This window comes from Talpa europaea (assembly GCF_964194135.1).
Source record: "Talpa europaea genome assembly, chromosome: 11".
Taxonomy (NCBI): domain Eukaryota; kingdom Metazoa; phylum Chordata; class Mammalia; order Eulipotyphla; family Talpidae; genus Talpa; species Talpa europaea.
The window spans coordinates 20,724,097-21,012,454 of NC_140078.1; the positions used below are offsets into that span (position 1 = coordinate 20,724,097).

General features: G+C 45.0%; 10 protein-coding genes across 18 annotated transcripts; 4 read left to right on the forward strand and 6 right to left on the reverse strand.

Moving 5' to 3' along the window:
• Positions 1-1,215: 1,215 nt before the first annotated feature.
• Positions 1,216-42,255, forward strand: MMP24 (matrix metallopeptidase 24; the record flags this gene model as incomplete). Its single annotated transcript, XM_084246471.1, has 9 exons — positions 1,216-1,440; positions 20,784-20,932; positions 25,515-25,631; positions 27,179-27,483; positions 34,397-34,558; positions 36,246-36,460; positions 37,880-38,018; positions 39,711-39,977; positions 41,918-42,255. The coding sequence occupies 9 exons, from the start codon at positions 1,216-1,218 to the stop codon at positions 42,253-42,255; spliced, it is 1,917 nt and encodes a 638-aa protein (XP_084102597.1).
• A 2,742-nt stretch (positions 42,256-44,997) lies between these two features.
• MMP24OS (MMP24 opposite strand) lies at positions 44,998-45,621 on the reverse strand. The gene is made up of 2 exons (XM_084246696.1): positions 45,565-45,621; positions 44,998-45,495 (listed from the first exon to the last, which is right to left on the reverse strand). The coding sequence occupies exon 2, from the start codon at positions 45,490-45,492 to the stop codon at positions 45,325-45,327; it is 168 nt and encodes a 55-aa protein (XP_084102822.1). The 5' UTR covers positions 45,493-45,495; positions 45,565-45,621; the 3' UTR covers positions 44,998-45,324.
• Positions 45,622-46,535: 914 nt separating this feature from the next.
• On the reverse strand, positions 46,536-52,166 carry EIF6 (eukaryotic translation initiation factor 6; the record flags this gene model as incomplete). The annotated part of the gene is made up of 6 exons (XM_084247324.1): positions 46,536-46,721; positions 48,358-48,539; positions 48,745-48,921; positions 49,408-49,583; positions 51,843-51,928; positions 52,060-52,166. The coding sequence occupies 6 exons, from the start codon at positions 52,164-52,166 to the stop codon at positions 46,712-46,714; spliced, it is 738 nt and encodes a 245-aa protein (XP_084103450.1). The 3' UTR covers positions 46,536-46,711.
• Positions 52,167-54,781: 2,615 nt separating this feature from the next.
• Positions 54,782-60,231, reverse strand: FAM83C (family with sequence similarity 83 member C; the record flags this gene model as incomplete). Its single annotated transcript, XM_084247560.1, has 4 exons — positions 59,704-60,231; positions 57,347-57,514; positions 56,713-56,837; positions 54,782-56,222 (listed from the first exon to the last, which is right to left on the reverse strand). Exons 1-4 carry the CDS (start codon positions 60,214-60,216, stop codon positions 54,782-54,784), a joined length of 2,247 nt encoding a protein of 748 aa, XP_084103686.1. The 5' UTR covers positions 60,217-60,231.
• Positions 60,232-71,655: 11,424 nt separating this feature from the next.
• UQCC1 (ubiquinol-cytochrome c reductase complex assembly factor 1) lies at positions 71,656-174,288 on the reverse strand (the record flags this gene model as incomplete). 4 transcript variants are annotated; one of them, XM_084246475.1, is made up of 10 exons in its annotated part: positions 71,656-71,790; positions 75,382-75,495; positions 81,727-81,804; positions 118,566-118,674; positions 137,094-137,151; positions 143,671-143,743; positions 152,189-152,296; positions 154,010-154,081; positions 167,808-167,912; positions 174,265-174,288. In XM_084246475.1, 10 exons carry the CDS (start codon positions 174,286-174,288, stop codon positions 71,656-71,658), a joined length of 876 nt encoding a protein of 291 aa, XP_084102601.1. The 4 variants fall into 4 exon arrangements, with proteins under 4 accessions (XP_084102601.1, XP_084102600.1, XP_084102602.1 ...); XM_084246474.1 differs by having other exon boundaries at positions 154,010-154,090; XM_084246476.1 differs by lacking the exon at positions 81,727-81,804 and having other exon boundaries at positions 154,010-154,090.
• Positions 174,289-183,330: 9,042 nt separating this feature from the next.
• Positions 183,331-186,954, reverse strand: GDF5 (growth differentiation factor 5; the record flags this gene model as incomplete). Its single annotated transcript, XM_084247875.1, has 2 exons — positions 183,331-184,205; positions 186,330-186,954. 2 exons carry the CDS (start codon positions 186,952-186,954, stop codon positions 183,331-183,333), a joined length of 1,500 nt encoding a protein of 499 aa, XP_084104001.1.
• A 15,588-nt stretch (positions 186,955-202,542) lies between these two features.
• On the forward strand, positions 202,543-237,744 carry CEP250 (centrosomal protein 250; the record flags this gene model as incomplete). 3 transcript variants are annotated; one of them, XM_084248238.1, is made up of 32 exons in its annotated part: positions 202,543-202,728; positions 203,144-203,200; positions 204,607-204,689; positions 204,916-205,081; positions 205,848-205,954; positions 206,206-206,457; positions 207,997-208,093; positions 209,668-209,775; positions 210,276-210,431; positions 210,935-211,113; positions 211,434-211,616; positions 214,317-214,461; positions 215,221-215,367; positions 216,024-216,254; positions 218,290-218,483; positions 218,617-218,744; positions 218,938-219,107; positions 219,533-219,700; positions 220,091-220,225; positions 222,543-222,686; positions 223,319-223,452; positions 224,191-224,329; positions 225,183-225,525; positions 226,071-226,192; positions 227,167-227,287; positions 228,313-228,434; positions 228,832-231,444; positions 233,620-233,716; positions 233,884-234,065; positions 234,556-234,657; positions 235,590-235,652; positions 237,481-237,744. In XM_084248238.1, the coding sequence occupies 32 exons, from the start codon at positions 202,543-202,545 to the stop codon at positions 237,742-237,744; spliced, it is 7,338 nt and encodes a 2,445-aa protein (XP_084104364.1). The 3 variants fall into 3 exon arrangements, with proteins under 3 accessions (XP_084104364.1, XP_084104366.1, XP_084104365.1); XM_084248240.1 differs by having other exon boundaries at positions 233,620-233,712; positions 233,910-234,065; XM_084248239.1 differs by having other exon boundaries at positions 209,668-209,769.
• A 13,432-nt stretch (positions 237,745-251,176) lies between these two features.
• Positions 251,177-260,303, forward strand: ERGIC3 (ERGIC and golgi 3; the record flags this gene model as incomplete). 3 transcript variants are annotated; one of them, XM_084247561.1, is made up of 14 exons in its annotated part: positions 251,177-251,264; positions 251,403-251,473; positions 251,590-251,677; positions 251,893-252,012; positions 255,105-255,198; positions 256,004-256,169; positions 256,310-256,367; positions 257,352-257,366; positions 258,034-258,065; positions 258,849-258,963; positions 259,041-259,105; positions 259,703-259,839; positions 259,920-259,975; positions 260,157-260,303. In XM_084247561.1, the coding sequence occupies 14 exons, from the start codon at positions 251,177-251,179 to the stop codon at positions 260,234-260,236; spliced, it is 1,185 nt and encodes a 394-aa protein (XP_084103687.1). In that variant the 3' UTR covers positions 260,237-260,303. The 3 variants fall into 3 exon arrangements, with proteins under 3 accessions (XP_084103687.1, XP_084103689.1, XP_084103688.1); XM_084247563.1 differs by having other exon boundaries at positions 258,867-258,963; XM_084247562.1 differs by lacking the exon at positions 257,352-257,366 and having other exon boundaries at positions 258,867-258,963.
• Positions 260,304-266,350: 6,047 nt separating this feature from the next.
• On the forward strand, positions 266,351-271,279 carry SPAG4 (sperm associated antigen 4; the record flags this gene model as incomplete). The annotated part of the gene is made up of 12 exons (XM_084246478.1): positions 266,351-266,837; positions 267,335-267,439; positions 267,785-267,851; positions 268,028-268,089; positions 268,308-268,351; positions 268,681-268,706; positions 268,828-268,936; positions 269,229-269,304; positions 269,473-269,588; positions 270,258-270,425; positions 270,922-271,011; positions 271,130-271,279. 12 exons carry the CDS (start codon positions 266,351-266,353, stop codon positions 271,277-271,279), a joined length of 1,500 nt encoding a protein of 499 aa, XP_084102604.1.
• Positions 271,280-273,952: 2,673 nt separating this feature from the next.
• Positions 273,953-280,519, reverse strand: CPNE1 (copine 1; the record flags this gene model as incomplete). 2 transcript variants are annotated; one of them, XM_084246700.1, is made up of 15 exons in its annotated part: positions 273,953-274,093; positions 274,256-274,489; positions 274,634-274,767; positions 278,114-278,165; positions 278,346-278,400; positions 278,484-278,617; positions 278,697-278,756; positions 278,850-278,936; positions 279,070-279,156; positions 279,252-279,341; positions 279,502-279,582; positions 279,720-279,791; positions 279,877-279,951; positions 280,113-280,292; positions 280,391-280,519. In XM_084246700.1, 15 exons carry the CDS (start codon positions 280,517-280,519, stop codon positions 273,953-273,955), a joined length of 1,611 nt encoding a protein of 536 aa, XP_084102826.1. The 2 variants fall into 2 exon arrangements, with proteins under 2 accessions (XP_084102826.1, XP_084102825.1); XM_084246699.1 differs by having other exon boundaries at positions 274,256-274,492.
• Between the last annotated feature and the right edge of the window lie 7,839 nt (positions 280,520-288,358).

Here is a 288,358-nt window from a genome sequence, read left to right on the forward strand (position 1 = left end):
CCCTTCAGAATATAGCCAAAGGCATTATCCTAAGATTTTTGATCTTGTAGTATGTCCCTCACTTCTCAGTGTTTCTCTGTAGAAACCCTGTGCTCCATAGAAACTGATCTACTCTCCAGCCACATCTTGTACAACCTCGACTTCCCACCTGACATACCTTCTCCATTCCTTTACCCTTGTTTAAATCCAGTCTTTCCTGCAAGGACTAGGTAGGGTCCCCCCACCCCAACACCTTTCCTGACTTCCCCAGTCCCCCACCAAGTCTCCCCTAACCCCTGGAGCACCTGCCTGTATCCTTTTGACACTTGGTGTTTCTTTGTGCTTATTTTTCTCACTAAGCTGTAAACCTCTACACTTCAGGAATCAGCCTCTCTCTTTTTTTTTTTCAATCCTACGTAGCCCAGCACTCCCTCTATATATATATAGAAAACGTGCTTAATAAATATGGGTTGTTTTGGATGAAAGATGATGGTCCCATCCGGATGACCTCTCCCCCTCCGGGGATGTGTGTGCATGAACTTCACCTTTAACAGCAACTAACGTCTCCCAGGGCTCCTCTGACCTTTCAACACTCCTTGGGTCTCTTTTCGAGTTTCTCAGCCTCTTTGCCCAGGGCCACCCCCGCAGACCCTCTCCTCCAGGGAGCCTGTCTTTAGTTCATTCCCCTCCACTCCTGCCATCATCCAGTCCCCTCCCCCAGGGCTGACTCTCAGACGCCCCCTCTTCCCGAGCCACCCGCTCAGACCCTCTCCCCCAGGGCTAGATCTTTGGCCTTGGAACCCCGAACATCCTCCCCCAGAGCCATCCAGCGGCTCTGCCTCCAGGACCATTTGTTCAGCTTCTACCTCCACCCTCAGGCATCCCGAGCCCCCTCCCGCGGTCCCACCCCTTCAGACCCTGCCCCCAGGGGTGTCCTCTGGCTCCTCCGACCCCTCCCCAGCTCCGGCCCTCGGCCCCCCCCTGGGTCCGGCCTGGAGCCGCCGCCCTCGCGGGTCCGACCCGAGCGCTGCCCCCGCGCCCCCGGCCGCCCCCCGCCGGGGCGGGGCGCGCGGAGGCGGGGGCGCGCCGGCGGCCGAGGCGGCGGCGGGGAAGACGGGCGGGCCGGGCGCGCGTCCGCGGCGCGGTGACTCGGCGGCTCCGCAGCGGCTGCAGCGGGAGGACCCGGCCGGAGCCGCCGCCGCCATCGCAGCCGGGCGGCCGGGCCCCGCCGCGGGGATGCCGAGGAGCCGGGGCCGCCGCGCCGCGCCGGGGCCGCCGGGGCCGCCGCCCGGCCGGGCCCCGCGCTGGAGCCGCCGGCGGGCCCCGGGGCGGCTGCTGCTCCTGCTGCCCGCGCTCTGCTGCCTGGCGGGCGGCGGGCGGGCGGCGGCGGCGGCGGGGGCCGAGGACCGGGCGGCGGCGGCGGCGCGGGCCGCCGAGACGGGAGCGCCCTTCGCCGGGCAGGTGGGGCTGGGCGCCGGGCCGGGGCGCGGGCGCGGGGCCGCGGGGCAGGGCAGGGGGCGGCGCCGGGGCTGGGCCTGCCGCTGTGGCTGGGGGCGCGGAGGGGGCCCGCGGGGTCCGAGCCCGAGGCCCGGGCGGGGCGGGGGCGCGCGGCGCGCGGGGACCGCGGCCCGGACCCGCTTCAGCACCGCGGACAGGGGCGCGGGCGGGGACCGCGCGGAGGCCGGGAGGTGGCGGAGAGCGGCGGGGCGCGTGGCCTGCAGGACTGTGCATGAGGGAGAACGTACAACGCCTTGGAGTAAATAGTAAACGCAGCCAGTCTGTTGTGGGCTGGGAGAAGAACCCCAGGATGCTCAAGCTGGAGGCGAGGAGACGGAGTGGGGGGCGGGGGTAGGAGACGGACTCGACCACAGTCTTGGAATCTAAAGGGCTGTCACGTGGAGGAAGGACAGCCCTGCTCTGAGTGGCCTCGCAGGGCAGAACCAGGACCAACACGGGTGGGGGGTGGGGGTTGCAAGAAGACAAGAAGTTTGTAACAATCGGAGCTGCTCACCCAGCTTAGGAAGCAGTGAGCTGCTCACCCCCGGCGTGTGCAAGCAAAAACTCGCGGGGCGGGGGGCGAGGGGGGGCGGATAGGGGGTTAGATGGATACACAGATAATGCCTGCATGGAAACATGCTTAATAATAACAATAATACCAGCTAGCACTTACTGAGCACTTACTATGTGCCAGGCCTGGTGTTATGTTTTATATGAATTATCTTATTTGAGTCTCATAACTACTCTAGGACACAGTTGTCATTACTATCCCCGTTTTACAGACTCAGAGAGCTTAAGTAACTTGTCCAAGGTCACACAGTGGTGGAGTTGGAATTCAATCCCGGGCAGGCTGACTCTAGTCGCCACGTATTTAACCATGACATTATTCTACATCACACAAGTGTTGGGGGGAGGAGGTTGCGAAAGGCAGTTGGACTGGGTAACTTCTCTCATTTTTCAGAGGCCTGCAGTTCTAACAGTGCTGTTGGCTCAGTAGTTTTTTGGTTGAGAAAAATCAGTGATTTTGCTTCAGTTATCCTAAGAGCCAGAGTGTGTTTGTTGAAGCAGGCAATCTGTTTGTTCAGAAAAATCTGCCAGAAAAGGGCATCAGATTCAGGGGGTCATAAATTCTCTGAGATTTTGTGCAAGTTTGTGTTTTTATGTGCAAATATGTGTTTTTATAGGAAAGAATCCTTAGATTTCTTCAGACTCTCAAAGGGGTAGATGATCCAAAAAATTAGGGTGTTTAGAAAATGTTAGCCCTAGTTGGTAGCTATCTTCCAAAGATCTTTTAACTGCTGGCTGACTTTTAGTGGAAACTTCCGCAGTCTGTTTGTATTTTCAGCTTTACTTCATCTCAAATAATGTGCTTTGTGAGTTTCTACCCTATACAAAATAGGACCTCTTTAGTCTTCACGAATGCATAAGGTGAGATTGAAAGCCCCTGGCCTGGTGGTTGGGGGGGTTGGGTTCGAACCTGATCTTGGCCCCTTACAGCATCTTGACCTTGGGCCATTTTCTTGCCTTCTCTAGATGAAGCTAGGGCTAGATGATCTCAACTCTGAATCTCTTTAATTTCTATATTTCAAGCATTAAGAGGAAATTTATTTGCCTGGCTGTGTCAGGATTTGAAAGAAGGTAGTGTGTACCCACTTCTTATCCTTACCAGCTATCCTTGTCAGTTCTATAGGCTTTGATCACACTACTTCACTTAGCGTTTATCTTTTCGTACTTAAGTGTCCCCCCTTATGACAGGCCACCCCTAGAACAGCCACATTCATCATCTGGATTATTTTTAGTTGTTCTTTTCTAGATATCCTTAGGCCCTAATTTTCTTTTTTTTTTTTAAGAGTTATTTATTTATTTGTTTGTTTGTTTATTTATTTATACAAGCACTGGGTACAGTCAGAAGCGCAGGAGGGTGAGAGAATTCACCAGAGCCAGAGCGGAGAGTAGAGCAGGCAGAAGGACTGAAGTACACTGCTGAGGGGAGCAGCGGGCGCTGCAAGAGAGGTCTGCGCGCCATGCGGGACCCTCCTCCGGTGGCTGGGGAGCAGCCGTGGATCGAACCGGCGCTGCAGAGGCTGCGGGCAGCTTTGCAACCCAGCGCTCAACCGCTGCGCCACAGGGGAGGCCCGGCCCTAATTTTCAATAGATATAAAGCTGACCATTATCCTCAGGTGTGGGACCCTGTCGTCTTGCACAAAATGATTATTTCTTCTTTGAATTTTAAGTGTCTTCCTGCTTCTCTCTTTCCTTTTGTCAGCCTTTCACCCCAACACATTAGGCCACTGCCTTTAGGAAATAATCTCCAGTAACTCCCTGATCCTTTTCCTGGGACAAAATTGATAGCTTGGAACACAACAACCTATATGTGGATTATTTTTATCAGAGTGCATTACCTTACATTTCCCCACATTGACATTCATCTGCCATTTTGCATCCCACTCAGTACCTTCCTTTAGCTTGCTCTCTCTCTCCCTTTTGGCAGAGCATTTCCCTACCTGAAAGGACATAATATGATCCACCGTCCTGAAATTTTCACTTTGCTCTACTTCTTCTGGATCACTTATAAAAAATTTAAATCAGACAAGTAACAGCATGGTCTCTTGGGGCCCCCTGCACTCTTAATTTCTTTTCATTCAAAGAAATGACAGATTATTTCCCTCTATCATTTCTCATCTCTAAGTAAATTCTCAGGCCATGATAAAAAAAACACTGCCCTTAATTCCACAATGACTCCACATTCAAAGTCTAACATACTGTGGGCCTCCCCGGTGGCGCAGCGGTTGAGTGCTGGGTTGCAAAGCTGCCCGCAGCCTCTGCAGCACCGGTTTGATCCCCAGCCGCCCAGTGAGGGTCCCACATAGCGCGCAGACCTCTCCTGCCGCCCGCTGCTCCCCTCAGCAGTGTCCTTCAGTCCTTCTGCCTGTTCTGTTCCCCGCTCTGGCTCTGGTGAATTCTCTCACCCTCCCGTGCTTCTGACTGTACCCAGTGCGTGTATAAATAAATAAATAAATCTTTAAAAAAAAAATACAAAAAAGTCTAACATACTGTCCAAAACTTTCTGAAAGATACAGAAATTATATTCACTGCTTCTCTTAACAATTTTCTCCTAATTATCCCTTCATTGAACATTAGTGGATAACATGATTGAAACCTTACAGAAAATACTGTTACTTTTCAGAAAGCAGATAATATTGTTTATTCCACTTTCTGTCCTTTAAGGCCTCTGGAGTCTAATACCCCCTCCCACATCTTCACTAGAAAGCTGCCAGTCCCAGTGTTCACTGATCAACATTCTTTTCCAGACAAGCTTGTCTCTCCCTTATTCTAAGACAAACTACCCGTGTTTCCTTGGATGTCTACATATGCAGCTTACATCTGCACCTCCACCCACCCATCTGCAACCTTTCTTTAAAGTTTCAGCCCAAACCCTGTTTCTCTAGGAAACTTTCCCTGACTTCCCTTCTTCTCAGGGGATAACTTTAAGGCAGCTTCAGCCAGTTTGCCAATGTCTTTAAATGTTTATACATTATTTGAGAAAAAAAATGTGATTCTTAGACAGCTAAATCAACCAAAATGTCTTTAGACCCAACAATTCCCAACTTTCAATACTCATCATTAAGAGCTCAATAAGTGTTCAATGATTCTGCTCTTTATGCCAAAAAGGACATGGATCTGAAATAGGTGTTCAGGGCGCTGTAGTTCTTAAGGTCCCCTCTAAAACTATTTGTAGGGGCGGGACCGGTCCTTCCTTCCATGGAAACAGAGGTTATTCCTTTGAACAATGAGCCTACAATTTTAGCCTTGAGTTCTGAGAATTCTAAACCTGATAGTAGATGATTCAGAACTAGAACTTTTCCCTGATCTCCACAGTTCTTTGTTGAAAGCACATTTTCACTATAGTTGACTTGTAATTTCATATCTCTGATCTTTCATTACCAAAAGACAAAGCCAGAAATATTCATTCAGTCTGTTTTCTCCTTTGCTTTCTTGCATCTTTCCTTTGTATTTTGCACATCGGGGGTCCAACTGATCCTCTTACTTGGCTTCCCATGTTTGGTTTATTTAAGGCACTTCTTTCTCTTATTAGCTGAGTAGAATGCCCCACAAATAGTTTTTTAGCCCTCCTGGTTTTCAGTTGATTCTGAGGATGGTCAGTACAGGTAGAAAGACACAATCCAATCAGCACAGGCCACCCAAGTGGTCAAGTGCCACTCCTAGGCCCCAGCAGTATGGATTCCTGCCTTATACACCAGTTCTGAGGGACCTGCTATGAGCAAATAGTGTTGTGCAGTTTGCCTCTGTGTCAGGGAAAGTCAGAGCTCTGGGTGAGTCTAGGGATGGGATAAGCCTACTAAGAAACACTAACAGATTTCCTGCCAAAAATTTCTTTCAATGTGATTATGGCCTCAAGTATATGTTCATTCTTATCTGGAAAAAAAAAAATGCTCACTGTTACGAAATTTTTCTTCTTACCTAAACGAAATCTAGTCTGGTGTATTTTTCACTCATTTTCTCTTATTAATACTGTGGTTTTTCTTGCTACTTTAGTGCCCTCTTTTATTGGTAAGGTGCTCTGCACTTTTCTGATGCTTTCATGTGTGTGGCCCCACTTGATCCTGGCAATAACACCAAAAGGTAGATAGGGGAGATAATGTTCTCATTCTACACATAATCAGATGGAGAGACAGAGAGATTATGTGACGTGTCTACAGTCCACATCTTGTACAGAGAACCACATGTAGTTAATAAACAGTAAAGCCAGGATCAGAAGCTGGATCTTCTGTCCTTGGTCTCACAACTCTGTACTAAACTTTCCTATTCTGTATTATTTTAATAAGCCTTTAGCCAATCTTTTCCACTTTCTCGTATGTCTCACTCCAGTCCTTGAAAGAGATAGCTTTGGAGCAAATAAAATTAAATTATAATTGTACCAAAGAGCTTAATCTTAGGAAATGCCTAACTGATAATTATAACATGGTATAGTTTGGGGGTGGGTGGGGAGGTGTAGGGAGTACAAAATAATCATAATAATATGGTATAGTCTGAACTCAAAGGAGAGTCAATTCTTAATAGTCTGCAGCAAGATTTCCTCAGTTCTAAGTACATTCTAGACACTTGACAAACATTTTAAAATTAATTTTGTCTGTGACCCCCACCAACTTTGTTCAATAGTGCTTAACACACAGAAGTCAGTACTTTTTTGAAGAATAATGAATGCGTGCTAGAGGTATAAACAAGGTCTGGGGCAATAGCAAAGTGGGGAGGAGATGAGGTTCCCAGCTGAGACCTGGGAAGTCAGAGAACGTTTTAGGAAGAATGTTGGTATTGAGGAAATGAACCTTTGAGGGAGGAGAGGAAAGGAGAATGGGGAACAGAGCAGTCCAAACAAGGAAAACCATGAACCAAGGTGCCACAAATACGTGGCATATTTAGGGAACAGTAGACAATTGGATGAGCCTGGAGCATCGAGTTACTTGCTATTTCCAGTAATGTGTATGAGAAGAGGCTGCAAAGAGAGGCTGAGAGCAGATTGTGAAATTGGCTTTTGTCCAAAGGCTGAGGGGAGCCATTAAAGGTGAGGGGAGCCATTAAAGGTTTCTGAGCAGAGACGTGACCTGCTCAGAGCTGTGCTGAAAGGTGGGATTGGGGCCTGTTGTGAGTTGTTCTGGGTGCTGACTTCTGCCCTGGATGTTTTTAGTGTTCTTAGCACACTTACGTCTGCGTGCCTGTTTTAGGGACTAGTATGTGGCTAAGAGTGGTAAACTCAAGCTCTGGCCCTCCCCAACCGAAAGGTTTTAGAACAAATCATTTGGTTTCTCTGGATCTCGGGATTGATTCTATTGAAGTCCTTCAGTGGCTTTGCTTCATCATTACTCCATGCATTCATCTTTAAAAACAACTTTGAACCAGGCTTCAATGATATATAGGTTAACAGCAAATCCATATATATATAAAAGAACATTTTTTTCAATGATGAGACATGATATGACAAAACAGGTAGAGAAAAGCAAGACATGGTTATTAACAAATTTTGCTAGCAGTGATAATTTAAAACTCAATTCTATACCACAAACACTCATGGGAACACTCTGTGCCCCACAAATGCTGGTCCAGAAAGACAGGAGTTGTCCTTCACCCTTGCTCTCCTCTCCTGCCTCACAGATCGACGGGCAAGTCCCAGCAACTCCACCTCTTGCACAGAACTTCCCTGGGTTGTCTTCTCTCTACCTCTCCTGCCTCTATCTCAGTCTAAACTTCTGTCATGTCCCATCAGGAGTTCAGAAACTTCCCACCTGATCAGCCTCTCTTGTCTGCCTCTGATCCTTCTTCAAACGGCAGTCTGACTGACCTTTTAAAAAATAAATCTACACAGGGGTCAGTTACATCTGAAGCAAACATGGCAAAAGCTAAGATTTGACAAAGCTGGTTGGTGATTATCCAAGGTTTGTTATGTTATTTTGGTGCCTTTCTGAATGCTCAAAACATTTAACCAAAAAAAAAAAATTTGAAGCACAAACCAAACACTTGATCATGTTACTTCCACCCTCACCTTGTTTAAAATGGCTTTCAGGATACAGGCAAAACTACTATTATTGTGCTATGATGACCTCTTCCTCTCAACCCTCATGGAAAAAATTTCAAACACACATGAAAGTCAAAACAGTATGATGAACTCTTGTACCCAGCACCCACCAGGCTGCTTAACATGGCTTTTGAGACCCTGCATGACTGAGTCTTTCCCATCCTTCTGGCTTCCTTTTTAAAACACCCTCTCACTCAAATCCAGCCACCCTAGCCTTCTCTTCTTTTTCTAATATGCAGGGTCCCTCCTATCTTGGGAAGTCAACAAGGCATTGTTCTTTTTCCCTGAGATGCTCATTCTTCGACTTTCTCCTAGCCCTCTTGTGCTCATACACAGGTCTCAACTGAGAAGTCACATCCCAGAAGGACCATCTTCTCCATACACCTTCACAGCACCTTCTCTCTCTCGTGTCTCTCTCTCAGATCACAAGTCTAATGAAGCATTTTACCTTTCCATGTCTATCTTCCCCACCATGCAGGCAGTAAGCTGCACATGCAAGAGTTCAGCAGGGGTGACAGGCACGTAAACCATGGTTTATAATGTAACATGCAAGGAACTGTCAGTGAGGGGTGCATATTATGCCATGGGGTGCCTAGAGGAAGTCCGTTCAACCTGCTTAGCAGCCCCCACTGAAGTGGCATTCAAGTTGCATTCTGAAGGGTAGCTAATGGTTCATCAGGGAGAGGTCAAGAAGAATACATTCAGGAAATGCATTCTAGAGAAAGGGAGTGAAAAGAGCACAGAGGGATGCACTTCAGGCACTGTTTAAGCAACACAAGGAGGTCAGTCACTAGAGTGGGTGGATGTGGGGTAGGCAATGAAAGGTTAGGACAGAAGGTAAGTCTAAAAAGGTGCACTGGATCAGGTAGTGTGCCATGCTGGAGCTTGGCCTTTAAGACTGACAGATCAACTCCACATTCAACCCAATTAAGCTAAAATAATAGACCTTATATAATTACTTGTGGGTTATCCAGTTCCGCCATCTGCCTATTACATTTGAGAAACTGAGGTCTGACCACAGTCTTTGTCTTCCCTCTTTCCTTTTCTTTATTCATCAATAAGTCAAGCGCCAGGGGTCAGACAACTAGCAGTTTGCAGGAAGGTACTAGAAAGACCCCACTGTTCTCAGAGAGTGAATGAGAGCATGGCCACACTCCGGGCCTCGGGAGAAGGCCTCCCCAGAATTGGAAAACTTGGACATCCCAGTGCTGACCCAAAACCCCAAATGTGCCATCTCTCTGGGTATGGTGATTGCCGAGCTTGTGGTGGCCTCCTGGGAGTGGGCCAAGGACACTGTGCAGAGCGCCAGGGAATTCCCGTTAGTGCACTTACCACCCACTCAAGAGCTGGTGGCAGCCAAGAGGCAATGCAGCACCATTAAGGTGTTTGTCAAGAAGCTAAGCTGGGCCTGTGGGCGATCGTGAGGGCCCTTTTTAGATTGGCTGTAAGTGAGGGGGGAAGGGCAGGGAAGACAGCATTGGAGGCAAACCAGAGCTAGTGTGGAGGGTGCAGCATGGCAAAGAGAAGCCTCCCAAGGAGTTAGGGACGCTAGACTCCATTTCCAGCTCCTCTACCAGCTTGCTCTTGCTGCACCTCCCCCTGCAGTGACCCTCAGGGCTAATGGCTGTTGCCATGGTCCCTGAGGTCCGGCGTGGGCAAGGAACCATGCGCGCAGGGGGAGAACAGCAAACTCCCTAAGATGCAGAGAAGCCGAATGCCTGTCAAGAAATAATGACCACCAGAAGCTGCCACAAAGATGATTAAAAGAAATGCTGACCACTTGGAACCTTATCTCGCTTTCTCAAGGCCCATAAACTTTATTCTGCTACAGCTGTCTCTCTAAAAACTTTCCTTTTTCTGGTCATTGATTGCTAATTAAAAAACATACCTAATTTAATAATTAGGCTAATACAAATGAAACATTACTAAACACTGTGTTATAATAGAATTGTTAGTTTAATAATCTTTCTATTATGTGCTTAACTTTAGTACCTTTTGATATTAACTGCATTATAAAATAAATTCACCCATGACAATTAATTATGATAGTTAGAAAATAATTATATAGAATAGTAAAAAGAATTTATAGCCTATCCAATTAGGAATGAGGATAGATGTAACTTCGGACATAAATCACTGCCCTGTCAATTAAGCTAAATTTATGAGCAAACTGATCTCTTTGATGCTTTTAGAAAAAACATATATATACTGACCACTAACTTAATAAAGACGCACTCAGATTTTCACTCTCTTGAAGTGTGTCTGTGTGTCATTTATTCATCGAATCCCTGACCACCCTGCGCAATCTCTCAACCCTGAGACGGTCTCATCGTCCATCGCTGTGCTGGTCCGCGGCATGCTCTGATTTTGAATGTCATTTCTCCTCTCTGAGTTTTATTTTTCTCTTCTGTAAAAACAAGCATGTTACATTAGATGGTCTCTAAGTATTGTTGAACAGTGCCTCTTCTAGATAACTGAATGGTTAAGCTGTCAAGTTTGAATTTTAAAAAATTAGTTATGATTCAGGTGAGCTCAGCAGCAACGCTTGGAGCTCAGCTGCATGGGTAGAGGAGGAAGCAGGGTTTTGGTGGGACAGGAGTAGGAGGGAACTGACACAGTGATGGGCTCTGAGGAGTCACCAAAGAAGACACCACCAAAGGTGGTGTTCAATCTATTGCCGGAGAATGTGGGGACAAGAAAACATTGTGAGAATTCTTACTCTGCTAAATGCTTTACATGCATCTACTAGCTTCTTAGTGCTACTGAAACAAATGACAATAAACTTAGTGGCTTACAATACCACCAATGTATCTCACAGTGCTGGAGGTCAGAAGTCTAAAATGGGACTTATGGGACTAAAATCAAGGTGTATTTGATACTGTTGCAGGGTTATATTTCTTTTGGAGGCCCTAGGGAGAATCCGTACCTTTCCTTAGACATCTTCTAGAGGTCTCCCACATCCCTTGGCTTGTGGCCCCCTTCCAGCAAAGGCATCACTTTGTGACATCATGGCTGCTGCATCTTCTCAAAGTCCAACCCTCCTGCCTCCCTCTTAAAGGACTTGATTGCATTGAGTCCACCTGGATAATCTCCCCACTTGAAGATCCTTAACTTAATCACATCTGTAAGTCTCTTTTGCCATGTAAGGTAACATAGTCACAGGTTTCAGGGAGTAGAGTGCAGATATTATTTTACCTTCCACAGTGCATCACTGTTTAACAGATGAAGGAAAAGATGCTTAAAGAAATTAGGTCACTTGGCCAAGGACATTCAGCTGCAAAGAAAAAGCCAGGTAATAGTTGGCATAGTGTGGCATCTTGGTCCCAAGTAACCTATCTTTTTAGATAAGATCCCACTCAGTTTCCAGGTGTACAGGGACTAGAGTCTTACTCTCTGGAGCAGACTGAGAACCAGGCAGGGAATCCAAGACCCTGAGAAAGAGATTAGGGTCACAACCACCTGAGTTGAGAATCTAAGTGCCAGACAGGGAAACTGCGGCAAAATCCATTTGGAAGGACTGAGTTAACAGCACTGGATGGGGAAGGATGATCTTAGGCCACTATTAATATCAATATGCAATGACACAATGGAATCTCAATGTTGGGGTGCTGATGGACTAGAGATAAGAGCAGAGGCACAGAGGGCAAGGTCTGGTTATTGAGGGAATTTTCATAGAAGGCTTCTCTACATGTGTGACATACTTTTTGCCTTGGTAAATTAGAAGTGATATTGAGTGTCTCATGCCCTTTTTTTCACAGAACAGGGTCTTCATTCCCTGCAGTCTGTACTGTAGCTGTATTCAAGCTTTAGTTTGGCAACAAATCACCACATGTGCTCATCTTTGTGTGTTTGTTTTAATTCAGCTTCCCAGTTCCCAACCTCAGAAAAATCTGATTTAGTAGGTATAGGTTCAGGTTTGGTAATATGCTTTATTATTTTTATTACTTTTAACAAACTCCCCAGATGATGCCAAGGACCTCTGAGAAACACAGAGGTCACAGAAACACAAGGCCACTGAGAAACACAGCCCTAGTGCTGGGGCTATAATACAGGGGTGTTAGAGTTACTTGCCACTCATCAGGAAAGTAATGGTCATTATTACTGCCATCTTTTACTGTGTGCTGAATCCCACAAGTTATGTACTTTAATTTTCACAACCACTGCATGAGGCACATGCTAATGACATGATGCAGATGAAGGAGAAATAGAGAGGTGGCATAAGTTGCCTCAGGTCAGATAACAATTGGAAGGATTAAGATTTTAACTCAGGGGAGGTTTTGTCTCCAGGGCATATACTCTAACCATACTTTCCTCACCACTCACCACCCCCTACATCAAGCCCACTCATGCCTACCTGCCCAGAGAAGGAAACCAGCTCAGTCTCACACTTGGAGGCTACTGACTGAACCCTAAGATAGAATTCAAGGTTCAAAGGGCCCTTAGGAGATAATCCAGGCAGCCCTATATGGGAATTCTTTTGTAGTTGTGGTTCTCGATGGGGGCAGTTTTACTCATTCTCAGAGGGACTTGCAGCAACATCTCGAGACATTTTGTCACCACTTAGGGGGTGGTGCTACTGGCACTAGTTGAAGAAGCCAGGGATGCTGCTAAATATCCCACAATGTACAGGACAGCTCCCTTATAACAAAGAATTATTTGGTCCCAAATATCAACAAAATCAAGGTTGAGAAATCCTGTTCTATAGCAAGTCCTGACCAAGCCAGTGGTCACGCACTCTCCTCTGAACACTTCAACTCATTTTCATTCAACAGACATGTGTCTATGACAAGCACTATGCTAGTGGTGAAGAAGACAGACCAAGGGCCCTGCCCTCTAGTACACGTAGCCAAGAGGAGGAGACCATTCAACATGTGAATACAACACAGTGTGGTAAGAAGTGTGATTGGGGGCCTCCCTGGTGGCGTGGGGGGTTAAGTCTCTACGCTATCACCACCATGGCCTGAGTTCAATCCCTGGCCAGGGAGCTAACACGCTTGGCATAGCAGACCTCTTCTGTCTCACCTGCTGTTCCCCTCAGCAGTGTATTTCAGTAGATCTGCCTGTTCTGCTCCCCACTCTGTCTCTGATGAATCCTCCCACCCCTCCAGACCTCTGGCCTTTTACACCCAGCTCTTCTACAGGAAAAAAAAATGTGTGATTAGGACAGGTGCTGACGAGGGAAATGGGATGAACTCCTGTGTTAAGGATGCAAGGAAGGCTTCCCCAGAGAAAGAGGAACATGATGTAGCTAGAAGGGACAACGTTCATCAGGCTCTGGAAGTACTAGAACACACTGGACCACAGAGCATTTGGTGGGGAATGGTAAAAGAAGCTGCAGACGTAACCAGAAGCTATAGCATGAAGGTTAGATATATTTCTTAAACCACTTTAAGAAGTATAATTGACATACAAAAGGCTGTCCATGTTTACTATTACAACTTAATGAATTTGGAGATAAGTATACACACTTGAAACCATCACTACACTCTATGCCATAAACACATCCATTCCCTCCTGCCTTATTATTAATATTGTTGTTGTTGTTTTTATTCTGTGCTAACCAAGATCTGCCCTCTTAGCAAATTTTTAAGTATATAATATAGTTTTGTTAACTTCAGGAACTAGGTTATACAGTAGATCTCTAGGACTTATTACTAATAATAATGTGTATTATTAATATGTGAATAATGTTAGTTATTAATAATGTGTAACTGAAACTTAGTACCCTTTGACTGATACCTCCTATTTCCCTCTCCTTCAAAAGCTCTTGAAGTCACCTCTGGGTATTTTGCACTTTCTCATCCCTCTTCCTGGGACTTCCTCATACTCTTGAGCAAATGTCACCTCCACAGAGACCTTCCCTAACCATCCTCTATAAAAGTTGTGCCATCTCTATCTCCTTAGCCTGCTTTACATTTCATAGCACTTATCACCACATGGTTTCTTCCACTAAACAGAAAATAATGAGAATGACTTTGTTTGCTATTACATCCCAGAGCCTAATACCCAGTGCCTGGTACGTAGTAGGTTCTCAATACATACTTCTAAATGAGTGAATAAACAGAAGGAAACAGATCTTTTGTTTCAGAGGCAGAACCAGCAGTTCTTTAGTAGAAGACCAAATGTGGGCTGTGCAGGAGCGGGAGACATCATAGATCATGTGTGGTTCTGGCTGGGTAACTTGGTAGGTTGTGGTGGCAGACCCTGGCATAGGAGTCACAGAAGAAGGGTACTGAGCACACTATGATCTAGGACTCTGCCCTAGGACACCCAGGCACAGGAGGTCCTGGGAGGGTAAAGGGAAGCCTGTCCAGTAGCCTAACAATCTCACTCTGGTTTCAGAGTTAGCTGGGTTTGGATCACTTACTAGCTTTGTAGCTCTGAGTGATTGCTTAACCTCTCTGAACCTCAGTTTCCTCATTTGCAAATTGAGAATGGCAATTCCTACCATGTGGGGTGGATAAATGCTAAATCACAATTTAGCACAATTCCAGGTATATAGCAGATGTACTGATAACAGCAGCTATTGTCACTGTTATTATAACTAGAATATGTGAATTAAAAAAAAAACTGTTTCTTAATAAGGTGCGTTCTCTGTCCTGTAATCTGTACTAGTCTTAGTTTTGCCCTCTGTGCCAACCAGAATATAAATCTAGTTCATCCATAGCCATTTGGCTTTTCCATGACTGTCATGTCTCCTCAACCCTCCCTTCTCCAGCCTAAACATCACCCATCTTTCCTCATGGGACAGGGTTCCTGGTGCCCTCACTCTCCTTTAGTCATGCTCCAGTTTGTCACTGTCCCTCTGTAAATATTACCTCTACAGTTGGACTTGGAGCTCCCGGGTGTGCCGGTGCCAATGCTTTGCTCCCATTACTCACATCATCACCCAAGACCTCAGCTGCCCAAACTCTCTGATCAAGGTCTTTCATTCTTTCTTATTCTAACCCATGCTTCCAAATTTGACACCCTCCTGCCTGGTCCTTCTTTGTAGAGTTCACCTGTGGCCTTTCTGCTGGTACCTTCTGCCCCCTGCCTTCCTGGCCAGATATTTGCTTCTGATCATTCCCCTACTCCCTCTCCAGCCTGTAGAGTCTGGTTTGCTGACACCCAGCCAGGCTCCCTAGTGAGCCCAGGAGACCACACAGTTCTAACAGATCCATCTCTCTCTCCTCCCCCATGGCCATCTCTGTTTGCGAGAGCACTGCCAGTTGATCTGCTTCTTGCCGCCTCCATTCCACTTCTAATCTCACCACCGCCTCTGCTGTCTGCCGCTCTCTTCCCTCTTCGGGCCACATTTTTTCTCCTTGTTATTCTCTGCTCTCTCCTTTGCCTGCCACTACTCCTGAATGTCTCAGCTTTGGCTTCTCAGGAAGCAGAATCCCGCCCTCTGGCCAGCAAACCAATCACACTGTATAGTCTATGATCCCTACATCTTTGGCTCAGCCCAGCTATTTTGGTCCCTGCTCTCACTCTGAGATTTTTCTCACTTTCCTCTGGGTTTACACCTCTTTCAGCACTTAGAGGGTGACAGACATCTTAGAGTTGGTTAACTGAGCTGTAAAGGTTAGACTTCTGATGTGGCTGGTGATTGATCAATGGATCCAGGTGTAAAAAGATGAAAGGTAGGTCGTTGATTCTAAATAGAACTTTTTCCTTTAGTGGGCTTTATTTTTTTTTTTCAGATGGGACAATGAAGCATATTACCACAACAAAATAGTTAAACCCTAATAGACTGAATTTCAGCAAAATTTTTCAGTCTCTGATACAAGAAGTATGCTTGATGCTTGCTTTCATGTATATTACTAATTAAACCTCCCCAAGACAAATACCCTTCCAGGTACTCAGTTCTTCTTAGACCAACTGTTCATTCATTCATTCATCATCTATTTCCCAGGTTTTGTGCTAACTACTACAACAGACACAAAAATAACCGACACAGTCTCTGGTGCTCAGGAATTCTATCTAGTGGGGAAAACAGACTTATTAACCAACAGGTAGGATTCACTGTAGAGTAGTAAACACTGCAGGAATAAAGAAAGTACCTGCTAGCTCTGCAGGGAGAGTTAAAGAGGGCTCACCAGATGTGACATTTCAGCTAGACCCTGAAGGGTAAGTTTGCTAACATGCAGAAAGAGAATGGTTTTGCAGGCAGCAGGAACAGCCTGGAAGAATGAATGGGGAGGGAATGTTTTGGATTTGGGATAGCTGGAAAGAAGTCAGAAGACTACCTGGGTTATAAACAAGTGAGTGGCAGAGACAGAGTTAAGCAGTAAAAGCTGGAGTTGTCTAAACCATAGTCCTTAGCTTCCTATCCTCTAACACACCCTAACACACATACACACACGCACACATGCACACCTGTCCAGTCTCAATGCCATTTCCTGGCTTAGAGCTGTCATTTGACCAGACCCCACCCCCAGTTTCCCCTGATAGGGATCTGCCCCTAAGCTCAGAGAACTGTTTCCAGTGAAACCAGGAGGGGAAGCCTTGAGAAAGATGATCCATTCCATTGTTTGTTCTTGAGCCATATTTTTTTTATATATATTTATATTCTTTTTTTTTTTTAGTCTTCAGAACAACTTTTTTTATTTTTTTATATCCCCCATACAATTGCAACCCCCTGATTTTGACCCCAATCCCTCCTTTCCCAACTCCTCCCCCCCAAAGTGTGTCTCTGGTTCATAGTTGTTTATTGATTTTGATTTTTTTCTTTCTTATAGTTATTCTTTTTCCTGGTCCCTTATTTAGGTTTTCTAGATTTCTGTTATGAGTGAGACCATCTGGTAGGACCCAGTGCTTAGATCCTAACTCCTATTGCTGACATAGACTCTGGGAACCTCCTAATGGATCTTGACTGGTTCTGAGACACTCCTTACTCGAGCCCAGAAAAGGAGCTAAGTAAACCAGGCTGTCAGCCCTTAACTGAGGGGGAGCTACTTTCAATTCCCCAATGCTTATGAAGGGGTGGTTTAATGGCAAAAGTTCACTGTTGGCTCTCTTCTACCACATGCAGTAAAGAGGACAGGCAGGAAGAAGATTTTTAGATTCCATGCTAGCACAGAGGTACGTGCTCAAAGAGACTCAGCGGATGAATGGTCTGTCAGCCCTGTCTGTCCAGAAACCCCCAGCCATCTCCCAAATGCCTAATTCATCCAAGTATTGTTCTTAGAGAACTCAGAGCCCACTCCTCTTTCTGGAACGGCTTTAGGCAGTTTATAGATTGAAATGATGTTTTTAAATAAAGATTTTTAAGGTTGAACGTGACTTGGTGGTTAGAAAGATAACAACAACTACAACAAAAAGTAATAGTTACTTCCCAGCAACACAGTGTCAACACCTAATACATGGGACTGAAAGATTCCTGGCAGAGAAGCCCAAAGGGAAAACCATCGGGTTATTCTGTGCTCATTTTCTGATACCAGAAAGTATATGGAATCTCCTGTAGGGAAAACATTTTCCTCAAGCTAAAACTTTATAGGAAGTGATTGTGCTTGATTCTAAGAACACTGAGTGACAGGGTGAAAAGTATGCAATGCAAGTCAGCTAGTGTTTCTCTGCATGCAGTGCTTCTGGTTCTGTGTGTGAGATGGTCATGTCCATGGTCACCTAGCAGCAAGCAGACAGGACCACAACAGAAGTACTACCCTCCATAGAACCCACAGGCCTGCCTCTTGGCCCAGGGAAAATGAGGGAGGACAAGATGACTAGATTCCCAAAGGCAGAGGAGGAGTCGAAGACCGTGTTTCCCACCCTGATTTTATGAAACAGAACAAACACCATCCAAAGGCATAAATAAGCACCTTGCGAGTAATTATGTGTCACAGCATTTGTTCATTTCATCTTAACAACAATCCTGTAGAGAAGGAATTCTTACTCACATTTTATAAAGAAAGGAAACTGCAGCTCCATTTACCCAACACAGAGGCCACACAGCCTGTAAGGGGTGACGTGGACCTTCAACCTCAGGACTGTGTGAGCACCTCTTTCCCACAAAAGCACCCTGGCCATTCAACTTGACAATTCTTCACTGAAGTTTCCATTAGAAAAGAGAAGCTGACCTTCTGGCTGTGAGGGGATGAGAGAATGAGGTGCAGGGATTTCAGGCTTTAATGACAAAACTTAACCTGGGAAAAGAAGTATGAGCATGTAGATGAACCATGGGTAACTTGTCAGTTGCCCTGTCATGTGCATTTCTGATGTTTTTCTTGAGATTTTTGGCTGATCATAGGCCACGGTCAAATCACAAGTGAGTCTCTATAATTTCACCACTTGTGAACAGATCATGATATATAATCCTTACTTCTCTCCTTGTTAACCCTTCCCATTCATTGCCAACCCCTGAAAAGTTCCAGCCCTCTTAAATGCTGCTCAGAACATGCCATGCTCCCCCACACCTCACAGCCACTGGACATACTGTATCCTTTAAGACTTAGATCTCAGCTCCATCTGGAAACCTCCCCAGCTTCCTCACTCACCTCACCCCACACCATGTGGATGTCACCCCTCTTTGGTTCTCCCATAGGACTCTGTACACACCTGATTTCCAGTGCTATATAGTCACTGTGGCTTTACTCTGGTCTGTGTGCTCCTTATTTATCCTTGTACTCCTAGCATCTTACACAGTGCCTAGCATGTGGAAAAGTGTCCAATAATGTTTGCAGAACAGGGAATTCCTGGGCACTGAATATACAGGGATGAGTAAAACCTGGGCCTTTCCCTTGAGAAGTTAGAGCCTGAAGAAGTCTGAAAAGTAATGATTAGCACCCAATATGGTAAGATCTATAATATCTATGACAGGGGATTTGAGGAGACCAGGAGAAGGAGAAAATAACTTAGGCTAGGGAGTAAGGGAAATCTTCCAGAGGTAATAATATCAGCTGAACCTTAAAATAATGGAAGTTCTTGCCAAACATGCCAGGCAGAGGGGAAAATGTACAGAAGCATGAAAGAGAATCAATGTTTGGAGAATTACAAGAAGTATTGATATTCTGTGCTGTTCTTTTGGAATGAAGAGTGTGTTTTAGATCCCAAACATAAGAGCTAAGGTGGTTGCTCTGTTGTAGGTGGTTTAAGATTTTATTATTCTGATGATTTTGTTTTCAATCAGTCAGATGGATTTTATCACAAGGCAGTAAAGATGTTATAGTCACCTCTGGTTAAATAAAGAGTAAGTTATTTATAGTTTCTGATCCGCCTTCTTACAAAAGTGGTTTGATTTGATTTGTAGTAACAGACACACCCACAATAAGACTATTCATATAGAAAGCAGCAAAGGCTACTGATCACTTTCTAAAGTCCTTTTCCATCTTTAGCTCATTTGGTGCTCAGGATAATCCTCGGAGGAGGGGCAGTGGGTTGATCTTGCTCAGAGAACAGCATGAAGGGGTGTTCTGGTCTGTTAAAAAAAAAAAAGCCAACAAGGATTTTCCCTCATTTTCCAATGATGCCACATATATTTCCCAGTGTTCTGGATTCTTCAGGTTTCTATTGCCTCCTGGATGTGAATCATCATCTTCACTTCGCTGTTCCTCAGATGCGTTGTTTGTTTGAGCTTCTTCACTCAGCTTTGTTCAGATTCTCTTGCCCTTTTAAACTACTTTTTTTTAATGTCTTCATGCATAAAATTTAGAAGACAGAAAACCAAACAAAAAAAGAAGTCCTTCATGATACTATAACAAAGGATATTCACAGCTAATTCTTTTTTCATTAAAAAAATTTTGGTATCACTCCAGACTTTTAGAAAAGTTTTCAACAATAGGACAAAGAATTCCTGAATCCTCTTCACTGGGCTTCTCAGCTGTTAACATTTTACATTTACTACATTTATTAACTTATTTTTGTTAACTGTTGTTAGCTACTGTTAACATCACATTTGTTTTCTTCCTTCTCTCTCTCCCTCTTTCTCTCTCCATATATGTGGGCATATATATATATATATGTTATATACACATTCCACATTCATATATTATATATATTCAAATATATATACACATATTCATTTCCTGTAGCCTTTTAGGAAAAAAACTGCAGACATCATGAACCCTTCTGGAAACCTAAATACTTCAGTACGTATTTCCTAAAAAAGAGATTTCTCTTACATAATCATACTATTGTCTTTATATGTCCCCTTCTAGGCTTTTTTCTATGCATATGTTTGTGTCTAAATAATACATTGTTTTATTTTTCTTTCTTTTATTTATTTATAATGGCCTGCTTTTTCTGAGGGATTGACAATAGCATTGTATATAATATCATGCCAACAAATAGTCTACAACACGATTCTTCATCAGACTCTGACTTTAGACCCCCAGGCTTTCTGGGTGGCACAGCACTTTAATAGGTCACTGTAGTCCTGTGAAGACACTGTCCTTGTGCTCTTACATGTCTAGTCATACATATGTCAGAGGAAACCACTGAGTAGACAAGTAAAGAACAGGGTAGTGGGAAGCCTTGAATGCAAATTTAATCTTTATTCTGAAGACAGCAGAGATCCACTGAAAGGTTTATATGGGGGAGGAAGCCAACAAGAACTGTGTTTTCTGGAGATTAATTTGACAATGTCTGCAGGAGGGAGAGAAGGAGGAAGAAATAAGAGCAGAAGTTCGTAAGTCCTCTGGGTAAAATAAACCCTAGTTTCAAGAGCAGATCTCTGCCCAGGTAGAACAGAGCATTCTCCAGCATAATGCATCCTTTTCTTTCACGTGTCTTTCAGAACTGGTTAAAGTCATATGGCTATCTGCTTCCCTATGATTCGCGGGCATCTGCGTTGCACTCAGGGAAGGCCTTACAGTCAGCAGTCTCCACTATGCAGCAGTTTTACGGGATCCCAGTCACCGGTGTGTTGGATCAGACAACGATCGAGTAAGATTTCATAGGACACTGTGCCTTTGACCTTTCCAGACTTACATTGGGGTTCACATTTGTCATATCCTCATGTATACACCATGTCCATCCTATCTTCTTATCTTTTACTCCTGCAGTGTCATCCTGGGAGGGAATACCCCAAGGTGCCCTTTCCTATGTGAGCTGGGGATGTGCTCTGCCATAAACTTGCTGTGTGACCATGGACAAGTCTCTTAACTCTTCTGGGCCTCAGTTTCCTTCTCAGCACAATGAGAGGTTTGGTTATAGACAGTCTTAAATCTCCTCTGACTCCAATAACTTGTGGTTCTATGAGTTGCCCCTCTGTATTCTCTGTCCACTCTCACTTGATACAGATCACTCTTGAATGATAATGAGTTGGTCACTCTTATTCCACCTTTTCCATTTAGCAAACATTTGCTGAATGCCCACGTGTGCCAGGTGTGGTGCTTGACTCTATGATCCCTACCCTCCAGAGGCTCACCAAATTTAGTGAAAGACACAATCACCCGTCTATACCAGTATAGAATTCAGAAGGAAGCACTGAGTTTCAGAGAGATACTTATGAGGTAATAATAAAATGCCAAACCATGAGGATGGGCTGATCACTGAAAGAGAGCATAAAGAGGAGCAAGAGAAGCTGGGGCTAGAGTCCATCAAAGCAAGTTGAGAAAGAGCAGCCAGAGAGGTAAAGGAAGCATGGGGTTGCCATGTCTTGGCGGGGATGGTTTGGGGGGAGTAAGGGTAGGTCAGCGGGGTCAGTTGCCACAGAACAGTCAAACAGGAGACTGAAAAACAAAATTTGAGTTTAAGCACAAAGAGGCCATTGCAATCTCAGCAGAATGGTGGAGACAAAGTCAGATTGCAGTGGGGAGAAGGGGACGTGAGGACCAGAGATGACAAGTTTAGGGAAGACTTTCAAGAAGCTTGACAGTGAAGGGAAGGAGAAATAAATGGTAGTCAGAGGGATGAGCATGCTCAGAGAGCTGAGCATGTTTAAATTTAAGATATAGCCCTGAATATTACTAAAACTGTTAAGAACAGCCATTACTGCCAGGAAGGCATAGGAAGAAGCTGGAGTGACTTCCCTAAGGAGGGGTGGAATTCTGAACTCCAGTGGTAGGAGCAGCAGACCTGGGGAAAGATGGGCAGAAGTTGGTGGGTGGAGGGAAAGGAAATCTACCCCACTGTGGATGAAGGATCAATCTACCCCTTGGGTGAATCACTCCTTGAGACATTTATCTGAACCTCAGCTTGTTCACTTGCCAAGTATTGGGTTACAGCTCTCAAATTTAAGATTCCATTATTCTAAGCTTTTAAAATTTAGTGAGTTTAGGGCCTCCCTGGTGGTGCAAGAAGTTAAGATGCAACCTATGAAGCTGTCCGCAGCCACTACAGCACAAGTTTGAAACCCCGGCCAGCCAGGGAGCAACCCACATGGCGCAACAGACCTCTCCTGGCTTGCCCGCTGCTCTCCTCAGTGTACTTTGGTCAATCTGCCTGTTCTTCTCCCCACTCTCTGGTGAATCCTCTCACCCCCCACACTTCTGGCCTGTACCCCAGCTCTTGTATGCATAAATAAATAAATCTTTAAAAAAAAAAAAAAAGCTGGTGTTTAAAAAAAAAAAAAAATTTGGTGAGTTTGGGATTTTATGATCCTAACATTCTGCCCCAACAGTTCCTATTCTGGCTGTGGGTGGTGAAATTCTGAGATAATACATTTTACTGCTCTTTGTAAGGACAGTGGAGTCCCAGGCCCTGTGGCCTCACAAAAGAGCTGGCTACAGAGCGCCCAATGGCCTTGCAAATAGGAGGGTTTTTTTGAGGGCTCTGAGCAGTCCTTGGGCGGCAGCTCTGGTGGCTCTGCTGAGGCACCACCTGGCCTTGGATTTTACTCCATTCCAGAAAGCCCCAGGGCTCTTGGACAGGGTTCAGAGAGTGGCAGGTGGATGGCAAGAGGAGGCAGAAGGAACGATCTGAGGGAGGAGGATGGCATTTCCCACTCGCAGTTCTGCCCCCATCTCTTAGTAGGAAGGTGGAGGAATGCAGTTTTGAAAGCAAAACAAAATTTCTGAGATAACACATTTGACTGCTCTAATGATGTGATGGAGGGGCTCATACAATACCAGACCTGAGTGGGGAGGCTGTTTGGGTAGAACTTAGAGACCTTTGTTTTGGCTCCAGTTCTATAACCTTGGCAGTTGCTGCCCTTCTCTGCCTAGACCTCCAGGGCTAGGTCAGCCTTGCTGTAGCTTCTGGTTCTCTTTCCAGGGACTCGTAGTGATAGGAAGCTAGACTGGCAATTTAACATACTAGTTTTGAGTATCTACACTGGAAATTAGTTATTCATTCATTTATTCATTTGACAACCGTAGTTCCTCTAGTCCAACCTTGTGCTAAGCACATAAGGAAAAAATGAAAGTTCTATCCTTTGTTAAATTGCATCAGTTAATAGTCCCTTTAGGGCCTCCCTGGTGGGAGTTAACAGGGATTAAAGTCTCCCCCCTTTAACAGGGGTTAAAGTCTCAGCACTATCAAGCTATCACCAGCCACTGCAGCAGGAGGAGTACAATCCCCAGCCAGGGAGCTAACCCACATGGCACAGCAGACCTTTCCTGTCTCGCCCGCTGCTCCTCTCAGCAGTGTATTTCAATAGATCTGCCTGTTCTGCTCTCCACTCTGTCTCTGGTGAATCCTCTTACCCCCACACCTCTGGCCTACAACCCAGTTCTTGTATGTATGAATAAATTTTTAAAAAGTCTTTTTAAAAAAATAGTCCCTTTATTCACTCAACTAATTTCCAATCCTGCCTCACGGTTTGTAGTATTTTGCAAACTACTTGATTGACCTGTATATCTTTTCCTTCACCTGTAAAATGGGGATAAATAATGATAATTTCTAGTTATCTCACAGAGTTGTTTGGAAAATCAAAAATCTTGAAAAAAAGAAACTGAACACTGAAAATTTGCAATGTTGATATGAACAGCTGGTGGTGTTATTATTATGTCTTTTATTCTTCATTTCTAGTTTGAGACAGTCTAGGCAATGTGGAAAAAGATAAGTAAAACCTGGTGAAGTCCCTCAAGGAATTTTTAATATTTGGTTCAAATGGATCCGTTTTCTTTTCTCCCTACTGCCAATAGCAACTGCTTTCAACAGCTGCACGAGTCAGGAGGCTTTCCCGTCTAGCAACTCCAGCAATTGTTGATCTAGTTGGTCACAAGGCCAGCACAAGCACAGAAAATGCCAGCATGGCCTGGGCCGCAGTTGGCCATGCTCTTTAAATCTCTTACCCTAATACCTTCTTTAAAAATCATGGATGATGTCCCATGCTTGTTGTTCCCTAAGGTAACTTCACTTGACAACAAAGAGCTATCCAGGTTTACTCAATTATAGCACTGGGATAGCTCCTGGAAACACAATGGTGAATATAACATAGTTCCTGTCCTCAGAGAATTTATCATCTGTTAGAGTTAACACACTAAAGAGATTTAAAATCACACTACAGTGTAATAAGTGTTGTGGAGAATTACGTTCCAAGTCCTACAGTTAGTCGTTTCACCTATAGTGAAAGGGGATTTGCTGCCTTCCAAGCTATGCCATTCTAGTATTGAATAGTCCTCATTCACTCATTCAACAAGTCATTATTGAGCACCTTTTGTGTCAACCATCGTGCCAGCACCGGAGATACAGGCAAAGTTCCTGTACTCAAGAAACTTAAAATCGGTGGAAGAGATAAAGAACAAGAGAGCTAATATGTAAATTCAGGAAAGGATAAATGCTATGCAGAAAAATTAATCAGGACAAACAGCAGTGGGATGAGGAAGGGGAGGCTTTAGATAGAGTGGGCAGGAAGTCCTCTTTGAAGGGGGGAAATTTGAGCAGAGATCTTAATAAAATAGGGAACAAGCCACGTGAGGTCTTCCTTGTAAGCAGAGTGCACAGTAATGCAAAAATCCCAAAGTAGAATAATTTTAGCTGGTTCAAGGATCAGCAAGAAGGTCACTGTGGCTGAAACAGGGATATGAGGGGAGGAAGGTGGAGATATCAAACAGCGAGGCAGGGACTACACCATTCAGGACTCTGTGGGCCAAGGTGTGGAGTTTGCGTTTTATTCTAGGTGCTTGGAGGAGTCATTGGGGGATTTAAACCAAGTAGTGATGTGATCTAATTACATTTACAGAGCATTTCCACATAGACTCCTTCCTTTGAGGCTCACTACCAGCTAAGAACAGCAGAAGTAAAATTCTCATGTTGCAGATGAGGAAACTGGGGCTCAAATTGACTCAGTCATTTGCTTAGTCTCCTATGAGTAGCGGTGGAGCTAGAACTTCATGTCTTCTGACTCCCATTCTCTTAGCAACAATGTTTCTTCATATTCAATTGTGATTGAGTGAATGAGTGAATGGATGAGTGAATGAATAAGTCTATTGTGTTCCTAGTGAGCAACTCATCAGAGCCAGAGTCCTAGAGTCTAGGTAGAAGATACACATTGCCATTTAGTCTGGGACTGGGGACGCTTCTATTCCTTCTGAGAAAATTCAGTGATCATAGTATGTGTGTGTGTCTCCTCTCTGCCCAGGTGGATGAAGAAACCCCGGTGTGGTGTCCCTGATCATCCCCACTTAAGCCGCAGGAGGCGAAACAAGCGCTATGCCCTGACTGGACAGAAGTGGAGGCAAAAACACATCACCTACAGGTGCTTTGAGTCTCTCTCCTCCTCCCACCCCAGCTTTGGATCCACCCTCACTTTCTTCCTGGGTTTCAGAGGCTCACACTATAGGTATAACTGTGATTAGGGTGAGGACCAGGTATGTGTACATCACCGCCAGGTAGTGAGAGCCTATGACTCTGTCCTCCTTGTGGCTTCCAGAAGATGCTGGCTGTCTCCAACTTCAGGTTTATTTGGTCCTTTGGGGGCTCTTCAATTGTGTTTTGTTTAAATCCCTATAGTTTTCAGTTCCAGAAAGTAGGATGTGGAGTGTTGAGTAACTTTCTATTATGATAAAGAACCAGGCTGAACTCATCCTATCACTGCTAGCCAAACCAAACTTCCTCAGATCTGGGTCCCTTCCCCACTTAGCCAGCTGGACTCCACCCAAGCTTCCAAATATGGAGGCCCAGTTGTTTTTTGAGAAGTATTAAGACTAGAGAACTGAACAACCAAACTGTCTAGGGAAACCAAAGATAGAGCAGAATCAGCCTCCAAGTCAGACCAGCAACCAAGAGCAGGGTTGATGGAACCCATCACAGCAGACCCAGACATCCAAATTTACAGCAGGAGTGGGGCAAAGGCTGGGCAGGGGGCAGGCTCCAGTGAGCTCTGGTTGACACCTTTCAAGGAAAAGTGGATCTATCGCAGGTAGATGCCCTATGTGGAGGGTAGGCTCTAAGATGGAGATACTTGGTGATGAACTAAGGACTCTCCTGCTGAAGAACTGTAGAAACTAGAAGATGATTTGCTAAAAATTCTGACAAGAGGGAAGCTTAAGAAGAATCCAGTTAAAAACAGGATAGACTCTCTTAGCGTCTTCTGAAGAGGCAGCATGGATCAAGAGAAAGAAGAACTGGCTTCTCACTCAACCCTAAGCCTTAATTTCTGCCACCAGTCTCTCTGGCCTTCGGTTTACTTACTTATAAAATGAGTCCATAATCCTGCTCTAGGTGTTCATGGGCACCCAGAAGTAGTGATGCTCCCTGTGGAGAATCATGCAACATGAATACAGCACCCTTACATAGTTCAATTTATAACCGATTCAGTCAGATCCCTCCTTTTACCACAAATACCAGCTTCTAGGTAGACAAACAGTTGTTGTTGCCAAAGATTTTTGTAAGGAATGCTTCACTTAAACTCTCCCTGTTTAAACATTTTTATAATTCTTAATATATATTTTGTATGTATTAGGAGAAAAACTTAAAATTTAGAAAATGATGTTCACCAACTTAACTTTTTTCTACAACTTGCAGTGGAATCCTATAATCAACACAAATTTTGTCAGAGATAAAACATAAAACAGTGATTAAAGCAAAGCCACTCTGACTGAGGTGGGATTGGGACCCTGAGCCTTGCCTCCTAAGATTCTTCTTTAACCCCTGGTGTTTAACCCTGGGGTAATTCAGAAGAATTCAGCAGAATTCTAGACTTCCCAATTTGAAGGTCATTGGACCATATGGTCCCTGATGTCCCTTTTAGCTCTGCTAGGCCTGACTATCTGTTCCTCCTTAACGATCCTCCTCTCTCTCCAGCATTCACAACTACACCCCAAAGGTGGGTGAGCTGGACACACGAAAAGCTATTCGCCAGGCTTTTGATGTGTGGCAGAAGGTGACCCCGCTGACCTTTGAAGAAGTGCCATACCATGAGATCAAAAGTGACCGGAAGGAGGCTGACATCATGATCTTCTTTGCTTCTGGTTTCCATGGTGACAGCTCCCCATTTGATGGGGAAGGAGGATTCCTGGCCCATGCCTACTTCCCTGGTCCAGGGATTGGAGGAGACACTCACTTTGATTCAGATGAGCCGTGGACACTAGGAAATGCTAACCATGATGGTAAGACCATGAGGGGGGAGGGGGTCAGTCCTGGGTCACTCAGTGGTCACGGGAAGAAGCCCTGAGGATGAGCTTGGAGGATACCATAGATGGATTTCCTGGTCTCTAGAGTTTCTTGTCCAGGAACTAGGAATCTAAGAGAGTGATAATATTCAACACTTGACCTACTAGGACCAGAGCCATAGAGATGAGTCTGAGTACTCAGTGAAGGCACTGACTCAGGAGGAAAGGGTTAGGCCATGAATAAGATAAAGTAATAAATCAGAAGCTGAAGAAAAGGGCCTAAAAGACTGAAGGTGGGGTCTGAAAATATAGGCTCACCTCACCAAAGCTTCAAAGGCCTTCGTATGACTAACTCTCTCCCTATGTCAATGTTACAGGCAAGTAATAGGCCCCATAATTACTCTAGCTTCCTTGGATAACTTGCTCTTTACTACTATAATTCAATGAGTAGTATATGGGACCAGAGGCAACCCTGTGCAGTAGTAGTAATAATACCCTCCAGTTGTAGGAGTTTCTCATTAGTATTTACTCACAAGGCCCTTGCTTAGTAAGAAGGCAAGTGTGCATCATTAACATTTTCAGGATGAAGAACTTGGAGCTCAAATGGCATGACTGGTAGGTGGCAGTATTGGACTCAAACTGTAGTTTAATCACCTGGCGAGGTGACTAGGTCCAGTCATACACCCTCAGTCTCTTAATCTGTAAAAGGAGGGATTGGATGAGGTGATACCTAAGGTTATTTCCAACTCTAATGCAACATGATGCACAGTCCAAACATTTTTTTAATTACATGGTCTCTGGCCCTCTGAAAGTCCAAAGTTGAATGGGAGAGAAAGCTATGTACATAAGCAGCCCTGTCACAAGGTAGACTTTACTGAAGGATATAGCAGAAGAACCAAGAAGATGCTGTGGGAGTGTAGAGGAGAGAGAAACAGAGGGTTCTATTTTGATCTGTTTTAGATTATAATCGGTAATAATTAGTATGTTAATATTCTAAGACTCATGTCAAGTGTTATCCACAAACTATGTAACATGTATATATTATTATCACCCCCATTTTACAAGTAGGTAAACTGAAGTATAGAAAAACATAAAGTAACTTACCTAAGGTCCCATAGTTGGTAAATGGTGAAATAAGGCTTTGAATGTAGGCCTTATCACCAGAGCCTATACTCTCAGTCACCATGCTAAGCCTCCATGGCTCACAAACTTCAGGGCACACAGAATCACCTAGAAACTTCTCTAAGAATGCCGGTTCCAGGCTCTAGGCCCCTAATCTCTTTCTATTCTGGTTCTGGGGTTAGACCTGGGAATCTGTACGTCATCTAATAAATTCCCCAGGTGCTTCTGAAGCAGGTGTTCTATCACCTTGAGAAACACTGTCTTAATCCCCAGTTTCCCTAACTTGCCTGGTCATAAAAATCAACTGAGCTTCTTCTTATCAATATGGGTTCCCAGGTCCCTCCCCTGACTCTAATTCTTAAGTTGAGGCAGGTTTGGGACACACTAGCAATTCTTTTCCCTTGTCTATGCTTCCAGCTGAGGAAAGACTTACCAGCCCATTTCCTGGAAGGCGTGTCTGGGTCTGTCGATGGGGACCACCTCCTTGAAAACATTTCATTTCACTGCATGGATCAAAAACCCCCCAGCTCTTAGCTTATATGCCAAAGGGTGGATCAGGAAGTGCTTTGGCCAAGGTTCAGCAAAAGCAAAGTTATGAAACTTAAATTTCTCTTTGTCCCTGCCTTTTTCAAAGTTTCGTCCTATTTCCTATCAAACTCCATTTCCTCTGCTCTGATGCCCTGGATGTGTTTTCTGGCTTTCTGAAGCCCTTTCTTTATCTCGTTCTTATTCTTGGATCAGTATCAGTGAATGGCTGGCTGTACTCACTGATAAAGTGCAAGAAGAGAACTAACATTTCTGAGCCCCTTCCATGTGCCAGGCACTGTCAGCTGATAAGATTTTAGTTATGACCCTGATAGAGATAAATGAATTTTTTAAGGTATTGCCCAGAGAAGGCACTGGGAGGACACATCTACTCTTCTGCCCTCCCCTTCCTGGTTCTGAGAGTTTGCAAGTCCCACAACCACTCCTACTGTTACAGACCTTGGCCCCACTCTCAAAATCTCAAGAACTTCTGGTGGAATGTGTGGGAAGGAGCTGGGCTCCACCCCAGCACCCTCCAGCGTGTCCTGTCCCTACCTGATGAATGAATGTCAATTCTGATAGAAATTCTAATGTCTAATGTCTCCTTTGGACAAGAATCAATACTTTTCTGTGCTCTGGAAAACCAAGCATGAACTTCACTGCTACAGTTCATAACCACAGCAACAGACCTCTGGCTGTCAAACTGGAATGCAGTGAACTGCCCTAGCACAGCTTTTGGAAAGAGAGTGGGAGTGTAGAAAAGGAACCAAAATTTATTGAGCACCTGTGTATTATCTCACCTAATTTCCACATAAATTCAGGGAAGGAATAAGCAGAATCTCCGGGGAATTTTTTGTGTATTGACTTTCTTCTCTATTCTAAATTTCTGTTACGGAAAATTTCACTCTCACAAAAGCAGGGAGAATGATACTATTAACCCCCAGGCACCCATCACCCTGCTTCAGCAGCTATCAACTTTATGCCATGCCTACTTCCTCTACCCTCCTCTGCTTTTATTTTTTGACTGATGTCTTTAAAAAAAAAATCCCAGGCATATTATTATTTCACCATAAACATTTCAGTATATATCTCCAACACATTATTTTTAACACAACCACAAAATCATTACCAAGCCCAACTAAATTAACAATAATTTCTTAAAGTCTAATATCCAGCTTTGTGTTCATCTTTGCAAATTACCTCAAAAATGTCTTTTACAGTTATGTTTTTTCCATTTTATACTGATTTTTCATTTACTAATTCCTTAAGAGTTTCATTTGCATTGATTGCCAAACAACATCCACATATCCTACACAGCTGACGTGTCTATTATGGGCCTTTTCACTGATAATCACCTCGCTTTCCTTCACCCCCCCACCCCCTTATTTGTTAAGAAACTGGGTCATTTGTTCTGAGCATAATCACTTGGCTTGACTAGATTCAGGTTCATTTTTAACATGTGTCTCCTCCCCAGAGTTCCTGAATCCTGGTGATGAGATCTAACATCCGACTGGATTCAGGTTCACCTTTTTGGCAAGAATCCTCCCAGGGTGGTGCTAGCCCTCCCTCTTGCCTCATACTGCAAGCACATATGCTGCAGTTTGTCCCACTTTTAGTGATGTTAGGTTGAGTGTGTGGTTCAGGTGTGTCAGCCTCAACCAATCACAAAATTCATCTGCACTTCAAAAAAAAAAAAAGGCTGGCCTACCTGGCCCAAAACTCCTGATCCTCATGTCTACCTGTGTTTCAAAGGCTGCCCTGGACTGAAAGGGACCCCAGTTTTCTACCTCATGTGTGGAGTCTGTGTGAAGGGCAGTCTGGCTGCCCCACCTTTAAGCCAGTTTCCGTGGCTGCTTCCAGGCACCTTCTGCCCTCCTCTCCTTCAAATGAGTCAAGCAGTGAGGTCAGCAGAATTCACTAAGCTCTGCTGGGGTGGGAGCCCGCCCGGGGAAGGTGACAAGACAGGAAGAGTCATCGAGACCGGCCCATCCCAGGGTACAGCCCTTCCACAATTACTTCAGTGGCCCTCCCCACCCCAAGCTTCCCAGCTGGACCAGGCAGATTTCCTAATCTCCATTTTATAGATGAGGAAAGTAAAGTTCTGAGTGGCTCAGAAATTCACACAGTCGGTAAGTGGCAAAGCCAGGTGTTCAGCCAGGACTCTGAATTCTTAACTTGTACCAGGTGTTTCTGCTGCAGGTAGGCCAAGGACCATGCCTGGAAAAATACTGAATGAGCTGGCAGCCGTCGCCTATCCCTGTCAAGCACAAAGTATGCCCTCAAGGAGCTCACAGTCCTAGGGCAGATGAGTGTGGGCTAGTGACTATAATAGACAGTGGAATGCAGTTGATACCATGAAGATGTCCCAGACAAATTCTGGGAGAGTGCAGAGGAGGAAGCGCTCACTGCCAGCAGGGGGATCCTCCTGCAAGTTGTGCATTGAGCTGAACTTTGGAGGAGTGAGGCTATTCCAAGTGCAGGGGACAGCATTGGCAAAAGAATAGATGGAAAAGGAGAGACTCTCTTTTGGGGCATTGAGAGAGTAAATGAGATGGAACTCATGAAATCTGGAAGTGCTAAGAGAGGAAATGAAGCAGAAGCTTGAGTAGCTGAGTAGATTGTTGGGTGTGTGGTAGGACGCCCAAGACTTGGTCTGAGTCCATGGGGATACTCCTGTTGGGGATGCTTGTTCTCATACACAGTTGGATGTGCTATGTCCTGATCAGTATCCTGAGGATACTGATGGTTGTGTGTCAGGAGGCAGTATGGGCACTTTACACACCTTGCCATGTTAATCTTCGCCCCATTCTTATGAAGGTACATTATTCCTTTCATTTTACATAGGCAGAGAGTTAAAATGTCACAGTGCTGGGACATGATGGCAAAGCTAAATCATGGCAGTCTGGCTCCCAGGACTGTACCTCTGATCATTCTGCTTCCCTGCCTCTCACTGTCTGAGAGAGTGAAGACCCTAACAGTCTCCCACCCGTTAAGTCCTGGGATCTTCTCTGTCCCTTTCTTTTCCCCTCACAAGCTTCATGGAGTTCTCCAGCTCCTCTCCCCTCTCCTTTCTCCCCCACCCCAGAGCAGTCCCCATGGAACAGGCCTCTTGGGGTTCTCTGCAGCTCCCCATCATCTCTGCCTGTTGGCCCCTCTTGTTCAAGGGCTTACTCCCACTCTGCAGATACCGGGTACAGAAACTAGCTCAGACATAGGCTGAGCACAAAGGTTTAGAGTCTTACCAGGTGTTCAGAGCCTTGCTCCCTGGGTCCCAGCTGAGATCCCCAAGGCTTCCCTGGAGGGAGAGATTGGTTTAGGAGACAGGCCTGAACAGCTTGTCCTGGGTCTAAAAGCCAGGCCGGAGCTGAGCCAGGGCTGGACCCCAGGAAGCAGAGCTGCCTTCTGCTGGCTCTAGCAGTGGCTTTTCTTTGGGATGGAGCTCAGAGATGAGCTCACCCTTCGCCGCTGCCAAAGGGACCAGGACCTGAGGAAGGAACTGGGGGTGGTCTGGCCTCCGTATGCCAGCTTGCCCTGCCCCAGCAGAAGGCCAGCCCCAGGCTTTTGGCCAATCTGCACTGATCTTGCCCATCCCACCTTCACTGAAGACACTGGTGGTGTCAGCACCTGCCCTGTGGGTCTCTTCCCAAGACCTTAGCCCGGAAGGCAGAGATCACTCCCAGCCCCATCTGACCGCTCACAGGGCCCTTGGCTCAATGAGGGCAGGGAACTTTGTTGGTTTTTTTGGGGTGGGGACACTGGAGCCAGAATGGGATTCTAGGACTCCAGACCATCTCTTGGGCTCCTGAAGTCTCCCCTGCACTTCAAAGTAGCAGGAATGGGCTTTCAATGTACCTTAGAGCTGGGTCATCCAAGCAGTTCTCAAGGGCATTCAAATGCCAGAGATCAGGGCACCAGAAGTCTAACTGGACAGACAAGAGTCAGGACTGTTGATACTCTCTGCCCATTGACATTTGTTCTCAAAGCTGGGATGACTTAATCCCCCCAAGTCAGGCCTTGCCCTGTCCCAAAAATGCTCCAGTAGCTCAGGAGAACTGGCTCTCAGAGGACCTGGCTGGGGGAACACACTGACCTGTGCTTCCTTTCTGGACAGTGGGCTTGTTCTGGGCACCGAGCTGGCATTTGATGCATGGTACCAACCATGCCCTTTACACTTATCTTATCCAGTTCTCCACAACCCTGTGAGGTAGGTGTGATTCCCCCATTTTACAAACAGGGAAACAGGCTTGTGCCAAGTTCACAAAGCTGGCAGGGGCGAACTGGAAGTGAAGGAGATAGGTCCTCTGTGCCATGCTCCTGCCTCAGCTTTACACCAGGTCCCACGACCCACTTTTAGCACTGCCACCTTGTTGTTTTCACTTGCAGTTGAATCACTGCCTTGATCTTGGCCCTAGTTCAGTTCCCTTGGGAGCAGGTCCTGTAGGACTGGGAGCTAGCTGCCCCACCACCCGGGCCCAGCCTGGCCCTCGGTCTCCTTGAGCTGACCTCCTGCTTGCCTCCCCCCTGCTCCCCAGGGCTCTTCTCTGCTTGCCCACACTTGCTCCGCCTTGGCAGCTCAGGCCCTTTTCATTTCTCCTCTGCACCCCAGCACCTGCGTCTGAACTGACCCCACTGATCCCCCTGCCTCTCGTCTCATTATCCTCTAATCCTCCCTCCACTTGCAGCCAGTGATTTCCTCCTGTCACCACCCCCCACTGGTCAAGAAGCCAATCCAAATGCCTCTGCCTGGCATCACAGGGCCCTGCTTGCCAGCCTGGCTGACCTCACTTCGCTCAGGCCCTCCCTTTACACTGTTCCACAGCCAAGTGGAATGAAACTGTTTGTCCCTGGATCTTGTTTACAGCATTCCCTCTGCCAGGAAGGCCACCCCCACCCCTTTTCCTCTCCTACCCACTGGCTTCTCTTCACTAACTTCTTATCTTGCAAGACTCACCTTAAGCTTCACCCTTATGGAGCTTGCCCTGAACATCTTCCTTCAAGTTTAAATGACTCGTTCCTCCTCAGAATCCTTACTCTACCCTTACAGACAGCTATTAAAGCACTAGTTTCACTTATTTTCTCTCTCCATATCCCCCATGATAAGGAGCATTCTCGAAGGTATGGATTGCTCCTGGTTGTCCATACATCCTGTACAGGGGGGCCTGGGCCTGACACAAAGTACATACATTTGGTGTTGCTGAAGGAATGGATTTGCTGACTGACACCTAAGTGGGTGCCTGTGCACCTCCCATCTCCTCCTCCACAGGGAATGACCTCTTCCTGGTAGCTGTGCATGAGTTGGGCCACGCGCTGGGGCTGGAGCACTCCAATGACCCCAGCGCCATCATGGCACCCTTCTACCAGTACATGGAGACGCACAACTTCAAGCTGCCTCAGGATGATCTCCAGGGCATCCAGAAGATCTACGGTGTGTGGCAAGGGGTACAGGGCCACTGCTCCTTCCTCAAGGGTTGGGCTGTGTTTGCCTGCTTGGGGGGGGGTGTGGAAGGCAGGGATGCAGGGGGAGCACTGTCATCTGTCAACCAGCTGCCTGTCTCTGTCCACTGTCTGACCTTAAAAGGTTTTGCTGTCTTTACTTGATCAAAAGGGTCAAGTCTCCGTCCCACACACCACACCTAGGAGAGGGTCTGAGCTGTGGCTGAGAAGGACAGAAGTGAGCAGAGGCCCACCCACTCCCTCTTTTCTACCTCCACACCCTTTCGTTCACCTCCCTCTCATGGTTCACTCTCACGGGGCCCCCCTTCTAGCCAAGTGACTCACACATCTGCCCAGGTAATGTTGGTATAATGTGATGAGTATCATTTCTTCTTTTCTTAAACAACAAAATGAGAAGTCAGACCAATATCTTGAGAAGAGATGAGAGGCCTGTGACCATGCCTCCTCCCAGTTCTCTGTTCACACTAGCGTCTGACTTTCTTGTTCTTGTCAAAAGGTCAGTTTACTTGAGTAAACGCACATCCACACATAGCATAGACCCCTAGTCACAGGCTAGAGAGGCCTGAGGGGTGACTCCAACCAGCACCCTGGCGTATGAGTAGGATCTCCCCACATGAAGCAGTAGAAGGCCAGACACAGGTGGTGGGGACTAGAGGGTAATTCAAAAGTAGATGGACAGGATTTGCTGATAGACTAGACTCAGTATGGGGTCAAGGAGAACACCAAGGTTTATGGCTTTCATAATTGTGGAGTAATAGGATTACCAGCTCAGAGATATGGGGTGGGATATTGATTTGGGATCTTTGGTGTCCAATATAGCCATTAGCCATGTATGACTATTGAAATTGAAATTTAGATAAATTAGAATGAAATAAAATTAAAATTTTAGTTCCTTTGTCACAATAGCAAGTATCTCTCATTTCAGTAGTCACATGTGGCTAGAGGCTGCTGCACTGGGAAGGCAGACACAGGACATCTCCATCATCACAGATCTGATGAGACAGCCCCAGCCCAGAGGGCCTTGGATGACCATCTTTAATGAGATCACTCAGGGGAATGATTCTCAATGTGGTAGTCCACTGGAATCACTTTGGGGTTTCCCTAAGAAAGATCAGACCCAGCCTTCATCAATTTAGTTTTAATTGGTCTGGGGTACCGTTGAGCACCCAGATTTTAAAAGCTTCCCATATGATCCTAATACACAGCCCAAGTGAGAAGAACTAACCTAGAGATGAAAAATAGAAGAGAAGGGGACTTGGGGACTCCATGAGGTAGAAGAAAAGCCTCTGGTTTGGCAACTGAGGCCTTTGGTGACACTGACAGAGATGTCTCCGTGGACAGAGACTGTATTTGAATGTAATGAAGAATAGAAGAGGGAGTGGGGCCAGGGGGCATAGCTCAAAGAGGGTATGGGACACTGAGCCCAAGAAGGGACATATTCTCCCTTATAACAGAAGAGACAAAGAAGATACCAATTTGGGGTGAAGAGTTCCCATCTGATGGCTATTTTCTCAAAGATTGGGGAAGTATAAAATGCAGAGAGGGGAGAAGAGGCTGGAGGGAGTCAGCCTTGTCTCAGAGTTGCCAGGTGTGCGAAAAGACGGCAGTGAAAGGTAGGTACCAGCCGACCCTCTCTAAGATGCAGCCCCTTTCTCCAGGACCCCCTGCCGAGCCCCTGGAGCCCACAAGGCCTCTCCCCACGCTCCCCGTCCGCAGGATCCACTCGCCCTCCGAGAGGAAGCATGAGCGCCAGCCCAGGCCCCCTCGGCCACCCCTCGGGGACCGGCCATCCACACCAGGTGCCAAACCCAACATCTGCGATGGCAACTTCAACACAGTGGCTCTCTTCCGGGGCGAGATGTTTGTGTTTAAGGTAGGGCCCCTCAATTGGCACCACCCAAATGGTCCCCTCCCAATCCTTCTACCATGGAGTCAGAGAAAGCTCTGGGATTAGGCCTCCTGTAGGCCCTGGAAGGAAGGTGGCTCAGTGGCCAGGACACGGGTCTCTTCCAAGTGTTGTGAAGCAAATGGACTTGTTTCCAAGCAGGAGGGGAGAAGCTAGGTGACTACACACCTCCCCAGGGGCAAGAAGGGGATCTGGGCACATGTCTCCATCACACTGGTAGGGTTAAAGAAGGCTGCCTAGTTCCCTCCTAGAGTTCTTCCCAGCAAACTTTGAACAATGAACAAGAATTAGGAAACAAGTGTCAGCCCAGTCTTGCCTCTCACTGAATGGCTCTAGAAAGTCGCTTGGCCTTCCATAAGACTGTACATCTCAGATGTACTTAACAAGAGTTGTAAGAGTCAGAATAAGGTTAAAAACACTAGATGTGAATGTGCTTTTTAAAACACCTTTTAGAAACTTTTTCTAGCTTTTGTACCATCTTTCACAAATCACATTCATTCTTCTACACCCTAGGATCCCCCAGCTGGACTTTCCTTGGCCAGTCTGGGTTCTTTCATCAGCATTTACAAATAAGGAAAGGAAAGGAGGTCCTGGGTGCTTATGGGCCTTGCCCAGGTTGCTTATCAGCCACAGGCTGCCATGGGACAAGGCACCAGTTTGAAGAGGAGGTTTTCGTTAGATGTGGCCTACTGAGCTATATCAAGCATTGACCATATGTCCCAAACCATGTGTTCCTGACACTTCGCCTATAATCTCCCATTTGAACCCCCACTATTACCACCATTTGCAAGTCAAGTGCTTTAGTTATTTGCCCAAGTTCATGCAGCTGTAAGTGAAGGAGCCTCAAGTTCATGCCCAGGAATTCCCACAGCTTGCTCCCCACAGTTCTGGCCCTGCTGAATGGAACCAGCCATGAGGACACTGCCTAGGCCCACTTTATGCTGCCCACCAGCCCTGGGAGTGGCCTGATTGATGTCAGTGACTCTCTGCTGCCCTCATGTGGCCACTTCAGGCCATATGCAGTCATTCCCTTCAGCTCCACACTTTCTTCCCTCCCCCCAGGCCTGTGGAGTATGGCTCTCTCTCTGTCTCTCTCTCTGTCTCTCTCTGTCTCTCTGTCTCTCTGTCTCTCTCTCTCTCTCTCTCGTGGCCCCTCTGCAACTAGAGCCATCAGAGGCTTACAGAAATGGAGTTAAGAGTTACTCCTATCTTCTTCATAGGGCTTTGAAAGAAGCAGTAGACTGACCTTGTAGGAGGATTGCAAGGCTGGGTTAAGGGAAAGGTTGGGTTGTTGGGGCCAGAGTCCCAGGGCTGAGATCACTGGGTACAGAGGCAGGGCCTACCATACTCCCAGCGCTCTCCTTTCACCTCTCTGCCCCAATCCAGGATCGCTGGTTCTGGCGCCTGCGCAACAACCGGGTGCAGGAGGGCTACCCCATGCAGATAGAGCAGTTCTGGAAGGGCCTGCCCGCCCGCATAGATGCAGCCTACGAAAGGGCCGATGGAAGATTTGTCTTCTTCAAAGGTAATGTGGCCTGAGCAGAGAGGGGCTCCCTGCCCTTGTCTAGGCACCTTTCTCCCATCTATATATTAGAAGAAGTGGGGTGGGAGGCAAATGCCCTCCAAGGGCCTATCTGGCCCTAATAGAGACACTGACCTCACACAAGACAGATCTCTGCAGGCAGGTGGTGTACAGCCAAGCCAAGGAGTGGTTACTGAGGGTCTCCATGTGCCCAGGTTGGTGGAGAGACACCTCACCCACAAGTAGAGGGTGGCACCATCCAGCACTCTGTGGGAGGCCATCCTGTCGTTTCGGTAAGAGCCCGAAGGGAGAAGGTCACAGAGGCCAGAGAGGTCAGGGAAGGGGAGGCAGCTAACTCACAAGGCATGCTCACCCTGTGCTAGGTTGTTTCACTCTGATGATTTTGACTTGGGCCAGGTCCTGGAAGGGAAAGACACAGAGAGTGAGAAGCATGGAATCGTTCCAAGGAGCACAGCACGGGTAAAAGAGTGCAGGGTGGGCACGTACATTCAAAAGGCTTAGAGGACCCACCTAAAACCCACTGGGCCCCTCACTGGAGAGCTGTGCAAAGCAGCCTGGAAAGGTAGTTTGGGAAGAGTCCTGAGGAGCCTTGGTTGTCAGGCCAGAATATAGTCTTTTTTTTTTTTTTTTAAAGATTTATTTATTTATTTACACAAGAACTGGGGTACAGGCCAGAGGTGCAGGAGGGTGAGAGGATTCACCAGAGAGAGAGTGGGGAGCAGAACAGGCAGACTGACTGAAATACACTGCTGAGGGGAGCAGTGGGCCAGACAGGAGAGGTTGCTCGCCATGTGGGTTGCTCCACAGCCGGCAGGGATCAAACCGGCACTACAGAGGCTGCAGACAGCTTCACAGCACTGCGCTCAACCACCTGCGCCACCAGGGGAGGCCCCAGAATATAGTCTTGATCCATTAAGGAAACACTGTAAACTCACTGAATGTTTCTGAGGCATGGTAAGCCAGAGAGAGGTGGCAATCCAGTAGGGCAGAGGCAGGGAGGCCATTTCTCATACAACTGGTAGGGTAGTGGAGGGTGATGTCTCCAAGGTCCATCGATGAGAAGCAGTCTTGAGAAAGCTGAAAGATAAAAGCTTGTAAGAGGCTGAATATTGAGCAGAGAGGGAAACAGGGTCAGAGGTGATGCAGGACTTCGTATTGGCATCCCTGGGAGACAGACAGGTGATGAGGAAGGGGGCCCCTGTGCTAGAGAAGAGGAAGCCCAGGGAGCCGATAGGAGACGCCGAGGCTGGTGGGCAATCTGGGTTCTTGGGTCTGGTGCTCAGATCCAGTGGGAGAGTGGTTGTGGGCTACCGCCTCAGAATTGAGTGTCACTGTGGAAGGTGGTAGTGGGTGTGAAGCCAGCAGTGGCCAAGCTCACAGAAGGGAGAGAGGTGCAAGTCACAGGTAAGGAAAAGGGGTGGGGAGTAGAGACTGAGCAGCATGGGAGAGTTGCCCAAGCTCTGTGACTGGTTTCTGGCTTTGTCCCCTTAGTTTTGTCTGGGCCCAGGGGCATCAGTTTCCCACTGAGGGGAGTAAACAGGCCAAGGGCTGTTTCCCTCTTACACCGATGCTATCAATGACTTCAGTCTTGGGAAAGATGAGCATGTGGCATTGGCCACAACCCGAGCATTGAGTGACTGGGGAAGGCTGATCCTGGGATCCTTTTGGCCACAGGTGACAAGTACTGGGTGTTTAAGGAGGTGACAGTGGAGCCTGGGTACCCCCACAGCCTGGGGGAGCTAGGAAGCTGTCTGCCTCGAGAAGGTATTGACACAGCTCTGCGCTGGGAACCTGTGGGTAAGACCTACTTCTTCAAAGGCGAGCGGTACTGGCGCTACAGTGAGGAACGGCGGGCCACGGACCCTGGCTACCCCAAGCCCATCACTGTGTGGAAGGGCATCCCGCAGGCTCCCCAGGGGGCCTTCATCAGCAAGGAAGGATGTACGTAAGGGCATGGTTGGTAAGGGGTGGGGGGCTGATTTTATGTGGTTCTCACAGGCATACTCTCAGGGTACCGAGATCTGAGAAGCACCAGAAGGCTACCTTTTAGCTTCCACTGGCCAAAGTCCTTGAAGTCACCTGTCTCTGAGTCTCCTTAAAGAACAAGACCACATGTATAAAGCACCAGATACACAGGAGAGCCACCAGACAGCAGCTCTGCCCCTGTGACACCTCAAGGTAGCAAAGACAAGAGCCTCCTGTCTACCCATGCTCATAAAGTCATTATCTTACTCGCTACCAAGTCACAGTTTCTCCTCTCAGTTCACAATGGAGAGATGTTTTCATAAATTGATTTCACAGCATTTCTCAAACAGCAACCTCAGGTATACTTAGGGATAACTCAAGTTATCAAATCTGAAAAGCAATGATGGGTTGGGGGGGGGGGGACTCAAAGGTGCTTTCCACAGAGTTTAAGGGCAGGAAGATGGAAGGAGGTCTTTTTTTTTACTTGTGGGATGTTTCCTAAGCTCCATCATGGCTGCCATCCAGAGTTGGAGCTTCTCAAGAGGGGCTGTGTCTTGCCAGGTGCAGAGTGGGTACCCATGAATGTTTGCTGAATACAGCTCCTCTGATCTGACAAAAGCACAGACCCTGGAGGCAGGCTGCTGGCTTCAGGTTCCACTTGCATTGCTGGCTGAGTTTGGGCAAATCACTTGAGTGTCTCAGTTTCCTCATCAGTAAAATGAGCATAATAATGGCACCTACCTTGTAGGGCTTGCTAAGACTTAAATCTCAGCAAGATTTAAGATAAATTATGGAGAGCACTGAAACCAATGCCTAGCGCACAGCCCAAGCCATACACGTTGTAACTACCACCACCACCACCATCATCGTCATCTTGTGAGTGTTTTAGTTCATTTGGAACAGCAGCAGTCATTCATTCACCCCCACCATAATTACTAAGAGCCAGGTTGTGTGGGAGGGCTGGGAACAGAAGGAGGAATAAAACTTGCATCGCCTCCCTAGCTCCTAGAGGCAGAAAACAAGGTGGCAACAACTGCTATAAGGAAAGAAAGGCCGGGAGAGAGCAACTAGGCACAGGAGCCATCTTGGCAGGTCTATGGGAAGGGCTCTCCAAGGAGACACCTCCGGTTAGGAAAACTAATGGCCACAGGGGCAGAGCTGCTATTTGGTGGCTCTCCTGTGTGTCTGCTGTTTTATACATGTGTTCTTGCTCTTTAAGGAGCCTCAGAGACAGGTGACTTCAAGGACTTTGGCCAATGAAAGTTCCAGCCAGGGTGAGGAGCCAGCCAATAGAATCTGAGGGAGCTGAGTTGCATCTATGGACTGGCTATACTGCTAAGACTGTTGCTGGAAACCCTGGGGTGGCTGCCTAGCCCCTCCCCCTGCAGGGTCCCAGTCACCCTGCCTGCATCTGTGCCAAGCAAAAAAAAAAATCCATGATAACTGCAAAAAGGTCTGCTGTAAACAGGAGAAATCTTGCTCCCTGCTTCCATTTGCTCAGGCAGGAGCTGGACGAAGGCCCTAGAGTGAGAGACAGTGCTATCCAAGCCCAAGTTGGGGGTTGATCTGACCCACACAGGGTGGAGGGAGCTGAGGCCCTGTCTGGGAGTTATGCAAACTGAACTTATCAATTCTACTTAAAGCCCCTCCCAGTGCTTCCCAGCACCTTTAAGATGACTGAGTGGGCCGCTCCAAGTTCCAGATGCCCCTCTTCACACCTGTGCAGGTCATATTCCATGACTCAGCCACCCTACTGACAAGTGTGCCACACCCCCACCCACAAGTGTTTCAACACTATTCCAGGGTGGGAGAGGTGCCCCTCGCCCATGCTGCCACAGCACCCTGGGCCCTCTCACTGGCCTAGAGCAGTACCAGGAAGGGCCTGGGGGTGGTGATGCTGGGCCATTTTTCTACAGATTACACCTACTTCTACAAGGGCCGCGACTACTGGAAATTTGACAACCAGAAACTGAGTGTGGAGCCAGGCTACCCACGCAACATCCTACGTGACTGGATGGGCTGCAACCAGAAGGAAGTGGAACGGCGCAAGGAGCGGCGGCTGCCCCAGGATGATGTGGACATCATGGTGACCATCAATGACGTGCCAGGCTCCGTGAATGCTGTGGCTGTGGTCATCCCCTGCATCCTGTCCCTCTGCATCCTGGTGCTGGTCTACACCATCTTCCAGTTCAAGAACAAGGCAGGCCCTCAGCCTGTCACCTACTATAAGCGGCCAGTCCAGGAATGGGTGTGAGCATCTCAGAGCCCTCTCTGTCCACTCAGTCTAGCCAGTCAGACCCTTCCTCACCAGGGTCTAAGGGCAGCTCTGGCCACTGCCTACCAGGCCAGCAGGGCCCTAGGCCAGGGGTCGTGCAGCAGAAGTGGTGGGTGCATTGGCCAAGGCTGAGGGTGGGGCAGGGAGTGATGGCGCTGTGCCCTACGGTGGGTCTCTGGCACTCAGCTGCCAGCCTTCCGTTCTGGGTTAACTGTTCCCACCTTATGGGAATAGACCAGGCCCCATCAGGAGGCAAGGACCATGCCAGGAGGAAGTCCTGTGGTCACTGCAGCCTGTGGTGCCCATGAAGCATCACAGCTCCCATCCTGGCCAGACCCAGCACCTTTTGTGGGAAGCCAGCACTAGTGCTTAGTCCCATCTGGGAGATGTCACCAGTCCTGGTCCCCCCTTTGCCAACACCTGCTGGTCAGATGTCCCCCCACCCCCACCCCACTATCCTCCAAAGCTACAGGACCCCTGCTGGGCAACAAGCTTGGGTTTCCCCTGCTGGCACACAGCAGATTCCTCAGGAAACCTGCGCCACACATCAAGGTCTCCTCTGAGACCCAGGATTTAGGGTCACATGCTGCAGGCAGGGCTGTGGCCCAGCTGGGTCTGACAAGGACCCAGCTGTCACGTATGAATATTTAAATGTCCTGTCACTACTGTTTAAAGTCCCATTCTGCAAAGGCTGCTTGAGGCTTTAGGTGAATTAGAAGTGACTGTCTTGGTGATGAGGCCAGCTTGGTCGGTCCTCTCCCAGGTGATAAGGACCAAGGTGCTGCTAAGGCTACCCTAGCACCCAGACAACCCAGGAGCTGAGCCCTGTTCATGAGGCAAAAGGTCTGGAACAGGAGCTGACCCCATTTCTGGAAGCCAATCTGAGTTTGTGACTGTCCTCCACTAAGCCCCATTATCCTTGCCCTCTTCCAAATGCCCCAGGCCCCAGCCCTGCTCCAGCCTGTGGGCCCACACCCTACAAGCTCAGCCTGACTAGTATGATGAAGCAGAAGTGGCTCCAGGCCAGCAATCGTATGGCCTTGGGGTAAGGAACCCAGGGCAGCCTTCAGAAGTGCTCAGAGCCTGAAGTTGACTCAATGTCTCAGGCCAGAAGCAGCACTTATACCATGAGCTTGGCCCTTGCCAACACAGCTCACAGAGCCCATCTTCCTATACTGCTCTTTGGAAAAGAGCATCTCCAAATGGTAGTGGCCCCAAGCCTAGGGGCCTTTCTGACCCTTCTTGGGCCCACCTTTCATTCTGTAGAAAGAATCTCTAGGGCTCGGCTTGCCTCACTCCAGCCCAGTAAAAGCAGCCCTACTTGTCACTGAGGAGCGCTAGGTGAGACCAAAGGGTTCAGCAATCCCCGCTGGCTTTCTGCAGAAGCCAAGAGGTATGGGTCGTCAGGGTGCTGGCAGGGTCTCAGATGCCACCACTGTCCTCTGAGCCTAGCTGGGTTATGCCCCTACCCCATAGCCTCTAGGCTTGGGGTTGACTTAACCTGTAGTAGACAGGGACATCTGCAGCCCTGGGAGCTATCTCAAGCAAAATCTCTTGTCCCAGAGGTACCTATATGGGCCCACTGTGTTCCCTGTCATTATCCTTCTGTTTTTTCTCATTTTGGCCAAGGGCGGGCTCCCTGGGGCGGGTGGGGAACAACTGCAAAGATATTAGTGATTCATAGGTTTGTACAGTGTTTTATACTTTGCAAAGCACTTTATTAGCTCACATCTGTCCACTCACATCAAACTCGTATAGGCCCCGGGAGGCTAAGGGTAACCCTCATTGTGCCTTCAAATGAAGCACAGAGAGGTTGTTACTTACCCTGGCCATTCAGTGGGCTGGCTGGGCCTGGACCCCTTTAGGGTCCAGGATGAGATCAGAAGTGTCTCTTTTATCCATCTTTTCCTGGCCTCCCTTACTCCTTTCCCGTCCACTCCTCAGGTTGGTGCTCTCACTTCTTGAAAGCTCTAGGCACCCCCAGCCTCCCTGTTGGTTCCTGGTACTACTGAGGCCAGCTAAGAAAGAGCAGGAGATGGAGGCAGGCAGCCCAGACTGCAGATGTGAGGGATGCAGGACCAGGCCCAGAGAGGGCTCGGCCTGGAGGCTTTCAATCTTGGGTTCTCCTGCCTTGTGGTCATCTGTTTGTCCATCACCCCAGGACACAGCAGACAGACGGAGGGGCAAAGCACTGGGGCCCCAGAGCCTAGCTTCCCCTCAGTCTGGGGAACATCACAGCATTTCAGTGTCAGTCACATTTTAAACTGATCAGCCTTTGTATAATGTTTTTTAAATCATTTCTAAATAAAACAAAAATACAGAGTGTGTCATTTTCCTGGGATGTGGGAACAAAGATTCTTAGCGTGGCCTTAAGCTCCTAGGAGAAGGGGAAGAGGGTGCTTTAGGGTGTCTGGGTCCTGCCCCAATGCATCTCATCTCCAGGTCCAGGATGCAAATGCTTCCCTCCCCTCCAAAAGGCCTGCCCTGGAAAACCATGAATATAGCCTGATAATACCTCACTGGGGTGCAGGGATGGGGTGGGGGCAATGTCCCCAGGAGGAGCTGGGGGGGAGGCGGGGAGGCGGTCAATGCAGCAAGGTCTCCTCTGAAGTCAAGGAATAGGGCGCCATGACCAAGGACATGACAAGCACGAGACAGCAATAAGAGACAAACGAGAGGTCAGGTCAGCAGCCTTGATCGAGTCTTACCAGGGGCCCTGGCCTGGTTCAGGATGTCATTATCAGGCAGCTGGGAAAGCTGTGGGGTGGGGGTGAGCGCGCAGGCCTGAGGTGGTTTGGGCGCAGACTGGGACGCAACCAAGTTCGGAATGCTGGGAGGGACCAGAGGCAAGTCGGCCCCCGAGGTGAAGCGATGGCCCTGCAGGGCCCCTGCAGTGCCCCCACGACCTCTACAACGCCCAGGCAGGTCCTCCAGTGGCCCGGGGGGCGGGGCGGGGCGGGCAGGGGGTGTGAGACTCCGGGTCACGGGGAGACAGGAGCCGAGCGGGCCAGGCGGACCTAGACAGGAGGCGGCGGCGGGCGCGGCGAGTCAGTACCAGGAGGTGCAGGCGATGAGGAAACGCACGTCGTCCAGCGGCCCCCAGGGGCCTGGCTCGGGCCCGGGTCTTTCGCGGCCCTCAGGCGCCGCCGGCTCGGGCTGGGGCTGCGGCAGCGCCGGCTCCGGGGCGCCCCGGCCGCCGCTCAGCAGTGCGCCCATGGTCTGCAGGAGAGACCCGTCAGGTTGGGGCCCGCCCGCGCGCGCCCGCCAGCCGCCCCCGCCGACCCTCACCTGCAGGCCCTCGCCAGCCGTCTCCGCGGTCCCGGCCGGGAGTCCGTCCGCGCGCAGCACGCGAACCCTGGGCGGGGCCGGCGCCGTGACGTCATGGCAAGCCGCCCGGAGCTCCGCGCTCCAGGGGCGGGGCCCGACCACCCGGCCCCACCCACCAACCGGGAAAGTTTCCCCCAAACCCCGCAGAGTAAGCGAGCCCCTCCAGCACCCCTGGCCCCCCCCAAGCTACTAAGGAGAAGGGCCGCCCAATTTGGTCAGAGGCTGCTCAGGTCACCTGACAAGTGAGCCAGAAAACTCCATCGGGGCCTCCCTGGTGGCGCAAGGGTCTAAGACGCAACCTACGAGGCAATCAGCAGCCTCTGCAGCACAAGATCCATCCCAGCTGGCGCAGCAGCCCTCTCCAGTCTCTCGCCCACTGCTCCCCTCAGCAGTGTATTTCAGTCATTCTGCCTGTTCTGTCCCCCACTTTGTCTCTGGTGGATCCTCCCACACCTCTGGCCTGTACCCTGGTTCTTGTATGCGTATATAAATATTTAAAAAAAAAACCAAAACATTCCATCCACCTTGGGTCAGAGAGGACAAGGCTGCCCTGTAGTCGGGTGCCCCAGTAGCCTTACAAGGCCCTCACATGTGCCCTGGGGATCGCTGAGGCAGATTCCCATCCTCTGAAGCCCAGAAGTCTTGAGGCTGAAGTCAGGTGGAAAGAAAAATTAAACTACAGAGTGCTTCCTCATCTTGCCCAGGGATGAAGCCTCCTGATGAGGGGAGAGTGGGATTGTGGAATTGAGGTGTAAGTGTGGGTCCTATCCATCCTTCCCCTCGAACAATCGTGGAAGATGGGGGGGGAGGGGGAGCGGCTGAAGCCCCAAATAACACATTCAGAATGGCCAGAGGCAGATGCCCTTTAATGGGGTGGCACAAGACAGCAGAGTTCTCAGCCAGGAGCCATAGGACCTGACAAGGCAGCATATGTGTCAGATTTTTGCAGCAACTAGATCCAGGAGATGGGTGCAGGTAAAGGGTTGGGAATCTAGTCACTGAGTCCAAGTGAGCTCTCTGCCATCTCCCAGCCAGCATCCAGTACAAACCGCGTAGAGCAAGAGCCAAAGTCCAGAGGCAGAAGCCTATGAACAGCGACGAAGATGACTCAGGTGAGGCTGAAGAGAGAAAAGAGCATTGTCAGTAGGTGGGTCACACAGCACACCTCAGCCTCCATTCTCAAGGAGCTTGCCTCCACCCTGCCTCTGGACCTTTGTTCCAGGTTCAGCCATAAAAAGCCACACCCAGCCCCTTCTCTGAGCTGGGTGAGCCACAATCTAATCTAAAACTCTCAGTGCCTAAAAACTAACTCCTTCTCCACCCAGGTGGGAAAGTAATGAACCCATAATTCATTCAAATTGTCATTGATCATAAACCAGAGCCTCCTTGGTCAAGTCCAAAAGACGAGAGAAAGGAACAAGGGGGCTCAGCGAGGGGAAAAATACGTGTCCAAACCACAAATCCCCCAGTGGCACTTTCCCTTTCAGAATCTTTCAAATGCTCTTTAGTGCAGGTAGTAGAGTTTTTCCACTGTGGCCCCCAAACTGCCCCATCAGAATCACCCAAGAGAAACTTATTTAAAAACCACACGTGGCTGGATCCTATTCCAAATGTAGGGAATCAGTACCTGAGGGGTGACACTGGGTTTATGTTAACAGCCTCCCAATATAAGCCAAAGGTCAAAAGCACAGGCCAAAGTCCAAACTTGAAATAGACTGAGTCTACAACAAACTGGAACACACCCTCTTTGTATCCTTCACCCATCCTCATCTCTGTGTGTCACAAGAGTGTGCCCACTCCATCTTTGCATATTCAAATGCCTACTAATTCCCAGAAGCCCAGACTAAGTGATCGGTCCTCTAGGAAACCTTCCTTGATCCCACAGGAAGTCCCACAGGAGTTCCCCAAGCTACATATAGTCCCTTTGCTCTCTCTTTTGAAGGTAGCTAAGAGTTCTGTGTGGTCACATTTTCTCCACCCTGCTACAACTGTGAGTCCTGCAGAGGCAGGACAAAGGAAGGAATAAGTTGCCTGACAATCCCACAAAAGCCTTGTCCATAAGGATCAATAATGAACATAAAGCAAATGAATGAAGGGATATTGTGCTGAAGTAGGAGGTCTGTTACTTGGATGTGTCTACTTTGGGATTTTTTAATCTTCAAACAAAAGATAAAGACTCCTGTGCTAATTGGGTAAGGCATGCCTTAAGAAGGGTCCTCAGTGGAGGAGGGGTGAATGTCCAGCACCCAAAGGAAGAGATCCTCAAATCTAACATTGAGGATCTCCAGAGTTAGGGTCTAATAACCCACTTTTTCTTTAATCCACAAAAAACTCAGATGACTGTGACTTTAATGCAACCCCCACTCCATCCCCCACCGAGTCCCATGATCATGTAAGGCTGTTCCTGAGAACAGCCTCCCCACATTCCCTCAGTAAACAGTTCTTTTCTGGCTCTGGGCTGCTGGCTGGAAAGAGTGATACATAGCAGGTACAAACTGCAAAACAATGTGGTCTGTGATGAAATAAGACAGACCAGAGGGAAGGTCTGCTCAGAGAGGATACGGGGCTCTATCTTCAAAGATGAGGATGAGCAGACAGATGCTCAGGTAAAAATGCTTGCTGTGACTCCTTAGTAGTATGTGAATATGCCCTCACAGGCAGGGAGAGCCTACTAGTTTGAATATAGTGTGGTCCCATTCCAAGAGTGGCATCTCCCTCCCCTCCCATTCAAATGGCAGAAAAGAGAAGCGATACCTGTCAATGAGGGAATCCCGCATGCTGGTAGCAATGGTACTAGGCTGGGCTTCATTCAGCTTGAAGACACTCTCTACTACTGACAGCTCTGTGCTGGTTGTGTCCAGGCCACAGAAGGCACACCAGTCGTTCACCACCATCCCAGCAGCAATCACTTCGCTGCCTCGGTTCACAGTGCCTGCCTGCCAAAGAATGGATGGGCTCAGTATGGGTTGTAGTACTAAACCAAAGTCTCTCTCCATTCGGAGGAGGACCCTCCCCCAAATTCTGCTTCCAGACCTCTAATCCCAAGCCCAAAACCTAGCAAGTATTAACACAGATTCCTGAACACTGGCCAAAGGGGTCTTCTTCAGCAGGAGACAGAAATCCAAGGACAGAAATGCTTACCACAAGGGGAACCTGGAGAAGAGAGGACAGCTCATCCTGGTCTTCAATTGAAGTCTTGGGATGTACCAGCCCTCCCTGATTGCTGAAGACACAGTAGCTTCCTACTAGCACCTGATCAGCCACTGTCTGTCTGAAGACTTCCACCTTGAGCACATCAGCCAGGATTTCTTCTGTCTCCTGTCAGGTAGAGGTATCATGCTTAAGGCCTACAACTTGTAGGTCAAAGAACCAGGGGCCCTCCATACCTGGAACCACAGAGGGCTTGGCTTCCCGACTCCCTTATCCCTCAGCTATGTAGTTGAATAGGAAAGCCTTACTCAGAAAAAAGAGAGCAAAACCAGCTATGGAGGCCCTAAAATCCATGCACGCTCTGAATAAATAGGGACTAGTTTCCATCTCAGCCTCTTCCCACTAACACACATTTAAGAATTCAATTATCAGTCATCTCTCCTGGACCTGGCTGCAAGACTAGATGAGTGAATCTCCCCAATTCCAAGGGATTAACCCTCCCCACCCCAGCTTCTTTCTAACAATGACCACTCCATGGGAGGCCCCAATTATCAATACTCAAATGAGTACCTGAAAAGGGAAACCATAAGACATAAACCCGTAAGTGCCGCCTGATAGGCAAAGTGGCTAACCACTGACTAGGCTGGTCCTCACCCTGTCTAAGTCTGGGTGGATCAAGGCCACATAGTCATTGCAGGTAGTGACATTTCCCAGGGCCGAAAGTCGCTCTTCTACCCGCCGGATCTGAACTGAATCTGGGAGGCAGTTGCGAATGTGTTGCAGCTCCTGGTCAGTGGTATTGTTGGGCACAAGGAGACCATGTCTGTTCCCTGGAGAGAGACAAATTGTCAGAGGGATGGGGGGCAACGATGGACCATGAATACAAAGATGTTTGCTGAGTCCTAGAGATAAGGATACAGTCCAGTCCAATTAGCTTCCCTGAGAAAGCTGACTTCACATCCTAGGGGATCCATACACTCAGGAGGGAATCCCACTGGGCAAGTCCAGAGGTGGCACAGGAGTCTGTCCCAACATACCTTGCCCACTTTGCCATCATCAACTAAGGGGGAGCAAAACTAGCAGAAATGGTTCTTGTCATTAGTTGTGTATTTTCCTACTTAAAAACTGAGCTAACACAACACATCTACAAGAATAGCTAAAATTTTTAAAAGAACATCAATTTCAAATGTTGATAGGGGCCTCCCTGGTGGCACAGGGGTTAAACACAGTGTTATCAAGCTATCGCCAGCCACTGCAGCGCGAGTTCAATCACCGGCTAGCCAGGGAGCTAACCTACACAGCGTGGCAGACCTCTCCTGCCTTGCCTGCTGCTCCCCTCAGCAGTGTATGTCAGTAGATCTGCCTGTTCTGCTCCCCACTCTCTCAGATGAATCCTCTCACCCACCCCCTCGTACCTCTGGCTTACACCCCAGTTCTTGTATTCATAAATAAATAAATCTTTAAAAAAAAAATCAAAGGTTGATAAAGCTACGTAGCAACTGAAATTCTCATATACTCTGACAGGAATGTAAGTTGGTCAAACACTTCAAATAATAATCTGGGATCATCTATCACATTGGATATTCACATAGACCATAACCAATCCATTACTCCCCTAGCTATTATATATTTAAGGGAAATATGTACATGTGTTCACTAAAAAACACAGCACCAAACAGACCAAACCAAAACCACCCATTGTCCACTGTCAATAGAACAGATGACTAATACACCGTAGTTTACTTACATGAAATATATAATAGAAAGAATAAACAAACTGGGCCTCCCTGGTGCCGCAGCGGTCGAGCGCTGGGTTGCGAAGCTGCCGGCAGCCTCTGCAGCCCCGGTTCGATCCCCGGCTGTTCCCCGGCCACCAGAGGAGGGTCCCACATGGTGCACAGACCTCTCCTGCCGCCCGCTGCTCCCCTCAGCAGTGTACTTTGGTCCTTCTGCCTGCTCTGCTCCCCGCTCTGGCTCTGGTGAATTCTCTCACCCTCCTGCGCTTCTGACTGTACCCAGTGCTTGTATAAATAAATAAATAAATCTTTTTTTTAAAAAAAGAATAAACAAACTATAATTATGTTCTCATAATAATGGCTAACTCTGAATTACTCCCATCATTTAAAAGGGGAAAAAGAAAAAAAAAAAAAGCTACCCAGAACTAGGCTACATTCTCCCTTAAGATGTCAGAATTTGCTTCCATTCCTAAGGTCATGGTTAGGAATTAAGAATGATTCACCTGAAAAGAAAATACTCCACAGACCAATGTTATACCAGTGAATGGAAGTGATTCCCCATTCTGTAATTAATGTTTTGAAGTGTTCAAGAACATACAATCAAGATGCTTCTAAAAATGCTAAAAAAAAAATCAAAAATACTCAAAAAGGCCAAGATCACCAGGTTTAAGATTTAAAAAAAAAAAAACAAAAAAACCCACTCCTACATGACCCAAATGAATTGAACAAAAAAGGGATGGCAGTAAAGGGAGAGAGTCCCAGCTCAAAGAAAAGGCCAATGGCTACAGCCAACAGTACTGAAAATTAAGGATTAGGAGAGAGATGCCACTCAGAGATGTGGTATAAGGAATTTAAGAAGATTTAAATGAATTAATTTATCGGGATGAACAGAACCTTGCATTTTTAAAAGGCAGGAATGGATGCTCAGAAACAGGAAAAAACTTGCCCAGAGTCTGTGGCAGAGGAGAGAAAACAGGTTAATCCTCCCTCACACTGGGTGTGGAATCTGGGTAATCATTTAGGCACTCCCAGTTTCTGCTTTCCCACCGAATTAGGCCAGTAATTCCGACCTCCTTGGGTCTTCGTGAAGAAGGAATGAGAACAAGCCTAAAAGTGAAAGCACTTAATATCATTTGTTATTACTACGATCCAAAACACCTCGCCAGAGACCGTCCTTGATCTGCTGACACTTAAGAAGACAAGGTCCAGGCCAGCCCTCGGAGATCCTGCAGTCACCGCAGATAATGGGGGAAAGCCTAGAAACGCCGGGTTCTTCCGGCCAGGTCCAGGGGTATGAGTGAGACGGGACAGTCCAACTCCAGTCCCTCCCTCCGCGTCCCCCGTCAGCCTTACCCACACACATGCGCCCGATGATGCGGCAGCCGGCGATGGATGCGTGCACCACGGGGATGGTGTCGGCGAGCTCACCCTCGAACACACTGCAGGGACATGAGCTCTGTGGTCACCGGGCGGAGGGGCCGGCGCCCTCGCTCTGCCCGAGTCCCCGACCCCAGCACCTTCCCGCCCCCCGCCCCCCAAACTGTCCGCGGCGCCGGGGCTCCCGCCGCACCTGTAAAAGTTCTCCGACCCTCCGATGGCCACCAGGCAGTAGGTGTTGGTGAGTTTGGCAAAGCAGCCGATCTCACAGTTGTTCTCGAACGACGCTCGGACCGCCATGAGGCCTGGGGGATGCGGGACCCGGAGCTCAGGGCCGGCGAGCCTCTCAGCCCCTCAGGCCCCGCCGCCACCCCGCCCCTCCTGGCCCCTCAGACCTGCGTCCCGCCCACTGGGCAGCTCCGGACTCCCCCGCCCCGAACCCTCCGGCCCCCACCCGTCACGGCCCGGGCGCCCGGAGCCGACCCCCGGCCTCCCCGCTCCCCATAGGCTCACCAGTAACCGCAGCCTCCACGCGCGACAACAGCTGGACTGACCCCCCCACCCCTCACACACACACACACACACACAAGATCACAGAGCAACCGCAACCTCCACACGCGGCGGCAACTGCACCTTCCCCGCCCCGCACACTTCCGCTTCCGCCTCCGCCCCGGGAGACTTCCGGGAGGGCCCGGCGACCCGGCCCGCCGGCGGCCACGCCCCCTCCGCCTGGGGAGGGCTCCGGCGTCGCGGGGGGCCGTCTCCTCCCGGCGGGCCCGCCCGGCCCCGCCCCAGCGCGCTCGGGCGTGCTCTGTCCGTCGGTCCGTCCGTCCGTCCGTCCATCCATCCAGGAGTTGTTCAGTTGAAATCAACTGACGCCTAGATGTGAGCTATGAGAAAGGCGCCACTGAGAGGAGGTACTGACTGAAGTGAAGCCTGAGGCGGAAGCGCAGATGTGGGGAAGGTGACCTGCCGCTGAGAGGTGCAAGCAGGACCCCGGGGGAGAGTGAAGGACGGAGGAATGAGAGTTGGGGCTGAAACGGGGTGGGTGTGGGCTGGTGGGAGGTGAGGGCACCTGTGGAGAATGGGCCCCGAAACACAAGGGTGTTCACACAGGGGCTGAAGGAGGCACCAGAGAAGCCGAGGACACCTGACCGCAGAAGGGATTGGAGAGAGGGGAGGATGGATGAAGCAGGGTCTGAGGTGGAGGTTGGAATGTGAGGGTCCAGAGATGGCACGGGTCTGGGGGCTCACAGGCGCCCACTTGTGCCTCTTACATGTGCCTGGCCATTCACACAGCAGCAGTAACCTCCTGTCCCAGGTGAGGTGGTGATGGTCAAGGGACCAGCCCTTGTGGACGGGATGGCCCACATTTTGTAGAATCCACAGAAGCCCCAGGGTCTTTCAGAATGTGACAGTAAGGACAGAGGGGACTTAAAAGTCTGTTGTCTCCTTCCCCCTCTCGCCCCCCCGCCCCCCAGTCTTCCACTCTTCTCCTGGGAGCCCTCCATAATTAATGTGAAGGGCACCGTCCTCTACCCCCAACCTTGCCTTCTTAAGAATACACCAGGCTGCTGCTGGGTCATAGCATGTCTGCTTTATTGATTTGTATCAGGTATACTGTCCCAGGAAGGTGGTGAACTCAGGAAAAGGTCCCACAGCCTGTCAGTCTGGTGATTTTAGGGACACTCAGCAAAGTGGTGTGTGTGTGTGTGTGTGTGTGTGTGTGTTTGTGTTTTCACGCTCCTGGCTATCCACACCCTCCGGACCAGGTATCCTCCCTCAGACTTTTCCTGGTTCCTTCTACCGGGAATTCCTCTAACTCCATCTGTCCAAATCCTTCCCATCCTTCAAGATCTGACTCAAATGCTGCCTCCTCTAAGAAACTTTCCTCACCACCCCACTGCCCCAAGACTCCCTGCCTTTGTTCTCTTACCACCCTCCATCCCAGGTTACCCTTTGATCACACACAACTCTATCCTGCTCCCCAGTGGTTTATGCATTGAATCTTTGTCTCCCTGGCACTGAATATGAGTCATTACTCAGCCCTTTAGCATGCCCAGCACCAGGCTGGGTTCACATCTTAGGTTCAAGATACTGGTTGGCGTGTCTGTGCCTGTGTGTATGTGGTTGTGTGCCTACTCATGGTCTGGATCCTGCGGGGTCTGCAGTGTACACTGAATGCACAGATCTTATGTAGCCGTTCATTTTTCAAATGACATTTACTGAGTACCTATAATTAGAATCAAGTGTTTTGGTTAATCACATGGACCTATGTGTACCCATGGTGTGTGTGTATGGGTGTGAAGTTGGCAGGTGTGAATCCTGTGTGTTGTGGATACATATGTTCAGGCATTTGGGGCATCTCTGTGCCGTGTGTATTTTGTGCACTTGGAGACACATAGATTCTGGCTGGATACTGTGTGTTATATCTGCAAAAATACAGTCTTAAGAGTCAGAGAGATATAGGTTTGAGCCTCTACTCTGCCATTTATTTGGATCTGATTCCAAGCAAGTCCTCCAAACTCTTACATGTGCTTGACCACTCACTTAACTTCCACATCTATAGGAGAGGGAAGATAATACCTAGGATATACTCACTGAGGTCTTTCCTGTAGGATGCTGTGAGGCTGAGAGATGAGAAGTAGCCAGTGTGAAGTCCCCAGCAGAGTGCCAAATGGCAAGTGCCCAGTAACTATGGGTTTCATTTCCCTGTGTGGGTATGCGTGCATGTATGTGTGTGCATGTGTGTGGGTATGAACAAGAATCCTGAGCCTAGGAGTGTCTTATCTGGCTTCTAAACACTCTCTCATTCTTATGTAGCCCTCTGCCAGAGCTTCCACCCCCACAGTCTAGGACTTGAGCAAGTCTAGAGTCTCTGGATGCAGGAGGAACTTATCCCTGTGAGAACAGGACTAGGACTCAAAGCGGCTTCGGAGTAGCTTGAACTTCGACTTGTTGTATTTAGTGATGAGGTCCAGTTTGCTGTGGCCCAGGGTCAGCCGTTTCTCATCTCCAAGCAGGCCATTGCTACTGCCATTGCGATGGCCGCCTGTGGGCCCTGTAGGGAGCCCAGGCTCAGATCCCTGCCTGGTGCCCTGCAACTGATGATATTTGGTGATGAGGTCCAGCTTGCTGTGGCCCAGGGTCAGCCACTTCTCATCCCCAGAGCTCACTGTAGCCTTTTGAGCAGGACTCAGTCTGGGGAAACCATTGGGCCCTGGCCCCTCACCACGGAATGGGCCAAACTTTGTGATGAGGTCCAGCTGGCTGTGGCCCAGGGTTTGTCGTCGCTCATCTGAGCCCTGCTTGCCAGGTCTGGCTGACGAGTTGGCTTCGGGGGACACTCTGGAGCCCCCAGCCTTGGGGTACTGTACCAGGAGGTCCAATTGGCCATGGCTGTGGTTTGGGGACAGCCTTTTGTCCTCTGGAGTCTGATCACCAGGTCTGGAGGAACCAGACTCAGGGACATCCCCGGTATTCTGGGCCTGGGGCAGGAGATCCAGCTGGCTGTATCTCTGACTTGGGAACAACCTCCTGTCCTCTAGGGCCTGCTCGCCAGGCCGAAGGGAGCCCAAGTTGAGGTTAACTCCAGAACCAGGGCCTCCTGTTTCCCGGGCTCTGGGAAAGGGGACGAGGAGATCCAGCTGGCCATGGCTCTGACTCAGAGACACTTTCTTCTCCTCCACCATCTCCAGGGCTGTGCCGGGTATCCAGCGGCCTCGTGAGGGGCTAGGCTCCTGGCTTCCCGAGAGCCCATTCTCTGGAAGCCGGGACAAGGCTGGGACACCCCGGGGGAAGGGAAGAAGGGGACGAGAACGAGAGAACAGAGGTGACCCCACTGCCAAGGTCAAGGGGCTGGCATTATTCTGGTTGAGGGCAGGGGAGGACTGGGACCATGGGGAGGCCCCCAGCTTGCCCAGGTTGGCCCTATAGGGCCCTGGTGGAGAGCCATGGTTAGGGTCTGACAGCTGGCGTTGCAGAGAAGGCTGGCCATTGGCTTCACGGCGGACAGGCCCCTGGGATGAGGACCCTATACCCGTGTCACTACAGCCACCGCCTCCTGGCAGAGCGAGGTAGGAGGAACGGCCAGTGAGAGGTGAGCACTTGATGCTGCTGAGGCTGGTGCTAGAGGGCGATGAGGATGTGGGGCTTGGGATTCTGGGCCCAAAGGCTAAGGCCACTGGGGGAGGGCATGGTGCCCGGGGAGACAGGGAGTCTTCACCGCCACAGAAGCCCTCCACAGGCCGTGACTCAGCATAGAGACAGCGGAACTCCCGGTCAAAGTCTTCCACGATGCGGCCCCTCAGCTGCAGCACCATGCTAGTGTGGGCCTGGCTACAAAGCCAGGTGAAGCTAGAGGCGAAGGGATGGAGTCATCAGGCAAAGGCAGGAACCTGGGGCTAGGCAGGAATCACAACTGGGAGACAGACCAAAAAACCAGATCCACTCCCCCACCACCAGGATTCAAAAGAGTGGGCAGAGCTCTGATGCTAGAGCCTGCAAGTCCCAGATCTGCTTAGTAGACTTGGGCATGTTGTTTCCCATCTCAAGGCCTCAACTTCCCCATCTGTAAAATGGACCAAGGAAAAGATTCCCTAAAGTCCCTCCAATTCTGAGGTTCACTAGTTATTTTCTATGTCATGGGCGTTAAGGTAATCCTTTTACAGTGTGAGCTCCTCCAGGGCCTGGCCTGGGGTACTCTCCCTCCCCACAGAGTCCTTGGGGTCCAGTGCAATGCCTCATACGTGGCAGCTGCCCAGTGTGTGATGGAAGGGATGGGTGAATAAAGAAAAGTTCAAGGCTACCAAGTCCCACGCCCTCTCCCTCCACTTCACTGGCTTACCTGTAGCTTCCCGCCACCACCTGCTCACAGTCGATGATGACGAACTTCTCCAGGGCCTGCCCTGTGAAGCGGCGGCCTGCCTTGCTGCAGTACGTGTCCCCACACGTACTCCGCACTCGCATGTTCTGGACCAAGGAGGGAGGGAGGTTGAGGGATGACCCTGAGAGAATGGAGCTCAAGCCGTGTCTAAATCCCATGGTGGGGCCTCCTTGGTGGTGCAGGGGTTAAAAACAGTGCTATCAAGCTATTGCCAGCCACTGCAACATGAGTTCGATAACCCCTGGCTGGCCAGGGAGCTACCCACATGGCGCAGCAGCCCTCTCCTGTCTCGCCCACTGCTCCCTTCAGCAGTGTGTTTCAGTAGATCTGCCTGTTCTGTTCCCCACTCTCTCTGGTGAATCCTATTACCTCCCGCAACTCTGGTCTGCACCCCAGTCTTGTATGCATTAATAAATCTTTTAAAAAATAAATTAAAAAAATAGAAATAAATTCCATGGTGTCTCTAAACCCAAAACAGCTAAGAGAACCTGATGCCCCACTCCCACTGACCCCAGTGCCTAATGACCACCCAACTGACTCTTCTGTCCTCTCTGACTCCACTCTCCCCAGTTACTGTCCCTTGCCCCTGGCTGACCGGCAAGTGTCCCCCATTGAGGTCCATCTTGTAGCACATCTCAAGGAAGTGCCTCAGGTTCTCCTGGGCCAGGAGCACGTAGACGGGGACACCACGCCGGCTCGAAGCCTCCATGAGGTCACACAGAAGATCCATGTCAGTGAACACATCCATCACCACAGCCACCACCTGCAGGGAGAAGCAGGAAGCTCAGCCCTGGGGAAGGGAGGGTGAGGGAGCAAGGCTTGAAAATGAAAATGAGGAGACTAGAGCCTGTGAGAACATCCAGCCTAGACATCTTAACTTAGCTCCCTGTGTGGAAACAGGGAGGTTCTGTTGCCTTAGACCCACAGAAGTTGTACAAAAGTTTGTGTGTGCGTTTTTCTGAGGGCAGTGTTTATCTGCGAACAAATTCTCAAAGATGTCTGTGGATCAGCTGCACTAGCTTAAAGTTCCACTCAACATACAGGGAAACTGAGGCCCACAGGGGAAAGAAGTCAGAGACAGAACATAGACACCAACTCCCAGTCTAGGTCTCACACTCTCCCCTCTAGCTCTATCCTATTTCTTGCCTACAGACTGTGAGTCTCAGTCTCCATTCTTAAGGGTCAGAACTACCCATCAGTAGCTGCAGTATTTAGTGCCCTTTGTCAGACCTGCCTGTGAAGGTGCAGAAGCAGGTGCAACTCTGCCATCTTCCTCACTTGCACCTATGTCAAGTACAACCAAGTTTTCTGCTAAATTGAGGGGCTGAGGCTTGTGCTCCACCCCTCATATAATAGGCTGCCCCAGAGAACCCCTGAACCCACCCTTCTGACACCACCAAGTTCCCAAAAGTCCCTTCCCATTGCATGTATCTGCTGTGAGAACCTCCTCCGTTCAGAAGAGAGAAGCAGAGCAAATCCCTCTAGCTCTGGAGCCAGATCGAACTGGACTGAACCTGCACAGCTTCTTCCTAGTGATATGCCTTGACCAAGTTGCTTCAGCTCTGAGAATCTCAATTTCCTCATCTGTTAAATGGAGATAATGATAGCTACATCTCAGAGTTGTGGGGAATTAAATGTGAAAATATTCAACACACAACAGAAGCTTCAATAAATGTTCTTTTCCTGCTGCCTCCTTAACAAAGGAGGACATTGGGTTGCAGAAAAAGGAAGCACCTCCCAAGGTAACTCTGAGAGTGGGTGACAACCTGTAATGATGGAAGCCTGGCTCCTGGCCCAGAAATGAGAGGTCTAGATAGGGGGTGAGGTGGCAAGGCAGGCACCTAGACCACCACTAGGGATGGTGGGGGGAATGACAACATGTAGGAAAGATGAAAGAGGCAGGGGTGATGATGTCAGCCACAGGAGCCACCTCACTAATAACCCCATTCCCAGTGCCAATCAGTCCTGGCCCTCCCCTGCCTGGGGCACAGGCAGGCTTGGCAGGAAAGCTCTGGAGGTACCAGTGGGATCCCAGCATCCTTGCTCCTGATCTCTGCAGCAGGAGCCCTTCGGGTTGCTCCCCCAGACAGGGCACTGAGTCCAACCCTACCTCAAATCCCGCCTGGGGTCATCTGATTCACTCTCCTGCCTCCTGACTCAGAGGTCAGGGATCCAGGAGTGAAGCTGTGCTAGTCTGTGGCTAGAATCTTCCCCTGCACTGACCACCCTTGCCTGCTCTGCTTCTTTCTCCTGAACCCTCGCTCCCCAGCCCCGCTCCTAGAGCCTCCGCTCTTCTTTTAGAGGAGATCTTCAAGGCCAGCCCTCAAAACTATGTTGAAGCCCATGCCCTCTCCCCTGCTTCAGGCCTAGCCGGAGATGCAGGAGGTAATGCGTGGGGTGCAGCTGGGGACATGGGCCAAGAGGCAGGGCCTTGCCTGGGGCTCAGGGCCTGAGTCAAAGACCCCTTTTTCTCCCCCTGAGCCCTGAGCTTTAGTCACTGACTGGACCTCCCTGAACATGTCCCAGCCCCTCCCTGGCCTCAGTTTCCTCCTCTGTGAATTAAGGGATGATTCAGATGTTCCCCAAGTTTGGGGTTTTAGTTTGGGGTCATGAACCTTTTTGAGAATCTGATGAATGCTATGGACTGGCTTCCATGAAACAGCCAGAGGGGTTCCCTCTCTGCAGTATGCATGACTTTGCATGCACTTCCAGGGCATTTGTGGATCCCTGAGGCCCATCTGGTTTTGACTGATTGGCGATGTCTCTGAGAGCCAAAGGGTTACCAAAGTAAATAAAACACGCCCACCGTCTGGGAGCTTGTGATCTGAGAGACACCAGAGGTTCTAGTCCCAATACTGACCCTAAACTACTGACCTTGGTCTGGTCCCTTTCCCATCTCAGACCTCCTTTTCCGTGTCTGTGAAATGAATGTCTGAAGAGATGAGCCCTTACCGTGCGTGCCTGGCTGAAGAGGAAACGCAGAAGGTCTTTGATGTTCTTGGCTTTGTCCCGCTGAAAGTGGACCACAGCCTGGGTGGGGCTGAAGCCTGTGGCCTGGGGAACCTCCGGCCAGCCCAAGTCCAGGTCCGGGGGGTCCACGTCCGAGGCCATGGGGAAGTAAGTCCCTGAGGTGACTTCAGAGAGCAGGCTGAGATGATCTGGTCCTGAAGTTTCTGGCCCCTGGCCCTCACCCAACTCAGGGCCTCCACGTACATGGCTGGTCATATAGTCCATGTCCAAGGCACTCAGGAAGGGCAGCTCCCGCTCCTCAGAGATGACCCGCAGGTAAGCAGCCTCACCCCGCTCCAGGAGTGCATCGGCTGCCAGTCTAGCCGCCTCGCTGTGCTGCAGCACCAGCGGTGAACTCTCCCGCCACCACGGCCGCTTCAGCTCCTCCACCCGGCCCCGCAGGGGCCCTGCCATTCCCTGGGCTCCCAGGCCCCCAGGACCTAGGCCTGCAAACATGCCTTCTCACCTGGCTGCCCTCACCCACCAGCGGGCTCCATGGCCTGCATCCCAGGTTGGCTGCTGCAGGAAAAAGATTTAGCAGAACTGCCTCCTGCTAACCTCCCTAGTGTGTGGCAGGGCCCCAATCCGTTGCCACCCTAATTCAGAGTGACGCTCCGCCTCATTGCCCCTGGCCTTAGGAACCTGTCGGGTCAGCCTCACCTGTCTGCCTGCTGTTGGGACTCGCCCGCTCAGGAAGCAGCAGAGTTAGGTCCTCAGAACACACTCCTACCTCCCTCCTCTCACTGGGCTTCCCCACCAGGCGCCTAAGCAAGTTCCCTCCTGACTTTTCAGAGTCCCCATGGAGGTTGAATAATGGGCCTGCCCAGGAACACACAATCGTGCATGTGCACGCACACATGCATGCATGCCTGCACACACCAGGGTGGATGAATGACTCAACATAGAAACGTCAACACCAAGTAGACGGGCTGATTTAGTTGACAGACAAGCACAGATTACAGGCTGATACTCACAGACCACACATTTTAATCAAACTCACATAAACTGACATAAACAGAGACTGACCACAAGCCCAAACATACCATGATGGATACTGCAAGCCTTGCACACTGGCCCTAAATAAGAGGTGAACGGAGCATGAGACAAGATTGCCAAGGATGGCAATATCTCTCTGACCCCCATCCAGACCTCTCTCTGCTCGCAAAATGACGCTGCCACTCTCCACCTCCAGAAATGTGGCACTCACACTGCCCACCACACCCCACCCCAGCTCATAGCCCATCCTTCGAGGGTCTGGACCAATGGCTCTCACCTTAGCCCCCCAGAATAACTGGGAAGTGTTAAAATGCACATGCCCAGGCTCTGCCCACCAGAGATTCTGATCTAGGAGGCCTGGCTAGGTTTCTGGAGCCCACCTTCTTAACAAGTGCCCAGGTACTCCTGGGCCCAGAGGCTGAGGCCCACCCCTTGGAAAAGCTATTCCAGATGGCTGCGCTTCCAACATCCTCTCAATCCAGGGATACTGTTGGCTTGATGTGGGTCTGACCCAAGCTTCCTCCCCTCCTCAGGGGCTGCATATTAGATGGTTTCAGAGGGTGGGTGGGGGACACTCTGCAAAGTCAGGAGAAAAATAGGGCAGACAGGTTTCTGTGCTCTGCCCCCGATAAGGGTGAAAGTAGTAGAGTCCTCAAGACCATGAGTGAGAGACTTTGCTCTGCAAAAGGGTGGTGGTGGAGGGGGGGGCGGTCATGAGATGGTAGCTGGGGAGGCAGCTAGTAGTCACAAGAGTGAACAAGGGTGATGCCAGCTTGAGGCATCACCTTTCTATGGAGGGACAAGGTCCATTGAGGATGGGAGCAGGAGACCTATCACTAGGACTCACTGCCCTGCTTAGCAATGATTGCACGTAGTTTATCTGGTCTGTGATCATGTCCAGACCACACACATGTTCTTCTATGTCCAGAGCTTTACATGGGACCTAGCATATGCGTGGAGGTGGGGGATGAACTTAGGGGATTCCAGCATTGAGCTGGGCCCTGGAGCCAAAGATGCAGGGGGCTGCAACTTGGAGGAGTCTAGATATAAGGTGGTGGGGATAGTAGGAGAGGCCATGTGACAAGAGCGGAAGGGCTGGGTCAGTCTCACCCCAGAGGCAGGAACAGAAACAGAGGCTGCAGGAGGCTCTCTTTGGGGGTGGGGGGGCTGCACGAGGTGCAGGGGTTGAGTAAGCAGTCAGACGTGGGAAGGTAATGAGCTGTGTGGGCAGCTGAGGTGGCAAGGCCTTCATCAGGGCCTTATCTCCACATTTGTTTAAGCAGAGAATCAGGACCTTGGGGACGGTGAAGTGTTCCGGGAGGGAAGGCAGGCCTATTTCTGCGTGGAGCTCCCGTGTTTATTCTGTCGTTTGAGTACATCTATTAGGTGGGACACATTCTTGGCTCTTTCTTTAGAAAAATTACTTCTAATTGTGGTAAAATACACTAAAATTTATCCTCTTAACCATTTTAAAGTGTACAGCTTAGTGTTACTAAGCACACACAGTGTTGTGCAACCATCATATCCTTCTCCAGAGTTCTTTTCATGTTGAGAACTGCAACTCTATATCCATTAAACAATTCTCTTTTGCCCTCTCTGTCCCTGGCAACCTCCATTCTACTCTGTCTCTACAAACAACCACTCCAGGTATCTCATTTAAGTAGTCTTACAGGGTCTTTTGTGACTGGTTTATTTCACTTAGCATAACGTTCTCAAGGTCCATCCATTTTGTAGTCTGTGACATGATTTCTTTTCTTTTCTTTTTTTTTTTTTTTTAAATATTTATTTATTTATACAAGAACCAGGGTACAGGCCAGATGCGCGGGAGGGTGAAAGGATTCACCAGAGACAGAGCAGGGAACAAAACAGGCAGACTGACGAAATACACTGCTGAGAGGAGCAGCGGGTAAGACGGGAGAGGTATGCTGAGCAATGTGGGACCCTCGCCAGCCGGCCAGGATTGAACCTGCGCTGCAGAGGCTGCAGACAGCTTCACAGAGCTGCGCTCAATCACCTGCGCCACCAGGGGAGGCCCTGATTTCTTTTCTTTTTAATAAAGGATAGTAAACAATTTCCCACTGTTGGGCACTTGGGTTGTTCCTAATTTTTGACTATTGTAAATGCTGCTGGAATATGGGTGTACAAATTACTTTCTGTTTTTGTATATTTTCCTCCATGTCCACATTTGTATTGGATTCCATTTTTGTAAGTAAAAATCCTATAAATTGTGGCAATTTCATGTCTCAATATAGATATGCATATACCTATGCATAACTGTACCTGTGTACACATGTACATACCATACGTGCTATTTGTGTGTCTGCTTTCTTTGTAATAATTTTTTTAATTGGAAGGTTTTTTTTTTAACATTTGCATAGAATTAAGGTGTAGGCCACAGGTATGTGGGGGGGGCGGGGAGTAAGGGGATTCACCAGAGACAAAGTAGGGAGCAGAACAGGCAGATTTACTGAAATACACTGCTGAGGGGAGCAGTGGGCGAGACAGGAGAGGTCTGCTGTGCCAAGTGGGTTAGCTCCCTGGCCTGGGGATCGAACTCAGACCATAGTGGTGATAATAGTGCTGAGACTTAACCTAGGCCACCAGCGAGGCCCCTTGATTGTCTGCTTGACTCTAAGTATCTAGTCACACATCACTGTACATGTACCTTTGCATTCAAGCCTGTGTGCCTGAAGTGTCTGTGTACCTGTGTATGTGTCCTCATGTGTGCACATCTGGGTATAGAGCACTTTGTACATGGGTGTCTGAGCAGTGGGGATGGTCTTTTTTTTAAATATTTATTTATTTATGCATACAAGAGCTGGGGTACAGGCCAGAGATGCAGGGAGGTGAGAGATTCACCAGAGACAGAGTGGGGAACAGAACAGGCAGAGTGACTGAAATACACTACTGAGGGCAGCAGCAGGCAAGACAGGAGAGGTCTGCTGCACCATGTGGGTTGCTCCCTGGCTGGCCAGGGGGGAACGAACTCATGCTGCAGAGGCTGCACATTGCTTCATAACCCCTTGAGCCACCAGGGAGGGCCCAATGGGATGGTCTTGACAACTCAAGCTGGGTCTGTGTACAATAGAGAGCAGTTGAAAGGGGCAGGCATTGGAAGGCTAAGTTGAAGGCAAAGGGCTGAACCTCTGATATTTTGGTACTAAAAGCATGTAAATGAAATAAACCCCCTCCCCTTTGGTTGCAGGACTGGCTGCCCCTCCCCTCCCTGTGCACTGAGTGGGTAAAGGGCATACGAAGGTGAATGGGTGGATCCTGGCCTTGGGGCTAAGCCTCAAGGTGGGGGCCCAGAGTGATAGGAGCAGCAGATAGTTCAGCCCAGACCCTGACTGCAGAGTGTTAGGCACAGGCCCCTTAATCACTGTTATTAAGAGGAAGAAAAATATTTTCCTGTCCAGGAGGTGTGTCAGGCGCCTGCCTGGCCTCATTCTGCCATCCCGGGGGCTATTTAGCCTTGTCTTTTGTCTCCAACAAACCAAGTGGCACTTTAGCTGGTGACTGTTGTGTGGGGGTGGTGGGAACAGAGGCTGGGCTGCAGCCCTCCAGTTGCAGGTCGCTCTGATGCTGATATTGCCATACACCTTTAATGTGGCATCCATGGATAGGGAAGACAGGACTCCTAGGGAGGAGCAGCTAGGCCAGGAGGGGAGCCAGAGTGTACCCAAATCTCTTAAATTAGGGTCAAGCAATCTAAATACTAGAGATTCAAGGACAAGTGGTAGGGATTCCCAGTTTGGCTCAAGCTGGGTATTGAATGATGAGAAAGATCTCAAGATGTACAGAAAGGCAAGTAGGGTGTTCTGTACAGGACTAGAGGACATGCCTGCTGAAGGAAGGTAGGGGCTGTGGTGCAGCCAAAGGGCTGCGGAAGACCACCCTCTGAAGAGGGCCTGGCTGCCAAGAGATCAGGAAGATTCATAAAGAGGCATTTTGGGATAATTTTGGGAGCAGAACCCCAGGGGATTAGTGCCAAAGGACCATAATCCCAGAAGCCACTCAGGAGGGTGTGGTTCACTGTTTTGAGCACCAGAGACCTTCATGGGGTCCACTGGCCCTGGCACTATGGAGTCAATGGGAGAGTTGAACAAACACAACTCTGAACCACAACATATTAATCTGTAAAATGGGACCAACACCACTTCCTTCACCAGGTTGTTGAGGAATAAATGGGCTACTCTATGTCAAGTACTGGACTGAGGATATTAGTAGCAGCTTGGTCCTATTGACTTCTAGAGCTTTTTTGGCCATGAAAGGGCAGGGGCTCAGCAAAGACCTGAAGACAAATGAGGCAGTGACCAGACAGCTCCTCTTCGTCAGTCTCTGGCCTCTTCTAGATCAGAGAATGGAAGTGAACATGGGCTGTGTCAGCAGTGTGGCTCTGATATTTGGCCTTAGCTCACCTCACAGGAGGCAAGACCTGCTGTCCACTCAGCATACACAGATGCCTTTGCACCTCCAGCATATGGAAACATAATGAGTTTTTGCATACTTGTTTTGGAAAAGTAAGGCTGTGCCTGGGTTAGACTGTAGACACTGTGATCGTGGGGTCTCACCTCTTCTCTCATATCCCAAATGATAGTGGGGGACAAGTTGTCCTTTGGGTTTACATAAGGGAGGGAATTCCCACCCCACTCTCAGGGAGGAAAGGAGACGACTCCTTTTTCTGCCTCCGCACTCCATCCCCAGAGGAGGACTAGTTTGTTTGATTGGTGGCTTAGGAAGGAGCTGGATTCAAGCCTTTATGGGTCTCCCTCTCCCATATACACAAAGCTGACTTATTTCTCCATTGATCTATATGGTAACTTCCAGAGAAGGTTCTGCCCCCAATAGGGAGAGGTCTAATTTTAGGGATGGGGCATGTTTATTTTGGGGAGGATATTAACAACTCCATTTGAACAGAAAGCGGATGCTACCTCCTCCAATCAGCTTTAGTAAAAATATGGGTAAAGCCACTGTTTTGATTTCTGTCCTTGTGTCTTATTTCTTAATTTGCTCAGAACTTGGGAGGAGAAGGATATTATCCATTGACCCTTAAGCTCCCAACATTATTAATCCAGTCACCTCTCCTTCCCTCTCCCATCCCATCCCCTCTCTGGCCATCCAATCCACCCAACATTTATTTACTTTAGGCCAGCACTGTGGGCCCAAAGACGAGTAAGACTTGCCTCTGCCTGGAGGAACTCATAGTTTAGTGGGACAGCTGACTCATAAATAATTATAAGCCACAGATTAAGCCAAGGTATAAACCAAGTGCTTGGGGTTTAGAGCTCATGACCCTTTCCGGACACTTAGAGGAAATATCCCCACCCCTCACCCTTCAAGCAGGGTACAGCCCTACTGCAGTATTTCAGAGTGACTGGGAAGTAAAGAGGCTGTTTCTCTATGGTGGGGAGAGAAAAAAAGTGGGAAGGAGCAAGCCAGCAAGATCAGTGGGTTCTAGTTCCTGGTATATAACCTTGAGTGAGTCTCTGGGGCCCCATCTGTAAGCTGAGAGGGCTGGGGTCAGTTGTATCCTATCAATCTGACATCACAGGTCAGACTCAGAAATTCCCCAGTCAGGATCTCCAGGATGCTTGCACCCTTTTCTGCCCTCAGGAGAGAGATGGGGGATCCTCCACCAGGGCAGAGTCTGGATCTCAGGCTCACCAGCATGGCTCAAGAAGTGCCCTGGAAGCCATAGAAAATCTGTGATGGGTGGTTACCCAGGTAAGTGGGTAGAGGATCATGGCCAGGCCCCTGAAATCTGGCAGTGGGGGCAGAGTAGAAGTGGGCAAAAACAGTCACAAGTACAGGAAAGCCACTCCCAGAGGAAGAGTTCAATCACTGTGGGGCTGTCCTTTCTGCCCGCAAACCTGCCAGGTCCCCTTTCCCACTTTACCCTAATGGCTGACACACTCTAGATTCCCTGGCATTGAGGTCAGCACGAGCTCTTTCTCCCCTCCCAGCTATCATCTCAGAAATCCCTTGTCCCTCCATCTGTCCCCCAATCTCTGGCTTCAGGAAAAGGTCACCTTCTTCCCTCCGAAGCCAGGCTCTTGTCCTCAAGACCAGGCTTCCATTTCCACAGGGATCTAATGATTCCTAAGATTTATAAAAGGTTTCCATTAAGTGCTTTTAACATTTAATCAGACTTCTCCCCACCCCTATACATATCCCCAGCTTTCCCCCATGCTGAAAATGCTTTAGTTTTCATTCTGCTCTCCTAATCCTAATTTTTCTTCATTTCTTCTAGCTTGGCATTTCCCAAGATACCACAACCCCACCTTCTTAACCCTTTACAATTTTTATTTTCACAAAAATCTTGTTCCTGGAATTATCTAGTCGTTAAGGCTCACTTACTTCCTGGTCTCTATTCTCTGCACTATGCAGCATTAAAACCCTCCTCCTTCCAGAAGGCTCATCTCTCTTGGCTCCCACTCAAGAGTCTACCTACTATGCTGGTCCCAGCTCTTTCTACACTATCACACATGCTCCTCCCGGCTTTCTGGGTGCTCACCCCTCCTCCTCCTACCCATATCCCTGGTCTACACTCTATACTTCACCTTTGCGAACTCAGCCGGTCTCCTAATTTCAAATGTCCCTTCAATAGCCAGGACAAAACTTAGTCCTCAGTCCTGATCATCCCCTAAGGTCCAGTCCTGGCCTAGGCTCTTGCCCTGCTTGGGCATCTTTATTGTCCAAAGCCCGTCTTCCACCAGATCTAACCAAGGTACACCAAAAGCAATGGGATGGAAGACATAAGACTATTCACCTTGCTACAGGATCCCCTGCACCAAAATGGTTTCCTCTCATTGGACTGGTTTCCTTATTGCATAATGGGGCAATAACCCCTCCCTATCTCCTGTATGAGCCCTTTGTGGGAAGGAACAACACAGAGGATTCCTTTCAAGCTCCCCTCTTCTGCCAGATATCGCCATCTCCCCGCTCCCAAGAGAACTCAATGACCTTCAGGTTCCTCATGTAGTAAGGCATCAAGTCCTGATGACTTTTTTTCCTAAGGAAATGTCTCGGGGGGTTGAACGTCCCCTTGAATTCCCACAATCAAGCCTGAATGGCTAGAATCCCTTCCTGATGGAGCCAATCCACTGAGCACTGCTGTGCATCTTCACTCGGTCCTTACCAAGAACAAGGGGGGCAACCTGCTGCCTGTCAGGTACATTACCCACGGCCCCGCCTGGGTCTCTGCAACCATTTTCGCTAAGCAACTTAGTTGGTTCACTTCAGTCTGAAGAACTTCCTGTTCCTGCCTCCTCAGGACAGGTCTGCACTCCCTGTTTTCTTACCTCCCTAGTCTTTGCCCATTTTTTATGTCCTGACTCCCTTCCAAGCTCCTCCAGTTTTTAATGCTCATGTTTTGATTTTTCCGGTAGAATGTATATGTGCCTGCACAAGCCCCTGGGCTGGAGTACTGCTTCAGATTTCCTTTAATTTTAAACTATGGTACAGCTTTCCTTTCCCCCAACTAGTACTCCTTTTCCAGAACTAAAAACTGGACTTGGGCATCAGAACCACCAGAGTCTACATGCAAGGTTAAGTACTAGCTTCCCAGAGTGTCAGCTTCCTCATCTGTATCAGGAGTTTAGTAACACTTACCTTACAGAATTGTCACTGAGGATTAAGGGAGATAACAAGTGAAAGTACCAAGCTGCGTCGGGCACAGAGAAGAAGGGCGAAAAATATTTGCCGAATTGAGGCCTGAGCTTTAATCTCTGCTTGACATAAAATATAGCAATTCTTTATTACTTCTAATTTTTTAGTCAAACCTGAAATCTGAGAGGTGCTGTTCACTGTTCAGTATTTCATATTTAAATTTCATATTTAAAGGATATTTCATATCCTTCTAATATACTCTTCCCAAGTAAGGAAAACATTGGTTTCTTCTTACGAATGAAGTGCACTTTTCATGTGACAATGGAAATAACTTTCAGCCTTTCCTATTTCTATCTTTGGCTGTCAGGAAACTCAGAGCAAGTTTTTATACTCACTTGCAGGTTCCTGGTTGACCTGTAGGCAGCATTGTGGGATAGGGAAAGAGCAGAGAAACCAGGGTAGGAAAATGTGGGCTGGGATACTCTTGGCCCCTTCTCACCCTAGATGACCCTCCAGGCCTCTCTGAGCCTTAATTCCCTCACTTGTGTAAATGGGGTAATAATGACAAGGACACTTAATTTACAAGACTATTTTGAGATAATACATTTAAAATACTTTATATGCGAGTTGGCTATTAGCAGACTAGTTTTTCTAACATGATTCTTTTCTCCTCTTCCTTCCCAATACTTGCATCTTTTACACATTTTCTTTGGTCATTTTGCAGTTTTATTATAATTGGGTCTCTTATTTTGCTGTGATCCTTTCTGGAAATATACAGAGTACAAATAAATGATAAAGTTATTCCTAGAGAGCAGTCTTCCCCAGGGCAAGAAACCATGTCCTTCACTTGTCTGGTCTAGTAACAATTTCACTAGAAAAGCATTCAGCTGTAAAAAAAAAACACGTGACTTTCATTCTTATGAGACGGCCAAAGGAGGCAATTCATACTTAATTGTTAAAATCAGATGAACTGCAGGTCAGATGGAGAGAATGGCCCAGAAAGAGGCTTTTTTGTTGGGCTCGTAGTGATAATTACTAATAGCCTTGCTTCCTTCTTTCATTTATCAAAGTTTACATTGGTGCCTACTCCCTACTCTGAGCACTGGAAAAACAAAGATGACTGACCTGGACAGGGCCCACAGTGCAGGAGCTCACGGCAAAGGACGGAGGGCTGGGATGTGAGAAACAGTTTCACTGAAGTAAGTGCCAGCAGTGCTAGAATAGGATACCACCAAAGGAGGGGGTAACATCTGGGATAGACAGGAGAGAGGGCATTTGAGGACACATGGGGGTTCTTCTCAGAAGAGGGGGAACAAAGATTCCAGGAGCAGAAACAGTATGGTCTTTTCAGGTAACCCAAGTGCTTCAGTTTGCTCAGAGAAAAAATGGGTTAGAAACTCATAAAAACAAGCTGGAAATGGAGCAGAGGTCAAACTAAGAAGGGTCTTGCAGCCTCTGAGGAGTCAGATTTTATCTTGAAGGGGAGTGGAGGGCTGTCAGTAATGATGCTGATGGTCAGGAAGTGAGGGCTTTGGAACATCACAGACATGATAAATCCAATTTGGCTCTTTGAAATGAAGTACTATATTATGAGTTGCAGTATTTGCAGACAGGACTTGGCTCTCCAGGCGGAAGTATTCATACAGGGCCTATACAAACATAGGCCAACTGGATATTGAGAAGGAGAGTCAAGATCTGGACAAGGGCTGGACCAAACAACTTCTCAAGTTCCTTCCAAACTAGAGATTCCATGATTCTAAAGCAAGCCCAGTAGCTAAACTGGTGCTGTGGGCTGGGATCTGTGGTCGGGGAGCTGCCTTGGGCAGTAAATGGGTTAAGGCTCAAATAATTTTTATATATGAATTAATGCGTAGAGTTGGGAGCCAAAATCTGTTCCATTAATTTTTCCATCCATTCCAGGAGCAGTTAGGTACACACAGTAAAGTTTATTTTGGTGCATGGTATACTTCACTCCATTAAAAATAAATTAATCAGCAAATTCCTGCCTGGCTCAGCTCTGGTTTATGTAAATAGTGCCCAGCTGTAATGAGTTACAAGGTGTTATTATCTCACACACACAGAGGAGGCTTCACTCTAGAGCTCCACTTGCAACAAAAGCATCTTAAATAAACTCAGAGAAGGCGGTTTGATTTGTAATGTTTTCACAGAAGTGGGATATACCTCACCCATATAGAGTTTCTTTATATGACTCATTTTATAGCAAGTTAAATGAACAAAGTTTGATGGGGGAAAGGAAGGGCAACATGGTTCCCCGCCCCCTTTCTTAAATTTAAAGAAAATCCCCTAAGAGATGACCCAATCTCAGAGGGAGGAGGGGACCGATCCTCGAGTGCTCAGACCAGGGGGCTCTGCAGCACAAGTTGGGAAGGGCATAGAAAGCTGGGCATAGGCCTGGGTAGTAGCTTAGGTATAACTAAGCCAGGAAGAATGTTATTTTTTTCACACAAAATCTCATATAAGGGGGAGCCAAAACAGGGAAGACAGCATGTCCCTCACCTGCAGTTCAGTGGGGGGTGGCAAAGGGCCCTTTGTTCTTGAGTCCTCTTTCCAAATGACTTAGGATATAACAAGTCCCTTGGTCATGAGAGGCTTCCTGGGTCCCAGAGGACAGGACCTGGCAGGCTGTGCCTTGGCCAGATGAGTGCTATCTACACGAGGTGGAGGCAAAAATAGCAGCAGAGACCTCCTGACCCTCTCTTCCTCCCTGCCTCTAACTGAGCTGGGCAGTGTGCTCCTCAATTTATGGCAACTGCCAACTCAGATAAGTTTCTAAAAGACCCTGGAATAAAAAAAGAGCCATGCAAAGACATGGTTCTGTTTCTTTTAATGGCCAATTCAACCCCACAGTTCAAAGCTGGAGGGCGAGCTGGGTTACCTTTCTTGACTCAGCAGCATTACAAAGGCTCCTAGGCCACAATGGGCCTTTGGGGAGGGGGTGCCCCTTTCTAACTTAGCCCCATCCCTTTGGCCTTTGGAAAAAGCTATCAATAATATGTTTGCTATAGGAGATTTAGGGAATATGTGCTGGGGGGCTCTTGCTCAAGGCTTCTCTTGAGGGAGAAGCGCTAAGCATTTTCCCAGCACTGAACCCCACCAGATCATACTCTTGGGCATCCTAAGAGGAAAATCAACACAACCAGGGCCAGGTATTTGACAGATGCTGTTAGAGGTCAGTTCAGGTCACTTTCTGTAGGTTCCTGAGCCAACAGTCACCTCTCCCCCGGTGGTTCCTCAAAGCTAGCTGGCCAGCAGTTTGGAGGAACAAGACCGTCAAAGACCCTCGTCGTTATAAGTTGGGGAATTAGGCTTCAGGACGCTCTGAGGATTCTTCTCCACTAGAGGGCGCCAGCTCACCTCCCCTGTCAGAAGCAGATCCTCTCCGTTCATAGAGTCCAGGTACTGCATCTGCAACAGGGAGGGAGAGCAGGAGACAGGAAAGGGACAAGGGTAGGTCAGATGTGAGGTGGCATCAGAAATCAGCCTACCAAAGAGTAAGGGGAGAGGACATTAAGGGGCTTCTGACCATCCCAGCTACTGGGTAAGGAGAGAGTCTATAATTTTCCAGATGATAGCATTTTAAGTAGGTTCAAGGAAACAATGTCACTGAAGATCATTTGGAAGCAGTAGGGAATTTGCCATCATGCCTATAAATGGATAGACATACACACTTTAAGGACATGTTTCCTCCTCATATAGGGTTACATAGAAAGTGCTTGCAGTCCAGGAAGTCAGGGCTTGTAACACAGACATGATCCTATTTATCCCCAACTAGTCCTATAGGACTCATGAATACATTAGATAATACACATGTATCCCAAGTCACCTTAACTCTAGTGTCCTCTAGTGCCTTAACTCTGGTCAGTGGGTCTCAGCCTCCTCCCTCTAGGATGGCTAGACGTGTTTATCCCCCTCTGCTGTTAAAATGCTCATTATCTTAGACAACCCAGTGCTACTCTCTAAGACTGTCAGCACTGGTCCATGTTTTCCCTCTGTTAACTGGAGAGACAATATGCTGTATTCTCTTGCTCCCCAAATGACATCTGGAGACAACAATCATGTCTCTACTGGGCTTCCTTCCATTTGTGCCTCCAATCTGAGGGCTCAAGGCTCTGATTCTTGGGACTAAACCATCCCATCCAAGGGCCAGAATGGACACCTCCACTCTGAGCAACTCTAGGCCCCTGGATACTCTCAGACTGGCCTAGTAATCTAGATGGAGGACCACACTATGGAAGGGACTTCTGTGACAGAAGAGGAGCAAATTCATGGGAGGTGTCATTGGGCAGAATGGCAAGAGGCAGAATCTCAGGAGGTAAACAGGTCTCTGAAAGGAGTCTCCAGGCTGCTGGCTAGTAAGGAAAGCAGCAGAATGAGAAATGCTTTCAAGTGGACAGAGTTAGACCTGGATCAGATCAGGAATCAGCACTGGATTCAGAAGATGAGGCTCTATTTTTTTAAATTTATTTTATTTTATTTATTTATGCATACAAGAATAAGGGTGTAGGCCAGAGGTGTGGGAGGTGAGAGGATTCACCAGAAACAGAGTGGGGAGCAGAACAGGCAGATCTACTGAAATACACTGCTGAGGGGAGCAGCAGGTGAGACAGGAGAGGTCTGCTGCACCATGTGGGTTAGCACCCTGGCCAGAGATCAAAATCATGTTGCAGTGGCTCACGACAGCTTGAGAGTGGTGAGCTTTAACTCCAGTGCCCCCAGGGAGGCCCGATGAGGCTTTATTTCAGGTGAGAAAGTATATGTGGGGAAGGGGAGAAGACAGGAGTCCACAGTCTATTCTTAGACCTGAGCTCATCTACATCTTCCAAGAATTCCTTCACTTCTATTGCTTCAACTTCAGGCTGCTGACCTTTAACAACCCCAATCTCTCACATATGCCTCAGGAATAGCTTTCAACATGTCTTCTTGTCTTTCAGTGCAAGGACATCAACTATCATAAAACCCACTGTTCTTTCCAACTACTTCACTACTGTCCCTGATGCCACCACTCCACCCATCTCCAGGGTTGAAAATCTCAATATAACCCCTGTTGGATCTTGGGCCATCTACCATACAAAAACATCATGGTACAGGACTAGATTTTGCTCAAGGTCCAGCTTCCAGGTCTCCCTTGATCTGCTAAGTCAGACTTAAGTCTCTCTCTCTCTCTCTCCCTCTCTCTTTTTAAAAAAGATTTTTTTTAATTTATTTATGTATACAAGAACTGGGGTGGAAGCCAGAGGTGCAGGGGGTGAGAGGATTCACCAGAGACACAGTGGGGAGCAGAACAGGCGTATCTACTGAAATACACTGCTGAGAGGAGCAGCAGGCGAGACAGGAGAGGTCTGCTGCACCATGTGTGTCAGCTCCCTGGGCGGGCTCTGAAGTGGCTGGCCACAGGTTGGTAGCGCTAAGACTTTAACCCCTGCAACACCAGGGAGACCCAAGTCTCTCTTTTCTTTTGCCTTCCACAACACTTTGTTCCTACCTATATCACATCATAAACTGACTTATTCCAGAGTTAGCCTTTGTGCCCAAATGGCTTTCTTGGCAAATCATGAGCAAAAGCAGGGTGGGTTTTATTAATCTCTGCTTTCTTAACATAGTGCATAGCATAGTAGGTACTCAAAAGCTTTGCTGATAGAACTGGGTCCCTATCAGAGATCCCAGTTTCCCTAACAGTTCCATCACTGTTTTCCTATTGCTTACCTCTCATGGGGGCAATATGAGACGTCTTACAGGGGCAGTGGTATAGCAGCCCTTTCCTTTACCCCCAGCAAAGTCCCAGCTATACCCTTAAGGTGGCCCCCGGCACAAGGAAACATTGGGCTGGTCTCTCAGAAAACACAGTACTTGCTTTGCCAGTTATACTTTTGTCTGAGGGTGAAACCAACAGTGTGTATTTCAGAATTTTCATGTGCATGGGATCCCCTGGCCACAGTGCCGTCTTCCCAGCTTCAGCAGATTTGAAGCATAACACAGAAATCCTGGCTTCTGCGGTTCTCTACTCTGAGTTTCAAGAGCCTCAGTATGTGGCTCTTCCACCACTAAACAAGATGGCCCCATTGAGCCTGTCTTCTTGAAAGCCTTGGCCTGGCCTTCCCTTTCCTGGCTATGAGAGGCTTCAAGACCATGGGCACAGGTGAATAAGAATAACTGTGGGGTGAGGTCTCTTCAGCTTGAGAGGCCAGAGCCAGGAAGCACAGGTGTGACTCATGGGACAGCCTGAGCTGATGAGCTTTCGAGCAGCTGAGGTCTCTAGTGAGTAATGAATCATCCAGCTTGGGGTTTTAGGCAGGGTGTGCATGACGACTCACTGGGAACCCCTCTTCCCTGCCACTCATCTGAAATGTATGGTTACCTATGAATAAGGGATTGGGAGTCAGAGAGATGGAGGAATGAATCTCTATAGGCTTGAGGAAAACTTTGTAGTTAAGCAGTCTCCTCACTCTAGTCTTCTCTCCTTAAAAAGTTTTGGTGTTAGGAACCATTAGGAACCAGAAGGGTGAGAATTAAAGTAGACAGAACCCTACTTGACTCTGGATAGCATCCAGTGGGAAGAGGCTTAAAGGCAATCAGTGGAATCCTGCCTTAAGCCCAGACCTGCTAGAAATCAGGGGTAAGAAAAATGAATCCTGGAGCTCTAAATGGGGGCTACAGGGGGAGGCTGCACTGAACGCCATACCCCTATCTCACAGGACTATGTATACCAAGGATCTAGCATAGAACTTGGCATACAGTAGGCAATCAAATGTGTAGTGAAAGACTGAAAGTTTTGAAAGCAGGAGACCACTTGGTGCTTTTTCTTCTAGTTCAATTTCCCGACCTTGGGAAGATACACAATGTGCTCTTCATCAGTGTCTGCTGCTGACATGATTTGGTTGGAATCTCCTCAAACTGGCTTCTGGGAACTCAGTCTCTCATGATCCTCTGAAAGTCCACAGAACTCAGGAAGAACCTGCTTTCCATAAGACTCTGGAGGGAAGGGCAAGTGGTGCTCACCTGTTTTCTTACATACTCCACCAACAGTTCAAGCTGTCGAGGGTCTTCACATTTCTGGTTGAAAAACGTTCTCCAGAGGGCAGCAGCCAACCCATGATCATCTGAAAGGATCCCCTGGAAGAGAACAGTAATTGGCCTTCTGGGAAGCACTGCAGAATCATGATACAAAACAGAACTGGTGCAGAGAGTTAGATGAGAGAGAAATGGGAAAGCTACATGGTGGAGCTGGAGGCATCTTCAGAGCACACCAGGTCCAATCCCTTACTTTCATATAAAGAAAGATCAGGGGACCCAGAGGGGCCGAGTGACTGGCTAAGGTTGACACGGACATGGGACTTATATCTGGGCGACACTTCCAGCGTACAGCTCACTCCACTCTATTACACTGCACCTGGCAGTGGTTCTGCTGCTCTCCGTGAGCTATTGACCTGGAGTACTGTGAATGTACATTTTTCCCCAAGAAAGAGAGGTGGGTGCGGAATGTGCCTTCTCTCCTGTGCCAAGGGCACACATCTGTAGGGCAGCTGGTTCCTTGTAGAAGGGAAAGCATTTTGGTCTCACTGTCACCCTACATAGAGAAACAGGCTGTTCAGCAGAACTGTCATGGCACAGAGGGAATGCTCAGAGCCTGTGTGTGTACACTGCCTCTCCCAGTGCAGTGGAGAGCTTAGCCAGAAAGCCCAAATATCACAGAGGCTAATCAGTGCTTAGGCCATGCACTGGGGCCATTTTCTAGCTTGGAGCCTTATGGATGGGGTGAGAGGGGGGTCTTGCTTCCTGGGTGAGGGTGACCAAAGGGAAAGGTCCAGAGAAGGTCCCCTATCCAGGTGCCAAGGTAGTGTGGAACCAAAGTGCTAAGTAGAAGTTAGAAAGCAAGATTCAAGCCGTGACTCTGCCACCAGCAAGCTCAGTGATGGTGGGCAAGTCACTAAACCTGACTCTCAACCTTCTCATGTATTAGAGATAAAAATGTTTGTCCTCTTCATAGTAGGCTTGAATTATAAAAGATAATGTAAAGATGTTTTTGTTAAGTATAATATGTTAGATACAAAGATTAGGAGCTGGCTTTGGCAGGCACCTGTGGATATAGCTGAAATAACTGTGGGATCTGGGGATCAGACCACCTGAGCTCAAATGGCAGCTCTGTTACTTCATGGCTATGTGGCCCTTTGGAAAGTCATTAGCTCTCTTGAGCCTCAGTTTCTCATGAGAGAAACAAGCATAATAATATCTACCCTACAGAATTGTTGTGAGAATTAACAGATAAGGGACATGAAAGGCTCTGTAAGTGGTAAATGATTACACAAAGATCTAGGATGATGTATTGGATGTTATGTTGGGGCTGGCCTCTGGGGCATCGCAATACATGAGGTCTGGCTTTAGGCCTCTTGCCAGGAAGGGTCATATCCATGCTGACAGTTTGGTGGAAAAACATTCCACCTGTTCCAAATGCCCCCTGCTAAATACCCCTGTAATTCCACAGCTTAAAAGACTGTCCTGGCACAATGGCTGACTCAGGAAAACCAGCTTTTTCCAGAAGATGGGGACAGGAGCCAAGGACAAGCTCAGGCACATCACCGTTCTCGAAGTTATTTGCTAACACAACAGCCTCCCTGTGTCTGAAGTGCCCTGGGTACATGCCAGAGTGTTGCTGGCAGCAGCCCAATATAGTGCACAGTAAGGAGTGGGAGCAGGAAAAGGAGCGGGAGCAGGGTGGGTGTTTTAAGGGCCTGGAGAATGAGCACAGAGCAACAGGACAGCAAAAGCTCGGGAGCTGTGGCCTGCTGCAAACAGGCAGCTTCAGTGATGAGTGAGACGGGAAAGGGCAAATCCACAATCAGTCAGAAGGAAAGGAATGACTCAGACTCAGATTAACAGTAATAATAACCTAGCTGTTCCAGACGCTCAGAGTTCTTTCACACACCTGGCTCCTAATGACTATACAGGCCAAGAAGAGCAGATATTATTATCACCATTTGAAAGATAAGCACACTGACGTTTAGAGGTTATCTCACTAATTGGTGGTAGGACTAGGACCAGAATGCCGAGGTGAGGTAGGGGATGGTGCCTGGCTAGCTCTAGTAAGGAAGCAGTCAGTAACTGGCACAGAGAATGTGCAATAAAGATGATTCAATGAAATCAATGAACCCAACTTTAGTCTTCTTTCCACCTTACTTCTAGTAAATCAATGAAAACAAATGGGAAACTGTTCTAAGAATGTAAACTTCAAAGTAAGAAGGCAGGAAAGGAAAAAAGGTGTCCAGAAGCCAAATACGAGGAGATATGACAACTTTCCCACAATCTACTAGTGCATCAGCTCATTTTCCCTCATGATTATGACCAAAAAAATCCTTCAGGAAATTAAGACATTTGGGAAATAAACCAAATAGACTGTCCTGGCCCTAGAGGGACCCCATTATGGTTAAGGATTGAATGGCAAAATCTCACTCAGTAAAGACTCACTTGACACCTCTAACATGCTTAGCCCCATACAACAAGATCTTAGCTTGTGGGGAGCTTGCAACCTAATTGAGGGACAAAGGTAGCCCACATCAAACAGCAGTACAGAATGAAGTCCCAGAGAAGGAACAAATGCTAATCTGCACAGGGAGACTCCCAAGGTATACTCTGTACATGGCTGGCTCCACATTCTTCAGTCTAAGCTTCTATGACAAATCCTCAGAGACCTTCCTGGTCTACACTGAGCACATCCTCCTATTATTCTCTATCACTGCATTCTTTCTAATTAGATATTTGCTTAATTACTTGTTTTCTGCCTGTTTCTCTGTTATAAAGTTAGTGTCAATGGGAAAGAACCAGACCACATTCATTTCATTCCTCAATCTATTTCCAATACATCACACAAGGTAGGTACTTAATGCATATTGTTTGTATGTATGTACGTTTGTTTTATGCTGAAATTCAGATTTAAAAACTCCAGAAACTTAGAGGTCAGAGAAAGCGCTGTAGAAAAGGGGGCCTGTAAGCATGGAGACTATTTGGAGAGCTACAGAAAATTCTAAGCAAGAAAAGGATAGTATTAGTTCACATATAGAGAAGGTATAAGCTGACATACTCAGCTACTGCCTCTAAACCTGGTTGTCCAGGAAAGCCTCAACCAGGCACAACTTGTCTGTCAGACACCGAGGCAAATGACTCACCTGGAGAGCAGGCTATCCACTGGAAGAAAAAGGGAGATACAGGCGGATAGGTATGTCACAATAGGAACAGTTAACAGAAGGCCTAGAAGTGGCAAGGGTAGGAGGACAGCATGGTCCATGGAACTCACAGACATAGAAATGTTCTATAACTATATTGATCAACACAGTAGCAAACAGCCACATATAGATATTGAGAACCAAAAATGTAACTTGCACAACTAAGGAACTGAATTTTCAATTTTGTTTAACAAATTTAAGACAAAATAGCCAGTGTAGGGCCTCCCTGGTGGCACAAGGGGTTAAGATGCAACCTATGAAGATGTCCACAGCCACTGCAGCATGGGTTGATCCCCAGCCAGGGAGGGAGCTACCCATATGGTGCAGCAGGCCTCTGCTGACTCGCCCTTGCCCGCTGCTCCCCTCAGCAGTGTGTTTCAGTTGATCCTCCTGTTTCATTCCACACTCTGTCTCTGGTTAATCCTCTCAGCCCCCACATCTCTGGCCTGTGCCAGTTCTTGTATGCATAAAAAACAAAACAAAAAAAAAAAAACAAAACAGTGTGGCTAGTACTGGATAGCACAGCTCTACAGTCTGGTGACTCCTAGTGTGATCTGCAGTTTGTTAGCAATGCAGAACCTTGCTTCACCCCAGACTTGATGAGCAGTATCTGAATTTTACCTAGGTCTTCAGGTGATTCACATATACATTAAAATTTAAAAACTATTCTAGAATAGTACATTAAAAGTAACTGAGGAACTTTTATAAACACATACGCCCACCTTTATAACAGAATTTTCTTTTTTTTTCTTTAATATTTATTTACTTATGCATATAAGAACCAGGGTACAGGCCAGAGATAGAGGGGTGAGAGAATTCACCAGAGACAGAGTGGGGAACAGAACAGGCAGAGTGACTGATATACACTGCTGAGGGGAGCAGTGGTGAGACAGGAGAGGTCTGCTGCGCCATTTGGATTGTTCCCTGTCCGGCCGGGGATTGAACTTGTGCTGCAGAGGCTGCGGATTGCTTCATAGTGTGTTGCTGAACCCCTTGCGCCACCAGGGAGGCCCTATACCAGAATTTTCAATCAGAACTTTTAGGGCACAGGGCCCAAGCATCAGTATTTCTAACACATATCCCAGGTAATTAGTATATTTCCCAAACTTTCCCTTTCTTAAGAGTCACTAGGGGTACTTGCTGAAATACCAAGCCCAGCTTTACTGAACTGGAATTTTCAGAGCAGTGCTTAAGAAGTAGATTTAAAAAGCACCCCAAGTGACCTACGCTCAGGCATGTTTGTAAGATGGCACTGCCAAGATGGACTGGGTTGTGGACAGAGAAGAGACAAGATCAGAACATTTTTACTGATACCTGTTAAAGGAATCAATTAAGTCAACTGAATCACTTGCAATAAAGACTCAACAAATGCTAAAAGAGAATTTGATTTCTTCAATTCTAAGTCTCACTCTTTAACACATGGTAAGGTTTCTGAAATCAGAATTATTTAATTTCACAACTGATGTGTAGATGTAAGCAGTGTTTCTCAACTTCCATCTCATTCCCAAAAAGCTCATTTTAAATGAAAGAGGTATGCAATCTAAATTGCTCTGGTATAATTGAGGATATCTAGTGGATTGGGAGCCAGGAAACCTCAATTTTAACTAGTCCCATGACCCTAAGCAAGTCATTTAACTTAATTTTTGTAAGCTTATTTCACAGCCTCAATTATTATCTTCCAGCTGATACCATTTCCTCCAGCCTGAACACTAGTTTCTTACTTTCATCCCTTTATACATTTCTTCCTTTCCTCACCCTCCATCTACCATGTGCCAAGCAACAGGCCAGGCAACAGAAATACAATAGAAATACAGTGGACACTGCCACTATCCAGTAGAAATCCCCACCCAGCCAGGATGATAGTAGCAAGTGCTGTGAGAGTCCAGGAGAGGCAGAAAGAGCTGAGCTTGTGGAAGTTCCCCAGAGGGGTAATATCTGCATTAAATCTAGATATTAAATCTAGTATTTGCATTAAATCTAATATTTGCATTAAATTAACTACAAAACGAGTATATAAAAGCACACAGTCTGTTAAACATATGAGTTATGATGAATCCTGGTGGTGTGTATCCAGATGTTCATTATATCATTCTTTTAACTTTTCTACTGAGTTTGAAATTTCCAAAATAACAGATGGGAGGAAAAAACTGAGGCAGAGACAAATGCTAGAACACTGATGAACCTGGAAGACAATATGCAAGTAAAGCTAGTCACAAAAGAATAAAAACTGTAGCATTCATATTCTATTTACATAAAGCACTTAGACAAGTCAAAATTATTGAACAGAATGCAGAGTGATGACTGCCAGGAGCTCAGTGGAAGGGAGAACGGCAGAATAGTATTTAGTGGGTAGAGTTTAGTGGGTAGAATAGTATTTAGTGGGTAGATGGAAAAGGTTCTGAAGATGGGTGGTATGATAGTTGCTTAACAACATGAATATCCTTAATGCCACTAATATGTACATTAAAAATGGTTAAGATGGTTAGGTTTTATGTTATGTATAGTTTACAATTTAAAAAAGAGATCTAAATGTTCTGATATAGAAGGATGCCCAAGATTTCACTTTTTTTCAGTGAAAATAGCAAGTTGCAGAATAGTGGGTGTACTACAGCTCCATTTGCATAAAGGAAGTTAATGTAGAGGTGCCTATGTGCACAGGTAACACCTGGAAGGACAGCACTAGACTGTTAACAAAGTTTTTCTCTAGGGCAGAACACTAGGCAGGAGAGAGAAGAGTCTTGTACATTCTATTTCAACCACTTATGTGTAGTTTTATGAGTTTTAAGCCAAAATATTACCTAATTTGTCTGGCAGACTAGAGTGGGAGCAGTCTCTCTTTGGGGGCACCTGAGACAGTGACTGATTTGCTTTTATCCCTCCAACCAGCACACCACAGGCACTCAATGAATGCTAACTGGGTGATATGACCATATTATATAGTACTGTCTTTTCCCAAGCACTAGGCAGACTGCTGGGCACATCCATTCTAGTTGTCAAGGTAATGAACAAAGATGGGGAAAAACCTTAATGGCAGGCAGTGATGATGGCCCCTGAAGCAGAGGCTCTCATCAAAAATCTTTGTTGGGGAAGGCCACACTTCTGTTTGAGGTCTGGCTAATGATCTTACCTCATCATAGCCCAAAATAGCTGCATAGAAATTATTTGTCATAAGGATCATGTTCTTCTTCAGGATATAGGAATTCACCTATAGAAACAAAATGGCAGAAACAAAAGTATGAATAAAAGGGGAAAAGCCAGAAAGTATGATTTTTGACTCCTACCTGTTACAGATTACAAAAAGTAGAATGAGAGGAGCCCCAATGGATCAAACTGTCAGTCCATCCCCATTTCCCTGATCTTGTCAGGATTCTCCCAATTTGACAACTTCTTTTAGGTTTTAATACCAATGTACAGAAAGCAGTAACTCAGTTTAATGAATTGAGCCCAACTCTATGTCAGGCTTTATGCCAGACCCAATGAGCACAAAGTATAAGAAAGAGTTTCTTGACAGGAGAAGCACATAATCTAGTATGGGAAAAAAAAAAAAAAAGACATGTGAAAAATAATTACAATGCAATGTGTTGCCTCAAATGCTATTCAAAAGTGGTGAATGAATAATGAATTTTAGCACAAATAATCTCTGCTTGGGAGAGGTGGGGAAACACTGTCTAGGAGGCAATGATTAAGCAGACCTAAGAAGAAGAGAAATCTGACAGGAGATAGTGAAGGGTAGGAGAGAAGGCATTCTAGACAGAGGAAACAAGGTGTGCAAAGGTGCAGAGGCAGGAAAGAAAATGTCTGGGAGTGTAAAAGAGAGTAGATAGGCAGGAACACTGGAAAGGTATATTGGAAACAGGTTAGGAAATACCTTTAGAATCACTCAAAGATTGCTGTGGTGAAAGACAGAAGGAGGAAGCTGTCAGAGGTGAGGAGGCAGGCCTGTGAATGAGATGCTGAGGGGAGAAGGAAAGGCTTCTGAAGCCTTCCTTTGTGGAGAGGAGGAAAGAGGAAGTTGGACTGAAATAGTAAGCCTGTTAATGTTAAGAAACAGTTTTAGAAATGCAATTCCAGTAACCCCTTTTGAGACCCTGGAACTCCACTCTGGGAATGGCCAGGAGGACCTCCAGGGCCTACACTGAAGTCCACTGAATGTCTTCAGTAGGGCAAAACTTTGACCTCCAGATCTCCAGGAGATATTCAAATTGACAGGTTTCAGAAACAAGCAAAAATCATTTGAAACTTCATATGGTGAATAAGATTTGTGTCTAACAACCATGACTATGCCCAAGCCCACTGTCATCCCCTCTATATATTGAGCACCTGCTATGGGCCATCCCCTCTATATATTGAGCACCTGCTTTATGGACACCATCTCCTCTAATCATCACCAGAACTCAGAGGGGTAGATGTGTGCCATAGTCACATTTTTATAGATGCAGAAAACAGACTCAGACAGGTGAAGTGAACTGCCCTAGGTCCCAGAGCAATTTAGTGGTAAGTCTTAGACTGGCATCCAGGTCAGAGTGAATCAATGGTCTATGTGCTTTAGGTTCCATCATGTTCCTGCCTCGAGGAGGGCAATTTTACTTTGTCTCATAAATCAAAGACTGACTGATTTAATCCCATGCTTCATAATTTGTCTGAAGGGAAGAAAGGAGTAGTGAAAGAATCTGGATTGAGTCATAAAACCTGGGATCAAGTCATAATTCTGCTGTAAAAACATGATATGATGTTGGGTAAGTGAAATAACCTGATTCTATTTTCTTATCTTTTATTTTTTTTAAGATTTATTTATTTATGCATACAAGAGCTGGGGTACAGGCCAGAGATGCGGCAAGGTGGTGATGGGGGTGTGTGAGAGGATTCACTAGAGACAGAGTAGGGAACAGAACAGGCAGATTGACCAAAACACACTGCTGAGGGGAGCAGCGGGTAAGTCAGGAGAGGTCTGCTGCGCCATGTGGGTTGCTTTCTGGCCGGCCGGGGATCAAACTCGTGCTGCAGAGGCTGCGGATTGCTTCACAGTACTGTGCTTAACCCCTTGCGCCACTAGGGAGGCCCTACTTTCTTATCTTTTAAACATTCTATACATAGGACTGTTTTGAAGAGCAAATGAATTAGCATGTATTCATTCCCTAATTCAACAGTGTATTGCTAAAGCCTTGGTAAGCTGCAAAATGCTCTGCAAATGCAAGGAATTATGAGTAATACCTTCTGGTTTGTGTATATAAAACTAAAACCAGTTCTAATACTTTATAGTGAAGGATAAATTTCAAAAAGGAAGAGAGAACTATGGACCTCAAGACTGGAAAACATGAGACTGGATGCAGCTGGAAGTGCAGTCCACAGCCTTTTTCACATGACCTCAACCCAGGCCAAATTAGCCTATCCTTTGTGTCTTCAGGGCTCTGTCCATGCTTCTTTCCCTAGGTGTATAACATGACTTAGAGTTGCTCAAGTACCATATGTCTGTCACTCTACTCTATGAGCTAGTCAACGGTCATAAGGACCTCACCTCTGATTAATCTTGACAGCCCCAACACCTAGTCCTGGCCCAGAATAGAGTTTAAGGCTGCATACTGATGGATGACACTCTAGGCCTGAATGTCATGCATAGCATGTTCTAGACAACAATATCCATTTGTTTTCCATGTTTTGTTATTGAATACCTTCCACATTTCTGAAACTTCGGAAACACATTATCAAACTTCTGTACTATTTTCTAGAATGGATTGAGGTGAAAGAAAGAGTCAAGAGATAAGACAGAGTTCCTTCTATCATGTGAGAATGGGACTACAAACCAGGACTGTCAATGCCCTTAAAGGTCTCCTTACTACCATACTAGTTCTCAGAATTTTCAAGGAGAAACAGCCATAAACGAACAATGTCAGAGGTGTCAAACAAAAGCAGGAGCATCTCTCAGATGTTTCTTCACTGACCCTGCTCAGCAAAGCTAGTCTATGTGTTGCACCAAACTAGTAAGCTTTCCGGCTGGAAGGCCCTTCAGCATCATCTAGTTCAATCCCGCTGAAGAAATGAACAGAAACTCAAAAAACATGGAGAGGTCACACTCAAGTTATTGTCAGAGCCAAGATTAGAACCTGATTTCTGAGCAAGTGCTTTTCCTGCTTCACCACTGCAGGGCATTTCCAGAGAGCACCATCCCATTAATCTGCAAATCTCAGTTCTTGCTTTCCACCAAGGTCCATATACATAAAAACACACTTTCCCTTCTTGGGATGTACCTGTATTCTGGAAGACTACTGTCTAGTTAGAATGGAGAGTAGGTATAGAATTCCTTATTAGCAAGGCTCCTTCTTCCTCCTGGGTCAGTATTCTAACTCCTGTAACCTGTAAACTGCCATTCCACCCCCTTCACCTCTAGCTGAGAGATGGCAAACTGCCATAGTTAGGAATGGTTTTCAGATATCATCACCCAGGCTGGATTAGATCATGAAAAGGGCCCTTCCTGGAAGAGGGTGATAGCTCAATCAGTACAGACACATGATCTGCAGGCAACAGGTGAGGGTAAGTAAGAGCAGTTTCCTGAACTACTGGACTCACCCTGCTGGGCTCAAAGAGCCCAGCAGCCAAGAAGAGCTGAATATTTCCTCTGGGGAACCTCTGTTGGGATTTCAGTCCCTCACTTAAGCTTTTGTTCGCTGGTATACAGGTTTTGTGTTCCCATTGCCAGATCATCCATGGAGCACATTGCCCATGAATACACAGATGGACAAACCACATGAGAAACTCCTCCCAAAGAGCAATGGGCTGTTCTTTTATTAAACTCTTCTCCTTTCCATAATGCTTTGCTTTTTATAAAAATCCATACATACAGTACCACCACGGAAAAGGTTCCTTTTTATATCAGTTACTCATATTTTCCCATTTATTTAAGCTATTAAAATCCATGCAGCTATTTTATAAGCCATCAGGATTTGGTGACTGGTATTACTGAATGTTTAATAATAAACTAAACAGAAGAAATCAGAGGGTTAAATGATGACTGCAATTCCTATAATGACTTAATTAAATTTTTATTGAGCACATAAACTATGATGTCATTTCTAGCCAACCATGTGTCTGCTTTACCAGCATGTCACAGGGAGGGAGCACTCAATAGGAGGCTAGGCTAAATGAGCAGCAAGTCTCAGCTGAAATGGGGAGGGGAGCCGGGCTCATGTAACACACTCAATAAATTATCCGTTCATTTTTAAACAAAGTCCATGAGTTATAATATATTTGCCATGCACTTTTTATGACATAATAAAAATGTTACCTTAAGGATTACTTAACACATACTACAAATGTTATAGCAGAGGCAGGCACAGGGGCAAAGAAAACAAACATGAGCAGGCCAGGGACGGGTCCTGGAGTTTATGTCCCAGGGGTAACAGCAGAGTATATTAAAAAGGGAACATACGAAAAAAAAGGAGGGGGGGATACAAGAGTTCAGGGGTACTAATCAGCAGACTAATGATTGAGACAAACAACAAGGAACACAAGTAAAGCAATAATGAACCTTGCAAGGCACAGGTTTAATTAATGTAGTATTCTAGAGGGGGAATATTAGCTTTAAAGAGATGCCAGTTCACTTGAGGCCAATTCACTGCCCTCTTTCCCCTTTCTGCTGTTGCTGCTCTTAAGGATATTTATGTGACTGCATAACAGAGGAACCAGATTATATGGATGGAGGGACTAATGGAGGATCAAGCTTAAACTCCTTCATGAGCACTACAGAGTTCACTGTTATCAGTTATTTCTTATGTCCTCTCACCCCCTCACTTTTATCTCACTCTTTAGTTAGAGTAAACTATGTACAATTTCCACAAATGTACTGCTCTCTTACAGCTCTTAAGCATACTGCTGCTGGAATTGTCCCTTCTTTACCCACTAAGATGCTAACTCCTCCTTATCCTCTAAGACTTAGCTTACAGATTTTACCTTCTACAAAGCCTCTCTTCCTAGTCTACAGGTACCACAAAAGTGATTTGAGTCCAGAAACAGGTTTCATAATTCACGATTTACCATTTGCCAAGAACTAAGAGCTTTAACATATGAGCTCACTTAATCCTTCCCAAAGACTAAGAGATGGGTATTACTTCTATCCCCACTTTAGAGAAAAGCAAACTAATGTCTGGCAAGATTAAGAATTACACAGCCAGGAAAAGAGTGGGTCATGATTAGAATCTAGAGTAGTCTGACTCCATGTTCATCTGTTTTGGAACACCATAAATAATGTAGCTGTCCCTTCATCTATTCTACACCTCAAGCTATCTTAGACAGAACAAAGATGTGCTAATGAAATCGTGGGCAAATGCAATTCAGAGATTCCCAACACCAAGACTAGCAAGAGATGCGTCATCAGTGGCTGGTTACTAATATATTAGACAACCTAGGATAGCTAGTCCCACTCTAAAAGAAAAATGGGGGGATGGGTGGGGAGGGATAAGGGAAAATGAAAGGTTGGTATGGATAACACAAGAACTGATAAAGCATTAAGGTAAGAATAAGTACTAACTTGAGGCAAAATTGCTAACAGTAGCAGGCTGGTAAGAATTTGTTGGAATGAATAATGATAAAGGTTGGCTAGAGTTGCTTGTTGAAGCATATTGAATATGCCAGATTTATCATAAGGCTACAATACAGTGCAAAAGATTACAGGTCAGTTTTAGTTGTCTTTCTAATACTCAGTAAAGCCATAAGCAATGCTTTGCAGTTACTGTGTAGCAACAGACTAATGTACACTGAATTATCAATCTTTTTAAATTTGTTAGAAAAATGAGCTCATTGTGCATTATCATGTGGGTTACATAGGAACATGTTGAGGATAGACAGAAAGAGAGAAAGGGGGTGCTAAGAGACCGAATACTTGAATTATGAGTAAATACCTTCTGGGGGTCTTTTAGCAATGATCACAAAATACAAGATATAAAAATTTCTCTAAGTGTGTATGTGTGTGTCTATTAGGCAGGTCCAGAGAAAATGGTGTTAATTCCAAGAAGAAAGAAAAAAGAAAACCTGAAAAGATGGACAACTTCCCTTTTTAGAAAATGATGTGAACATTTGAGTAAACCATGTTCCAGTTATGATCAAACGCCAACCTAAACCTAAGGCATGAGATAATCCTTACATCTCATTTTTAATAAATCATTTCAAATTTTTAATGTGTCGGGGATGCTTGCTACAATAAAATGCCTTTCTAAAAAAATTTCCTCATTTATTTCAAAAATCCCAGTTTTGCTGCTTGGGATCTTCATTTTCAAAATCTGCATTTGGTCCTGAAAAACAAGATATATGAGTGGCAGATAGAACAGAACTGTGGAACCATTGGCCTTAACTTCTGAAGGGTTTTGCTCAGGCTTGGAAAGTAGCAAGGCAAGAGACAGTTATCCTTAGAAATTATAGTCATTCACCTGCTTGACAAGGTATTTGAATACATCAATAAATTCAGAAATTGCCTTGAAAAGAAGACAATGAAGTACATTAAGATTCTGTGAAGATCAAACTACTATGTCAATTTAATTATCTTCTATAAATAGGGATATAATAGTTGAAATATAAGAGGAATATAACAGCTGAAATACACTCTTATTTCTGAAATTTCAGATTGTATCCCACAAGATAAGTCTCATGCTTACTTCTGTTATAGTCACTAACATGAAAAAGACATTTTAGCAACAGCAGCAATGACACAAAGTCATAAAGGAAGTAATTGTAGGGCTCTCCATTTAAAATCTGTACTAAAATAATTATGATAGTGATGACAATAATGATGAGCATTCATTGTAGTTGATTTGTTAATATTCTCATGAATAACCTCTTATTTGTACCTCACAACCATATCCTTGCCCCCCAGAAACTCATACTCTGGTACTCTTGTCCTGATTATATAAAAGAGGAAAGAGAAGTTCAAAAATACTAAGTATTTGCCCTGAAGTCATACTGTACTTTTAAGTGACAGTGCTGGGACTTTTATCTCAGACACTCAGCCTCTCCATCTAGCATATCTTCACACTGTCACATCCTTCTGCATATGGTAAATTATGTCAGAGGTGGATTATCACACAGGCACAAAGCTAAAATTGCTTATTTCTGTACTTTGGAAAATAAGAGTAAAATGGGGATGATTCTGAACGGTTGAAACACGATGATACTCAACAAGGTCAAACGCATAGTAGCACATCTTGACTAAAATAAACAACAGAATGAAGGCAGGTTTGAGGAGGTAGACATAACAAAGTGCTAGAGCAAATCCCTGATCATGACCTAATACATGACAAGTATAAATTGGACACATTAAAAGAAATGTCATATACAAAGGCCAAAAAGTTTTTGTTCCTCTCTTACTCTAACCATCAACAATCTTTGCTTTAGCTCCCATACTTAAGAACAAACAAAGAGAAACTACATATATTTTGATGAAGAATGTCATTTAGGTATGTTCATATTGATTGGCACTGGTAACAAGTCAGAGCAGTCAATAGAAACACTCAGAGGCTATTCTGTGGGTTAGCCTGGGTTGCCTCCACCATTGGCCTCAGTAGGTCTTAGAAACACTCTGATACTGTCTGAGGTGATTACCACTCATGCCCCTTAGAGCTGGGACTCCCCAATTTCACATGAGACTAAAACTCTGTGTCCCCTTATCATAGACATTGGCAAAGAGTTGAAGCTAAAAAATCATACTTTTATTTCTGAATAGAGATATAAAAAAATAAAAGGGAGGGCCTCTCTGGTGGTGCAAAGGGTTAAGATGCAACCAATACAGCTATCCGCAGCCACTGCAGCATGAGTTCAATTCCCGGCCAGGAGCAACCCACATGGCGCAGTACACCTCTCCTGACTTGCCTGCTGCTCCCCTCAGCGGTGTATTTCAGTCAATCTGCCTGTTCTGTTCCCCACTGTCTCTGGTGAATCTCTCACCCCTCAAACCTCTGGCCTGTACCCCAGCTCTTGTATACACAAATAAATAAGTCTAAAAAAAAAAAAAAAGGAGCTAAAGTTGAGACTAAGTTCCCGTTACTAAGCACTCAGTTTCTATTACTAATACTTGGAGGTTTTTGTTAAGCTCTCATTTCCATTCTGTGAGCCTTAGTTACCCTCCAACAAATTCTGTTCTTTGCTTAAATTAGCTGGTTTGTCTCCATTTGCTTGCAATCAATGGATATACTGTTATTCATCAATTCAATAAAACCTCTCTATAATAATATAATAACAACATTAGCTCACATTTGTTGGATGTTTACAATGTGCCAGAAACTATATTAAAACCATTATATGTGTAATCTCTTTAATCTTCATAATAATCCTTAAAAGGGGGTATATGGCCAGATATTTAAGAAAAAGCATTGCCTCATTTTCTGTGAAGTTTTTTAAGTTCTCCAAAGCTTGCTGCTTTTTACCTTCACATAGCTTTTAGTATTTCCAGGAGGAACAATGATTGTACTACTTTAATGATCTTTTTTTTTAAAGATTTATTTATTTATGCATACAAGAGCCGGGGTACAGGCCAGAAGTGTAGGGTGTGAGAGGATTCACCAGAGACAGAGCGGGGGACAGAACAGGCAGATTGACCGAAGCACACTGCTGAGGGGAGCAGCGGGTGAGTTAGGAGAGGTCTGCTGTGCCATGTAGGTTGCTCCCTGGCCAGCCGGGGGATTGAACTCATGCTGCAGAGGCTGCGGACAGCTTCATAAGTTGAGTCTCAACCCCTTGCGCCACCAGGGAGGCCCTAACAATCTTTTTAAAGGCTGTCCCTTTCCTTCCCCATTGCACCAGACTGTGAGCTTCTTGATGGTAAAGATAGCATACAGCTCAGCACGCATCCACGGAATGAATCGATATATTTCCTGTCAAAATTACTTCACGAAGTATTGCTACCCATGCTCTTTTCAAATTTCAAGAAAGCACCCCCAATTCCGTACAACAATGGGGGAGGGGCGCTGGGCAGGTTTGCTAGTTGCTACTTTTTCAGTCTGTCCTCACATCCTCTCAAAGCAATCTCTTCCACTAAAATGTTTCAAAACCACCTCTAGTTTCATTACTACTCTCTTCTAGAGTTCTACATTTGGAGTAATTTGAAGTAAAAAAGAGTTTCTGAATGAACAAAGAAAGAACTCAACTGCCCAGTTAAACACAGAAAGTGGTGGAGGGTATCAGAGCCTTTACTACCCAGAGCTGGCTGGGCCCTAGCAGCCAGGCCATAGGTTTTGGGGGGAGAGTTTTCATTTGTGATTACCACTTCAGCCCTTGTGGTGTGGCTTCAAGTTGGGTTACCTCACTGTGTTCAATCACCTTCTCCTAAAAGTGCATCCTGACTTAGCCCCATATTTGCACAGTGTCTTGATTAACTTGTTTAAGGAAAGTCACAAAAATGACAGCATAATGATTATGAAATGTTTTTGGTCATCACAATGATCTTACATTGGGAGATGAAAAAAATGCTCAAAGAAAGACTATATGAGAAGAGAATCAAGAGTAAAGAGTATGGCAATGTGATGCAAAAGAGACTTTTTAAATCGTCCAGAGGAATCTGAAAAATCCTATTTTCACTGTATGTCTTAGTTGATAGACAAAAAAAAAAAATTATTTCATCTGGTCTTCCAAATCCACTCAATGGAAAGTGACCCATAAGAAATCACACCATGGAGAAATAGGAAAAGGCTAGATTCTGAATATTTGTTGGGCAGAGCCTTTAGTACTCTTTCTCTCCTCTACCATCATACCTGACTTTTATCTAACATGTTTTTTCCCCTTGCATACAATCAATATTCAAGTAACTTATCTTTCTGGAAAAAAAAATGACTTTAAAAAGAAGAAAATACAAAGTGCACAACTGGTACTCTCTTTCACTGGTCACTCTAACAAAACAATAGTCAACTTACTCTCTAAAGTGAACAAGTTAAACATTAACAAACCTTTGATCCCTGACTGCTCTATAAGAAGTGCTACAGAATAGTTAGGAAACAGCCTAAAAAGTGCCTTTCTGCTTATAATTCCAAGTTTTTTTTTAATTAATTTTTTTAATAGAGGCATGTTTTATTTATTTATTTATTTTGTTTGTTTGTTTGTTTTGTTTATACATGCACTGGGTACAGTCAGAAGCGCGGGAGGGTGAGAGAATTCACCAGAGCCAGAGCGGGGAGCAGAGCAGGCAGAAGGACCGAAGTACACTGCTGAGGGGAGCAGCGGGCGGCAGGAGAGGTCTGCGCGCCATGTGGGACCTTCCTCTGGTGGCCGGGGAGCAGCCAGGGATTGAACTGGCGCCACAGAGGCCGCAGGCAGCTTCGCAACCCAGCGCTCAACTGCTGTGCCACCGGGGAGGCCCTAAGGGAGGATTTATACCCTGCTAACAAATGCCTGTATACAAAGGTTTGTCAGGCTTTAGTTTCCTTATTGTAAAACATAAGATTTGGAAAGTAAAATCTTTCATTTATTAGCGGTCGCTAATGGCCAATAATCAAGGTAGAATCAATTAGCAATAAAATTACATGAAGTTTAAGCAAAGGATAATTCCATTCACATCTAATAGGATGACTATCATTTTAAAAGGAAAATAGCAAGTATTGACGAGGATACAGAAATATTAGAATGCTTATGCATTGCTGGTGAGAATGTAAAATGGTGCGACCACTGTGGAATATATCTTGGTGACTTCTCAAAAGGTTAACTATAGAACTACATTAAGACACAGTAAATAGGGCCTCCCCGGTGGCGCAGCGGTTGAGCGCTGGGTTGCGAAGCTGCCCGCGGCCTCTGCTGCGCCGGTTCGATCCCCGGCTGCTCCCCGGCCACCGGAGGAGGGTCCCACATGGCACGCAGACCTCTCCTGCCGCCCGCTGCTCCCCTCAGCAGTGTACTTCGGTCCTTCTGCCTGCTCTGCTCCCCGCTCTGGCTCTGGTGAATTCTCTCACCCTCCCGCGCTTCTGACTGTACCCAGTGCATGTATAAACAAAAAACAAACAAACAGACCAGCAAACAAATAAATAAAGCATGCCTCTATACAAAAAAAAAAAAAAAAAAAAGTAAAAAAAAAAAAAAAAAAGACACAGTAAATATATTCCTAAGTGTACATCCAAAAGAATTGAGAGCTGGTACTGGAAAAGATATTTGCATACCGATGTTCTTAACAATATTATTTACAAAACCAAACTATATAAATAACACGTATACATATATATGCCTACATATGTATATATATATATACAATAAAATATTATCAATATAAAAAGGAATGAAATTCTGATATATGTTACATATAAGGATGGACAGTGAAAACAATTATGAATAATGAACAATTATGATTAATGAAATTAAATCATACACAGGAAGACAAAATGTATAGTCCATATATATGAACTACTTTAGGATAGGCAATATTCATAGAGACAATAGAACAGAGGCTTCCAGGGGTTTGGAGAGAGGGTAAATGGGGGCGTTATTATTTAATAGGTACAGTGGGAATGAGGAAAAAGTTTTGTTGGGAATAAGGAAAAAGTTTTGGATGTAGACATTCAATTACAATTAAATACACTGTAAATATACTTAATGCCACTGAAACTGTACACTTATGAGTGGTCAAAATATCAAATACTATGTATATTACTTACTATAAAAGAAAAGATCATCCAATTGAAAATGGTTCTCAGGCAGGTATTTCAATCTGTGACTTAACCATATGTATATATTAATCTCTTCATGATATTTACCCCATTCTGAGTGTTACTATCACGAAGTAATTTACGTTCTTTGCTGGATTATAAGCTCTGTAGTTAAAGAAATTTACACTGTTTTGTACATTGTGGTACATGTTGGAAGAGAAAGATGAATAGAGCAGTTTGTAATTTCATGTCAAAGACACACCACATACAAGTGATTATAACACTTAGCACACTACACATAGAAATGGCAATGGGGGGAGGCTGAAAGGTTTCATTGATGAGGCAACATTTATTAGCTAGGTATTAAAGGATTAACAGGGTTTAGTACTATGTAGCTAGAAAGAATGGCATATGAAGAAAGTCACAGGAAGTTCAACAATTGCAGTATTTTCAGAGAAAATTTTGTAATCAAGAGTTCATGGTGAGAAGATGGCAAAGTCGGAAAGACAGTTTATGTAAAGGATCTGGAATGACACATGAAGGAAAGACAAAGAAAGGTGCTAAGTGTAGTGAAGTTGCATGGACACATTTATTTTTAAAAAGCAACTTTAGAAAATCAAACTGTAAAGTCGGGGCAAGGATGAGATGCAGGAATACCAGAGGAGGGTGCGGCAATGGCCTAGGTGAGCGTTGGTAAGGAACAGAATTAATATAAGTGGCAACAGGAATAAAGAGGAAGGAATGCTTTCAAGAAAAAATGTCTACAGCAGAATCAACAGGTTTTGATTATCAAATAGATATGGAGGAGAAAAGGTAAGGCCATGACTTGCACATAAGCAGATCTCACTGAATGCTGGCTAAAGAAAGAATACAACAGTTAACATGTAATCACAGATGACTTTCTGACGCTGGCAGCACTAAGCATAGACAACCAGTCTTGTAGGGTTTGAGCGATCACTGTGCCCTCAATATCTCCTATGTTGTGGTAATGGAAAATCTTACTTAGACAAGATGTAATGTGAGCAAGATGTGTATTTAGTTTGAGCCTGGCAGGCGTCTCCAGTGGCTCAGGAGTACAGCACACCAGGGCCTGAGCCCCTTTCCCAGTAATTTGTTAACTATACATGTCAGTGGACACCACTCATCTGCATTCTACCTCCAGTCATGAGCTCTGCTTACTGTTAGAAAGAAGATCCTGACACACCTTAGATTCCCAAAGATACTTGCAGGCTTCTGGGCCTCAAGACTTTTATAAATGCACATGCGCTGCAGGCACAACTTTGTTTTGCCTTTTAAACACTTTTTCATTAAATTTAGACAAACTGGTCACAGTAGAAAACTATAGGATGCTTATTCCCCATTAATACTGATCATCTCAAATGCATATATATATTAGCCAAACAGCCCAAAAAGGGTAATTCCCTTGCCATTGGGGTTGCATCCCCCCAAAACATCTCGTGCACATGTTGATGTGACATGTACCCTAAAATGATTCCATAAGTAAATAGCTGACAACTTAGCAAAGTCTGGGGGGAAATACATTTATTAGAACTTGGTTTTTTTTTTTTTTTTGGAGGGGAGGAACAAATGGATAATTAACAAGTTAGTATAAGTTCTCTGCTAATGGAGCCTGGGCACACTCACTCATCCTAGGTGCTATGAATCCAAACAACCTAGCAGGCCTAGAGGTAACTGTGAGCTCAATGATGACCCCAGATGGACATCATGTTGCCTGGACAGCAACATTTTCTCAGAGGATCCACAATCTAGCCCCTTCCTGATCTTAATCTTCCAACAGTTCAGCCTTCTCCCTCTCTGAAATAATGGGAAGCAAAAGAGATGTGTCGGGCCTCCCCGGTGGCGCAGCGGTTGAGCTCTGGGTTGCGAAGCTGCCCGCAGCCTCTGCAGCGCCGGTTCGATCCCTGGCTGCTCCCCGGCCACCGGAGGAGGGTCCCACATGGTGCGCAGACCTCTCCTGCCGCCCGCTGCTCCCCTCAGCAGTGTACTTCTGTCCTTCTGCCTGCTCTGCTCCCCGCTCTGGCTCTGGTGAATTCTCTCACCCTTCCGCACTTCTGGCTGTACCCAGTGCTTGTATAAATAAATAAATAAATAAATAAATAAATCTTAAAAAAAAAAAAAGAGAGAGATGTGTCATCCTAAGGAACTGAATCATACATGTTAACTAGTGACATCAATTTTCACAGCACAAAACAGTAAAAGTAGACATTTCCATTGTTCTCCACAGGTCACAGAATGCTTGTCTTTTTTCACTGCTGTTTCCTTATTGATTAGTGTTCAGAACATATTATTTCCAAAATACTGATCTTGTGGTGATCTGAGAAAAGAGGCTACTCTCTGAAACAGAGATGAGGGAACAAAGGCTCAGAAAGATCAGGTGATTTGCCCACTTATCACTCAGCTCATAGATGGTTCACATAATCATTCCTACTTGAGTAATGCCAAGCCAAGGCTGAGGCAAGGTGTGAGTTTGATACCCCCTAAAAAAAAAATGGAACAGACACTTGGCCTTTTGAGATCCAAAACTTCCCCGTCTCACAGGGCAATTATCTCCTTTTGTCCTTTTTTTTAATATTTTTTTAAAGATTTATTTATTTATGCATACAAAAAATGGGGAGTAGGCCAGAGGTGTGGAGTGGCGGGGTGAGAGGATTCACCAGAGACAAAGTGGGGAATAGAACAGGCAGACCGACTGAAACACACTGCTGAGGGGAGCAATGAACGAGGCAGGAGAGGTCTGCTGCGCCATGTGGGTTGCTCCCCAGCCGGCCGGGATTGAACTTGTGCTGCAGAGGCTGCAGATAGCTTCATAGCACTGTGCTCAACCCCTTGCACCACTCCAGGGAGACCCCTTTTGTGTTCTTTTTTATAGTAAAATTCTTTTGTCTACTTTTTGTCCTTAAAGGGATATTTTATCCAAAAGGAAGAGGAAGGCCTCTTGGCAGCACAGGGGTTAAAGGCTCAGCATTATCAAGCTATCGGCAGCCACTGAAGCATGAGTTCAATCCCCGGCCAGGGAGCTGACCTACATGGCCCAACAGACCTCTCCTGTCTCACCCACTGCTCCTCTCAGCAGTGTATTTCAGTAGATCTGCCTGTTCTACTCCCATTCTGTCTCTGGTGAATCCTTTTATGCCTGGCACCTCTGGCCTCCACCCCCATTCTTGTATGCATAAATAAATAAAAATAAATCTTTTTAACAAAAAGGAAGAGGAAACCTCTGTTAGAATGTTGGATCTCTTAGAAAGATGCTCTCACTAGTGGATCTGTATTAAGTCCCGCCAACACCTAAGAAACATTATGAGACCTAAGTAAATTCTGGACTTGTTACTATGGAAGACAAAAATCTTTCTGCATCTCAGTTTTTCCATTAAAATTGCAAAATTGCTTTTTTTCTTTTAACATTAACATATGAAAAAAAAGCTTAACAACAACAAGTAATAATATTAATAGCAGCAAACATCTATCAAGACCCAGGTATCGTTTAATGGGTCTCATATGTCTCACTCATTTAACCCTCAAGATGCTCTAGGTGGGTACCATAGCTATTTCCATTTTATAGAGAGGAAAATGAGGGACTGAAATGAAGGACCTTGCCCAAGGTCATGCAGCTGGAGAGGGATGTGAGCCCAAACAGTCTGGTTTCAGTGCTCAAGTATTTTCAACCATCACGGTATTGTCTTAAAAAGGAGTTACAAATCCAATCCACTCTTCCACCTAAGAGAAGGGCCTGAGGGATGACTAGTCTCCTGTATTTCCTGCAGTCACTCTCAGTTCTGCTCTGAGTCAGTTTCTCTAGGAAGTTTGCAGCAAGAGCAAAACAAAACAAAAACCAGGTTCATATCTTACTTATTCATCTATTTGGTTTGGAACTTAACCTAGAAAGGCTCCAACTTCATTATCTTCTTAGCATAAACTAGGTTGTGAGCTCTGTAAGATCACTTCTCTGCAGTGTACACCTTTTAGCAAGAACATTTAAGAATTTAGCATATGGTGAGAGATAAAAAGTGTTCTTTCAATAAATGAATGAATAAAACAATCTTATAGAAGCAATACAAATTAATAATGCTACTGGAACTACAGGAGAAAAAATGTTACTGGAACTACAGGAGAAAAATAATGCTATTGGCTTACAATAATACAATAATAATAATATAATAATTACAGGAGAAAAAAACGCCTGTAGTTCTGCCTTCATCATTCAAGAAATGTACATTCAGTGCTAATCATGCACTGTTCCAGGAGCTGAGGCTGCAGAACTGAACAAAAAAGACAATTCCTAAAATCCTGGAGCTTACATTCTAAGACAGGAAGGAAGGCCACATCAAACACAGTAAAATACATAGAATGTTAGGTGGTAATTTAGTGCTACTGTCATTCGAGATCCCTAAGAGAACTGCCCATTTCTGTGTATGGTTACAGATCATACAGACTAGAGATAGGTTGGTTGGGAGCCTGTAGCTTCTAAAAACTAGCAAGCACTGGTGTGAAGGCAGAAGAAAATGCTCAGGGACAGAACCAGGAACTTGCTAAAGGCTGTACTATAAATTCCTGAAGGACAGTCCATGTTTTGGTTTCATCTGTGTCCCCAGCACAGTGCCTGGCACACAGTAGGTGCAGAGCATCTGAGATCTGTGAAGGGAAATGGGAAGCCCCACGCCTCCATACACATCACTTAGCTCTGCACCACTGTGTGGATGAGAAAAGGTCAAGTGGATAGCTGAGAAAAATTTATCAAGAAAATGTTATTAAAAAGAAAAAGAAAGAAAAAGAAAATGTTACTCAGACTAATATGATTTATCTTTACATTTAGCATAAGAGGTCCCAATACCTATGTCAGTTTTTTTTTTTTTTAAGATTTGAGCATAAAGTTCTTTTTTTTATAATATTCTATTTTTTTTTAAGATTCATTTATTTATTTATACAAGCACTGGGTACAGTCAGAAGCGTGGGAGGGTGAGAGAATTCACCAGAGCCAGAGCAGGGAGCAGAGCAGGCAGAAGGACCGAAGTACACTGCTGAGGGGAGCAGCGGACGGCAGGAGAGGTCTGCCGCCATGTGGGACCCTCCTCTAGACCAGGGAGCAGCCGGGGATTGAACAGGCGCTGCAGAGGGTGCGGGCAGCTTCGCAACCCAGCGCTCAACTGCTGCACCACCGGGGAGGCCCTCCTATGTCAGTTTTTGAAAGTATTATCTTTATCTTCTACTTTTCCCTTGGAATCTCTTGCAATGCAACAAAACTTGTTAAATAAGATGTATGGGACCTCCCTGGTGGTGCAAGGGGTGAAGTCTTGCACTATGAAGCTATCCTGCAGACACTGTAGCACTAGTTTGATCCCTGGCCAGGGAGCTGACCCACATGGCACTGACCCATATAGCCACTGATTAGTGGCTTTCTTCCCATTGCTCCCCTCAGCAGTGCATTTCAGTCAATCCGCCTGTTCTGTTTCCCACTCTGTCTCTGGTGAATCCTCTCACCCCCTCTCACACCTCTGGCCTATACCCCAGTTCTTATATGCTTAAATAAATAAATCCTTAAAAAAATCAAGATGTGTATGTACAATGTTCCTTGCTCTATGCCAGCTAGGCACTGAGGACGCTATCCAAATATGTCCCATGATGATGCACCTAAGAAGTTTACAATCATATTGACAGAATAAAATAAGACACAAATGTAAATCTGGAGTGGCTGGGAAACTTTCAGAAGGTAGTAGTAGAATATAAACAGGCAGACACTGGAAGAAAATTTCTGCAAGCAGAGAGGGTAACAAAATGATGGTGAATCACCAAGAACCTTGAAGTCAGATTAAGGGGTATGGTGCCCATCATACTCTAGGAAGCACCAGGGATCTACTGTGGGTTTCTCTATGATGAGTATTTGATATAGTTTAGGAAGATGAGTCTGGCTGTTGAATGATTTACAGGGTGGATCTGAAAGGAAGAAAGTTGAGAAGTAGAAGGACCAGAAGCAGCTGTTAGTGAGTTTAGATGAGAGATCAGGATTAGATCTGAGAATCAGTAAGACAACTGAAGTCCTGCTAGTGGTTTTTTTGGTTTTTTGTTGTTTTTAAAGGGTTCTTTGTGGTTGCTCTTGCTGCTTGGAAGATCAGACATGTTACACTTAAGTATCACTGCCACTCAAAAAAGATCAGCTGAAAACAGCAATTAACATGGGGAAAGAAGTCCCTAGTTAGAGCCTTTCAGTTCTAACTAACCCCACAGTGTGATTCACCTAGCATTTTAGGGTAACAAAGGGGAAGAGGAATGCTACAGCTACCTCACCAGTGGATCCAGAAACATTCATGGCACATCTAGGGCAGCTGCAATGTCTGACTGTAGTGTATCTGAGCCTGACCTTTTAGGTCCCAGAACTTTTATATGTAACTTAGCAGAGCCACTGCCCCCTGGTACTGACCAGTGTGGGGTTAAACCCATAAGAGAAAAGAGCAGAGCTGCTTAGTTTGTGGCAGGACTTGGAAACGAGGGCCATCCTCAATCTCTCCTTATTCATCCCAAGAGCTTCTCACAGCACCATTACAATTACTTTTTTTAATACAATATTTAAAGAAAGGCATTAAAACACAAATGTTATCTGAGACCATTAAAATATCCTATTAATATCCCCTAACAACCCAGCCTAAATCAGCTTATCAGGTAAACAGGCAGTAGGAAACTGATTCTAAGAAAATGAAATTAGGAATAGACTCTGAGTTCACTAAATAAGTCACTAACATTGATGAAGACATATTATGTACTAAGCACTGTGTTAGACACTGGAACACTGACCTTAAGAGTAAAAGATCAAAAGAGGTATGTAAGATAGAAAGACAAAATGGAGAGGGTATATGGTAGCTCTAGGGAATGGCAAAGGTGATAACATAATGTCATGAGAAGAGTAATAGAATGAACCATCTGTGAGTTTTAATCTCTATTCTGCTACTAATATGTGACACTGAACAAGACATTTTGCTTGCCAGGACTTAGTATCCTCAATTGGAACAAGGGCTGAATTAGGACCATTTTTGTGGCTGTCAAGCTTCTAGGAGATTGTAAGTCACTGAAGTGGAATAAAATATAAACACTGGATGCTTTGTAATTCTGACCAACTAGGACAAACCTGACTGGGCCTTCCTGCCATCAGCCAGAGCAGTCTGGACTTCCTTTACAGTTTCTGGCAGTCATCATCATGTGGGATTGTTCTGACATTCATATCTACCCACTGCTTCAGACCAGCTAACACTAGCATGTTCTGAACCCCACATTTGTCCCCAAATGCCATTCTAGTCTCTCTTGGGCCCTCTGAGTAAAGGGACCGGATCAGTTCTGCCAGGTATCCAGGCAAGAGGGGATTAGAGAACAAGAAGTCTGGCAATCTGCTCTTTATTCTTATAAATTCTACCCTGGATTGGAAATTTTTTATCTCATAGATTCTTTTCCCCACATCAGAAAGGCCCTTAGTTAATGTCATCTAGGCCCTTCATCTGAATCTGCTGGTTAATGATGAAACCAAGTATAATTCCCTGCTTTTCTGGCTCTAGGACTAGCCTCTCCTTTCTCTAAAGGGGATCTTCTTTGGCAGGTGACAAAGAGTGGACCTAAACCATAGCAGATGATAAACACCTTCTGTTTTTGAAAGAGAAGAGGCAAAGCCATGAACATCTGTACCGCAATACCAAAGACAATAGAATTCATCTGCTAGCAAAAGAATGTTAGCAAAGAGCATGGGACAGGGATAAAAAGGCATAAAGTGGGGGCCTTCCTAGTGGTACAGGGATTAAAGTCTCAGCACTAGCAAGCTATCACCAACCACTGCCGCATGAGTCCAATCCCTGGCCGGGGAGCTAACCCACACGGCACAGCAGACCTCTCATGTCTCATTCACTGCTCCCTTCAGCAGTATATTTCAGTCGATCCACCTGTCCTGCTCCCCACTCTGTCTCTGATGAATCCTCTCAGCCGCTGCACCTCTGGCTTACACCCCAGATCTTGTACGCATAAATAAATCTTTTTAAAAAAAGGTATACAGTGGGGGACACTTAGATGGCTACTCTGTGCTTAAAGGGAATCATCTCCTACTTCCCTCATAACCACACATGAACCACAAACCTGATTCTTAACCCCAGCAGCTGAACTGCCCAAGGCCCAGAAAAGGGTAACACATACAGTTTATATACCTTTTATTATTCTGATAGAAATTTCTCTCCTGGGAGCATAAAGGGGTCAAAAGTCCAAAACCAAAAAAATATACCTTTATAAGTCAGAGCAAAGAAGCATTACAGCAGACAGTTATTAAAAACAAAACAAAAACCTTGGTGAACAGAGTAGAATAGGAGGTGTTAGAAAACTCACTCCAAGTTAATTTATTCACTGGGAACCACAAAGGGCTTTCCCAAGTACAGCAAAAACACCATTAATTTCCCCAGTACCCTCCTTTCAAAGGGCTCCAAAACACTTCACACATACGATTTAAATTGTCCTCAAAGGCTACAACATAAGGGGTTACTATTTCCCCAGGTTCCGACAGAGAAACTAAAACACTCATGGCTGCCCTGCTCTGCCCAATTCTTCCCAACAAACTCAGCCAATACCAACTGCTGTGTACATGACCCATACCAGACAGAACAGGAGGTAAAAGATGAAAGATACCATCTTCATCCTACAGAAAGTCAGAATCCAGTACAGCATGGCAGATGTTTACATAAATCCTTTTGAAATAAGGCAACCTAAGCACGGTGCTAAAGAAAAGGTTCACATACAGTGCCCATTTTATCAAGAGCCTAAATGTGCCAAATACTGTGCTAAGTCTTTATCTACATCATATTGTTTAAGTCACACACTCTGTGTGGATTATCTTATAAAGGATGGAATGAAGACTATAAGTGGTCAAGAGATTTGCCAGGGTCTCAAGGACATACTACAGCAGGGTAGTGGTTAGAACCCAGGTCTGTCTGGCTGCAAAGTCCATCTGATAGGAGGTAACTGCTTGGAAAAATGGGTACTGATGTTTGGACATTTTAGCACAGTGTCCACACCTTAGAAATAGACATCCGAATATAGACCCACACTAGATTTGTGGGAATGAATGAAGTGTTTCCCTGGTCCAAATTTGTACATATATGTATAAATTGGGATTCATCATCATAGGGACTGCTCCTATGGATCAAGAAGCCAAAGGCAAGTGTAGCAGAGTTCTCTCTGGAAAATGAAGGGTTGAAAAGTTCTAATAGGGGTAACAGAGGGCTGAAAAGTCCAAAGCATTTCTTGTACTGTTGGTAGACACTGAAAATGGATCATGGCCAGAGGGTGCAGGATTCCCTGGCTGGTTTTAACAGGTCTCCAGCTTGTGGGAGTTATGTATAGTGGTCATGATATACATGCCATCAGAGTAACCTATTCTCAGAGCTGGAATGGGACCCCTGCAAAGGAAGGATCCCCTGCTGGAAATCCCTGGAGAAGGGCCTGGCTTGGGGACAGCTCTGCAGAGTTTGGGGCAGGGTGATGAAGAGGGGTTTGAGGGAGGCGGGTAGTGGTAAGTTGTCTCTTTTGCCAAGAGTCCATATTTGAGGCCAAGGAAGAAAGTGCCAAACTTGGAGGAAAACAGTTCATGGGGCAGCAGGCCACAGTCCCCAGAACAGACAGGTTACGGCAAACGTGGTCAGTCTTGGGGAATCTCTGGGTCTTAGTAAGGGTCAGATAAATAAACAGCTCTATTTTAAACCCACAGGATATGAGGTAAATGGGTGAAGAAGAAGGCCCCCTATACTCTAGGAATAAAGTTGAGCCTGGAATTAAGGAAATCTAGTCACCAGTCCAACATTCTTCCCATTTAACTTATGGTATCCTTCTGCAATTATTTTCAAATCTTAATTTCAATCTAACAAGAGTCAAGTACTTCTACATATTATGATCTCGATTAACACAAGTGACTATGTTCTTATCAATGGGTAGGTTAGTTTATTATTTTGCTCTATCTACTTCCTCAAAAAGGTACATGTTGGGCCTCCCCGGTGGCGCAGCGGTTGAGCGCTAGGTTGCAAAGCTGCCCGCAGCCTCTGCAGCACCGGTTCAACCCCCGGCTGCTCCCCAGCCACCGGAGGAGGGTCCCACATGGCGCGCAGACCTCTCCTGCCGCCCGCTGCTCTCCTCAGTGGTGTACTTCGGTCCTTCTGCCTGCTCTGCTCCCTGCTCTGGCTCTGGTGAATTCTCTCACCCTTCCACGCTTCTGACTGTACCCAGTGCTTGTATGTATGAATGTATAAATAAATAAATAAATCTTAAAAAAAAAAAAAAGGTACATGTTGACTTACAACAAAAAGCATACAATATTGGCAAGGAGAGCACAAGTTTTAAAGCCACTCAGATCTGCACTTGTGACTTTCTATGGTGGCCACAGCCAAATTCTTTAACTTTCTGCCCCTCAGTGATCCTCAGCTACAAAATGAAGACACACTCATCTCAATCAGAGGAAAATTTATAAGGATTAAATGAGATGATGCCTGTAAAATGCCTAGCACAGAGTTTGGCCTATAGTATGCATCTCAACCAAAATAAAATAAAAAGAAACAAGTAATAAAAAAAAGAGTCAAAGAAAGGGACTAATTTAACAGCCATGGCAACAGGGAAAATAGGATTGTTACACCATTCTCATTGTTAAATAAAGGAAAGCATATAAATTCATCAGAATAGAGAACACTGTTAATTTTAAATGCAGACAGGCGCATGTACACGCAAGTGAAGGTGTACGTGCATATGTAAACACACCCACGTACAACTTATGCCATTTTTCTCTCCAACAGGAACAGGGCAAACGACTCTCGAGAGCCCCGCTGCCCCTCTGACACCACACTGCTGCTGCACGCAGTGAAGTACTTCAACAGTTAAAACATTTTTGTGCCAATATTTTAAGAGTGCAGAAGGTTCCAAATTACATGTAAAATAAACAATGCCAGACTGTGAAAACTCTTGGCTGCAACATTCTCTGATGTTAACAAGAGTTTCTTTATTACTGTAACCTTTCAGAAGTGAATAAAAATTATTTCTCTGCCCTAGTTTTGCCCTCCAGTAAAAGGGAAGAGAACAGTGACCAAGGAAAGAGCTGTACAATGACCTCTCATGAAGACTGGGAGTCTAGGAAGGGAGCAGTTTAAAGCACAAAGCCTTCCATGTATGTTTCTAGTCAAAGGTTAGAAATTTAGTTTGTGCTACACTGATCATATTGTAAAATTTTACATTCTTAATCATTTCATGTAACTGAAACCTTTGGGGGCATGACAGAACATCTGTAAGAGCCCAAATAAAGCTGGTGCCATGGCAAAAACCCAAATCTTGACCAAGGTTTTTTAGCCATTCAGTGAAACTCTTTACTCAGAAACCAAGTCTGAAGTGTCCTTTAAAAACAGGGAAGAGCTACAAGTGGTCAAAATTTGTTACTTGACAAAATTGTTACTTTGGAGATGTTTGAGTAGATGAGTCTGTGAATGCTGGACATATAGAAGATCTCAAAATGGAGTTGGTCTGAATAGTCTGCTTTCATAATTGCAGGAAAAGGAAAAAATTCACCAAATAAAGGTGAGCATGTCCTGTCCTTTCACACCGCTCTGCCTTTACCCACTTTTTTGAAAAGATACAACCCAAATGTTATCTGTCATTTGGATTTTCCTTGGGGCCTTCTCAGCAATTTTTAAATATCACACTCTCTTAGTAGTGTAATCACCTACTTCTACATTTGTCTTCTACTAGACTGGGAAATCATCTTTGTATGTCCAATGCCTAGCAGAGAACCCGGAAGCTAGCAGGACACAATAAAACAGATGGATAGATGGGTAAAACCTTGTTTGTGTCTGGGAACAGAAATCAGACAGAGAATGATGAACTGCTAAAACAACAAAGCACAAGTCCTGGGATTTAATACAAGGGTAGCTTTTCAGACTTTCAGAGTTGTAGAATGTTAAGTCTGGAAGAGAATTTAGAAATCATCCAGCTCTCCTCCCCAGAGAGGTGAGGTGATTTCACTTACTCAAGTTCACCCAGAGAGTTGCCTGGTTGGTTAAAACTCCTTCCACTGTTCCAAACCATCTCTTCTCTTTACAGTGAAAAATTATGAGTGTGAACATTTATTTGGCAGCAAGATGAAAAATATGAGTAAGATTACATATTGTGAGAATGTTGTTTCATTACAAATAAATGAACAGTGGTAGTATGATTCCCATCATATTAGAAATTCAAATAACTTAATATAAGATACAATATCTGAGTTGCTTGAAAAGGTAAACATAGAATCACTGCATGACGTGGCAATTCTACTCGCAGGTATATTCCCAAGAGATATGTAAATGTATGTTCAGACAAAACCCTGTACATGAATGGTTTTTTGTTTTTTCACCACAGTACATGAATGTTTAAAGCAACATTATTCATAAAAGCCAAAAAAGGAAAACAACTCAAATGTCCATCACCTGATGAATGGATAATAATGTACAATAAATCCATACAAAAGACTATCCATAAAAAATAACAAACACTAAAGCATGCTACATACAACATGGATGAACTATGAAAACATGCTAACTGAAAAGAACCAGACATAAAAGGTCACCCATTGTTATCTGAAATGCTCAAAATAGGTAAATCTACAGAAAGTAGAGTAGTAGTTGCCAAGGGCTGAGTATAGGGAGGAATGCAGAGTTACTACTAATGAGCACAGGTAATTTTTTTTGAGCTGATGGAAATGTTCTGGAATTAGACAGTGGTGATGGCTGGATAATACTCTGAATTGACTAAAAGACACATGAAATATGGTGAATTTTATGGTATGTGAATTACATCTCCATTTTTTTAATAATTACAAAAAGGATACAATCTCTGCCCTTTTGGGGTTAACAATTTAACTGGAGGAGTTAGGGTCAACATACAGAGATGTTCAAAGAATCATAGATTCACTGTTATAAGACAAGTAGTATCATGCAAGTTAGAAGGAAATGACACATTCGTTAAAATTCTCAACCCTGGGACACCCCTGGTGGCGCAGCAGTTGAGCACTGGGCTGCAAGGCTGCCCGCAACCTCTGAAGTGCCGGTTCAATCCCTGGCCACAGGTGAGGGTCCCATGTGGCATGACAGACCTCTCCTGCCACGCTCGCTGCTCCCCTCAGTAGTGTATTTCGTCATTCTGCCTGTTCTGTTCCCCTCTCTGGCTCTGGTGAATTCTCTCACCCTCCCGCGCTTCTGACTGTACCCAGTGCTTGTATAAATAAATAAATCTTTAAAAAAAAAAATTCTCAACCCTAATATTAGAGACAGAGCAGTGATTAAGAGAATAGGCTCTAAGTGTCTGGCAGATTTCAGTTCCAGTCCAGGCCCCCATATTTACTATGTAAGTCTGGTTAAGTTACCTCACAGGTAGCCTGAATAATGGTCTCCCAAAGATATCTATATCCAAATTTCTTGAACCTGTAAATGTTTCCCTATATGTCAAAAAGTTTCTACAGTTATGACTAGATTCTTAAATCTTCAGATGGAAGATTATCCTGGATTTTCCAGTGGATCCTAAATGTATCCTTAGAGAGAGGCAAAGGGCACTTAGACCCAGACAGAAGTAGAGATGGCAACATCACCAGAGGGGCAGAGGTTGGCGTGATATAGCCATAAGCCAAGGAATGCCGGCAGCCACCAGAAGTTTGAAGGGATAAGGAACAGATTTTCCGTAAGGGTCCACAGAAGGTCTTATTAACACCTTGATTTTGGGCCAGTGAAAATGACCTCTGGTACCTTGAACTATGAGAGAATAAATTTCTGTTGTTTTAAGCCACCAAGCATATAGTAAATTTTTACAGCACCTATACGAAATTAATATACTAACATCACTGAATCTTTAAGTTTCTTCATCTATACAAAAAGATAGAAATACTACTTATCTCACAGATAAGAATGTTTTAAGGTGTAAAATTCAAATGTGGCTTATAAAGCACACAGCAATGAGAAAGTGATTACTAAATGTGAACTATTGCTATTGGTTTACTGCTTTTGTATTATGCTGAAATCTTCAACTTTCATATGTCAGTAACCCATGCCCAACCCAGTCCCTGCTCTGAGCAGGGAGACCAATAAAAGCTGAAACCAGTAGACGTTAGTTATGCTCTTCAGTTGGTTTCTAATTTAAACTTACTCAGCTCTCCCAGAGTCAGTTTCTCCATCAGTTAAATGGCAGATCAAACTAGAGCAGCAGCTCTCAAACTGGCAGGTTTGTTAAAACAGATTGGTGGGCCCCACCCTCCAGAGTTTCTGATTCAGCAGACCCAAGATGGGGCCCTAAACCTGCATTTTAAACAAGTTTTCAAGTGATGTTAAGGCTACTGGTCTGGGGATGACATTTTGAGAATCTCAGGACTAGATTATTTCAAGATTCCTTTCTAGTTTTTTTTTTTTTCCTTTCTAGTTTTAATAGTCTAAGGAACACCTAGTAGATGTAGCACTTAAGCAATAAACACTGCTGTACCAGGCTGTAGCAAGTTCTTTTCCTAAGCAGAGAGTGGGAGGTGGGAGGGTGAGTATGAGGTACATGGTAAAGGCTAGTTTTAATGTTTGAACTAAGCAGATGAAAAATTCTTGAGCAATGGTGGGACCAGGAAGGGCTATCCCCTCACCCCCTTTATCCAACGTGCTGGCCCCATTTTAATTTATCTTAATCCCACCTTTCAGCCTTTTCACCAGACCCCACCCCTCATGCCCTCCTCTAGAAACACATCTAGGTGTCTCCTAAATTCATTTATTGGCTTTGCCATGCACAGCATAATACCGCCTTTGTTAGTCTCCTCAACCAGCCTCTCCAAGCTCAGTGTTCAGTCTCGGTTTTCCTCTACTCTTAAAAAAACACACCCAAGGAATCTCTGAAAAATCACTGTAAAATTAACTAAGGCAAATTCAGATGATGTGGAGACATTCATATTCTAAATGCTGGAAAAAGAAACAAATTCAGCACATTGTTAGCATTCTCAATCTGCTTTTTTACCCCTTAATCTCTATTGCTCCTGTTGAGTAGGAAACCTCTGCCGTATTGGATTAGAAATTCTGAATAAGAGGGCCATCAGGCTTGGGACTGCACTGAAGAAAGGGAATGCCTCAGATTCAAGAAAAGCTGTTCTCTGGCTTTTGGAAGTCCTTGGTAATAAGACTGGGAAGAAACCTACCATAAAGTAGATTTGGGGACGACAACCCAGGAGACACTGGACAGGGACTATGCATGCCATAATTTTGATTCTCTATTTTCTAAAGGAGGGAACGCCGCTATTTTCTAGCAACAAAACCTTGGACAAAGCAATTAACCTCTCTGGGACTCCCTCCTCACCACAGAAATGAGAGAGCAGAACCAGTTCTATGATATTTAACTTAAGATGTGCATCAGAAATCTGAGATTTTTCAAAATATCGATATACACACCTGATCCCCTTCAGGTTGAGAACCACTGAATGGGAGAATCTCTGAGACACTCAGTTCAACACACAAGGTTTACTAATCCTATAAAGTAGTTTAAAAGTATAAATGAGGGGGCCTCCTTGGTGGTGCAAGAGGTTAAGTCTCAGCACTATGAAGCTATCCATAGCCACTGCAGTACAAGTTCTGCTTTCCCTGCTCTCCCTGCTCCCAGTCAGGGAGCTAACCCACATGGCCCAGCAGACTTCTCCTGTTTCGCCTGCCGCTCCCCTCAGCAGTGTATTTCAGTCAATCCACCTGTTCTATTACCTACTCTGCACACCTGCACACCTACCTGCACATCTCTGGCCTGTACCCCAGCTCTGGTATGCATAAATAAATAAATCTTAAAAAAAAAAAAGTATAAATGAGAAAGCCAAGGAATCCATGAGGCAGGGCAGGAAGAGAAAATGAACTTATGGGGGAAGGGGTATCAAAGAAACTGAATCCAGGTGTAATAAGAGATTATTCACTAAGTGAATATTTGGGAAATAGTGTTGGCCAGATACTAATAACAGAAGCAAGTACATATGTTCACCCAGTAAGTACCTGAGTACATCAGGCACTTTATGTAGGATAACCAGGATCCTAGGATCCTAATCCCATTTAATGGGCATGATATGCATAAACCCATAATTACAGTAGTGCATTGTAAATGCTGCAGAAAAGGGAGTGGCCAAATATACTGACATTATTGTGGGTGTGTGAGGGAATGCTGGGAAAAGCTTCTTGGAGGAAATACTATCCAGCTTATAGTGCCATGAGCAAAGGAGACTGCGTTGAGTCTTCAGACAGAAGGGAGAAGAAGATAAACAAAAGCTCAGAAGCATAAAAGAGCATGGTATACTGGGTTTCCCTGATGGCCTAGGAATTAAGTCTCAGCACTATCACCTCTACAGGCTGAGTTCGATCCCCGACCAGGGAGCTAACCCACATATGGCATAGCAGATCTCTCCTGTCTTGCCCACTACTCCCCTCAGCAATGTATTTCAGTAGGTCTGCCTGTTCTGCTCCCCACTCTGTCTCTGGTGATCCTCTCACCCCCACATCTCTGGCCTATACCCCAGTTCTTCTATGCAAAAATTTTAAAAAAGAAAAAAAATTCTACACATTAAACATATGTAGTATATTTAAAAATAAAAAGAGCATGGCATACTATAACACCAGTGAAAATCTGACACCAGTGTCTGTATTATGTGCATGAATAAATGTATGTTGTGTGTGTTGTCAGAAATTAATTAGAAATATAGTCTGGAGGCAGAATGTCAATACATCTACCCCACCCCCCAATTTCTATGTAACTATGAAGGGTTCTAAATGTCATTGCTAAGAAGACTGACTTTTGTTCTATATGTGATGAGAGTCCTCACAGATTTCTAGACAGAGAAGGAACATGATCAGATGTGGGATCTAAAAGGAAATCTCTTGTACTTATGGTGAGAGGGCTCAGGGAATGGCAGGCAAGTCCAGGGACTGGTTCGAGGCTATGTGCAATCAGGAGAGATGAGGATCAACAAGAAACAATGGAACAGAGAAGACTCTAAAACCCAAGTGTATTTTGGATCAAAAATTGGCAGGCTGGGCCTCCACGGGTGGCGCAGCGGTTGAGCACTGGGCTGCGAAGCTGCCCGCAGCCTTTGCAGCGCCCGGTTCGATCCCCGGCCACCGGCAAGGGTCCCACATGGTGCGACAGACCTCTCCTGTCTTACCTACTGCTCCCTCAGCAGTGTATTTCATCAGTCTGCCTGTTCTGTTCCCCACTCTAGCTCTGGAATTCTCTCACCCTCCCGCGCTTCTGACTGTACCCAGTGCTTGTATAAATACATAAATAAATCTTTAAAAAAAAAAAATTGGCAGGCTAACTGGATGCAGAGGATGAGCCAGTTAGGATGACTCTAAGAATATTAATTTAATGGATTGAATTGATGGTGATGACATTAGAAGCAAAACACAGGAAGAACCGGTTGATGGAGCTATTTACTCCCTATCTCTTGAGTGAGATTTAAGGAGAAGTATTAGTGAAAAAAGACACTGAAAGACAAGTGTGGAAAGCAGCGTTACTTGTGTTTAATGCACACTGTTCTAGGCAGTATTATGACTATGGCACAAAAGACATCAAAGGGAACAGGGCAATCAGAGAGATTGGAGGCAAAAGGAATATTATGAGTTGGAGAGGTCAACAGCTCTGAATGAGAAGCTGAATTGGGAGTACTTAGCAGGAAGAGTATTTGAGGAGAGGTATACTAGAAAGACGACAGTGTCAGTTACTGAGGCAGCCAGTGCTCTGAGAAATGGAATTGGATGACTACTTTTCAGGTACAGAAATTCCAAGAAGTAAACTGAAAATAACAAGAGAATCAAATTCACTCACTTATTTGCTCACTTAATCAAAAAAATTACTGAATGCCTATTATATAAAAAGGTTTAGGGCCTCCCCTGGTGGCGCAGCGGTTGAGCACTGGGCTGCAAAGCTGCCTGCAGCCTCTGCAGCGCCGGTTCGATCCCCGGCTGCCGGCGAGGGTCCCACATGGCGCGCAGACCTCTCCTGCCATGCCCGCTGCTCCCCTCAGCAGTGTATTTCATCACTCTGCCTGTTCTGCTCCCCACTCTGGCTCTGGTGAATTCTCTCATCCTCCCGCGCTTCTGACTGTACCCCAGTGCTTGTATAAATAAATAAACAAATAAATAAATAATAAAAAATCTAAAAAAAAAAAAAAGGTTTATTTTAGAGAACATAGGATTATAAATATTAGACCTCTGGATCTCATACACAACCTATTATTGAAACTCACAATCGATAACTGAAGGTTAAAAATGGCCACTAAAGAGAACAATGATCATGTGCAAATGTAGCAGTTTCGTGTTTTATTTAATTTCAAATAAAGATTTACAGCTTCTCTTTTAGGGACACTACTTGAAATATTCTGAGTCTAATGTGGTACTCAGAATGACAGATGAACTGAGCCATGAGATTGGCATTCTAATTGCAGGCACCCAGGCATCCCATCACTTGGTAAGCTGCCTAAAGTACATATTCAATGTACTTTTGCTACCTCTTAAGGCCTGAGTGTATGAAACTTGTGGAGAAAGGAATGTATCTGCTAGAGGTACATCTTCAGTTGGACAATTAAATTCATGAGCCAATCTCCAAAATGGAATTGCTCTGCCTTCTAAGAATTTAGTTTTCTCTTTTCCAATAACCAAGTATCCACTCCGATAGCTTAGGATATTTAAAAAAAAATTTCAGAAGAAAGACTGGTATCAAATACCAAGCAGGCATTCTCATTTTAAAGGCCTCAAATCCAAGGGTTTGCTCTGTGTAAGATTTGACCATTCATATCATTGGACACAAAAACTATACCTTTAAAGAAAGTAGTCCTTGTCTTTGAAAACTGTCATTTTGTGGGGTGAAAGTGGGGGAGGGAAAGGGCCTAATGGAATGTGGTGGAGGATTGTGGGGCACTGGTGGTGGGCAGGGTATAAAAATACACATTTGTAGAGGTTTGACCTATAACCCCCAGAGCATACAAAGATGTAAACCTACTTTCTGCAATAAACATCATTTGGAAAGAAAAAAAAAACTTAAGAAAATTAAAAACCAAAAACTATCATTTTGGCAGCAAGTTTTAATTCTCACCTAGAAATGCAAAATATTTACCTGATGGTAAAAGGAGTTAGAATGAAGATTTGAGAGTGGGGATGAGGGTGGAGGTAAGAGTAGGTTGCAGAGGTCTGGAAAGAAATTTCCAGAAAAACTAAAGTACATATAATTCTTATTTTTCACCCCCCTTATAGATTTAAAGCTGTTGTTAGTTTAGAAATATAAAATACCTTATCCATAATTTTGATAGGTAAACATGGAAAAAGAAAAACTGAGAGTGGAGGAAATAATTTCTCATTTCTTTTTATTCCAAAATTTAAGACTAATAGAGAAAACAAATAATCCTCAAAATAAAGAAGGCTCATTTCCCACCCCATCTTTTCTAATTATCTTATTTTAGGTTTTCAGAACTGTCTTCTCTCATTCTTCACTTATTTACTGGACACCTATTCAGCCTAGGTGCAATGATAGGTACTTTGGAGACCACAAAGAGGGATGTAGATGGTCCTATCCTTTGCCCCCCACCTACCCCCAATTTATCTAGAAGACAGTCAACATAAAGGAATGACAAGGATACAAAACAGAAAGAAGGGTATATATAAGCCAGAAGGGTACATATAAATTATGATACTTCCAGTTAGGGTAAACTCCAGTTTGAAGTAGAGGGATGTGAAGAAATTGGGGTGTGGGTGTTAGGACAGTCTAGGTGTATGTACAACATGAAGAAAGACACAAGACAGAAAGAGCAAGACATTCAGCTTAGCTGGAGCAAAGAGTGTGTAAAACAAGGATGGAATGTGATATTCACTGAGTGCTTACTCTATGTCAGGCACATGTGCTAGGTTTCACATATTCAAGGTTTAAGAAGAGGTAGGGGAAATGAGTTCAGAAAGGTAGCCTGAGTGTCATCATAGAGGACCTTGCAAAGCAAAATGCTGGTCTGAAAAGCAAAGTAGAATTTCACAAAGGAATCCCGTTTAACTCACAGTTCCTCCATCCTCTGCATATCCCTTCAAGAGACTCCGCTACAGAGAGAACGGGAGACCATGAGGTGACAGGAGGTTCATTCTTATTTTGAAATGGTGCTGGCAAGAAATCATCTGAAGTCCTGCCAGGGACCACTGATAAGGATAAACTTAAAGTTTCTTAACTATAGCCCACCTCTACTCATTCCTACCTAGTCTCCACGGATTCAAAAGCTTAAATCTGCTCACTGTAAGCCACAAGGTGGAGATGTCTGGCAGGGCAGAACTGAGAGGAAGTCATTTAGCCAGCCTAAGGTTACCATTAACACTTTGAGCCACTGCCTTGAGCTAATTTTTATGTTTGTTTTTTAAGTTTGGTTGAAATGTCACAAATGGAAAAATTAAGTAAAGCGCCCGGTTAGCCACAAGACTGGACACACCTGGCTGCAAACCCAGCAAAAGAAACTTACTTCATTAGTAGGAAAGGCAGAGAGTAAAATTTACATCTGAAATATGCCTGCACCAGGAGAAAGTGCTGAGGCCAAAGGCGCTGTCTGTTTTTACAGCTGTGTCAAGTCTTAGTTCTCTGCTCTTACCAACACTCAAGAGTGAGGCAAGGGCCCAAGGAAAAATGGTCTCCAACCTCTTCAGCTGCAACTCAGCTCACAAAGGTTTTTAAGAACCAGTTAATGAAATAAAACAAGACCAGATGAGGTGATATAATGAACTTTATTTCCACAGCTAATTTATGTTTAAATCCCAAATAATTTTTTTTAAAAACTCAGAACACTGAATTATTGATGTGATTTTGGTAACCTCAAATTTAACACTTGCTTTTTATATGTTTCGCTGATGATATATGAGTCTGCCTTATTTTTCACAATAATTGGTCTCCTAAAAGACTGATAAAAACCAAATTTCTGTAAAATGAAAATCCCCCCACCAAATGAAACCGTAATTCTAATTTCAAAGGTTTTCTTGATTCAAATTTCTGATTGATCATGACATCACAAGTGGTTCTCTTAGTTCTTGATCTTCCCCACACCAATCCCCTCAAGTAAATTAATGGACTATAAGAATTTTTTGGCATGAGAAAAATCACTACTACATTGGTCAGTCTTATAAATTCTACTCTTTATATGAGTTTTCTTAAAGATGTACATCTGGGATGCCAAGTAACACAGACAGATTTGCAAATTACCACCTTCAAATGACATATTTTCAAAGCTTGAAATCTGGAAATCATGCAACCCTCCCTGCTCCCCCACCTGCCACGTGCTTTTATTTTTTTAATGAAGAAACTGAAACACATAGGAGGAAAGACTTGCCAGCCAGGGTGAGAACCAGGTCAGACTGGCACCCTAATGTCACACTTTTCTCACTTGTCTCTAGGGACATGCCACATGTCCCTAATTTTCCTGTTTCTTTTCTTTAAAGTTACACACACAGAAGACTGAGACCTCCTGTATACACATACATACACACACACACACACACACACACACAATCTGACAGTCACACAACTCATATATAATTTTCTTACCCATATGAAGAGTATCCATACCATGAAATTGGAAAGAGAGGAATCAAGTCATTAATAGAAAAGCAATGTTATAATTCCCCACCTCTCCAAATCTCTATTATTTTTAAATTATCTCCTTCTATTTATAGTCTTTGTAACTAAACAAGAACTTGGCATGTCTCTTCATGAAAGCAAATTTAAGAGTCTGTACCTGGGATGTATTATGGATCACCTACAAATTTGCTATTCAGAGTATGTGTGGCCCTCTCCTATTCTTCCCCATTGGTGGCATTTTGCATCAGCAGAAAGCTTTTTAGAAATGTAGGTGCTCTGGCCTCACCTCAAACGTACTGATTCAAAATGTATATTTTAACAAGATCTCTAAGTGAACTGTAGGCACATTAAAAGTTTGAGAAACAGTGATCTAACATTTCCCTACAGGACAAGTGATATCTAGGACAATCCAGACAGAAAAAATAGATAAAATAGAGAGACAGGTAGACTAATTCCTTCGGAACCCTCTGGACTCTGGTCTCTGGACCAGAGACTAACAAATCAATTATTTATCTGATAAATAAGTTGACTTAAAGCACAATTCCGAAGACTGAAATTCAATTTATTCATTTATTCCACAAGTTATTTGTCCAGTGTTTATTGTATAAGTCAAAAAGTTGTGGATAAGAATCTTCCTGGCTTTATAAAATATACAGTGAAGTGGAAGGGACATTATAAAGTATCATAAGAGAGGTTCGAAGTGTTGAATACTGTAATGGAGATATACATGGAGGTCCAAAAGGAACTTCATTTGGGCAATTAAAAGGTTCCTGTGACCCAGGAGTCAGCAACCTGTGGCTCACTAAGCTATTCAGTTTGGGGATGGCTGTGGCTCTAATGGTCCAAATCCAGCAGAGTTTAGTCAACAGGGATAAGAAAAACCAGCTAACTCACCAAAGAGGTACTGAACATGGTAGTAAGTCAGGGCTTTGACTGTCCAAGGGGTACCACTAAGTCATCATTAAATGGGATGATTTGAGATTGCTAGCACCACCTTATTTATGTCCACTGTGTGCTGCCGCAGGGTTGGGGAGTAAGTACTTGAGGGCATGTGGAACACAATACTGGATGAATAGCTTAAAGTTGTTGATCCCACTATGGGCAACTAAGAGAGCAGAAAGACATGACAGTGGAACAAAAAGGAACCAAAGAGCACAATGACAAATATTGATTCTTTAAAAATGATGTTAATTCTGTTGGTAGCAGTTAAAATTTTGATGTATGTCATCATCATCATCATCTTAGCAAGAACAGAAATACCAAGCCAGTGGTGCCAGCGCAAGAAAGGCATGTAAATGTTAAAAAGATACCTAAAGGTGAACACACGTCCACTGTGCTTCCGTTCTCCCAAAAGCATGAGAATTTGAAAATACTGTCAACCCAGATTCTCAGTAGGCAACCAGCATGTCCATGATTTAGTCTCAAAGACTACAGACACATTAGAAAATAACTAAGGCGTGTGAAAATAATTACAATAAGTAAAAGTAAAACATGGGCAAAGATCTTCAGGCAGCATAAAAAGACATGTTAGAAGTCATGTTGTTGAGAGGGAAAAAAAGTGAATTTACGTTAAGGATATCATAAATTAATAAATACACACCAGGGCCTCCCTGGTGGTGCAAGGGGTTAAGACGCAACAAATGAAGCTATCGGCAGCCTCTACAGCACATGCTCAATCCCCAGCCAGGGAGTTACCACATGGCACAGCAGATCTCTCCTGACTCGCCCACTGCTCCCCTCAGCAGTGTATTTCAGTCGATTTGCCTGTTCTGTTCCCCACTCTGTCTCTGGTAAATCCTCTCACCACCCACACCTCTGGCCTATACCCCAGTTCTTGTATGCATAAATAAATCTTTTTTTTAAATAAATAAATATACAACAAAAAACAAAAAAACAAAAAACAATACTACCTACCTTCTACAGCTAACAGGGTAAGTCTTAAAAGACAAATACACAAGTGGAAAGACAGATTACTTCTTTAAAGGGGGGAATTGGCCACGACGGAGATTTATGATTAAAGGAATTTCAATCTTAGCTAAAATTTTCTTAATTAAAAAAAAAATTGTAAAGTAAAAACATTTAATATATGTTTAAAAAAGCCAAGATATAAAACAGTGTAATATGTATAAACCCATTCGTGTTGTGTTAAAAGAACATACATTTATACATTTGCCATCTCTTTTTTTGCCCCGCCCTATACATTCACATTTCTATAAAAAGAACTAGAAGGAAACATATCAACATTTTTAGCACATAGTTTATAGCTTCAATTCTACAACTTTACTCAGAAATAAAAAGTAAATACAGAAGCACAAAAATTCACTGGTCCATGTTTCTTTCTCTTTATCTGTTTTTTTTTTTACCCCACCACCATCACTTATATTCCCTGTCCCTTTCCTTCTCCCCTCCCTTAACTTCAGAGCCCTCAGTGTTTACTGATGGCCTCTGATTTTTTTTTTAAGATTTATTTATTTATTTATACAAGTACTGGGTACAGTTAGAAGCACGGGAGGGTAAGAGAATTCACCAGAGCCAGAGCAGGGAGCAGAACGGGCAGACTGATGAAGTACACTGCTGAGGGGAGCAGCGGGTGCAGCAGGAGGGGTCTGCGGGCCATGTGGGACCCTCACTGGTGGCCGTGGATTGAACCGGCCCTGCAGAGGCTGCAGGCAGCTTCGCAGCCCAGCACTCAACTGCTGCGCCACTGGGGAGGCCCCTCTGATATTTTAAAGTGTTTTACCTGTCAAATTGTCTACTATGTAAATGTCCAGTATTTGTTTTTATCCTTGTGACTTGCTTTACTACACATAAGCCTTGCAAATCCCCCTCTATTTTGAGAAACACATCAATTGTCAACAATGGTTATTTCTGGGGAGTTGAATTGGGGAGAAGACACTTTCTCTCAATAAATGCTTTTGTTTGATTTTTTATAAATGAGTATGACTTTTATAGCATATTTATAAACTTTGTTTACTTCTCTGTCTACATGGGAGAATTTTGCTCTGTAATGAGAAAAACCAAATAAACCCATTTTGTACCCCCTTCTAGTCGTTCTCATTTAAACACTCCCAAGCTGGAGAAAAACAAAATGGGAAAAGACAAGGGACTACATTTACTAAAACATTTTCTAGATATATAAAATACATGACGTACACAAAGGAAAGAATTATTCATGTAACATTATATTCTAATGTATTGGTTTCATTTTTCTATTGTCATCAATTTCTATTATATGTATACAATAAATTCCCCTTTCTCAGGTTAACTATTATAGTTCTAGTACATTTTCAGTGGATACCCTGCCAAAGTAGTCTAGGTAGTAAGTGATCAAGGAGCTTGTTTTTCAGATTCTGAGGACAATACAGGGTCTTTTATGCAAAGTAATTTAGAAAAAAGATTGATACATAAACATTGAGTTGGTATAGTGTCCTTAAACTGATTACTGCTTGATTTCCTCCACTTACTAAATCTACTCTTATCACCATGATTTGGGCTTTATAATACCAGCTCCATAAACAGGATGTCCTAACACTAACAAACCATGACAATGTAAAGCAAAGCGTCTGTGGCAAATCAGTTTTCATATAGGCAGAAGTGACTAGCAGAATAACCTCCTTATATTAGGCAGCATTTCACAGAAATCTGAAAGCAAGCCCATTCTAGAACAAATAAAACTTAAGTCAGGAAATCCCTCATTGGCATTTTTAAGGACCAAAATCTGGTAACACTCACTTACCCCCATGACTCTGCCACGTTGCTCAACATCCTCCCACATAAAATGAACTATGATACGACACATGTATTTCCCACTCCGGCCTTCCTGCTTCATTCGGACTAGACACATCCTAGGTGGGAAGAAGACAAAAGAGTCACTGACTGCATTTTTCATATCACATATTTCCACTGAAGGCCGGCTCATCTGATTTTAGCAGAATGCACAGAATTTAAAAAAAAAAAAAAACCACTGAAAGTGGTCTTATTTAAAAACAAAAAAATTTATTAAGGTATAACATAAATACTGTGAGGAACATAGAAAGTATATAATTAATTTTTACCTAATACATACCCCAATGCAAGCACTACCCAGATCAATTTATGAATTACTCAGAACATCACAGACGGCTTCCTCATATAGAAGGGGCTATATTTAGTTGTTAGAAGATAAGCCAAGTCTGAATCCTTCATATTACCGATAAAGAGAGAGATCCTAAAGAGAACATAATTTACTCAACATCAGAGTCAAGTCTATAACCATAGGTATTTTGCTGCATTGTCCAATACAGAAGGCACCAGTTACATGCACTTTAAATGCAGCTAGTTCAAACTGAGATGGTCTAACGTTTAGATTTCAAAGATTTACTTCAAGAAAAACAAATATAAGCATCTCAATTTTTCTATACTGCTTACATGTTGAAATATTTCAGATGTGCTAATAAATCCTATTAATAAAATTTTATTTTACTTTTAAAAATGGAGCTACTAAAAACTATTTAAATATATGATTTGCATTAATTTCTGTTGAATAGCACCTGTCCAGAACACAGATTACAGAAAGTAGTATGATTTCATCTGCACAATTATCAAAACTGTTTCTCCATTAAATATAAACTCCATTGAAAGCAAAGATCAAGTTGCATTTGTTGTTTGTTTGCTTGCTTGCTTGTTTTTAACCACTGTAATCTCCAGGATTTTGGTGAATATTCAATATATATTTGCTGAATAAATAAATGAATGACATCTCAGAGCCAAGTTAGTGCTCTTTCCCTCATACCACATTGTTTCTAATCAGCCCAAAGGGTTCTCTGCTTAACACCTTACAAAAGAATATAACAACTGTAAGATACAGTATATATACACAATAAAATACTATTCAATCATAAAAAAAATGAAATCATGTCATCTGCAACAACAGGGATGTAACTTCAGGAGATTGTACTAAGTGAAGTAAGTCAGAAGAACAACAAATTCTCTACTTTTTGAGGTCATCTTTTTCATCATTAAATCTTCAGACACTCCCCATTAGAAAGTTTTTTGCTTTCGATATTCAATGTGAGTAGTTCTTTCTCACTCAGTAAACCACCCATTGGTTCTTATACTAAGTCAAGCAATTAATTTGTATACTAACTCAACATAATCACTTTTCTATGATTTTAAGACAATGCTTTCATTTTTTCTCCAAGTTAAATATCTTCTAATTTTTCACCCTTTCCTCTTGTCTCTTAAAAGATAATGTTCAAAACTACTGATAGTATTCCAAGTAGAGTCTGGTCTGTGCTGAATAGAACAAGAAAGCACTTTGCACAATGAAGATATTGTATTTCCATTCCTCTATCTAATATCATATTAATTTTGGAGGCAACTCGGTCATCCTTCTGAACACATACTGTCAAGTCTGTAAGACTCTCTTACACATAGATATGCATGACTAACTTACCCTGTACCTCTACAGCTGTTCTTTTAGACCCAAATGTGGGACTGTAGATTTATCCCTGTTCAAATTTATTCCCTTAGATTCAGCTTATTTTTTAAAAAAGATTTATTTATTTATGCATACAATAGCTGGGGTACAGGCCAGAGATGCAGGGGGTGAGAGGATTCACCAGAGACAGAGTGGAGAACAGAACAGGCAGACTGAGTGAAATAAACTGCTGAGGGGAGCAGCGGGCAAGACAGGAGAGGTCTGCTGCGCCATCATGGCTATTCCCTGGCCGGCCGGGAACTCGTGCTGCAGAAGCTGCGGAAAGCTTCACAGTGTGGTGATTAACCTCTTGCATCACTAGGGAAGCCCTTCAGCTTTTTTTTTTTTTTTAGGATTTATTTATTCATGCATACAAGAACAGGGGTACATTCCAGATGCATAGGAGGGTGAGAGGATTCACCAGAGACAGAGTGGGGAACAGAACAGGCAGACTGACTGCCGAGGGGAGCAGCGGGTGAGACAGGAGAGGTCTGCCTCACCATGTGGGTATCTCCACGGCCAGCTGGGATCAAACCCATACTGCAGAGGCTGTGGACAGCTTCATAGCACTGCGCTCAACCGCCTGGGCCACCAGGGAGGCCCAGATTCAGCTTATTGAAATAGTCTGCTGAAGTATTTTTGGTTCATGATTGGGTCATTCAGCATATTTGCCTTCCTGACCAGCTTTTTGTCATCTGCAAATACGATAACTGTTTTCTTTTTTCATTCTTAGTCTTTAACAGAGATGTTGAGGCAGGTCAGGCTGGAATCATTCCATTATACCATGCTACTGCTAGTAGATTTAGTATGCAGGATTTATAGTGTGTAGAAATAGAATTGTCAGTTTAGACCAAATATTCCATAGTTATAGTAGGAATTGTCTTAAAGGTGAATAGTCCTATTGCAGCTGCTTAATAACTTTAATAACAAATCATAGAAATAAATATACCATGAGTGAAATCATGCAGTATTTGCCTGTTTCTAAAGGATGAATAAATGGTTGATAGGAACTCAGCTATCTGACAGAAGGTGATTCTATGATCTCTTATGTTCTTTCCAATATTGGGATTTGCTGATGCTGTGGTTCTAAATTTGTAACCTCTGAACTTAGTACCTAAGAAATAACACTTGTAACAATAAAAACAGGTCATGGAAAAAAAATTGGCTACCTTATAGGATATAGAGCATATTCCAAACAGAAACAGTCTGGGGAAAGTTCAGCAGTCCTTTTTCATAAGATTTTTCTTAATCAAATCACTCATGTCAGCCTCTCACCTGAAAAGACACTGTGTGTTTTGATGCTTAAGTGTCGTCAGAGGCCAATTCATCAACTGCAATAGTGAGGTAATGGAATTCTTCATTTATTTGAAAATTCTGTAGTTTGTTAATACACCTGCCCTCTGAGGTTTTAAAGGCACAGATTTTCTCAGACCATAAACTTACTAACTGTATCAACATGGGGTGAAGTGTTTTTTGTCTCACAGCACGGTTTATCCTATAACCATTACAGATAACAGTCAGTCAAATGGTTTTCTGATTTGAAAAGATAAAACAAAGATATGTTCAATTAACATTTAATTCACTCAATGAACATACACTGAGTTCCTACTGTGTAAGGTATATGTTTGAGTGCTGTGGGGATTAGATTGACAGCTAAAAAGAGCCCAGCTTCCAAGGAGCAGTTATTCTCCTAGGGAAGATAAAATAGGACATACAGAAATAGCTAAAAGATAGGCAAGTGACTCAGGAGAACCACAAAGTGCAATGGAGTTTCAGAAAATTACTTTTGGCTCAGTGGGATCAGAGAAATTTCATGGAAAATGAAACTTGGTGGGCCTCCCTGGTGGCGCAGCGGTTGAGCGCTGGGTTGCGAAGCTGCCCGCGGCCTCTGCGGCGCCGGTTCGATCCCCGGCTGCTCCCCGGCCACCGGAGGAGGGTCCCACATGGCGCGCAGACCTCTCCTACTGCCCGCTGCTCCCCTCAGCGGTGTACTTTGGTCCTTCTGCCTGCTCTGCTCCCCGCTCTGGCTCTGGTGAATTCTCTCACCCTCCCGCGCTTCTGACTGTACCCAGTGCTTGTATAAACAAACAAACAAAAATAAATAAATAAATAGATAAATAGATAAATAAATAAAAACGCCTCTATTAAAAAAAATTAAAAAAAAAAAAAGAAAATGAAACTTGGTACCTGGGGCTTGGAAAGATGAGCTGAAGTTTGGCAGATAGAGACAAAAGACAAAAAGAATTTCCACCAGATGGAACACTATGAGCAATAGCAGGACCACAGAGAAGCTCAGCAATGTAAAGGAATGATAAATACCTAGATTTTGTGGTAGGGTAGGTATAGGAAACAGAAGACCAGAAAGGTCATGAGGACCTATGAAATACCATGCTAAAAAGTCTGAACTTTTTTCAGTAGACAGTGGAGAGCCATGTTTTCTAAAGAGAGTAATAAGATCAGCATCTTTGCACTGAGAGGAGATGAGTCCCTGAGAAGTTAACCCTTTCTTCTCAGATTCAACACTATAATTAAATGATAATATTATCACCAGGGTTGGAAAATGACAAATTTAGTGAACATTTACTTTGTAGAACTATGATATTCAGAATAGTCTGAAATATAAACTAAAGTGTGCACCTGCCTTTTGAGAGATATGCAACCAGAAGAGTTTGTTTTAATCTGCACCTAATTTTATTGATTTTCTAAGCTTAGAAAATAAGGATTTAAACCTACTAAATGAAAGGAGGGCAAATTCTAATTACTCCAAAAACCTTGTACCTTGTTAATTCACAATGAATTGCTGCAAAATGCTTTCATAAAGCTGTATAGTAAATTTCATCACATATATCTAAAGTTATATAATCAAAACAAAGAATCAGCATTTTCATCAACAGCAAGTGTACTGGAAATTCCCAAGAGTTCTACTGGGAAAATAAAATTCTGATCCACAGGGCTATTCAATCACCAGCACCATATTCAACTAACTAAAAATTCAACTAATTTTTACCATGAGATTGTGAATTGAATTCTTTAGGAATGAATGACAGAAAAGTAGTCATGTTGTAAAGAACCTTTATATTTGCCCTCTATAAAGAAAAAGCAGAGCTTAAGGCTAGGGCCCACATCTTAGACAGTTAGCTGCCTAAAATATCCAGAGCAGAAATTGAAGGTCAACTCTTAGGCCATTTGACTGAGGCCTACACAATCAATCTACTCCTTTGTTTAATAACTGTTTTGACTAGGTAACACATAAATTGTAATAAAAAATGAAGCCTTCTTTCTAATGGTATCCCGCCATCACCCAGTCCTCCTTCTAAGACAATTAGCAGTTTCTTAGGAATCCTTCCACATAAAATCTTTTTTAAAAAAGAGGGCCTCCCTGGTAGTGCAGCAGTTGAGCGCTGGTTTGCGAAGCTGCCCACAGCCTCCGCGGCGCCGGTTCGATCCCCGGCTGCCTCCCGACCACTGGAAGAGGGTCCCACATGGCCCGCGGACCTCTCCTGCCGCCCGCCGCTCCCCTCAGCAGTCTACTTTGGTCCTTCTGCCTGCTCTGCTCCCCACTCTGGCTCTGGTGAATTCTCTCACCCTCCCACATTTCTGACTGTACCCAGTACTTGTATAAAATAAATAAATCTTTAAAAAAAAAAAAGATTTATTTATTTATTTATACAAGAACCAGGGTACAGACCAGATGTGCGGGAGGGTGAGAGGATACACCAGAGACAGAGTGGGGAACAGAACAGGCAGACTGACGAAATACACTGCTGAGGGGAGCAGCAGGAGAGACAGGAGCGGTCTGCTGAGTCATGTGAGACCCTCGCTGGCTGGCCGGTATCAAACCAGCACTGTAGAGGCTGCGGACAGCTTCACAATGCTGCACTCAACCGCCTGCGCCACCAGGGGAGGCCCCACACATTATCTTTTATATAACAATAACTTCTTTCCCCCACATTTTTCACAATGGTAACATTCTACACAAAGTACTGAGAAAATACTTAACAGACCTGCTACAAAAGGATGGAGGTAAAGAAACCTCTACTTCAACTCATCCACAGGTGATTCATCCACAGGTATCATAACCATCCCAGGGGCATCTGTTTTAGAGGTAATAGAGGTAATAGATTTCCACTGATTTATTTAGCAATTACCAGAGTAACATCTGATCTAGGCTGAATTCCTCTTATCCAGATTTTTTTTTTCCTATTCTAAAAATGACTAAGAAATAAGAAGAAAACAAAACAGAACACCTTTAATAGCAAAAAAAGGGACAAGTGCTATAATTAACAGCTAACACAAATATGTGCCAGACACTGCATTAAGTAATTTACATGCAGTATTTTATTTAATCCTTACAACCCTATATGGTTAATAGTTTTACTGTCACTATTTCATAACTCAGAAAAACTTAGTTTATAGAATTACAAACCTAATGTTAAAGCTGAGATCTGAAAACAGACAATCTAATTCCAGGGTCATACTGAGTTTTTCAGCTCCTTTAATGACTAGAACAAACCTCCAGAATCCACTCACTCTATTTGTTATTTAATCCTTACAAGGGCAGTAATTTAAGTCTGAGAACTGGCATTATATTAGAAACAGGATATAAGAAGGGAAAAGACTGGTTAACTCAAGACAAGCAAACCTACAACAGCAAAAAATAACTGCTAGTAGCATGGAAGGAAAGGGAAAAATAAAATTTATTTAAAATTGACCCCCAAAATTAGTTTTCTGAAGTCTTTGGGTTTCTCTATGTATATTAACATATCTGCAAATAGTTTTCTTCTTTCCCAATTTAGACTCCTTTTATAGCTCTCTCTTACCTAACTGCTCCAGCTGGGAACTTTTTTGTGTATGTAGAAGAACTGGGGTGTAGGCCAGAGGCACGGGGGGGGGGGGGGGAGGTGAAAAGATTCACCAGAGACAGAGTGGGGAGCAGAAAAGGCAGATTTTACTGAAATACAATTTTTTTTTAAAAAAGATTTATTTATTTATTTAATTTTATAAGCACTGGGTACAGTCAGAAGTGCAGGAGGGTGAGAGAATTCACCAGAGCCAGAGCGGGGAGCAGAACAGGCAGACTGACGAAGTATACTGCTGAAGGGAGCAGTGGGCGCAGCAGGAGAGGTCTGCGCGCCATGTGGGACCCTCACTGATGGCTGGGGATCAAACTGGCACTGCAGAGGCTGCGGGCAGCTTCGCAGCCCCGCACTCAACCACTGCACCACCAGGGAGGCCCTGAAATACAATTCTAAGGGGACCAACTGGTGAGACAGAAGAGGTCTGCTGCACCACATGTGGGTTAGCTCTCTGGTCGGGGATCAAAATCAGACTGTAGAGGTGACAGTGCTGAGACTTAACACCTAGGCCAGCAGGGAGGTTCCCACCAGCTAGGACTTCTTATATGTTAAATAGTAATGGTGAGAGTGGACATCCTTGTTTTCTACCAGATCTTAGTAGAAAGGCTTTTAGCTTTCACCAATGAAAATGATAATAGCTGTGGGGTATGCCATATATCACTTTTGTTATGTTAAGATACATTCCATTTATCCCCAATTTTTCAAGGGTTTTTACCATAAGTGGATGCTGACTCTTATCAAATGTTTTCTCGGCATCTATTGATATGATCATATGGTTTTTACTTTCCTTTTTGTTGATGTGGTGAATTACATTGATTTTTGGATGTTGAATCAACTTGTGTTCCTGGTATAAATCCCACTTGGTCATGGTGTATATATAATCTTTTTTAATGTATTGTTGGATTCAATTTGCCAAGATTTTATTGAGGATTTTTGCATCTGTGTTCACAAAAGAGAGTAGTTTTCTTTCTTTGTATTGTCTTTGTTTGGTTTTGATAGTACCATGTTGTTGGCCCTATAAAATGTGTTTGGAAGTATTTCTTCTCTATTTTTTGAAGGAATCTGAGCTATTAGTTCATCTTTGAACATTAAAACAACAAACCAGTTCAGCAAAGTGATAGGATACATAATCAACACAAAAAAAAAGTTGCTTTCTTATATACAAACAATGAAGTAGAAGAAACTAAGAAAGCTATCCCATTTACAATTTCACCAAAAAGAATTAAATATCTGGGAATAAGCATAACAAAGGAGGTGAAGAACCAATACAAGGAAAACTATAAACATTGTTAAAAGGAACAGAAGACACAAAAAAAGGGAAAGATATTCCCTGCTCGTGGATAGGAAGAATTAACATTTTCAAAATGGCCATTCCTCTCAAAGCAACTTACAGATTCAATGCAATCCTAATAAAAATCCTAATGTCATCCTTCAAAGAAACAGAACAAATTATTACTTATATTCATATGGAACCACAGAAGACCCTGAACAGCCAAAGTTCTCCTGACTAAAAAGGAAAACAATGGAGACATCATACTTCCAGATTTCAAGCTATATTATAAAGTCATAATAATTAAAACAGCATAGCACTGGAACAAACCAGACACACAGGCCACTGGAATAGAACTGAGAGTCCAGAAATAAAACCACATTTATGACCAACTAAGCTATGACAAAGGAGTGAAGTACATGCACTGGAACAAGGAAAGTCTCTTAAATAAATGGTGTTGGGGAAATTAGACTGCCACATGCAAAAGAATGAAAGTAGATCCCGATCTCACACCATATACAAAAAGACCTGAAACCATAAAATACACAAAAGAAAACATAGGCAAAACACTCCATGACATAAACTGCAGAAACATCTTTGCAGCAAGGAAAACAAAGGAGAATATAAACAACTGAGACTACATCAAACTAAAAAGCTTCTGTACAGCAAAAGAAACAGTAACCAAAATGAAGAAGCACCCTAAATGGGAGAAAATATTTTCACACCAGACAAGGACTGATAGCAAAGATCTACAGAGAGCTCATATAACTGAAAAAAAACCAACAACCCAATCAAAAAATGGAGAGAATAGTTAAATAGGCACCTCTTCAAGGAAGAAAGTAATTGACAATCATTAATTGGCATATGAAAAAATCTTCATCATCACTTCTCATCACAAAAAAAAAAAAAACAGAAACAATGCTGGTAAGGGTGTGGAGAAAAAGGAACCCTCTTACACTGTCAGTGGGAATGTAAACTGGCACAGCTGCTATGGAAGAAGTGTGGAGGTTCCTCTAAAGACTGAAAATGAACCTGTCATATGACACAGGTATGGACACAAAGGTATCTACTCCTAGGTATCTACCCAAAGATACAAAACACTAATTCAAAAAGAAAACTCAATTCCCATATTTAGAGCAGCACTATTTACAACAGCCCAGATATGGCAACAACCTAAATGTCCCAGGATAGATAAGTAGATCAAGAAGATGTGGTATATACACACAATGGAATACCACTCAAAGATCAAAAAAGATAAACTCATGCTATTTTTGGGAATTGGATGGAACTGGAAGGGATTATACCAAATGAAATAAGCCAGAAGGAGAAAGATAAATACTAGATGGTTTCACTTATATATGGAATATAAATAATTCAAACAAAGGAATAAAGACAAACTTTAAAACTGACCCTTGAAAGTTGAGCATAGATTTGAACATGTAAAGTGGTGGAGGGCTGGGGGGGGGGGAAGAGAACACGATGGACTATGGTGGAAGATTATGGGACCTTGATGGTGGGAGAACTTTGGTGAACCACACCTGAGAAAAGAAATCCTATATTGGGAAAAAATTAAAAAGGATGTAAATAATGGTGATTCGTTCAAAATATTAAATAGATATATATAATTAATCAACAAATAAAAAATAAAAAGACCCAAAAATTAGCCCAGCAATTCAATAAGGAAGATATACCGGTTACCTATAAGTCAAAGAAGATAGCCTGGCCAAAAACAGTTAAGAAATATTAGACCCGGGCCTCCCTGGTGGCACAAGAGGTTGAGACTGCACTATGAAGCAATCCACAGCCTCTGCAGCATGAGTTTGATCCCTGACCGGCCAGGGAGAAACCCACATGGTGCAGCAGACCTCTCCTGTCTCGCCCGCTGCTCCCCTCAGCAGTGTATTTCAATCAGTCTGCCTGTTCTGGTGAGTCCTGAACAGGTCTGGTGAGACCTGTTCCCCGCTCTGTCTCTGGTGAGTCCTCTTACCCCCCGCATCTCTGGCCTATATCCCAGTGCTTGTATGCATAAATAAATAAATCTTAAAAAAAAAAAAAAGAAATATTAGACCCTCCTGAATCATCTAGAAAAGGCTAAGGTATGTTGGAAGGTGAAAGGAAAACAAGTAAAACAAGTTCAAAATGGTAACAAAAACAAAGATTTGATCATTCTGGTACCCACTGGAAAACAAAGCCAACACTTGATATAGGCTCGGATGATACAATAATTTTTTAATTATTAGGTAACCATTCTACAACAATTGAGGATACTAGGTTAAAAAGAGAATAGCTCTATTTTCATTTATATCATGGTTGCAATTCTCATAAATGCTTAAATTAAATGTTAAGAGGTAAAATTATATTTTGTTACTGATTCAATTTCATAATTTCAAAGCTCTGGGTGGACCTCCCTGCTAAAACATAATAAAAATTACCCTTAAGAGTACAAAATAGGGCCTCCCCAGTGGCGCAGCAGTTGAGCGCTGGGTTGCAAAGCTGCCCGCAGCTTCTGCAGTGCTGGTTCGATCCCTGGCTGCTCCCTGGCCACCAGAGGAGGGTCCCACGTGGCGCGCAGACCTCTCCTGCTGCCCGCTGCTCCCCTCAGCAGTGTACTTCGGTCCTTCTACCTGCTCTGCTCCCCACTCTGGCTCTGGTGAATTCTCTCACCCTCCCGCGCTTCTGACTGTACCCAGTGCTTGTAGAAATAAATAAATCTTTAGGAAAAAAAAAAAAGAATACTAAATAAACTTTAAAAATAGACAATTTTGTTAGGAACCTAAAACTGCTCTTAAAAAAAAAAACCTATAAAGACTTTTAAAAAAGAGACAATTCAGCAATAAATGATTCTTGTATTAAATAATCATTAAGAAGTATTTGCTAAACACCTACTCTAAATAGAGACTTAATCTGCATAATAAACTACTTTCTGTTTCAGAGCAATCCCATTTGTTTCCTTCCAAATTTAATGATGTTCTTAAACCACAATTTATTATTGAGGTTTTAAACTTCACAGTACTGTCCTTGTCTCTTAGTCATTCCAGTGGCTCATAAATAATACTGATCTCTTTTACATATAAGGAAAGCAAATAATCCGGCTAGCAAAGTAAAAGAAAAAAAGTGTTCAGCCTTAGTCTGATGGCTCTCTATTATCTCTAAAAGGCAAATGGAGAGACAGGAGAAAGGAGACAAAAGATTCACTGACTAGGAATCTCAAAAAAATAAAGGGCTAAGATATAAACTCTGCCTTATGGCAAATAATTATTATCACTTATTAGTCCTCTAATATGAGATTTGTCACCATAAGATGCATCTGCATGCACTGTCTAGCATAACTATCCCCATTTCATAGAAAAAAAAAACTGATGCTCTGAGAAGATTAAGTACTTAAGGCTGCAAGGTATAAAGGGGCTGAAATGAAGTCCCCTTTTTGTCTCAAGCCACAGTCTCCCAGGACAGTATCAGTATCAGCTGTTACCCCCATTCTGTAACAGCACAGCACAGAGTCTCTTCCTGCTAAATCAGACAGGAAGAATGACAACACTACTGCCCACAGAGTTCAAAGGAACAAGAGTTTCCTAGCATGCTTAAATCTGGGAGGGAAGAATTCTTGTTATTCCTGATGCTGACCTCCTGCCATGTATTGGCAGCTCTAAGCATCCTGTCTTACTTGCTGTTTGGGCCTTCGAAAAAATGCCAGTTGTGTTTTGGCTTTGTATTGCCCTTATGGTAGTTTGGTAGTTTATTAGCTGTTCTGAATGGATCTGATTTTGAATTCAATGAAGACTAGTGGGCACTCAGGCAGGTTTGTCACTCTGGCTGCTAGAGGGGACTTTCACATAGCTTGTTTCCCTTACTCTGCCATCAGTTAAGGCCAAGAAAGCAGAGCCTACATGGCCACACTAAAGCTTCAGCAGTGTGTAATGAATGAGCTTATTTATTTGTGAGCTGGCATGCTAACCCTTTCCTCAGGCTATCTCTACCTGGTTTCCTAAACTCCCTCCCCACAAAGGGCCATAGGACAGTCAGTGGGCAAACAGACAAATGGAGTAAGGCACTTCCTGAAGCCATCACACCTGACCGTAAGTCTCCTCCAAGAGCTACACCTGGCCTGTGGCCTGCCTGTCAGATCCACTATGAAGAACAAGCTCCTGGACAGCAGGTACCAGTGCTCTTAGGTTATGCAATGGTAAATATTGCTGCATAGACCTTTGGTTTGGACAAAAAAGCTACATGTGTGGGTGTTTAAACAGAGGAACTCTGGCTGGGGGAGGGAGAAAGAGGATGTGCACATGGCCAGGGCTCACCATATACAGATCTGGAGCTGCTGGAATCTGGCCTGTGCTCGAAAGCCTTTCAGCTACATCAAAACTGCTGCAGTGGTTTTAAAGAGCCCCCTTGCAAAGGCTGAGAATGTCTGCCAACACAGTTCTCTGGACTGAGACTGGAACCAGTCTGCTTCCAACCCTTCCCATCTCTACACTGTACTTCCTTCACTTCTTTCCCAGAGACTTCTTCCCCCAGGCTAACAAAAACATTCCAGTGTTTCCCCCATCTTTAAATCAAAACAAGTAACAAAATGCTTCCCTAGTGATTGTCCTATCACCTTTCTTTCTCGCTTGGAACATCCTAAAAAGTAATTCCCTCCTATTAACTCCTCAAGAACCCAGGCCTCTGGTTCTAGTATCTAGAGTTTGAAACATCCCCAGGCAGAACCCTTCCCTGTGCTCCCATAAAGACAGCATTTATCATCCTGAACTATTTTCAGGGTTATGTGCTGCCTCTTCTAGGACATGGACAGCAAGTGCCAAGAATCACAGTTTCATATAGTTGATGATCCATGCTCTGTTGTTTATATATAGGGAAAGAAACCCCCAGGACCCCATGAGCACCAAAAGGGACACTCAGGTAGGAAGCAAATGTTGCAGAAAGGGCAGTTGACACAGTTAGCTTTGGATTTAAGTCTTTAACCCTCCATTACTGATAAATGGATGTCAAATTCCTTCAACTTGCTGAAAACCATCTCCCTATTTGTAAAACATGGAGACTGAACTAGAGTTGTGCTATTAAAACTATATTCTGAGTTTCCAGGAACTGGAGAATGGTCCCAAACCAGTGGGCACGTTGTGAAGACCTGAAGTGAGCAGGTTATTCCTGCTTTTTCAACCCAAGTAACAGTCCTTTTATCTGTTCACATATTGTGGCTGAGCCAAAAGTTTCCTTTTTAAAAAAGGGCCTTCATAAAGATGCCAGTTGTGTTTTGGCTTTGTTTCGCCCTTATGGTAGTTTATTAGCTGTTCTGAATGGAACTGATTTTTAATTCAATGAAGACTAGGGGGCACTCAGGCAGGTTTGCTGGTAAGAAGCTTGAAAACTACAAGGTCCCTCTACCTGGAAAGCTTTTTCATCCCTGTTTTGAGTTGTTAACTTTTACTCATTTTTCAGGTGTCAGTTTAAATGTGATCTCTTCAGGGGCCTCCTGATGGGGGAAGGCGTTAAGTCTCAGCACTACTATCAAGCTATGGCCAGCCACTGCAGCACGAATTCGATCCCTGTCCAGGGAGCTGACCTACATGGTGCAGCAGACCTCTCCTGCCTCGCCCACTGCTCCCCTCAGCAGTGTATTTCAGTAGATCCACCTGTTCTGCTCCCCACTCTGTCTCTGGTGAATCCTTTCAACCCCCTCCCACCCTATACCTCTGGCCTATATGCCCCAGCTCCTGTATGCATAAATAAGTCTTTTTAATAAATAAATAAGTGTGATTTCTTCAGTGAAGCTTTCCCTGAGTGATGCACCCCTCCAACTAAATAATGTGCTCCTCATCTACCACAAAGTCCTATTATTTCCTTTCCAGTTGCATTTTATTAATGATTTATCTAATATCTTTCTCTACATTCTAGTCCTATGAACAAAGGGAACAAAACTGCTGAATACTATAGGCTCAATTAGAGAATAAATGCTATAACTTTATGGCTTAAGTAGGTACCTAACTAAGTAATAAATAGTATTAATGTTAAATATTATTAGTATTAATATTTAGTTACATACTTCAGTAGTTTCAATTTTAACAAAGAAAACAACTTAATACTTCTAGTAACCCAGACCCACACTTGAATTTCCTCTCGACCATGTACTAACTGATTCTTTGGACAAGTTCTCTGGCTTCTCTAAGTCTCTAATCCCTCGTATGTAAAACAGGAAAAAAGTAATTGTAATAATGTGTAAAATAGTATATGCAATGAACATAAGATATGTATAGGACCCAGTAGTTATTATATTTATGATACAATTGACTTTGAAATAATTTCTAAAAATACAGGCTGCATTTTATTCCCTCTCCACTCCATCTCTATCATAGGCAGATTCTAATTATATTTATTCCATTCTGTTTTCTAAAATTCATTTCTGCATCTACAAGGTGCTAATGTTCCATGAAAAATTTTAACAGGAGAGTGTCTACAAATTTATTAATACCAACATATATTCCAGTACATACATCTCACCATGTAGGGAAACTTTTAAATAGGAGCAATTTTGCTGCTCCTCACTAACAGGCAGCATCTAGGACCCTTCCAACTGCAAAAGGAGCCAAATCAGATGTGAAGCATTAATTATTTAATAAACGTTTATTGACGTAAACAAAGTAAGACATGGTACTGAAGGGAAGAAATATCTTTTTTGTATCTTTCCAGAAAGATAGTAAAAATAATTACTGCTCTCAATAAATTCACCATCCACAGGAAGAGTGACAGATTTGATAAAGTAAAAAATGTTATATAGAGGTGCTATAATACAGATGTCCAAAACACAAAGGGAACACAGAAAAACTAACTATGCTTTCAGGAGAAGGGAAGGTTTCAAAGAAGAGATGGTATCAGAATCGATACTGAATGAAAAACAGCAGTTTCTCAATTGGAGAGAAGGAAGGTCCTTCTCGGGAGAAGAAAATTTTGTACAGAAGACTTGATATTTCTAGTGTATTAGTTCTGCTTTTCCTTGTAGAGGAGGAAGTAGTGGTGGCAGTGGTGCCTAGAATGGCAATAGGTAAGACAAGTAAAGGCTGCATATCTGGTGAGGTATGCATGCTATGCTAATAAATTTATACTTTATCCTGAAAACAGTGGTGACTATTAAGAAGTGTACTCATGTATGTATGTACTGAGTACAATTTATGTACATACAGTGTATGTATGTACTGTATGCAATTTATATTAAGAAGACTGTTGGTACACAGAGGAAAAAGTTGAAGGCTAAAGACCAATTTTCAGATATTGTTGTTAGTAACCCATGTAATCAGTTTATTGAGAGACATCTTGAATTTCTGTTTAAAATTCAAATGAAATAGATAATATCTGAGATTATCTGACAGCGTAAGGATAATTTTTATAAAACTTTTATATCAGATACATATGTATGACCTAGGTCAAAAAGTAAAAGGTATTTATGGGTTCACTTTGAGTTGGTGACTGGTGACTGACCAGATGAAGGAGTGAAGGGAAAAGTCAAGGAGGACGCCCAGGTGTCTGGTGTAGGCGCCTGAATGGATCGCAATGCCACTGTCCAAGACAGGGAACAGAGGAGACAGCCTGCTTTTATCAAGTGCACGTGAGAAAGCAATCTCTCTCAACATTCTTTCAGTGGCCACAGGCAACACTAATTATTCAGCAAAGACAAAGGACATACAGTCATTGCAGATTCAAGTTTATATGAATTGATAAGGGCACCTTAGGCAGTGGAGGGGTTCCAGAACTAAATCCCAAACCACAGAAAAACTGCAACTAGAGAAAGCAGACAGGGTAAGAGAAACAACACTGCTCAGAGAACTAACAGAATGTAAGAAATCCTGTCTCTACTCTAATAAGAGTCAATAGAGAATCATCACCCTAGGGAACTCAAGCATCTTTCTAGACAGACCACTGACAAGGTATTCTGTTTATTAGGTTTTGGTTGTTTTGGAGAGTGGGGGTGAGAGGAGTCTTTCTACTTTTATGACTTCTTTCTAAGTGTTCCCCCATCTCTTCCTCACACTACCACCTACAGGAGGTATTTCAGTCCTCTACATCTCTAGCAAGTCCAGTGAGTTCTGTAATACTATAAAATATCTAGCCCTCAGTTACCCTCTTAGAGCTTCAGCCTAAGAGAACAGGGCTAGAAGAACACAGCTTCCCTACTGACTTGGGATGGAATTTTTAGTCCTCCCAACACCCTCTACTCCTTAGCAGAAGGCTTTCCCCAATTCCTTTTGGGCCCTACACTACTCTTCTGATGAGCCTTCCCACTCCATTCCTCACAAACCTGCCCTAAACACTAAAGACAACTCAATGCCCTCTAATATTCCATGTTCTTAGACATGGTTTATATTTTGCTCCTGATATTCCTTCAACCTAAAATCCCCCTTCTCTCTGACAGGAATTCTACTCACCCTGGGCCTCTGTGATGGCACAGGGTTTGTTAAAGTCTCAGCGCTATCAAGCTATCCCCAGCCAGGGAGATAACCCACATGGCACAGCAGACCTCTCCTGTCTGACCCACTGCTCCCCTCAGCAGTGTATTTCAGTAGATCCACCTGTCCTACTCCCCACTTTGTCTCTGGTGAATTCTCTTACCCACCCCACACCTCTGTCCAACAACAGTTCTTGTATGCATAAATAAATAAAATAAATCTTATTTAAAAAAGGAATTCTACTTACCCTTCATGGTACATATCTCAAATGTCACTTCTACCACAGAATCACTCTATCCGACAATCCCCTTACCCTACCACCCCACCACCATCACCACCAAATCTGAATTTAGTCACACCTCCTTGTATCCATTGTACTGCCTATACCGTGACATGGCACTTCATTCTTTGTCATCCACTATAATCAACTGTACTTTATGTCTGTTTTCCACTAAGTTTCCTGAACATGTAAGCCATGTCATATCTTTCTTTCCAGTGCCCCACAATCCTTAACACAAAATAAGTCCTCTTATAAGAGCTTGCTGATTCAAACTGAAAAGCTACCAATTCCTTTCACCAAAACTGACAGATCATGAAAACTACGGGTGAAAGGGAGATCAAATGCAGATTTAAAACAGACAGCCTCCCTCCCCTTACTTAACTGGTGGTGGTACTCCCCATTCCTCTGAGAAATTAAACCAACCTCAGCAAGGAAGACTCAGCAGGCATATTTGGAAATGGTGGCTAACTTGAAAGAACAAGTAGTTTCAAGGTTCGCCCAGCTGCTATTAGTCAGGTATTGACCTTGGGATGTGGTCACAGGGATTATATATTTTATTTTGCCATCCACTCCCACTAACACTCTATACCTCTAGCTATATGGGCAATAAAGAGTCTTTCATACAAGTTCTGAATATTATCTTTGAGCTCCTCTGGGAATGCGTAGCCACCTCTCAACCCTCCCATCTTTCCAGTGAGTGATTCTCCTGTGCTACCTCTGCGGTCCTCTCCTCTTTAAAGTCATTTTTTTCTCAATATATCCAGCCCCTGCCATGAACCTTTTCCTACCCTTTACCATCCAGACAGAAAGAAGCCTGTCTTCTCAGCTGCCTGACTGAAAGACATGGCACACTCAAAGAACAGGTAGAACAAGTAAATAGTAATAGTCTTGATAATTGTAGCTGCCTCTGCAATCCCATAAATCCTACTTACTCACATTGATTATAGTTCTTAGCATCCCAATTTATAACTATTTTACATATCTTATCTCACTAGACTGTGAGCTTCTTAAAAACCACTTTTAGTTCCCAGAAAACCTCCTAGAACATACTGTGCACTCAACAAACTAGCAGTTTAGAGAATAACAAAATAAACTGCCACTTCAGGTCTCTTAACCAATCTCAGTGACTATGTGAGTTCAGAAGAAGAAATATTTCAGAGGTGATCAAAACCAAAAAGCCTTTATATAGTAGTCAGTACTGTGATGCAAAGCTCAACTGAAGGCAGTCTCAAACAAGGGTCCTTTTGACAGGGCAACCATTCCCTACGTTCCTCAGATACTCACTATGGTCAAAGTAGTAAACTTAGTTCTCCAGAATTTGCTTTCCCAAGATCTGGCAGTTCAATAAATACACTCCCCAGCCCCCACTTCAACGTCTCTCCTATATCCTTCTGACCTTTAATACTGTGTAACATTAGATGAAAACTGATTTTTTTTGGCTACTTATTTTGCAGCTGAAGAAAAAATATACTGTTTAAGGTGTTAAATATTTTTACATGCAACAAACCTGGCATGAATCTAACCTGTATGAACATTTTAGAGGTACAGGCGTAAATGTCAGTGCTATAATTTGTTATAGGTTTCTGATGAGCAGCAAAGAAAATGACCACGGATTCTCACAATTCAAACCACTTTTACGTAAATGTGAACTTTCCTAAAACAGCCAGGGGAGAGAACTTTCCAGCCAACCTCATACAGTTTCTTAGAGATACTGATAGCATTATTCACTGGGTTAGGTGTTCTTTGAGAAAATTCTACAAATATTAGTTTCTTTCTGGAATTATGCTTTGACCTTTAATAAAAATGTTTCAAGACACCAGTTATTAAAATGAAAGGAACAGTTTTTAATGCCTGAACAACTGCCATTTCATATAATCAGTCCTGCTGAAGCTATACCTCACAAGTCAGCAGTGTTTAAAAAGAAAAAAAAAATTGATGACTTCACTTAAATTGCTCACTTACCAGACATGAAGCAGAGTTATAAGAAACCACGAATTGAATGTATCTGGCATCTGACACCCTAGAAAATAACAATAAAATATAAATATGTGAGTATTCGAGTAGGACTATTGAAGGAATATAAAGATATTTCATCAGTGGAAGAATAACATGGTAAACACTGTGAGTTCAGAAAGCACTGAATGCAGTCAATTGACCAGTCTTCCAGTTCTAGTCCTGTAACCAATTTGCTTTGTGATCTCCAAGAAATCACAAAATCTGAGTCTTAGTTTTCTTACTTTGTTTAATGTAGCCTGGATGATCTCCATGGTTTATTACAATTTTTACGTGATTCTATGTTATTTTCCCTTTCTGGTCTCAAATTCTTCTAGAACACTAGGTAAACACCACCTTCTCTACCCCACATAAGTGTAAGATTTTTTTATCTGAACCTCATTAGAACCCCTTCTGGTCTCCTCTTCCTGTATTCTTTCTTTCTTTTTTTTTTTTTTAAAGATTTATTTATTTATTTATACAAGCACTGGGTACAGTCAGAAGCGCGGGAGGGCGAGAGAATTCACCAGAGCCAGAGCGGGGACCAGGGCAGGCAGAAGGACCGAAGCACACTGCTGAGGGGAGCAGCGGGCGGCAGGAGAGGTCTGCACGCCATGTGGGACCCTCGCCGGTGGCCGGGGATCGAACCGGCGCTGCAGAGGCTGCCCCGGCAGCTTCGCAGCCCAGCGCTCGATATCTGCGCCACCAGGGGAGGCCCCCTGTATTCTTTCTTTAAAATGACCCAATATGCTATGAATATGGATGTGCTGAATAATTCACCCAAAATAAATGATCAGGAAAAAAGAAGTGGGGCTCTAGGGAGCTGTAGCTAAATAAAGCAGACTATATCTAACAAAAGACCATTCATCACCCCTAGAAATGACAAAACTGGGTAGGGCATCTCCTCATTCGAAGATACCCAAAATTAGGTCAGTGCTTAGACATATGTCCAAGCCTCGTAATTCTCATATCTCTAAGAAATGCCTCTTGCTGGATAACAGGCATTGAAAGTACCCTCCTAATTATATGACAGGGAGAAAAGCTGGTGTAAGAGAATAAAGAAAAAGAGAATCAGTGAGAAATTTGGGCCCTTAGGTTATAATCTGTAACTTTGGAACAATGACTCAAGAAAGAAGTAGTCACTTATGTCTTTCAGCAATCAATGAAGTACCCAATATTCTAAATGATAACAAACAGAGGCCACTAGGAGAGAAAACACAGGGCAGGACCCCCACAAAGTATGCTAGAGAGACCAATAATAATAAGGTGCTGTAATTTACTGTGGGCTTGCAAAGTGCCAGACATGATAACAGGTGCTTTACATGCATTAGTTCAATGAATCCTCCCAACAATCCTATGAGGTGGGTATTGATTTATCACCATTTGAGATATGAAAACTATCTCTTAGGTCAAGATAATTGCCCAAGGTCACACAGGTATGAAAAGAGATACCTAGAATCAGATCTGATTGATTTCAGACTCTGTGTTCTTAATCATTACTCTCATTGCCCCTCTAATATTAATATTAGATACCAACATTCATTAAGGGTCCATACTTCATGGCAGGTCTACCGCTAGACATGTCAATACCTTATCTTGCTTAATCCTCACTTTAACCCTGAAGGGAACTTTTATAATCTACATTTTAGAGATTAGGAGATGTGCTCAAAAAGACTAAGTTGCTTGTAGGCAGTCACAATATTAACAAGCTAGTGGCAGGGCTGGGGTTGAAGTCCAGGTCTATCAAAAAGTGACACCAAAATACTCTGGTGAGCTTACTGGGAGGTACCCAGGAGCTGTCAAGTGGACTTCCTCTTGGAGCCCAGCAGGAGGGAGGTGAAAGCTGGCCTGGCTAGCCATGCAGCTATTAAGACACATGCCATCTGAGAATGGGCCAACCACCCTCCACCTAGAATAAGAATAGCCATGAGAAACTCTCAAGCCCGGATCTGAAGTTGGGTCTTTTTTGGATGCTAGAACAAAACATTAAAAAGTAAAGTTTTCTTGGAAGTCTGTCTTTCAATCTGGAAAATGAAATTTGGCTGCTTCTAAAGGACAATCTGTTCAATTGCTACCTCTACATCAAAGCTTCTCAGCAGCCTCCAGGAGACTTTCCAATTTTCTCAGAGAGGGAATCAGTTCTTGGGCTGGAAAGCATAGACAGGCAGGCCAGCAGCTGGACCTGGGTCACAATTTTCCCTTCTGGGGGTCGGATGAGGGCTGAGGATGGGTAAAGAACTGGTATATGACCTATTCCCTGTATCCACTAGGGTAAGAAGGAAAACCCACAGGACAAACCCCTAAAAAAAAAAAGATCACTGAATGTTTGACAGTAACTAAAACAAAAGCACAGCAGAATTTGTTAGCTCAATGAAATGTGTTTAAACACTTCAAAGTTTCAAAACCTGGTATGGTCTTTGCCATGATCACACCCTTGCTCCAATATATACTGAGTGCTTTATTTTCTTTTCTTTTTTTTTTTTAAAGATTTATTTATTTATTTATACAACCACTGGGTACAGTCAGAAGCGCGGGAGAGTGAGAGAATTCACCAGAGCGGGGAACAGAACAGGCAGACCTACGAAATACACTGCTGAGGGGAGCAGTGGGTGCAGCAGGAGATGTTTGCGCGCCATGTGGGACCCTCACCCGGGGATCGAACCGGTGCTGCAGAGGCTGCAGGCAGCTTCGCAGCCCAGAGCTCAACTGCTGTGCCACCGGGGAGGCCCCTGAGTGCTTTATTTTCTGAAGCTAAATACTTTTTTCCCTGACACCAAGTTGGATAAAATTAAACAATTCATTACTGTGAATGGGGAGGCAATGTTGACATAGTTGTCCATTTAATGCAGGCTCTAGGGTCAGACAACCTGATTCAAAACTTTAACTCTACTTCTCACTCTTTATGTATCTTAAAATTACTTAGTCTCTAGGTGTCTCAGTTTTTATCTCTACAAAATGGGAGAACAGGGGCCTCCATGGTGGCACAAGGGGTTAAGTCTCAGAAATATGAAGCTATCCACTGCCACTGAAGCACAAGTTCAATCCCCAGCCAGGGAGCTGATCCACATAGTGCAGCAGACCTCTCCTGTCTCGCCTGCGGCTCCCCTCAGCAGTGAATTTCAGTCAATTTGCCTATTCTGCTCCCCACTATGCTTCTGGTGAATCCTCTCACCAATACCCCCCTCTCCCACACTCTGGCCTCTTGTATGCATGAATGAAATAAATCTTTAAAAAAAAATTTTATAAATAAAAATGGGAAACAGAGAACCTAACACAGGGTTTTTTGAGGGCTAAACAAGATAAGACCTATAAAAACATCTAGCAAAATGTTTAGTATTGCATAGGTACTCATAAATATTCACTTTTATTGTTTTATCTTTCAGTAAATTATTTAAACATTAGAGTTTAAATTATCTTTGAAAAACTCACTAATTATTTAAGACTTTCTTTTTTTTTTTTTTTAATTTTCTAGAGGCATGTCTTATTTATTTATCTATTTGTTTGTTTGTTTGTTTGTTTGTTTGGTTTATACATGCACTGGGTACAGTCAGAAGCCGGGAGGGTGAGAGAATTCACCAGAGCCAGAGCAGGCAGCAGAACAGGCAGAAGGACTGAAGTACACTGCTGAGGGGAGCAGCGGGCGGCAGGAGAGGTCTGCGCGCCATGTGGGACCCTCCTCCGGTGGCCGGGGAGCAGCCGGGGATCGAACCGGCGCCGCAGAGGCCGCGGGCAGCTTCGCAACCCAGCGCTCAACCGCTGCGCCACCTGGGAGGCCCAATTATTTAAGACTTTCAATAAAATGATAAACCTCAGTCACTGATCAACATTGTGAGTAAACAACTCATTCTGATACTCATTCTTATACAATCCTCATGAAATACCACCAGTCTCACTTTTGATGAGGGAGGATGACACTGGCCAGTTACCTGAGGACCTCAATCCTTATCTGTCTGGCCTACTCTATAGAATCTAAGATCTAAGGAAGTCCATGTCCTTATTTTACAGATATTCTTTCTCTACCTCCAAATAGCACTTTTCAGATTAGCTCAATTTTTATCAACTAGGCACAATTTGAAACCACTTTAGTTTAATCTACTCACAAATGACAAAGACAAACCATAATGAAGCATAGTCAAATGAAGATTACAGGTCTAACAGGCAATCCTCAAATTGAGTCTTAGAAAACTTAAAGTAAAAGTGGTATCATTGAAAATTTTACTACCTCCCTAGGAAACTATTTTCAAAGGGCAAAGTTATAACAAAGCTCACTGAGATGCACATGCTCTAATATGAATAAACATCAGTTTATAATACTAACAGAACAGCTTGCACAGAAAGAGTTCTCATTTAAATAGAAAATAAATGAAAATATTAAGATGCAGTTACATTCATCCGCAGGCAATATGTTACACTGGGGAAATTCCTGGGTTTTAAGGCAGATGACATAAGCTCAAGACTTATCTAAGAAACTTTGGTAAGTTATTGAGCCTCTTTTTAAGTTTCAACTGTTTTTGAAAACAAAACAAAAATGAAAATATGAATACAAGTTGTTCTTATCCACTAAAATTTTGTAACTCCTAAATGAAACAAATGTAAAGTCATACATGTAAATGTGAACTATTAGTATATACTATTTTTTTTAAAGATTTATTTATTTATTTTATACAAGAACATGGGTACAGGCCAGATGCGTGGGAGGGTGAGAGGACTCACCAGAGACAGAGTGGGGAACAGAACAGGCAGACTGACTGAAATACACTGCTGAGGGGAGCAGCGGGTGAGGCAGGAGAGGTCTGCTGCGCCATGTGGGACCCTCGCCGGTCGGCAGGGATCGAACCTGCGCTGCAGAGGCTACGGACAGCTTCACAGCATGGTGTTCAATTGCCTGCACCACCAGGGGAGGCCCTAGTATATACCGTTAATAATTTTATAAACTTTTATTTTATATGTAGCTTACACCAGCTTATAAGTTGAAACATGATATATTAACCTAAGTACATCATAATCATCTCATTATTCAATACTATAATATTAACTCAAGAACCTTCAATAATAAGGACTGGCTAGGACAAAGATAGCTAGTAAAATGTCCTTTGGAAATAATTATAATAAATTTATGAGCTATTTATTAAATCAAATAAAAAAATGTTAAGGATAAGGTTTCAAAAAGATTTGATGAAAAATACTTAAGCACATGGAATTAAGAAACCACTTAAGAAAAATCCAGCTTTGAATGTAGTTTCTTCATCACATAAAGAAAGAATATTTCCGGGGCCTCCCCGGTGGCGCAGCGGTTGAGCGCTGGGTTGCGAAGCTGCCCGCGGCCTCTGCGGCGCCGGTTCGATCCCCGGCTGCTCCCTGGCCACCGGAGGAGGGTCCCACATGGTGCGCAGACCTCTCCTGCCACCCGCTGCTCCCCTCAGCAGTGTACTTCGGTCCTTCTGCCTGCTCTGCTCCCCGCTCTGGCTCTGGTGAATTCTCTCACCCTCCCGCGCTTCTGACTGTACCCAGTGCATGTATAAACAAAACAAACAAACAAATAAAATAAATAAATAAATAAAAACATGCCTCTATATAAAAAAAAATAAATAAAATTAAAAAAAAATAAAAAAAAGAAAGAATATTTCCTCCTTCTAATATCTAAACATCTTCTAATGCTTCTAATTCCTCAAATTAGAAGTCGGCAAAAATTAAAAAGAAGCAGACACTTTCTTTCTTGGTAATGAATAAATCAGAAGTGGAAGGCAGATATTAAATTAGGACTGCCACTCAGTATAATATTTTACATTTCTAATATCAATCTGCTGAAATAGTAAAATGAAACAATTTACATTTGGTTTTTTGGCATAGTTATTAAATAATATGAAACTGCATCTAGTTTTCCTCATTGTTGTTAACATAATTACACGTAATTGTCTGTGAAAAATATCAAGTATATACAATCAAGTGCCGTTGGATAAAATAAAATTGTTGCCATAAAATAACACAGCACACATTTCCTTCCAAAATATGTAGAACTGGAAATGACTTAAACCTTAATTTAATTAACTTTTTTTATAACAGCATCAAAACAAATACTGTATTGGCACAACCACCATTCTAGTGGTAGTCTCAACCTGTAGCCTTTCTTTTGGAAAGCAATTTATCAGTAGGGAATAAATGATAAGATTATATGTGCTTTTTGAATCAATAGCCCTTCAACATAAAGAAGAAAAATCATGAAGCATATTCCAGAATTAACAAAAATAATTAAAAACTACAAACAAAAAGAGGAATGACAGGCAAAAACATTCCCGTCAAACTGCTAAGTAAAACAGACAGAATATAAAACAGGGTATTTTTACTGAGTACTCTCATGTAAAACGATACATACTTGGACAAGAGGGATGATAATGAAAAAGTACTAGACAAATTCTTAGTTCATTTTCAAACCTGTTAAAATGTCTCCTATACAGCAAAAACTGTCTCACTATTGTACTAAGACAATCATAAAAATGCAAAGTAGATTCATTTTCCTTTTCCAGAACTATCAAAAACAGTCACTTACTCAGAAAGAATTCCTCGAAGTCAGTTTTCTCCACACAGCTAGTATACATGCGCAGGGCTGCAATCTTAATCTTCTAGACAAAGAGAATAAAACCACACTCAAGACAAGACCAAGTGTATGTTCTAAAGTCATTAGATGTAGGTCACAGACTCTTGTATTTCTTCAACTAGAAGTAAGGATCCAAATCATTCTCTAGGCAAATTCAATAACTAAACCAACATAGATATTTCTTTCTTTTTTAAAACTAGACATTCATATAGACCTCATGCAATTTTCACATTTTAGGATTTTATCATGAAATTTCAGAGATTTCTCCAATATTTAAATAAAATCTCTCCTTTAATTTGCATCCATTTTGTGACATCTGAGCCTTGATACCCAGCTCATCACCATCTACATTAACCCTTTATAATTTGAAACTCTTTGTATTAAATAATTATCAACTCCTTTGACCAAAATCAGAACAAACAAGAAAAAAATTCAATACTTTGAACTTTCCTCAGAGGCACTACTATTTTGTAAGAGGTCATTTTTTAAGAGGTCATTCTTTTCTGCATTTTCCCTGATTTTATATTTTGCTAATTAACAGAAGGCTGTGTTTGTAAAAAGGATTTCTAATGAATGTAAAATATTATAGAAGCATCAAACTTATTTTATGGAGCACTAAGAATTCTCTTAATTTATTCACTTGGCTATATTAAGATTTGTATATATTCCTATATATACATTATGTCTTAATAAAAATAAACTTAAAAAGAAAATATAAGCCCCTCCCTGGACTATTTCGACTGGCCTGGGAGTCCCACTTTATTTCTGTTCCTTTTCTCCTTCATAAATTTTCTTTCTCGGGCCTCCCCGGTGGCGCAGCGGTTGAGCGCTGGGTTTCGAAGCTGCCCACAGCCTCTGCAGCACCGGTTTGACCCCTGGCTGCTGGCGAGAGTCCCACATGGCACACAGACCTCTCTTGCCATGCCCGCTGCTCCCCTCAGCAGTGTACTTCGCCAGTCAGCCTGTTCTGTTCCCTGCTCTGGCTCTGGTGAATTCTCTTACCCTCTAGCACTTCTGATTGTGCCCAGTGCTTGTATAAATAAATAAATAAATTCTTTTTAAATAAACAAATAAATTTTTCTTTCTCTTAAAACAAAAAAAAAGTTCCTTCAGAAGTTGAATTGTAGGTCTGAAGAAAACTCAGTGCTAAGGGAAAAGTATCTCTAAGGGCTTTCAATTTATTTTCTCTAAAGGATACAATGGAAAAATTAAAACCACAAAAGACTTTTTAGAAGCTTATTTTTTCTTGGGGCCTCCCCGGTGGCACAACAGGTTGAGCGCAGCGCTGTGAAGTTGTCTGCTTCTTTTGCAGTGCCGGTTCGATTCCTGGCCAGTCAGGGAGATTCCCACATGGTGTGGCAGACCTCTCCTATCACGACCGCTGCTCCCCTCAGCAGTGTATATCGGTCGTCTGCCTGTTCTGCTCCCCACTCTGTCTCCGGTGAATCCTCTCAACCTCCTGCACCCCTGGCCTGTACCCCAGCTCTTGTATAAAAATAAATAAATCTTTAAAAAAAAAGCTTACTTTTTCTTAAAATGACAGATTCAAATATGAACAGCATAAAAGAATACAAACTCAAACACGCAAAGCCTACCAAAAAATATACAAACTGAGAATGACAGAGCAATTAAAGAAAAAAAAAATCAATGCATAATTTTAGTTGAGCTATGCTATTAAGGTGCAAAAGTCATAAAGGACATATAGTGCATCTAATACTACATAATGTTCATATTTCTCTATACCCACTAGAGTCAAAATAACAGTGTCTCTGATGAGCAGGAATAACCATAATAAATTAAGGAAGGGGCCTCCCCTGGTGGCGCAGGGGTTGAGTGCTGGGCTACGAGGCTGCCTGCAGCCTCTGCAGCGCCAGTTTGTTCCCTGGCCACCGGCAAAAAAAAAAAATAATTAATTAATTAATTAAGGAAGGAAGGACTAATATCTCTGATTATAATTAAGAAATTTTGTCTGCTAGTTTAAAGCATGTTATGTGTCAAGGCTTTTAGTTTAACACTTACATAGGGGAGGAGGGAAGGTAAGGGGAGGGAACAGAACAGAACCTATAACAAATAGAAATAAGATACTTCTATATAGGAAGTACATTAGTTTAGAAGCCCACATTTAAACAAAACCCATGCATAGCCACTGAAAAGAAGAAAAATTTAAAACCTAAAAGGCAAAAAGAAGGAAAATAAAAGAAAGAACAGATACAAATTATCAAGTATCGAGAAAGGGATCTAACTATGTAGCCTAAAAATATTATAGGATAATTAAGGGAATATTATGAAAAAGGTTAGGCCAATAAATGTGATTGCTTAGAATAAACAAACATTAAGTTGGATTTGGGGTTAAAAACTTTCCCACACAAAAACCCCCACAAACCCATCAGGTTCAATAGTAGTGACACACACATCTAAAGAAATGATACCAGGCCTCCCTGGTGGCACAAGGGGTTAAGCACTGCACTCTGAAGCAATCTGCAGCCTCTGCAGCACAAGTTCGATCCCCGGCCAGCCAGGGAGCCACCCACATGGTGCAGCAGACCTCTCCTGACTCGCCCGCTGCTCCCCTCAGCAGTGCACTTCGGTCAATCTGCCTTTTCTGTTCCCCACTCTGTCTCTGGTGAATCCTCTCTCACCCCCCATAGTTCTGGCCCGTACCCCAGCTCTTATGTGCATAAATAAGTTAATCTTTTAAAAAAATATAGAATTGATACCAAATTACGTAAGTTCTTCCAGAACTCACAAGGAAAAACACTTCCAGATCATTCTATGACATCATATCACCCTGGTAGTAAAACCAGTCATTTGAAGAAAATAAAAAGTATAAAACCATAACCTTCATTAACATAGACACAAAAAACCTTAACAAAATATTAAGAAACCAAATATACCAATGTTTGAAAAGGATAATATATCATGATCAAGAGATATTTATCCCAGGAATGGAAAATTGATTTAACAGTGACAAATCAATTAGTGTATCAGCAGGTTAAAAAAGCCCACCTTGATCTTTTTCAACTCTGCGTTTTCTTTCAGATCCTTATTTACAGAGTCTTCTAGGTCTGTAATTAACCACCCCACCTGAGAAAGGGCAGACCTGCCTACAAAATCCAAATCTTTCCTTAAGAGGTCTCCTTCAGAATACGTTCATGAAGAAAATATTCATTATAAATAATAAAAACCTCACCAGATTGGCCAGTGTATTTATACACTGCTCACATTGTGGCAATCAGGAGCATTTTACAGTTCCTCACTTTTCCTGCAGCAAAGCCAAACCTTTATACTTGGGTGAGCCATTTTCCTGGACAAATCTCTAAAGCAAGTCCCTTAAGACCATCATACAGGGGTTGGAAATAATAACTTGGGGAAAGAAATTCTTAAGATGTAAGTGTTAATATAAGTTAAGGAGGTAGATGGGACTAAATTTCTACCCAGCCAATACAAATTGTTCTGGTCCTCAGATGACTGTGTATTTATTTCATCATAACTTTAGAAGACTTCATCGTACCACCTTGAATAAAACAGAAACACCCAAGACAACTTTGGGAAATGAAAATCAGCTCTCCCACCATTCCTACAAAATGAAAAAAAAAAAACCAACAAAACAAAACAAGCACAAGGCTTACATTAACAGCTGTGTGAGTGTTGGAAGGGGCTTTGAAGCAATTTGAACCTTCTATTCTGTACCGGAATTCCTTCTACAACATTCTTGATTCACAGTCAACCATCTGGGCTCCTGTTCAAACAAGTCCAATGACCCTGTGAGGCTACCTATCTAGGGGAGGATAATCCTTGTTAGTTTTTTTTTTTTTAATTCAAATCTGCTTCATGTAACATTCATTAAATATCACGTGCTCACAGTATACCTCAGGTTAAGTCTCTTCAAATTTTTTACATTTGCCCCTCAAGAACAACTACCATGTTGTCTCTTTCCCAAGCTAACCAGCTCTATTTCTTTCAATCATTCTTTTTTTTTTTAAGATTTATTTTATTTATTTACACATACAGGAACTGGGGTATAGGCCAGAGGTGCAGGGGTAGGGGGATGAGGATTCACCAGAGACAGAGTGGGGAGCAGAACAGGCAGATCACAGAAATACACTGCGGAGGGGAGCAGGAGATGAGACAAGACAGGTCTGCTGTGCCATGTGGGTCAGCTCCCTGGTCAGGTATGAGACATGCTGCAGTGGCTGCTGATAGCTTAATAGTGCTGAGATTTAACCCCTTACACCACCAGGAGGCCCATCCTTCAATCATTCTTAATTCAACATGGTTCTGAAGCCTTCATGAAGCTTGTTGCCTATATCTGAATACATTCCAGTTTGCCAGTGTCTTTCAGAACTGTAACAATTTTTTTGGCTTACTACTAATCTAGAAAGTGCCCAGGTGGCTGAATCCAGTAAATATTGTCCTATCTTAACTGATATAGCTACATAAAGATAACAAAAAAGAATTATTATTTCAGGATAGTCAAACAGGTAAAGAAAAGCTCCATTTAAATTGCTAAATAGGAATATAAAAGAAAAATGGAACTATACTAGAAATTGTGGCAGAAAAAGATGGAGGAAAGATGGCTGATCTTGCTGATGTGGACAAACAGGCATTTTACTCCCTAATCAAAGATATGTAAAAACACAAAACTCAAAGAATCTTGCCATGCAATTTAATACAAGGGTCTAGTCATAAGATTTCTGAGTCAACATTTGCTGAAAAAGGGCTCATGTTCTTTAAAATGGAAAATTACACTGTATTTCCCCACCTAAATTATACTAGAATGTCATACTTTGATGTTTTGATGTCACAAATTCTAAAATGAAGGTTATAGAAAGTAGACACTACCACATCACAGAAGATTTTTAAAAAGCAAATACTAGGGACTTAGTTGAGATCACAAGGGAACCAGGAAAAATTAGAGGCTAACTTAAGCTAAAACAGTGGAGAAACTTTCCTGGTGACTTAGTAATCCTCCAAATGGTAGCCAACTTTCCTTCCTGAATCATAACAAAACAGATTAGACAAAGCAAATGGTAGCAAAAGTGGAACCCATTGTGAAGAAGAAAAAAATTTTCTTTTCCTTCTTTCTGCTCTTTTTTTTAAATTTTTTTTTTAATGTGAGCTTTTTTTTTTTTTTTAATTTTCTAGAGGCATGTCTTATTTATTTATTTATTTATTTATTTATTTATTTATTATTTGTTTGTTTGTTTGGTTTATACATGCACTGGGTACAGTCAGAAGCGCGGGAGGGTGAGAGAATTCACCAGAGCCAGAGCAGGCAGCAGAGCAGGCAGAAGGACCGAAGTACACTGCTGAGGGGAGCAGCGGGCGGCAGGAGAGGTCTGCTCGCCATGTGGGACCCTCCTCCGGTGGCCGGGGAGCAGCCGGGGATCGAACCGGCTGCAGAGGCTGCAGGCAGCTTCGCAACCCAGCGCTCAACCGCTGCGCCACCGGGGAGGCCTCTTTTTTTTAAATTTTTAAATCTTTTTCTTTTAATTAATTTCTAATTTTCAAACAAAGCACATATTTTAAGTTTTAAATCCAAATGCCATAATCGGAACTTTTTTTAATAGCAGAAAAGATTCTAGTTAATAACATTACCAAATACCAATGATTATCAATTGTCAAAGAATTAAGATATAAAGATTACTTTGCATATAAATGCTGAATCACTTGTACATAAGAAACTAGTATAAAAATATATGCCAGGCCTCCCCGGTGGCGCAGCGGTTGAGCGCTGGGTTGCGAAGCTACCCGCGGCCTCTGCGGCGCAGGTTTGATCCCCGGATGCTCCCCGGCCACCGGAGGAGGGTCCCACATGGTGTGCAGACCTCTCCTGCCGCCCGCTGCTCCCCTCAGCAGTGTACTTCGGTCCTTCTGCCTGCTCTGCTGCCTGCTCTGGCTCTGGTGAATTCTCTCACCCTCCTGCGCTTCTGACTGTACCCAGTGCATGTATAAACCAAACAAACAAACAAATAATAAATAAGACATGCCTCTAGAAAATTAAAAAAAAAAAATATGCCAATTGCTCTTCAATTAAAAAAAAAAGTCAAAAAACCATCGAATCTAAAACTGGTGGAGAAGCAAACGTTAAATATTGCAGCAGGAAAATTCTGGCTTAAAATATAAATAAAGGGCCTCCCTAGTGGTGCAGTGGGTTGAGCACCACGCTATGAAGCTGTCCTCAGTATCTGCAGTGCGGGTTTGATTCCTGGTCTGCCAGGGAGAAACCCACATGGTGCGGCAGACCTCTCCTATTTCGCCCGCTGCTCCCCTCAGCATTGTCTTTGGTCCGTCTGCCTGTTCTTTTTTTTTAATTTTTTTTTTAATTTTTTTTTTATAGAGGCATGTTTTATATTTATTTATTTGTTTGTTTGTTTTGTTTATACATGCACTGGGTACAGTCAGAAGCGCAGGAGGGTGAGAGAATTCACCAGAGCCAGAGCAGGGAGCAGAGCAGGCAGAAGGACCGAAGTACACTGCTGAGGGGAGCAGCGGGTGGCAGGAGAGGTCTGCGCGCCATGTGGGACCCTCCTCCGGTGGCCGGGGAGCAGTTGGGGATCGAACCAGCACCGCGGAGGCCGCGGGCAGCTTCGCAACCCAGCACTCAACCGCTGCGCCACCAGGGAGGCCCCGTCTGCCTGTTCTGTTCCCTGCTCTGTCTCTGGTGAATTCTCTCACCCTCCTGTGCCTCTGACTGTACCCCAGTTCTTGTATAAATAAATAAATCTAAAAAATGTATGAAATAAAATAAAATATAAATAAATCTTAAAAGTACAAAAATCTTGGGCCTCCCCAGTGGTGCAGCGGTTGAGCGCTGGGTTGCGAAGCTGCCCGCAGCCTCTGCAGCGCTGGTTCGATCCCCGGCTGCTCCCTGGCCACCAGAGGAGGGTCCCACATAGCGTGCAGACCTCTCCTGCCGCCCACTGCTCCCCTTAGCAGTGTGCTTTGGTCCTTCTGCCTGCTCTGCTCCCCGCTCTGGCTCTAGTGAATTCTCTCACCCTCCCATGCTTCTGACTGTACCCAGTGCTTGTATAAATTTAAAAAAAAAAAAAAAAGTACAAAAATCTTTGCTATTATTCTTATTTGAGAAGAGATTAACTTATAAAGAAGAGCAGACATTTGCAAGGAATTTAAAAAAAGATATATTATCTTCTCACCAAAAAAAATGTGAAAAAAAAAAAACTTAAAGGAGCATAATATTTCTTTGATAATTAAGAAGGAACTGCATAACCTTAGGATCTTAAGAACACTATCATTATCTACTATGTGTATTACCTTCAGTACTTTTCAAAGCCAATTATAAACAAAATGCTTGTGGAATCATTGTTCACTTTTCAGAATTTAAGTAAAAAAGCAATTATAAACAGAAGTCTATATTTGCTGCAATGAAAACTGTTAGGAAGAGATAAATATTTTAAGAAGAAATTAGAAGACCACAAAAATTGAAATTTGAATCTTATTTGTTAAAATGGTCTAAAAGGCATTATGTGGTCATTTGGGACAAAGCTATAATGTCTTCTAGACAGTTTTCCCTACTGCTATGTATTGGCTTGCTTTGATTAACATATAACTTATGACTGATTAGGCTCACCCAACATTCTAACAACCTTGAAAAGCATTAAAAGGCACTTCTGTTAAAAGTCATTGCTATAAAAGTCCAAAGGCAATATGCACTTGATTTAAAACAGTACATCTTATTCATTTATAGCTAACAAATAACCCTCCATAATAAGAATGACAAGGTTAACTAGCTAATTTAAAAATGCTTATAAGTAAAAAAAATTTTTTTAAAGATTTTATTTATTTACTTATATAAGAACCGGGGTACTGGCCAGATGCGCAGGAGGGTGAGAGGATTCACCAGAGATGGAGAGGGGAAAGAACAGGCAGACTGACGAAATACATTGCTGATGGGAGCAGCGAGCGCAACAGGAAAGGTCTGCCATGCCATGTGGGACCCTTGCCAGGGGGATGGGATGGAACCATCACTGCAGATGCTGCGGACAGCTTCATAGCGCTGCGCTCAACCGCGTGCACCACCAGGGGAAGCCCAGTAAATTTTTTTTAAAGTCACTACAATGACCTAGAGAAAAACCTTCATGAATATGAATCATCAGAAATACCATTTCCTTAAGAACACTGCCCCATCAAAACATTTGGTTATTCTAATTCTTTAGAATTCATTGGTGAGGCATATCATGTAACAAGGGCTTGGAAAGTTCAATCTTACTGGTTTACCTGCTACTGAGATACTTCTAAGGAATCAGGTTGAGGGAGTAGAGGGAGTATTTCAGCTCCACATGCTATATGTAGATCAGATTTAGAATGGGCACAGGAGGAACGACAACACATTTTGACATTCTCAAAATAACATATAAACTTCACAAAAGCATAGTAGAAGTTTTTAAAACTCTCCTATGAAAAGTGGAAAGCCCCAAAAGAAAAATGAAAAGAACTTAAAAGAACTTACCCATTTACTGTATTTCAAAGGTCCCGTGAACCCCATGGCTTCTATTATCTTTGTGAAGGCACCAACCTTCTCCTCAGCAGGCCGTGGGGAATCCTTGGTAGTAGAAAGCTATTTAATCATAAAGGGAACGAAATTAGTTGTAAAAACTTTTTCAAAAAAGAATACCACTTGTTTCTCATTAGGTCTAAGGATATCTTTATTGCTTAGATTTTTTTTTTCCCACCAAGAATTTCTAATTTTCATTTTTCTAGGCATCTTATCACTAAGGGCAAACACATCTGGAATTCTAACAGATGTCTTCCAATTTCGGAGCAAGATATACCTTGCTGACCAAATGCCTCTGAACCTGTATCTAGTAAATGATTGATCTGGGATATCAAAGTAAAAATTCTATGGAAAAGGGCCTCCCCGGTGGCGCAGCGGTTGAGCGCTGGGTTGCGAAGCTGCCCGCAGCCTCTGCAGTGCCGGTTCGATCCCCGGCTGCTCCCCGGCCACCGGAGGAGGGTCCCACATGGCGCGCAGACCTCTCCTGCTGCCCGCTGCTCCCCTCAGCAGTGTACTTCGGTCCTTCTGCCTGCTCTGCTCCCCGCTCTGGCTCTGGTGAATTCTCTCACCCTCCCGCGCTTCTGACTGTACCCAGTGCATGTATAAACAAAACAAACAAACAAGCCAGCAAACAAATAAATAAAGCATGCCTCTATTAAAAAAAAAAAAATTCTATGGAAAAGACTACTTTCACTTATTTTTTAAAGATTTATTTTTATTTATTTATGCATACAAGAACTGGGGTGTAGGCCAGTGATGGCGGGGGGATAGGGGTGAGAGGATTCACCAGAGACAGAGTGGGGGAGCAGAATAGGCAGATCTACTGAAACACACTGCCAAGAGAAGCAGCAGGCAAGACAGGAGAGGTCTGCTGTGCCATGTAGGTTAGCTCCCTGGCGGGATTGAACTCACGCTGCAGTGGCTGGCAATAACTTGATAGTGCTGAGACTTGACCCCTTGTGCTTCCAGGAAGGCCCGGAAAAGAGCACTTTTAAAAGGAAGTCTTGACATCCCCCACCCACCACCTTTCAAAGAACAATTTTAAGAAGAACATTTTATCTTTATTGACATAATCGGAAAAAGAAACAAAAATACTGCTTATAAGTAGTCAAGTCATTCAAAATCATAATCAATCAAAGTTAGCACAGAATAAATGCTTTTAAACTCTTGCATTTTTTTTGTATAAGAAATTTTATTATGACTATAGAAGATAAGAGTTTTGTAGATTACAAATAAACTCCAAGAAAAATCTATTCTAAAGCTAAGTTTCTTCAATTGGAGGGAGGCAGTGTAACCAATAAGAAATTCTCCAAACGTTAAACATTATTTTAACATCTAAAAAAAAAATATATGAAGACATTTTCCTCTATAGTAAATAGGCTAGAGTAAGTAACTACATGAGGACAGATCTCTAAAATGTACAGTTAAGTGTCTCCAGTGACAAAGTGCCCTGAACAAAAATGTATGCAGAAAATATGTGTTAAATTAATAAACACGAATGAATGAGGGGAGAAAAAAAGACTTTTTCCCTTACATGTTTTCTAGGCAAGACAGTACAAGGGATGAAATATAGGACATGAGATCAGAAACCTCAGGGTCAAATATTTAGTTAGTTGTCACTTACTATCCTTGTAGTGCTGTGCAAGTCACTTCTCTGCTCTGACCCTTACCTTCTGCATTTGGTAAAATTCTTTGCCTCAACCAGCTAACAATTTTGCTGAGATTCAATTAAGAACACCTGTGTCTATAAACACAGAAAGCATTAATAATTCTCACCTTATTTGTGGTGTGATACTTCCTACTCAGCTGTATGTCTAGTCCGGGCACCTGTACTAGGGACTGGCTCATCTGGGGCCACTAGGGGATTTAAAAAAAAAAAAAATGAAATGAGAAATTTAAGTAACACTGAGCACTCACTTAGAGGTTAATCTGAGCTGAGCTACTTTAAAATAAAAACTAGAATCTGGGGGCCTCCCTGGTGGCGCAAAGGGTTGAGACACAGAACTATTAAGCTATCCGCAGCCACTGCAGCACTTTGAGCTCAATGCCCAGCCAGGGAGGTGACCCATATGGCACAGCAGACCTCTCCTATCGAGCCTGCTGCTCTCCTCAGCATTGTATTTCAGTAGATCCTCCTGGTCTGCTCCCCACTGTCTCTGGTGAATCCTCTTACCCCCTGCATCTCTGGCCTGCACCCCAGCTCTTGTATGCATAAATAAATCTTTAAAATAAAATAAAAACTATAGAATCTGAGCCTCCCTGATAGTGCAAGAGGTTAAAGTCTCAGCACTATCAAGCTATCACCAGCTACTGCAGCACGAGTTCGATCCCTGGCCAGGGAGGTGACCCACATGGTCAGCAGACCTCTCCTGTCTTGCCCACTGCTTGCCTCAGCAGTCTATTTCAGTCAATCTGTCTGTTCTGTTCCCCACTCTGTCTCTGGTGAATCCTCTCACCCCCACACCTCTGACCTACATACCAGGTCTTGTATGCATAAATAAGTAAAATAAATCTTTTTTAAAAAAATCTAACTAATAAAAGGAACTAAGTAAATCTGAATCTAGGAATTTGAATTGCAATAAATATCCACTTAAACACTGGCAGCAGTGCAGTATATGAAAAAACAAAAAAGACTTTCACATCAATTTTAAGTTTAAATTTCTTTTTTTGCTACTTAGAAAGCTGAGTAGCCATGGGCAACTTACTGACTTATGGTACATTACTGAACCTTGGTGTAGTGAAGATTAAAGGAGATAATATATGTAAAGTGCCTTTCACAAAATACTCAAAAAATAGTTACACTTCTATCATCATCAACATTATCATCGCTGTTGTTCAGATCAAAATTGCCTTCCTTTGGGCCTCCCCGGTGGCGCAGCGGTTGAGCGCTGGGTTGTGAAGCTGCCCGCAGTCTCTGCAGCGCTGGTTGGATCCCCGGCTGCTCCCCGGCCACCGGAGGAGGGTCCCACATGGCAAGCAGACCTCTCCTGCCGCCCGCTGCTCCCCTCAGCAGTGTACTTCGGTCCTTCTGCCTGCTCTGCTCCCCGCTCTGGCTCTGGTGAATTCTCTCACCCTCCCGCGCTTTTGACTGTACCCAGTGCTTGTATAAATAAATAAATAAATCTTTTTTAAAAAATAGTACGTTTAAAAACAAAACAAAACAAAACAAAATTGCTTTCCTTTTACGTTCAGACTGCATTTGAAAGCACTTTGGCAATGTATGATACAGCCATTATTTACAATTATGTGCCAAGAACTATAACTGCCCTACATACAATAACTTATTTAATCTCCACAAATAAGGTTGGTATTATTATAATGTATTATTATAATTATTGTAATTAAGATCAATAGCATAGTTTCAATAAGCATAGTTTCAAAAATAAATTCCTAAGGAAAAAATACACATGACTCATTGTAGTATTATTCACAGAATAAAAATGGGAAGGTGGAGGAAAGCCCAGTAAGAGAAGATATACCTTAATTAAGGTATGTCAAGTAATTAATGAGGGGTTTAAATAATTAATTAATTAATTAATGAGGGCTTTTTTTCCTTAACACACTTTATATTTTAAAGCAGTTTTAAGTTCACAGCAAAACAGCAAACAGAAAATACAGAAAGCTTCCATATACAGCCATCCCCACACATACAACACACCCTACTAGCCACAGCCCCCACTAGAATAGTACATTTGTCACAACTGATGGACTGATTTACTTAGTACTTTCTATGAAAAAATAGATAGCAACATAGAAATGAGTTACTTTATTAAGTTAGCAGATTTGTGGATGAGTTTACGTATTGATAGTTTCCAAACTCTCAATAATGCTATATTTCTTTCACAATAAAAAGGGTATAAATAGTAGGAAAGTTATCCCTTCAATTTTGTTTTAAAGAAATGTGATTTTTTTTTAATCCTAACGAAGGAAAAAACAAATTCTAATTGTGTAGAGTTACTATTTACTTTTTGTTCTAAACAAAAATATTAAGATTAGTCAGAATTCTTGTGGTTAGTTCCAAGGACACTTGTGCTTGAATTCAGCAGGTATCTGGCAGGCTTTGTAAATCACAGACTAAACACAGAACACTGCCCATTGCATCACCTACATCAGTGTAATGGTCCATCCAGAACACAACCAAGAGCAGTTTCAAGAAGCTGTGCTTTGGGAAGAGTATTTTTCTACTAGATTACAGGGTCTTTCTCCTTCCTCATAGTTCCAGGAGTAACCAACAGATTCTTTATGTGACTGACTTACCACCTGCTGTATTTCTTTTTTTTATTATTTATTTATTTGTACAAGCACTGAGTACAGTCAGAAGTGCGGGAGGACGAGAGAATTCACCAGAGCCAGAGCGGGGAGCAGAACAGGAAGACTGACGAAGTACACTGCTGAGGGGAACAGCGGGCAAGACAGGAGAGGTCTACGCACCACTGGCAGCCGGGGATCAAGCCAGTGTTACAAAAGCTGTGGACAGCCTCACAGCCCAGCACTCAACACCAGGGGAGGCCCCACCTGCTGTATTTCTGTCTACCATGGTTCATGAGTTAATACCATGTTGAACTACTGAAATACCTAGGTGTCTAGTACCAAGAAAAACTTAGTTTCCCCATATCTGTACATATCTATATAAATACACACATTTACCTACTTTTGCCCTTGCTCCCCCAAGGTTCCCTTGACCTTAAAGACATCAATTTTTCTTTTGCTCAAGTTGAAAAGATATCAATAAATAACTTCTTGTAAATGAAAATACCCTGAAACATGTTATTTTTTATTTTTATTTTTAAAGATTTATTTATTTATACAAGAACCAGGGTACAGGCCAGATGAACGGGAAGGTGAGAGGATTCACCAGAGACAGAGCAGGGAACAGAACAGGCAGACTGACTGAAATACACTGCTGAGGGGAGCAGCAGCCTAGACAGGAGAGCTCTGCTGCGCCATGTGGGATTCACCCAGCCGGCCGGCATCAAACCGGCACTGCAGAGGCTGCAGACAGCTTCACAGCACTGAGCTCAACCACCTGTGCCACCAGGGGAGGCCCATGTCATTTTTTAAAAGAGTACTTCTTTTATCATTTTATCTAAAATAGTTTCATATTATCCCATTACTTACTAACATAGCAACAACCTGGTAATTTCATTTGAAGTACTCATTACAAAGTATAACTACAATTATATCGTTACTTACATACTTGATTACCTTCTACTACCATTACCAGAAAGATCCATTAGGGTAGAAAGTAGATATATTATCAGAATCAAGTATAATGCGTTATAAATGGGAAACAGGCAAATATTTGTTAACTGGGTAAACCTGCCCACCTGTCCAGTTATTTCTCATTATTTGCTTATCATTCAAATACATGTCATGCATATATCATTATGCAACCTCCATTAAATGCCCACAAAGTGCCAGTTCTATGTCAGACTTTTGGCACACACACAAAAAAATCCCCCTCTTCATGAATTTCATAATCTTGTGGAGAACAGAAAGAAGATTCACTACAGTTAGAATTCTCCTACACTGCTGATGGGAGTGTAAAATAGTAAAATCACTTTGGAAAAATATTTGGTAGTATCTACTAAAGATAAATGTATGTACACTCTGTAAGATTCAGCAATTCCATTTCTAAGTATATACCGCAACAGAAATGCATACATGTGCTTACCAAACATGTACAACGATCTTCATAACAGCACGATTAATAAAAACCTACACTGGAGTCCTCCCTGGTGGCACAAGGGGTTAAGACTCGGCACTATCAAGCTATCAGCAGCCACTGCAGCACCAGTTCGATCTCTAGCCAGGGAGGAGGCCTCCCCTGTATCGCCTGCTGCTCCCCTCAGCAGTGTATTTGAGTAGATCTGCCTGCTCTGCTCCCCACTCTGTCTCTGATGAATTCTCTCACTCCCCTGTACCTCTGGCCTACACCCCAGGTCTTGTATGCATAAATAAATAAAATCTTTTTTAAAAAAATAAAAACTGGGCCTCCCCAGTGGCACAGAAGTTGAGCGCTGGGTTACGAGGCTGCCCGCAGCCTCTGCAGCGCCGGTTCAATTCCTGGCTGCCAGGCGAGGGTCCCACATGGCGCACAGACCTCTCCTGTCTTGCCCGCTGCTCCCCTCAGCAGTGTACTTCGTCAGTCTGGCTGCTCTGTTCTCCCCTCTGGCTCTGGTGAATTTTCTCACCCTCCCGCACTTCTGACTGTACCCAGTGCTTGTATAAATACATAATCTTTAAAAATAAAAAATAAAAATAAAAACCCAAACTGTAAGCATTCCAAATATCCATCAATATAATAAATGAATCACTGTATACTTATGTAATAAGTATACACTTATACTTATGTAATAAAATACTATATAATACCAACAAAGAAAATGAATATATACTATAATCTTTATCAGAAAAGTCATGATGTATTTTTATGTTTTCTATGCAAAAATGCATCACGAGTTTTCCAACAATATATATACACACACACACACTAATGAAGCAACATAAATTTCTAAAACAAATGAAAGCAGACAAATGTAAGAGAGTACATAAAGTATGTTTTACAAGCAAAAAATGGGCTATGATGTTCATCGTTATCTGTGATTTGGGCACAGTCTAAAAGGGGATCAAGAGGGCCTCCCCTGGTGGCGCAGCGGTTGAGCACTGCGCTGCGAAGCTGCCCGCAGCCTCTGCAGGAGGCTAGACAGTGGGACCCGCTGGCGAGGGTCCCACATGGCGCCACAGACCTCTCCTGTCTCGCCCACTGCTCCCCTCAGCAGTGTATTTTGTCAGTGTGCCTGTTCTGTTTCCCACTCTGGCTCTGGTGAATTCTCTCACCCTCCCGCACTTCTGACTGTACCCAGTGCTTGTATAAAAAAATAAATAAATCTTTAAAAAAAAAAAAGGGGGGGGAGATCAAGAAGGTTTCTGGGGGTATAGTTCCTAATCTGGAAACAATTATGTTCACTATATAATAATTCATTGGGCTATATACACTTATGATTTATGCCCCTTTCTGTTATTTTTTATTACATTTCAATAAAGTATATGAAAATGCTTAAATATGTGGAAAAGACAATATAAACAAAAATTTGGAGATGGAAAATAACCTAGAATCAGCAGAAAAGACTTCACAGAGACGTCTTAAGAAGTAGGCAGGATAGGGGCCTCCTTGGTGGCACAGGGGTTGAGATGCAACCTATGAAGAAATCCGCAGCCACTGCAGCACAAGTTCGATTCCCGGCCGGCCAGGGAGAAACCCACATGGTGGGACAGATCTCTCCTGTCTCGCCCGCTGCTCCCCTCAGCAGTGTACTTCGGTCCGTCTGCCTGTTCTATTCCCCACTCTGTCTCTGGTGAATCCTCTCACCCCCCCCACCCCGTGCATCTCTGGCCTGTACCCCAATTCTTGTATAAAAATAAATAAATCTTAAAAAAAAAAAAAAGAAGTAGGCAGGATAAGGCCTCCCTGGTGTGCAGCAGGTTGAGCGCCGCACTGTGAAGCTGTCCGCAGCCTCTGCAGTGCCGATTCAATTCCCAGTCAGTCAGGGAGAAACCCACATGGCGCAGCAGACCTTTCCTGCCTTGCCCGCTGCTCCCCTCAGCAGTGTCTTCAGTCTGTCTGCCTGTTCTGCTCCCCACTCTGTCTCTGGTAAATTCTCTCACCCTCCCACGCCTCTGACTGTACCCCAGTTCTTAAATAAAGCTTTATTTTTTTTAAATTTATTTATTTATGCCTACAAGAGCTGGGGTAGAGGTCAGAGATGTGGGAGGTGAGAGGATTCACCAGAGGCAGAGTGGGGAACAGAACAGGCAGACTGACTGAAACACACTGCTGAGGGGAGCAGCGGGCGCGACAGGAGAGGTCTGCTCGCCATGTGGGACCCTCGCCGGCTGGCATCGAACTGGTGCTGCAGAGGCTGCGGACAAGCTTCATAGCGCGGCACTCAACCGCCTGCACCACCGGGGGAGGCCCATTTTTTTGAGAATAGTTTTAAAAGCTGGGTACTGAGTGTACATGAACCTATGTTATTGAATTCTAGTCAGGTTTTTGAAAACAGCATGATATAGGGGAGAGAAGATAACCCTTAATAAGTTCACTTCTCTGACCCTTAGTGTTCTCATTTTTATTTATTTATTTAAAAGATTTTTTTTTTTTTTTTGGCCTCCCTGGTGGCGCAAGGGGTTAAGCGCCACACCATGAAGCTGTCCACCGCCAGGATCGAACCAGCACTGCAGAGGCTCGGACAGCTTCATAGCGCTGCGCTCAACCACCTGCACCACCAGGGAGGCCCCTGGTATTCTCATTTTTTAAATGGAAAAAATAGTATTTGCTTGGCAAGGTTTTTGTAAGGTTACATAAATAAAACATCAAGCATATAGGTGCTGGGCATATATAGGAAATCTTTAATAAGTTGTAATTTGCTATTTTTGTTACAATTTATATTCATGTTACTTGGGTAAATTATTTCCTTACGGTATTAAGTGAAACTCAAAAATTTCTAAAATTTTACATTTTAAAAGGATGGGTTTATTAGGAAAGAAGGAAGAAAAAGAGAGGCACCTTTATAGTCACAGGCAGGCAGAAAGCTGTTTAAATTTTTTCTTTTTGTCCTAAAGCTACCTTTAGCAAGTTGTAACCTCTCCCTGTGTCTTAGTTTCCTCATCTGTGAAATGAAAAGGTTGGACTTAGGAGGTTTCTTCCAGCTCAAGTGTTGTTATTCTAAGTTATTCCTTAGTTCTTCAATTGCCTTTTTTCCAAGCTAAACAGTCCCAATTCAATTTAACCTTTCCACTAGGACCTTTTATTCATCTCTTTGATCATTCCTGTGGTTCTTTTCTGGATCTTCTCCAAATTGTCCTTCTATTTAAAAAAACAAAACAAAACACTGAAAAAAAAAAATCCACCTAGTTTTTATTGAGTGCCGACTCTATGCCCAGAATGTTGTTGAGGATTGGGACACAAAATAAAAGAGCTTATGGTTTTACTAAAAGGATCAGATGCATATCCTTGCTGCTTTGGAAGCTAGAAATAAAGGTGAACATATTCTTTTTAACGTCTGCAGAAGAGTTTATCTTTGGAGTGGTCTGGCACAGGTTTTTACACTTACATTATGGCTTGTATTTTACATTTCTTCACATACATTATTTCAATTCATTTTCTTTCTTTTTTTTTTTTTTAGATTTATTTATACAAGCACTGGGTACAGTCAGAAGTACAGGAGGGTGAGAGAATTCACCAGAGCCAGAGCAGGGAGCAGAACAGGCAGACTGACCAAGTACACTGCTGAGGGGAGCAGCGGACGCGGCAGGAGAGGTCTGCATGCTATGTGGGACCCTCGCTGACAGCGCCAGGGATCAAACCAGGGCTGCAGAGGCTGTGGGCAGCTTTGCAGCCCAGCTCTCAACCGCTGCGCCACTGGGGAGGCCCTATTTCACTTCATTTTCAAAATAAATGTATGAGATAAGCAAAGCTGGAGCTTCAGCCCAAATTTTCTCACTTAATGTTTTCTCTTTCCACTGTACTATTCTTCCCTACCTCTGCCATCTCACTTTCTCTATCCTGTCTACCTTTTTTTTTTTTTTTGAAGATTTATTTATTGGCCTCCCTGGTGGTGCAAGGGGTTAAGCACTGCACTATGAAGCAATCTGCAGCCTATGCAGCATGAGTTCGATCCCCGGCCTGCCAGGGAGAAACCACATGGCGAAGCAGACCTCTCCTGTCTCACCCTCAGCAATACACTACTCCCCCCCACCCCATCTTGGCCAGTACTCCAGCTCTTGCATGCATAAGTAAACAAATCTTAAAAAAAAAAGAGAAAAAGAAATAATGTAGTATTCAAAACATGATGAAGGCATACAGAAAGGTGCTCCAAGAAATCCCCAATAGCCAAACCTGGGACAATTTGATCAACAAAACAATAATAGTGGATGTTAACTCATAAGAGAAAATAAATATCCATGAGTTCATACTGACATAAACAATTGAATAAAAAAATAGGAAAGATGGGGCCTCCCTGGTGGCACAGGCAGTTGAGCGCAATGCTGTGAAGCTGTCTACAGTCTCTGCAGTGCTGGTTCAATCCCCACCGGCCTCGGAGCAACCCACATGGTGAGCAGACCTCTCCTGTCTCGCCCGCTGCTCCCCTCAGCAGTGTATTTCATCAGTCTGCCTGTTCTGTTCCCCACTCTGTCTCTGGTGAATCCTCTCAACCTCCTGCGCATCTGGCCTGTACCCCAGTTCTTGCATAAATAAAATAAATCTTTTTTTTTTTTTTTGTGGGACCCCCGCCGGTGGTCGGGGAGCGAACCGGCGCTGCAGAGGCTGAGGGCAGCCTCGCAGCCCAGCGCTCAACCGCTGCACCACCAGAAGAGGCAAAAAAAAAAAAAAAGGAAAGAGGAATACACAATGATATAAAAGATATAAGAGAACAGATTATATTAAATAAATTTAAGAAAAGGAAAGAAGTGAAAACTCTTGCTTACCACAGAATTTCAATCAATAAATGTAGTAGCAATGACTGAAACAGGAAATTACAATTAGACAAACCATTGCAGTCAAGAATTATCAATAGAGGGGCCTCCCTGGTAGCGCAAGGGGTTAAGTGTCAGTACTATGAGGCTATCCACAGCCACGGCAGCATGAATTCAATCCCTGGCCAGGGAGGTGACCCACATGGTGTAGCAGAACACTCCTGTCTTGCCCACTGCTCCCCTCAGCAGTGTGTTTCAGTCAATCTACCTGTTCCGTTCCCCACTCTGTCTCTGGTGAATCCTCTTACCCCCCACACCTCTGGCCTGTACCCCAGTTCTTATATGCATAAATAAATAGATCTTTAAAAAAAAAGAATTACTAATAGAATGAACATATGATGCAGTAACTCCATTTCTGGGTATCAAAAAAAATTCAAAGCAGAATCATAAAGGATGTTTGCACACTTATGTTCACTGTAGCATTATTCCCAATAGCCAAGAAGCAAGCCAAATGCTCATCAACAGAAGAAAGAATATAGAAATTGTGGTACAGACATACAATGGAAAATTACAGAGCATTAAAAAAGGAAATTATCTTCACATGATAAAACATGAATGAATCTTGGAAACTTGTAAGTGAAATAAGTCACAAAGGGATAAATAATATGTTTTCTGAGCTCTTCTGCTGACTGTGACTATGCAAGTACCTCTCTTTTTCTTTCTCCTTTTCCTAATAAACCTGTGTTTTTAAAATGTAAAAAAAAAAGATGTGTTCCACCCAAAGAGTCAAAATCATAGAAATAGAAATGTGGTTTCTAGGGCAGAGTAAAAGGGTTATTGCCAGGGACAGAGGAAAAAGGGAATTAGTGTTTAATGGGTACAGAGTTTGCAAGATGAAAAAGTTCTAGAGATCTGTTACACAACAATCTGTTGTATACAACTGAACTGTATACTTAAATATGGTTCAAGTGGTAACTTTAATGTTATGTATTCATTTACAACAAAAGTTAATTACAATCAGGGGGCCTCCCGCATGATGAAGCAATCCGCAGCCTCTGAAGCATGAGTTCGATCCCAGGTCAGCCAGGGAGCAATCCACATGGTGAGGTAGGCCTCTCCTGTCTCACCCGCTGCTCCCCTCAGCAGTGTATTTCAGTCAGTCTGCCTGTTCTGTTCCCCAGTATGTCTCTGTGAATCCTCTCACCCCCTGCATCTCTGGCCTGTACCACAGTTCTTATATGCATAAATAAATAAATCTTTTTAAAAAATTAATTACAATCATGTATCATTTTTAAAAACCTTCAATGGATGCCAAAAAGTCATGAGCAAAAAAAACAATGATGAGTAAGAGGACATTTGCATAGTCTCAAAGTATCTTCTCACAAGACTAATTATAAAGGGGAAAACAGTAACTTTATAGTAGACACCAATTTAACCAAGTAATAAAAGTTAACATCACTGGTAATAAGACATACTAGCATCATATCTCCCCAACATGAGGCTCTGAGAAAGAACAACCACATGTTCGCCAATAAAATATAACCTGAATGCAATTACTAAAAAAAAAAAAAAAATACCTAAAAAGAGACCGAAAATGGAACATCAGTGAAAAAACTGGTAAAACTGGAATAAAGGGTGTTATATTAATGTTAATCCTGGTTTCAATAATTTCATTATCCAGGCCTCCCTGGTGGCGCAAGGGGTTAAGAGGCAACCTATAAAGCTGTTTACAGCCTCTGTAGCACAATCCCCGGACCCCCCCACCCCCCACCGTCCAGGGAGCAGTCCACATGGCACAGCAGAACTCTCCTGACTTGTCCGCTGCTCCCCTCAGCAGTGTACTTCAGTCAGTCTGTCTGTTCTGCTCCCCATTGTGTCTCTGGTGAATCCTCTCACCCACCATACCTCTGGCTATACCCCAGCTTTTATATGCATAAATAAATAAATCTTTTAAAAAATTGCATTATGGTTAAGTAAAATATTAATACAAGGAAAAGCTATATGAATGAGGGAAGCTATTTTTACAACTTCTCTATATAAGTCCAGTATTATTTCAAAATTAACAATTTTTAAAGCAGATACATCAAAGTATGACAGAACTTCAAGAGGTTTTTTTAGGAAAGACAGAGATGAGAATACAATGTCCCTAGCTTTTTGAAAATAACAGAATTGTAGCACTGAACATTACCTTGGAGAGCATCTGATACTACCATCATCCAATGACGGATTCTTAAATGTCATGCCATTGATATACAGTCATCCAACTATGGCCTGGCTATTTCTAGTAAATTTACTATGTTAAAATGCAAACCACAAGTTTACTACACTATAAGTCCAATAAGCAAAGTTCTTCCTCATTCTGAGACAAATCAGCCTCCCTGTCAGACATGTACCAAAGGATGTCATTCTGAAGCTGAGATTTCCAATCAAAAGATCTCAAAGATGAAAAGAGATATAAGTCAACATGACAAAATGTCTAGTTTATTTACATTGGCTAAAACTACATTTTGTCAGCATGAGATAAACCACCTTAATTTATTTATATGAATGCTTTGCTAAATACACTAGGTACTCAAAAAATCGTTGTTGAGGGCCTCCCCGGTGGCGCAGCAGTTGAATGCTGGGTTGCGAAGCTGCCCGCAGCCTCTGCGGCGCCGGTTCGATCCCCGGCTGCTCCCCGGCCACCGGAGGAGGATCCCACATGGCGTGCAGACCTCTCCTGCCGCCCGCTGCTCCCCTCAGCAGTGTACTTCGGTCCTTCTGCCTGCTCTTCTCCCCGCTCTGGCTCTGGTGAATTCTCTCACCCTCCCGCGCTTCTGACTGTACCCAGTGCATGTATAAACAAACAAACAAACAAACAAATAAATAAATAAATAAATAAAATAAAAAAACGTTGTTGATTCAAAGAACGAAATACATGTCAAAGGTTCATATAATAACTTCCCCCACTTCATATCTGTGTACACACAAATAACCAATGATTTATATGACAAAATCTATTAAAATTTTCTAATGCACAAAAAGTAACAGAACATAGCACAACCCTAAAAAGAAATAGTTGCATTGCTACCCAAAACAGATGACTCTTCTGCAAGGGCATATTCTTCATTTATTCTACAAACATATAGTACCTACTCTATGCCAAGCTTAGTGAGAAGCCCAGGAAATACAGGGACTAATAAGACATGTCCTCAGAAGGATAAGATTTGCACACTAGTTGGACGGAAGTACTATACATTTAATTTTTTTTTTTTTTTTTTTTTTTGGTGGGACCCTTGCCGGCAGCCTGGGAACGAACCGGCGCTGCAGAGGCTGCAGGCAGCCTCTGCAGCGCTGCGCCACCAGGGGAGGCCCTTAAAATTTATTTTTAATATATTATGTTACCTAAGTTATATTTATAATATATAGCTATCAAAAATAATCTTTAATTATATCAAATACAAAAAATAAAAATGACTACCGAAAGGATCCACATATAAATTGGCAAGAAAAATGAATTCTCATTAGATACATGGAGAAATGACAGATTTTCAAAAACCAGAATATATCCAGTAAATAGAAAAAACGCTTAACCATGATCAAGAAATACCAAGTCAGGCCTCCCGGGTGGCGCAAGGGTTGATTACTGTGCAGCGGCAGCCTCTGCAGCGCAGGTTCCATCCCCAGCCACCGGGCGAGGGTCCCACATGGCGCGCAGACCTCTCCTGCCGCCCGCTGCTCCCCTCAGCAGTGCATTTCGTCAGTCTACCTGTTCTGTTCCCCGCTCTGGCTCTGGTGAATTCTCTCACCCTCCCACGCTTCTGACTGTACCCAGTACGTGTATAAATAAATAAATAAATAAATCTTTAAAAAAAAAAGAAAAGAAATACCAAGTTAAAAAAGGTAACATTTCTCTACTGAAGTAGTTTAAAATTTTGAGAAACATCTAATTTAGAATGTAGTTATACATACATTCCCAGTGGCAGTATAAATTGAAACAACTTTTGCAGAGAGAAATTGCTCTTATCCTTTAACTCAGGTTTACCTTTGAGGGGAAAAAAAATATGCCACCCCAATATGCTACTTTGGTATATGGGTTGTTTTGAGCTAATGACAATTAAGATCCAAGGAGATTCAGGAAAAGATTTTTACCTCTTCCTTAACTACCGGAAAGCATTTAGTAGTGGGCCTAGAACAGGAATTCAGCTACTACCAGAGACAACTTTTACACCAGAAAGACTATCTGCATGACAGGGCAGCATCTATTTGCCAAACATTTGGTCTTCTCAATCTTCCTGTGAATTGTCTACTTCTCCTTTGATGCCTGGCTGCTTTTTGTATGTCTGTGGAGCTCCCTTACATACAAAATTAAATGTGTTTTTCTCCCACTAACCTGTCTTATGTCAATTTAATTTACACCAGTCAACAAACCTAGAAGAGAAAATTTGCCTCCCCAAAACCTTCCTAGGGATTTATTTATCATTTATTTATTTAATAAACAACCTGAATAAAGTCTGCTCTAGTAAGTGAAATGGCATCAGACATTTCAGAATATTTGTTAAGGTGTCAAAGGAAAAAATTAATACACTATATAAAGACCAGAAAAGAACCAGCAGATGTTTTCAGATTTGAGGTCAACGGTGATTTTTATTTATTACTAATTTGTCCATTAACAAAAAACAGGAGAAAAACTTTCAAAACAAACTACATTACAATGAATAATGCATTCAATGGTAAATTAGGCCTAAAATAATTGCTTAATTTTATGTTCATAAAAAGGATAAAAAGAAACATCTCACCCCAAAAAAAGTGGCACATAGGCACTATTTAAAAAAATATATAAAAGAAGTTAACTCTGAGATGAATAACTGGAAACACTCCCAATGGTAAAAATCATCAGACTATAGCACAGTATCCTAGGCTAAGTTTCACTGCTGGGGTATTTACAAGCAATGGTCTGGACACCATACTGTCGAAATCAGTTCAGAGCTGGCCCACTGAGGCCTAGAATTGGTCTCATGAGGTTTTTTCCATCACACAATTTGGTTTGCTAATCTATAAATACATGGTATTTGCACATAAACACTAACATAACAAGCAAAGGAACAATAAACCTTACCTGGGAAGTGCCAGTCAGAGCCCTGATCCAGGGCCCTTGTGTAGAAGACAGGGGTACCAATCGGCTGCATACTGGAGACCACTGGGAGATGTTAATCCCATTCCTCTAGAGAAATAAAAAACAATTTATCAAGAATCTATATCAGCCCCCCCCCCCCCCCCCGGTGGTGCAGCGGTTGAGCGCTGGGTTGCGAAGCTGCCCGCAGCCTCTGCAGCGCTGGTTTGATCCCTGGCTGCTCCCCAGTCACCAGAGGAGGGTCCCACATGGCGCACAGACCCCTCCTGCTGCCCGCTGCTCCCCTCAGCAGTGTACTTCGGTCCATCTGCCTGCTCTGGTCCCCGCTCTGGTGAATTCTCTCACCCTCCCGCACTTCTGACTGTACCCAGTGCATGTATAAACAAAACAAACAAATAAATAAATAAAACATGCCTCTATTAAAAAAAAAAAAAAAGAATCTATATCAGACTCCATACATAGAACACACAGAGCATATGTAAGTTTCGAAATACCAGCAGAACAAGGCACATGAAAGGAGAATTTTCAAAATGAGACCAGGCCCAAAACTCCCCACACTCATCTCTTTAAGAAGATATACTCCTGGCCTATTAAAGATTCATGGACTAAAAGAACTCTAGCAATAGCTGACCCAAGCAGGGGGGCATGAACTCCCTCTGAGAAGAAAAATAAGCAGACTTTAGACATTTTATAAGTAGAGTTTACAATGTTTTTTCATAAACACTGACACAGCTGATCTTCACAGAATCCCTTTACAGTGAACAGTGCGGGATTACTATCATCCCCAAAAAGATGAAGAAAGTCACATACTGAGCAACTTGATTTCTGAGATAAAGGGGAGATTAAACAGCTGTTAAAACTGAGGGTTCTCCTCTGGTATTAACTGACCTCAGAAAGGTCTGCGGGCCAAAGCTAAAGACCAGGTTGGAGAAAGGACTGTCTTACTAAATGAGAAGTCTGCTTATTTTATGAATCTGAAATACATTCCATTATGTGAATGGGGCCCAGGTACTAAGCACTGGAAATCTGTATTCTAGGGATTAACTCTGGGGGTGGATTTTTCTTCCTTGACTTATAGGCCTTATAGGACCATAATGAGGACTCGATAAACAAAGTGCTTGAAAACACTTTGCCAAGTATAAAGCATACTATTAGGCTTCTAAGATCTGAATTCTAGTTGAAACATAGCTACTCTAACATGATCTTTAGAAGTAATTTAACCTCTTTAATGTGCAGTTTCCTCATAGCAATTATCAGTGATATTTATGAGCATTTACTATGTGTCAGGCAGTTTTCTAGGTGCTGTAACACACATGAGCTCATCAAACCCCGGCCAGGGAGCTACCCACATGGTACAGCAGACCTCTCCTGTCTCACCCGCTGCTCCCCTCAGCAGTGTATTTCAGTCAGTCTGCCTGTTCTGTTCCCCACTCTGCCTCTGGTGAATCCTGTCACCCCACACACCTCTGGCCTGTACCCCAGTTCTTGTATGCATAAATAAATCTTTAAAAAAAAAAAACACGAACTCATTTAAATCTCAATCACCACCCAATGATCTAGGTATACTGTTATTAGCCCATTTATATGACTAAATAAACTGAGGTATGGATAGGATAAGTGAAACTTCCCAAGGTCACAGAGTTAATAAACAACTGGGTTAGGATCTGAGTCCACACAGCCCAACTCCAGGATCCACACCAATTGGTGGAATGAAATGGTAAAGGGAATATCGCCAAAGGATTGTACTTTCTAGATCTAACACTTCATTACCTAATCTTGAACCAATTAAAATGCAGCACAGTATTGTGGAAGAGCCATGTACTTGGAATCAGAAAGCAATGATTTGATTCTTGGCTCCATACTGTTCATGAGCTATAAGCCTTTGTTGCCTCTTCTACCAAATAAAGAAAAACCCCTACTTTTCAGCACCTAAAAACAAAACAAAACAAAAAACAGTAACAAATGTACACTACAGTATGTCCAACTCAATAAATACTTCACTGACTCTGAATCTCCTTTCTTCATGAATAGGCAGTAAGGGGCAGGGTGAAGTAGAGAAAGGCATTAAAAATTTTAAACCTAGGGATGCTTTATAAAAGTGTCTCACAATTCTAAAACACATTACCTTGTTTCTAATGAAAAATAAAGTTTTAAAATATTTTAGTTAAGGTTTGATCTGTTGTGATGGTTTTCAATTGAGAGATAGTTACTAATTTTTGTTTACTAATGCTGACAGATTTGCCACAATCATTCAATGGCTGATGTTCCTTTACTAAGAATGGGGTAAAATGAAACCTCTGCAGGCCCAAAGCAGGAAAAAAAATATATAAGGGAAAATTACATATAGGAACAATACAAACTTCTGGATGATTTTCTGAAGAACTTTATCACAAATTTTCCAATGTCAATGAAAATTTTCTGTGTAATTCTGGCTCTACTTGGTCTTTTTTTTTTTTTTTTTTAAGATTTATTTATTTTATGCCTACAAGAGCCAGGGTACAGGCAGAGATGCGGAGAGTAAGAGGATTCACCAGAGACACAGTGGGGAACAGAACAGGCAGACTGACTGAAATACACTGCTGAGGGGAGCAGCAGGCAAGAAAGGAGAGGTCTGCTGTGCCGTGTGGGTAGCTCCCTGGCTGGCCGGGCATCGAACTCTTGCTGCAGAGACTGTGGACAGCTTCACACTGCTGTGCTTACTTAATCCCTTGCACCACCAGCGAGGTCCCTCCCCATATATTCTAAATCATGTCTAGATTACTTACACTACCTAATAAAATGTAAATAATTGTAAAACTGTATTTTTCAGGGAATATTGACAAGAAGAAAGTCTGTAAAGATTGACTATAATAAACACAACCCTCAGAGAGGCCTAACTACCTAGTAGGTATTTTCCATCCACCTCAGTTCATTGACTCCATGGATGCAGATACAACAGGCTGACTATATACATACTTACGTATATCTATACAAGTACATATTTCCTACTCTTCTCCTGACAGGACCTGAAAGTGAAGATACCTAGTAGCAACCACATGTGGCACCCAGAGCTGGTTTCTAGTAGCAACATAGTCACTAAAAAGGCTTAGTCTTCTCTGGAAGAAAGTTGACTCCAGAATAGGGTAGAGGCTCCTAAAAGCCTTATTCACAAAGAACTGGCATTAGTTGATTGATCGATCTAGTAGTGCCCTGAAAGACTCTATCTCTAAGGCTATCTTGGAACTCATCCAGTGTGAAAAAAATATTTTCCCTAGAGCACTGATTAAAAACAAATAGAGGCAATTGTTTAACTTTGTGGCTGTCTGAGGCAGTGGATAACAGTAGGGTTAAACAACGGGTGAAACAAAATGCTTAAAAGGAAAAGCAGGAGAATGAAATGTTTCTAGGGATTTTGAAAAGTTTCAACAAATTCCTGAGTGTCTGAAGGCCGTGCACAGGGCTGTATACATATGCAGCACTATGTGCACGAACAGGAAAGATCTGAGAATGCCCTAAACTCTCATCTCTGGTCCACCCTTGCTTCACAAGCAGAAAGTGATGGATAAGGCAGAGCTATCAAAAGACTGACCAAATGTGTGCTCCAACATGCACAGAAAGCCTCTTAGCAAAAATCAGGAGATTGGGCCTCCCTGGTAATGCAAGAGGTTAAGTCTCAGCACTATCAAGCTATCAGCAGCCAACGTACCGGGAGTTCGATCCCTGGCCAGGGAGCTAACCCACATGGTGCTGCAGACCTCTCCTGTCTTGCTCGCAGCTCCCCTCAGCAGTGTATTTCAGTAGATCTCCCTGTTCTGCTTCCCACTCTGTCTCTGGTGAATTCTCTCACCCCCACACCTCTGGCCTACACACCAGCTCTTGTCTGCATAAATAAATAGAATAAATCTTTTTTTAAAAAAAGATTACAAGTTTTACAGAATTATTTCAGAAATGTCAACAAATGTCAGTGATGGCTGGGGTAGGGGAGAGAAACAGAAGAAAAGGATTGCAAAAGGGCATGAGAAAATCTTGGGAAATGAAAATATGTTCCTTATTTTTATTGTGATAATGACTTTTCAGGTGTACACCTGTATCAAGAGACTAATCAAATTTTACAATTAAATAAGTACCATTTGTTGTATGTCAATTATTTCTCAGTTTTTAATTTTAAATTAGGAAAAAAAAAAAAGAAAGAAAGAAAGCAGAGTCACTGGATCCAAAAACCTTCAAAAATCGTCCCCTGCTTAAACTACTCCAATGGCTTCGCCCTACCTTCAGGATAAACTTCAAATTCCTAACCATGAAACCAAGGTCCTGCCTCCTCTCCTGTCATTTCCCCTTGAGTCTAGCCAAACCGATTTGCTTACAGTGCCTTGGCTGTCTTGTGCAATTAGCATAAACTAATCCTTCTCTTCTATGTTCTTTTCCACGCTCTCTATCTAGTGTTCTCTCAATTAGCACAGGTATCTCTCCCTAAAGCATGATTCTCCTCAAGCTAAGTTAGATGCCTCTCTACTCCCACAGCACCTGGTACAGACTTCTATTGAATATTATCTCACTTTAAGTACATATTAGTAGTTTTCTTTTCTGTCTCTCCTATAAAATTATAATTGAGAGTAAGGTCTCAGTCCTTGGTTAGCTCCAAGAATGTAGTAAACACTCTAAAGCAGTTGCTGAATTAAAAGAGAAGACAGCATTAAAATTTCACTTTAATCAACTGATTCTCTGATCAACCCTATCAATCACTAATTGAGAAAGCTCAAGGCTCAGAGAAGTTAGGTGATTTGCTCAAGGACACACCAAAAATAAGTAATGGACCCAAGCTTTCAACCAAGGCTCTGCAGACTCCCAGACAAAGGTACTTTCCTGTATTTGGGAATTTTTCACTATCCTAGCCCAACAGCCTCTACAAAGTAAGTAATCTAACGACTTTCAACTAGTCCTAATGGAGTTTCCGTTCCTTTGTTACATATTACATTATAACATATGATAAGATTTTTAAAGAATAGTAGTATAAAGTGAAAGTGACTTCCCTTAACTAAACTTGCTCTTTATCTTAAAAGATTAAAAGGATATACAGAAGAATAAAAAATCCAACCAATAGAGGCCAGTCAGAGGTGGTTTCATGGATGCTACCATGTAAGAAGAAATGAACTTTAACAGTGCCCATGTTCAGGGGCAAGAATATTTAAGACAGCTGTGGGAGCCACTAAAGTTCAAGACAAATCAGGGTGTTCATTTCAGATCTACAGCCCAATAAACTTCCCATCATCCCTCCTCCCCCATATTCATCTGAAAAACTAAAAAAATTAGTTTTTTTTTCCCCAGAAGTTCTCAGGTCTGAATCAATATCTGCCCTGATAATGATTACTTTGCCCAGTGAATCCATGGTAGTGGGAGCTATTCTTTAAATTATTTACTGAGCAGCAATCAAGGGCACTGCACTTTGCTAAGCTGGCAAGGAATACAAGTAAACTTGCAATCCTAGCAAGCCATATATAAAAAGACAACTCAAGTGTAAGATAACAACTCGAAAGAAAGCCAGAGGCAGGAACAGAAAGTGTCAGCTATGAAAAACAACGTCCTTGACCCAGTTTATTAAAGACTTGTTAAAATTATAAACTCTCCCATCCCCCATGATGAGGCACTAAGTTCTGTCGCCTCCAAACCCTTTCCTTCTTCCACTCTCTTTCTCCTTTAATTCCTAGAGGTGAGATATGCTAGAAGGATCAGGACTGAATCCAAGTTCAGTAGTTCCCCTTCTGTGTGCTAAGTAAGGTTCAGCAGTCTTTCAGTCATTCATTCAAATACTGACTGAACACTTGGAATGTGTCAGACACTGTATTAGGCAAAATGAAAACAAGCGATAGAAAGTATCCCATCCAATAATGTATAATCGCATTTAACTTGAATTGTACGGTAGAGTTAAGAACTATTCACTTCTTTCTGAAACAGAAATTCAGAATCTGACGAAGCTGTACGTTAGAGTTAAGAACTGATTTACTTCTTTCTGAAGCAGAGAAAATCAAAATCTGTAGGAGCTGTGATTAAAGTCCTCGTTTTTCACCTGGGCACTTGGGGAAACGAAAGTTGACTTGCCCAAGGTCACACTGTACGTCAGTCACAGAAGAGCTAGAATCCAGGTCTCCCGAAAGTCCAAGCAGCTCCCCACGTGCGCGGCTCCCTGAGGGAAAGTGGTCCCAGGCGTTGGCTGAGAAAAAGCAAATCTCACCAAATTATGCCCTACGTCACTCTCCCCTCTCCATCAAACACCGGGCAGATAAAGCCCCGCCAGGAGCAGGGGGAGGTAGGAAGCTGCCTCAGTTTCCCAGCAGAGGGGGCGCGCGCAGCCCCCCGATGGCCCAGGCTCCGCTCCAGGACACCCCTCAATCTTTCCCGCCCCGCCCTCTCCGACTGCAGCCCCCGGGCCCCGCAGGCGAGAGAAGAAAGTGATTGCTTCACTCACAAGGACCCGCACCAGCAACGCCATGTTCCTCAAAAACCATTTCCGGGTGAAAAGCGAGCTTCCGGAGTCCCGGCGGCCGCCACCTCCAGACGAGCTCGTCCTTTCGCCCGGCGGGTGCCGGGCAACGGCGGCGCAGGCGCACTGGGGCCGGCGAGCGGAGGGCGCTGGTCTCCCCGCTGCGCGCGAGACGGAGGGGCTGCGGCGCGCGCCTCCCGCTGCCGTCGGCGTCGCAGCGGCTCTAGGCGTCTTCCCGACATCTAGGTTGCCGACCTCAGGCCTCCGGCTTCTCACTGCCCTCTCTGCAGCCCCCACCCATTGTCATTACTAAGCGCCCCCTTGTCAGAGCCCGTCCTCCCCAAATTTTATTCTCTAGAAGAAAACCCCTTTTTCACTGGGAGTTGAAAAGAACAGGACGTTGGGGGTCCCAACATTTAAGGGCTTCCTAGAAAGAGCCTAGCACGTAGCCTGAAGCCTAGCCCGAGTCCTGAAACTCAGGGGACGAGGACATTCACATACCGACCCAAGACGCGGAGAGGAAGGAATTTGGGGGTTTCTGGTGGGCAGGTTATTTAATGGGAATATCTTTGAGTATTGATGGGAGAGGATTGTAAAGTTTAAGATACAGAAGGAAGAATGAAGGATGCAATAAGTTTCATTAGGAGAGGGGAGAGAATGACCTTGGGTAGAGGATTCCTTCCATGGTATGCCAAGAACGGTAGGGGAGAGGTAGTGGCTGTTCCCGAAGTTGACTGGGAGCAGAGGGACAGGATGTTGAGGGACTTCCCTCCTTTTCATTCAGCCAACAAAGGCCCATTATTAAATGTTCACTATGTCCTGGACACAAGGGTGGATACTGGCTTCATGAAGCTCATGGGCTGGTAGGGGGGTATGCAAAACTCCAATAAGTGAAAAAATTAAAATAATTTAAAATTGTGGGAAATGATGTGAAGGAAACAATGAGCAAAGCTAAAGATTAACATAGAAAACTACACTTTAAACAGTGTGGTCAGGTCAGGCATCTCTAAGAAGTGTCACGTAAGTTGAGAATGAAAGGATGAGAAGTGCTAGTCATGGGAAGTTAACTTCACACACACTAGTCTATCAGCAAATATTAGGAAGTGAGAGAGGGAACGAAAATTCCGGAACAAGAGGCCTGAGATGGGAAAGAAAAGGGGTTTATTTCAAGAGTTCAAAGACCAGTGTGGCATTGAAATTAAAGAGATCATTTAGAGAGATAGGCAGAGGCTAGATTATGCAAGAGCTTCTAGATGAAGTCTAGATTTTATTCTAAGTATGGTAATCTAGTAGAAGATATTAAGCTGGGGAAGGCTGGCTGATTCCTCTTTAAGAAGATGCTTTGGGGCCTCCCCGGTGGCGCAGCGGTTGAGCGCTGGGTTGCGAAGCTGCCTGCGGCCTCTGCGGCGCCAGTTCGATCCCCGGCCGCTCCCCGGCCACCAGAGAGGGTCCCACATGGCGCGCAGACCTCTCCTGCCGCCCGCTGCTCCCCTCAGCAGTGTACTTCGGTCCTTCTGCCTGCTCTGCTCCCCGCTCTGGCTCTGGTGAATTCTCTCACCCTCCCGCACTTCTGACTGTACCCAGTGCATGTATAAAAAAACAACAAATAAATAAATAAAAGATGCCTCTATTAAAAAATAAAAAAAATTAAAAAAAGAAGTCATTACAAAAAAAAAAAAAAAGATGCTTTGACTATATGTCATCAGAGAGGGTTAAATGGTCCTTTAACAGTAATGATTTCAGTATATAAATTGTTTTGTTTTTATACAGAATATAAAGATTTCCTTCATTAGTCTTCCATATGAAGAATTTTACAATCCAAGCTGAAGATACTTTCCGCACACAAGTAGCTTACATGGGCCATATTGAAAACTCCTACCTTTAAAGCTCCTACACATAAATTAGAACAAATGGCATCACATATTAAAAAGGAATAAGAGGAACATTCTTGTTAATCAGATTCAAGAAGCAAATATCACATAAAAACTATGCAAATGAGGACAATAATTCACACAAGAGATGAAGAGCTAAGATGTTGGAGACAAGAGAAAAGACTGATATTTTATTCCCTTTCTGATGACTATTTTCTCTATCAATTAGGGGAAGAGTTTTCTGCTCAGAGGAATGAAGATAGTGTGGGATTATAGATTAGAAAAGTAAAGCCAGTTTCAAGTCTAACAAAGAAAAGGAGGTCAGGAAAACAGAGGATCTAATTGATACTTGGATACTTGTTACTTTTTAAATTTAATTTTTTTATTTTTAATTAACAGATGATACATGACTACATACACTTTTCTAAAAATTAGCAAATTACAAATAAAATTACTTTTACCTCCACCTTGAATCTCAGCCCCTGCCACCCTCTCTAAAATTGAATTTCCTTTCAGATCATTTTTAATGTCTGCTTACATATATAAACATTTCCTTTAATACTCTTATTCTGGTTGGCGTGAGTTTTTGTTGTTATTTTTACTTAATTTTGCTGCTTCCATTTTTTTTTTTTTTTGCTGCTTCCATTTTTGCTCAAAAATTTATTTTTCTGATTTTATTGACACATTACAATGAACCGTCTATTTGTTTTCCTTTTTTTTTTTTATAGAGGCATGTTTTATTTATTTATTTGTTTCTTTGTTTGTTTTGTTTATACAAGCACTGGGTACAGTCAGAAGCGCGGAGGGGGGTGAGAGAATTCACCAGAGCCAGAGCAGGGAGCAGAGCAGGCAGAAGGACCGAAGTACACTGCTGAGGGGAGCAGTGGGCAGCAGGAGAGGTCTGCGCGCCATGTGGGACCCTCCTCCGGTGGCAGGGGAGCAGCCAGGGATCGAACCGGCGCCGCAGAGGCTGCGGGCAGCTTTGCAACCCAGCGCTCAACCGCTGCGCCAGCTACCGGGGAGGCCCCGTCTATTTGTTTTCTTTGATGTGCAGCCTGGCATTGGGTTTGGGAACTCTGATGGCCTGCTAGGCTGCTCTTGCCACAATGGCTTGGTAGTTCTTGGAGATATGGTGAGCCAGTTCAGCACAGTAGTAAGATGTGTCTCATGTCAGCAGCACTTTGAGTTTCTTGACATTATGCACCAGGAATTTCCAGAAGTCACTGAGCAGCATGTGCTTTGTTTTCTTTTCTTTTCTTTTTTTTTTTTAAAGATTTATTTATTTATACAAGCACTGGGTACAGTCAGAAGCGTGGGAGGGTGAGAGAATTCATCAGACCCAGAGCGGGGAACAGAACAGGTAGACTGATGAAATGCACTGCTGAGGGGAGCAGCAGGCAGCAAGAGGGGTCTGCGCGCCATGTGGGACCCTTGCCCGACAGCTGGGGATTGAACCGGCACTGCAGAGGCTGCGTGGGCAGCTTCGAGACCCAGCGCTCAACCGCTGCGCCACCGGGGAGGTCCTGCTTTGTTTTCTTGTTGCTCTCATAACCAATGCTGAGTATCAAGATCTGGCTACTAACACTTGTTTTGACATTGGTCTGACTGATGCTGGATGGACTTCTTGGTCTTCTTGATCATCCTGAGGGGTCTGAAGGCAGCCATGGCACCAAATAGCAGGTGGTTGCTACCTCCATAGGCAGCACTGAGGAAGAGACGTGAACTCAACAATCTTTTTAAAATTATATGCGTGCTATTCTATATGGATCCATTTTATTTCCTTTAGACAACTGTTCTAACATATGATATAGTTGGCAGAGAGTTTGTTTCCATTTTTTTTGTTCTTATGACCAATGTTCCCATTAATATTCTTGTTCACTTAAAAACAAAAATTTGAACAGCACCAGGCAAGACAAGATAAATCAAATGTGAGTCAAGAGAACAAGAAACCAAAAGCTAAAATGCAGATCATCATCACCTACATCTACTAAAACCAGGTATACATTAAGCTATCTAACAGCCAAAACAAAAGGGGAAAATAAGACTATTTACACAAGTTATTGTATCCATGAGTTAATTAAGGAATCGTGTATTCTTGAAAACTAATGGAACATGGTATCTTTGATGGCATTGTTACCAAAAATACAGCAGTGTGTCTTATGGGATGGCTCTAAAATGAGAAGAGTTGTTGGCTTTACACTATAGTATAGAGAAAACAATTCAGTGGGAACCAATATGACACACAACACATCTCTTTACTAAGTTAGTTTTATATAGAGGTAAAGGACATTGATGGTTCTTAGAGGAATAGGAATCAAAACTCTGATCCTATTGGCAAGTATTGTCTTATAGTAAGAATATATTCTGAATGCTCTAGAGCAATTCAATATAAAGTCCATTTTTTAAAGAGATGATTTAATATTTAAACTTTATAAAATGTTTCACATAAAGTTGTAAATCAGTAAAAGTTCTTGTCAGTATATATATATATATATATATATATATATATTTGTTTGTTTGTTGGGGGTTTTTTTTTGTTTTTTTGTTTTTTTTGTTTAGGAAAGCCAGTCACTTTGTTGGAATGGAAATTATGAGTATTGGACTGAGACACTACTTCCTTCTCTGTCGTCTTTCTGACTTTTGGTAAATATTTTTTCTACAGAATATATCACCTTTCCTTTTCCAGGGAGAGAGAGCTGATTCCTGACAATTATACAAGGAATAAATAGAGATTCCCTTTTTTGAAACTAAACTAAACCAGTTTGGATAGTTTTCAAATTTTATATATCATACATGGAAAGACATCTAAAGCATGTCCTAAAAAATGGATCACAGTCACATCTCACCTTGCTGAGAGAGCCTCTTTTACAAGTGCAAATCAAGTTGTCACTGCCCTGTATCAAATCAAATACAAACTCCTTACTGTGATGTCTAAGATCTCAAAATTTGGACTCTTTCATCCTGTATGTCTCTCTGTCCACTTACTACATTGTAGCCACACTAGGCTTGGTTTTTCTTTTTCTTAAATTTACCAAGTCAATTCTTGCCTCAAAGCCTTGGCACATACTATTTCTTCTGCTTGAAATGTTCTGTCTCTGGATATTCACATGGTAAAATCAACAGAACTTCTGATCGATTCAGTTGTACAGATGAAAGAAGATGGTACTCTCTACCAGGAAGGACACACAGATAGGTGAGGAATTCATATGCATTAGAAAGAACTTGGGGAATGTTGTGATGGAGCAGTAAGGAAGGAGCAAAGTCAAGGGTGAATTCTGTGGTTTTCTACATAAGCAACTAGGTGGATAGTAAATTATTCTACAACAAAAAAGAACACAGAAGGAAGGACATGTTTTGAGAGAAAGATAGTTCAGTTTTGGACATGTCAAGTTAAAAGAAGTCTAGAGTATAGCTTTAAGTGGAAAAAATAGCAATTCCATAAAATGGTAAAAGAGAGTAAATGGCTGGTGATAAAATTAAGTTTGTTGATTTAATGGTGGAAAGTTTAATTTCCTTCTGATGGCTTCTAATTTCTGTATTTTCTGTGAATTTGGATATGAGGCCATCTGTTAAATAGACAGGGCTTGGAGTCAAGGTTTGAGCAATGTGAAAAAGCTCCCTATCATGGATTGAATTGAGTCCCCCAAAAAAGATAGGCTAAAGTCCTAAACCTCTTATCTGTGAATATCACCTTATTTGGAAATGCAGTCTTTATAGACGTGATTAATTAAGATGAGATCATTGGGGTAGGCCTTAATCCAATATGGCTCTCATAGCATTTTAAATGGAAATTATTTGTTTGTACAACTAGATTATAAGCTCCTTTTGAAGGAGGCAATGGAGTCAAATGATATACCCATTTAACTTACTTGACTTCCTCGGGAATACATACAAAGAAAGACAAATGCTGTTTGATTCACTTATAGTACATATCTAAAGGAGTCAAACTCTTAGAAATAGAAAGCATATGGTTGCCATGGAGTGGAGTTACAGGAAAACAGGGAATTATTGTTCAGTTTTGCAAGATGAGTTTCAGTTTTACAAAATGAAAAAGTTCTAGAGATCTGTTAGACAACAATGTAAACATACTTAACATTCCTAAACTGTACACTAAAAATGGTAAAGATGGCAAATTTTGGTTTTTTTAAACCACAATTTTTTTGAAAAAGAAAGGAAATAAAAATCAGAAAAAAAGAATTAGTAGTTGCCTAAGATGGGAGCATGAATCTGCTGCTTCTGCAGCTAGTCTTGGTTCCTCCCGCTCTTTTTTAGGGTGTACATCTCATCAAGGGGGTGGGGGGATTCATTTGCTTGCCAGAACTGAGGTCAGTAGAGTCAGGGTTCCAGAATAGCAGTTTCAGAATAGTAGTAAGAATGTTACAACTGAGGCCTCTGTTACCTTCAGTTACCTCTGGAGACAGGTTCCTCATCTGTAAAATGAATGGTGATATTCTTGCCCTGCCTGCTTTGTAGGATTGTTTGAGGCAAAATAGTAATGGCTGACATTTACTGAGGGCCACCTCTGTGCCAGCTATTGTGTTATATGTCTTTCATGCATTACAGTTATTAATATGAAATAGGTATGTTAATTACCCTCCCGCCCCTTTTCTTCACAAATGAGGAAACCGAGGTTTATAAAATGAAGTTCTTCTCCCCAAGGCCTCGAACTCTTAAGTGACTGATCTGAAACTTGAAAATGGACTGCCTACTGAGCCCTTCAGAGGTGAGAGACCATGGCCAGGATAGTGCTGGTGAACTCTAAAGAATATAAACCTTGTACTCTTTTGTGTAAGAATGTACTGTACAAATGTGCAACTTGTGATTGGGCTTTGAGGTGGGTAGGTGCCTGGTAGAGATAAATTTTCCACGGAGGCAGGTGAACAGATCAAGTGGTTAGGATGCAAGGGCTGTTCCCATCCGCCATGGTTTGGGTGGGAAAGTGGGGAGAGTACACAGTCTGAGTGGTTCTTTTGTGAAAGAGAGTTCTAGGGCAGGTTGAGGTGGGACAGGAAGCTCCTCAGGTATCAGGCCAGAGCCACAGTCAATTCAAAGCCCGGGTCTTCATTAGGAAGGGCACCGTGTTTGAGATGACATGAGGGGGCAGCTTCAATAACGTCAGACTTTCCTAGAAACTAGGGACACACACAGCCTAGAAAAAAAAAGTGCATGTAGGATCCAGGCCCACCTATGACCCTTTGTCCCCTGCCTTCTGTCCTTGTATTTCCAGTTGCCCAGTTTCTACATTACTCTCCCTATATCCATGTGAATACAGGGAGTCTCTGTAATCCCTGCTTGGCTTCCCTAACACCTCCCTCCCGGGTTCATTCTCCTGTCATGCACACCAGAACTCTGTTCTCTGTGGCAGATCCTTTGTTTACTTCCAGAGCTTTCAGGTCTGCCACCAGCCAAACACAATGGAGCCCAGCCAGGGAGGGCCAGGCTCCAGGTTCAGGCTGGCTCCTCAGGGACAGGTAATGGCCTCCAGGCTATGGAGCCAGCTCAGTGAGGCTGCCCCCTATACCAGGCTCCTGTGTCATGTCCTGACAACCCAGGTTTCAAGCCCAGAGGGAAGGGACACAGATCTGCCTATAACTGGGAAAGAATCCATACTGTGGAAACAGCTTTGGCTAGGAGCCCTGGGAATCAAAGACCGAGCTGGAGAGAGATGGGGGAAATTTTGAGGCTCCCCCACAGAGGTCTAGACCACAGAGGTCTCCTTTCTCTCTCTCTCTCTCTTCCACTAGGCAAAACCTGATCCTGAGCCCTTAAAACAAGATTTCAGGTGCCCAAACTTCACTACCAAAGAGCTGTATTCCCCTCCCAAGATTTCATGTCTCATGCCACCCCAAAAATCCTAGTGGAAAAGGGAAGTGTGCACTTTCTCTGGGCCAAGCCCCAAGCAGGAAACATTACAGGATGTGTCTGGCATTGGTGTGTCTGAGGTTAGTGCAGGAGATTATTTATCTCGTGTATAACAGTGTGCTTATATAATGTATAATGTAGATGGGAGGGACTCCAACTCTGCTTCTGGAGCTGGGGATGAGGGAGTAGGAGGCTATGGGTGAAAAGTGAGAAACCTTGAAGGTGCCGAGGTCGAAGGTAGCAGGGCCACACACAAGATCACAAGAGCAACAGAGGTCAGTTGCAAAAAGGAGCTACCCCAATAGGGAAGCAATACAGGGATTCCTCTGACAGCCCAGGTTGCCTGTGTAGAGGTAAAGAGCCCTTTAAAGGGTGGTCAGTTAATTCGGGGTGGAGGGGCAGGGACAGCAGCACAAATCCTGGTGAATAAAATGGGGATGATTTCAGAGGAAACGGAATCCCCAATTTCCTTCCCATTTAGGAATCCATTTCAGAGACAACACACTTTACTAAGAAATGTCAAAGAGAAAAACCTAACTCTGTTGCCAGGCCCCAATAGAGCAGATGGAGCTCCAGACATGGGCCTTTGGAGGGAACAGGAATGGGGGTTAGAGGTGAGCACTGGCTCTGCTCAGCCTGTACTCTCTGGCCCATTCCACTTCTGTTTCCAGAACTGGGCCCTGGAAAACGGCTTATACATAAAGCTGCCACTTCCTCACCCTGAGTTGGTCATTCTTTGGAGGGCCACTTGGTCCCCTGGAATAAATAAGAAATCTGCCACAGTTTCGGCACAGTTTTGCTTTTTATCTCATCAATGTACATTTTAATCTAACAGTCTAATGGCCTCCCACTCCTCATCCCTGCCCAAGCCCTCTCCCCCTCTTTCCCACCCCTGCCCAACAGTATCTCATCTGCAAAGGAAGCAGAAAGTCACCAGGCACACGGTGATTCAAGGAGGAGTTGGCACCTCTGGCTCGCCCAAGAGGAGTCCCCCCTGGACTGTCCGGAGGTCTAGGAGGCCCAGTAAAGGAGAAGTTGTGGCTAAATCTCATTGGAAATATAAGGTTTTCTAGGTTTCAGTCTCATTCAGAGTCTGTCTCCCTGGGCCTGTTCCTGCTGGTCCTAGCGGGCTTGCAGATAACAGGGACCTCTAGCCCAGTCCCACTCAGAGAATGAACAAAGCTTTTTGAATCTTCTTTCATGCATTTTGTATAGATGCTGCTGGCATCTAGTTTCCCAACCCCTCTGAGATTCCAGGCGTGCAGGGAGGGGCTCTATGACCAGCATCTGTGGGTGCGCCACCCGGAGGCCAGTGCTGCTACCTGCAGCCACAAGACTCCACAACCATGTCCTCATACTGCTTATAGACCACGTTGTTGGCAGAGTCAATGAAGAGGATGCTGATAGGACTCAGCCTGGTGGGCACACAACAGGTGGGTGGCGTGGACTCTGGGTCCATGGAGTTCATCAGGGTCTGGATGACTGCATGGTTCGTGGGCTCCAGGTGGGAGCGCAAGGGGAACTCACATAGTCCCTCGCAGTGGAAGGCCTCATACTCAAGGGGGGCGATGATCCAGTCGTCCCAGCCCATGTCCTTGAAGTTGACATGCAGTGCCTTCCGACTGCAGCGGGCCTTGGGGTTCTTGCTGGGCCGCTTGCCCTGGCGTGTGGCCAGTGGGGCCCGCCGTTTTCGTCGCTGGCTGAACAGGTACTCATACACGGTCTTATCATCCTGGCCAGAGCGGGCCTTAATCTCATTAAAGAAAAGGTCCCGTTTCTTGGTGCGGCCAAACACCAGGAACAGGGCCTTCTCATGGACCTGCCGGGAAGCCCGGTCAAAGCCCAGGCCACGAAGGTCCACAGCCCGGCCCCGTTCCCAGGCCTCCAGCTCCAAGCACAGCTGGGCTGAGTTCTTAAAGTTTCGGAAGAGCTTCCAGATGTCGAATACCTCCCAGCCAGATCCATCCAGGCCTGGCACAGAGCGCACATCCAGAAGGGCTGCCGGTTGCCGACCGCTGGGGCAACTGGATAGCTTCAACTGGGCAGCCCGTCCACCGCCAGGGGCCACTGGCTTGGCTGTGTCCGAAGGTTTCTTCCGTAAGATCCGCAGCTCAGCCCCTAGCAGCCCATCCTTCTCCAGGGCACTAATGTCAAACACGTACCTCTGCTTCCTGACCACAGGACCTCGGTCATCTAGAGAGAACACCCAGAAGTCATTCCCTGCAACCTCAGCAAAGGAGCCAGCCACTTCGAGGCCTCAGGGGAGGGCCACAGCTCTCCTCCCCCCAAGAGAGCTTTCTTTAACCTCTTCCCCACTCTGACAGAGGCCAAGACCCAAACCACTGACAGTCTTTTTCAAAATAAGACAACTTGCTTCACAGCCAGCCAAATAGGGTGTCATTATCTGTAGATGTGGTTGTGGATGGTTTGAGTGATTCTGGGTGTTTGTATCAATGACTATGTATAGAAGTCTTAGAACTGCCTATTCTTTATTCACCCCTCCCATCTGTTATCTAATATGATCTCTCATTCATGATATTGGTGGGGTGAGAACTATAATTACCCATGTTTTTCCAGAAGGCTTATAGAAGTTAGGTGACTTGCTCAAGGCCACTTAGCTAGGAAAAAAGCAGGGTTGGAACTCTAGCCTACAATGTTTTATACTCAATCCTGAGTAGCTCCGACTATACCTTAAAGAAGATCTTAGTTCTTATTTTACAGATGAGGCACAGGGAGGAGGGAGTGACTTGTCTAAGGCCACACGGTGAGTTAATGACAAGGTTGGTTTGCAATCCAATTTCCCTGGCCTCCCTGTCTAATGATTTTGGGGTGTGTATGTGTATGATTGGGTTTGTATGTGAGTAAAAAGGTAAGGTGTATGTGAGTGACATATGTGTATGATTGGACTTGTGTGAATATTTGAAGGATATTATGTGCATGTGTGTATATAAGAAGATTCTTTGTATATGTGCAGGAAGGTGTGTGTGTGTGTGTAGATGTGTGATTCCGCATGTATGCATAAATAGAAGGCTGTGTATGTATGAGAAGATCAGTAGTATGTCTAAATCAACATGCCCTCCTTCCTAAATACCATTTTGCCATTGGGAAGCATTCATATATTGCTCTAGAAGGTGACTAATTAGGCTTTTAAACTCCCCATCTCCCCCTCTCCAAACTCCCTTAGTGCTGGGGGGGGCACAAGGACTTATTTTATGAGCCCCCAAGGGGTCACAGCTTTTCTTGGCTGGGCAGGCAGCCAGGCCACCTCCCCCACCTCAGCCAGACTTACTGCCTCTGTGCCTCTCTCCCGCCCCCTGTCATTCCCCCACAGGCCGCTCTAATGAGGAGCCTCTCCCACTCTTGGACCCCTCCCCCACCATGCCAGCCAAAGGCCTAAGAAGCAGAGAACCAGAGCATGTGAACTACCAGCAACCATAGTAAAAAGAGGTCCTCCTCCCGCTTCACACTCACAGAGAAACTGAGACCCAGAGAGGAGAGGGGGCACCCACTGTGATTCCACAGCAGATTGAGAGGAAAAGCCAGGATAGTAATGCAAATGGGCAGAGAGAGAAGAGCAAATACTCTCCTGGGTCAGTGATAAGAATGATCTGTATTTAGAACAAGACATCAGTTTTCATATTTGAAGGGCTCTCAGAAACCACCCGGTCCAACCCTCATGAAGTTGTACAGATGGAAAAATTGAGAAGGGGCTTTCCCAAGGTCACTCTGTGAGTGAGACCTAGGTCTGCTGCTCCACCCCCCCACCTTATAGCTAAAGTTCATCCGATGCCTCCTTATTATCATCACTTATCCTGCCTCCTCTGCTCCCTTATTGCAGAACCATGGGTATCTAGAAGCACCTCTCTCTTTCTCTCTGTCTCACGCTCACTCTTGCTCTCACTCTCGCTCTCAGTTTCTCTGCCATCTGAGAAAACCCACAAGCCCCTGGAGCCTGGAAAGTTCGGCCATCTCACATAGGGACAGATCAAGGCCTGGTAATCAAGGGTCTTAGAATCTGGTCCCCAACTCTGCCATCAGCTGGCAGTTTACTGTTTGGGCTTTAGAAACCCCCTCTGCACCTTGCAGGAATCGAACTTGGTGATCCTCACCCTGTCCTGTAACAATCCCAGGTGCCCTCCAGCGCTGGGTGGCAAGCCAGCAGCCTGGGACCTGGTATGCGTGATATCAGCCCAGACACCACCCCAGGCTAGATGCACACACCATCTCCCACCAGTGCGGATGGGGCACTGAGAGGCCCCTCCATGCATGCAGATGCCCCTCCCTCTGAGCCATGCCCCTGCCACCCCACCCCCTCACCTTGCCCTTTGTCAATAAAGCTGGTGATGGTGTTGGCCAGGCCTGCCTCCAACTTCACGCTGCTGTTGCCTCCCTTTCTGTCAGCATCGGACAGTGTCCTGTACAGCGAGAGCATGTACTCGTGGGGCGTGATGGGGGGCGGGCGGAACGGCTCCTTAGGCTCTCGAGGGGGCCCAGGCTCCCTGGCTTTCTTCAGCAGGAAGGGGTTGGGGACAGATCCTGCCTTTGGGGGTGCCTTACCCCCAGGAAGCTGTCCTTTTGCGGTCACAGTCCGCGTTGCAGCCTGCCTGGTGTGGGGAGGGTGTCCTGGCTTGGGTTCAGATCCACCCGATCTGGGGGGCAGCTTTTTGGGTTCATCCTTCTTGGGCTGTGTCAGGCCTCCCGTCTGCCCGGTGCCCCCCTTTGCCCTAGCATTGGTGGCCCCCCCACCATAGCTGTGTCCCCCTGGCCTGAAGATGTTCCGGGCCAGAGGGGGCCTCTCCTTGGCTTCTGCTTTGGCCAATCCCGACCTGGCCCCCTGGGGTCTCTGGCCCAAGTCAGGGGCACCCAACACAGTGCAGATGAATTCCAGGTCCAGCCAAGCCAGGTGCCAAAGCAAGAAAGTGAGGAGTTTGGGGAGTCTCATCCTCTGGCCAGCCGCTGAATGACACCAAAGAGAACGGCGGCAGCAGCGAAGGTGCCTCTGGTTTGGCAGGAAAAACCATGAAAGGAGTGGACCCTCAAAAGCAGCGGCAGCAGCAGTAGCAGCAGAAGGAAAGGCTTTCTCCTCAGTCTGAGACTCTTTAAGTCTGCCGGGTGTGTGTTTGTATCCAGTCCCATAGTGGAAATGCTCTCGGATCCAGACGTGCACCGTCTCCAGTCAGCAGCTGAAAATAACTCGTTCTTGAAAGGAGAAAGCCGACCGCCCCCTTTCTCCTGCACAACTGACTGAGGGTTTGAAGGAGGCTTGTATAAGGCTGAGGGATTTTTCCAAGAAGGAAGAATGGCGTAATGCTGCCTGTGTGCTCCAGTTTTTTTTTTTTTTTTTAAGTTTTGAATCCTTTCCAGTGAAAATACTTCACACACACACACACACACACACACACACACACACACACACACACACGCCTGCAGGTGCTCAGAAAAATCTTTTACAAACCTGAACTCAGGAATTGGAAACGGAATTCCAACCCAAACCAATTTAATTACTCTCTGATGTCATGCTGTCTAAACTCATTTAAGTGCGATATATTTATGTGAAAAAAATCACCGCTGCCCTTTCGAGGCCATGGCTCACGGGGGCTCTTGGCACAGAGCCCCGCAGCGGGACGCTAGGCTTAGGGGGCCTCTCAGTCCATGGAGCAGACTCAGGGGTCCTCACCTCCACCTCACCAGGCAGCCCACCCCACCTTCTTAAGGAGAGATGCTGAGGAATGAGCTCAAGGATCTTAAGCCCCAGAAGCATGGGGAGTGTGGGTTTTCAGTTAAGTCCTTGGGGTGTTTTTAAAGTAGTTTCAATGCCTGTGTCTAGTCTGGGGCCTGATTTGTTGTTGGGGGCAGCACAGATGGCAGCATTTACCCACAGTTTCTTTTATTTTAATAAACTTGTGGTGACCCAGAGACAGAAAAATATCAGTACCCACCTCTCCCCTTCTCCCAAATGCCATTGACTGAGCTCAGATGATTTCTTCAAACTTGAGGGGGCACACTGCCACCCCCCACCAGCTCACTCTTTGGTTGGAGGCAGGTCCAGAGTGTACCTCACTACCACTCCAGCAAAGGCTAACTCCTGAGTTCCCCTGGAAAGGGCTGGCTGGAGCCAGAGGTGGCAGCCCCAGCCTGGGGGAGCAGCGCCCCCTGCAGGATACTGGGGGTAAAACTGATTCCACAGGATGCTTGTCTGGGACTCAAGCGTTTCTTCTAGTGCCTCACTGCAGTATTGAAGCCTCCTTTCATTGGAGAGCCTGTCACACAGGTTCCTAGACAGCTCATCACAGGGTTTCAAAGGAAACCCTCCATCTGGATATTCCCTCCATCTGGATATTCCCTCCATCTGGAATACCCTCTTTCACTCCCACAACTGGAAGAAGTCCTCTATAACCTCAGAGGATCAGTTGAAAACTCACCTCCTCTAGGAAGCCTTCCCTGATGTCCAGACAGAGTCAATTATTTCTTCTTGTACGTTTCACAACAACACAGCGCTCTGTCAGAGGTACTGCACAGGCAGAAACAGTAGTCGGGTAGAGTTCTTTCTTAATCTGAGATCCTTGGAGACTGCCTAATAGAGATCTGTTTATACTCTAAGGTTACCAGATTGGTTTCCCAGCATAACTTGGCACAGAGTAGAAATCAGTAAGTGCATGATGAGTGAAAGAAGATGAAATTCATGGTTGGGGGGTCCAAGTGCCCAACCAGTCTTCATGGTAATGTTCCCAGATGCTTACTGATCTTCAGAGCACAGCAGCATAATATGGCCATTTCAAACTTCATCTGGGGTTCCCAGGTCAGAAAACCCACCTCCCCATCTCAAAGGACCAATGCACCACCAGATAGTCTTCTGAGGAGCTTTCAGGATGTCAAGTATTTGCTCAAGTTCATAATACCTGACTTATTTTTAAACTTGTTTTCACTCAAGCTTCATCTCCGGTGTTCCTCCCTCCTCTCTACCCCCACTGCCTCACTGTCTCAGTCCCCTCCCCACAGGCTTCCTATGATAATTCCCTTATGTTTTGCTTCTAGAACTCTAGGATCTCTGTGCTTCAACCCTCCATCTTTCTAAAACCTATACATTGAAAAGTGCCAACTCATGTGACCTCTCTTCCACGAAGCCTTCCCTCATCACCCAGGAGATACACAACGCTGAATTGCCATCACATCTGTTCTGTGCCCCTTTTTACTTTGGCAGCTCAAAGATTATCCAGTTCTGCCTCTGCTCCTGTCTTCAGGGAGCTATGAAATGAACACAGTTCGTTTCTTATACTCTGTGTACTTCGTTCATATTTTTTTTTAAGATTTATTTATTTATGCATACAAGAACTGGGGTACAGGCCAGAGGTACGGGGGGGGGTGAGAGGATTCACCAGAGACAGAGTGGGGAACAGAACAGGCGGATTGACTGAAATACACTGCTGAGGGGAGCAGCGGGTGAGACAGGAGAGGTCCCCTATGCCATGTGGGTCAGCTCCCTGGCTGGGATCAAACTCATGCTGTGCTGAGACTTAACCCCTTGCACCAACAGGGAGGCCCTTTATTCATATTGTTAACATCGTAACTTAAGTCCTTATAACCACTTACATACCTTCCCCAGAAGAAGATAGATTATGACTAGGCTGTACCACATTTATCTTTCACTTATTCCCACTGCTGTGCAGAATACATCCAGCACAAAACAGGTTCTCAGAATGTGTTGTATGAATGAATGGATCCCCAATTGGTCCTCCTGCACAAAAGTCATCACTTTCTACATTAAGGTGTAGTTACTTGTGGATACACCATGCCTTCCCTGATGTACTCTGTGTTCCTTAGAAGGATGGACTCTATCTTCTCATTTATGGGGCATTTTGTAAGTTCAAGTGAGCATATACATGAAAGAATCAACCAACAACGATGTCCCTGCACATGGTTTGATAAAAAGCAAAGTCTTCAGAGGCAAACATACCAGAGTCTGCTGTATAATTTACCGCACTGTGTGATCTTTGCAAGTGTCTAAACTTCTCTGAAATCCTGAACAGGGATCACCACAACAGCATTTATCTCACAGTATTTGGAGGTATCTTCAGGGAGCTATGAAATGAACACAGTTCGTTTCTTATACTCTGTGTACTTTGTTCATGTTTTTCCTTTTTTAAGATTTATTTATTTATTCATACAAGGGGTGGGGAGGAGGAGTTTAATGATAGGAATCATAAAAGTGATTAGCCTAGCACAATAGCTAGGAAATACTAACAATAGCTACTAAACTGAGCATTTACTCTAGCAAACTAGACTCTAGTCTTTGTATCCCTTTGAATTTTTATCTTTTTTTTTACTTAACAGGGAAAAAAAGCAAATGCATTTCCCTACTACCACAAATGATGCAGTTGAGTTTCCCACACTTGGGGAAATGGCAGGTGTTAGCACATCCGGGGTGCAATGGACAAGCCTCGCCCTGGGAAAACCACCTTTGTGATCATGGTATCTCCCCTGCCACATAAATGCTCTTTATCTTCGCAATCTTATGATGCAGGTTCTCTTAGTATGCCCATTTACAGGTGAAGCAATCAAAGTTCAGAAAGGTTAAATTACTTTTTAAGCCTGCTTTCTGCTTTGACACATTTTATGCCACAGAATCTTAACGTGGCCTCTAGAAACACAAGAGGCAGTAAAAGGGTCCGGGGGAGAAGAGGGCCATCACAGCACTTTTGACTTTTGGTCAGGTCCTTCCTATCCAAGGGGTTGGAACCTTGGGTTCGTGGAGGTGTCTCAGAGTAGGGGCTATTGTTGAGGATCAGAGAACTCCCGAAATGGGGTGGGAGCAGGGAATGGGGACTCTGAGCTTGCTTAGAAGGCCGTCTCCAGGGAGGAGCCCAGGGGACCAGCCTGGCTCTCACTATAAAGGTGACTAATCACTTCGGTCCCCTCTGGTAATTGCAACCAGATGCTGCTGCTGGCAGTGCTTCAGTCCCAACATGTTTAATTACTAGGATGCAGAGTCCCTTGGTCCCCCATGTCCCACTACCTCCCCCTCTCCTGTCAGCAATATTAACGTCAAAGTTAGAGGATGGGAGCCCAGGGAAACCACTGGCATTGAAATAATTTTTATAGTCCCTTCTAACACATAAAGCCTTGAACTTTTATATGTTTCCTCATCCACTATCTCATTGGCACTTCACAAAACATTCTCATAAAGTCGCCAGGCCAGAGTATTATTATCCCCATTTCACAGATGAGCAAACAGTGAACTGAAGAAAAAAGAATAACCCTTTGCTTTTTTTTAAAGCATTTAGCAATTTTCAAAGTGATTTCACATTCATTCTGCTAGCTGAACCTCCTGAGAACTCTCAGAGTCAGTTCAGCACAGTAATTAGGAGCACAGACTTCAGGGTCAGGCAACTTGGTTTGTGTCCTGGCTCTGCCATGAACCAGTTAAGTGACCTTGGGTATTCATTCATTTATGTATTTAATTATTCAGGAGATACATGTTGGGTGTTTACCCTGTGGTAGACTCCAAGCATAATAAATAGCAGTGGAAAAGGCAACAAAATCTGTCCTCACATCGCTGCAGAAGAGACAAACAAGCAAACAAATGAATCACTTCAGAGAATTCTAAGTGCTGTGAAGAAAAATTAAGCAAGGTCAAATGGAAGTCTATTTTAGATAGGAATGTTTCTTTGAAGGGATGACATGTAAATAGGGATCTGAATATTGTGGGGGCATGAACCATACAAAAATCTGGTGGGGGTGATGATTTCGTGTGGAGAGAACAGCAAATGCAAAGGCCCTGAGGTAGGACTGTGCTTCCCATATCTGAGGAACCATGAGTGCAGCTGAAACAGTCTGAATGAGGAGGAGGAAGTTAAGGTAAAATCATGGCAGGACCACATTAAATATCACTTTGCTTGCAAGTCAGGGATGAGGAGTTGGAAATTTATTTTTAGTGCAGTGGGGAACACAATGGAGGGTTATAAGCAGGGAGCTGTCTGATTTGTAATATAATGATTAACATCTGGGCTACCTGCCTCCAAATCCTGGCTCTCCCATTTCCAGCTGTGTAATCTAGGGCTAATCATTTTGTCTCTGTGTGTCTCAGTTTCCTCATGTATAAAATGAGGATAATAACAATATACCAACCTCATAAAGTTGTTATGAGTTGTTGTGGCTTCTTAGGACAGTGTATCATGTGTAATGACTACGACATAAATGTTATCAATTATTTATGTTTTTTAAAAAATTACTACTCTAAATCTCTTTACCTATAAAATTAGAGTAAAAACAACTTCACAGATTGGTTATAAAACAAAATGTATTTACACCTGTAAACACCTTTCTTTCAGTGACCAGCATAGAGTAGATGCTCCATAAATTAAAGTTTAAAAAACAAAGATTCATTTTCTGATCTTTTTCTCTGCTTCACAAATGAAGAAACAGAGTATTACAAAAGCTAAGTGAGTGGCACAGCTAGAAATGACAGACGCCTTACTCCAAATCCTGTGCTCTTCCCACTGCCAAGAAGGATGGCTCCTTCCCAGTACAGCCTACAGGTTAGAGATTGCTGGAAAGGAGGGTCCATAGCCCTGACCCTCCCTCTATGGGTCTTCTAAGTTATGAGGCCTGGGCTGTCCCCATGCAGAGAACCCAGAGAGCACCCACAAGGGCAGAGCTGCCTTGTCAGCCCTATAACCAGTACAGTTCGTGTTATTCAAATTCCCCTGGAGCTGCCACTGCTGCCCACTCTCCTCCAGTGAGTTCTCAAAGGTTCCCCCAGCTAATATTCTTGGCAACTGCACTTTGTCAGAGTGAGAACCTTCTGGACACTGGACCTAACATCCTTTATTGCCCAGATCCTGAACAGCGGTGAGAAGATGCCTCCCCTTTCAGGAAAGGTCAAGCCTGGGTAAACTGCTTACTTAGAGCTTGACTAGGCTGGGGGCAAGGGGCTAGGACCAGAGTAAGACTTGACGACTGAGACAGAATCAGGATCAGGAGCTAATGAAGGAGATTGTACTATTATCTAATTATCCAATCCAAGGAGAGTCATACAATCCAACCAAGTGGTAGAATCAGCAAGAGGAGTGCCCAGAGGAAATTCCCAGCATTTCCCAAACACCCCAAAACTCTTGCACACCATATTGCCATGCACATTCTGCTTGGAATGCACTTCCCACCTTTATCTGCTCAGCAGATTTATCCTTTACCATCAGGTTATAATGACACCACCTCTATGAAGCCAGCCACTCCCTATTTATAGAATTTACCACACTGAGTGTGAAATACATGTTTACTTGCTTGCCTCTCATGTGAGTCTGTGGACTGAGGGTCTAGGCAGCATCCATTGTTTTTTGAGTCTCTCCAAGTACACAGTTCAGAATCTATCACATAGTAAGGGATCGATTGATATTTGTTTAATGAATGACTGGACTTGAATGACAGAAAGTTGTTCACAACCTACTAAAGAGCCAATATCTTTTTGATGCTCTTACTCTGCTCCACATTATTAACTTATGGTGAGAAAGAAGGGGATGGTGGGGTTTTATTTTTTTCATTTTCTTCCTCTCTCACCCCATCTGACTCCAGTCACTTAAGTGTTGACATAGAGAGGAAGATGAGGAAAGGAATAGGGAAAATACCTTTGAACTAGTAGTAGACTTTGTGTTGTCTGGGTCTGGTTGGTGTTGATAGTTGTTCTGTGTCCATCATCAAAGCACCATGGGTGTTTCTACAGGCTCTTCAGGGCTTCCCTGCTAGGTCCCTCTGCTGCACTCACCAATGCAAAGGCATCTCTATTGCCAATAGCCCCTTGTCTTTCTACTTCTGGGGTCCCTTTACCCCTCCAGGAGGCCCTGACACTACCCAGGATGGGCCTATACAGGCTCAATGTTTCTCACTTTGCCCACATTTGGCCTATAGGAAACATTCCCTGACAAATTCAGGCCAATCCCTGAATTTGGGTGTGCCATAAAAGCATTTAGTGGCTTGTCTCTTTGTTAGATTTCAGGGCAGGAGGTAGGCCCAATCACTATATCCACCTGCCAAGTTATAACGAAATGGATCTGGCACCTAAACCCTTGTGGAAGTCCTCTCTCCCAATCACTTGGCTTAAGAAGTTAAAGGTAACTCCTCCCCTCCCCATAAGGGTAGGGATACACAGCCAGAAATTTCTCCACATAAACTCTCTATCTTCCATCTTCTTGATCCCATAGATAAGAAATTTTAAGAATTTTATTTTTTAAAGAATTTTAAAACAGATTTTAGAAAAAATGCATATAGTAATTTAGCACCCCACTTTGAAATTTCATATGTATTTTTTTCATCTCTCTATATAAATTTCATATGATATATATAATTAAAAAAAAGAAAGTCCAGCCCCCCCCCCCCCCGTGGCGCAGCGGTTGAGCGCTGGGTTGCGAAGCTGCCCGCGGCCTCTGCGAGGCCGGTTTGATCCCTGGCTGCTCCCCGGCCACTGGAGGAGGGTCCCGCATGGCGCGCAGACCTCTCCTGCCGTCCGCTGCTCCCCTCAGCAGTGTACTTCGGTCCTTCTGCCTGCTCTGCTCCCCGCTCTGGCTCTGGTGAATTCTCTCACCCTCCTGCGCTTCTGACTGCACCCAGTGCATGTATAAACAAAACAAACAAATAAATAAAAACATGCCTCTATTAAAAAAGAAAAGAAAAGAAAGTCCAGGCAGCCTCTTGGCATGGGGTAGAGGGAATATCTATAAATAAGGAGTAAGGCTGGGCTACAGGATCCATATTATAGCTCTGGAGATGGTTAGGACATAAAGCATGCCCCAAGATATTTAGGATATAAAGGAAGAAGCCAAGTTCACGTGGAGGGGACCACCATCGGTTTTCTTACAAATGATCAGTTGTCTCTCCCTCCAATTCAGCCTCCTTTGAGGCTATTTCCCTCCTCTGGCTTATCAGACAGGTCTGAACTTGATCAGACTGTAATTTGGCCTGGTTTGAGTATTTTCCCATAAGGCCCTTGAGCGTCAAGCACTTCAAGCAATGTGTGTGAATTGGTGTTTGTCTCCAATATTCCTGACACTTTATAGGACTTTGGGAGGCTTGTGTCCAGAGCACCTAAAGAACCTCTAGAGGGCGATGTTACCCACTTTCACACATCAGTTATCTCCACTTTATGCTCTGGTCAGACAAAATACCCTATTACATTACTTTGTTATGCTTCAGTAGATTTTCCAACTAGCTATTACTATATTGTATTATTATCCAATATTACTTCTCCATAATATATGTTCAAAGTATGTTTGTTGGGTGAATGAATAAAGGAGTGAATGAATTCCCCCTTAAACAGATCAAAGATTAATTATTGACTAATAAGTATGTCTTCATAATTTGAACCATTTTTCTTTTGCTCCTCATGGTAGGTTGCTGATGGATTTTATGTCATTAACCTTCCTAACACTGAGGTTGACTCCATTCATTTATTCAATGGATGTTATTTCCCCTGCCACATGTAATTCTATGTTAACAAGTAAGATATATTTTCTGATCCTCAAGAAGCTTAAATTTTACAGGGAGAAAATGATAATAAGCAAACAACTAAAATAATAATGATAATAGTAAGAAAGAAATAGAGTACTATAATAGAAAATGACTTTAGATAGTATGGTTAGGGAGGACCTAGCTGAAGAAGTTATCATTTAAGGGCTCCGTGGTGGCACAAGGGGTTAAGTCACACCTGATGAAGCTATCCTCAGCCACTGCAGCACGAGTTCGATCCCCACATGGCACAGCAGACTTCTCCTGACTCCCGCTGCTACCCTCAGCAGTGTATTTCAATCTGCCTATTCTGTTCCCCACTCTGTCTCTGGTTAATCCTCTCACCACCACCCCCCCCCCCCGCACACCTCTGGCCTGTACCCCGTTCTTATATGCATAAATAAATAAATCTTAGGAAAAAAAGAAGTTATCATTTAAGCTGAGATCTGAAGGAGGGGAAGGTATCAGTTAAGCCAAAGACTAGGGGGAAAAAGGGATATAGACAGAGGACAAAGTAATATGTAAAGACCCTGAGGGAGAAAAGAAGTTGGTAACATTCAAATTGTTTCACTTTTCTCCATCCCAAATGTTGCCGTGAACATTCTTGCATACATTATTTCCCTAGGGTGGATTCCCTTATCACTGATTCTTTCCATTTCTCTCTCTCTCTCTCTCTCTCTCTCTCTCTCTCTCTCTCTCTCTCTCTCATGTCTGGGATGGTCCTTCTTCCCTCTCTAGATGGCCTTTCAGAATCAGTGCCCTTTCTTTCCTACCTTCTCACCCTTACATCCTCCCCTCCCCACGTTCTCTTTTTCTCAACATAGCTATTAGGAACTTTTTCGTTCTTAAAGGAGAGAAGATACAATATAGCTCTTAGCAAAACGCTCCCTTCTGCTGTATATTGCCTGTTTCATCCATTCATCCGTCCCTCTATTAATTCAGTAGTGTCTGAGCACCTATTTTGTACCACACCTTGTACTGGGTGCTAGAGATACACAATCTCATACAAAGTATTCCCGATGCATCACAATACCTAGGATATTAGCTAAAATGAAGATTCCTGGACTCCACTCTCTGGTTTAGTGGAGCTCTAATGGTTGAAGTTCGAGAGTCTGGATTTTGGGAAGTTTTTGATCTTCTGCTTTTAAAACCCCAACTGAAAAGATTGAGCCACTAAGTGGAAAACAGAGGCTGGTTAGTGGGATTTACAATTCCAAGAAAGTGCATTGATAAAGACGCTATGGAAACAACATCTGGGTCTCAGAAGGAAACAGTCCTCTAAAGGAAGTCAGGCTTACGCAGAAAATTAGACACACTGCAGTTCCCTGGACGGAAATAGGGTATTCAAGCAAAGAGAACACCCTGTCCGAAGACATAGGGCTCAAACAATGCTGTGTTCAAAATAAGTTATATTATTCTGTGACTACTGTGAGGCCTGGGCCTGCTTGGAGCTTGGGGAATCTAAAGACGTGAAAAACCTAGAACCGGTCGCCCAGCAGGATTCACCGCAACGCTGGAGCTGATTCTCGACTTATCCCTCAAGCAGTTAATTGTTTTCGGGTTTGTGGGGGGAGCCGTGGGCCGGCGCGCTTGGCCCCAGAGGCCCACACATGCGCAGTGTGTAGCTCCGAAGCCAAAAGGAGGATGATCGAGGGCAAGTTTTTTCTGTCACTAAAACTTACTTGGCTTAAATCCAGCGACTCTGGCTGTCCGAATCTTAGGCTAGGGGCGCTTCGGTCTTTGAATAAAATCCTCTCTTTGCTTCTGGGTTTCCTGGGTTTCCTCAGTAAATCGGCTGCCAGTACTCAACATGGCGAGAGCCGCCCCTCCCGCCGCACTGCCCGCCCACAGGCGGACTCCGAGGGGCGGGGCCCCCGAAAGGGCGGGAGGTAGGGGGCGGGTCTGAGCCTCTGCCCGCGGCTGGGCCCCCGCCCCCGGCCGGGCCTCGGCGGCGCCTGCAGCCCCTCCGGCGCGGTGGGACTAGCTGGGAATCCGCGGGAGCCGAGCGTGGTGAGGAGGGGCCACAAGGGCAAACGGGAGGTGCCCGGGTTAACGGTCGGAACCCCAGAGTCAGGCCCGCCTAGGGCGCCTTGAGGAATCCCGCTTGCGTAGCGGCCTCCGGCTACCCGGGAGGAACCTGAGGCCCCTTGGGACTGGGATCTGTCCGAGGGCTCCCGGCCCTTGTGTCTGCAACCTGCTGCCGCCACCTCCCTGGGCTCCAGTTCACGCAGAGGGGACTGCCCACCCCGTGTCGGACCGCGAGGGGCCCAGGGCTGTCTGGACACGGCGCTGCGCGCCTTCGCGGGTCTTCTTTCTGCGCCCCAAAGTTTTGCGACGCCCTCTGCCCTTGCGACTTGGCACGTGACCTGCACGAAAGCCGGGTCCCACCCGCCAACCCGCCGCCCCACTTGAATTCTCTCATTCTTCCGGATCCAACTCACATATCCCTTGGAATGATATTTCCAACCGCTTTCTTAAAACGCAGTTAATTTCGCTGCCTGTTTTTTTTGTTTTTTGGGTTTGTTTTGGTTTGGGTTTTTTTGGAATTCATTGCATGAAGTTACTTTTCCGGCCCCTCTTTGACACCCGGACACTAACTGGCAGTGTTATGCCTTGCTCTTTTCATCTCTGTATATTCTAGTGTTTGGACCATAGTGATGATAATAACAATAGCTACCATTTACTGAATAGGCACGATGTGTCAGGTGCTACTAAATGCTTTACACGTAAAGTTATCCCCACAGCAGCAGTTCTATAAGGTGAGCTCTGTATTATCACATTTATACTGAGGCACTCAGATCAATTTGCCAAGTCTTAATAAATGAGTGGAGGTGGAAAATGTATTCTAGGCTGCCTGTCCCCTGAGCTCGTGATAATTTCAGTTGATTAACTTTGGGTTTCCTAAATGTCTGTTGAACTGGTCTTTTTACATTAGCCTCATGAGTTATGAAGGGAAGATTATGATTTGCATTTCTAAAAAGATTTATTTATTTATTTATGCATATAAGAGCTGGGGTACAGGCCAAAGATGGGGGGGGGTGAGAGGATTCACCAGAGACAGAGCAGGGAACAGAACAGGCAGACTGGCTGAAATACACTGCTGAGGGGAGCAGCAGGGGAGACAGGAGAGGTCTGCTTGGCCATGTGAGTTGCTCCCTGGCCAGCTGGAGATCGAACTCATGCTGCAGAGGCCGTGGATTGCTTCATAGTGCAGTGCTTAACCCCTTGCACCACCGGAGAGGCCCTGATTTGCATTTTATTGAGAAGGCTTAGGAAGGAGGATTGACATTCTCAAGAGCTAGTACACCCTCTGTTCCTTGGGTCACCGCTTGTCATTCTCTTTGCTACTGTTCCATCCTATAGACCTAGACCTTATCATTTCACACCCTTTAGGAAGTGTCCCTCACAGAGCTGTGATTTCGTATTTTATGCTTGAGGAGACAGCCATAATGGCGATGTGATGAGGAGGGCAGACTTTGGCAGCAGATCGGGGTTCAGTATTTGCTCTGCTACTGACTACTTATATTCCTTCCATTTTTTAAGCCTCAGTTTTCTTATCTGCAAAATGAGGACAGTAATCTTATCTCTTCATTAAAAGAGTTTTTAATGAAGATTATAAATGATATCTGTGAGACTAAAGTGCTATACAAACTACAAGATCTGGTTTTTACCTTTTAGAATGCTATGGAACGATCAGCAGTTTGCATGTCTGTTAGTAATATGAATCAGGTTACCTACTGCCCTTATATTTATTCAGTCAGTCAGCCAAATATTTAATGATCACCACCTATATAGCAAGCACTGTTTGGGGAGCTGAGAATATAGAGGTCAATAAAGCAATATACTTGCACTTGGGGAATTTGCATTCTGGTAGATATATTACACATAATGATCAGATTAGGACAGAGAAAGGTAAATAGAAATATCAGTTTGTGTGGAGATGAGGTGCTGTTTTTATTGAGTGGTTAGGGAACAACTTCCTGAGATGGTGACGTGTGAATAGAGACCTGAAGGTGGTAAAGGGAGCGAATCATGAAGATAACTGGGGGAAGGGCCAAAGGTGGGAAGGGGCCAGAGATGTTTGTGGCTTTGTGTGCCCCTAGCACAGATAGCATAAAGAGCTGTGTGGCTAGAGGGGTTTGAGTGTAGGGAAAGTAGAATTAAACACTGGAAGACTGGGACCCTGTGGGCCATTATAATGATTTTCGTTTTCACTCTGAGTAGTCCTGGGAGGGGTTCTGAGTGATATAATGTGTCACTGTTTTGAAAGGATCATTCTATTTTGAAAAAAAGCAAATTTTGGAAGCAAGGGTAGAAATATCAAACCAAGCAAGCTTTTCCAGTAATCCAGATGTTAGTTTTATGTTGCTGTGCAAGAAATTACTCTACGATTATTGGTTTGAAACAGCAGTCATTTATAATCTCACACAGCTTTATGTCAGAGTCTGGGAACAGCTTAGCTGGGTGTTTGGCTCAGAGTCTCTCAGGAGTTTTGCAGTCAAACTGATGGCTGTAGATGCAGTGATCTGAGGGCTTCAAATGAGGCTAGAGGATCTTCTCCCAAGATGGCACACTCACAGAGCTGTTGGCAGGAGGTTTCTGATTCTTATCACTGAGCGTCTTCACAGAGCTGCCTGGTCATCCTCAGGCAAGGTAACTGGCTTCCCCAGGAGAGTGAAAGGAGGGGGTTGTGAGAGAGTATGAGGGGACCTAATATCTTTTATGACCTTGTCTTGGAAGCTGTTTCCACTTTATTTTGCTTTATTATCCTCATTCCAGTTCACATTCAAGGGGAGAGAATTAGGCTCCATTCCTTAAAAGGAGAAATATCACAATTTGTGGGCACACCTTAAAGCCATCACACCAGGCAAAGGAGAATGTCTTGGCTCTGAATGGTAGTGGTGAGGAATCAAAAAGTGATAGCAGGCGAGTCAGGAGAGGTCTGCTGCACCATGTGGGTCAGCTCCCTGGCAGGGGATCGAACTCATGCTGTAGTGGCTGGTGATAGCTTGATAGTGCTGAGACTTAACCCCTTGCACAACCAGGGAGGTCAAATCTCTTTTAGTTTTATGGCTTAAAACAGCACCTATACATTCATCTTATAGAGCCACCGGTTTTGCTGAGGGACTGATTGCAGGGTGTGGGAGAATAAAGTATGAGTATGAGACTTTTGACTTAAGCAACCAGAAGAATGGAAATACACTTCACTGAAATCAGGAAGACTGGAGAAGCAGGAGTTCTCTTTTGGACAAATTGACTTTAAGGTTGCCTGTCAGACATCTATGTGGAAAAGTTAAAAAGATGTTTGGGTTTAGTATAGGGGTGTGGAGTTCCAGAGGGAGCTGTGGGATGCAGATGTACTGTTGGGAGTCATGAATGTATAGGTGCTGTTTTAAGCCATAAAACTAAAAGAGATTTGACCTCCCTGGTTGCGCAAGGGGTTAAGTCTCAGCACTATCAAGCTATCACCAGCCACTACAGCATGAGTTCGATCCCCTGCCAGGGAGCTGACCCACATGGTGCAGCAGACCTCTCCTGACTCGCCCGCTATGACCCTCAGCAGTGTATTTCAGTAGATACACCTGTTCTGCTCCCAACTCTGGTGAATCTTCTCACACACACCCCCACCCCACACCTCTGGCCTAAATGAATCTTTAAAAAAAGAACAAATCCCTGATCAACAAAGTGTCAACTGTATAAGCTAATAAACTTTGAAAAGGGCCTCCCTGGTGGTGCAAGGGGTTAAGACACAACTTATGAGGCTATCTGCAGCCACTGCAGTGTGAGTTCAATCCCTGGCCAGGGAGCTGCCCACATGGCACAGTAGACCTCCTGACTCGCCCGCTGCTACCCTCAGCAGTGTATTTAGCCAGTCTGCCTGTTCTGTCACCACTCTGTCTCTGGTGAATCCTCTCACCCCCCCCACACACCTCTGGCCTGTACCCCAGTTCTTGTATGTGTAAATAAATTTTTAAAAAAAAATAACCTTTGAAAATAACCTTTTAAATGTCTTAGCTGAGGCTTCACTTTTCCAAATCCCAGCTTTCCCATCTATGTAAATTTATAACTGTACCTATGCAGAAGTGTGATAGGAAGTTATTAGAAGGTTTTAAGATTTTTGTGATGACAAAATGACATAGTATGCATAAAGCACTTAACAAGCAATTGACCCGTAGAAGCACATAGCAAGTATTAACTGTGATAATGATTAACACAGTTCACAGACCCCAGATTGAGTTAAATGTCCCTTCATTTTTCCATGCTATCCTACAATGTCTTTATTTTTATTGCATTGTATTGTAACTGTGTTTGTCTACCCTGTTAGATAAAAAGCACTTTGCATGATTTGGCAAGTGTTTATTAGGCACCGTGCTAGCACTAGCGATGCATTGGTAAACCAGGAGCTCTTGGTTGAGTGCAGATTTCCAAAAGGCATGCCAGGAAACACTAGTCTGGTGACCTTGTCTTACAGTCAAAGAAATTTGGAAGATGATGCTCATTAGAGCCTCCCTTATACAGTATCTTAGTATAGGGCCTCTCCTGGTGGTGCAGCGGTTGAGCGCTGGGCTGTGAAGTTGCCCGCAGCCTCTGCAGTGCCAGTTCAATCCCTGGTCCCACATGGTGCGCAGACCTCTCCTGCCGCTCCCACTACTCCCCTCAGCAGTGTATTTCGTCGGTCTGCCTGTTCTGTTACCTGCACTGTCTGGTGAATCCTCTCACCCTTCCGCGCTTCTGACTGTACTCAGTGCTTGTATAAATAAATAAATCTTTAAAAAAAAAAGTATCTTAGTATATTAAATGCTCTAAGGAGTCCCGTAGTAAAGGAACCTATTTATTTTGTCCAGACCAACTTTGCCAGATGTAATGGTGTTTGCTGAATAAATTTGAGTCACATAGAGTCCTTGCAATTCTCTTCTGTGCTTTGGTCCTCAGTTCAAGAGGAGGCCACAGTAGCACAGAAATGATTGGAGAACCTGCAGGGAGTGAAAAGCCTCTAGCTGTGTAGAAGACTGTGGGCTTACTGTCTGGTGCCCCCATGGAGACAGGAGGCCCTGGGTTGAACAATATGAAGCCACAGTCACTGCAACTGGTGCTGGAGGAACAAGTGCTGGCCCTACAGCAGCAGATGGCAGAGAACCAGGCAGCCTCCTGGCGGAAGCTGAAGAGCTCTCAGGAGGCCCAGCAGAGGCAAGCAACCCTTGTAAGGAAGCTGCAGGCCAAGGTGAGGCAACTGCCCTTTCAGGGAGGGGAAAGGGGAGAGTATTTCCTCAAGTGGAGATGGCAGGATCACATCGGGGGAGTGTCCCAAGCAACCTCTCCTATGATAGGTATTATGTCCCTTCTAAAGATGACATTCACAAGGGTTAAGTTAGTTGTTTAGCTTTGCTCTGCTTGTCTAGGGCTAGGACTTGACTCTAGGTTTTCTGGTTCCAAAGCACATGGTCTTGCCTCTCCAATACAAGAGGCACAGAGAAAGTATTATTTAAGTGCCCAAAAAGAAACTATAACATTTATGAGCTTACTCATCATCATTACCCAGTTCCCCAATTCACAGCAGGTTTGCCTGAGATCCTCAGGGGCCTTTGGTTTGGGCTGTTTGTACCAGCCTTGCCTATTGCCTGCTCTGTTTTCCTCAGGTGTTGCAGTATCGGAGCTGGTGTCAAGAGCTGGAGAAGCAACTGGAAGCCACTGGGGTGAGTGAGGCTAAGTTCTGTGCTCCCTGAGTGAATATCCTTGTTAGAATTCTTTTGTTGACTGAGGAGCCTGGGTGTTACAAGGTCGTGTTTGGTAGAAATACCTCTTTCTTCAGCTCCTGAACTTTATCACACAGATAACCTTCATCAGACCTAGCTATTCCTGGCCTTCAGACTCCAACCCTTTGTTCTCTAAAGGAAGAAATGCAGCTTCTGGAGACTTAATCAGCTTAGAAGAAGTGTAGAATCAGAGGGAGGAAATACATTTTTCCTCCAGAAGGTGTCAGTGTTTATCTGTCTTAGAGAGATGCAGGCCTAAAGAGCATGTTTGTGGCAGAGGGATTTCCTTATGCTGTGGGTTGTTAGAACTGGCCTTGAAAAATCTGTTTGGCTTTGTTCCAGCTCCCTCTGGCACCTTCTCACATTCCTCTCAGATAAGTTCTCTCTGAGGAAAGAAAAAACCAAAACTTATTAAGTACCATCCTATGTAGGCCAGTCATCATTGGAATTGTCACATAATCATGTCACTTAATCTGCCAAGCGACTTTCTGAGGGGAGTGATATTGTTGTAGAGCAGCCCCGATACAAAACGGGGTGCCTGACTTGGGTCCTCACCCGCGCGCTTAAAAGGACTTATCAATGCTCTACTGCAGGCACACGTGAAAAGTTAATAAAAGGTTTATTTACAAAGGGAAGGGGAAATGAGGAAATGTACAGCTCTGGGAGAAAAGTGGGAGACAAAGTTTTAAATGAGTCCTACCCGATCCGCAGATTAGGAATCCCAAAATGGCGCTCTGAGAGCTGGCCACCAGCCAGGAGTGGTGAAGCCAGGAGGCGAGCGATCGCGAGCCAGAGAGAGCCCAAGGCCCACGTGTTTGGTTTTTATATCCAACCTGGCTGCCCAACTCCACCCTCAGGTCCCAGCCACCCTCCCTTGGTGGTGATGGGATTTGTCTTTCCCAGAGTCTTGATGGCTTTAGTCTGGAATGGGGGTGGAGTCCACAAAGCCTGTATAGGATTAACTCAGGACATCACTTCCCCCTAACAATATCACTTTCACCTTTGTAGCTGAAGACTGTGGCTCAGAGAAGTTAAATAACTTCCCAAGGTCCAAAAATGTATGTAGTTGAAATCAAGGCCATTAGTGAAAGATATAGCTTATGCTTCTTAAGTTGAAAGGTCTTTCCACTACCAAATACCATCATTCAGGAGAGGTCACTGGTTCACTTTTAGAGAGAGGGATATAGTGGATTTGCTTTCAGGAAGGAGAGATTCAGAAAAGGAACATATTATTAACAAAAGGGAGAAAGAATAAAACCAGAGTGTGCTGCTATAAAAGGAGGTATCAGGGAATTGGTCCAAGTGATCTGCTCTTTGGAGGTAAGACTTATCTCTGTCTGACCAAGGGACCAATCCCTCAGAGGTGGGAAGGTGTGGAGGAGCCAAATCTGGAACAGCTGCTAATCCGATTGGAGGAAGAGCAACAGAGGTGATGGACCCTAAATTCACTGGCCTGGGTGATTGATCCGTGGGTGGAGGAGGCTGATGGGGAACTTCTGTCCTGAAGGCTAACATGGATTAGAACCATGGACTTCAGCCCTAGCCCTCCAGTTTCTGGCAATGGAAAATTCCAGTGGTTGTCATCCTCCTCCATGAGGTCCAAGGATTGGGCCAGACCTTCATTTTGTACCTGCTCCTACCCATCCCCAGTACAGGTGTGAAAGTCTAGCAGAAGTGAACACCCAACTCCGGCTACACGTGGAAAACGCTGGCGTAGTGAATAAAGCCCTTCGGGAAGATGTGGAAAAACTAACAGTAGACTGGAGTCGGGCCCGGGATGAGCTAATGAGGAAGGAGAGCCAGTGGCAGATGGAGCAGGAGGTAGGAGGGGCAGGGGGCTGGACTATCAGAGGAGCAGTGCACTCTGGGCACTGGGCTGGACAGTGCTGGAAGGGGTTAATTTCAAGACTTGAGTAGAAACTGAGCTGTCTTTGTTAAAGTCTCTGACTCTCCTTAATCACTCATACTGGCAGCTTTGCTCTGCTGCTTGAACCTTCAGGTTAGTTCTGCCCTTACCTGCCTAGTCTAGTTTTGCTGACAGGTGCGTGACACTCAAAACGACTCTGTTCCTGCATAAGTGGCTATCTTAGGTATTGCTTCATTCTGCAAAGCTAATCTGGAGATCTGCATATCTAGATGTTTAAAAGATAGCTACTGAAACTGAATGGGGAAGACAGACCAGCTATGGATCTTGGGGAATTTTCAGATCCCAGCCAAAGGAAACTAATGTTTCTTGGGCCCGCCCTCTGTATCATGTATTATGCTTGGTAATTTACATATGTTATATAACTTAATCCTCATTGTAAATCTGTAGTAATAAAGGTAATAGCTTGAGTAGCTGTTTATCCATTTCTACCTACCTAGCTCAGAGGAAGGCCTTATTCCATCCCATACCTTTGACCTCTTGTATCCCACTGCTCACTTTATTAAACTCTTTAGCATAATCTCAACATACACAACTGTTCCTAAGCTATCTCCTGGAAGTCCCTCCCTCCCACCCGCAAGTAGACAAGAGAATTCCTAGACTTCTGTCTTGGTAAAAGATAATCCTCTGCCCTTGGTATGACCTGGGTTTCTGAACACGCAGTTCTTCAAGGGCTACCTGAAAGGGGAACATGGCCGCCTTCTCAGTCTATGGAGGGACGTAGTAACCTTCCGACGCCACTTCCTGGAAATGAAATCAGCCACTGACAGGTTAGTGTGGGGATAAGAAGGGAGGAGGTTTACCTCTCTCATTCTGGACTTAAGACAGTAGGCTACTGGAGAAGAGGGGATCAGTTTGGGGGGTAGTCGGGATGAGGTAGAAGAGTTGGTGGGGAGGGATGGCATATTGTTGGATTCAGATGATTTCTCCCAGACCTGCTCCTCAGGTTTTACTGCACTTGATCTCCATTCTCCCATCCCTGGGCCCTACTGGAGTTTGTTCTTTCTTTGCTTGTACTCAGAGATCTGACGGAGCTAAAGGCTGAGCATGTGAAGCTTTCAGGGTCTCTGTTGACCTGTTGTCTACGCTTGACTGTGGGAGCACAGTCTCGGGAATCTGATGGATGTGGGAGACTGGATGGAAATGAGCCAGCTCAACTGCAGCTGCTAGTAGCCAAGACCCAGAAGCTGGAGAAGGAAGCCCATGAAAGGAGCCAGGAGTTAATACAGCTGAAGAGTAAAGGGGAATTGGAGAAGGCTGAACTTCAGGATAGGTGAGATGGACTGGGTTCCTAGGAAGGGCTCACTGAGGGAAGGTTGATTCCTTTAGGAACTTAGAAATGGGGGGCAGGAAGGTGTGAAGAGCCTTCCCATCAGGAGAGGGGAAGGAGCAGTGCCAGATTCTTCTGGTTTCTGATTTGAAACCCACATCCACAGTTGGGGCATGTCACTTCTCTCCCCTCAGACTATCTTGCACCTCAATTTTTTTCCTGGTGACTTACAGCGCTAGCTGACTCTGTCTTCTATCAACACCAAACTTCTTGTCATTCCCGGGACAGCCAAGTTCTTCCATACTGCCCTACTTTTGTACCTTAGCCTTGAAGACCTCCCTCCCCTCTATCTGTGCTTTATCCTTTAAGACATAGTTTAAACGCCACCTCTCCTGTGAAGCTTTCTCTGATCTCAGCAGCCTTTTAAGTTACTATGCCCCAATGGTCTTTTAACCTGCTTGTTAGAGCATTGATCTCATTGATTTAGTTCCCTTTTTTTCTGGTTAGAATCTTATTTTATGGATTATAATAAAATAGATTTTTTTTTTTTTTAAATCATGATATGAAGGGCAGGGACATAAATGTCTTTTGAATCAGAGGGCAAAGTTCAGTTTATATTGTACTTGGTGGCTGGGGTTGTGTCACCACCTATTGGTGATGTGTGCAAATTACAGTTTGTTTTTGGTTGTGGAGGTGCTGGGAAGCATAGGACACAGACCATGTCTTAGTTTTTTGTCTCTAGTGCTTTACACTACACCTGCCATATAGTGGACACTCAATAAATGTTGAATGATACAATAATTAAGTGAATGACTGTATAGTGAGTTAAGTCTCTTCGATATGGTACAGAATAAAATTATTAACATTTTGATAAAAATATTTAAACTCCTAGATGATATTCATTCAAGAAATACTTATTTAGCCACCCATATAATACCAGGTTCTGAGCTCCAGGTCATAAGGGCTTTCTTTGTTTTTTTTAATAACACTTTTTTTTTTTCCTTACATCATTGTAGTCCCCATAGTTCTCCCACCACCTTATCACTCCAGGTCATAGTGTCAAGTGAGCAAGATGTATGCTCATTTTCCTGAACTTGGAGGTTAATATCAGGAAAGTTGACCATAATCTCCTCTAAATTGCATTTTCCCCTATCAGAGTAAGAACCTTTGGCTGGGGGACCTCGGGACTATCCCCTGTGGCAATTCTGATGTTCTTATTGACTTCAGGGTGCTTGACTTCAAGATCAAGCGGGGCCTGGAAGGGCCTGGGCCAGGGCTTCCCTTCAGCTCTTGGGCCCCCAAACACGTGTTCCAGCTTTATGATGTGGTAAATCCCTGCATGTGTCTGAGTGGCTTTTGGCTTCCCCCTTCAGTTCAAGGTTATAGTGTCATGTGGTGTTCAGGGAGTACAGAGGGGCTGGGGGCACCCAAGGGACTCTGGGGAGGCTGCAGTGGGAGTGACTGTGTTGGGGCTGGGGTGTGTTGCATATAACTCCACATCAGTGGGCTGCCCAGGTGACAGTGCTGTGCTCTCCTCTTCAGGGTGACTGAGCTCTCTGCTCTGCTGACCCAATCTCAGAAGCAAAGTGAAGATTATGAAAAGATGGTAAAAGCCCTGAAAGAGACCATGGAGATACTGGTATATGATCCTTTGTTCTAGAAAGATACTGGTATATGATCCTTTGTTCTGAGAATGGGCTTTGTGGGTTCCTTCTCCTTTAGGGATAGATAATACAGGATCCCAGTGAAATGTTCCTTGATGAAATCCCCTAAAACTAAAAAATAAAATCTGGCTAAATCTGAAAATTAATTACTGCTCTCATATATTCATTTGGCAAGTATTAACTGCTATTCCTACTGCCTGGGGAAACTACAATGGCTTATGCATGCAGTGTGTCATATCAGAGTGGGACACACATTAAGAGGCACACTGGCCAACTAAGGAAGGGCATGTGCAGAGATTCAAAAACTAGTGATATGGGAAACAACCAAGGAAGATGGCAAGGAAGAAGGTACCTATGGAAGACATGCTGTCTGCCTTCACGTATCTGAAGGAGTGATACTGGGGAAAAGAGAGTTACTTGTCTTATGTTTTCCAGGTGGGCAAAACAGTTATCAGAGACTAGAAGTTACAGGGCGGTAGAGTTGACTAATACGTAGACCTGTTTAGTGTTGAACGGTTTCTGACTTGTGAAGGAGTAAGGTGTCCCTGGCTTAACATCTACCAGGGAGGTTACCAAAGGGATTCTTTAAGGTTGGACATTCAGACCTCTAGCTTAGTTCCATATTTCCTTTCATCTCTAGGAACTTGAGATGTCTGACTTTAGGCAGATCCTGAGCTGCTGTGCACATGTGTACTGCTTACCTTCTTATTCAAGCTGAGACCAGTTGGAAGCTAAACCTTTTTATGCCTTCTTGGCTCCTTTTGGCCAGGAATCTGCAGATCCAGATATCCGCAGGGTTCAGATACAATGTAAACGAGTGAAGTGCTGTCAGAATTCTGGTTTTCCATTGCTGTCACTTTAGCTTTCGGTACTGGCAGACATTTGATCTCTAGATTTGGAAGCAATGATTAGTAGAGGCTGTGGGACCCTGAGGAACACTTTTCTCACCTCCTGGAAGAAGCGTCTACTGTTCAAGTTCAGTAAATTGTGACATGTAGGAGTGGGGGCTGGTTATGACTCATTTGTTAACTTTTTGAGAGAAGCAAGATGTTCCGATTTTTATGCAAAACAGCTGAATTTATATATATTGGTTCAAATTTTATACAGGTCAAAACAAAACACAGATGTAGGTCTGTGTCTTCAGGCCTTCATTAAATACAATACGATAGCACAGAAGAGAGAAAATTGAGTCTTTGAATTTAATCCTCAAAACAAACCTGTGGAGTGGTTCCTGTTGGTTTTTCATGTTTTTAAAAGGAGGAAGCTCAAAGTAGTTGTCTAAGGTTACCAAACTCGTAAATGATAGCGCAAGAACGCCAACCCAGGCCATTTAATTTGGAGTTCTGAATCACTTAATCTGAACCCTTAATTACCACATCATATTGTCTTCGGATTCCAGGGATGATGTTAGCATCCACATATGATCAGGGAAAAAGTAGGGCTGACAGAATAGACAAGATGAGACTCTGGTTAACCCCGTTTGGGGACTGGAATTAGTAAATTCTCTTTTGGAACTTTGCCTCAAAGGTTCTATTTTATTCCCTATCAGGAGTCAAATCATGCAGAATTAATGGAACATGAGGCATCTCTTAGTAGGAATGCTCAGGAGGAGAAGCTGTCTTTACAGCAGGTGATCAAGGATATTACCCAGGTACTGGTAAGCCCCCTATTTGTAGTAACCAGATTGTGCCTCCATGCCTTCTCACTTGTACCAGAACTTCTACTCTCTATGGTGTTTGGGCTTAAGGTCTTATGGATTCTCTTGAGTGTGTTTGAAAGCTGGAATCCCAAGCATTCATGGTCTAGCACTGCCTGCTGGAACAGGCCTTCTTTCTTATTACCAGTTCTCAGCCAGTGACAGGATTCTGGTCTTCATTACCTCCATTGCCTCTTCTTCCTTAATTTCTTCATTTTATATTACTCAGGGAGTGCTCTACCTTTGTTGCCAGTCCTAGGTTTGGGTGGCCAGGGTTTAAGAAGAAACCAGTCTTACTTACTCTCAAGATACCTCCTTCTAACCACCCCCACCCCGCCGCTGCGCCCAGAGAGAGGCCTGAGAAGGACAGAGTCAGGTTTTTCCAGGTTGCGATATAAGTCTCCTGTATGAACTCCAGGCCTTGGTCAGGCGGATAGTGACCCTGCTGTGTTCGGTTGCAGGTCATGGTGGAAGAAGGGGACAATATAGCCCAAGACTCTGGGCATGAGAACTTGGAATTGGACTCTAGTGACTTCTCCCAGTTTGATTCCCAGGACCCAGACAAAGCTCTTGCTCTGGTGCGTTCAGTGCTGACCCAGAGACGCCAGGCTGTGCAGGTGAGAACCCTAGCGTTTCTCCTCAGTAACAGGGTGCTAAAGGTGGTGTCTAAACTGATTTGTACTGAGGGACCCTCTTAGGGATGCCCTTTTCACTGCTGACCGGTCATGGGGTGTTTTGTCAACTCCCCAAACTGTCCATTAGACTGTCACTGTGTCTGCCCAATTACCCTTGTGAATGACAGCACATTCTCTATCCCTGTGGAATGCTTAACTTTGCTAACATTAATTGGCAACTAGAGCCCTGAGAAAATATGGTTGAGTGTTCCCCAATTCTGAGGGTCCCAGACATACTAGCCATCCCCTCATGCCCCTACACATTTAAATATGCTGAGCCCTAAGACTCTAGTCGCCACAGAAGCCCACTCACCTCTGAACCTCTGTCTTCTCCACTGGTCTCCATTCTCAGCTTGCCCTTCAAGGCACCAGCCCCCAGTTCTACGTTCAGGCTTCTGACATTCCTCCTTAGTCACCTGCTCATTTCTGTTGCTCTCCCTCCACAGGACCTAAGGCAGCAACTTTCAGGCTGTCAGGAAGCCATGAGCTTCTTGCAGCAGCAGCATAATCAGTGGGAAGAAGAGGGTGAGGCCTTGCGAGAGCGGCTACAGAAGCTCACTGGGGAGCGGGACATTCTGGCAGGGCAGACTGTGGACCTCCAGGGAGAGGTGGACTCTCTGAGCAAGTGAGTAGGGGTTGTTCACTCCTCCCTCCTCTCCGGCTCAGTTCTCATCCAGCCATTGATAAATGGCTCTCCCGTCATGCTTCTGGCGTTTGACTTTGCTCTCCCTGAGACCCAGAGCTGCTCAGGGCTGCCTTGCTTTGTGTTCTGCTTGTTAATGCTAACTCCATTTTGGGTCTTTGTGATGATAAAGAATGGTTTCTTGCTCAAAAGGGAAGATGAAATCATTAAAGGAAACCTCTCTCCTTTGGCTGTAGGATGTCTGCTCCAGGAAGGATTTTAGTTTCCAAGATCTCTGCTCATCTCTGCTCTCCTTCTTCCAGGGAACGAGAACTCCTACAGAAGACCAGGGAAGAGCTGCAGCAACAGCTGGAGGTGCTGGAGCAGGAGGCATGGCGACTTCGAAGAACCAACATGGAACTGCAGCTGCAAGGGGACTCTGCTCAGGGGGAGAAGGAGGAGCAGCAGGAGGAGCTGCACCTGGCTGTCCGTGAAAGGGAGCGCCTGTAAGTGTGACCAATCCTTTTAATTGAACACCCTCCTTCACCCAGTCCTCTCTCTTAGATAGATGAGTAATCTGAAGCCTGGCACACGGTGGGTTCACTAGCTTACTGCTCCTGCATGTGCAGAAAGATGAAAACAGAATTCATCAAGACTTTGCTGAGCACTCAAGGGATGAGACATTGTGTGGAATATAGAAATAAGGCACAGACATGCCTTGCTCAAGGAGCTTGGAATTTAATGTAAAAACAGACCAGTAAACCACTAACTATGGCATCAGATTAGATGAAGCTATTTTGAGCTAAATAGAACTTCAGGCTGGGTCCTTTGGGAGCATAGGAATAACAGCCAGTTATTGAAAGCTGCTCATTGGGCCTTGACGTCTTTTGGTTGGTAGAGAATGAGAGAAGAGCTATAGGAACAGATTAGCAAAGGAAAAGAGACAGGAAGGTCCATGGTGTGTTGAGAGTAGTATGGGCTAGCTAGTGGGTAGGACTTATATTGTGAAGTAATAGAAAATGAACTGGTCAAGAAAGGGAAATGAACTGGTAAAGAGTAAAGGGGCCCAGCTCATCTCATAAATCCCCTATAGGATGTCACAGAAAAAGTGCTTTGGCAAAGCTTGGTTTAGTGCTTTGGCAAAGCTTGGTTTCCATTATGGCTCGGCCACTTGAACAGATTACTTTATTTGTAAAATAGAGGTGATAATATTTGCCTTGAAGACCTGTTACGAACAGAGACATTTTGCATATAGTCCCTGCCACAGGGCACATGGTAGGCCTTCATGTGCAGGAGCTATACCTTCTTATGTGTTTGATCCCTTCCACTGCAGTGACTGAGTTCCTTGTACCAAATAGGCACAGATAATGAGATCTTGAAGGACTGCTGTAAAGGTCCTTGTGCAAGGAATGATTTTCCTTGTACCAAGGAGCACAACAGACAAGCCACAAAGCTTTTATTTTTTATTTTTACAAATTAAGTTTATAAAGTTGGTTTATATCATTGTATCCTTGGGGGTTATAGGTTTAAACCTCTACAAATGTATATTTTACATCATGCCCACTACCAGTGCCCCAATAATCCTCCCCATATTCCATTTTAAATTTTAAATTTTAGGGCCTCCCCGGTGGCACAACGGTTGAGCGCTGGGTTGCAAAGCTCCCCGCAGCCTCTGCGGCACTGGTTCGATCCCTGGCTGCTCCCCGGCCACTGGAGGAGGGTCCCACATGGCGCGCAGACCTCTCCTGCCGCCCGCTGCTCCCCTCAGCAGTGTACTTCGGTCCTTCTACCTGCTCTGCTCCCCGCTCTGGCTCTGGTGAATTCTCTCACCCTCCCGCGCTTCTGACTGTACCCAGTGCTTGTATAAACAAACAAACAAACAAATAAATAAATAAATAAAATACGTGCCTCTTTAAAAACAAATAAATAAATTTTAAATTTTAACTTCTTTGACTCAGTAATATGTAAATCAATATTTATATGATTCAAAAATGAAAAAAAAAATTTTAATACCATACCATCTCTAACTGCTCTTTTTTTTTTTTTTTCTCTTCAATTTTGTAGAAGAACTGGGGTGTAGACCAGAGGTGTGGGAAGTGAGAGGATTCACCAGAGACAGAGCAGGGAGCAGAACAGGCAGATTTACTGAAATACACTGCTGAGGAAAGCAGCGGGCGAGACAAGAGAGGTCTGCTGTACCATGTGGGTCAGCTCCTTGGCCGGAGGTCACACTCAGGCCTGAGTGATGATAGCCCTGAGACTTAACTCCTAAGCAACCAGAGAGACCCCAAAATGAAAACTATTTGAAAAGATACTTGGGCCTCTCTGGTGGCATAGGCGGTTGAGCACCGCACCGTGAAGCTGTCCGCAGCCTCTGCAGCACGGGTTTGATCCCAAACAGCCGACGAGAATCCCACATGGCGAAGCAGACCTCTCCTGTCTCACCTGCTGCTCCCCTCAGCAGTGTATTTCATCAGTCTGCCTGTTCTGTTCCCCGCTCTGTCTCCGGTGAATCATCTCACCCTCCCACGCATCTGGCCTGTACCCTGGTTCTTGTATAAAAATAAATAAATCTTAAAAAAAAAAAAAAAAAGGATGCAGGCAAGTCTCATTCCCATCTCTGTTTCACCATCTCATTTTCTTTCTGTAGATAACCATTTAAATTCATTTGATTTATTTATCTTTCCATGGCTATTATGTAATTATAAGCATATATTATTTTCCCCACTTTTTTGCATAAAAGGTAGTAATCTGTATATATTATTCTATACCTTACTATTTTCACTATTTGGGGGATTTTTTTTTAAGATTTATTTATTTATTTATACAAGAACCAGGGTACAGGCCAGATGCACAGGAGGGTGAGAGGATTCACCAGAGACAGAGTGGGGAACAGAACAGGCAGACTGACGAAATACACTGCTGAGGGGAGCGGTGGGCACGACAGGAGAGGTCTGCCTCGCCATGTGGGACCCTCACCGGCCCATGGGGATTGAAACAGTGCTGCAGAGGCTGTGGACAGCTTCACAGCGTGGCGCTCAACCGCCTGTGCCACCAGGGGAGGCCCTATTTAGGGAATCTTTTCATATCAGTTTTTAGAGACTTCCGTCATTAATTTGCATAGCCAAGGTAATTATGTCCCTGCTCCCTTTGGGATGTGGTCACTCCCTAGGACTTCCTCTGGCCCTCTTTCCTTCCCATCTTAGTCAGGAGACTGTAGCAGGCCTGGAAGCCAAGCAGTCAGAGTCACTGGGTGAACTGATCACTCTGCGGGAGGCCCTGGAGTCAAGTCGCCTGGAGAGGGAGCTGTTGAGGCAAGAGCAAACAGAAGTGACTGCCGCGCTGGCCAGGGTGCGTGGGCCCCTCACCTGCTTGTGGGGACAGGGGTGGGGGTGAGTGGTGGTGGGGGGATGGTGTTGTTTTCAGGAAAAAGACCTGCAGCCTGCCCCATTCTTCATCCTGCAAGCAATGACTCATCATGTTTCTTGCTGGTGTCTGCCTCTGGATTTTGTGCCTCCCAATATACCCTCAATATTGAGATTAGAATGTTTTTCTAAAGTATAGACCTGGTTATGTCAGTCTCTTTCTTAAAACCATTCAGTGACTTCCCATCTCCTTGGTGTCACATTCAAAGTCCCTTGCCCTCTACCCCAAACTGTTTCTGGCCTCCTCTTAACTCCAGATCCCTGTCCTCACTCCTCACGTAGCTTTCCTCCTGCCTCATAGCACCGGTTGTGTTTTCAGTTATATCAGGGTATCTCATTGCTCTAATACCTTGCAGGTATTCTTCCTTTGCCAGGATTGCTTCTTTCTTCCCTCTTTAACTATAAACTATTCCTCATCTCTCAACTCTTGTACCAAGCAGTTTTGATTCTCCCAAACTAAATTAATGCTTTCTTTGAGTTCCCAGGGCACTTTGTATTTACACTGTCTATAGCACCACCATCTATGGTGTCTATTCTGTGCACTCTGCTCTTACTTCCCAGTGAGTGAGTGAATGAAGGGTAACTGGTTTTCTCTGTACACAGAAAGCAGAGGTGTTGGGATGTGAGCTGTGAGCTGTTCAAGAAAACCGGAAATAGGAAAACCTTGAACTCTCTTTGTTTTCAGGCAGAACAGTCAGTTGTGGAGCTGTCGAGTTCGGAACACAGCCTGAAGGCTGAGGTAGCTGATCTTCGGGCTGCAGCTATCAAGCTCAGTGCCTTAAATGAGGCTTTGGCCTTAGATAAAGTTGAGCTAAACCAGCAGCTTCTCCAGGTGAGCAAAGATCTCTCCAATTCACTGACTAGGGCTGGGCCCTGATTGAGGCAAGTCAGTGACAAAAGGTGGATGCCCATGACAGGGAAGAATCTTTAAAAGACAGATCAGCTCCCAAATGTAGTCCTGAAATGAGCAAAAGGAACACACTTATAGTGCAGAGGACAGCATGGACTATAAGGACTGGGCCTAGCTATTAAAAATATTCTCTTCCCACACCTATGACAGAACCACCATATAGCTTTAGGGTAAAACCACCAGGGCTTGGAAGGAGGCCCATGTCCTTTGCAAGGAAGACTAGGTATTTAATCCTGTCATGTGAGAGAGTGGCAACCACCAGAAAAGGATCTGCTGGGGACTAAGTCTTGAAGAATCTTCTCCAAAGGTTGTAAATTTAACATGTCTTTACCCTTGTTCTATGTTCCATTATTCTGAATTCTTTGAATGCTGGATTTTGCCTTGGGTTTTGTTTTGTTTTTTCTTTATCTCTATCCCAACATGACCTATCTAGTATATAGGCACCAGACCCCTCACTTAAGCATTCCTTTGCTCATGTTTGGAGAATAGATTCAAATCTCATTCAGGTTTCTGTCTCGGCACCTGATCTCAAAACTGTAACTATTTGTCTTTGATGCCCTTCCCCTTTTGACCAGTAGTTAGAACAGGAGAACCAGTCTGTGTGCAGCAGAATGGAGGCATCAGAGCAGGCGAGAAACACCCTGCAGGCAGGCCTGGCAGAGGCAGAGAGGAGTAGGGAAGCTCTGTGGGAGAAGAACACTCACCTGGAGACTCAGCTGCGGAAAGTGGAGGAGACCAGGACTGAGCTACAGGCAGATCTCAAGAGCAGCCAAGAAGAGAAGGAAAAAATGCAAGAGAAACTAAGTGAGGTAAGAAGATAAAACTGGGCCTCCCCTGGTGGCACAGGCGGTTGAGCACCAAACTGTGAAGCTGTCCGCAGCCTCTGCAGTGCCAGTTCAATCCCTGCCGGCCGGTGAGGGTCCCACATGGTGTGGCAGACCTCTCCTGTCGCACCCACTGCTACCTTAGCAGTGTATTTTGTCAGTCTGCCTGTTCTGTTTCCCGCTCTGTCTCTGGTGAATCCTCTCATCCTCCCATACATCTGGCCTGTACCCCGGTTCTTGTATAAATAAATAAATAAATCTTAAAAAAAAAAAAAAAGATAAAACTGCTCCCGTCCTATTAAGGTATAATACATGCTCATCATAAAAAAAAATTAAAAAACGGGGCCTCCCTGGTGGTGCAAGGGGTTAAGAGGCAACCTATGAAACTGTCTGCAGCCACTGCAACATGAGTTCAATCCCTGGCCAGGGAGCAACCCACATGGCACAGCAGGCCTCTCCTGTCTCGCCTGCTGCTCCCCTCAGTAGTGTACTTCGGATGATCTGCCTGTTCTGCTCCCCACTGTCTCTGGTGAATCCTCTCAACCCCCCTAACCCCACACCTCTGGCCTGTACCCAGGCTCTTGTATGCATAAATAAATAAATCTTTTTTTTAAAAAATTAAGAAAGGGCCTCCCCAGTGGCACAGCGGTTGAGTGCTGGGCTGTGAAGCTGCCTGCAGTCTCTGCAGCGCCGGTTCGATCACTGGCCACCGGCGAGGGTCCCACATGGCGCACAGACCTCTCCTGCCACCCACTGCTCACCTCAGCAGTGTATTTCGTCAGTCTGCCTGTTCTGTTCCCCGCTCTGGCTCTGGTGAATTCTCTCACCCTCCCGCACTTCTGACTGTACCCAGTGCTTGTATAAATAAATAAATAAATAAATAAATCTTTTTAAAAAAAAAATTAAGAAAACCATCATCGGGTTATTCATGATGGCTTAAAAAGAATGAATTTAAAATTAAAAAAATAAATAAGACACACAAATAATTCAGAAAGTGAGAAATTCTTACTTCCTGGAAATGGTCAGTATTATTAGTTTGGGGTATATCTTCCAGTTTTTAAAACAAATCCCTATAGGAATCCTTCACTAAGTCTCTAATTCTCCATACCCCTCCCCCCCCATTTTAATTAGGTGCCTCCCTTGTATTCTCTCTTAGTAACTCTTGCTTATTTCTACCACCACACACTTTGTACTATTGTAAAATTATCTGTTTACATGTCTCCACCATTGACCAAAAGCTTCTTGAAAGCAAGGCTGTGTCTTACTTGCTTTTATTACTCCAGCTTTTAGCACAATGTCTAACATAAAGCAGGGGCTCAGTGAATGTTTTCTGAACTAGTGACATAAGCCAAAGGTCACCTTTCCCCCACCACACACATCTCATTGCCATAATAATTGTGTATCATCTCCCTTCTCAGAGTCCCTTTCTCAAGGCACCGATCACTTTCTTCTTGGTATTGGGTATGTGTCTTACTTTGTAAGACTAAAAAGCTCCTTAGAACAGGTCTCTTGCAGTCCCCAGCACAGACTTTGCTCATAGGAGAGCACACTTTCCCTGTAGGAGGGCTCTAGGGACTAATCAGGGAAATAGATAAATACCACTTGGTGTAAATGGTCAGTGCTCAGGGCACACACAGCTGGATCCAAAAATCTCTGAAGAACCAATGACCCTAGGGCCTCCCCGGTGGCGCAGCGGTTGAGCGCTGGGTTGTGGGGCTGCCCGCAGCCTCTGCAGCGCCGGTTCGATCCCCGGCTGTTCCTCGGCCACCGGAGGAGGGTCCCGCATGGCGCGCAGACCTCTCCTGCCGCCCGCTGCTCCCCTCGGCAGTGTACTTCGGTCCTTCTGCCTGCTCTGCTCCCCGCTCTGGCTCTGGTGAATTCTCTCACCCTGCCGAGCTTCTGACTGTACCCAGTGCTTGTATAAATAAATAAATCTTTAAAAAAAAAAAAAACAAAACCAATGACCCTAACGTGGTGGTAGCAGTCCTGGGGCATCCTGCCTCTGCTGTCTTTTCCTCAGGCATGTCATCAGCAGGAGGCAGTGGCAGCTCAGCTGGAGCAGCAGCATCAGGAGGCTAAGCGACAGGAAGAAGCGGTTGTCCGTGCCGTCCAGGAGAAGGAGGCGCTAGTCCGGGAGAGAGCAGCCCTAGAGGTGCGACTGCAGGCTGTGGAGCGGGACCGACAGGCCCTCTCTGAACAACTGCTGGGGCTCAGGTAGGGCTCAGACTCAGTTCAGCTAAGGGCAGAGAGAGCTTTGCAAAGCAAGGGGTAGTCAAGACGAGTTCCCTGCTTTCAGTATATAGGTTCTAAATAGGTTAAGAATCTTTCTGATTCTTAAATCTGATAGCTCAGCCAAGGAACAACTGGAGAGCAGTCTCTTTGAAGCCCAACAACAGAATTCTCTGATAGAGGTCACCAAGGGACAGCTGGAGGTGCAAATTCAAACTGTCATTCAAGCCAAGGAAGTAATCCAAGGTAAGAACCCAGCTGAGATGGGGCATAATTTTCATGGGCACGTTGAAAGCCAGGAAGACTGTGGAAAGCTACTAGAGGGAGTTCTTCAGTCAGGCCCATGGCCTCTAAGATGGAAGATGCTCATGAGGTCTGGGGAGAAGGGTGCAGGAATAGGGTGGAGTCTCAGATCCAGATCCTGTCCTGGACATCGTAGGGGAAGTGAGGTGCCTGAGGCTGGAACTGGACACTGAACGGAGCCGGGCAGAACAGGAGCGGGATACGGCTGCCAGAGAGCTGGCCCGGGCTGAGCAAGAGGGGCAGACTGCCCTGCAGCAGCAGCAGTCAGCCCACGAGGAAGAAGTGAACCAGCTCCAGCAGAAATGGGTAGGTGCTGGGACAACCAGACTGCCCCATCCTAATGCTCTTGTATAATATAGGAGACATTCTGGCTGGGTTTGCCTGACTTTTGGGGATGCTAACTCTGCCACTCTGAGCAGGGGAGAGTGGATGCCTCATTGTTCAGGCAACAACCATGATGTGGTTGCTTTGAGATAACACATATTTGTAGTTTATATTAGGAACAATTTTTCTTTAGAATGCACTTTTATATGAATTGCATCATTTGATTTTTTAAATAGATTTCATTTAATTCTTATAAAGTTGAATGAGATAGAGAAAGCAGGGAATTTTAGCCTCATTTTAGAGATACTAAGGTCACACAGCTATTGAGTAGTGAGCTTCTTGTTCTAATCCAGTTCTCTGTTCTGTCCTCACCCATTCAACTCTAACGTTTTCCTTCATATGACTAGGAGAAAGAGCGTTCCTGGCACAAACAGGAACTGGATAAGGCTCTGGAGGGGCTGGAGAGGGAAAAAATGGAGCTGGAAATGAAACTGAGGGAGCAGCAGGAAGAAATTGAGGCCATCCAGAAGCAGAGGGAGGAAGAACGGGCCGAGGCCGAGGGTGCCCTTTGCCAGGTGGGAAGCGGGAAGGATTGGAGCTGCACATCCTACCCTGAACACTTCCTTTTCCACTCCCAAGAGTGGTGCTGCAGGGGACTTCAGAAGAGAATGTAGCTCCCCATCTTGCGACCACCGAGCATGGTGGCCCGCACCACTAGCTACAGGGTTGGCAGTATGTCCCACTTCCTGAGGGAGGGCCGACATTTACCACATCCTGTCAGCTTGCAAGCCAGTGGCAAGTTTCGTACTTCCTGGTTCTGAATTAGTAGGCCCAGACCTGCCTTTGCCCTCAGCCCCTACTGTTTGCTGAAAGAGCCCTAGTACAGCTGGAATGTGCTTGTAGCTTAGTGGGTGAGCATGGTAACCCCTGATTCAACTAGCCCTTGCCCTCCTGCCCCTGCACAGATGCAGCTTGAAACAGAGAAGGAGAGAGTGTCACTCCTGGAGACACTGCTGCGGACCCAGAAGGAACTGGCAGATGCCAGCCAACAACTGGAACGGCTGAGGCAGGACATGAAGGTTCAGAAGTTAAAGGAGCAGGTATGGAGTGTGGACCTAGGCAGGGAAAGGGGCACTGGTTTATTCATTCAACATAGGCCAGTCCTCTGGGACTTCTTTGCACTGGGCCCCATGTTAGGTGCTGACACATGACAACATGAAGGGGTGGCACAACAGTGACCCTGGCAGACATGGTCCTGCCCTCAAGGGATTTTCATTCTCATGGCAGAGACAGATGAGAGCAAGCAAATACCGAATAGATGAGAGAACTGCAAGTTGTAATAAGCGCTGTAAGGGAAATGGAAAGGATGCTGTAAGTGAGAGTGATTCAAAGACTGCCTTGGACAAGGCAGTCAGGGAGAACCTCAGTGAGAAAGGAACATTTGAGCTGAGCATAAAGGTTAAAAAGAGCCAGGCCTTGTTCTGTCCCCTGCTCTGGCTCTGGTGAATTCTCTTACCGCCCCCCGCCCATGCTTCTGACCTGTACCCCAGTTCTTGTATTAAATAAATAAATAAATCTTTCTTTCTTTTTTTTTTTTTTTTTTTTTGTGGGACCCTCACCAGTGGCCAGGGATCGAACCGGCACTGCTGTGGCTGCGGGCTGCCTCGCAGCCCAGCACGCAACTGCTGCACCACCAGGGGAGGCCCTTAAATAAATAAATCTTTAAAAAAAAAAAACAAAGAGCCAGGCTTGGGCCTCCTTGGTGGCGCAAGGGGTTGAGATGCAACCTGTGAAGCTGTCCGCAGCCTCTGCAGCACGAGTTTGATCCCCGGCTGGCCAGGGAGCAACCCACATGGCATGGCAGACCAATCCTGACTCGCCCACTGCTCCCCTCAGCAGTGTATTTCAGTCAGTCTGCCTGTTCTGTTCCCCACTCTGTCTCTGATGAATCCTCTCACCCCCTGCACCTCTGGCCTGTACCCCAGCTCTTGGGGGTATATATTTATATTTATTTTTATATATAAATAAATAAATCTTTTAAAAAAAAAAAAAAGAGCCAGCCCCATGGGAAGTAGGGATGAGCTCTGATGAGCTCATGGTAAATGAAAGTGTGGGATCCCAGTTATCAGAAATTTCTAGCATAGGCAACTATAGGGACAGAAAGGAGAGCAGAGAGTAGGGTGAAAGATGAGGAGTGATATGGAATAGGGACTGGGAAGGGTCCAGGGTTTGTTTGGGGGTGATGAAAATGTTTTAAAATTGATCACAGTGATAGCTACATGCCTCTGAATATACTAATTGTACACTTTAAATGAATGAATTATATGGTATGTGATCTATATCTCAATAAAGCTATTTTGAAGGAAAAAAGAAGTCAGCCAGAGAAAAAAATCCAGGCAGAGGAAAGCCCTGTCAAAAATGTGCTGAGGGCCTCCCCGGTGGCGCAGCGGTTGAGCGCTGGGTTGCGAACCTGCCCGCAGCCTCTGCGGCTCCGGTTCGATCCCCGGCTGCTCCCCAGCCACCAGAGGAGGGTCCCACATGGCGCGCAGACCTCTCCTGCTGCCCGCTGCTCCCCTCAGCAGTGTACTTCGGTGCTTCTGCCTGCTCTGCTCCCTGCTCTGGCTCTGGTGAATTCTCTCACCCTCCCGCGCTTCTGACTGTACCCAGTGCTTGTATAAACAAAATAAATAAATAAATAAAATAAAATAAAATAAAATCGACAGGTTAATTTAAAAAAAAAAAAAATGTGCTGAGATAGAAAAGGTCTTGGGAGCTCAGAGACAGAAAGGAGGTAGCATGGTTCCAGTGTGATCAATCCAGATGGCCCTTTGTCAGCCACCATAGGAGCTTGGATTTTGCAGGCAATGGAAAATTACTGGATTTTTTTTTTCTTTTTATATTTCCTTTTTAAAATTTTTATTTTAATTTGGGGGTTACATTTTTATTCTCACCCTTGGATGGTATTTTAAAAAGCAAAGTGGGAATAATTTACTATTACATGTATTTTTAAAAAACTTGAGATATTGAGTGGTGAAGAGTTATTGAGTGGTGAAGAGTGTGTGTGTGTGTGTGCATGTGTGTGTGTGTGTGTGTGTAGGGGTGGTGGGGTGAAGTAGAAGTAAATATACGCAACAGGGGCTATTGAGATGGTCTGGGTAAGGTTCTGCTACCAACTCATTGACCCTGACCAAGAAAGCCTGGGTGTGCCAGGGCACTTTGAGAAGGAAGAGAAGAGATGGGTGAGGGTGAGTTGAGATGCAGGGCATCATGGAAACAACATGGACTGCTGGGTCCTGCCTCAGCTTTTGCCAACCCAACTAAAACAGTATTTATGCAACACGGGTGTCTACAACAGAGTTCAAGACTAAGGCCCAAGCAGAAGCTTTTCTCTACTTGCTGCTGTCTTCTCCTTTGCAGGAGACCACAGGGATGCTGCAGACCCAGCTCTGGGATGCTCAGCAGGAGCTGGAGCAGTCGGCCGAGCAGCACCGCGCCGACCTTGCCACCCTCCAAAAAGAAGGCAGCACCCTGCTGCAGGATAAGATAGACCTGCAGAAACAGGTCCTTTCTCTTTGCCAACCCTACTGCCATTTTTCAGCACAGCCAGGCCTCCCATGCCCTTTCGCAGGTCAAGGGGAACCTGGCCCTGTTGCATGAGCTTGGGAGGGGCAGATTGAAGGGTGCTCAGAACTGAGCATATGCCTCTCAGAGCCCTGGGATAGTGGTCTCTCTGTGCAGTGACCACAGATTTAGATCTTCTGCAGCAGCCCTGGTATCAATTGTTCTTCCCCTTCTCTCCCTAGATTAATATTTTTATATACCAGATTGCTTTTCCTATTTTGATTGCTTTTCCTTCTCAGAATCTTATAACAGATGATGTTCAGATTGTATATTTAAAATTTACAACTACTATACAGTTACCCATCATTTTGCCTTTGGGTATAGTTATATTCAGCCAAGATTCCAGTTCCTGCCTGCCTTTTTTCAGCATATGTGAGGCTAGAGAGACAGATGACTAGGCTGAATGGTATTGTGGCAAGGGGAAGTTAAGAACAGTGTCTGAGGGTTGGTGGGACCTCCAGAGCACTGGAAATGGACCAGTGACTTGTGGAAAACCTTGAAGGACCCTAAAGCCCTAGATGAGAAACACCCCACTGGCCCCTGCCTTGGCCCTCATGGCCTTTATTTTCTAGGTGGAGGACTTGAGGTCTCAGCTGGTTTCCAAGGATGACTCCCAGAGGCTGGTGGAACAGGAGGTTCAGGAGAAGCTGAGAGAGGCCCAGGAGTGCAGCCGAATTCAGAAGGAACTGGAGAGAGAGAAAGCCAGGTATGGTAGGCACACCATGTTGCTGGCTTTGGCTTATCTGTCTATAGTGATCATCATCTGACAGTTCTTTGCTTGGATCACATAGCCTTTCATGTCTCCTAGGCTGGAGAACCGTGTGAATTTCCAGTGTTATTGGAATTTGAGGAAGGACAGATCCTTTTGTTGATGCAATTAGAGACAGGAAGACAAGTTAGTTACAGGGCTGGTACAATTGTCCACATGAGAGATACTAAAGCTGAAGCAAGGTAAAGTAGTGGAAAAGGGAGAGAAGGAAGGGGCATAAGGGATATTAAGGGAATTGGAATCAGTTTTACGTAGTCATAAATTAGATATAGGTAGGATGAAGGGAGAACTCGGTGATGTGGTCCAGGTGTCTCAGGGCACTGGGTGGTGAAGGTGGTGAAGGTGCTATTCACCGAACTAGGAACTGAGGGCAGGGGAGGTTTACAGAGGGGACAGAACAAATTGGACATGTTGAACTGGAGGTATTAAATAAATATTTCTGGAATTTCCCAGAAAAGAACAAACTATGGAGTTGAAAATGAGATATCACATGTATGAAGTACCTAGGAGCACCCAGTGGGTACTTAATAAATGGTTCTTTTTGTGGTTAAACTATAATAACTATCATTGCTATTTCTGTGTTAACTATTAAGGTTATATTTAGTGCAGTCAGATGAGAAGGTGGTTTTTCATTGCCTGAGAGGATGGCCTTGCCCTCTGACCCTCTCTTTTTAGCCTGACTCTGTCACTGGTGGAAAAGGAACAAAGACTCCTTGTTTTACAAGAAGCTGATTCTGTTCGACAACAGGAGCTGAACTCCCTGCGCCAGGACATGCAGGAGGCCCAGGGAGGGCAGAAAGAGCTCAGTGCCCAGGTAATTCACACCTTACAAACACCATTCCTTGGAGTGGGGGAGGTGTTGGGGTGATTATTCACTGTCCTCTTGTAAAAGACTTCAGCAGTCCTGGCAGGAGGGGGAATCCAGGACAAGGAAGGATAGAGGCTTGGGTTGAGAATGACTCCTGTGGAGAACCTGACAGTCCAGAACATAGTGTCCAAAGGGACAGAGCCCACGGAGACCTGGCTTAAATACAGCCACCTCCATGTGTTTTGGTCTGCTTGGCACAACACAGCAAGAGGAACAAATACTACTCCAGATCAAGTAGGCAGCAGCAAAAGGACTTCCAGGGAGTCAGTCTGATCTAGCAAGACCTTGGGACAGAAGAAGATGGAAATAAGAGGAGAAAAGTAAGATGAGCATAGGTGACAGCAGATGAGGACTCTGGTCTGGTTATTACCTGGGTTTGACTCCAAGCTCCACCACTTTGTGGTTGTGTGAGCATAAATCATCCATAAAATAAGGATGATAATTAATACCCATTATAGGAATTTATAAAGTGTCAGGAACACAGTAACCAATCAATAAATGATAGTAATTTTACTGTGACTGATCTTATTAGTCCCAGTGTCAGGGCTTTGGGGCAGAGTTCTAGTACTAACATAATTGCCAGGGGATAGACACCAGCACTGAAACCTGCTGTGTCCTGCCTGGGCCAAGTCAGGAGTCAGGAGGTAGGCATCCAGGTCAGATCTAGGGTAACACTCACTTCAGAGCTCTCCCTTCATACCTGTTGGACAGCTGAGCCTGCTGAAATCCTCCCTCCTAGGAGGGTCTCAGAAGAGAGTATCCACACTCTACCCAAAGTGACTACACTTCTCCCTGGCAGGTGGAATTACTGAAGCAGGAAGTGAAGGAAAAGGAGGCTGACTTTCTGGCCCAGGAAGCACAGCTGCTGGAGGAGCTGGAGGCATCTCGCGTAACAGAGCAGCAGCTTCGAGCTTCCTTGTGGGCCCAGGAAGCAAAGGCAGCCCAACTACAGCTGCGACTGCGTAGCATGGAGAGCCAACTGGAGACGCTGGCTGCAGAGCAACAACCCGGGCACCATGCCCAAGCCCAGCTGGCCAACCTCTATTCTGTCCTGCAGCAGGCTCTGGGGTCTATCTGTGAGAGCAGGCCTGAGCTGAGCGGTGGGGGAGACTCTGCTCCCTCCCTCTGGGCCCCTGGGCCAGGTGAGGCAGCCACCTAGGAACTCAGTCTTAGAACTTTTGGGCCATGACCAGGCTCAGCTCCCAGGGAAGGAGGAATAGGAAAGCAGTTCCTTAGGCAACAGTTCATCAAGATAAAGGCCATAGACTCTGGAATTAATTCAATCAGAGTTTGAAACCCAACTCTGCCATTTGCTAGATGTGTATTCTTGGGCAAGTCACCTCTCCTCTCAGAGCTTGATTTTCTCAAGCATAAAATGAGGATGTCAAAATTATCTACTTCCTAGGATTTTTCTAAGTCGCTAAAAGAGATTATAGAAATAGAACAGCTCACACAGTTCTGGCAATTACTGAATACCTAACAAAGGGTAGATAACATTGCCCAGTCCCCACAGGCACCTAGTGCCTGGTACACAGGTACACCAAGAACACATGATGAATGAACTGCTTACAAGGTGTGCTTTAAGGAGAGGAGGGATCATTAGGAAGGCCATGGCCATGTCTGAGGGCTTTGGCTCTTTCTTTTCATAGTGCAGCCAGCTCAGGAGGTTTGCCTCATTTTTTTTCAGATCAGAATGGAACTAGGATCCTGTTCAAGCGAGGGCCTCTCCTGACTGCTTTCTCTGTTGAGGCGGTGGCCTCTGCCCTCCACAAGCTTCACCAAGACCTATGGAAGACGCAACAGGCCCGGGTATGTCTTTTCTGCTCACCTTCCTTCATCTCTTCATTTCCCCTGGAAAAAACTCATGAAGCAGTTTGAAGTCATATAGGGCTGAGTTCTACCTCTATCACTTACTACCTGGCAACTGTGAATAAAACATTTGGCTTTCTGGGCCTTGGTTGTGCTAGTAAAGTAGGGCACTGCAAGCCTACCTGACAGGTTGTTGTGAGGACTAAATAACCAAGGGGCTTAGTGAGCTCCATAAACATTGTGCAAATGTGTAATATCATTTTGCACCATTTTCCTTTGAGCCATGAATTATTCTTGATGCCAAGACAGCCAAGAAAATCCCAACAAGTTAGGAACCTTTGAAATGTGAGGTTAGCATTTATAGGAACAGTCAAAGCCTGAGACTGAATTAAAAGTCCCATAAGCTCCACCCCCAGTCAACCTATTAATCAATAAAAATCAAATGCTACCTGTGTGCCAGCCACTCTGAACTGGGGAAAAAAGAAGAAATACTTGATCCCTGTCTTCAAGGAAGCTTTTGACATGGCTGAAGAATCAGACTGCATTCTAACATAGAGCGGAACTGATGGAAGTCATTAGATCGATAACAGGTGCAAATGATGCATCTAGGAATAAGGAGGAAGCGACAGTTCATTCTGACTTGGGGAGTGTCAGAAGGAAGGAAGAGGTGACCTGAGCTAAGCTTTAAAGTAGGAATTTGGGGAGGGAGGAGGTGATTCATCAATAAGATTTTAGCAGGAGTTCTCATTTCAAAAGACAAGCTGGGTCAGAGGGCATTCTAGACTCTAGTCATTTGGAGCAAGGCCTGTCATGACTTCAAGGAGTTCAGAGGTAATAACCCAGCAGTCAGGGAATGGGTCAATGATGGCAGATACCTCCACAAAGGCTGAGAGGGAGAAGAGGGATTGAGCCCTGGCTGGGATAGCTTTATGGTAGACGAGGAACTTGGTTTAGCCCTCCCTTTTCTTTCCCAGGATGACCTGAGAGATCAAGCCTGGAAGCTGGAACAGCGTCTCATTGACACAGAGGCCAAAAAGAGCCAGGTCCACACCGAGTTACAGGATCTGCAGAGACAACTCTCCCAGAGCCAGGAAGGTGAGAGCCCGAGACAGTCAGAAGATTAGAAGGAAGAGAGGACAGGCTGGAAGCCTAGAAGGGGTAGAAGCAACAGTCTTACAGCCACTCCCTACTATGAGAAGATATCTAGAGGCATCATCCAAAGGGGGATGACCTCCTTGAACCATTTTTCTGCATGGCTTGGCCTTTGAGGGTCATCCTGGAAGAAGGGATTAGGAGAAACAGATTTGATGAACTGAGAGAAGTTGCCGGCTAGGCTTCCATTTTCTGTCTACAGGATATTAAAAAACTGTAAATCCAGGGCCAGAACTATGAAAACATAAAATTCTGTATCTTTTGACATTTATCCATATTACTTATTTTTATCATCTCCAACTGTGTTCTCAAAATGATTAATCTTTGTTGGCAGAAGGATTATAGACTATTTAGAAGATAGGAAGGAGGGTGGGGGAGCTTAGAGAGATGTATCCATGCCAGGGGCTGAAAAGGGTGAGACTGCTTGGAAAGGAAGGTAGAGGGGAGGCTCTTGAGGCCAAGGATCTACTGTAGAAGAAAAGAGGACAATTGGGGGAGTGGGTCTGGGTCTTGAAAACATCCCAGAGGGCTCTCTGTGGTCCATACACATAGAGCTGTGGTCTGGTCCATTTTGCAGAAAAGGGGGCCAGCCAACAGAGCAATGTTGGTCTGAAAGAACCTCTGCAAAGCTGTAGAATTTAGACTGAAAAGGACCGTCAGTGTCACCTAGCTCAGCCCTATCTAGCCTCCAGGGCGGAGAATCTCTGTGTGATCAGGACAAAGGATTGTGGGATGATGATCAGATAGTGCTAGAGCTGGGCAGCAGACACAGACATGGGTACCGCAGGGAGCCTAGACAGACAGGAGCAGCTGGCAGATGGGTGATGTCTGTGAAACTCAATGTAATTCTCCCCCTGTTGGCCATATTCCCCTTTGGCTTTGTTCCCCATCCTCCATCTGCCTCTACATCCCCCTTTTCTCCACCCCCAACCATGGATCTTGCTCCACTGCCTCTCCTCTTCCCAAAGAGAAATCCAAATGTGAAGGAAAACAGAACTCCCTGGAATCTGAGCTGATGGAACTGCGTGAAACTGTGGCATCCTTGCAGACTCGTTTACGACAAGCAGAACTGCAGGGAATGGAAGCCCAGGTAAGGTGGCACTGGTTGAAGGGAGGGGGATGCTTTCAGGATTAATCCCTCAGGAGAGCCAGAGCTCTGACTCCCGGGTCCACCTGTAGTCATGCCCCATCCATAGGTCACATGTTGTGCCCAATTTCTCTCAGCAAGTGTCCAAGTTCCCCTTTTTTCCCCCACAGCCCGGAAGGCCATTATTAAGGCCCCAGTGAATCTTCCATCAATTACTTTTCTGAGTTGAGGCTGAGAATCTTGAAGGGCCAGAGCCTGGAATGGCCCATCTGCATCAGGCTTTCTTTGGGAAAGGCAGAGCTCTGGGATGTGCTAGGATCAGCTTAAGTGGAATGCACTAGTTCATTTTGCTTTGACAAAGCTGGTGTTTTCTAAGGGGGTTTTGCCTCTTGTTTTCCAGAATGAGCGAGAGTTACTTCAGACAGTCAAGGAGAACCTGACAGCTCAGGTAGAACATCTGCAAGCATCTGTTGCAGAAGCGAGGGCTCAGGCAAGTGCTGCCGGGGTCCTGGAAGAAGACCTGAAGACGGCTCGCTCAGCCCTGAGATTGAAAAATGAGGAGGTGGAGAATGAGCGTGAGAGAGCACAAGCTCTGCAAGAGCAGGGTGAGCTGAAAGTGGCCCAAGGGAAGGCTTTGCAGGAGAATTTGGCCATCCTGGCCCAGACACTATCGGAAAGAGAAGGGGAGGTGGAGACTTTGCAGGGAAAAATTCAGGAACTAGAGATGCAACAGGAAATGCAAAAGGCTGCTTTGGAAGTGCTGTCCCTGGACTTAAAGAAGAGGAACCAAGAGGTGGATCTGCAACAAGAACAGATTCAGGAGCTGGAGAAGTGCAGGTCTGTTTTAGAGCATCTGCCCATGGCTGTCCAGGAACGAGAGCAGAAGCTAACTGCACAGAGGGAACAGATCAAAGAGCTTGAGAAGGATCGAGAGACACAAAGGAACATCTTAGAGCACCAGCTTCTCGAACTTGAGAAGAAGGCCCAAGTGATTGAGTCCCAGAAAGGACAAATTCAGGACCTAAAGAAGCAGTTGGTTAATCTGGAATGCCTGACCTTGGAACTGGAGGAAAACCATCACAAAATGGAGTGCCAGCAAAAGGCAATTGAGGAGCTGGAGGGCCAGAGGGAAATGCAGAGAGTGGCTCTGACCCACCTTACACTGGACCTGGAGGAAAGGAGCCAGGAGTTGCAGGCACAGAACAGCCAGATCCAAGAGCTGGAGAGCCACAGCACCCTGCTGGCAAGTGAGCTCCAGGAGAAGCAGCAGGAGGTGAAATCTCAGCGGGAACAGATTGAGGAACTACAGAGGCAGAAAGAGCATATGACTCAGGACCTGGAGAGGAGGGACCAGGAGCTATTGCTGCAGAAGGAGAGGATTCAGGTCCTAGAAGATCAGAGGACCCTGCAAACCAAGATCCTTGAAGAGGACCTGGAACAGATCAAGCTGTCCTTGAGGGACCGTGGTAGGGAGCTGGCCTCTCAGAGGCAGCTGATGCAAGAGCGGGCAGAGGAAGGGAAGGGCCAGAGTAAAGTACAGCGTGGGAGCCTAGAGCACATGAAGCTGATCCTGCGTGATAAGGAGAAGGAGGTGGAATGTCAGCAGGAACATATTCAGGAACTTCAGGAGCACAAGGATCAGCTGGAGCAGCAGCTCCAGGGCCTGCACAGGAAGGTGACTGAGACCAGCCTACTCCTGACCCAGCAAGAGCAGGAGATAGTGATCCTACAGCAGCACCTGCAGGAAGCAAGGGAACAGGGGGAGCTGAAAATGCAGTCACTTCAGGGTGAGCTGGAAGAGGCCCAGAGAGGCCTGGCCCAGAGGGACCAGGAGTTTGAGGCCCTGCAGCACCAACAACAGCAGGCCCAGGAGCAGAAGGAGAATGTGAAGGAAAAGGCAAGTACACTGCAGAAAGCTCTGGAACAGGCCCATATGACTCTGCAGGAGCACCAGGGAGAGCTTGCGGACCACAAAGAGCATGTGCAGAGGCTCCAGGAAGAGCTGACAGTGGAGGGACAGCGGGTGCAGGCCCTGGAGGAGGTGTTGGGTGAACTCAGGACTGAGTGTCGGGGGCAAGAGAAGGCCCTGCTAGCCCTCCAGCAGAAGTGTGCTGAGCAGGCCCAAGAGCATGAAGCCGAGACCAGGGTCCTGCAGGACAGATTGTTGAAGGCAGAAGCAATGTTTAAGGAGCGGGACCAGGAACTGAAGGCCATGAAGGCAAACGGCCTGTCTTCCCAGTTTCAGGAAGAAGCTGCCCGGAGTCAGGCTGAAACTCTACAGGAGGCCCTCAACAAGGCTCAGGCTGCCCTGCAGGAGAAAGAGCAGCATCTCCTTGAGCAGGCAGAGCTGAGCAGCAACCTGGAGGCCAACACTGCCATCTTGCAGGCTGCCCTGGACTCCTGCCAGGCACAGGCCCGGCAGCTAGAGGAGGCCCTGAGGAAGCAGGAAGGTGAGATCCAGAACCAGGATCTCCAACACCAGGAAGCAATACAGCAGCTCCAGCAGGCCCTAGCCCAGAAGGAAGAAGAGCTGAGACATCAGAAGAAACAGGGGCAGATGCTAGAGAATTCTCTGGCAAGGTACCAAGAGAATGTGATCCAAGAGAAGCAGAATCTGGGACAGGAGAGAAAAGAGAAAGAGATGAGAGGCCTTCGTGAGAACCTGAGAGAGCTGCAGCTGACTTTGACCCAAAAGGAAGAAGAGATCCTGGAGCTGAGGGAGGCCCAGCAAAGGAAGACTCTGGAGGATTCCCTTCACCACCACAAAGCCTCCCCAGCAGAGGAGCAGTCTACAAATCTTGATTCTTTAGGGCCCAGGCTGCAGCAGGAGCTAGAACGACTACAGGCAGCCCTGAGGCAGACAGAGGCCAGGGAGATCGAATGGAGGGAGAAGGCCCAGGAATTGGAGATGTCCCTGGCTCAGAGCAAGGCCAGTGTCAGTGATCTGCAGGAAGTAGCCATGTTCCTACAAACCTCTGTCCTAGAGAGGGACTCAGAACAGCAGAGGCTGCAGGTGAGTCACTCCATGGGTAGTAAGGGCCAGGGGTGGGGTTGGGTGGACAAAGGGACTGCCTGCCACCCTGGGCTTATGGCACCTAAGGATATAAGAAAGTCCAGATCACAAGCTTCTCTTAAGTGGAGTTCAGGTTACTGTGCTAGTCTGGGCAATACAAAGAGAAGACACCCACTGCCCTCCCCTCTTAGAGCGTAGAGTTTAGTAGATAAGCAATTAGAGTGCAGTGTCTAGTTATAATTAGTGACTCGTTGACGACTATTAGTGTGCTCTGAGCTTACTACAAAAACACCCAACCTTTTCTGTGATTAAGTCTTAAATGACTTCCTGGCAATAGTGGTGTTTAAGATTAGATTGGAAGGGATTAATAAGGAGGTAACCAAGTACAGGTCAGGAAGGAGCTTTCTTGGGAAAAGGAACAAGGAGCATGGAGAGCATAGAGTTCAGGGTCTCTGAGCCACAGAGGGGAGAGTTAGCAAGAGAAGAGGACAGCAAGGACCCCATCATTCAGGGCTTCTGATGGTAATGACCCAGGTAACCTGTGGGAAGTGGATGAGGGGTTTAGGGAAGGGGAATGACCCAATCAGGTCTACAGTGCAGAAAGATTGCTCAGGCTGCTGTGTGGAGCGGCGGAGGCCAACCAGGAGGCTAGATTAGAAGTGCAGAGAGAGAAGGTGACCTGAGATGGTAAGTGTGGATGGAGACACAGGTGGACCTGAAAGGTTCATAGAACTAAGATTGACTAAGAAATAGGGAATGGGACAGATGGGACAGGAAGAAATCAAAGACAAAACCCAGGTTTCTGCTCACTGAGATGAAGAAAAGGAGGCTTAGGGGAATGGGGTGAAAAGGTAAGACTGCTTTGGAAATAGAGGGACACGCCTGTTGGACTAGTAAGGAGAGATGCCCAGTGAGCAGATGGGCAAAATGGTCTGAAGTTAAAGGAGAGACTGAAGACAGAGATTTTGGAGTCCTCAGCAGTTAGGAATAAGTGCGCTCCTCTAGGAAAAATGTCAAAGGAGAAGTGAAACAGACCTTAGGGCACAGCATTTAACCTCAAGACCCGGGGCTGTCTTAGTCATGTCAGTGCCCCCGCGCTGAGCACAGCCCTGCACAGAGAGCTAGGATCACCTTGGACATCGTCTCTTGCCAAAAGGAACCCAGCCCATTTTTCCAGGGAAATTGACGCTATATCCTGGTCCTCAACTGATCCCCAGATAAACCGCTTCCTTTTCTCAGACACAACCCTGCAAGGACTTGCCTTCTGGGAACTGGCAAAGCTCTACTCTGATTAAAGGGCACTATGCAGAGAAGAGGTTTCATTTATGAACTCTGGAGTCAAGTTCCTGAGTTTGAAATATAGTTGTGCAGTTTATTAGCTGTGAGACCCAGGACCTCTCTCAGCTGCAGCCTTCATCTCAGTGGAACCATTTTTATGCTAAGAATGTCACATGCCAGACATTATTATTCTTTCTTCCAAAACAACCCTGAAAAGTAGGAACTGTTATCTTCATTTTATAGTTGAACATTGCAGTTCTAAGAGGTTATGTAACTTGTCCAGAGTCACACAGCTAGTTAGAATTAGTGGTGGATCTAAGCATTTTGACTCTTTCTACTAAGGTCTTCCTCTCTCAGACAACCTTTATCCACACATATGATCAGTTTCTCCTATTGGTCTTTCTGCCCATTATCATTTATAAAACCTAGGGTACCTAGAAAATATCTAGCACTAGGTCTCCTCACTTATCTACAGGGATTTAACCACTCCCCACCCCAAAATTTGATTTATGCTTCTTGTACCATATAATCATTTTACAAGTGAGGAGACTGGGGCTTGGAGAGGGCTCGTGTCCTGACCAAGTCATATAGCCAATAAGGGGTGACATCAGACCCTACTCTGTGTGACGTCAGAGGGCCTGCTCTTTCTGCAGCACCTCAGTGCTGCTGTGGAATAGCACTGGAAGGTCTAAAATGAGACAGGGTTCAGCCCTAGCCTTCCATTCATTGGGTAGATCCCACCTGTAAGTTTCTGCTCTAGAATAGCTAAGAACATCTAGGAAAAGGAAGACTAGAAGCTTATGAAAAAATTAAGCTGGTGTCTGTGGGGATGGAGATAGAGTGAATCTGGATATGAGGTTGTCATTTGTGATATTTTTCTGTATCTTGGTGCCCCAGGATGAACTGGAGCTCACCAGACAGACTCTGGAGAAGGAGCGGCTCCATAGCCCAGGTCAGGCCTGCAGAGCAGAACGGGGGCCCAGAAGAGAGGTGAGTGCATAGCTGGCAGAGGGGATCTGGGGGCTGGTGGGAACAGAGAGCCTAAGGGACAGCTCTAGGGTCCTGTCTCCTTCCCTTGGGAATCAAGCCCTGAAACCTAGACCTGCTCAATTGTTCTATGTTCCCTCTGTCTGTTCCTCACCTGTCTAAGGAGCTACCCAGGTGAAATTCACAGATCTTTCCCACAGGTCTCAGGAGTGGAGGCTGAGCCTCATCCTGGGATAGAGGAGCAGCAGGCCTGGGGACAAAGGCTTGAACACCTGCAGCAAGCAGTGGCCTGGCTGGAGATTGACCGGAGCAGGTTGCAACGCCACAATGCCCAGCTGCGGACCACCTTGGAGCAGGTAAGTTACTTCTGCCCTCCTCAGCTCCCTCCTCTGGGATCCAGTGGGCATGTATCACTACTTCTTGTGCATTCCCCCAGTGCAGGGGTTGGCACACTGCAGCCAGAAGGCCACATTTGGCCTGCTACTTGTTTCTCAAAATAAAATTTGATGGGAGCACAGCTGTGCCCATTCATTCGTGTGTTGTCTGTGGCGGCTTGCCCACTACAATAGAGGACAGAGATTAAATGACCCACAAAACCTAAAATACTACAGAAAAAACTAACTGACCCTTACTCCAAAGACCCGAGGTCTCCCTACCTCCCCTACCTCAAGAGTCCTTTGCACTCAGGGCTGCCATAGCATTTGCTCTCCTTAACCATAAGTTTTTCTGCCCATGACTGCTGTCCCCTTGCACTCACATCCCCCCACACTGTACTCGCCTGGAAAAAAGTGGCTCTGCCCCAACCCAAGAGCAAAGCCAAGTGATTTCTCATTTGCATCACGGCAGGTGGAGCGAGAACGGAGGAAACTGAAGAGGGATTCCTTGCGTGCATCCCGAACCGGGGCCCTGGAGGTCAGCGAAGCCACCGTGTCTTCACCTACACAGCAGGTTCATCTATTTTCACTGTTAGCAGCCTCAGTAGAGCCCAACCTCAGCCACCAGAAACAGCTTTCTGCAGTACCTATCCCAGCTACCTGCTCAGGAAGACAACCACGTTAGCCAAGCCAGAACCCCTCCTGACCTGCTTTTGCCACCCAGCACAGCTCTGTCTGTCCCTGATTCAGGAAGGATCAGTGGATCCAGGAATCAGTGGATCCAAGAAGCATCACATCAGTGGCTGGGGTCACAATTAGTATTCTAAGGAACCCAGAAAAACTTCCATGATATCTAATTTACCTGCTCGCAGACCAGTGCTTTAGGCTCACCCAAGAGTGGGACTGACTGACCAGAGTCCCTGATCACTGAGTATTAGCTTTGTGGACCCCTTAGATTCTCCTTGCCCCTCAAAATATTGAATTTACAAGATTAGGGTCTGTGGTATTTCATGGGACAAGAGTCCCTTTTTTGGGTACACTCTTAGCTGAGTCATGCCCATAATAGGTAACACTGTGGCTCAGCAGGAGAGACTGTTTCTGGTGGCTGAGCCTCTTCCAGCTCTTCACCCCTCTTCCTCTAATGAAAGCTGCCCACAGGTACTTTGTCTTACTTCCTCTCTGCATCCTTAGCTCATAGCCCAGGCCTAGCACAAAGCAAGTGTGTGATGTGCCTCTGCAAATGAAAAAGTGCCTCATACTGTCCTAGCTTTTTTGCACATCTGTTATCAAATCTCTGTGGGTGTTGCCATTAGGCTGGTCTGGGCCCTCTGGGGCCTATCGTGGCCCCAAAAGAGTAGTACCCCGTAGAGTTGTAGCTGAGTTCAGGTACTTATGGCCAATAGACATGGGCCTGACCCCCAGATTGTGATGAGCTGGCTGAGGACACGTGCAAAATCCCCAGGTGGGAAGTGCTGTTCCAACAGGAATGGCATTTGTCTTCCACAGGATGGAAGAGGAGGACAGAAGGGCTCCTTGGAGGCCAAGCACATGGGTGAACTGCAGAAAGAGGTACATATTCTAAGTTCCTTTTCTCTCCCTTGCACTTTAGGCAAGAAGGCTAAGTGTCTGCTGTGTGCCTGACCCTTTGTGCACCTCCAGCAGGAACAAGGAAAATAGTTCCCCCCTTAGAGAACTTAAATCTACTTGGAAGCCAAGAAGAATCCAGTCCCAACTCACCATCTCAAATGCTTAGGGTGTGAGTAGGGAAAGCAGAATGCTCCTGGCCCAGTCCTCCAGGTTCCTACTTAGGAAGGGGAAGGAAAAGGAAGAAGGTTGAGGAGCCTACACGACTCTAAAAGGACAGACTAAAGCAAGCAGAAGTGCCCAACCTCCTCTGCCCTCACAGCACCCTGCAGGCAGGACCACTGCCAGCACCCCTGGCACCACTGCCAGGTTCCATCCATCCCTCAGAGCTCAGGTCAGGCTGTCACATTCATGGAAACCATATAAAGTAACTGCCTGCCTCTTAGGACTCACCTAAAACATCACCCTGTATTTTGAGACTGAGGAATAATAAGAACTGTGGAATTCGATTTCTGGGTCTGTTTCAGAAATCAGTTGTCATACTGGCAGGACATGACTATACAGTTTGACCTAAGCTATTATTTTTAATTCTGTTCAACTCAAAGTAAGCATCCTCTGAGACAGGGCTCAGACTAGGGTCAGGCAAGAGAGACCCACTCTTGCTTTGCTCTAGTCCCAGGCCTACCCTGAGATCTGGATAACTTCACCTCCTAGTACTCTCAGTATATTCCTCTGAGAAATGGAAAGGTTAAGCAGTGATTGTCAACCCTGGCTAGACATTCTTACCTCCTGGGGAACTTTGAATAAAATACTGATGCCAGAATTCATCAGAATTCATTAGAATTCATCAGAATACTTTCTAAAAGCTTCCAAAGGGGCACAATGGAACTCTGTCCAATGACTAAAATACTGTGCATCTCGAGCCACACTGTGGCTATACATGGCTGTATATATTATCAAACTCGTCAAATTTTGCGCTTATGATCTAGCATTTTATTACAAGTTGGTGAATAGTTTTTTTTTTGTTGTTGTTGTTGTTTTAAAGATTTATTTATTTATTTATATAAGCACTGGGTACAGTTAGAAGCACAGGAGGGTAAGAGAATTCACCAGAGCCAGAGCGGGGAGCAGAACAGGCAGACTGACAAAGTTCACTGCTGAGGGGAGCAGCAGGCACAGCAGAAGAGGTCTGTGCACCATGTGGAACCCTCACCGGTGGCGGGGGATCGAACTGGTGCTGCAGAGGCTGCAGGCAGCTTCGCAGCCCAGTGCTCAACCGCTGCGCCAATGGGGAGGCCATTTGTTTTTTTTTTTTTTTTTAATTTTTTTTTTTTTTTAAGATTTATTTATTTTTTTGTTTATTTATACAAGCACTGGGTACAGTCAGAAGCGCGGGAGGGTGAGAGAATTCACCAGAGCCAGAGCGGGGTGCAGAGAAGGCAGAAGGACCGAAGTACACTGCTGAGGGGAGCAGCGGGCGGCAGGAGAGGTCTGCGTGCCATGTGGGACCCTCCTCCGGTGGCCGGGGAGCAGCCGGGGATCGAACCGGCGCTGCAGAGGCTGCGGGCAGCTTCGCAACCCAGCGCTCAACCGCTGCGCCACCGGGGAGGCCCTTGTTTTTTATTTTTAAGCTCCCTGTGTGAGTCTCCTGTGCAACAGGGTTGACAATCACTGAATGACTCCGAAGGGCCCTTCCCAAACACTGTAAACCTGATCCTGAGATTGACTCTGACAAGAGCCACAGCAGAGCAAGAAGAGTGGGGCTACTTCAAGGCCTTCAACTGTTTTCTCCTCTTGTTTTCCCACCCATCAGGTGGCCCTGCTGCGAGCCCAGCTGGCCTTGGAGCGGAAGCAGAAGCAGGACTACATAGCTCGTTCGGTACAGACCAGCCGCGAACTAGCAGGCCTGCACCACAGTCTCTCCCACTCACTTCTTGCTGTGGCCCAGACCCCTGAGGCCACTGTCCTGGAGGCTGAGACCCGGAAACTGGATGAGTCCCTGACTCAAAGTCTGACATCCCCAGGGCCAATCCTGCTGTGCGCCAGCCCCAACCCAGCCCAGGCCACCTCCAGGTAGCAGCCACAACCAGGATACAGGCCAGCCTGGGAGCAGACAGACAGAAAACTGTACAGTGGGTCATAGCCCCTCTATAAACCTGCAGGTTTGCAAAAGGAAAAGGTTTAGTTCTGTCTCCCAATCTGGGCAGCCATGGTCAACTTGCATTCCCAGGAAGAAGGAAGGAAACCTGCAAGGCTGAATAATGGCCCCCAGTCATATGGGAACAAGGCAACTACACTTGCCTGCTATCCTGAAGAGCCAACCAGAGGCGCACCTTGCCCTGGCCCAGAGGCATATACTACCTGTTGTCTAGAATTTATCATCTCAGTTTTTCACCCTCTTTCTCCTTCCCCTTCAGAAATAAACCCTGAGTCTTTGTATTCATTCTCTGCTGCTGCCTCCACTTGTGTAGCTGGGCACATCATGGGCATCTACTAAGGAAGAATTTGCTAAAGATTCCTGTCAGGTGGCATGCATTTATCTGCCTGAAATCTGGTAGAGAAGGGTCATAGAAGACCCAAGACAAAGCCTTTGTTCAAGGGAGCTTGAGCCCAATTGACAAGAACAGACAAACACTCATTGATAAGTCTGTGCTGACTAGAAGAGCCGCAGATTCCAGGGACTGAGCAAGGAAGGCATGAGCTGGCCTTGAAGTGTAGAGAGCTGCTGGGAGGGGTTGCTAAGCATACTGGTGAAACTGGTCTCCCTGTGGCAAAGTATGCTGGAGCCGAGGTTGGATGGGAAGGGAGGTTTGAACTCAGGGATAATGAGGAATCATTACATGTTCTTGACTTAAAACATGTTCTGGGACTTAAGAAACAGAAATGACCTTTGGCTAGTCAGCCTCTAGAGTTCAATAGCTGTCTGGCCTCATTTCCCTTCTGCTCAGGGTGAATGCCCTTGAGTGTCCCTCTTGGGCGTATCAGCTGGATACATGTACTAGCTGGTCCCCTATAATCTAACTTATGTGTCAAGCCAGTAAAGAGAATGGACTGTAGCAAAACTTGTCACCTATGGACTGGCCCTGGTGCAGGCAATCAACTGAGCCCACTTCACATGTTTCTTACACCTGTTATTGGCAACCTCCTCAAAGCCTAAGAAAAACAGTTCTTTAAAGCAGGGCATGACCTTTCTCTGGCCCTCCAACCATAATCTGGAATTTCCTCTTCCCTAAGCCTAGGAATGGAGCTCAGAATGTGGCGGTTTGAGAGCAGCACCCTGCTCACCCCAACCTACTTTCTCCGGGCTCAGGCCCCTGGTTTCCCACTACACTACCCAGCATATGTAGGAAGGGGGCTGTTCACAACTGCTTCATGCTGGAACTTTGTTCCAAAACTCAGGCTGCAGCAGATGCTTAGTAAAATGTTAAATTTTTTTTGTAAACATTTTCAACAGGCAGAATCTGACTAGCTGGTCCTTGCTTCCAGTCAGATTCCCTGGGGCGCAACAGCCTCACCTGGCCTTCTCTATGCAAGGAATTCTCAGGAACAGATTTAAAGACTTTTGGTTCCTTACTTTCTTTGGCCTTCCAACTTTGGTTCTGTAGCTTAGAGGCTGACAGAGGCTTAGAGGCTGGTTTGTTCCTTGGAGTTTCTTCTCAGTACCATTATCTATAAATCATGAGCCAAGGCCATAAGCCCTATGTACTCTGGGATAGAGGAGGTGAATTTCCTGTAAATAAGTGTTTTAGAGGCTGCCAAATAAGGTCTTCAGGAATAAACTACTCTCTATTTGCTCTTTCCTCCCCATTCAAACCTCAAGAGCTCCCATCCCACTCTAGACCTTAGACTAGGCTCTCCCTTCCCCACTAGATATTCAAGTCAGGCTTGACTTCACATCAAGTGTAAACAGATCTTCCTCTCACACTAGGTTGTGGGTAATTTTCTGTTCCAACTTTCTAAAGTATAATATCCTTCACCAATAATAAGATCATCTGTATGGCAGGTTCTACCTGTGATGGTGCCACTTGTTCTCATCCACTTCTAACTGGCACGGGGAAGCATGAAGGAAAGAGTATAGATTCTCCCAACGGGACCCAACCTTGCAAAGGGCATCAGGGCAGAGCTTCCTTTATTTCATGTTAACATGCAGCAGGGCATAACCAGAGCAGTGAATCCAGAGGGCAGGAAATGCCCCTGACCATCCTGCCAGTTCTCTAGGATATACTTCACAGCGTGATTGATAACCAGATCTGGGAGGGAAGAAAGGTGGTCAGAGCTGAGTGCCAAGGTCTCCTTTCATGAAACTTTACCCCTCCTGCAACCTTCTTTTTCCTTGTCTGCTGATACAGTCAAGACGTCCTGAGAGCAGAAAGGGGCAAGAGGGGCCTGGTTCTGGTGGGTACAGCACCCTGTTCTCTCAACAAGCCTCTGTCCTTAGCAAGTTAAAGCAGCAATCACCACACCACAACCTAATACCTTTGCTCATCTGCTTCCCCACGTGGGGTAGAAAGCAGTAACTTGAAGGCAGAAAGGCTGCCATTTCAGTGACCGAGAGCAGCCATCAAAAGAGACAACCTAGGGCCTCCCTGGTGTCATAGGGGTTAAGTCTCACCACTATCAGCTATCACACTATCACCACTACAGTCTGGGTTCCCTGAGTTCAATCCCTGGCCAGGGAGCTAACCCAATGGCACAGACCTCTCCTATCTTGCCTGCTGCTCTCCTCAGCAGTATATTCAGTATTTTAGTATGAAATTCAGTGGTCTCAGTATATTTAGAATGTTGTACACCATCTGTATAATTCAGAAAATCAGGCAGAGAAAGGAATGAATCTACTGCCAGGGATTTGGAAAGCAAGTGTAATCCTTCCTCCCCTGATACTGTATAAGAGAAATCAATGCAGGATTTTATTCAACGTCAAATTCCACACAATTTCCTCTTGTCCTTTACCCCTGAAACCTCACAGTTCTACAATCCCAAGATCCCCTGTGTTCAGCCCCAAGGACTAGGACTTGTGTGAACTCCACAGGCCAGGTGCAGGCGTTGAACTTCCCCACACACTCTTAATTGCCAGAATTCGCAGTTGTGTTGTGCAAAGTCAGAATCACCATGAAGTTATTGGTCTGATTATCATTCTCCTGTAAATGGAACCACTTTCCTTGCTTTCCTGATCCAAATTCAAAGCCGGCATCCTGGTAGATGAGAGAGATACATGTATCAGCAGATTGAATCCTATCTTCCCACTTCCCTCATCCTTCACTGAGTAGGACAGGTTGCCTCCTGGAGCTAGGAGGAGAATGGAGCTCATCTTTTCCAGAGGAGATACTCTAAACAGGAGGAGACAGACAGTCTCACAAAAGAACCTGAAGCCCAGAAAAGAGCATCAACAAGATGCTCCCCATTACATTGGCGGGAGAGAGAGGATTCCCTGGGGTACAAGAGAAGGACACTCCTGGCAGAAGGAGCAGTGTGGAAGAAGGCATGAAACATCTGGTGTATTTAGGGAATGCCAAGAAACCCATAGACCCAGGGAAAGAAGAGGCAAGTCAAGGCGGGGGTGGGGGGGGGTAGGAAGAGAAGCGGGACCCAGATCATGCAGACCAGGCAGAAATTTTCAGACTCTTATGCTGAAGGCATAAGAGAGAGAAGTAGTCTGTATGTTTTTTTTTTTTAATAGACATTTGAGTGGCAATTTTGAGAAAACAGAGTTGGATTGCCAGGATATGGGAACATCCAGGCAAGACAGAGTTTTAAGTGCTTAAGGAATAAGAATCTTTCTTAACCTACTCATAGGTGTGCAAGGCACAGAATAGAGGCACAAACACCAGGGATGAATACTGACCCCAGTTATCCAGGCTGTCACTCTGGTTGTACCTGAGAAAATGAGGCTGATCATTAGGATGTGGGGAAGAAGGGGGAAGGGCCAGCCCATGAACACATCTTACTTCCTCCCATCTACTTACCTGGTCTTTGCTATCCTCCATCCCACTAGGGCATTAGACCATCTTCCAAAATCTAGAATTGGGAGGTGGGGGAGATTTAGCAATCCCTGAGGCCTGGGATCCTGCAGGTGCCCCCTGCAGAGGGTCATCCCCATCTTCCCCTGCAGTGACCTCCCCTCTTCCCCATACTGAAAATGTCTGGGTTCCCAGACCATCACCTCCTCACTCAGAGTGTTTGAAGTCCATACCAGACCAGAAAGCTTTAGCAGCAGCAGCACCAGCTGTCTCCAGGAACCCTGACCCCTGACACCCTTGCGGTAGGTGAAACGGCCTCCGGTTTGGTTCCCAACCATCACAAGGTCCTGAATAGGGGTTTGGTTCCTACTGGAAAGGAGAACAGAAACTAATCAAACTCCGGGACGGGCACAACCTTCTTTCTCCCTGCCCTCTCTTCAGCACCCACCTGAAGACTCTGGTGTGATGGTTAATATTTTTGCCAATGTTGGAGGCCCACAGAATCTTCGAGTTTCCTACCAATGCACAAGTCCCACAATAGAGATCAAAATGGCTCATTGAGGGTCTGGGAATCTCCTTGAAGAACTTCTTCCATACTTTGCCAAGCTCTCTTGCTGAGTTCATGTCCTGGAAACAACAGAAGGGAGGAGATTTAGGACTGAGCCCCAGGTATTAGCTCCAAGGGGAAGAAAGCAGAACTGGGTGGGCAAGACCTCCATCCAAGGGTCAGAAGTCAAGGCTGTGAAGATGGGAGGCACATGAATCCAGGGTCTAGGACAGGGGTTTGGGCCAGAAAGTAGGTGATGGTTCAGGCCTGGGAAGAACAGGGGATGGTGCTGGGACCATTGTTGACCACTGACCAACCACCAAGGCATGGAGCCAGGAATCTTGAACTCTTTTGCCCTCATCAGGATCCCCATCATCTTCTCGTAGCATGCATCAAACCAGTTCCATTCTCTCACTGCGTGGTGGCAGAGTGAGTAGTTGAGAGTCCCAGTTGGGTAGTGGCATTGCCTGAATTTGATCCAAGGACAGTTGCCATGCCATGGTACTAAGTCCAATGATTTTTCTTGGGGTGCCAGTTCAGGTTCTAGATCCAAGTAGGGGGCCATCAGCCACAAGATGATCACACAAAGGACCCATGTGGCAAAAATCTGCCAAAAGTTCTTCATGTCTGGCCCAGGTAACAGCTACTGTGGCAGGCGGCAGACTGGCTTCTCTACCTGAAACTGAGAAGGATGAGAAACTGAGGCCACAGGCAACCCTTCAAGCTCCTGTCCTGTTGGCCTCCATGGTTCCCCACCCTTCCACATATACCTCCTCCTAACCCCTCATCTTTTGTCTCCCTATCCATTTGCTCACCTCCAAAAAGAACTCTAGCTGGATTTGGGATGGAAGGTGTGAGGGCAGAGAGATAACATATAGTGTATCCCATATTCTCCCTGCAGGAGGAAGAGTCTGCTGTGCCACCCATTTATATTATAGGTCTCATCACAAAGTACACATTGTGATCTTCCTCCTTTAGTCTGCCTGGCAAAATCACCGCCCTCTCCTGTAATGTACAAGCTGCCTACACTGAATGGAGGATCCACCAGAACAAGGACTGAACTTGCTGGTCTTCTTTGCCTCTACAACCCTAAGACTTAGAATCATTTAATAAATATTTATGGGCCTCCCCGGTGGTGCAGCTGTTTGAGTGCAGTGCTGTGAAACTGTCTGCAGTCTCTGCAGCGTGGGTTTGATTCCCGGCCAGCCAGGGAGAGTCCCACAAGGCGTGGCAGACCTCTCCTGTCTGGCCCGCTGTCTCTGGTGAATCCTCTCACCCTTCCGTGCCCCTGGCCTGTACCCCAGCTCTTGTACAAATAAACAAATCTTAAAATAAATAAATAAATAAATAAATATTTATGGGGTGAATGAGCAGGTCTAGGAGAAAACATTAAGTACTAGTGATGCCCCCTCTCCAATTGTGTGACTTCTGTGCAAACCTATGTTCTGTCCTCTAGACCGCACCTCCAACAGCCTATTGGGCTCCCCTTTCCATGACTCAGAGACCTCTCACACTGAACAAGCCCAAGACTGAAATCATGACTTTCCTTTCACCAATCCCTTCCCAAGAGACTTCCCTCTCTCAAGAAGTGGTCCCACCATTCACCAGTTCCTGAAGCCAGAAACGCATATGTTAAGCATGATTTCTCTCTCGCCTATGCTTTCCAAGTTCATTTGCATCTTACCTCCAAATCACTTTCTTTTTCTCTTCCACCACCCCCTCATTCACATTTGCAGTCAATTCCACTCCTACATCAAACAACCCCTAAGCTACTTTCTTTACAGATTTGTTGCATTTAGTCATTTTATGTAAATGGAATCATACAGTATATCATTTCATGCATCTGACTTTTCTTAGCATCATGTTCTTGAAGCTTATATTGTTAATACATATACGTGTACCAGCACAGTCTGCACTACTTAATGTCCTGAGAAATGTGTCATTAGATGATTCTGTCACTGTGCTGTCACATACAGTGTAATTCCACAAGCCTAGGTGGGACAGCTTACTACACACCTAGGCTCTACATGCACTGTTGTATATGTGGTGGTTGTGATGTCACGGTAGCTACTGTTAAGGAGTGTTCCTATATGTGGAGATGTCACATTTTAATTATCCATTCATCATCTGATGGCTATCTGGATTGTTTCATTTTTTGGTTATTATGAATAACACTGCTGTGGACAGGTGTTTACAAATCTTTATGGGGACATGCATTTTCATATCTCCTCATTTCATTTCTATTTCATATCTCTTGGATAATGAGAATTTGCTGGTTTATATGGTAAATTTATAATTAACTTTAAAAAGAAAACTTTTCAAAGTATTTTGCAACATAGTAGCAACACCATTTTATTTTTTTTAAAGATTTATTTATTTATGCATACAAGAACTGGGGTACAGGCCAGAGATGCAGGATGTGAAAGGATTCACCAGAGACAGAGTGGGGAGCAGAACAGGCAGACTGACTGAAATACACTGCTAAGGGGAGCAGAGGGCGAGACAAGAGAGGTCTGTTGCGCCATGTGGGTCACCTTCCTGGCTGGGGATCGAACTCATGCTGCAGAGGCTGCGGACAGCTTCACAGTGCTGTGTTTAACCCCTTGTGCCACCAGAGGCTCAGTAGCACTATTTTATACTACCATCAGCAAGATATAAAAAGTGCAATTTGGGCCCCCTAGGTGGCACAGGGGTTAAAGTCTCAGCGCTATGAAGCTATTGCTAGCCACTGCAGCATGAGTTCAATCCCCTGCCATGGAACTGACCTACCTGGCGCAGCAGACCTCTCCTGTCTTGCCCCCTGCTCCCCGCAGCAATATATTTCAGCATATCTGCCTGTTCTGCTCCCCACTCTGTCTCTGGTGAACCCTCTTACTCCCCACACATCTGGCCTACACCCCACTTCTTGTATGCATAAATAAATAAATCTTTTTTTAAAGTGCAATTTTTCCATGTCCTCATCAATACTTGTTTTTGTCTGTATAGTTTTTATCATAATGTTCCATTATTTCAAGTTCACAAGAATCTAATCTGGTTAATGATGTTGTCTGTTGGTTCTTGCTCATGGTGTACTGTTTCCTGATATATCCTGATGTGCACATCTTTAGCAGGGTTTGATCCCTGAGAATGCCATGTGGTTTAAATAGAAGTGTGTTCCCTCAGAATAGTTTCATGTTTACTGCTACCAGGTACTCTCAAGTTTATGCTAATTTCTCCACTTTGGAGCTTCTAGGCTCAAAAGAGAGTGTAAAGCCAAACCCCACATTTATGTGAGGACAGGCCTGTGATTATAATGTCTGAGCAATGTTTTATTTCTATTTTTGTCTTCCATCAAAGACACCAGTGGAGACAATCTCAAGCATTCTTTCTCTTTTTTATTTTTTTAAAGATTTATTTATTTTTATACAAGAATTGGGGTACAGGCTAGTGGGGGGTGATGTGGGGGGTGAGAGGATTCACCAGAGACAGAGTAGGAAACAGAACAGGCAGATGGACCTAAGTACACTGGTGAGGGGATGTGGGGGGTGAGAGGATTCACCAGAGACAGAGTAGGAAACAGAACAGGCAGATGGACCTAAGTACACTGGTGAGGGGAGCAGCGGGCAGGACGGAAGAGGTCTGTCCCGCCATGTGGGTTTCTCCCTGGCCAGCTATCGAACTCTTGCTGCAGTGGCTGCGGATTGCTTCACAGATTGCATCTTAACCCCTGTGCCACCAGGGAGGCCCTCTTTCTCTTTTTCACAAGTGGATTTTTCCTAGCCTACCCTTTCCCGAGAGGTAAACTCTAGCAAGATCCCTATCTTTCCACTGAGGCCTCAAGGTTGATCATCTCTTCTCCCAAGATAGGCATTAATATCTAATACCCAAAGAAGACTGCCCCCCCCCATCTATTTTGACAGTGATATTAAAGTAAGGACAAATAGTCATAGGGGTTCAGACTATACTGATTAAAAAATACTTAATGAGGGCCTCCCTGGTGGTACAAGAGGTTAAGTCTCAGCACTATGAATCTATCGGCAGCCATTGCAGCATGAGTTCGATCCCTGGCCAGGGAGCTAACCCACACGGAGAGCAGTCACTCTCCAGTCTCGCCTGCTGCTTCCCTCAGTAGTGTATTTCAGTAGATCTGTCTGTTCTGCTCCCTACTCTGTCCTGTTCTGCTCCCTACTCTGTCTCTGGTGAATCCTCTCACTCTCCTCCCCACACCTCTAGCCTACACACCAGTTCTGGTATAATAAATAAATAAAAATAAATCTTAAAAAAAAAACCATGAAACAATTTTCTTCCCATCTAAGTGACTCTAAGTCACTTCCTTTCAAAGTCTTCCTACACTGGGCCTCCCCTGATGGCACAGCGGTTGAGCGCTGGGCTACGAAGTTGCCCACAGCCTCTGCAGCGCCAGTTCGATCCCCAGCTGCCGATGAGGGTCCCACATGGCATGACAGGCCTCTCCTGCCATGCCCGCTGCTCCCCTCAGCAGTGTATTTCATCACTCTGCCTGTTCTGTTCCCCACTCTAGCTCTGGTGAATTCTCTCACCCTCCTGCGCTTCTGACTGTACCCAGTACTTGTATAAATAAATAAATCTTTAAAAAAAAACAAAAAACAAAAAACAAAGTCTTCCTACACTAATATAACATCTTACCAAGTCACAGCTCCTAATACATATTACTCTCCAATGCAAAAGGTCAATTACATCAAAGTTTTGTGAACAGTAAATGTCTATGTTTATTATGAATTATTATATGCTTGAAAAAAAGAAAAGAAAATCCAAGGCTGTTGATTTCTGACATACTACCATGTTATTCACCTCACCTTGTCCCATCCTCAGAGTCCCCAGATCAGCTAAGAAATTTACTGCTTTTTTCAGTTTCTTTACTTTTAGTCCTTGGGATTTTCAGGCTAAACAGAGAATGTTTACTTTCCTCATGCGTTAGCTATATGTTCAAAGGGATATTTGTGGGCCTCCCTGGTGGTGCAAGGGTTAAGACGCAACCTGTGAAGCTATCTGCAGCCACTGCAGCACGAGTTCGATTCCCAGCCAGCCAAGGAGCAACCCACATGGCACAGCAGACCTCTCCTGACTTGCCCGCTGCTCCCCTCAGCAGTGTACTTCAGTCAATTTGCCCGTTCTGTTCCCCACTCTATGTCTGGTATTCACCTCTCCCCCCCATACCTCTGGCCTGTACAAATGTATAAATGAATGTATAAATAAATGTATGTATAAATAAATCTTTAAAAAAAAAACACACACACAAAGGGATATTTGTTATTCAAGATGTTTTTCAAGATGTTTTATAGCAGGAAGTTTTCCAGAACAAAGTCTGCATATTGCTAGAACTAGATTCTTTCTAATTAATTTTCCCACTGGTCATTGTTTTATGACACTTGTCATTATTTAAATAACATTCTACAAATATTGAAAGAAGGTTCTTCCTTAGGTGGATTGCACCATAGTGTAAATAAAAAGCATTTGCCTAAGACTGTTTTCTTAGCCAACTGCTTCTCAAACATGAGATCACCTAGAGGCCCTAATAAAAACACAGAATGCTGAATTTCATCACCAGAGCTTCTGATTCAGTTTTTCTGGAATTTGCATTTCTAACAAGACCCCAGGAGTTGCCAATACTGCTAGTCCAGGGACCACCTTTGAGAATCATTGCTTCAGCCTAACATATCCAGTCAGCAAAGTATTTTACAGAGAAATGCTGATTCCTTTATTAAACTAGAAGCTCATGTTCTAATTATATTTTTGCTTTCTAAAGAGGGCTTAAAACGTTTTCCTCCCACAGCCTGTAATTGCTTCCTAACTGATATCTCTGCTTTTATTCTGTCCATTGCTCTTCTATTCTTCACCCAGCAACCCAGGAATTAATTTCCTGTTTGAACCCTTAAAATGGGATCCCATTAAACTTAGAATAAAATACAAAATCATCACTCTCCTCTTTGCAACAATGGTATGGGAAAACCAGATAATGACATGCAAAAGCAAAAACTTAGGCCACTACTTCACACTACACACAAAAATTAATTTAAAATGTATTAAAACTGGGCCTCCCCAGTGGCGCAGCGGTTGAGTGCTGGGTTGCGAAGCTGCCCGCGGCCTCTGCAGTGCCGGTTCGATCCCCGGCTGCTCCCCGGCCACCGGAGGAGGGTCCCACATGGCGCGCAGACCTCTCCTGCCGCCCGCTGCTCCCCTCAGCAGTGTACTTCGGTCCTTCTGCCTGCTCTGCCTCCCGCTCTGGCTCTGGTGAATTCTCTCACCCTCCCGCGCTTCTGACTGTACCCAGTGCATGTATAAACAAACAAACAAATAAATAAATAAAAACATGCCTCTATTAAAAAAAAAAAATTAAAAAAAATGTATTAAAACCCCTAAATCATATATAGTGGTACAAACCAACAATACTTGAATAAAAAATAATACAATGTTTAAAATAAATTAAAGATTTGGAAACAAGACCTAAAGCCATAAAATACACAGAAGAAGACATATACCCCACATTGACTTCAATGATGTCTTTGGGGACTGAACTTTCAGAGAAACAAAACCAAAAATAAACAAATAGGACTGCATCAGACTAAAAAGCTTCTGCACATGAAAGAAATAATCATTAAAGGAAAAGACATCCCGCTAAAAGGAAGGAAACATTTGTACAACATAACCACAACAGTCATCCGAGAATACATGCTTCTTGCACTTGGTGGTGGCAGCTAATGTGTGACTCTGGAGTCAGAAAAACCAGTCCTTGAACCCCATCAACTACCCCTGAAAACTTGGGCAAAATCAATTCACCTCTTAAACTCCTCATCTATAAAATGGGATTTGAAATAGCACCTACCTCCAATAGCTGCCGTGACAGAATGGATTACAGATGGCAAAATGTCAATTTTCACTTAATATGAATTTGTCATCTCCCTGGGCACTTACCTAGTCTGCAGTGATACAGTCAAATGCATCAAGAAGGTTGGATCATCAATAAACATAGGACCTAAAATGGTGGTTCCCTCAGGAAAATGGTGCAGAAAATTGAAATCAGCCAACATGCAAAATACAGTTGCTACTCATGCATCAAAACGAAGATGAAGAGATGAGCTATGGGGACCAGGTATTGTGGTTCCTGCACAAAAACTCTAGCTGGTGGAGCCTGGGCCTACATCACCACTTTGCCAGCACAGTCAAGTCTGCCATCAGGAAAACGAAGGAATTGAAAGACCAGTAGAAATGCCACAATTTGAAACACATAATAAATGGATTAATTTATGTAACAATTACTTTGATTTGTAATTTTATTAATTAGATGTTCTGATATACATTGCATTAATTTTACTTCTCAAAAAAAAGACTAGAGATTTTAAAAATCCTTATTTTTACTGGAAAAATATGAGATGGGTTATAATTCAGTATTTTTTTCAGTAGTCAAATGATTTACGATATAAGAATATAAGCCATAGAGGCAGAAATGTATCTTAGCTTCTTTTAAATTTGTTCTTGCACGTTCAATTTCTTTGAGATACACTGGTTCAAATTAAGCAAACTTATTTTTAAATCACAGTTAATATTTTACAAATGTTTCAAAAGGTAGGATGATATATACTGTCTCTTAATTCTGTCTAACCACACATTGTATTAGAATTCCTGAACAAATTCTCCAACTATATCATTCTCCATTTTTCTTTTTCTTTTTTTTTTTTTTTAAAGATTTATTTATTTATGCTTACAAGAGCTGGGGCACAGGCCAGAGATGCAGGGGGTGAGAGGATTCACCAGAGACAGCGCGGAGAACAGAACAGGTAGATTGACTGAAACACACTGCTGAGGGGAGCAGCGGACTGAGACATAAGAGGTCTGCTGTGCGATGTGGGTTTCTCCCTGGCTGGCTGGGGATCGAACTCGTGTTGCAGAAACTGCTGGCAGCTTCATAGTGCGGTGCTTAGCCCCTTGTGCCACCAAGGAGGCCCTCATTCTCCATTTTTCAGTTTGCACACAATTATTCATAGGATTGTATTATTCAAGTTGATACAATCACACTAGTAAAAAATGAAGTTTCCTGAAGGAAAAAACAAATATATGTTAGGCATTTCCTTCTCCCTGTCCTCAGCTGAGGGCATAAGAGGAGTTCTGGAACTCCCAATATTCTCCTGAGTCTGACACACAAAGCACCCAGCTCCGGTGTCCGTCCTCCACTTTCTGGAAGCCTTCTCCTCTAGACTTTGCAGTCTCCTGAGACACCTCCTGTCAAAGTTCTGGTCCTATATCATTGAAATGATCTGAATCATGTACCTCCATCAACTGTGGTCAGGAGAAGCACCAAAATGCTGTTTGAATAAAGTCAATCCCAAAGGCACTCTATGGTCCAGAAAAAGTGAGTAGGAATCAGACCTTGTCATTAATTGGATGTGATCTGGAGTGAGTTACTTAGCTTGCCTGGATCATAGTTTCTTTTTTCGGAAATGGAGATAAAATCCACACTTACTTTCTAGGCCAAGATTCTCCAACTTTAACTGCAGGGAGTTTACCCGGGAGCCACTCCTAGTCTTTGGTTGTGCAGGTCTGAAGTGTAGCCTTTTTGCATTTCTAACCGGTTCCCAAGAGATAATGCTGGTGCTGACTGGCAACATTCTGAAAATGACTGCTCTAGGTTTTTACAAGTTGTTCCAAGAGTGGTGACATGAAATTCGGTGCAGTTACAGGCACAAGGGAAGTGAAGGCAGCTGTTACTGTTTCCACCCCGCAGAGCCCTCCTCTCGGCAAGGCGGTCCGCACAAGACCACAGTGATCCAGGGACTCCCTTCCAGGCCGCGTCTGGAACCTGTGGCCCGGGAGAGTGGGTGCAGCAGCTCCCGCGGCCAGGGCAGCCTCAGGTAGAATGCTAGAGGGGGTGGAGCCGCGCATGCGTGTTGCTGCGCCTGCGTACGGAGAAAGGGGGCGTGGCTCACGCTCCGGGCCGGAAGCGGGAGGCTGCCGGGGCGGGCTGGCTGGCGGCCCCTTTCCGGCCGGTCCCCATGGAGGCGCTGGGGAAGCTGAAGCAGTTCGATGCCTACCCCAAGACTCTGGAGGACTTCCGGGTCAAGACCTGCGGGGGCGCCACGGGTAGGCCGCGGTGGGGCTGGGGTGGTGGGGAGAGGGGTGCCCTGGAGCTTGGTCGGGGCACCTGGCTTTTGCCTGGCCTGCCGAAAGCAGAGGGAGTGGGAACAGAGGCCATTCTGACCCTCGTTCCCTGCTCTGCAGTGACCATTGTCAGTGGTCTTCTTATGCTGCTTCTGTTCCTGTCCGAGCTGCAGTATTACCTCACCACTGAGGTAAGGGGCGGGGCTCGGCTGGGGGCGGGGCCTGGCATGTTAGAATTTGTGTCTTTAGGTGTATTTGGGCTGGGAGAGGCTTGGGGCCAAATCTTACTGAGGTAGCACTGCCCCAGGTGCATCCTGAACTCTACGTGGACAAGTCGCGGGGAGATAAACTGAAGATCAACATCGACGTACTTTTTCCGCACATGCCTTGTGCCTGTGAGTACCTAAACATAGGTGGGCGTTGCAAGACCTAAGGTTCTCATGTTCTCAGAGTCACACCACCAACTTTAGTTTATGTACTGGACCCCAAGAGAGCCTCCTTCCCCTAATCCACTACAACCCCAACATAGGCCCAGCATCCCTTTTCCCTCCCAAACCCAGATCCCTTGACCCAGTGATCCCTGTACCTTATCCTGACTTCTTGCTTCCAGATCTGAGCATTGATGCCATGGATGTGGCTGGGGAACAGCAGCTGGATGTGGAACACAACCTGTTTAAACAGCGACTAGATAAGGATGGCATCCCCGTGAGCTCAGAGGCAGAGCGTCATGGTAACTAGGGAAAGGGCCAGGTCTCAGATCCCAGAGCTGGTCATACCCAAGCCCCACCTCTGGCAAGTAGGTTGTGTCCAGCCAAGTGAGAAATGAAGTAACTGAGACTTAGAGAAATCGAGTGATTTGCTTAGCTTTGAAGAAACAGAGTGGGGTGAAGCCTAGCCTTCCAGTCTCTGTGTAGTGCGTAGTGTACCTGGCCGTCATTTTATTTATTTTTTTTTTTAATTTTTTTTTATAGAGGCATGTTTTTTATTTATTTATTTATTGTATTTGTTTGTTTGTTTTGTTTATACATGCACTGGGTACAGTCAGAAGCGCTGGAGGGTGAGAGAATTCACCAGAGCCAGAGTGGGGAGCAGAGCAGGCAGAAGGACTGAAGTACACTGCTGAGGGGAGCAGCGGGTGGCAGGAGAGGTCTGCGCACCATGTGGGATCTTCCTCCGGTGGCCGGGGAGCAGCCGGGGATCGAACCGGCGCCGCAGAGGCCGCGGGCAGCTTCGCAACCCAGCGCTCAACCGCTGCGCCACCGGGGAGGCCCTATTTTATTTTATTTTTAAAGATTTATTTATGCATACAAGAACCGGGGTACAAGCCAGAGGTGCGGGGGAGGGGAGGGTGAGAGAATTCACCAGACATAGAGTAGGGAAAAGAACAGTTATTGACTGAAATACACTGCTGAGGGGAGCAGTGGGTGAGTCAGGAGAGGTCTGCTGTGCCATGTGGGTCACCTCCCTGGGCGGGGATTAAACTCATGCTGCAGCGGCTGCAGCTACCTTCATAGGTTGTGTCTTAACCCCTGCACCATCAGGGGGGCCCTATTTTTTAATTTTTTGAGAAAGCTCCTTACTATTTTCCATTCTGGCTGTACCAATTTGCACTCCCACCAATAGTGCACAAGGATTCCCTTTTCTCCACATTCTTGCCAACCTTTCTATCTTTTTTTTTTCTTTAAATAATAGCCATTCTGACAAGTGTAAGGTGATTTTTTATTTGCATTCTCCTGGTGATTGTGTTGAGCACCATTTCTTGTATCTTTTTGGCCATTTGTATGTCTTTGGAAAATGTCTATTCAAATCCTTTGCTGAGTTTATAATCAGATTGTTTTTTGCTGCTGAGTTAAATTAATTAAAATGAATAAATTTTGGGAATTAACCCCTTATCAGGTATATGGTTTACAAATATCTTCTCCCATTCAGCATTGGTTGCCTTTTCATTTTGTTGATCTTCGTTGCATAAAAGCTTTTTATTTTGGGCCTTCCTGGTGGTGCAGGAGTTAAAGACAGTGCTATCAAGCTATCGCCAGCCACTGCAGCGTGAGTTCAACCCAAGGCCAGCCAGGGAGCAACCCACAAGGTGCAGCAGACCTCTCCTGTCTCATCTGCTGCTCCCCGCAGCAGTGTATTTCAGTAGATCTGCTTGTTCTGCTACCCACTCTCTCTGGTGAATCATCTCACCCCCTTGCACCTCTAGCTTACACCCCAGTTCTTGTATGCATAAATAAATAAATCTGGGCCTCCCCAGTGGCGCAGTGGTTGAGCGCTGGGTTGCGAAGCTGCCCGCGGCCTCTGTGGCGCCGGTTCGATCCCCGGCTGCTCCCCGGCCACCTGAGGAGGGTCCCACATGGCGCGCAGACCTCTCCTGCCGCCCGCTGCTCCCCTCAGCAGTGTACTTCGGTCCTTCTGCCTGCTCTGCTCCTACTCTGGCTCTGGTGAATTCTCTCACCCTCCCGCACTTCTGACTGTACCCAGTGCATGTATAAACAAAAAACAAACAAACAAACAAATAAATAAATAAAGCATGCCTCTATTTAAAATAAATAAATAAATCTTTTTTTTTAAAAAAAAAAAAGAAGCCTTTTATTTTGAAGTAGTCCTACTTGCTTATATTTTTGTTTTTGTTGCCTGTGCTTTTGATGTTATATCTAAAAAAAATCATTGCCAACATCAATGTCAAGGAGCTTTCCCCCATATTTTCCTCTAGGAATTTTATATTATGATGTCTTTAGCCCAATTAGAGTTCATTTTTGTGAATGGTATAAGGGAGGAGTCCAGTTTCATCTTTTTTTTTTAATGTGAATATTCAGTTTTCCCCACACTGTTCATTAAAGAAGCTATCTTTCCCTATTTGGGGATTTAAGTAAAAATGGGAAGTGAGAAAGGAAGGAGTGACAGTGTCAGTTGGTGAATTTTGGGTATCAGAGATAATAAAGTAGGAAATTAAGTAGATGGGGATACTTGAAATTGAATTTGGAAGGTTTGTAGTAATTGGTAATGACAAGATATGAGCATGGAAATGTGTGGCTGAGATGAGAAAATAGATTATTGGAGGCAAGGAGGTCAGGGATCTAGATATTGAAATTGCCAGTTATGATGGTGTAATAGTTAGAGCAGGATGCCGAGTTCAGAGAGAGATGCCTGAGAGGTGGTGAAGTGGTTAAGGGCATACACTTTGGAACTAGAACTGAAATCTGTCACTTACTATATTGCACTGGGCAAAGGAACTTCACATCTCTGAGTCTCCACATCATCTTTAGTATGATGGGGATAATACGTTTACCTTGAAAGAGTCATTTTGGGAATGAAATGAGATGATGTATGCAAAGTAACCTGCACCCAGCTAACATTTCATTTTCACTATTAGTACTCTTTTTTTTTTTTTAAAGATTTATTTATCTATGCATACAAGAATTGGGTGGGGCACAGGCCAGAGGTGCGGGGGTGAGAGGATTCACCAGAGACAGAGTGGGGAACAGAACAGGCAGACTGACTGAAATATACTGCTGAGGGGAGCTGCGGGCGAGACAGGAGAGGTCTGCTGTGCCATGTGGGTAGCTCCCTGACTGGCCAGGCATCTAACTGCGCACAGCTTCACAGTGCTGTGCTCAACCCTTTGTGCCACCAGGGATGCCCTATACCATTCCTCTTATGAAAATAAATAATGTACATGCTTAGTGCCTGATACATAGCAGGCTCAATGTAAATATTAGTATTATCGTGCATGATTCCTAAGCTGAAGGCCAGAGGGATTGAGGATACAAATTTCACTGTGTCTGCCTGCAGCTGATGCCTCTGCCTCTGCCCTTCCCTTAGAGCTTGGGAAAGTTGAGGTGAAGGTGTTTGATCCTGACTCCTTGGATCCTGATCGCTGTGAGAGCTGCTATGGTGCTGAAACAGAAGATATCAAGTGAGCTGGACCCTGGGTGTGGAGGAGGATGGGCAGAAGGGCTCCCAGCAGGCTCTCTTGCTCAGCCAGTCTGAGTCTCCACTGGACTCTGTGGCAAGTGGGGAGGGTAGACCAAAAAATTTAGACACGATGGGGTATGTGCCTTGGTCACGGATCATGGTGTAAGTGACCGAGGCTCTATGGCCAGCCCTGCTTGGGCACTACAGACCTGCGGGTGAGGCTTAAGTGGTCTCTGCTTCAGGGGTGGTCTGTGGACTCTAGCTGTCCTTGGGCCAAACCATATATTCCCTCTGAAGAGGGATGCCATTGACAGAACCTTTTGTCTAAGAATCATATAAGGCCTAAATGTGTACTGTATGTAAAGCACTCAGAGGGAAGACCCAGTCCAGGTTTAAGCACTGGTTACATGGCAACTGCTATTATGTTTCCCAGTTCCTGATCTCTGAGAGCAGCTCTGGGTGGGGTCTGGGAATATGTATCTTCAAACTTTTCTTATTGTGATAAAATATATGTGATTTAAAATTTTAATTCTTTCCATTGGTGCAATTCAGTGGCATAACTACATTCTTAGCCTTGTGCAATCATCATTACTCTCTTCCAAAATATTCCATCCCCCAAACTGAATGGGGAATAATTGTAAACAGTCCTGCTGCCACTGAGGAAACACACTTTGAAAATATTATGTCAGGGATGAGGCTAGCAGAGGCTTCATTAGCAAACTGAACTGCTCAGGCTTTATTCCCAAAGCACCAGCACTGTTTCTCTGCCTCCCCAGCACTCTAACGTTGCACCCCTTCTCCTGCAGATGCTGTAACACCTGTGAGGATGTGCGGGAGGCATATCGCCGCAGAGGCTGGGCCTTCAAGAACCCAGACACTATTGAGCAATGCCGGCGGGAGGGCTTCAGCCAGAAGATGCAGGAGCAAAAGAATGAAGGCTGCCAAGTATATGGCTTCTTGGAAGTCAACAAGGTACAGGAGGGACTGAGGCAGGGCAGAGCCAACTGGGCTATAGGTTAACCCTAGGCCTTTGTGAATGGAGGGCTCACTCAGGCCCCCAGGGCAAAGGGAGGAGGAAATGGCTGGAGAATGAGAGGGAATTTCCCTAACAGGTGGCAGGAAACTTTCACTTTGCTCCCGGGAAGAGCTTCCAGCAATCCCATGTGCACGGTGAGTGATCCTACATCAGCCAGATAGGTTTAGACCCTAGACACCTTGGCAAGTTGGGTGCCCTTTCACCTGCCTGATATTCCTTTGCCTTTGGTCAGAGCAGACTCCTTTCAGGGTAGTAGTTTGGTGTAAGGGTTAGGAGTACACGCTAAGGAGTCAGACTGTCTGGGTTAAGATTTCAGCCTCAGACCTTTCTAACTGTTTCTTAACCTTTTCAAGCTTCATTTTCTTGCTTTATAAGATGATGATGAGAGTTCTTATCTCCTACGGTGTTTGAACAGGTTCTTGTGGAAGGCATTTGTTTAAATGGTAGCCCCCCTATGAGCTGACCTGTGTGTGAATGGAGCTGAGCTGGAAAACAACTTTGGGAAGCAGCAGATAGGGGAAGGGTGGTGCACTGGGATTATAGGAAGATGGTTAGTGTCAGGTGTTGGTGTGGGCCTGCAGGCACTCAGCAGTACAAGATACTGCCGAGGCAACAGCAGTATCTCTGCTTCTCCACCTGGGTTTTCGTCAGAGGCAGAGACATGCTCAGTAGCCTGGACCAGAAGCTGAATGGAAAAGCCGGGAACTAGTTCTGACATTTGGTTGATTTAGGGTGGGGCAGAGGGGAGGTTGTAAAATTTACCAAGTTCTTTTCCATCATAGATCCTCAGGACAGCCTTTTGCAGAGCTCATTGAGGCCCAGAGGGGGGCCAGTGATTTGCTCAGCCACCCAGCAAGGAACGTGGCTCTAGGTCTTTGTTCTTCCTAGGCTACCATGCTTATGTCTCAAGCCCCTTTGTACTCTTTTCTGGCCAGGGAAGGGCTTCTTGGGAAGGGGACCAAGAGGAGGCTTATTAGCTGGGTCCACACCCTGCTGCTTAGGCAGGAATATTTTAGTCTTCCCTACCACCACTTAGCTTGCTCCATAGTTCTCATTGCAAAGCTCTGAATCTTTTTTCTCTTCCTCCCTTCTCTTTCCCTCCCTCCCCCATGCTGCAGTACATGCTGTGGAGAGTAAGTGGCCCTGCCCCCCAGGGAGGCCAAAACCCCACTTCTAGGGATGCAGCCTACTATCCCAGAATAGGGGGAGGTTTGGGTCTGGGTTGGGGCCTTTCTCTGGGTGACTCTAGAAAGCACTGCAGCTTATCTTTCAGGTGGGGTTCCTTGCAGCAGGAGGGATCAGGTTAGAGAGCAGAAGGAACTTGTTCTGGAATAGATGATCTAGGGTAGCCATGGGTGTCCTTTTGGTGCTTTGAGGATAGGGGCAGAGCAGTCAGGGAAAGAACCTGGACAGCATTCTCAGGTCCCACCTCTCTTTGGGGTTTGGTGATTGGTCATTAGCTCTAGTCAATTAGAAGCTGGGTTTTGTTTCCTGAAGAGCAAGCAAGGCCTTGGTAGGAGTAATGCCTGGAACAAGGCCCATAACAGGTTTCTTACATATGTCAGAGGAGAAATAGGGTCTAATTTCATATGACCCTGAGGAAGACTAACTTTCCACAGGCCCAAGGCAGGCCCTATCAGATTGCCCTCAAGCAGGGTGAGGCTCGGGATTGAGTGGGGGTTTAAAGAGCCATGTGGGTCACACTCCAGAGGGAGGTGTGAGGAGACCTGAGCAAAGGTCCGAGGGAGCCATGGGGCTGGTCCTATTCCACCTGGTGACACCATCTCCCTTCTCTCCTAGTCCACGACTTGCAGAGCTTCGGCCTCGACAATGTACGTGCCAGGTGGAAACCTTGAAGGGCTGGTGGGAGCGGGAGGCTTGGTTGTTGCTTCCTTTCCCTCCCTGTCCTTCTCTCCAGGGAACTCTGGGGCAGGGGACTTACCAAACATACATTCTGACAGTGCTCCAGTCTGAGGAAACTGGGAGTGACTTTTGAACTGAGCTCTGCAGAGGCTGGAAACGGGATGGAGTTGGACAAGGGCATTCCCAGCAGAGGAGACCTAGGGGCATGGGCAGAAGAGAATGTGGCACTTCTAAGGAACTGAGCAGGCCGACGTAGACAGGAAAGACCACACTCAGGACCTGCCGAAGAGTCTGAGCTTTCTCCTGAGAGCAATGAGATGCTGTTGGCCTACTTTCAGCAGGGTCTTGATATAATCTGATTTTCATTTTCTTAAGATCCCTCTAGTGGTTGAGTTTGATATAGCTGGAGTCGGACAGGTGCAGAAGCTGGGGGTTCTGGAGAGCCTAGGGTTGTTCCAGTCTAGACCTCCCTGGCTTTTGAATCTAAGCAGAGCTTTCACTTGTCATGTCTGTATTTGCCTAATGTAAGGATACAACCAAGGAGTCCCAGGATCCCCACGAACTCTGTGAAGGAATTCCTAGGTAGGGAGCAAGGGTGCCTGTCTTGGGCAGGTTCTCTCAGGCAAGACCCTGTCCTTCCTCCCCCCATCTCCACATGTCCGCTCCCCAGACCCAGGGCCCCTGTCTGCTGCTGTGCTGCAGAGCTTTCAACAGGTGTTCTTGCTGAGGCCTCAAATGCTCTGAGGCTCCAGTGCTGGTGTTGCTTGCAGATCAACATGACCCACTACATCCGGCACCTGTCATTTGGGGAGGACTATCCAGGCATTGTGAACCCCCTTGATCGCACCAATGTCATTGCACCCCAAGGTACCAGTCTGGGAGGGTGCCCCCAGCTACCAGAGCCCTGCCTGGCACCCACTCCCAGTGTTCTCTTCTCCCTGCAGCCTCCATGATGTTCCAGTACTTTGTGAAGGTGGTGCCCACAGTGTACATGAAGGTAGATGGGGAGGTGAGTTTGAGGGTGCTCAGACATAGTCTCCTGCTTGGTGCCAAGCACTTAGAAAATGAAGTGCTGCTCTGATTCTCATGTGATTGGTGACAAGCTGAGGTCCATGAAGGTAGGTGATTTGCAAGCAAGGCCTTGGTACAGGATTGTACAGGCTTCAGAGTACAGGATTGGCCTTTGGATTCCTAAGCGTTTGGTCTGCTTTCCCACACTGCCTCCATCTGTTCCTCTGGTTTCCACTACCTGGGCCCCTTACTCCCAATTTTGCTGTGGCCTTGCTGTGCAACAGCATCTCACAGAGTGCTGGGACGCATGGGGCTGAGAGGAGGAGGCAGCTTTGCCAGGTGCTCATGGTGCCAACTCAGCCTTCTCATTCCTGGACCCTCACATAGAGAATCCACCAAATGTAGCTGGGATGGGTAAATTGTAAAGAGAATGACCAGAAGGGCGGCTGGGAGAGGGCATTGAAGCCTTGCCCTGTTTTCTGCTCCCTAAGTTCAAGACACTACAAGACAAAGGGCAAAGTAGGGGTAGGGCTGAGGGGAGGAGGGAGCCAGGTCATAGACCTTGGCCATAGCCCAGGCTTCCTTCCCTCCCCAGGTGCTGAGGACAAATCAGTTCTCTGTGACCAGACATGAGAAGGTCGCCAATGGGCTGATGGGTGACCAGGGGCTGCCTGGAGTCTTCGTACTCTATGAGCTCTCACCCATGATGGTGAAGCTGACAGAGAAGCACAGGTGAGGATGAGGAAATGGAGGAGCCTGGGCCTACAGGAAGTCAGGGTACCTGCTCACTCCCTTCCTCACCTTTCTGGCAGGTCCTTCACGCACTTCCTGACCGGCGTGTGCGCTATCATCGGGGGCATGTTCACAGGTTAGAAGTTCAGGGAGTCTGTCTGGGATTGGGGCATGGTGGGAGTGTAAATTCTGGTCCCTCTGGGTTCTGGTTGGGGGAAGGGTACAAGGGAGATGCTGGCCTGGCCAGCTAGGTGACATGGCTCTAGAAGTCAAGCCAAGACCCAGCTGACCAGGGCCAGCCCTGTCTCTTTCCCCAGTGGCTGGACTCATCGATTCACTCATCTACCACTCGGCTCGAGCCATCCAGAAGAAAATTGATCTAGGGAAGACAACGTAGTTCTCCCTTTGCCCCTCTTTTGTTCCCTCTTTCTCCTGTTCTCTCTTTGACCTTGTGGTCATATTTCCAGTCTCTAACCCCCAGCCCCAGTCCCTACTTGGAGAGTCAGTCATAGCCCTAGGTTGATAAATCTGTTGATTGTGATAGTAGTTGCTGGTCTCTGTGTGGTTTTTGGGTCTGGCTGGAGCCCGAGAGCAACCCCTTGTCACAGACGCTAACTGAAGGTGGTTAGGCCACATATAGCCCCTGGCTAGCTCACCAGGGCCCACCCCACAACCCTGTCCTCGGTGCATCCTCTGCTGTGGTCTTCCAGCCTTTTGGTTTCAGCCTTAGGCCTTTCCTTGGGTGAGCATCCTGGAGCCATCATGGATGGCCTCCAGGCTTTAAGTGTTGGACCCCCGTGGTCCTAGGCCTTGGGTACAGGCTGGAGCTTCACTAATGGCTAAAGCTGGGGCCCCTACCTGCCACTCTAGGCTCAATCTATCCCCTCATGCTCACCGACCCTGCTCTGTGACAAGCCCCTGCTGACTCCTGGTACCAAGAGGGGCCAGCTGGGGCCTTTTGGTCTCCTAAGTGAAGGCAGAACTGAAAAACAGGGAGGGCAGGTAGCAGGGGTCATGCCAGGGCACACCCCCAGCTCTGGACCTAATCAAGACTTCCCATTGTAGCTCTCAAAGTGTGTGGAAAACCAGGTTCAGAGCCTTGCCTCTCCATCGCCCAGGGAAGTTCAATGTACGACTGGAATCCAGGAGAGGCAGAGGACAGAAGGCAAAGTCGGGTCATGATAGCAGAGCCTCTGGAGTCAGACCTGAGATCAGCTCTGAGGTGGTCATTTATAAGCTCTGACTGGACACGTCATTTAATCTGACATGGGTACCATGCTCATCTATAAGTTGGAGTGATATTGCAGGCTATATTGAGCCTTGGTTTTTTTTGGTTCAACCAGGAACCATTGCTCTTGTTTATGGTATCCTTAAGAGGGCTCATCTCCCATCCTGGGCTCCAGGGAAGGGCCTGATCTGTCACTCAGGGCAAGCCAGACTGTCCAGATGATGATGTGAATATGGGAGATGAGGTGGCAGCAGCCATCCTAGAGTCTTGGGAGACCTGCCTGCAAATCAGCTAGACCTAATGCACAGCAGGCTGAGCCCAGAGGCAGAGAGTCATTATTTAGCCTCATGACAAGCTGTGCCTAAAGCCAGGCAACCAAACTTAGGAATTATAGATATGCAATCTAACAATTTCCCTCTATGCTTCAGTCAGTTTGGATTGGTATTTCTATCACTTGCAAACAAGCATTCTGATAGGCCTACTCTCAGTATTGGTGGCAAATAATCAATTAAATAGGTGAGGTATGTAGCTCTCATGGGAGGGCAGAGCCATAGCAGATAAGCCATCGGCCAGAGCCATAGCAACAAGTGGGTGGCTCAGGGCATGACACTTTGGTTGCTATAGCTCCTCCACCTGATGCCAACTCTTGAGCTTGCCAGCGGCAGAACAACCCTCTGTCCCATTCATCCCGTGAGTCCTGACTTCACCCAAGCCCTGTCCCTGATAGATAACAGCACATACTCAGGCATCAGTGGATGTGTGGTAAGTTTTCTTCAAAACAGTGAGCTCAGCTAAGTTATACTCGTGACTTCCACTCACTGTCTTGGCATAGCTATGGGGCAGCCCAACTGAGGGCTTAGACAACAGGTCCCAGGGGAGCTCTGAAGTACAGGCTTTGGCTTGCTTGCCCAGCCCAGCCCCAGAAAGAGCTCCAGCTTGGCACTGACCTGACCAGGGGGCTATTCCAGGTCCCTGTTGTGGAAGGGAGACATGTTAGGGCCCTCCTTTTGTTACCCTGGCTAGGCCAACAACCCTCCTCCCTCAAGGCATGCCCTACTCTTTGTATCACTAGACCATACCCTCCCTGCTGCCTAATCCAAAGAGTACTTCATGCCCTCCATCTGATACCCCATTACCCTTACATTCCCATTCCCTATTTCTCCTGCCCTGACAAAGTCACTTCCTAAACTCTAAACCCCACACCCCAAAACCTCTGGGTACACTTGAAATAATTACTTTAATGAAAATGGTAAAATATTTGAGAATTTAAATTGAAAAAAAAATACAATAATAAAATTGGACAAAATTTTTAAATAAATTCAGTTTTTTAATTTAAAAATAAAATTTTGGGGGGCCTCCCTGGTGGCGCAAGGGGTTAAGCACCGCACTATGAAGCAACCCGCAGCCTCTGCAGCACAAGTTCGATCCCTAGCCTGCAAGGGAGCAACCCACATGGCGCAGCAGACCTCTTCTGTCTCACCCGCTGCTCCTCTCAGCAGTGTATTTCAGTCAGTCTGCCTGTTCTGTTCCCCACTCTGTCTCTGGTGAATCCTCTCACCCCCGCATTTCTGACCTGTACCTAGCTCTTATATGCATAAATAAATTTCTTATTAAAAAAAAATTTTTTTCGGGCCTCCCTGGTGGTGCAGGCAGTTGAGCACAGCACTGTGCTGTCTGAAGCCTCTGCAGTGCGGGTTCGATCCCGGCCAGCCTCGGAGATGCCCACATGGCACCGCAGACCTCTCCTGTCTCGCCAGCTGTTCCCCTCAGCAGTGTATTTCAGTCAGTCTGCCTGTTCTGCTGCCCACTCTGTCTCTGGTGAATCCTCTCACCCTCCCGCACATCTGGCTTGTACCCCAATTCTTGTACGCATGAATAAATAAATCTTTAAAAAAAGGGCCTCGGGCCTCCCCGCTGGCGCAGCGGTTGAGCGCTGGGTTGCGAAGCTGCCCGTGGCCTCTGCGGCACCGGTTCGATCCCCGGCTGCTCCCCGGCCACCGGAGGAGGATCCCACATGGCGCGCAGACCTCTCCTGCCGCCCGCTGCTCCCCTCAGCAGTGTACTTCGGTCCTTCTGCCTGCTCTGCTCCCTGCTCTGGCTCTGGTGAATTCTCTCACCCTCCCACGCTTCTGACTGTACCCAGTGCTTGTATAAATAAATAAATAAATAAAAATTAATCTTTAAAAAAATAAAAAAAAAATTAAAAAAAGGGCCTCCCCGGTGGCGCAGCGGTTGAGCGCTGGGTTGCGAAGGTGCCCGCAGCCTCTGCCGCGCCGGTTTGATCCCCGGTTTGATCCCCGGCTGCCGGGCGAGGGTCCCACATGGTGTGCAGACCTGTCCTGCCACCCGCTGCTCCCCTCAGCAGTGTGTTTCGTCGGTCTGCCTGTTCTGCTCCCTGATCTGGCTCTGTTGAATCCTCTCACCTTCCCGCACTTCTGACTGTACCCAGTGGTTGTATAAATAAATAAGTCTTTAAAAAAAAAAGAAATCTTTAAAAAAAAAAAGAAAAAAAGAAAATTTTCATTTACAAATGCTTAGAAAAATATTTTATTTTATTTTATTTTTTTTTTATAGAGGCATGCTTTATTTATTTGTTTGCTGGTTTGTTTGTTTGTTTGTTTTGTTTATACATGCACTGGGTACAGTCAGAAGCACGGGAGGGTGAGAGAATTCACCAGAGCCAGAGCGGGGAGCAGAGCAGGCAGAAGGACCGAAGTACACTGCTGAGGGGAGCAGCGGGCGGCAGGAGAGGTCTGCACGCCATGTGGGACCCTCCTCTGGTGGCCGGGGAGCAGCCGGGGATCGAACCGGCGCCGCAGAGGCCGCGCGCAGTTTCGCAACCCAGCGCTCAACCGCTGCGCCACCGGGGAGGCCCTAGAAAAATATTTTAAATGTTTGGGAGCCCCTATTGAAAACCACTGGCCTCCCCATGTCATTGTGACCTATGTGCGCACACCTCCACTTCAGTCTCAGTACCTTCATCCTTGGACCCTCCATACTGTAAGCAGTAGACTCTGGATCTTCCCATAGTCCTGGTCCTATTTCTCCTCAGCCACCAAGAAAAGCACATCCTGGCCAGGGATCTGGGTGCCAGGGTACACAGCGCTGCACACGAAGAATCCAAACTAGCAGGGAGGGTCCCTGGGGCTGTGGACAGAGAAAGGCGACATGGAAGTGGATTTGGTACTGAAACCACCTGCTGTGATGACTTTCTCTGAACAGACCAAATACCCATCTTCAGCTCTGACCACCCTGGAATCCCAAATTCATGTGACCACCTGCTTCTTTATTACTCAAAGGGTGGCCCATGAGCCAACATCACTGATATGACAGTGGATTCCCCTCTCCTCCTCTTCTAACATTATACCTCTCTTCAGACTGCTATTCTACCCCTACCCACTTCCCCCTGACTTCTGCGGCATCAAATTAAGCAAGGAATTGATTCCCTTTGGAATCTAACATGGGCATCTCCCTTCTGGACTGGAACAGATTGGCAGATTCTCCCTGGGCTTCAACCCCTGTAAGATCTGCCACTTCCGGGCCTCTCTGGTGGCTCAGTGGTTGAGTGCTGGGTTGTGAAGCTGCCCGCAGCCTCTGCAGCGCTGGTTCGATTCCCGGCTGCTCCCCGGCCACCGGAGGAGGGTCCCACATGGCGTGCAGACCGCTCCTGCTGCCTGCTGCTCCCCTCAACAGTGTACTTCGGTCCTTCTGCCTGCTCTGCTCCCCGCTCTGGCTCTGGTGAATTCTCTCACCCTCCCGCACTTCTGACTGTACCCAGTGCTTGTATAAATAAATAAATAAATCTTAAAAAAAAAAAAAAAAGATCTGCCACTTCCACTTCCTAGTCTTCCAAAGAACATGGTATGTGGCAGACAGAATACTGGGTTTAAGGACAAAATTTTGGAATTCTGAACTTACACACTGCATGACCTCAGGAAAGTCCTTCCTTTCTGAACCTTTGCCTGGGTGTGTAATGGACACAGAATGCACCACATTGCTTTTCAAATTGTGCTTCTTAATCAGGATCTTGCATGTGGTTGGTAAAAATAGATTACCTCATCTACACCAGAAATGCTGAAGTCAGATCTCAAGCTGTGCCTGGGAACCTGAATTTCTAGAAACTGTACTGGTATTCTGATACACAGCAAGAGTTTGGAAAGCTCTAGTCTCATCCATCATGATTCTTTTTTTAAATATATATATATATATTTATGTATACAAGAGCTGGGGTGCAGGCTAGAGGTGGGGGGTGGGGTGAGAGGATTCACCAGAGACAGAGTGGGGAGCAGAACCGTCGGATTGACTGAAATACACTGCTGAGGGGAGTAGCGGGTGAGGCAGGAGAGGTCTGCTACGCCATGTGGGTCACCGCCCTGGACCAGGATCAAACTTGTGCTGCAGTGGCTATGGATAGCTCTATAGTGCTGTGACTTAATCCCCTGGGCCACCAGGGAGGTCCATCTGTGATTCGTTATAATGTTTTCCATGACTCATATGTTGGTCTTCTGAGTGTGGGTATGTGATTGTTGGGCACTGAATTATCACCCCACACACCTCTGGTGAAAATGGGTCTGGGAGAGGAACCTCCCTGGAGGTCAGTGTTCTCTAGACTAATGAGAGGAAGAGCCTGAGGTTTTGCAGAGCCAAAGAGACTACATGTTTTAGAAATACCCTGGATGATGCCATGCTCCTTAACATTCATTCATTCACAAATATTTGAGCATCTCTACTACATGCTAAGCCTATCTGTGTATTGGAGGATACAGTAATGAACAGAACAAAAATCCCTGGTCTCATAGTTTACAGCCTAGTTCGTGTGGGAGGGAATAATGACATAAGTTGGGGTAAGTGGTGAGGAGAAAAAGCAGGAATGGGTATAAAAATTAGTTCCTGGGCCACCCTGGTGGCCTAAGGGGGTGAGCACAGCACTGTGAAGCTGTCCGCAGCCTCTGCGGCGCGAGTTCGATCCCTGGCCGGACAGTCAGCTACCCACATGGCGCAGCAGACCTCTCCTGTCTCGCTGGCTGCTCCCCTGGGCAGTGGACTTCAGTCAGCCGGACAGTTCTGCTCCCTGCTCTGGTGAATCCTCTCACTCACCCTGCACACCTCTGGCCTGTGCCCCAGCTCTTGTATGCATAAATAAATCTTAAAAAAAAATTAATTCAAAGTACCATTTTAGTTACTCTTCTCGGAAAGAACAAGAGCGGGCTACGGCTCCCGTGACGTCATGGCTTGCTCTGTGACGCCGGATCAGGGCGTTCTGCGGGGACCGTGGTCTCCTCTATGACGTCAGCAGCCGGGTCTAGACACAGGCGAGAGGGTTGGGTCCACCCGCGGGGCCCGCCGGCTGCGCACAGGCTCCGTGGGGTCCTGGCGGCGCGCACCGGTCGAGGAAGCGCCGAGGGCCTGGGCGGCTGCGGCGGCGACTTGGGCGTCCGTGAGGGGCGGCCCGGGGTCAGGATGCGGCGGAGCTCCCGCCCGGGCTCGGCCGCGTCCCCACAAAAGCTCACGCCCAACTTCTACAGCGACAACAGCAACAGCTCAGTGAGCGTCACCTCGGGGAACAGCAGCGGGCACTGGTCAGCTGGGCCGGGGCCCGCGGAGCCCGAGGGCAGAAGAGCCCGGGGCTCGAGCTGCGGTGAGCCCGCCTTGAGCGCTGGAGTGCCCGGAGGAACCACATGGGCTGGAAGCTCTCGGCAGAAGCCGGCGCCTCGGAGCCACAATGGGCCGACCGCCTGTGGCGCCGCAACCGTGAGGGGCGGGGCCTCGGGTGCGGGCGGGGTCGAACCCGGGTGAGCCTAGGGAGGGGGCGGGGGCTTAAGGGGCGGGGCTTGGCGCGGAACTGGGATAAAATGGTCCAGTCACCTGGGGGGCGGGGCTGTGTGGTGAAGAAGCCCTAAATAACAGGCCTTAAGGGGCGGGGCCTTCATGTGATTGATAGTCCTGGGGGCGGGAAAATTTTGTGATTGGTCACCACTGAAGAGACGCGGCCTCGGCGTTACTTCGAGCCGCGCCCGGGAAAACGGGGCCGTTCTCAGCTTGGGGGCGGGGCCTCAGCTTGGGGGTGGGGCTAGCACCCTGACTGGGCTCCCATGAGGGGCGGGGGCTCGGGTTGCTGAGGGAGACCCGGGGTGAGACTTGGGATGCCCGGCTTCAAAGTCTGTGAGAGGCAGCCCAGCCCCTGGCTGGGGAGCCTGCGGCCGGGTACCGGGGAAAGAGTAGACCTGTGATGCGCACGACCCCAATGGAGCCCCTGGGCTCCCGCAGAACCGGCTGGCTCTCCCGTAGTCTCTGAGGAACAGCTGGACCTTCTCTCAACCCTGGATCTGAGACAGGAGATGCCTCCCCCGCGAGTGTCCAAGAGCTTCCTGAGTATGGGCCAGACCAGCCCGGATCCTCTCTCACCTTCCGACTCCCTTCTCCGAACTCCAGTTCTCATCTCCCAGACCCTGTTCTCCCTTCTGAGCAGCCCGCCCCCGCCCATGTATGAGTTTCCAGCCCCTTTCCCGAGTCAGATCCAGTCTCAGAACCTGAAATCATTTTCCTTGCCCCCCTCTAATTCTCCCAACCCATCCCCCTCCCTCCCTGAGCCCTAGGCACTTCCCTGAGCCCCTTCCAGAGCCCCTTCTGAACCTCGAACACCAGGCTCTCTGAGCCCCTTCGTCTCTCCCTTCTCTAGAGCGTAGTGCCCTTTCTGAGCCCCTCTCCTCTCCTCAGGCGTGCTTTTCCAGGTGCCCAGCGTGGTGTTATCCCTGGTAGGAGACGTGCTGGTCAATGTGTACAGGTCAGAGGGAGGGACGGGGATGGGCTGCTCTTTGGAGGGGGTGGGAAGCGGGGCTGAGACGGAGCCAATTCAGACCTGATTGAGTCGTTTTCATAAAAGCTGGGTCTAAGTTACTGGGGTAGGGGCTGCGGGGTTCACTAGGGTCTTAGGACCTCAGCCTCCCTGCGGTTCCTCAGGGAGGTCTGTTCCATCCGCTTCCTGATCACCGCTGTGTCACTGCTGAGCATCTTTCTGGCAGGTGAGGGGGTAGTGAATATCTTGGGTACCCCAGCCCTGGCTGCTCTGGAACCAAACCCAAAACATTTTCTCCAGCCTCCCACTCAGTGCTTCAGATCCCCAATCCCTGTGGAAGCCTCCTGACTCAACCCCCTCAGGTCTCTTCTCACGTCACTGTCCTTAATGCCAGGGAATCCTCTCCCTGCCTTTTTCCTAAGACCTCCCCCATTCTTTCTCCAGTACTCTGGTGGGGGCTTCTGTATCTGGTGCCTCCTTTGGAAAATGTGAGTCTGGGAAACTCTCCTGGGGGTGGGGTGGCAGGTTATGAACCTGGAGATTGTGAGGGTCCCCTGGGTTGCTGGAAGTGGGGCAGTGCGAAGGCTATAGTCCCAAGGAAGGGCTGCATATAGACCCGGCATTTCTGAGGGATTTTGCCCAGAGGAGGTTAAGGGTCTCTAAGTGACTGGATCCTGGAAGGTCAGGGAAGAGTGCTGGGAGGTCCTCAAAAAGAAAGTCCTTTGAATCTGGCTGCTCCCAGACTGACTCAAGTGGGGAAAAGGGTGTGGGTAGATGGGAGCTCAGCAGCGCTGCATTTTGTACTTCCCTCCAATAGGAACCTAAGGAGATCCTGACTGTAAGGTGAAAAAGGGCATCTGGGATGGGGAACTGGGGGCCTCAAAGGTGTTTCTGTGCGGGCCCTTAGTGGAAGTGTCCAGGGGGACAGGGAGTCAACCACACTATACCAACATCCCCACTGCAGTGAGTACCACGAGCGTGTGCGCTCCCAGGGGCAGCAGCTGCAGCAGCTCCAGGTCGAGCTGGATAAACTCTACAAGGAGGTGTCCAGCGTTCGCGCAGCCAACAGCGAGGTGAACCGTAGACCTGCTCCCAGAGCCGGGACCCCAAGGGTGTTCGGAGTTCCGCCCCCGGTACCTGGCCGGGGGGCTCCACACACTGCACACTGCTGTCCCACCTGGAAGCCCTTAGAGGAGCCTGGCTAACTGGATCCTGAGTCTTAAAGCCCTGCCCCACATCCCTGACTTTGGGATTTCCCCAGGGGCCCACAAAATGCTTCCCAGAGAACCTATTCCTAGAGAACACTGCCACCTACCCATAAAATCAGTCTGCAAGCCCTCTAGGCCCCGCCCTCCCTTTTTTCAGAAAGTGGCCAAGCTTGTATTCCAGAGACTGAATGAAGACTTTGTGAGGAAACCTGACTACGCGCTGAGCTCTGTGGGTAAGACCCAGAGACACTGAGAGACAGACTCAGAGATACAGAAAGAGACTGAGACATTGACACAGACTGGTGCACACTACTGGTCCAATAGATAGACCTCAGATAGACACTTCCCTGGAGGTCAGTGAGGGCTTGGAGCAGGTGAGTTGTGGCTTCTCTCTGCTCCAGGAGCCTCTATCGACCTAGAGAAGACCTCCCATGACTATGAGGACACGAACACTGCCTATTTTTGGAATCGTTTCAACTTCTGGAACTATGCACGGCCGCCCACGGTTATCCTGGAGGTGGGCCTAGAACCTAGATCCTGGGTCAAGACGGGTAGGGTGCTGGGGAAAGGCCTTAACAGTTCCCTGGAAGGGGGGCCTGGCTGAGCTGAGGGCTTGGGGTTAGGTGGAGCTCTATTGGGTGAGGGGGTACTTGGCCCCAATGAGGCTGTGGGTGAGGCCCAGGAGGGCATTTAACTTAAGGAGAGACCTAGCAGTGTTGGAGACAGGCCCTGGGTAGGGTCTGACTGGGTAGGGCCTGGTCTGGGTGTGGAGGACTGGATGGGGACTTTGGAAGGCGTGGGGCTACCTAAGCCAAAACCCAAGCTGGGTAAGGGCCCCCCAGTCAAGTCTTCAGATTTTTTAATTTTTTTAAAGATTTATTTATTTATTTATTTATACATACATACATACATACATACAAGCACTGGGTACAGTCAGAAGCCTGGGAGGGTGAGAGAATTCAGCAGAGCCAGAGCAGGAAGCAGAACAGGCAGACGGACAAAATACACTGCTGAGGGGAGCAGCGGGCGGCAGGAGAGGTCTGCGCGCCATGTGGGACCCTCGCCCCGCGGCCCAGGATCGAACTGGCAGAGGCTGTGGGCAGCTTCGCAGCCCAGCGCTCAACCACTGCGCCACGGGGGAGGCCGCAAGTCTTCTGATTTTAATCGTGTCTCTGCCCACCTGCAGCCAGATGTCTTCCCTGGGAATTGCTGGGCTTTTGAGGGCGACCAGGGCCAGGTGGTGATCCGGCTGCCAGGTCGTGTACAGCTGAGCGACGTCACCCTGCAGCATCCACCGCCCAGTGTGGCACACACTGGGGGAGCCAACAGTGCCCCACGCGACTTCGCAGTCTATGTGAGTGGGGCTGAGGTGGGATTTTGCCTGGAAACGACCAGGCAGACGTACAAACTGGTGCCAGTAGCTGTCTTCACTTGCTCTATTTCTATAAAGTGGAGATTCTACTTCTTGCTTCTCAGGGCTATTACAGGTTATAACCATATCTAAATGCTAGGGATTACTGAATGCTTACTCTGTGCTGAGTACTTTACAAAGATTATTTCATTCCATCTACACAACCTGTGAAATGCCATTATCCCCCTCTTCACAGATGAGGAATAATGCTCAGAAGGTGGACACTACTTGCCCAAGGTCACATAGCTAACAGTCAGTTAAAATTTGAAAATTGGCTTGTTTGAACCGGCATTCTATACTACACTACACTATCCTAATGCTAAAAAATAAATGGAAAAATGCATCCAGCCATTGAACACACAGTAGGTCCTCCCAAAGTTGCTTTTTCCCCACCTCTACCTGTACCTCATTGTTCCTACACTAACTCTTTACCTACCAGGGCCTCCAGGCTGATGATGAGACTGAAGTTTTCTTGGGGAAATTCACCTTCGACGTAGAGAAATCTGAGATTCAGACTTTCCACCTACAGGTTTGTCTGAGGTGGGGGTGGGGGGGTAAGGGTATTAAGGGAGTGGGGAGTGAGGGAAGACTGGGGAGAAAGGCAGCCCTTGGGAGAACAGACATTGGTGATCCATTTGTCTCCCCAGAATGACCCTCCAGCTGCCTTTCCCAAGGTGAAGATCCAGATTCTAAGCAACTGGGGCCACCCCCGTTTCACGTGCTTGTATCGAGTCCGAGCCCATGGCATGCGAATCTCAGAGGGGGCAGGGGATGGTGCCACAGGGGGGCCCCATTAAATATGCTGATTATTGGAGCTAAAATAAGCTGGATCAGTGCTGGGGGGTCTGTTGGGGACTTTGGTTGCCCATGGTGCAGAAGTATGGTCCAGGGGTAGAGGGTTACCACCCAGTGCACCCTCTGAGAGAAAGTTGAGATCAGTAATATATAGTTGCCATAGCTCATGTTTATGAAGTGCTTACCATGTACAAAAGATACGGTGCTTTGAACATTATACACATTACTTACTTAACCCTCACAGCCATAAAGGAGGAGATGGTCAGGTTAGAAAACTTGTTCTTGCTAGTGAAAAGCAGCATTACAGTGGGCCCCAGGCCTACCTTCCCCTAGAGGCTACTGTATTTAACTGCAGAGCCACTAAGTTTGGAGTCAGGCTTGTGCACCTCAATTTCCACCCTTAATCTCTGGAACAACCTAACTCCTGCTAGGTACAGGTAGAGGGAGAATTACCCCTTTTCTCTTGATAAATGCTCAGAAACTAAAGAGGACTTGCAGATTCCTCAGAAGCATCTGAGCCAGAGTTGATGATACAGGCCCGGGGTAGCCCCTACTCAGATTGTCTTACTGAGATCTGAGTACCTGATACTCTGCAAGGCACAGTGTGGGTGATCTCATCTTCATCAGTCCCTGCCCTAAAGAAGTTTGACAGGGAAGGGAGGACAGGATGCTGTAGGAAACAGGGCAAAGGATTAATAATTCTCCGTGGGCAGGGTAGAAAAGGGAAACCAGCATGAGAAACATGCACCTATTAGGTTCCTTCCCAATATGTTCATATTTGGAGAAGTATACACACTATTAATAGAGATTACATCTGTAGAAAGTAGAATGTGTGTGGGTTGTACATATCCATTTAAATTTTAAGGTTATTATTTTGTAAAATGAAGACAAGATTTTGTCAAGTGCTCTCAAAGCCTAAGGTTAGAAATATAAACTAATACAGCTCTTCTGAAGGGCAGTTTCACAAGAGGAATCAAAAGTCTTAGAAATTTTTTGTAGTCTTTAATCACAGCACTTCTAAGACGAGATCCAAAGAATACAGGGATGTCTTCAAAGATAATACTTTTGAGTGTTGCTTATAAGGAGAAAACTGGAAATAGTAACTAAGCAGATTGTGCCACAAAAATAATACGTGGCCAAACAGAAACAGCATACAAGGGAATGTTTAATGTCATGAAAAGTAATGATATATGGGGTACACTGGTATTATAAATCTATGGCATATAGCTCTATGACATATCAAAAGAGTTCTATAGACCAAAAGATATGATAAATGACAAGACAGTAGCCTGGGAGAAAATATTAACATGTATAAGAGACAAGGAGTTAATAACTGTGACAGAATGAAGGATGTACTGACAACAACTTAGTTTATTCAAAACAAATATAATTCACAAATAAATATGAAATGATATCTGGCCTTCACAATTAAATTAAAACTAAAAATATGATTTTACCCAAAAAGGGTGAAAAGGCTGTTTTTGTGAATAGAGGGCAATTTACATTATCTATTCAAATTTTAAATATTCACATACTTTAACATTTCCACTTCTAGGAACAAATTCTTCAGAAGAAACATCCCTGTAAGTGCACAGATAAATGTATAAGAATATTCATTCTAACACTGTTTTCAATAAAACAAAACTAGAAGGTACCCAAATCCCAATAAGGTATTGGATAAATAAGCTGTAGTACACTCAGAATATATAGGCATTGCAAAAGAGTGAGGTCAGCAATAAGTTCCAATGGGCAAGACACCCTGAATATAACAAAAACAAGGGGCAAAGTTTATGTGTAATATCCCATTAAAATTTGTCAGACTTAGTAAAAATGGGCTCTCATCTGCTCTATTACCTATTTATTCATTATGTACTACACACAATATTTATATTTGAAATAATTTCATATAGCACGTATTTTAAAAACATCTTAAAGCATGCTAAAATACTATACATATAATATAATCCCACTTTTGTAAAATAAAAAAAAAGACTATGAATATGAATAAAGGAGCAAAACATATGCACCAAATATTTTATTGAAACGTAGCAGTTTGGGTGATATTTTTCTGCATATACATATTTTCCAGTAAGAGAAAAATAGCTGTTCTTGTAGCCTATTTTTAGGGCTAGAACCACCAATGTTTCCTGCTCGATCTGTCCAGCATAGCCCTTTCTTTATCTTAAAACTCATCCCTTCCCTACCACTTTTCACCTTGTTGGTATTCCCAGCTAAGCGCTGCCCTGAGGTAGGGCAGGCTGGGTGTGCTGTTTAACATTCAGACTCTGTATTTTTCAAAAATAGTGTCTAAATATCTGGCTAGAAATGCCCAATTACTTTGATTGGGGCTATTATGTTAGAGGCATCCATGCTTTACTCAACAACCCCTAAGATCAACAAACTGAGGCTCAAGGAGAAGTAAACATGGTTAATAACAGATTCCCATCCAAAAAAACAAAGTACTGGCCAAACTATGGTCTTCATTGATTTTTTATTGAATGAGGGGCTCCAGAAGCAAGCAGGTGGGATCAAAAGCAGCAATAGCAGGAACAAGTATAAAAGTATAAAATTTAAAGTGCTAGCACTGTGGAATGTGTGCAGGACTGGGCCATGGCACAGAATACCCTTGAGAACACAGGGCTAAAGTCTGACCACACCTTATCCTCCATCAGAATCTAGGCCTGGGGCACCTGTGCGGGGTCCTTGGCTGGAGGTGGAAGTGGCTTAAATGGGGCCCACCCTTGGGCCTTGAAGTAGGAGACCAGTTGCATGGGTACTTCTGCAAGCACAGTCTGTGCTAATGCCTCTCGAGGGGCCTGGCAGGAGAAAACAGGGGCCAGGTCAGTGGTGATCCACTGCAGCTTCCCAAGGTCTATATTTCATGACCAGATGTAAATGAATCCCAGCCTCACTCACATCAGGAGGAGGTGGAAGGGTAAACTCCAGGTCTGGTCTCCCCCAGGTTTGCCCCTACTCACATTTTGAAAGCGGCGATAAGGCACAAATTGCACTATGTCACGCGCTGCTGCTTCCCCGGTGCGTGTACGCAGGGGTCCACCATCAGCATCCAGCTGTTCCATGGCCTCAAAGTCAGCACCACCCACACCAATGATGATCACTGACATGGGCAGGTGGGAAGCACGAACCACAGCTTCGCGTGTGGCTTCAACATCTGTCACAGCACCATCAGTCAACAGCAACAGCACGAAGTATTGCTGGGAACAATCCCATACATATATTGAGGTTGACCCTCTAAACACTTCACATTTCCATACTGACAAGAAATCCCTTGTTACACAGCCCTCAAAGAAGACCTTAACTGAGACCACCCCACCATCACCTTCCATGACCCTCACCGAGGCACTCTTCTGATGTGCAGCCTGTGCTGCAAACCTGGCCACATGGTTGATGATGGGTGCAAAGTTAGTGGGGCCATAGAGGCGAACTTGAGGCAGGGCTTGGCGGTAGGCATCTACAATGCCCTGGATGCCTAGGAAAGGAGAGCAAAAAACACTATAAAATACTGTGAGTCAGGATCAGTCCTGAAATCACCCCATAATGGCTGAGGAGATTTGGGAACCTGCATGTATTTCAGGAAATCACCCCGGCAACCCCAGGTATTCACCCACATCCTATAGATGAGAAAACTATGGCCAAAAGAAAGAAGGGACACTTGGCCCTAAATCATGGCTTGAATTAAAACCCAGGTTAGGGGAATTCCCTGATCAATCCAGGCCATTTTAAACACAAAATTATAACCCACTTAATAATTATAATTCATTTAGTAAAATAATCCACAGAGATATTTAATAATGGGAGAGAAGGGAGTGATCATCATCAATTGTAGAAAGAGGAATTATTTATTTGAAATCATCTCAGAAATGATTTAGGGAAGGATCATCAAAGAAAACTAGAGGCAGGCCTCCCCTAGTGGCGCAGGCAGTTGAGAGCTGCACTGTGAAGCTGTCCGCAGCCTTTGCAGTGCCAGTTCCATCCCGGCTGGCAAGGGAGGGTCCCACATGGCGGGGCAGACCCCTCCTGTCGCATCTGCTGCTCCCCTCAGCAGTGTGTTTTGTCAGTCTGCCTGTTCTGTTCCCTGCTCTGTCTCTGGTGAATCCTCTCGCCCTCCCCTGCATCTGGCCTGTACCCTGGTTCTTGTATAAATAAATAATTAAATCTTAAAAAAAAAAAAAAAAGAAAACTAGAGGATAAAAGTTGATGAGTAATTGGATATTTATGTATCTTCCTAAAAGATACTTAATAACTGCAAAGAGAAAAACATTACTTGTATGATAGAAAAACCATTATAGACTCTACAACATATATCTATTTAATCAAGTGATCCAAGTTAACATAACTGATATAGGATAAATCAACATCATGTATCTTTCCTGATACGGTTCTGACATATGTTCATATCAGAACACAAAGCATCAAGTTTGTGATATTCCCACCAAAAAATGCATAATCTAAATCTAATTATGAGAAAATACAGGTAACTACCAAATGATAAGACATTATGCAAATATCTGGCCGTTAATCTTAAAAAAGGTCAGTATCATGAAAAAGCTCTGGAAGACGTGACAACTGAATGAAATGTGTGATCCAAGATTTCCTGTTGCTGTAAATGACATTAAGGACAATTGGCAAAATTTGAATAAATTCTGCAGATTAGATAATAGTATTGTACTGATGTTAATTTTCTGCTTTTGAGACTTGTACTGTGGTTATCTACAAGAATGTCTTTGATTTTAGGAAATATACATTGAAATATTTAGAGATAAAGGGCCATAAGGATAATGACAGGTACAAAGCTGGTAGGGTCATGGAGGCTAACTTGGGGCAGCATGTATTTACTACAATTCTCAAATATTTCAGGAAAAAAAACTATATTGGAGGGAGAGAAGGAACTTGAGTGAGAGAGTGACAAAGCAAATGTGATAAAATGTTCATCTCTGAGAAATGTGGGTGAAGGTAAAAAACAGCCAGCCTATATAATCCAGACCTTAACCACTGAGCTCCAAATGTCCTGAATCCCTATAACTATTCTTGCAACTTTTTCCTAAGTCTAAACTCATGTCAAAATACAAAACCCAGGGGGCCTCCCCTGATGTCACAGGTGGTTGAGCGCAGCGCTGTGAAGCTGTCCGCAGCCTGTGCAGAGCTTGTGAAGTTGTCTGCAGCCTCTGCAGTGCCAGTTCGATCCCGGCCAGCCAGCCAGGGTCCCACATGACAAGGCAGACCTCTCCTGTCTCGCCCACTGCTCCCCTCAGCAGTGTATTTTGTCAGTCTGCCTGTTCTGTTCCCCGCTCTGTCTGGTGAATCCTCTCACCCTCCCGCACATCTGGCTTATACCCCAGGGTTCTTGTATAAATAAATAAATAAATCTTTAAAAATATATATATATAAAACCTAGGGGCCTCCCTTGTGGCGCAAAGGGTTAAGATGCAGCACTGTGAAGCTATCCACAGCCACTGAAGCACGAGTTCTATCCCCTGCCAGGGAGTTGACCCACATGGCACAGCAGACCTCTCCTGACTCTCCTGCTGCTCCCCTCAGCAGTGTATTTCAGTCAGCCCACCAGTTCTGTTCTCCACTCTGCCTCTGGTGAATCCTCTCACCCCCCCACCCCACACTTCTGGTCTGTACCCCGATTCTTGTATGCATAAATAAAAATAAATCTTTTAGAAAAATTAAAAAAGAATTAAACTCAGGTCAAACCTATCAGGTAAAATTTTCCACTTTCGCAAGTTGCCTGAGCAGGGTGCTAGGCAGCCCAAGTTTTGGCTCTTCCTAGACAAAAGAGGGGAGGTCAAAAAGCACCCTGCAGGGCAAAAAGACACCAAGACTTCTGCAGATTTCCAAATAAGTACATGTGAGCTTCCTGGAAAAGATTATAATGGCGATATAATAGCTACCATTTTTTAAGAGAGCATTTAGTATGTGCCAGGCTCACTGTTTCAAACTTTATATACACTATCTCCTTAAAAACTCAGTATCCTGTAATATTTAGCCTTATTTATTTATTTATTTATTTATTTTAATTTTCTAGAGGCATGTCTTATTTATTTATTTATTTATTATTTGTTTGTTTGTTTGGTTTATACATGCACTGGGTACAGTCAGAAGCGTGGGAGGGTCAGAGAATTCACCAGAGCCAGAGCGGGGAGCAGAGCAGGCAGAAGGACCGAAGTACACTGCTGAGGGGAGCAGCGGGCGGCAGGAGAGGTCTGCGCGCCATGTGGGACCCTCCTCCGGTGGCCGGGGAGCAGCCGGGGATCGAACCGGCTGCAGAGGCTGCAGGCAGCTTCGCAACCCAGCACTCAACCGCTGCGCCACCGGGGAGGCCCTAGCCTTATTTATTTTTTAAAGATTTACTTAATTTATTTATGCATTCAGGAACTAGAGTGGAGGCCAGAGGTGTGGAGGGTGAGAGGATTTACCAGAGACGGAGTGGGGAGCCGAACAAAGAGATCTACTGAAATACACCGCTAAGGACAGCAGCGGGCAAGACAGGAGAGGCCTGCTGCATCATGTGGGTAGCTCCCTGGCTGGGAATCGAACTCGTCACAGTGGCTGGTGATAGCTTGATAGCGCTGAGATTTTAACCCGTGAGCTACCAAGGAGGCCCAATATTTAGCCTTATTATGAAGGCTAAGCAGATAAGAAGTTAAGCAAATGGCCCCAAGTCACATGATTAGCAAAGGATATGAAATTTGACTCCAGAATACTAAAATCAACTCCTCTGGACAATGGAGTCAGTTATCCTTCCCCATCCCCACATTCTCCCTTGCCTACATACATTGGCATCCTCAGTTGGAAAATGGGAGACTTACCTGCACAGTAGGGGCTACTGGGGTTGAAATTCAAGGCAAATTCATGGGAGACCTGAGAGCAAGAATGGAAATAAAAATGACCATATTTGTGCTAAGAATAAGGGCAATTATACCAAGTACCATATCAGTCCTGTATGTCCCCTACAGAGCTGGGTACAGACAGCCAATTCACCCCACCCTCCCAAATCAGGACACTGGTAATAGGTGTGGAAGAAGGGAAGAAAACACTCACTTGCCAGTCAGGGGGCACCTGGGCCCCAAATCCAAATGCTGGGAACAGTTTGTCACTGTGGGAAGACAATGAGGGTATTGTGAGCCTAGAAGTTAAAACATCTGCAGGGAATGTAGATAAGCAAGGGAAGTTACTCACGAATCATAGTCCTGAACCACACTGCCCACACTCCACAGTGCTGTCAGGTACTCATTGACCCCTGTTGGGCTCAGGTAGTGTAGGGAGTCAGGTGAGGAGGGGTCCCCATTAGAGCCTGTGAAGTCGATGCCCACCTGGGAGGAAGAAAAGAGGTTAGCTGAACGCTACCTTGAACCCCAGATGTGTTCTCTTGTCCGTGGGTAAAGCACTTACAGTGAAATTGATTTGACAACCTCCCATCACATAGTCCAGGAATGAATACTCTGTTTCTACCTGCAGATAAAACCAGATCATGGTTGGGGTGAAAGGGTTTAGGGACATGGAGCTCAGGGGTCAGAGCCTGGGTTACATGGGCTATTATCTCACCTTGCAAATCTTGACACAGATAGTTCCAGAGTTCTTGTAGCTTTTCTTTTTCTGCTGTTTTTCAGGGTGAATGCATTCAAACACAGCCTGGTGAGGAAAGACAAATTAGGGCAAGAAACTTTATCAGAGCACTAAACAGAACTGGAGCTACTTGCCCTCTCTCCTGGGGACTGCAGCCCTCTCAGCCCACGTTTGCATCCCTGAGTAGGTTAGCACTTACTGGGACTGCTTGCAGCTGGGTCAAGCTAGTGTGGAAGGTACCAATGAGATCATGTGAACCATCACTGTCATAGTCTGAGCATCGCACCTGAGGGAGAAGGTGTGTGTGTGTACACAAAGAATGAGAATAAATCACTCCTTAGGCTCTGTACCCCAGCTCAACTTGTGAGCCAAGCTCCTCACCTGGATGGGTGTGCTGGGGTCTCCTCCACAGAAATGCTGAAGGGGAACAGAGAAGCGCTTCCATGTAGGGTTCAGGTTGTTCTTGATCACCTGAGGTGGAGGGCAAAGTCTCTAGTGAGCTCTGGCCTGACATATGGGAGCTGTGATCCAGTCCCTACCCAGTATTTTTCCCTGTCTCCCTAACATTGGTAGTCACAAATCCCAGGAGATTCTCTCCTATCCCACCTACCCAATCCCAGGGGTCTCACACCTCAGATCTGTATGCCAGGTGCCATTTCCCATCACCCTGGCGGAAGAACTCCAAGAACGGATCTGATTTTCCCAGGAAGTCCTGTTAACACCAGAGACCTGTTGTAAGACTCAGAGATAGACAACCACTATGCCAGACCTCTGTTCCCACCCATGCCCCCACAACAAACCATCCGTTTCCTTAATTTTTGAGCCCCCAGGGTGTCCTTCCATGTGTACCTTCTTATCTAGGTTTCTGGCCTCAACTTCCATGGTTACTATACGACTATCCTTCAACTCCTGAGCTGAGACCTAGGGAGGGGAGACAGGAGAATAGATCACCTCACAAATTTCTCATGAATGTCAGGTTACACCCGCTGACAGAGTTCTTCCTTACCGTGATGGTCCCCTGCCCAGCAGGTTTCCCAGGCTTCAGCATTAAGGGTAGAGTTAGTATCTGGCTGGATACAATCTGGGGGCAGAGCAGGGGTGGAAAAGGGGTGCTAAGATATCAGGCAGAGTTAGGTTCTGCTTGCCCCACTCCACACCCCTTCATGTTCCAGGCAGGCTGTTGTTTGATAGGATTCTCATTGCACCTATAGCTGAAGGATTCTAATTCCTGGCCCTACATACCTGTCCCAGGGAACACTCAGCCCCTCCTAGGAAGTCATCATCCCCCAGCTCAGGTGTGTTGTTGTCTATGTCATAGATGCCAAATCGAAGTTTCTGGACTGTTTCAAAGTGGTATGCAAGCTGCAGAGTCTTAGAGAACTCAGGACTTGAGCAGTTCCGTATTCGTTCTGTCCTGCCAAGCTGTGGGCAGAGGCCAATAAGCATCACAGTCACACACAATCCACACCAAAATAATCCTAACCCCTTTCTACAACCTTAATCCCCAAGGTCCTTCTCACCTCAGTCCAGTTGCCCCCTCCCACATCCTGTGAAAGGACACAGAGTGGGTCAGACTTGGAGCCAATGTCCTTGTCAATGAGGTGATCGCAGGAAATGGAGAGCTGAACCGAGGTCACACAATGGGCCATCTGGGGGAAAAGGACCTGAGTCAAACATCCAGGACTTTTTCTTGGGATAAAGTCCCAGTTTGGGAAGGCCAGCAGGCTTCACCCAGGGAGGCCCTGCCCTGCCTCCATCCCAAAACACCAGAGGAAGAAAAGGTCCTATACTATTCTAATCCCCTTGGGGTGAGCTCAGTGATACAGGAGATAGTGGTCACAACCAACTGGTACAAGAATATGATGGTATAATGCAAAAAAAAAATACCTGTCTTCATCAACAACTTTGACTCAACCAGTTCTTAACATAAAATTCATTCGAAACCCAAGACTACTACTCAGAACTTATACCCTAAAATCAGGGTTTTAACAGATTAAACTGCTCAAGTCCTGATTTTCTCAGAGATCAGTAATTCCCTTCTCTCTTTTACTTGCCTTAAATCAGTCTTATCCTTGTTTCGATCCCAACATTGCCCCAACACAACCATGACACATATTATTCCTCCAAAAATCTCTTCCTCCAATGATTTACCACTAATCCTGAGACCCTGCATCATGGGATAGAGTTATGATTCCTTCACTGACTCTACTAGCTTCTAATCAGAAGCTCATCTTCAACTCCTCACTATTCTCACTGCCAGTACCCAGCTAAAGTCATCATCATTTCACACTGGTTTATCATATTAGATTCTTTAACTTGTCTTCCTTACCCTAAGCCATCCCCACCTTCCCAATAGGGAAGGTCCCCACCCTTACCTCAATAGGCAGTTTAGCTATCAGGGTGATGCTATTAAAACTTAAGTTGGGTCTACAAGGTCTTTAATCTGATCTCCTAACACCTTTTTCTTGCTCACTCCATTCTGGCCACACAGGTCTGCTTGTTTACCATTCCTCAAATAAGCTTGTTTCTACCTCAAAGTCTTTGCAGTACCAGTAAGTTCTTCCCTCCTAATAGCTACATGACTTGTTCCCTTACTCCCTCTAGGACTTTATTCAAAATCATTTCCATTATGAAGAACAAGGTTGTCATTTTCTAGCCACTTTAAAATTTCATCCTACCACTGACAGAACACATACTCCTTTTCTGTTTTTTCTCTTTAGCATTTATCACTGTCCTGTGTATGTGTGTGTATGTATACATATAGAGCAATATGACTCCCCCATTAGAATGTAAACTCCAAGAGAGAAGGGATAGTTACTGTTATTTTCATTCCTCTACCCCAATCTCCCAGACAAAAATAATTTGCCACATGAAATCTAACCTAACTGGCAATCAAGAAGCATCAAGCTTCTCCATTTCCTCTGCTGAAAACACAAACTTCTTGCATGGGTCACCTAACAATTATCTTCAGATAATTGTTCCACAAACCTATATACCTGAAGACCATATCTGTACCAGAAGGGCACACAAGATCTCTTACTAAGCTTTATCCATTATTCCTGGCCTCCCAACACTACACCCCAGGAAGCCTCCAGTTTCAGCCTTCCCTAAACTGACCCTCAGTCAATCCTTTCCCTGACCCAGGCCACAGTTAGTACTGCTCCCATCTTGGCACCTTGTGGTCTCCATCTGGAATGCTGTTATTAAAACTTGGAATATCTCTTTGAATTCAACTTGCTTCACATATTGACCTACATAGCACTTCGGCCTCTTCTTGAGTATATTTAGTGATGGAAAACCCACCACTTATAACCAACTTATCAGAAAGACTGCTCTGTAAAATCCTACCCAAACCAACCCAAGACTGAATTTTCACTTGTACACATTAATACAGCTTCTTTGCCAATTGAAAATTCCACAGGATAGACTTAGTCCTCCATCTCCCTCTGAGAGCCCATCTGATATATGGAAACACTGAAACCACTGACACCCTCAACTGAAATCTGGAGAAACAGCCTTAGTTCTTTTGATTGTAGCCCCTAGAATGTGACTTGCAGACTTCCGACCAGCCTGATCATACCTTTGGAGATTCCCCAAGGATAGATCCAGAGAAAATATACTCCCACCAAGAGAGCAGGACCACAACTTCCCCCAAGTTACAATCTGAACTTTAAGCTTCTTATCTCAACACATTTTCTGAGGCAGTACTGAGACAAATGAAGAAAAGCCCTTATGCTGAGAACAGTGGAAAACCTGAGACAGCTTAAAGTTCTACCAATTAAGTATTGACTAAATATGCCACATTCAAACAACAGAATGCTGAGTATAGGTAAAAACCACCTTAGGCAAACGTATACTGTATTTTTTTTTTAAGATTTTTTTTTTTTAATATACAACAACCAGTGTACAGGCCAGATGTGCAGGAGGGTGAGAGAATTCACCAGAGACAGAGCGGGGAACAGAACAGGCAGACTGACAAAATACACTGCTGAGGGGAGCAGCGGGAGAAACAGGAGAGGTCTGCTTCGCCATGTGGGATTCTCGCCAGCCGGCAGGGATTGAACACGTGCTGCAGAGGCTGCGGACAGCTTCACAGTACAATGCTCAACCGCCTGCGCCAACAGGGAGGCCCTATATTTATTTATTTTTTAAAGATTTATTTATTTATGCATACAAGAACTGGGGTACAGGCCAGAAGTATGGAGGGTGGAGAATTCACCAGAGACAGAGCAGGGAACTGAACAGGCAGACTGACTGAAACATTGCTGAGGGGAGCAGCAGGAGAGGTCTGCTGCACTATGTGGGTAGCTCCCTGGCTGGGGATCGAACTCGTGCTGCAGTGGCTGCGACCAGCTTCACAGGTTGCTTCCCAACCACTTGCGCTACCAGGGAGGCCCAAACATATACTATATTTATATAAAAAATAAAATTGGGCCTCCCTGATAGCTCAAGGGGTTCAACACAGCACTGTGAAGCTCTCCACAGCCTCTGCAGCAGGAGTTCAATCCCCAGCAGCCAGGGAGCTACCCACATGGTGCAGCAGACCTTTCCTATCTCGCCTGCTGCTCCCCTCAACAGTATATTTCAGTCTGTTCTGCTCCCCACTTTGTCTCTGGTGAATCCTCTCACCCACCCACCCCCACACCTCTGGCCTGTACCCCAGTTCTTGTATGCATAAATAAATAAATCTTCAAAAAAAAGAAAATTGTAAAAAAGTGGTAAGGGTATATGACTCCTTAAACTTCAATTATATATGTATATTTAATAGATTTGCATACACAAAATAAATACACAGAAAAATGGAAGACACACAAAAATAAATACAACTTTTAACTATCTCAAGAGTGGGAAGGTGAGGTTTTTACATAGTTTCAATATTTTATACTGTTTATTTTGTATTTTCTAAAGGGTCTCATTAGATTTTCACTCCCTGCCAATTCACACTTTAAGTCCTCGACTATTCAGTCTAAAGTTAAGCACGTATTTTCAATTCAACGCCTACCTAACCAGACGTCACTGTCTTTTGCGTCCTCTCTAGTTTCTTCTTAGTGCTCCCCCACTTAGTCATTCCTGATGCCAGCTTCCTGAGAATGTCTACCCTAACTAGAAACCCTGGACAACTGCTCACGACCCTTAAGTTCAGAGCTATTGGAATGTTGGAAAAGTCATGATGTATTTTTTATTCTTCATGCAAAAATGTGTCATGACTTTCCTTTTTTAAAAAAAACATTTTTTTTTAATTATGCATACAAGAACTGGGGTACAGGCCAGGGTGCAGGAGGTGAGAGGATTCACCTGACAGAGTGGGGAGCAGAACAGGCAGATCCACTGAAATACAAAGCTGAGGGGAGGAGAGACAGGAGAGGTCTGCTGCACCATGTGGGTTAGTTCCCTGGCAGGGGATCAAACCCCTGCGCCACCAGCAAGGGTCTGTCATGACTTTTCTGACAACCCAATAAATTTCCCCAGAAGGGTCGCTTATCGCACAACTGCAAAGGCCGCATGACACAGAATTCAGTAGTTGAGTGATATGATCACCTTATTTCCACAATTCAAACTTCAAAGCCCTTCTCTGCCTACTTTGCTTCTGGCCATTCCATCATCCACCTAACCATCCAAAGCTATTTCATTTTCTCAAAACACATATACATGCTGATACCTCATGTTCCTGCCTAGCAAATTCCCTGTTATTAATAGATTTTAGACATTGCTCTTCTATGAAGCCTTGCCCATGTTTCTCAGATAGATTTTCTCCTCTTTGTAATCAGTCTTTCTGCACACACACATGCATGCACACACACTGTGTTTATTAATTAAACTCAATTAAAAATCTGGAATGGCTTTCTAAAACAGTCAAGGTAAAATTCAAAGTTCTTAGCATGGTCTACAAAGCCCTACCAGACCTGACCTTTGCCTAATTAATCATCTAGGCATCCAAGAATATTCGAGCCAGATTTCATATCTGACCCACAACATACCCACAATCTCATTCCCCTTGTTACTGCCTCTGTGCTATCTACTGCCATATACATCCAGAAAAAAAGCTTTATTAGAGTAGGACCATGCCTGGTTTGTCTATATATCTCTAATACTTATAATGGTACCTACTCTACAGTACGTACTTTGTAAATATTAACATTGAAATTTTTACTTTCATCTGTCTGCCCACATGTGTGGGCTCCCTGGAGCTAGGTCTGGGTATTATTTCTGTATCCCTAATACTAGTATTTAGTACAGAGTTGATACTCATAACCATTTGCTGAATAAACAATATGATTTTGTTCAACTCAAACCTTGTAATCTTTGTCATTTGAAATACTGTCCAACAATAAACCTTCCTTATCCTGATTTTATACAAATGAGCTTTTGATTTTAAAAGTGGAGTCCTGGAACTCAGTATTAAAGACAACTTTAAAATGCACAAAAAATTTGATCAGATACTTCATGAAGGAAAAAATATAAATTGGAAATAAAGAAGAAGGGATCAACAGGACTAGTAATGAGGGAATTGAAAACTAAAAGCACAATGAGGTACTATTATATACGCACAATGGATAAAAGGTTGGCAAGGATGTGGAACTCCCATACATTGTCAGTGAAAGCATTTATATACCATTCGGAAAGTCTGGAAGCTTATTAGAAATTCAAACATAAAATTGGGCCTCCTAGTCCAAGAGCATTCCCACTCCCAGATTTTTATCCAAAGGATATCAAGTTATGTTCACAAAGGTTTATACAAGGTTGTTCATAGCAACTTTATTCATAATAGCCAAAAATTTGAAACAGCCCAGGTATCCATCAATGTGACAATGTATAAACCATGATGCGCTTGGGCCTCCCCTGGTGGCCAGCAGTTGAGCGCTGGGCTGCCAGGCAGAGCCGGTTCAATCCCCCGGCTGCCAGCAAGGGTCCCACAAAAAAAACAAAACAAAACAAAACCATAATGTGCTTATATAACAGAAAATTACTCAACAATAAAAAGAAACAAACCATTATTATGGCTACATGGATGAATCTAAAGCATAAAATACACACAAAGTAGTTTTAGCTACAATGAGATATCATCTTACACCAGTGAGAATGGCACGTATTAAAAAAACTAGCAACAACAAATGTTGGCGAGGATGTGGAGAAAAAGGAATTCAATTCTCCTGCACTGCTGGTGGGAGTGCAAACTGGTCCAACCACTATGGAGAGCTGTGTGGAAATTCCACAACCTGCTAAAGATGGAGCTTCCATAAGATCCAGCAATTCCACTCCTAGGTATTTACCCAGAGGAAACAGAATCATTAATTCAAAAGGGCACCTGCACCTCTATGTTTATAGCAGCACTATTTACAATAGCTAAGCTATGGAAACAACCCAAATGCCCAAAAATAGACAACTGGATCAAGAAGATGTGGTACATATACACAATGGAATATTACTCAGCAATCAAAAAAGATAAACTCATGCAATTCGCAGCAACATGGATGGAGCTGGAAGGGATCATGCTCAGCAAAATAAGCCAGAAAGAAAAAGAAAAATACCGGATGGTCTCACTCATAGCAGGAATTTAGAAAACCTAAATAAGAGACCAGGAAAAAGACTAATTATAATAAAGTAAAAATCAAAATCAACAAGCAATTATAAACCAGAAACACACTGGGGTGGGGAAGGGGGAAGGAGGGATTAGGGTTAAAATAAGGGGGGTGGAATTGTATGAGGAATATAACCAAAATGAAAATGCATACATTGTGCAAAAATGAAAAATGATGTAAAAAAATATATAAAATAAAAGTAGTTTCAGGACAGGCAAAACCAATAATGAAAAACTTTCATTGATCGTTCTTCCCCAATCAGGAGAAGGGGTAGGTATTAACTGAGGAGAAGCAGAATCCTAGGGAGAATGGAAAAATTCTTTATCCTGATAGGAATGTGAATCAGGAATGTATGTATTTGTCACTTTAACCTAATAGGTACACTTGTGTGTGTGTGTGTGTGTGTATCTTATGCTATTTTTCCAAACCTCCCAACCCCCCCCCCCAACCCAAAACCCATAAACAAATATTGAACTCAAGGCATGTTGAAAAGTTTAGGGTAAAGCGTGCTGATGCTTGCACCTTCTTTGTAGGGTATCCAAAAACGAAACGGTCTGGAATGGATACGTGGTATTAAAAAAAAAACAACCTTTATATGTAGAATCTGGTGGATATATGGGTATTCACAGTATAATTTCTTCAACTTCCTTGTATGTTGAAAATTTTCATAGTAAAATGTTGGGGGAATTTTAAATGGAAGATCACAGGTTTATCCCTAATATCTTGTTATGAAATATAAAAACATTAGCAGTAATTATCTGTGGCAATGAAATTATAGCCAAAAAAAAAAAAAAGAAAGAAAAAGGCCTGAGTGAAGCCTTTTCCTCACTTCCTCACTCCAGGACTTCTCAAAGATGCCAGACAAATGAAGCAGACCAGGAGATACTTCATATGATAGGGCTCAACTTCTGGCAGACTAGAGCAATCTTTTCCAAAGTCTATTACCATTTCTACCATTTTTCCCCATAGCTGATGTTATTCTGCATTTTTTCAGTTACCCCAGTAGCATATGGGGCTGGGTTCTATTCTAAGTCCAGAGCTCCTGTGCCTCCTTTGTTTTATCATAGGAATCAGCAAACCTTAATAACCAAATCACATCTGCAATTTTCTATCCTTTGAACAATATTCTCTTTAAATAATCCCATTTAATTCATGGGATTATTCTCTCCATTAAAACCTGTCCCCAAGCCTAGCATTTAGAAATCTAAATCTTTAATGAAAAACTATACTTCATATTACTCTTCTGTCCATATCCCTTGAACAGATGCATAGACTCACTGACCTTTCACATAGTGCCATTATAATTAATCTCTGATCTTCTTTATAGGACTGTGATAATATCACACTTAAGCAAGTCAGTAAGAGAAGTCTCAGAATTTTCTTTAAGAGAGGTTGGACTACTACTTGCCCAGTCTTTGTGCACTCACTCCTGAATTGCCTGGATGTCTCTATCAGTCTCCTAATTGGTCTCCCCATTTCCACTGTCAGTCTTCTCTGGTCTGTTTTCTATGTTGAAGTCAGCTTTCCCTGGCTCCAACACAACAAATCCCAGCTTCTCAGAAACCTATCAAAACTTGTAACTTACTTGCTTATTATGTTTCTCCTGCTACACTATTAATTCAATGTGGAGAGGGAACCAGATGTTTTGTTTTCATTCCAGTGACTCACACAAAATAGGTGCATTATAACAATCTGTTCAATTAATGACAGGTAAGGAATGGTAACTTAAGGAGCCTCATAAATAACCCAAGAATAACTCTGGCCAGCTACTTAAGCCATCAGAGAAAAAGTGAATTTTTTTCTAACAACTCACAACATAAAAGACTAGTTTGTTATCTGTGGGTGCATCCACTGCTCCCACCCTCCCATTTGCTGATAGTCAGGAATTGCAAACAGAAACAAATGAGT

What these genes read in the sequence shown, in the direction of transcription:
- MMP24OS (XM_084246696.1), bottom strand. Translation starts at nt 45,492, where the DNA reads ATGGGCGCACTGCTGAGCGGCGGCCGGGGCGCCCCGGAGCCGGCGCTG.